Genomic DNA, 262,070 nt, shown 5'->3' on the forward strand with positions numbered 1-262,070 from the left:
CACTTACAGAACAAATCCTGTGAAGCTGTTAATGAGAATAAGTGGTCTAGATCTCAGCTCTACCAAACACACGAAAGACTGAACTAATCCTGTTGCTGCCCCATCATGGTTGTAGACCACCTGCTCTATCACTTCACTGAGCTGGCTCTTCTGGCGGCTGTTTTGTCTGTCTTTCTCTAGTTCTCAGAGTATCCACTCTTGTTCTTAAGAGCCACTTAGATGGGAGTCAGATTGTCCTGAACAACGTTAGAAGACAGAAGAATGGTTAAAAACATTCCCTCTCCGGAGGCAGGCTTGGGGGTGCTGCTGGTGTCCAGGATATTACGTCCCACAGTACAGTAGAAAAAGCCTCAGTCAGGGCTGCTGAGATTGGTAAATATTTTATCACAAATAGAAATTTGTTTCAGATACAATTAGTAACAGATACAGATCACCTTCTGCCTTGATTTCATTATTTGCACAAATCTATATAAGAACAAAAACAGACTTTGAACTGGACAAGCCGATGGCCCAAATGCTAATGCTGCTCTGTCCTGAACAGATGCTGGTTCATGAATATCTCCTTGATCAGATTAATATACTTGCAAAACATATTAAGGTCAATATGAAATGAAAACACTTAGAGTTAAAATAAATGGATTTGGCAGAGGAAAATGTTATGCATGTAAACAGCTTTATGAGCATCTAGTGCACAGGAGCAGTGGTACCATGAAAACCTCTCTACCCTGTGAATCAGCAGTATGTGCAAAGCCCCCTTGTGCATAGGACTGCACAAAGCTGCTGCTTTGCAGCAGCCATGTACATGGTATTTCCTTCATAAGTTGGTACACGCACCATTTGCTAATCAGCTGTCACAGGACACAGGCACAGCATACTTCCCATAGCGCTCACCGCTTTCAGCTTCTGTCATTCTCCTTTCCCACCTTCTCCTTTCCTACTTGGAAGGGGATTTTTCTTCCTCCCATCTCTCTCTCTCACTCCTTCTGGCCATTCAGAGGGAAAGGTCGCTCCTCTCATTCGGAGGAGTCTCACAACCCCCCAGTGGAAGCTGTTTGGCACCTTTCGCACCAGTGGGGATGGTAGGTGTAGAGGAGCAGAGTTGCAGTGCGACTCACAAAGCTGAAACGGGGCTACAGGGCCAGAGGCACAGGGCGAGCACCACTTCACCTATAGCGGGGGCCACTGAAGGTGCCAAGGAGCATATAGAAACTTGCCTGAGTTGTCTCTCCCCTCATATCACACAGATGTCCGTGATGGTTGGCCTGCGGCTGCTGCACACCTCTCTAGAAAGCATCGCAAATCCCGAAGACCCCGAATGTGAAAGTGAGGGGTGGGTTCTAGAGAACAGCCTGAAAGACACTTTCAAGTCCACATTGGAGAGTTTGAAAAAGATTGGTAAGTTCAATCAGGTGGAAGCAGATGCCGAAGGGGCTCAAGGAGAGGAAGGTGGAAAGACTCCAGCCATCACAACGGTCAGTTGAGCTTCTAAATGATGTGGACTTTTATCAAAGAGGAATGAAAAAACTGAGAATTGTGAATATCTGCTTTTTTAAAGCTATATATCAACCATCAAAACATGCATTTCTACACATGCTTTTTTTTATATATGGGAGTATACAACATAGTGCACCTTGGGATGAAACATTGATCCACATTGTGAGTACACCATATTCATAACTTCTGGGGGAAATAACCCCACCAGGACTTGCAATACTAATATGTTGTACTAATATGTTGTTCCCTTATCAGGGAGAGTTAGTTAAAAAAAAAATGGCTGGCATCACTCTGTGATCCATCCCATCTTATCTTGAAATTAAAAGTGGAATTTGAAAAGTTAGTATGTTTTGCTCAAGTTGATTTATCAGCATACTTTATGTACTTTAACTTTTTAAGAGAAACAGGGTGTGAGTTTGTTTTTTTTTTTTGGGGGGGGGGGGGGAAGTGTTAAAATCTTAGAAGTCCAAAGAAGAAGGATTTCCAGAATTGTATAGAACTTAGTATAATGGTATTTTGACAAAATTCTCATAAAATGTGATTTTTTGTTAATGTGCTAAAAGATGGTATTTCTGCTGTGTTCTTAAGATGTACATAATGGAACAAAAGGCAAACTTATATTGAGAATTTATGTACTAAGCAAAAATTGTAATTTAATGAAACAGCACAAGTATCATGGAAATGACATTAAGGTAAGATTTATGGTTTTTGTTTCTCAGGGTTATATTCAGCCAGTATATACTGAATGAGGGTATGGTAGGCTTATACTTCACCTTGTATCTAAACTAGCAGAAGCTTCGATGATTCTTCTTTCGGTAGGTGGAATCAATGCTATGAGCATGTGCCAGTTACCGTTATTCTGGACATAAATATGTAATCTGAGCTTCTCCAGAGTATTCAAGCCCAACTACTTCTAAAACAAGAAAAAAAAAATGGCTGTTTAGAACTAACGTGTTAAATGTTTTCCAGGATCCTAGCAAATGGATACCATTCATCCACAAGTACGTCAAGCCTCAAACTTTGAGGCAGCAACAAGTAAGTTGTGATCAGTTCCTGAAAGGCCCAGTTTGCAAACTTGCAACTTTTATTTTTGATATGGTACCCTTTGTTATATCTCTTAAGTCAAAGAGAAGGTACAATTAGCATATGGCTATATCCCTCTAACCACTGCCACTGTTTTTATATATAAAGTTGGACTAAAACATGGAAAGAGTTTGCTGTAGTGTGTGGCCTCTAGTAAAGGAACATCATCTTGAATTATTCTGCAGCTGCCAGGTAAATTCAGCTAAATGAGAAAGAAGCCAGAGAGAGCAAACCCATACCTGTTCCCCTAATGACAACTCCAAACCTTGCAGCCCCTCAGCTAGGAATCAGGCCCCAGGCTTCATTTTAACTCAGCTGTGCAAAACCTCGACTTTGCTGTGGCTTAAGTGGGAGAGTTTTCTCTGAACATCCTTTCCACCTGGCTGGTCTTCAAATGAAGTGATGCTTTCAGCTGCCTGATCATTGTACAGCTCAGGGGTTTTAATTCTTAATCACCTGTGCCCTTGTCCCAGCAAGGGACTCCAGCATTTGTTCAAACTTTTAAGTAACTCCTTCTAGGAGGGATAAACCAGTTATCAGTGGGACAGGTAGGAACGTCTGCAGTTCAAGCCAAAGTCTCCTTTCAGTGGCCAGGCTGTTTCAGGCCATCTGTACGCAAAGCTTTATTATGGCAGGTATTTGTGGCACTCTTCCAGTTTTTCAAAGCTAAGCTGAAATGCTTTTTCCTTTACTTATAATAATGAAGAAAAAAGAAAAGCAAAATCAACGCTGTCTTTTATATGCAAGAATGACTAGAATGAGGGCACTAATGTAAAAGCCAACTTGCTATTCACCACAGCCTATCTTTTATTGCTTCGCTGAGGACAACTCTGCTTAGCAGAACTGTGTAAAACAAACCAACTGCTTTCTTCTCAGTAACTAACCTGTATGACCTGCTGCTCGTCTCAGCTGGTCCATCATAGAAAAACAGGATTTTGAATAGTGTACGATGTGTCCGCATTTATCAGAGAAGAGCTTTTCAGAGGAAACGTATGAATAGGAGTTGCATTACAAGGATTACAGTTTTTCTTTGTGAGGCTTCACTGTGCTGTGATCTATGCAAGTTACTCAACTAGTCATCTGATTTTTCAAAGAGATCTAGATTTACTGCTGTCCTAGAAGTTTGGCTTAGACCATTACTACAGACAGGACTCTCCAGTTACTTGTGGTCTCTACTTTTTTGTTTGTTACTACAGAGACATAACAAATTGTCACATTATTCTTTCAAGATCATTTTGGAGAAGCTAGTTCCAAGAGCAATGGTCTCATTGTATTAGGAGGGTAGAGAAACCACCCAAGACAGGTTTAAGTAAGAATATTACTGGAATTGGTGTTTCATACAAATAAGAACAAATAGTATATATGCTAATGCTGTCTAAAATAAAGTCTCCTGGTTAACTAAGATCTTTGTAACATCTTATGATTATTACAAGATTGTAATATGACTGCTTTGTATTATACTACATGTAATATATCATTCGTCCAATCTTAAATATATTTTCTTGTGACATTGCAAATGCTGTTCTAGATAAACATATCTATGCTGCCTGCAAATGTAAATTTAGGTGTTAAAATTATATTGCAAGTAAAGACCAGTTAAAAGAAAATGTTTAAATATATACAATTTAATACAGATTTTCTTTAATTTGCTGACTTTTTGGTTCTGAATTCACTTTTTGACCCATTTTATGCATTCCTACAAGCGGGAAGCTTTTTTCCTCTATACGATTCTCAGAGAAAGCAAAGCCTCTCAGGTAACAGCAGACAGCCTCCAAAATCACTTTCCTCTTACTAAGAACAGAATTTGCCAGACCATTTTAGTATTATCCTCTTGTAATATGCAAGAATTGCACCATCTTCACAGGGCTTCACTTCTAGAATTGCTGAACAACTGAAATCATTGGCATCTTCAGGATCTTTTGAAATTGGTAGAACTGGGTTTATTACCTCTTTTTTCCCCTTTAAATCTAACTTGCAACAGACGTACAAAAGAAAACATCGTTATTATTTTAAATTTCCATCTCAAGCTCAAGTAGGCAAACCTGCCTGCCTGGAGCAATTTAAGAACTTCCAGAGCCATGCCCTGATTTTCAAACTAATAAACTTCAGCTCACATCAACTTCAGAAGGATGTGAGCTTAACTCATACAAACCAGGCCATTTCTTTTTAGGTACCTCCATATGGATTAGCAGCTTAAATCCAAGTATCCAGATCTGAAAGGCAACCTGAGGCCTTGAAGAGCGACTTTTAAGAAATATCACTTCCTTTCAAAAATGACTTGCCTAGGAAGAGTGGCCATTCTACTGGTGACATTCATTTGAACAGACATAGAACATTAAAATGCTTTAAAGGAGAAAATATAAACAGCTTCCTTAAAGCTATTAATTCCTAAGTAGCCTTAATACAATTGATAAGATTAGCCCTCATGCATTACATGAGCTTGGACATTTTATAATACCAGGCAAATGCATGTGCACAGCTTAGCAAAGAGCATTGGACTGCTATATCGGGCTCCTAGGCACAGCACACTTCCTAACTAATGGTGAAGGAAGATTTTCAAGGCTGATACAAAGTAAAAGGGATCCCAGAAACACAATTACTTAGTTTCACCTGATTTGTTTAGTTAAAAACAAAACAAACAAAAGCCAAATGAACATTGCCCTTATCATAATCAATGTAAAACGGGACAGATCACAAACTTTTTTTTTTTTTTTTTTTTTTTAAAAGAGCATTATTAGAGATTAGTTAATTAAGAGATAAGGCGAAAGAAATAAAATGGTGTCATGCAATAACAGCCCCCTGCAGGCAGATGAAGGTTTAGGCAAATTTATTTCCGGTAAAAGGGAGAGCAGCTATATCAGTGAAATCTAAAGAATTCCATATGCGAAGCAATTTTTCAGAAAATCCTGAAACAGCCGTTTCAAAGAACTTGCATGTGATGATCCCATAGCATTTTACTGAATTTCTGAATTTCATCCCAAAGTGAGGTAGGAAAACTCCAGGAAACAGTGGCCCAGAGCTCAGCTTTTGGGGGCTCCCCATCACATGCGTGAACTCGGCACCACACTTCCCGGGGCACCCAGCGCCGCTGTGCACGCCTGGGCAGCCCTGAGACTTCCCCTCGTGTGCGGTGCCTGAGGAACCGCTGACCAGTGGTCCCGTCTTGAATAAGCACGCACACGCAGAACAAGGATTACCTGATTAACCCGCCTCTACTAAAAACAGCAGTCAATAAACAGAGGTCAACCATTAAAGTTCATTATCAGCTACATTTCCATGTACCGTGGCTCTCAAAGCCAATTTTCCCAGAGCTAAAGGCTAATGTTGGCATCAGAGGGGCCAGGAAAACTCAGCAAGAAGGGGTCAAATGGGCAGCTCTGCAGCACATCATCTGATTAAAGTCATACTTCTTCACAAGGCAGTCAAGCCTTAACAGGTTTGACATTACGCTCCCAGGCGAAACAGGGCCAGTCCTCACAAATCAGGAGACACAAGACACCGGAAACCCAGTTAGGCTCAACTTCAGCCAGGGGGACAGTGAAAGACCAAGACCAAAGTATTGGTTCCCAACAGCAAAGTAGAAAGCATTAAGTCTGAGGCAAACAGTACCCCAAACAGACTATCTTAGTAAGATTAAAAGGATGAAAATAAAGTATAATTCTTGAAGAAACACCACAGAAATCACTTCAAACTAAACAACAAAACAGAGTTCAACAACAGTGTCAAAGAGCTGTTATTTCTCCCGGTATATCTTAGCTCTACATACATCAGACTTATTTTCTATCCAGTAATAGTAGCATATGCAAACAGGATAGTGATCACTCGATGCTAAAAACATAGGTGCAAAATATAAACGAGGATAATATGAATTCACAATGTTCATATGAACAGATCTTTCATAAATGATACAAATTAATCGAGAGCAGAGATAACATTCTTTAATACTGCTGTATGCATATTTTAAAAAAATACTGTCATAATCTACTTATTGTAATCACAGAGTTTTATATGTAATTAGTATCTAAAATTTATTCTCCACTTTTCTACATTATTTTTTAATTTTGGTATTTGAGATTATTCTTGAGTTTAAGTAAAGTTAAAAGTGGATTAAAGTAATTCCAGGAAGCATTTTGCTCAGAAAAAGACTCCCACAGTTGTATATGGATTTCAGATAAACACTTCTGCCACTCACAAGTCTCCTACTGCAGTGGGACAAAAGGACTTTTTAATCTCACTTTGCAAGCTAGCACTCAATCAAGAGTGCTGCTCATGCAAGTACACATCCATAGCATCATATACCCTTCTCAAGTACTCAGCAACTATGGCTTTGTCATTGGTGAAGCCTTATAAAGGTATCTTGAAAGTCTGAGAGGAGGAAACAATCCCAGCCTCCATTCGTTATCGTCACTGGCAAGCCAAGGCATTTAAGTGCCTATCAAAGAAACTGATACAGAAGGGGGTCTCAAAGTTTCAAAACTACAATGGATAGAAGTGTGGACAGCATTAGCAAAAAACAAACAAAATGGTAAAAAAAAGACTTCCAGCAATGCTCATTACCTGCCACCACTACCAAACCCCATGGATTTTATATTTCATGGATAACTTTAAAAGACATCAGGGAGGGAGCAGAACTTGTGGAGAAGCTCCACGCAGAGCCCAGGGAAGCGCACGTTGCTGGCAGTGCCGGGGCCTCCCACCCTGACGATGTGCCATGCTCCCATGCAGGGAACAAACCACATTTGGTTTTGCCATCTTAGATATGATACCTTTCAACACCCGCATAACTTTCATACCACAACTGCCCAGCTAATTGAAATGCTATCCACATTGAAATTTTACTTTTCTTAAATATCTGACACACACTGATACTAAGAGTTATTCACACCAGTCACTCCCTAGCCTCCAACTGAACATTGTGTACTTCAGCATGTTCCAAATGGCATACGCAGCATTTACCTCTACCTTAAAAAAACACCTAAAAATTACTTATTTCCAGCTCCACCCTGTTCAGGCTGACAATAGGGATGGAAAGGAGCCTAAAGGCTGCATCTTGAAAGAGCAGATAGAGAAAAAGAAAATACAACACAAGATACTTTGCTTCAGAGTTTGTGCAATGTTCTGATCTTTCAGCTACTACACCATTTTATATGAAGTGAATCACCAAAACTTGTCATTTAAAGATTTGAAATACACACAGATAAGATGCTTGGCTAGTTCCGCAACATTAAGCCTTGGATGCCAAACAGTTATTAGAGAAACCTTCCCCCCACCCCCTTCTTCCCCTTCCAGTTTACTTTGTGCTAAATTGCATATTTCAAAAGATTTTCTTTTTGCTATAAGCACTAAAAGGCAATGTAGGCTTCTCAGAGTTATCTTTATGGGGAGTAAACATTACTCTTCTAATCCTGCAATATCGCTGGGTAGAGGATGCTCTTGCAAATTATGTCACTGTATTTCACAGCATTTTGCTGATATCCTTGCCTCTTTAGTAACCTTTTCTGTGATTTAGTAACATGCTTTAGCACCCTCCATGTTTACAGTACTACAAGTACAGAAACAGGCTCTACATATTATTTCTCAAAAAATACAGTCAACTTCAAAGCACTAGATCTTGTTTTCTATACGTCACTAAAACATCCTACCATGGTCTGCACAGATGTCACTACTAACCCGAGCTCAGCTGACCCACTCCACCTGGGGCTCACTAGCCAATTTGGGTTTTGTTCAAGGATCCTATGCAAATGACAAGCAAGCTGGAAAAACTTACCACCTCCAAGCTCACGCTATCTGGAAAGAGACTATGACAATACATATTCCAAAACTGATGAAAAAGTAACATTTAATTATTGCTGTCATGGAGACGAAGATCAGTACTTGTCACTTTTCAGCTCCTACATCTGGCGCACTGTGGAAACTGATATTCTCCCTCTATTTTCTCCTTCAAGAAAAGAGCACTTGATAAATCTCTTGGTCAAGACAAAAAAAAAAAAAAAAGAAAAGATCTTAGCATGTCCTGTTTGCATGCCAAGAGTGGGGAAAGACAACAGAAGAGCAGAAAAGCAGGCAGAGAATGAATAAGCCACAGCATCAAGATGGGTATATCCTGAAGTAGTTTTTATACATGGTGCAAAAACAGGGAGTTGTAGGAGACATGTTAAGATTGCTATGAATGAAGTATGAATAGAAGAGATAAGCTACCCTAACCTGGTCCTACAAATAAACTAAATCAACAGCTGTATGACTTTAAAACAGCTGCTCCTCATCAGCTTCTCTTGGTACAAGAAAGCTTCTGTAAAGCCAGTTTCTTTGAACAGTAGATGTCTTTGACTTTGGAAAGGCTTTCAGTAACAACATCTTTGCAATCAATTTGGGGAGTTATGGACTAGGTATAAGACTGCAAGGTGGACAAAAAAAATGGCTCAGTTCTTAGGCTCAGAGGGCAGTGGTCAGCAGCTGGAAACCAAACTGGTAGCCAGCTGCAAGTGGCATTCCCCAGGGGCTGATAGAGGGCCAACACTGATTAAAACATATTATCAAGTGACCTGAAGTGTGGGATGCAATGACTTGCAGAGTCACTGCCTCTTCCTAAAGGCACGTCCTAGAAAGGAATACGTAAGGGACCCCAGAGCAGAAGGGAGGCAAACTGCATAGTCGGTTAGTTGCCACTACCAGTACACAGGACTCTGTGCAGATGAGCAGATGTGCAGAGATTTTTGAGAGACAGCTGCCCTTCCGTAATTCAACTTCTGAGCAGCTGAGACAATGATGGAGCTTCTGAACAAAACACTGAGTCACTCTGCATAAAATAAAATGCATGTAAATGAGGCCTGGAGCCTGAGAGCTGGTAGGGATTCACATCGAAAAGAAAAGGACAAAACTAGAAGTCTGTGTGAACTGACTTTTGGTGGCTCACTGCCCCAGTAAAAGAAGTTAGCCAATCTATTAGGCTCACTGCACAGCGTGGGAACATCAAATCTGTCAGTCCAGGTTCTTCCCAAAGCCAGAGTGGGAAAAGGGGCCTGAATCTGACTCGCTTACTTTCTAGCATGGAGACTAGTTTGAAGGACATAGAAGGAAACTGCTAGGAACAGGAAGAGAGCTAAAGATGGAAACAGGCCAAGAGTCCAGGAGCTTGCACCAATTCATTGCGGCCAACAAACACCCAATACCCATCACAGGATAACCAGCTGACAGAGAGCCATGGGCAGCGCTGGTCCTTGGCACCAGTCAGAAGGCATCGGGCGTTATCCTGGTCCTGCACTTTCACCAGAGTAAGAGAGAGCCTCCTATTAGATCAGGCAGAGTACAAGCAAGTGTTACCTTTAAGCATGAATAGAGTAAAAAACATTAGTAATGTGAACCTCAACCTTCACCCCGTTACAAAATTCATCTTACAGTCCTTTAAAAGGATGATTAGGCTTTTTGGTAGAGGTCAAGAAAGGTTTAGCTGACTGAAGTAACTGACACTAATAATATAATCATCTTACATTTTTAGCCGGGGAATTGCAGATGTTGCACATCCAGGTATTTTTGTTAGCTTGTGATTAACAAGGTGACATACCTGAAGCAACAAGCTCAGCAAAATTCTAAAAATAAAGTTTAAAAAGTACTTAATGTCAACAGCAAAAGCATTTATTTGATGCTTTCAGCTTTTTTGGTTTGTGTTCTGCTGTTGATGGTTTCTGGTTTGGGGATTTTGTGTTTTTTCTTCCCAAATACATTCTAGATTGTACACACAATCCACAATACTAAAGTTAGAGCCAATTTATTACAGATATTATTTCCCTGATACTGAAATGTTATATATAAGCATTTCTACAATTAACACATGCAAAACAAATCATAAAAGTCTGAATGAATGACTAAACTTACAAAAATGATAAATTGTGAACTTTGCAATTATTTGCAGTCATAATTATCAACCTATTCAACCTCACAATCTGACTCTGATCCCAAAGAAAAAGTCTTCTTGCCATCCAATTTTGCTTTGCAGATTTTGCTTTGCACAGAAAAAAATCTGTCAATATCATTAATCAATTACAGTTTTAATACGCTCACAGGAAAATGGAAATTTTCAATGCAATTATACACTATCTGAAACTGTGGCATACAGCTTAAGAAGTCTCTGTTTAAAGGAGCAGTAATATCAACAAGAGAGAGGATTTTCAAGTACCATGCACAGTAAATTGTTGATATACCAATCTAACTTAAGTAGAAAAAGGCAGAGATGAAGCATTAGTGCCTGTTTTTTATCCTGCAAATTCTGCAGGTCTCTTCATAAAAAGTGACAGCAATATATAAATGATTACATCTATGACATTTAGTAGAGACAAAAGTAGTCTGTATAATACTGTTTTTAAGAAAGGGGAATCAAAATTGGCCAAGTTTCTTTATTTCATATTTCACATCTTCACTCAATACTGTTACTGAATGTTTGAAAAATTGTCCTGTACACCATGAATATACAAAATTTACCTGAAGCATTAAATGTGTAAAAATACAAACAATCCAGTCAGACCAAGTATAACTGAAGACACAGCAGACATTAGAGGGATTGCTCATCTGGGCTGAAAATGAAGTCAGAAAGTAAGACTTAACTAAAAGAATCACAGATTATTAAAGAAACAGAACTACGGAAATTAAGATGTTACTACTTTGTCAGAAGGTAGGAGAGATAAAGGTAATGGATTTTATTTTATTTTTTAACTCAATAAACATGATGTCACTTTTTAGAGACACTTTGGCGGTCTAATTGCATACAACTAGAAAACTCACTGCCTCCAGGCACCCTCATATCAAGTGCAAATCTGCGCAGTTATAGAATATATTTATAAAATATACTATATGCAAACATCTTTACAGAGCTTTAAATCAAGCAAAAAAGTAAATATACTTGACGGTACAACAGAAAAAGTGAAGAGATCCAAAATCTGGGTAGTGTGATCGTGGCCCTTTAAAGCCAGAGGAAACCAGTTTGTCTGCAAAAAAAAGGAGATGGGATTTGCACCTTAAAAGTTGACTGTTAACAAAAATGAAGAAAATATCCTCTGTGCTTCTACAAATTAACACAAAATTAGCTTTCATCTGACATTTTATGCATTGTCATTACCTTAAAATATCTTCTAAAGCACAATGTCAACCCCTTAATACCAATAACCAATGACATAATTGAAAGTGAAAGGGTTTCCCGGCTAAATTCAAATTATAAACTACATAATTCGAAGGAGTGCAATGCACTGGAGAAAGCTTTAAATTAAATTCATTTACTCATAAAGCTAGTGTTAGGCTTTTAGTAAGGAAAAAATAACTGGAAGCAAGAAAGCTGCAAGAGTACAAATGACAAAATCATTTTAGATACACCAAGTGTAAGAGTGAATTACCCACTGATGCAGACAAATACATCCATTTGCTACATTATTTGCTTCCTTACTTCATTCCATTGCATGTACACACAGCTTAAGTATTAAAATGCAGAATAATAAATAAAACGGCTCAGATTACTAGCAAAGGGCAAAACACAATCCATAATTGTGCTCTATCTAGTTTCTGTTTCAGCAGTCTTTCTCTTGTAGTTTGTAAGAAAAAATCATAGTCAGACTTCCAAAAAGAGTCATTCTTTTGTATCAGAAACTCAAGTTCATTTGCCCAGGTTTATAACCCAAGAGGTTTCTGTGAAGGAAGCACAGTGCAAATTATATGACTAATAAAACTCGCTTACATAGAAAGAAGTTTACTTGGTTATTGTTAACTGGTATCTTTATGAAATACATTGTAAAACAAAGATTAAATAAAAGGACCAGGTTTGCTTTATTTTCTCAGACCTGTTTTTTTCCTCTAATCCCTCCTTTGGAAAGCTTACTGAGTTACAAAAAAATCTTAATAAAGTTCCAGTCTTCAGCAGATAACTATTATAAATGCTGCCAATCAATGCCAACTAGTGTTTGATTTGCTTCTTGTGCATGTCCAATCTCCTCTGTGATACTGTGCTGCTGCCAGAGTTTTTGAATCTTTTTAAATCGCTCTTTGCACAGATGTAAGGGATTCCCACGTCTGAAAAGGAGATAATACTTATCAGGAATGATAAAACACAGCAACCAGTACACACAGTCAGATGCTACACAAAATACTTAGATAACCCTTTAACACTGTTCTTTTGTCATGGCAAATCAACAAACATGTTAATTAGTATATTTTTGGGGTGCTGCCTGGTGTTTCCCCTCCCTTACTGCTCAAGGGTCCCCTCCAGCCTTTGGGAATCTCATGTGAGGTTCACCAAAGTCTGCATATAGGTCTTCAGCAATCTTTCCATGCTGAACCAACTTACACTGTATGCTTTTGACAAATTTCAAACTAGTAAATATTTACAATATCAAGTTCTCAAACTATTCTCTTGCAGGGAACAAAGACAGAAATTTAGACACAGAACAACCACGTTAAATAAAATCATCTCACAGTATCTTCACTTGATACTAAGTTAACACAGACAATGATATAAATAAATACACTCCATACAAACACGATTTTCTGCAGGATTTTCTAGGAAACTTCACACATGACAAAAATATTTAAGGCTTCACACTTCAGGACAACTCTTTATAACTAGGAAGAGATCTTCCATTACATGCTTTTAACATAAAAATACATATTAACATTAAAATGTTTGAAGATATTAGACAACAGCAATGTCAAAGTATTGCTTACATCACTTAGAGTAACATATAGCATTTATTTTACAAGTTTTTAAGTCTTTTTAATATATATTTATACTTTAAATATTTACCTGAGTCCCTGGTCTGTCTCTCCATAGTCATCAAGATAAGGAGGAGGATAAAAGCAGCCCTTCGTTTTTCCAGCTAAAAATAGCACCTGACATTCTCGCACTCTAGACAGACACACAGAGAACGTCTTAGCTATTGATTTTAAGTGAATAGTTTCTCATGCTTTCATGGATGCTGCTGTTCCATTTCTCAACTACCTTCATTTGGTATAATATGCACATATGGATTTTTTAAGAGTACTTTTTTGAATTGGAGACCTTACTCTCTAATACCAGTTAAAAACAATGCAGTTTCACATGTCCTATATTATTTGCAATCTGTGTAAATTACCCCACACAACCTCCACAAGAAAATACAATTTCACTTTTCACTACTCTTTGCCAAGGCAAAAGCATACATCACCTAACCTCTCCTTGTATACATATAACAAGATCTATGAGAGAATTACTGCAACATTATGACCGACACTTCTGAGATAGTTGTGGATTAAGTCTGCAGAAAGGCAACTAGAATTCTCATATTTTCAAAGAAAAAAAATCATCAAGGAATTTACCTTCATTGTTTTGTAATACCAGTGGAAATAAATAACACTCATAGAAAACATATCCTCTTTAAAATGAGATTTGAATTTTCTATGATATCTCCTCTTCAGAGAAACAAGGTCGGAATATACTGAAGTATAAGAAAGATAAACGCATTCTAGTTTTTAAGCAACCCTGCTATTAACAAATCATTTACAAGTATAGCTTTGTTCATAAAAAGACCCCTACAACTCAAATTTATAGAGCGAACCATTTCATGTCCACACACACAGTCTACCTTAGCAATATAATTAGAGATATCCAGTTCCTTACCTAAGGAATATGCCCACTCCAGAACCACAAGTGTATGTATGTGCAGTACAGGCTCCAACATCTTCTCCTTCTAATTCAGTTTGACAACAGTAACTCTGAGAACATAGCATGGTCCCACACACAAGGCACAATGTTGGGGCTCTGCTTTTATCACCACCTGATTTTGGACACCTTTTGTCAAGCAAAAAAGAAATTCCACTGTATATATACACTCTCTAAACGGTAAGCAAATTGAAAAGCATTTTTGAAAATTTATACAGTCAGAGTTGGAGATCCCTGCAATTTCTGTTTCACTGAAATACACAGAATTTTTGCTAGAAGCGATGACAATCAATACGTGCCATTAACTCCACCAGTCTATAAACAGTCTTTGTGAGGGTTTTAGGCTAGAGGATTTTCCAGTTCATCAGAAAAAACAAAAAGCTTTAGGGGTCTTCATTATAATTGCATACAACTTACGAGAAATTAGATGCTTGATTAATGAGACAGCTGTAGTCATCCGGAAGGTCTATTAATTTGTTGGATTCTCTTGCATAGCTAGAATGAAACAATCAAATTAAGCACTCGAAGTTCAACAAATAATACACACTGATTTCAAACTCATTCATGTTTTCCTGAGTGTCATCCAAACAGCATCTGTGAATAATTAACACAAATTTAAGCTTTGATATCTTTCATCATTTTCATCCAATGTCAATACACGACTCCACAGCTGTAATAAACTAGATATAAAATTACTGTGATACACTGGGCCCTAAACATTCATACATTAACCATGAATTAAAACACTTTTGTATTGATTATTTGCTAATATTTGTTATTTTCTAGTATTTGTTAGTGAGCATATTGAATATATTTGGACCAGTGTAAATGCAAGGATAAAACTGTGAAGAAATTTTAGCCTATACATACTAGTTTTCTGAATCATACAAGCCAAGAAGCAGACCTTTTTAAAAGTAGAGAATGGTTGTTGATAGGTACAGTTGATATCTTCAAGTACTATTCACCTGGAAGGGTGGGGAGGGGTGGGGGAAGCTTTTTAAATTTTCTTCCTCTCTGCTATCCAAACAATAAAATACTGGCAAATACATTTGATAAAAATTACAAAAGGAATCCACAACATCTCTCAACTAGTGTATCCAAAGTTTGTCTTACATTATGTTGCATTTGTTATGAATTTTGGAGAATAAACACAGGCAGAAAGTCAGAACAACATGTCATACATATGCTTTTAGCAACAGCTCGTGATGAAATCACTACATGTTTAACTTAGTATTTGTTCTGATTCCTTAGCTGGAAAATGCAAAGCAAAACGATATCCCTAATACCAAATGGTAAACAGTACAGCTCTAGTTCAGACAACTTTTATACTGAAGAGAATAAAATATATATCTTCTGAAAAGCACATATTTAATAGCAAATACTTGTATTACTTAGAAATAATGATTCTGGTGTCGTTAAATCTTTTGCAGATGCTATAAACTATAAAATTTAATAATTTTTACCTCTGGGAATAACAAGAATTAGACTGTGAAATATAATAGAGGTCTGTAACAGAAACAATGTATTAGAATATGCTAGGAGGAAAAAAAAAAAATCACCAACAGTTAGAAAAAGTTAATCTCTGGAAGACAGTTAAGAAGCAGCAAAAGGAACAGATGTACCAAAATCCTAACACACACAACGGGAAATGAATTATGCAATCAGATTATTCTAAGTGTATAAGATACTCTGTAATAGTCTAGTATTTAACAGATGGACGAAGTGATTCATTTTTATTTTTGTCACTCAGCCTTATTGCATGTACAATGTTAAAAGGCTGACTTTAAGTATTTAACAAGATTAAAATGTAGTGGTAACTTTTTATGACAACATTGTGAACCTTATTTTTGTCTAAAATTCTTTAGATAATGGATTACTGCTATCTTCACCTAGCCCTCAAAGAAAAAAAAAAGAAAACTCAAACTCTTCTCTAAGTCCACTATACATTAAATGCATTCTGAATTCAAACTAATTGCTTAGCAGAAACACACTTGGAAAGCACATTTTATTCTCCCAGTAATTGACACACATTTGATTTCTCTGAAGAATGTGGATTCTTTAAAAATTTAATTAAAAAAGTCAATGACTGATATTCTTAAACAAAGATTACATAGCTCTTTCAGCAAGGACATACCTTCTTGAATCAGAAGGTACAAATCTACAACAGGAATAATTAGAAGCAATATCACGGCCTTTGATTACTGCAAATCACCCTAAGTAAAACTGTAACGGTCTGCTTTGACTTTAAAATCTAAGCAATATTTCACTTTCCTTACAGGATTCCAAAAGCTCTTCACTGATCTCCCAATGTGTCTTTGCCATTCAGTAAAATGTTACTGATACTAGATGCCTGTAGACAGCTTTCAGAAAAAGGTATTCAGAGAAAACTGCAACATTAAAGTTTCTCCCTCTTCCCAGCTTAGAATTTCTCCATGTTTACCTGATAGCATATCTCTTGCCTTCCAGGTATCTTTTTACTTCATTGTTACTACACCAACTGCAAGAAAGAAATGGGATTTTAGCTTCAACAGATAATACTTTCCCAGAACAAATATGTAAAAATTCTTAGGTACATCCATTCAATACTTAATTTCAAAACATCTTTCTCAGACACTTTTCAAAATTTATCATTCACTTCCACATATGCACTCCTTGGAAAATATCTGTATTACTACCTAGTGCAGAGTTAGTTATTATATTTAAACTAAACAAAAAAACCCACCTTACCTTTCTATTAATGTGTTCATAATTTCACTATTTTCTTGAAAAAGGCAAGTGAGGTTGTTTGGCAAGGAAAGATAGCTACATAAATGTTCAAACTGGTTTGTTCCACTTACTGTAAATAAAGGAAAAAAGTATAGTTCTTATTTATACTATACTAATACAACAAAGTATAATTCTTTCATTTATTAAATGACACTCTCTATAGCAAATGAAATGCAGCCCTAAATGGGATAACCAACTTTTTAATTCCCCTTTTGCTTTTATTTCTTTTAACTGTATTCCCCCACACCCAAAACGCATCATGAGAGTACTGGTAAAGGCACCAGACTGCAGGTGCTGCAGAACTGCAGGCAGTGGCAAACAAGTTACTTCAAACTTCCCCTTGAAGCATCCTTCAAGCCTAGTCACAGAAGAAGCAGAGCAGAGAGTTCAATGGCCTTTACGACTCAGTATGTCTTTCTTTTAATGTTGTCAATTAAATGGCTACTTCATGCCCTTTGTAGCCCATGACAAACTCGGAGACAAGATCAGTCAACTGCCATATTGCCTAATCCATGATGCTAGTCTGCTGGTTTGACCCCTGGGCCTCTGCTTCCATCTTTCAGGACAAGGAGTCCCACTGCCTCTTCTGTGGCACAGACTCTTTTGCTCCAGAATAATGGAGTGAAGAAAACTAAAAAAGAAAGCTGTGCCCTCCACCTCCCTCCCATGGTCAACGGTGATCCCTTCTTGCCACTCTCTCCCTAAAACCCTAGAGAAGAGCAATAGAGGGCAGCTATGGGGTCAGTGGGTCTGGGACAGGGCGAGAGCAAAGGGAAAGCAAGACCGCGCCCACAGGCCACTTTGGCCTTACAGCCACAGTAAGGATATCCCTCAGGGAGGGGGCCTGCAGGGCAATCCAAGCCCCTGGGATTCGGGCACTGCAACAGTGAAGAAAAGTCTTCCCTCTCACGCTCTCCTACAACCAACTCTAAAGCCCCACTGATCCCACTAATCATAAAGATAGCCTATGGCAAGCAAAAAAGGACTGTTTTAATGTCCGCCCAGCAAAGTGTCATACTTAAGTTTTAAAATGGGAAGCCAGAAGCAGTGCGAATCTACTTATGTGATGTTTTAATTATAATTAAAATCTCCAGATTTACATTCAGGCCCTGCATAAACCAAATGTGGAGCACAGTAAAAGAAGTTACTAACACTGACTGTTTACAGCATAACATAGCATTTGCTTATTTGGAGATTTTAAACATTTGCTCAGTGTCGATTTCAAAGAAATCCATGCAAACAAAAGCAGGGCTCATTTCAAAACAGTAATCAACAGGAGCTTTGATATAATCAAAAATTCACTTCACTTAACAGAAAAACATCAATTTGTGTTCTAGGTAATCTACGACAATAAAAACCTGTGTTTGGCCTTTACATCAAAAAACATTTCTTTTTAAAACTTTCCTTTTTTCGCTTTTTTTTTTGTTATGCAGATGCAATTCTGCTGCGGTAACAATTCATCATTCATTCAATTCAACTTCCTCATAAAATAGAGTTTAAACACAATTTATTTGGTCAATCAATCCTTGTGTCTTTTGAAAAGCTGAGTTAGTACAAATACTGGTAAACAGGCAGTACCTTCAACTTCTGAGGGTGCTGGGACTCCATTTAAGTAATGAAAAAACAAAGCAGAACATCTCAGGAAAGGCATGATTCCAGCTTTTAGATTCTTCCACAGGTGCCAGCCCGAGGAAGTTTCTTTCAAGGCACTTAAAAAGCGATAATGAAAAGCTTTGATTTTATCTAATGGTTTCAGTTGGAGAGCTATATGTAATGAATCTTCAATCATATTTCATGTTAAACAACTTAGCTGAAACAAGCATTACATAACAAGTATTTACATCAAAACTAAGAAAAACACTGAATTAGAGATTTATAAAAACATATGAAACTTTGACAATAAATTAAAGAAAATTTTGCATAGACATTTTACATCCTAAAAAGTGCTCTGAACTCAGATAGCAACAGTTCCAGCAAACTGACTGAAAAACACAGTTCCAGAACACAATGATGGGCTCAGAAGAAGTTATAGGATCAGTCACTGGAAAGGCTATCTAGAAGCAGTGGGTAAGGAATAGGATGCAGGAGTTAACTGAGTTAAAATCTAAGCTTTGACAGCATTAGTATACAGAATTCTGTTTATAGTTAGTGTCAAGTCCAGGAGCAAAAAATATTATAAAATATTATCTGAACATTGTCATTTTACCTTCCTGTACACTGGCAAAGAAATTTATACAGCGTAAGCACAGCTACTTCTTCTTCACTGCTAGTGTTTTCTTGATCCATGCCATTCTCTTCTGAAGAGTAAAGGAACAATAAATTACTTCTATAGTTTATACAGCAGGAATGTAATTTTTCCAGTTTTGAGAAAAAGGCCAGAACTAAGTGAGACATTCCATTGGAAAACTCGGGCTATGGTATGGCATAGTGGAAAAAGTTATTCTGCTGCACATCTTATGTGGTGCATATATGCTACTGTCAGCTCCAGAGAGGCACTGGTTTGCTTGCTTGGGGTCTTTTTGCTTTTGGCATGCTGCAGTTTATCCAGTTCCTCTTGCCAGAAGATGTATCGATTCTCTTCATTAACTACAATCTGCTCATCATGCAAAGCATAAGCCAAGTTTTGACAATAAATACTTACAGGCACAGCCACATTAGCTAGAAAGCCAGAATTTGAGACTAGCTATGCCACAAAAAACCTCCAGTGCAAAAAATAATGACAGAGAATGAACTTCCATGAATATAATTTATCAGTAGTTTCTGGGAACTGAAAAAAAGGAACACCATCCATTTTATTTTGCCAGTGTAAACCGCATATATTTACCAATAGCACCGTAATGTTTTCCATGCACAGATTTGAGTAATCATTTCAATAAAAACCAAAAGAAAGTGTTAAAAAGTTACCTGTTGATGAGGTAAGTAAAATTTGTATTATGTGTGCCATAGTGACAAGATGAAACAAGCGAAGATCTCCAGTGCCAAGACTAACCCCTGAAAAATCCTGACAATGTATGGCAGGGAAAGAGAGCACCAAGCTTACCTGTAAAAGAACACAAAGCAGCAAGTGTATTCCTTTTCCTTCCTTTTGAACTTCCCCATTTTCTCTGTTAATGCTGCAACTATGCCCTTTTAAGCAGGATACTTGGGCTAATACAGGATATAGGGCTAATTCTGAAAGTAGCTAGTCAGCTGTGATACAACAGAACAATAGTTGTTCCTAAACCAGAGTTAAGCAGAAAGTCTGCTATTAAGTGTTTGACATAGAAGAGTGCATATGGGATCAAAATATCATTAATATATATTATGGAAAACTTACCAACAAGTGAAACATATCAATATCAAGTATGCACGGAAGATTTCCATTTTTTTCATTAGGCACCAGTGCTGAATATTTTAAAGAGAAAAAACAATCAATTAAATACTTATACATGAAAAGATTTTAATGTATTTCAGTTACAAAATGAGAGTCATCTCCTTGGCTGATATGCTTATAATACTTAATATACAAACGTGAAATTTTTGGCTGGAAATGTGTGAATTCGAGAGTTGTTCAACAACACTGGAGAATACTCTTGCCCTACTTGAGTATATTGTACTGAAATGAAGCAAACCCAAAATAATCTATAGCAAAGTAAGCACTACCTTTCACTACTCCAATGGCGTCTTTCTTTTATTGCTTATGTTTGCAGCGGAATAAAGATAAAGAAAAAAAACAATATCGTTTTCCAAATTCTGACCCACAAAAACCTCCAACCATGAGTGACTAAACTGAAACACTAACTTGTTTGCTGTGCAGCTGTTCAAAGGAAACTTCTGCAATTCTCTTTACTCCCTGAATTTGCCTCATGCACATGGACTCAAAAGCACATCACTAGCAAGTTCTTTACTGGTTTTTTTTTGTTGTTTTTTTTTTCTAATTGAGACAGAGCTAAGTATTGGTCTCTCCATCTCTGTAGCATTCATATTCAAAATAACTACAAAGCATTAACGAAAGCAATCCAATAGACAGCAGAACTTCACACACTCTTCATAAATTCCAAGCACCTACATTTAAAAGCGAATATAAATTAAAAAAAATCTTGAAAATGTTACCACATATTTAAAACATCCAAGAACAGTAACAAACATTCCTACACCAAGCAATAAAATTTGATTTACAATACAAGTTTTTAATTTGAAGCTATGAGAATAGTTTTACATATTAGCTACATGCATTAAGCTGCCAAGTTCAAAAACGCTGCTTTAGTAGTTACAAAATCAGTCTTGTATTATCATAGATCTTAACTTTGAAGGATAAAGTTTGCAGACATGTTACAGACCTCTGCAAATATCCCCTTTTCTTCCAATACTATTTTAAACAATTTCCTGCCTTTAAAGTTCCGAGGTATTACTTTGCTTTTGTGAAAGACTATGTTCCCTTCTCCTCTGCCCTACATACTTGTCTAAAAGCAGGAATACAAATGCTGGGAAGAATCAATAGATATCTTTCACAGCAAAATAACCGTGCAATTTATCTTGGAACTGCAGACTGAAAGAAATGCTGTTTTTCCACATTGCAATGAAATACGTATAGCTACACAGGTAAAAGTACCAGCTCTTAGTCTTTTAGTTAAAACCTCTATATCCTCTATACATCTATATGATCCTTGTGTTATAAGGACTCTAACAATTTTTCCATAATTACATTTCTATGTCCATATCTTCAGAAAAAATAGAGTAAGGTAGAGAACTTACATGCTAAGAGAGTACAAAAGTGACCCTGTACTGCTGAAAGAGATGAAACTGTCCAATGAGCCGCCGCAAATCTTGTTAATGATGTAAGGCAGTCATCCTTTAAAAACAAAGGAAAAGAGACGCTGCCACAGTTAAATACTTCAACATGAGAAGGTCTTTCTCCCTTATGTCACTCTGTTCATGCCCTTTTGTTGCACAGTTTACGGGAGCAGAAAGTGTCTGTAATATGTGACAAAGATACATATTTGCACAAACGTAAGTAAGTTCCTTTTAGTCTTATTTTGATTGCTACCATGAGAAACCCTGGCCTTACTAAACTATGCATGTATTTGATTTTTTAATAGATTGATTAAAATCAGATACTGGTTGGCTAAATAGTGGGATCCAACAAAGAGAACTGCCAAATAAATACAGTTTAAAACTTCAGACATCCTGCATTAAAGTACAATATCTTCTTGTTCCACTGACTCGGAGGGGAATTGCTCCCTGATCCTCACCTGTCGACAGGGTAAATGGCCAAATAATGGTTTATCTTCATCAGCTAAAATCCGTTCTGGAGAAGACAAAAAACGAAGACATTTCAGTACTGTTAATTTAACCGAAGTCTGAAAACAAACGTAAAGGAGCAAAATGAATACACTTTTACCTATTGTCTGTATTGTATAAGCACAACTTCCCCAGCACATTATAGGTACACGTGGATCTTCTTCATTTGGATGAACCTTCAAACCCACTTTATATGTTGCTGTACCAAAAGTTGTCAACATTTCTTTAATGCTCTCAGAATAAGGATTCCTGAAGCAAAGAAAACAATATTACTAATTCATTATTTCTCTCACTGTCAGACTAGTACTTCTAGAGATGAGCATATACCTCATACCTGAATGCTCCAATTTATAAAATTTAAGTGAGAACTTCAGTATCTTACTTTGAATCTACTATTCAATAACCTCTTTCTGTGCCAGATACTCTCACAATTATTATTTTTATTATTGGATTGGAACTGGTCCTATTTGTTAGCATTAAGAATATCCAGCCCACAAAGATAACATGGTTAAGACTAAAAGAACTGCATGTCACAGAGCAAAAATTGTCATTAACTGGGACAGATGTCCTGGGTTTTTGTGTATGGTTGGTGGACATCTGCCACTACTATGCAAATAATTTTATTACTTTTTCTTAAAATGAAGCAGGTGCAGACACAAACAGAAACATGCCATAACAACTGAAACTACATATTAACATACTCTCAATTTCACAGTCTTTCTTAATGTACCTTTAGTGCTGAGCTATAACTGTGAATCCTTAATTCAGTCATAAATAAGAGAGGAAAAAAGCTTAATCGTGACACTGAAGTTTATTTAAATAACAAAAGGGTCTTCTCGGCACATCTGAATCATATCTACCCCTGAAGTTCTACTGCATTATTTTCTATTTATGAGTTAGTCTTCAATATTATCACAATAATAGAATCAGCTTTTCTAATTAAATTAAAATTCATATTTTTGCCTTAATTATTGAAATACTATACCACAAAAGTAGCACTTAAATGTTATAGTTTGATGATAAATTTTCATGATTTATTAAGATACAAAAACATACTTCGGTTGGAAATCGGGTCTAAATCCTTCAGGTAATTGCAGCTCATCCATTTTTTCTGAACTACCAGAGTCATCTATATAAACAAGAGTAATGCACACTGATTATTCACCTATATGTAATTTTTACATTATAAAAAGTCACAGGCTCAGAGCACTAGAAACTGAAATTCCAAGTTATTCTCACCACTTGTGCCACCATCTCTGAAGTCCACTGTGGTAGAAACATAATATTGGGTCTGTTTCAGGAACGTTTTAACATTTTCACAGACAGATACACACAGTTCTTTCGACTTACTTGCACAGTCTTCATCTCTAAGTAAATATAGTGCTTTTATTTGCTGGCATACTGTTTTGATCCAGTGAGCTAGATTTGGTTGACCTGAAAAGTCTAACCTGTCCAAAACATAAACAGAATACATTCATTATTTAAAAACCAACTATGATACAGAAATTATAAAAAAAATTAAATCTGTGTAATTTATTAACACATCTTGTCTAACTAGAGGCAAATGACAGTGTGTAGTAGAAGAAAGGGTGCAGAAAGACTATAGAAGTATGAGAGAAGGAATCTAAGGCACCTTCAGAGACACTAAGTCTAGTTTCTCGCTCCTAAAGGTAAAATGTAGTTATAACTATCACATACCATAAAGAAAGTGAAGTGACTACTAATCTGCTGCAAGATCCTTTGGCTTACAACTTTAGGAACTTCTCTCATGAAAATCTATTTCTCTGTTGATCGACACAATATTCCACTAGTTTACAGACTACTCAGACCACCATCAATTAAATGGCTCTATCGAGTGACGGAATTTGTTTATTCTCCTCTTAAGAGTAGTAATACATCCCACATAAATTCTTGTTCTTGTCTTAACTAGCAGAAGCTAAAAGCTGATAAATCCTGAGATGTTTTTCAAACATGTCATTTTTAAAAGTTTTTTGAACTGTAATTCCTTCATCTCCTCTTAGCCTACAAATGAATTTAGTTATTTTCACTATAAAAGATATAACAACAAAGCTTTTTATTGACTGATATGCAATTATCATGAGGAAATATGAACATCCAACAGAAAAAGCTTAATCCTTGTGACATGGTTTAAGTGCAATGGAATTTGGGCTGGCATTAGTACATGTTGGTACTGTGGCACTTGATCTCTTAATCTGGTAATTATTTGTTTTCTCATTTAAAAAAATAGCAGTGTTCATGTACACCACTGGTGCACTAGTCTCTTATATTACACACTACAAACCAAACCAACATACTAGTTACAGTTTTGTGTTTGCTACACCCCAGAACTTTTTTGTGAAGTCCTGAATCTATTTTATGTAAGTGCAGATAACAGAAATTAATTATATAAACCAATAAATACATTGCATAAAACATATGCTACAAAGAACTATCATACAAAGCAAACTGGGAAGCAAAAAATTTATTTAATAGGATCAAGAAACTACAAAAGGCAACAGCACTGATTTTTAAGAGTAAAGCCAACCTCCAAATTTTTGTCTCCACTGATGCTGTAACAGTCATTTGTCAATCTACTCCACATGAGGAACCCCTACATTCTTTCCTCTAAACTATTCTCCTTTTTTTGTATTGTCTTTTCATATTTACTTTTCTTTCTTCTTCTTTCTTCCTATGAGTCACTTTATTGGCATTCCATGTTCTATTTCTCACCAGGCTTTTTCTCTGCTGTTTGCACATTTCTCTATCTTAAGTCTTCTTCCTGCAGGTCCTACATTTTACTGCCCTTTTACTGTTCACATTCTATATTCCAAATCATAGAACAGCTAAGGAAGCCACAAACTAAAAAAAGCAGGAAGGCAATCCATTTCAGATTATTAAAACAGAAAACAGTAAACATTTTGAAAAGGGGGAAAAAAAAAAAAAAAAAAAAAAAAAAGAAGAGTTGGTTGTTCCTGAGATCATAAACAGCCTTTTTTCTGGAGGGGGGGGGGGGGGAGGTTGTTTTGTTTTTGTTTATAAACATTTCAACATCCTAGGAATTGCTATAACAACAAACAACTGTAAATCTGCAATTTATGGTGTTTGATTCCTATAACAGTTTCACTTGCAATAAAGTTCTTCAAATTAATTTAAAATACCTATTTCTCAAGTACACAAGCTGATATGACAAAGTAACACATAGATGCAGTTCTCATGAAGAACAGCTCTGATGTGGAGCCTAATTTTGAGGATTGTTCTTATAGTCAAAACAACAAATGTACATAAGGATAGCCTAGAACTTTTACATTTATTGAGGGTGTTTATAAAGCAAACAGACCTGTTAAATAAAACTCTTGGTGGAGGAAGCAGAGGAATAACAGTGTTGCTTAAACATTCACAAAGTGGGCAAAGGAATTCACCATTTTCTACATCGTAACTTGTGTGTACTCGTAATCTTTGTTGTCTTCGTTGCTCTTTCGCTTGGACAGCGTCAAAATACCTTCAAGAAAAAAGCAAGATATTAATGACATGTTATTAAAACATTATTTTAAAACAAACTCATGAATACTCCTGAAGGCACTGTATTGTCTTTTCCTAGATCTACCTAAGAAAATTGTCTGTAGGAAAACAGACTACCTTCTGACTCATCATATATTACTAATTGCTGGCTACCCTCAATTTTTGTCAGCCCAAATCTATCAGTGATAAAAGTTTGTTGGGATGTCAAATATCACATTTAAGTCTGGACTTTAGCAATCTCAACTTAGAAAAATAAATTGGGAAAGGCAGAGAGAACGTTGAAGGATTTAAAAACACTAAATTTCAGTTTTATATAAAATTTCAAGGGAGATGCCCTAAGCTTTTTTATTATTATTATTATTTTCTTTTATCCCTGTGCATATTCCATTACAGACCATAACTGAGCAAGAACTGGAACAACTGCTGGTTAATCTTTGAATCTCATATGAAAAGGAATTGAAATAACTGCTTTGCTAAATGTAACTGCTGTTTCAGAAGCCTCTAGGATGGTTTAGAGTAAGTCTGATGATGATCACCTGAAAGCGGTCTCTCTGAATACAGGCACCTAAGGATACCTCCAGGAGTCAATGGTAACCACACAGGGCTGTACATCTGCTACGTAACATGACAACGAACACCACATCTTCAGTGAGCAGTGATATCAGAGATTGCAACTGAGATCTGCTCGGGCTCACCGTGCACTTATGTCCACAGAACTTCTGGGCTTCTGCCTAGGCTGCTCCTAACAGGCTTGGGTTCTTACACTACTGGGCATCACTATTAATTTACCCAGAATGCAAACAGGCAGCCTGACTTCGCACTCCTTCCCAGCCTAGGAAATGAAGAATTTGTCTACATGCGCCCAGGAAGCGTAACACACACTTTAGCCTTCACGCGTAAGCCAGACATCCTAGAAGCTGCGCTGAGGACCAAAGCAAAGGTCTAGTCAAAGCCAGAGGTTTGAACAGTTTGCATTTGTCACACAAGCATCACATAGCACAGAGCACCTTAAAAAAACAAAACAAACTCCACCCACACATAATAAAAATAACTGAAAGACTTATAAAAAACTAAGAACAAGGGATTAAAATTGACTTTATTTTGAAGATAAGGCTGAAGTACGTAGTAGATGTTTCTAGTTCAAATCAAAGGGGATGAAAGAACTGAAGAGTGCAATTCAGCAGAGAGCACAAGAAGGAGCAGGAAGATGTCTATTACTGAACTGCTACAAACAAACAAAATGTGAGTTTCAGCGCTCAGACATACACACCATACACTACACACATCGATAAATATTCAAAGGGAATGACAATTGCCACGAGTGGCTTCAGATTCTTTTCATCAAGATGAGAGATATTAAATCAAAATTAAGTGTTTGTTATATTCTTTATTATAACTGACTTTATTTTTCTTTTAACCCAGAAAACGGCTTTCCTTGCTTTATGACATTCCTTTTTAAATTTATTAGGTATTAATTCTGCTATTAAAATTAGTGTTACTAGGCACACCAACGGCTGACGTGCTACTTGGACTGAAAACCTAAATGCAGCTTTTTACCTTTGCCAACAATGGGCGTGCATAATATGTCCGCAGCTACCCGTGTGTGTTCCACATGACAAATCTGGGTGCATGAATAATGGGTCATATTTTTCTGTATTAAAAAAAAAAAATCATTTTGGAATAAGCACTTATTTATGAAAAGACTTAACTGCAGATAAACACTACCACATTTACATGCATTATTAAAAACTTCAATGTACCGCAGAATTATTATTCATTTAATGAAACAAATCATATTGCTAATGCATAACAACTTTATCTGTTAAGTTGTGTAAAAAATATTATGTCATTTTGTATTGAGTTTGTGCGCCATATTTTGACTTCAAATTAAGTATTTGAAGGTGCTGAGCCCTGGGACTGGTCACCAAGATTTACCTGCAGTTTTGGTTGTTCAGCACCATTAAAAATGAGGCTAAGAACATTAATCTTTGATATCAGAGTGCTAAATGATTTGGTGCAATATTTTCTATGTATTTACAGATACAATGCCATTAACAATGCCATTAATCAAGATGTGAGCTGTTTCAGAAATAAATATCTTAAATCCAAGTTTTGGAGGGGTTTTTTGTTTTGTTCTATTTGTTTTTTACGGCTAAGATCCATTTCAGATGATATAACTGAGAAGAAGCAAAGGTACATCTTGTGCTCTTACAGCAGTACATGAATGCTTCCCCTCTGTATGTGACTTGTTTAAGAATACAAGCTTCCAAACCTGAAGGGTTTTTTAATAGTTATAAATAATTTCTCATAAATGGCTCTTGAAAGCTTTTAGATAACACTTTGCAGTTACTTTTTATTATTTAGAATGCACTCTACTGCAGACAAAAAAAAAAAAGAATTTTGCCGCTGATGACAATGAAGTAATTCACAATTATACAGCTAATATGAGAAGGTGAAGCTATACTGCTTTATAAAAAGCACATGGTCATTACAGGCAACTCTGAAATTCATAATAAAGATGACTACGAATACCACTTACCAGGGTCTGGAATAATTTTGTTTCTATTTTTAGATAACACAGTTGATCTTTGAATAAATGCTGCCAAGACCATAGCCCTGCTGTCCACTTTAACTTCTTGTTCTTCTTGACACAATATACACATAACAACCTGTCTGTGTTCAGCCACTCTGGTTTGCTCTGGTCCCAAAGCTGTGAGTTTTGTATCTGAAATTACAGGGCTGGAATATTCAAAGAATACTAGTGAGCACAGTATTTAAAAAAAAAAAAAAAAAAGATCATGCATCAAATGTGATTAATAAACATTTCAAATGTGATTAATAAACATTTATAGCTTTATGTTAAATACGCTCTGACAAAAAATAATTTTGGCAAGTATATAACAATAGCTATGCCCCCCAAAATAGTTATGCAAAAATATTTTCTAGAAAAAAAAAATTACACCCTCCCAACAGTGGCCATGTTTGACATCCTTATTTCTTCCAAATTATATTTTAACAATTGTATTTATTCTAACAACTGTATTTATCACCCACAGATGACAAGCGTGCATCAGCTATTTCCAATTCAGTATGTATGATAAGGTTATCGTTTCACAAAAAAATTGACTTCTCTTCATTTTCTCTTCTTGTCAAATTAACAATTCTATTGGATGGTTTTACAGGAAAAAAAAAGTTATTTAACAGCTTACACTGAGCACTGTGAAGACAGGAGGAGGGAGAAATCAATATTCATCCTACAATCTTGACAGTAAGTGGAAGGAAAGAAAGAAGCTCCCTTTAATGCTTCTTTTTTAGTCTCGAATTTCTGAATAGCTCTTCATCAAGACTAAAAAAAATGCTGTTTGGTTTAAACAGTAGCAATAAGACAATATGATGTAAAAGTTAATGAAATCTCATTTTAATTTTTTTTCCTTTACCTATTATCATGTACGCCAGAGGCTGAAGTATCTAGCTCCTCCAACGTCTGCTGAAAGAGTTCTTTATTTTCATTAATGAAGTGCCGTTGCATCTCAGACATCTGGGCCATGATCTTCTCCCTGCGCAGCCTGGCAATCTCAGCTTTCCGCTTTCTCTCAGCTTTGTCTTTATCGCGTGAACTCTGAAATTGCATTGTTCATTTAAAATCTTGTTACAACAAACAATTTATGTTACCTACTGCTGTGCATAACTTATACTAACCACTTAGCAATCAGAGTCTCATAAAAAGAGAAAAATCCTGAATTACTAGAAAGTTTTTGTGCCCTCTTTGCTTTGGCTTATGTTAAATGCCAAGTAGAACTGCAGATCCGGAAGCACACTCTCTCTCCACCCTTGAATTTTATTCTTTTCTCTTTTCTTTGAGCATGCGTAATATGAAATAAAAAGGAAAGTAAATAACAGGTCCCAAGGACTGCACTCCCTCCATCCACATTGGTTGCATTTTTAATGCATTATAGTACTCCAAGGTCTTTGTGTAACATCTAGAATGCCATGTCAAGCTAAACAAACTGGCAGAGTTTATCTGGAATGACCTGCAAAGTAAGAGAAATGGGGTCTGTACATTTTTAACAGCTTCCCATACAGTCTGAAATGATGGGATGAGTAGAGTCTTTAAGTGCTATGATCAGTGCTATGACCAGCACTAGTAAGTAGTAACTTGCCAGAGTTTTGGAGGCCACAACAAATAAAGCAAAAGGGCAGGGGGAGATCAGGGACTCTCCCACTAGGTCTTTCAAAAAAACTGTGTTGGTCTAATCTAAAATCTGTGAGACAGAATTAAAATTTCAGAAATCACTGGGATTTCTGGTCTTTGATTTAGAGCAGCAATTAGAAACGTAATTCATTGCTGGCCACAATCCACACCAGTTTCAGATGAGCTAACTGCTGTAACTTTTTACCTCCTCCATAATATTTCCTTCTGTTTCTGCCACAGGACTTGTAGAGGAGCTTTCTCTTAGCTTCTTAATAGCATTGAAAGTCTGTAAAAACAACAACAACAAAACCCAAAAAACCCTTCTTAATTAGTCTGGCACATGAATATATAAAAACTGTGCTTACTACAATGTTGGCCAGATAATGCATAGTGTTGGATTCCAGAAGAGAAAACAAGTAGGCACAACAAATCAACATAGGAAATACAAGCAAATCATCACAGTGTAGTTAGCAAAGTTTCAAAAATCTTCTTTCCAAGATTTTCATAAATGATATAAAACAGATTTACCTTCAATATCCATCTGATCATATCCTTGTGCACTTCCAGATGAGGTGCATTTTGCAGTGTTTCTAGCATAGCTAGTATACTAGGGGAATTATTGGGTGCCTCTCCTGGTCCTGAGAAAAAAAATAAACATGACAATTGATTATATTTATACCTGGCAACCTGATCACTCATTGTAATAAAAAAAGAAACTTGTATAAATTCAACAGCTGAAGAATCCCTTCTACAAATATGCACAATGTGTCTTTCACTCCCTCCAAATATTTTCATAAATATCCTCTCACTGTTGAAAAATTAGAGGGAATAGTCTTAAAAGTCTTGCTTGTTGCCTGGGGGGGGGGGGGGTTGTTTTTTTGGTTTTTTTTTTTGTTTGTTTTTTAAGACCACATACACTGCATGCATTCCCTGGCTGTTTGCCTCCGGGGAGCTGCCATGTACAACTTACAACATTGTATTTCCCACCTATTTTCAACAGAAGAGTCTTATCAACTTTCTTGTTTTCAGAAAACTACAGGAACTAAACAGAAAATGCAGGGGAGAGTCAAGATTAAACAACTATTTATTAAGAATACAGCTACAGTTTTTGCAATTGTAAAATTTGATCGTGTATTTCAAGACGGCAGCAATCTTTATTGAGACACTTCAAAAAAGATATTAAGAATAAGATTTGCTGGAAATTATTCTATTTTTAGATTTCTTTTCTTCCCTAAAAAAGGCATACAGTATGCTACTACCACAGAATCTACAAATATATGTGAAGTACATATACATAATCTTTTTTTTTTTTGTAGAATTTGAGAATTCTCTCTTTTGCACACTAAACTATAACACTAAAAAAATTTTTTTTGATGGGTAAACAAACTTTTGGTAAATGCTGTCTCAGAAGAAGAAAATATAATACACTGGCATTTTCAGTTGCTTCAAATTTGCTATACATTTGAAAAGACAGGCGTACTTGATATTTTCTGAGTGAAGGTAAATGTTACGACATTCTCCTCACTGAGATTCTCTAGATGTTGTTTTTCTTCTTGTAGTGCCATTCCAAGCAAGTGCAAAACCTAAGTAAAAATTATCAGTTTTAGTCCTTTTCTTAAAGCATACATGTAATTTCTGTAAATAGTTTGAGTAATTCATTAAAAGACAAAGAAGTTATACAGCAAAATGAAATAATAAGAACATATTTAAAGTAGTTCCATAGCTACATTAAACATGAGTGACAACGTGTGTTTATACATTCTTGAAACTTCACCAGAAACAAAAGCATTTCACTGCTCATATGTCTTCGTTTGCTGTCCTGCTTACTCACTGTGAACTCTGTGCTTTGGGATAAATTTCATTAGTTTCTCATATTTCTCGACTTTCCCTAGCAATTGCATGCTATTATTGCAACTCTGGACAGAAGCATGATGATATTTTGTGTGTATGCCCACATATGCACAGATGTATATTTAATCATATAGAAAAGTTAATTGACAAAAAATTAAAATTATTAAACCAATTTATTTTAACACTCTAGATGCATTTTGAAATAAATAAAAGAGAATGTTGACTTAACCTTTAGGTCAGTAAAAAGCTGCAACCTTGTATTTAAAATTACCTATTTGGTCCTAAAATAGTCTGCGTGGCATTTTAAAGCTGAAATACTTAAATTTGGTTGTGTGCTCTGTCATGCTCAATCGACTACTAACATCATCACAAATAAACTGCCAGGATACCCTAGGTAAAAAGCCTTACTGAATGATCGGAAATAATATTGTGGGAAGTCATAAGCACTAGAAAATACCCATCAGAACTGGAATGAAACACTTCAAGATAACTAGAGTATCCATAGAAAAAAATGATAAAATTGAATTTCTGTGTTATCACACAGACTCTTGGAGGGTTTTTTGTTTAAAGTAACAGCCAATTTTTCCCAGCTTATCACATAGCTTACAGGCCTCATCAGATATATGCCACCTCTCCCAGATGCCTCATATCAACCTGTGTATGGTGTGCCCAAGCTGAGAGTGGTTTGCCCAGGAAAGTCCAATTGCATGGCACCAGTGAATACCAAGCACTGTTTCTGAGCAAACACTATGTCCTTCTTGAATCCTGAGTTTGGAGAACAAAAGAGAGGCACCCAAGTGACTGAGCCTGTTTTAGCTCAGATGCAAAATACCTTAAGCTATTGAAGTACTTATTTTAAAGCCTAACCTTCTCATGTTACTGAAATGCGACTGCATTCTCCAGCTTTTCCTCTGATTTATAATACTGATACACTGTTCTTTTTGCAATAAGGTATTCTGTATGGAATTGCTCTCACATGGATTTGAATTTAGCTATAAAAAGTAATATACGTTCAACTAGACCAAATGTCAAAAAATTAATATTCAGCTTCCCAGCTGGGGCTTTATTTCAAAATGTTATTTCAAAAAGTCTATCAACATTTTCCAAAAGTTTGGTTTTGGAGGCCAAACAACAATCCTTACCAATAGGAATAGCCCCTTTGATGGCAGTTTGCCTTTAGCCAGCAACTTTTGCACATCTGACAATGACCATCATAGACAACAAAACCTAGAGTAGTTCTCCAGGTTTCTAACGACTATTATAAATACCGAGGAACAAACAGTTTGGTTCAGCTTTCCAATACCAAAACACTTCCCTGTTAGAAAACTCTTTTCTGTATTTTATGATTTTTTCTAAAATGATTTAGCCTACATTGAAAATACACAAAGAAGCAAAGAAATGTCAGAAAAAACGTATTTCAATTATTTCAACTGATCCAAGCAGAATTCTTCCCTCGTGTGCACCTGTCAGAAATTTACCTCTGTCTTCCATATACTTTTAAAAATAAATTGCATTGGAGGCAGAGAGGTCTCCCCAGCCTTGTATATCTGTCAGAAAACACCACTTACTACTCAAACATATACATTCTGTATATGTTAATATACCAAGTAAGCAACAAATAATTTTTTAAAAAACTATAAACAGATGTTAAAATGCTGAAACACACATTCCTTCTTTAGCATATGCATAATTTTAAATACAGAAACATACCCTTTGCAACATGGACTCTGACCAGGCATAGCCATTGTGTTCTACTGCCCACTGCAGTATAGTTCCCATAATGCACAGCATGACATCAGATTGCAGAATATTAACCAGGCTTGCAAAAAGTGGGCAGAAAGGAGGCAGAGCAGGGGGTGGAAGTGCTGAAAGGGAAATTTGTGTTTTTCACATCTGAACATCTCTAAAATTTGCAAGACCCATATAAAGTGTCCAACTTTCAGAGAGCTAAAGTCTAACCAAAGACAGTATACAGTTGCTTGATAAACAGTATTACAGATAAGTGTGCTGTAACATTCAGCATTGCTTGTATTTAACACAAAAGTTGAAGGAATAAGCTACTCTTAAGGCTGGTTCCACGACAGATTAGATTCCTGTCTATGACCAGGAAGATAGATGAGAAATTACTACATTTTCACCAACTTCTGGCCAACCCAAGAACATGATGTTAGTCTAAAAGTGTCAGGGCAATATGCAGTTCCACAGGTGTTTCCTTCTTTTCCCACCCTCCCTCAAAGAGAATGTACCTGTATCTTCTCTGTTCTGTTTTTTCAGCTTTCTTTGTGCTTCCTCTGCCTGAAATAGAAGAATTATGCAGATTTTACTCAAAACCTGTACAAATACAAAATTAAAAAAATAGCATTTTTACTTTATTACATTATTACAGTTTTTCCCCTCTTTTCACTAGTCTTCAATAATACAAGCAAGTTTCCATATCCTTTCAGTTTGTCTTACATTCTACCTGTAAATACCTCATACTGCCTGCACCTTCAGAAGCAATCTTATCCTAAGCCAGACTGGATTCTTTTTAGTATAAAATCAGGAGCCAAATCTGAGCTAAAACAGTAATTTCCATAAAGGTAAGGGGAAATACAGACTGTTAAAATACTTTCAGTAGAATAAGGCCTAATAAAACTACAAGTTTTACACAGACGAACTCCTGAAGCCTCACTGATTTCAGTAGTTCTGTACAGGGTGCAGCATCTGATGGCACAGAAATCACTGCAAAATCTCAGCTAAACTTTGTCAACATTCTGAAATATGTTAACTTTTTTTTTTTTTTTTAAATGCTGGTTCATAATATTCCTTCACAAAATAAAGCTTTAAAAACAGAAAAAACAAGGAAAATTAAAAACAGAAGGTTAAATTACTAGTTACCTTTGATTGCTCTGCCCTTGAAAAGTGATAGAAATACAGATTGAAGTTCTTGGCACATTCTGGTTTTAGTTCATACAGCCCTCTGCCTGTTAATCCAGGTTTTCTACAAAGAAAAAATAAAGATGTATAAAAACATAATGTTCAATGGTTATAAACCATTTTTATGCTGAAATGTTAAACTAGAACAGCTAAAAAGTGTTGCTCAAGAGACGTTCTAGAAATCAAATAAGTAATGGTATTTAGAGTGATGTACATAAGCGAAGTCATGGGGAAAACAGTGACCCAGCCCCCTTCTTCTGTTCTCTCATTTTCACTAACTTAGGTATTCAACTTCTAAAGCTGAAATACCAGAATAAAGTAAAACATACTTAAAACAGGCAACTTCTTCAATCACACTTTCCATTCCCGTCTCTCTGTTCTCCTACATTGAGTAAAAAGAAAAGGCAAGATAGTGTTACTGCGATTCTTGAATTACATATGTTTTAATATCACACAGCATTAGACAAACAAGCAAATTAGATGTAGTACTAAGTAATTTTAATAGCGCTCCAGAGAACTCTAAAACAAGTAACATGAAGATAAATTCAGAAATACCATGTCTTCAAAAAGTGTTTTTAAAAAACTGTGCCATTTAAAAAAAATTTTTTTTACTGTTTTTCCCTACCCTAGCAAACTTAGACATAACAAAAATAAATCAATACAGGAGCATGCTAAAAAGTCAGGTCACTGAAAAATGACAAAACCACCACACAAAAGGTAACAGGAGAAATCAGCTCAAATATGTAACAGCGCTTTATACACAAATTACTAATTTTAAGTCACATTCCTATCCTGCAATACACATTCATAGCAGTTAATAGTCCAGGAAAAATGAATTTAACTAAGCCTGAAAAGGTAATTAATTTAGAATTCTAGCTTAAAATGTTTTCTTTCATCCAACCCTAAAATACTAAGAAAAAGGTTAGTCTATGTTTTGACTTTTCACATTTGTCTGTTACCTACTTAGAATATTTAGAACAATGAAAATAATTCAAAAGATTTTAATAAAAGTATTACCAATATAGTAGAAAATTAACTTTCAAATCTCGACTTTTCTCCTTGAATCATGTTAAAAGTTTAACTTTTTTTTTAAACAATGTTTTTGAACTCAACTTGGCTATCCTACACAAGTACTTACATTTCGCATAAATGCTTCATATAAACAAAGCATTTATGTCACATTTTGAAGCATTTATGTTACAAGTAATTATGTTGTACTGTGCCTATTATTTTCAATTACTGTTAGGCTTCAAAATAACACATTTGATATTTTTGGATAGCCCTGGCAACAAACTTCTACCCTTTCACTCAGGGCTTACTATCAGAATACAGAGACTGCTGACCAGGTGGCCTAATAAGAAACAGTATTAAAAAGAAAAAAGTGCCAAAGAAGCTCTCATGTTTTAGCTCCTGCCTCTTTCAGATTTTATTTCCTTCTACAGCTCTTTCCTACCTCTCCCTAACAACTATTAATCTGTGTTAATCTTAATTTTTGCATAGTCATGCTGCTCCCATTCCACAATTAAGGGCATAAACAGGCTTGAGACAGAAATTTCCAGCAATCTTATAATGTTGAAGTTACATTTTTCCTAAGTTACTTACATCTTCGGGTAATGCCTTCACCAATTCACTGTGAGCCATGGGCCTGATGCTCAGCTGATGGATGATCTCTCGCTTGATTTCATCTGTTGCATTTACCTGTCCTATCCCAGGACTGAATCGTTCTCCTGTGAACAAAATATAACAGTATTATTGTTAGGACTTTTAAAATATTACTTTATCTTCTGTTCTTCTGCAATTTGAAGGAAAAGACTAGAAAACAAATATTTTTGAGGAAATCCCACCAGCTCACCAACCAGCATTCAAAAATATCATTGAATTAGCCTAAACTAGTTTCAAGGCCCTAACATCTTTTTTTATGATCAGGATGACTTTGCAGGACTGATACTTGTGCCTTAAAGGAATTAAAACTGAGCAAAATTCAGCAAGTCTTTCCTCCCAGGAAAGCAGTCTGAACTGCAAGAACTGGAAATGGGACTGAACTTCAGATGATAATGAAGTATGCTTATTCTACGCCATTAAACAAATTAAATTAAAAAAAAAAGATTAAATGCATTCTGAACTTACCAACAATCATTATAATGAGGTATAGCATTTCTTCTATAAGAGTGTTATTTTGTTGAACAATATCCTGATTTAAAATAAACAAGAAACAGAATAACCATTTTTCAAGTAAAAAAAAAAAATTCTATAAGCTCAAAATATTTTTTATATGTTTCAAAAATATTGTCCTTTTCCATGCTTACACTTCAAAATTAAGCTTTTCTGAAATGCAATCATGATCGCCTTAAAATTCCTAAATAATGCAAAAATTATACATCAGTTTCTTACATTTACCATTTCAACATGTAAATATATTTATGCAAATTTCAAACTGGTCAAACTAAAATAAGGTATAGTTACTTCTGTATTTTTGTCAAGAAATTACACAGAGTTGATGCAATAGAGTCTGATACACTTTCAAAAACAAAATAGCAAGTTTTCCATTATGGCAGAATAAAAAATACCTTGTTAGTATTTTCTGTGCTAAATCTTTTACCGTAGTCTGGAGTACTAAATATCTGATAAAGTTCAAAGCGACTCAGCATTATCATCAGGAAATGATTTGGATCCATCATAGATACACCTGTCTATTACAAAAGAAAAAATGGTTATTATAAATGGAAAATACATCTGGTGTTATTACAGTATATTTGTATTTCATAGCCAACGTTCACAATATATTCCTTATGAAATTCATTCTTCTCCCTCTATGCTGGCCAAAGAGATTTAACTACTTAAGCTTACCCTCTTAGGGCTTCAGTAATGCAAGTAACAACATATGTTTGAGTAAACACAGTCCTTTGCTTTATCAATTTGATGCCTTACATGTAAAATACTCAGGGTTATTCTATCCCAAATAAAATCCACTATAAGTTTGTTTTGTTTTTGCTACTCTGTTCTTGCTGCCCCCACTTCTAGAGGGCATATTAAAATGTGTGTTTAGCACTTAATGTATACCATATACTGATTTAAAAAACAGATTATAAATTGTAACCCTCAAAACATTAGCAAGACTTTCCAAACTTCCCTGGAAAGAATAATACTGATTTTAAAATATAGCCACACACATTTACTTCCACTTCTGAAAAATTGACAATTAATATTCATAACTGGCTAATTTAGATATTTTGTTAATTAACAGATAAGATTTTAGCAAGCAGTTGTTTCCTATTGATAACAGGACTATCTTTAAGACAGAATAATTTCTCACAGAACTGCTTATATCCACATGATGATGATGACCATCACAAATCAGGGACAGATCAAGCCTTAGTGAAATATGTCTGAAACCACAAGTAACTCTGGACACATACATCGTGCTGGGTAGTACTAAGTCTAGGTAAGATTTGGGTGCCCTCTTGCAAAAAGAGGGCTGTCTTGGTCAACTGCAAACTTTCAGCTGCAAATTTTAGCTTTCATTGCTTCAATTTAGATGTAATGCATCAGATCTTCTCCTGTCAGGGCTAAGTTCACTCTCAGTTTTGGGCTTCAGAAGAGATTTTACAATATAGCAAAATTGGCAAACTGCTATACGAGCATAACTCCCCTATCCAGCATTTCAAAGGTCAGTTTTGATGGGAAACGAGAAAGGGAAAAGAGGCAACACATGCACTGAGCCCAATACTGAAGACCTGAAGACTCATAACTGCCAGTACAGCATCATCCATTAGTTAAAATATTACATTCTTAAAGATGTAGTATTACACAGCCATTACACAGGAAGTTCTGCACTTTCCGCAGCATGTTTAAAGAAAAAAAAAAAACAGGATTACAACAGTATCTCCTCTACATAATTTTCCCGCAAGGACACAGATACAATAATGAAGAATAGCAGCTCTTCCACAAAAACTTGGATTTTTCCTTGCCATTGAAGGGTTTTGATGGAGCTGTACACACATGCACACAAACCCTGAAAATGCTCAATAAAATGCAGACTGGTATAGGTGGCTACCTGAAGCATGACTATGTCCTTGTCAAACATCTCCCTTCTGCACTTCACATTATGATAGTAATAAATCTGAAAAAAAAGCACAATATTTAATGATTATATTTAAACTTATTTTCCTTCTGGAAAAATAAACTCGTCGTACAGTATTAGTGACTAAAAACGTGTATTAAAAATCTGTAAAATTTATACTGATATTTGTATGCAAAAAGCATTTTAATATGGCATAAAACATGCCTAGTTGCTGGCTGAGTTGTATTGATCCAATGTTTAGATCGCATACACTTAACAGAAGGAAAAATCTTGAAGTGTTTTGGGCTAAGTTTTAATATATTTACATGTTCAGTATTTACATATTTGAAATTCATGGGAGAAAAAGCCCCTGTAGCCAGAGAAATGCTGCATGAAATGCTCTTCCGTTAGTTGAGATTGAATCTTTTAGGAGTTGCCAGTTTCAGGAAAATGTTAAGAGCATGTCAGAACCACACTTAACCCAAACTATTCTAGGAGTAAACTCAACAGTACAATGAAACAGTAGCAACATGACCATCAGCACATGGCACAGAAAACTAGGAAATGTTGATTCCACAGCAATTAGGGGAAAAAAACAAGCTGTCAAGTTTCTAGGTAGGGCTGGGGAACATCTCTGCTCTCCTTGGGTTGGGGGGCCACCATTTCTCACCAATATTACATGAATCAGACAGTAGAGCATGCCTTCCCTCTCTTTCTCAAACTGCAGTTCCACAAGCAAATGCCCATTCCTATCTTCTGGGAAAATATCCTAGAGTATCTGGCTGAACATGAGTTCTCTATAGTCAATGGAAAGAAAAAGGCTCTTCTAGATCATGGAAGCCATAGCACTTTAAGTATTCTCTTAAATTTATGATGCCAAAAAATCAAGGGAAGTCAACACAGAGAGTAGTTATTTCTCCATCAGAAGTTACGCTGAAATTTCAGATTTGGTTATGTGTCTATAGTAATAAGAATGTTGTTTATAGTTGTATATAGCATTTCTTTTAGTTTAAAAAATGACAACGAAGACATCGCCTTATAACGACACATTCTTTAGGCTAAAAGGCAAGAGTGTCAGAATTTAAGCCATTCACACAAACTGATTTCAGCCTCCAAGTGCATGTGCATTGCAACTATCTGATGAAGATGGGCACTTGTTGGGGGGGGGGGGAGAACAGTTTTGTGATTAAATCAAGTTAACACCTCACAGAACTAAATCCTATTTCTGTTATAATCTTTGTCTTGCTACGTAAATCACTTAAGACCATCACCCTGGTGGGTGGCACCAACACTACAGTATCCATTTTATAGCTGTTGTGCTCAAAACACCTAAGACCTAATTTGCACAAATGCAGAGAAAACTTGAGTCAGAAGAAGTTTGTCTACAGAAGCATGATCTCTCTCTACACAGAGATAAAAGCCAAGAAACACTGTTCTATCCTGGTTGTAATGCTTCTTTACTGTACGATTTCAGGATTTTAATTACCTTATGAATAGAAATAGTAATAATATCTTGCCACAGTGGTGCATATTTATATATCTGAGACATATTTTTGCATGAAGGTGATGAATGCATTACCAAAGAAATACAGATCTAATTCAGCACTTCTTGTCATTGTTGGACAGTGTACAGTAAACAAGGTAAGGGATGTTAATTGCATTATACTTAGGAGCTTCTTTACGAGCAGAGTGCTAGGTTCACTGAGCATTGTAGTAGTTCTGAGACAAAAAAGCAACTTCCAGCTAAGAAATCAAAGACCAGCTTAAAAGCCTAAGTATTCAATGATGCAAGTGCCTCACTCCCATTGCCTTTCCATAAGATTTCCACAAGTGGATTTTGAAATCACTATTGAAATTATGTTTTTAAATAGAGAAAGGGAAGTTCTTGAGGTGTGAAATCACCACGTAGAAAGTTACCAGAAAACTGATTATACAGCTACTAAGTACCTACCTGATTAACAAGAGAGAATCCATTTCTTCTCCACATCCCTGCATGTACTTGGGCGCATAGGACTAGGCATCGTAGAGGATGTTCTATCAACATAGGTGGGCTAAGTTCACTCTACATTAAATAAAGAGACATAGCATTTTCATATAAATAGAGAAAAGTTAAAGGAAATGAGGTCAAAATGGAGGAGAAGGGAGGATATTTATAGTCATTAAATAACTTTAGGAAAATGAAAATGTGGCAAGTCCAGAACACGCATTACAAAGATTGGATGAGCTCACTTAACAACCCATCCAAGCACTCTGTTAACAAATCTCACATTTAACTTTGCTCCACACAAGTACTCTGTGTGGACTCAAGTTTAGGAATAAACACATTTAACTTTAACAATTTAATAACATTGCTATTTTTGCTTTCTTTCATTCAAAGGTTAGCTTTCTTTCAAAAGAAATTTCGTCTGCCACTTCTGTTCTACCTTCTTTTTATTGACTTTGCTCATTTTAACTTCCCCTTAAAGCAGCGGTGTACCAATAGGAACATGCAAGAAGCAAGAAATAACTGGGGAACAAAACTAGAAACTCCAAAGCCAAGGAGAAAGAATAGGTCACAGTCTCTACTGTGAAAAGAAGGTAATGCATGAAGAATAAAATACAAACCTTAAATTTGAGAGTCTTAAATTATTTAACAGGGCAATACTGATTGCTTAAGGCCTAGTCATGAACATCTATTGATCTTTTAAGAGATGATTCTACCCACTGCACAAAGATGACTTCTCTAAACAGACTTTGTAGCAGAAAGGTAATCTGTTATTTTTAATAATATTGTAATCTTACATAACCAATTTCACTTTCAGCATATTAAAAGCATTAACTTGTTATATTTAATGAGTATGTCATATTTAATTACATACCAGGGGTAGCAGCTCAGGAAATTTATATGCCACTTCGGTTTTACTCAGCAAAACATGCAAGCCTATATGAATACGTAACACAAATACATACATTATATAGCATATAATATTTTACATCATTTCAATAGGACAAAAAAAGCCATCTAATTTACTATCTGACCATTTTCTAGAGATAATCTTCATGAACAAGTTTGCATATTTATCTTGTTGTAGTTAGATACTTTCTGAAAAGACATATCACAAACTATACATGTCAAAATTAAAGTTTCCCCATTGATTCTGTAAAATATTTGCAGGAGAACAGGTGGGTTTTGGCTTTTTTTTTTTTTTTTTTTTGGCTCATGTCATGTCCCCTCAGAGATAGCCAAGTATCCTTGGTCTATCAGGTCAAGTTATCAATGACAGATTCTCCATCCTTTCCATCAATCTTTAGGTTTATAGAAATAATAATAGTTCAGGAACTATTATGAGGCCCCTGCAAAATACAATAAGGTTTGTTTTTTAAGCTACAAGGCTTTTGCTTGTAGATTGAAAAATTCAAAATTCTTTGATTGAGCTGTTTGATGTTTTACCCAAGAATTAATTTTTTCGTTTCATTACCTGTGAATTTATTTTACTGTCAGATGACTGATTCCATTTAAACTAAAATTCAATCTTTTTTGAAACACAACTGTTCAACAAGTTAGCCACAATACAAGGCGGAAAAAAACCCCAAAACATTGCCTAGCTTTCCAGTGACACATCGGTTTGTAACCAGATGTTTGACAGACATGCTCTCTAACAGAATGTCAATTAGTCTATTCAGCCTGACAGCTAAGCATATTTCAAAGCAATCTCTCAACGACAGATTCTATTTTGTTGGACTTTTTTTGCATCAGTCAAATGACACAAAAGCAGCAGTACGGCTGCCTACAGCACCCCCCACTGACAATTCCAGAGATGTGAGACAATTTCCCCCAGGCCTGAAGCGAAACATTTTGCTTAAAGGCTATCCAACAGCTAGAAAATGGCTAATATACACTCTATTCAGGCTGTCAACAGCTGGTGTGTGGTTCCTTGTGTCCACATAAACTTAAGTTACATTTATACAATGTTTTGGTTACCTGAAATATTTTAAACTGGTTCATACCTGCAAGTAAACGAGAAACTGGGAGATGAATGCTAACTTTTTCCTGAGAAACACAATATCTGATGGTCTCAACTGAATGTCCACACATACTGAGAACAATAGGTTGCTCTCCATCAGTAAAACCACTGTGACACTGCATCAACACAGTCAGGCATTTCTTGTAAGCTTCAATTAATACTTTTTCCTACAAGAAAGATTGTGGTTTATGCAGATTATGAAGAAAACAGAGCTCTGCAAAAATAACATCACCCTTGTATGTACAATATCTGATGGTTTTGATACAATGTTTTGAGTTTTACCTTTACTAACAGTCTTACAAGATTAAGACAAGGACTCCACCATAACCTAAATCATTAAGGAGGACACATCCTGAAACTCATCCAGATGCGTCTGATTAAACAGATTCACTAGTATTTTTCTTTGTAACTGGTACCATATAACCTTCTGAACAATGATCATGTTGTGTCAGTAAAACCTGCAAGCTAAGAGTGGCAGATTAAGGCCAGTTTGAGTGTTCAGATATTCTAGGATCACTTGTTCCATAGCAATATTTTACTGTGCTGAAGGTCTGCTGTCCTAAAATTTGAAACACTTATGGTATAGAAACCCGATTTACAACCAGGCAGCATAGATAGGTACAGGGCCTGGTCCTCTATTATAATTATTGGAGAAGAGGGAGTCGTGTTTAGATAGACAATCACAACTTCTGGATGTTTGACAGAGCTCTGTCAGCAGTATTTCTTCAAAAGACTTGATCACATTTTTATGAAGTTGTCAGTTCAAGCTCTAAAAAGCTTTTTCAAATACAGAAAAGTTTGTACTGGCTCATAAAGGAAGATTTTGGCTGGTGGTGCAATTATGTGCTTTGTTCCATTGTTAACATATATTACTAAGTTTCATCTTTTTTTCACATATTCACACAGGAAAAAAAAAAAACTAGAAGGAACTTACATCCAAAGCACACCAGTCCTGCATCATTGAAATAACAAGTGTTAATTTCATCTGCAATGTAAATGCTGCTTCCCATTCTGGTTCCATTTCAATGTGTTGTCCTACTTGACGAGTTATTGGATCCATGCCCTGGAACAAAAAGAATTGTGCATTTCAGCAATATACCCCTGAAACACCCTGACAACATAACATAAATATGGGACAGTGGTTACCTGTTCTTATTTTTATAATATTGCTACAATATGAAAAATAAAACTGACAATATTCTAAAAGGATTCAGACAGATCTAAAATAATAAGAAAATGAAACAGAAAGTGGAGGAGATAAGAATACTGGGATAAGAAAGGTTTCAGATCTAAAATCTATTTATTATTACTTTTAAGACCTGGAAAAATTTCACCATCATGAGCAGAGTCATAAATTCTTTTTACAAAAACTTTTACATATATACATCATCTTACAAAGCCATTTCACTTTTCAAAAATGTGTTTTCTAGGGACATGCTATTAAATGCTGGTAAGTACTTACTAAAGACTGAGTACTAGAGTCCCTAATCAGATCTGGGCCCAATAAGATAAATATGGTGTCATCTGATAACTTCAGTATATTCAAGAGAAGAAACTTTCTTACACAGACTAACAAAACATAAGTATCAAGAAAGATATTCTACTGATGTACTGAAAAATACGAGAGATTCTCATTATACTTTATGATCACATGGCCATGTGCCTGTGTAAAAGTTGCACTGCTTTTAAAATATTCAACTCTTAAGATAATATGGTGCAAAAAAAGGCTGAAAAAACATCACAGTGAAGATGTCTACTTGTATGTCAGGAGACTATATATTTCTTAATACGAAGAGCAACTCTGCTGACATTCAAGTAGTATCTTGAGCGCTCAGAAAGAACGAATGTTGGTTAAGATGGACAAGATTCTGCTCACACAATTAAATGCATCTTTTATGCCTGTACAGCTGCAAAATATGACAAAATGACACATTTCTGTTTGAACTGATTTTCCTTTTTACTGCCTTCTACAGCAACAAACTGAACTAAAAAAGTTAGGTGAGACATTATGTTCAGGCAAACATGACATGATTCCAACAGTTATACTGAATTCAAGTTATCATAAAATGGAAGTTACATTAAATTTCATCAATTTTCAAAACATGACAGCTGGCCTCTTCTTTCAAGAAGAAAATGTGTTCTGCAAATTCTGTACTTCACAGATTTACATACCTGCATACATTTGAGTAACTCTAAGAAGGCATCAAAACCCTCTAGAAACTTGTGCCTCAAGTCATCTGACCACTCAGTTGGCTTACTTATCAACACATACCTGAGTACATTAGAAACAAATACAAGCATTAATTTCTTTTCTTTTTTCAGTTGATCAAATTAGCACACAATTAATATACTTACTTGAGATCCAAAATAAGGCTCTGAACACGTCTGAATTTGAAAGCCTGAAGAGCAGTGTAACGTTCAAACTGAAACCTGCCTTGGATGTCACGGTGCCTTAAGTGGTCCATAAAAGTTTTGATGATAGTGGTCATGAGATTTTCTTCTGTTATTAGCATTCGAGCCTATGCCAAAGTACATTGAAATCTGCTGTAATTAAAAGACACTAGTAACAAGAATAAGTTTCATATTGCATGATGAAATTCATATATGACATTTTATCCAAAACAGTTATAATATCATTATGCTCCTCTGTTTTAGTTATTGAAAGCCAAACTTCCAAATATTGACTGAAGAAAAACGGAATCTAACCAGAAATTATCATAATTCAGATCCCTTCTGTGGAATTTTTCTTTGCCAAAATAGTTACAGAAGTTCAACTATGCCTAGGCTGCTGCTAACCTACTATCTGACTGTTAGCTTGTACCTTCCCTTGAGTATCTGTTGTCTCTTCTTGTAATAATTTAAGTATGAGCTCTTAATGGCAGGGACAGCTCTTCTGTTTTCTGTTTATAAACTACCAAGCACAACGGCGAAAAGCCTGAGCCTTCTTAATTCCTAAGAAACTGTACAGTTTGATTTCCACATGAAAATTATGTGAGATGACCTATGATTCCTATCAGGGGCTAGTACACATATCCATGCACTGCAGGAAACAAGTCAGCAGGCATTGCAAAGGCTGACATTGCCAGATTGTCTCCCACGCCCAGCCTAACCTAACCCAACCCTGCGACAGAACAGGGCACACTGAGGAAATTACTACCATCTCCTACTTATGAGCGCTTCCAGAACTCCTCCTTTCAGTTGGCTCTCCACGGTAAACCGGATGAGTCTTGTGGCTCACAGGTCCCATGAAGAGTTTATTACATGGCTGGTAGATTCAAGATTGGCCACCTTGATCTAGCACAATGATACTGTGGTTGTTGACTACAGCTTCTGGATTCTGAAGTTGCTAATGATACTCCAGATTGAGTTTCTGAAACGCTTGGGGCAGGGGGGAGGGAATCTAATAGTTAACATAAAAACAAAACAGAATGCCATCACCACGAACACAATCACGCATATTCCCCCAAACCAAATCACCTCAGCTGCTTGACAGCTAAATCTTAAATAATTTAAATCACTTTGAAAATGTTATTGGGGGTGGGGGGAGGAGATATTTATATTCTTCAACTTATCAAAAAGTTTAAAATAATTTCAAGACCCCATAAAAAAGGGAACAAGAGTGCTGCTATATAAATACTACAATCATTCTGAAAGTCCTGAAAAATGCCTGAATTATCTGTATTACACACCTGTCTAGCAGATGTGTAATAACGCAAATCTAGAAAATAGTACCATCTAGAAAAACCCACTTTACTCAGTACCGTAACCGCCATGTTATTACTGAATTATAGATCTCAGTATTGGAAAGATTCACAGGCACTCGTTTTAGAAACAATTCTGACTATGAAAATCAGATTTTCATTTCCAGTACAGCTCCAAAAATTAATTTGTGTAGTTTGTACTACAAGCTAAGAAAGACTTATTTAGAGACTGGAACAAAAAAGGAGGTTTCCCAAGCAAGCATAAGCTGGTGAAAGACCAGCAGAGTTAGTGAACTTGGAACATAGCCTGAAGCTATGAAACAAAAATTAAGAGGAAGCATGAAAGGACGTTGGTCTGAGTCTAGAAGTACCACAGAAACTGAGTAATATCATAAAACAACCCTTGCCTGCACTTGGATTGGTTAAAAAACTAAGATAAACACAGTAGATCATTTATAAAACCGCACCAGTATGGTATGCTCTGAAACTGCAGTATGTAAATCATAATGTGTATTTCCACAAACAGTAAATGTGACCTGGTATGATCAGAAATTAAAGCATTATGTGTGTGCCTATACATAAACATTTAATATCTTAAAAAAATAAAAGAAAAATGTAAAAAGAAAAATACTCAAACTGCTCTAGGAAGTCAGATTCAAAACTTCGTGATGTTAATGTGCTTAACCTTGTAAAGCCATAGCAATATCTGTAAACAGTTTGACTGCTTTGCAGCAGCAGCGTCCTGCATTTCCATTGTAATAATGTTAGAGAAATATGCTGTCTGAGTTCAATAGCCTCACGTGGCTTTTAACAAATAAAGATTTCCTTTTTTTTTTTTTTTTGGTCTTTTAGTACTTACAAGAGAAGGCACTGTGAATATCTGTATCGAGAGGTCAGCAATTGAGAACTCTCTGTCGTGGTCATCTTTCATAAAATCACTCTGCAATCGCTCATAGTTCTATTAAGAAGGAGGCAAAAAAAGGCAAGGAGTGCCAACTATCAGTTTTTAAAAGAAAGACAGGTACTACTCACCAGAGTAGGTACAGTGAAGAGTTGGACAGACAGAGCAGCCACCGATACTGCCCGTTCGTGATCATCCTCCATATAATCTCTCTGCAACTGCCGGTAATTCTAAACAACAAGGGGAAATTCACCTCTAATCCACACTGACCTGTTTTTTTTGATTTAAATGTGTGCTCTGGGAAACTAATGTTATGATAAAGGGACGAATAATTCTCATTATTATTAAAATACCTTGTACAAAGAACATGACAACTTTTCAGCTCAGGCATGAGATCTACTCACTCTGATTTTCACAGTAAAGGCTAGTATTTTACTTGCTACTTAAGAAAAAGTTATTTTTCTTCAGCAGTGAGTACAGTTTTGCAGCGCTGATTTAAAGCATTTCAAGTACTAGTTGCTGCACAAATACTAATCAGCATAACTGCATTTCAAATACTATTTCTGAACAGTGCTGCAACAGCTTACACCTCAACAGTGCGGAACAATTAGCTCTCAAGAAGCGATAGCCTACATTATTGACCGTGAACACAAAAACGTCTGAGCTGCCTTAATTCTGGGGAACTTGTAAAGCTCATTTTCTTCCTAAGAGGTGAGAGGCCACGATAACTAAGGTTTTGAAGACAAAAATAAAACAGTCAGAATTCCATTTCAACTTCTCACACACACGCACCTGCACCCACACCCCCTCCCCCTCCCCCTCCCCCCCAAAAAAATTCTGGATAACAGCTGCCTTGAAGTTCCGTATGCTAGCTAAACTCTCTTGGCTAGACCGTTTAAGCATTCAAATGTCTTTTTGTAAGAAAGATACTTACTCTTGCAAAGCGGATGGCAAAAAGTTTCTTGTACTTCAAATCCATAAGCAGACTGCTCATAAATAACTGATGATAAACACTTCTAGCACCTATCAATAAAAATGAAATATTATGAACGACTACTTTGTCAAAACATCATGGAAACACTCGCAAATGCAAACTCTTATAGCATGAATGAAGTCTGCATTTCAGAGCAGAAAGCTGCTTTGATTTCTGGCAGCCAGTAATAAAAGATGAAGAAGAATGCCTAAAACAAAGAGAATTCTCTAAATGGCTTTATTTATTATGCTTGTATCAGTTAATACTCAGCTGTTGAAAACCTCCAAATGCAAGGCAAGTCTGGCAAATGAGAACTCTACTCCCAAAGTAAACAGAGGATTTGGACAGCCTAGAAAAAAGGAGCTAGTATGGAATGTCCTGCAAACTGCAATAAATTGGTAATTGTGAACAACATCGCCAAAATAATAAGTTTAGCTACTGAATTTAGTTTTAGCTACTGAATTTGTAGCCTGGCTACAAATTTCCTGCATCCAGAAAAACTATCAATGCAAATGAGAATTGACTGTTTGTAGCTTGGAAATACATGCATGTTTGTATCATTTTTTTCTGTTGGTCACTTGGAAGTCAAAAGCCATTATGCTATTTGCTTAATGCAGAGTAACTATGGAATATAGAAAAGACAGAAAAATGTAAAAGTTAAAATAGAAATGAAAAGGTTACTCCTTGTTTACATTGAAGATATTATGCTAACAAAGCCTGTACTAAAAAAGTAGTAGTTCTTCATAAAAGTAGCTCCTTTCAGATCACCAAATTTGCAGATGAAAGAAAAAAAAGTTCTGAAACACAGGTATACATTCACATAAAATAAAAGGGATTAGAAAAACAAAAGCTAGAGGAATCATTCTTTCCATGCTACACTCACATTCCACCCTACTACTTTCTTCTTTTATTGCTGCTCCAAGGGAGTCCCAAGATTGACCATGAAGACGTATTACTACTCTCTAGGATATCTGTACCTCAGAACTGAAGAACAACAAAAGATACTGGAAAAACACATACACACACACAAAATCTTCAAAATACTACATTCTCATTTCAATAAGGAAAGGTCAGTTATGCTATATCATTCTCTGCCTTCGCTTAGCGCTTCTCTATTGTTTTTCTTACACCTGGCTTTAAATGCCCTTTCAGGACATCAATACAGACAGACTCCACAATAGCACCAAAATGAATTATTTCGGCTTCCTCAAAAATTACAACTTTCTGGCCAATCCCACTATGTCAATGGGGCTTTAAAGAGTTTAACAGCTCTAAAATAACAGAACATGCATGTTCTCAGATCAGTAAGAACACCTCATGAACACAAACACATCCCTGCCCTATCCATTAAAAAAAAAAAAAAAAAGAAAAAAAGAGAGTGAGTGCGTGAGAGAGAAAAAGATGAGGCATTTTAGTAGATATGATCTAGATACTGAAATCTTGTAAAGCAAATTCACTCTACTGTTCACCTAATTTTCCTTAAACTGGCACTTTCATCTGCATATCATATTAGGCCTGAATTTCAGGCTATGAAATATTGGATCTAAAAAAGCTCCAAATGGCGTCCTTATGTTTTTGTCCTCAATATATTTTGAAATGCATGGTAAAGGGACAAATTATAATTAAACAGGCAATTGCATCTGCAATGTACCACAGCAAAAATGATCAAACGTTAACAGATACAGTAAATGAAAACTATCATGCATAATATCCTTTAGTATTTTCCTGAAGCGGGAGAAAACTTACCTTTCCACAGTTTAGAATCACACAGCATCAGCTTATCCACAAGAGAAGAATTTTCACCATCTGGTCCTTCCTGTAAACCAACCTGACACAATATTCGACGAAGGCCATCTTTTAAAGAAATAATGGAACAATTTTAAAGTTAATTATACCTTAAACACAAAATTAGTACATTAGTTTGACATACTGCAAGTTTTCATAGAAAGCAATATGCACATTCATGAAAATTTATTTTAGTTCACCAAACAAAAAGCAATTTTTCATTTTTGAAGCACCTCTCATAATAAGAACAGAAGTACCATACTAATAATAAATTAGCTCAGGGAGGGGAAATCATCAAAAATGCACACAAGATAGAGACAGAGGACTTTCCTTATTAGATATGAGGGGTTTTTTGATTGTTTAAGTCAGGAGATTCCTAATCTGTAGATAGCTGCTATCTGGAATTTCATGAGTACACTCAGTTTCTTATGAATAACTTTACTGTAATTGAAAGACACAGACCAAAATTGAAAATTTCTCAGGTTCAGCACTGGCTCCTTAACCCGTATTTTGGCAACTGGAGAGCTGTTTTTCCAGAAAGCCTATATGCTCACAAGTCCAACCAAAATTGAGGAGTATTACACAGGTTCACAATACTTTTCAGATATTTTGAATATAGCTAAGTTTTACACTGTATGTATAGTTCATGTTAAAAACTTAGTCAGTTTAATGAATGAAGAATACTACACAAAGGCTGGACAGGGTGTTTTTGCAAACATTTCAGATTTGGGAATTGCTACACAGTACACTTCGTCATGAGAAGCTATTGCAAAGTAGTCAAAGTAATCTGCAAAAATCATGTAATATCAAGTTTGAGAAGTTTTAAAAGCTTGAAATGGGAGAGCTCGGCTGCCTATTTGTCACACATGTATAAACACCTTCCATTTATGCAGAAGTATTCCTTGGCTTAACATGCTGCTAATGGAAAATTTGATGAGTATTAGGAAACCTCCTAATGTGATCATTTTACTCATAACTCCTTCCTCTATTTGCATACAAAATCCTGAACATCAAAACAAACAACTGAATGGATATAGAATACAAATGCTCTTTTTCATACCTCTGTTTCAAAGGAATCCATGAACCCTTTTCCTATATCTGACTGACTAGTAAAACAAATATATTTAGCATTTAACAAGCTTTTGTTAAATGCATTTGAAAATATCAACACACTAAGCATTTTAGTAGTTAGAACCACAATTCTTCCCTTTAAACCATCAATATAAAAAGGAACTGTTGAGGATTGAAGCCTGAAAAATCAATAATCTTTTATGGGGCAAAGATAGAAAGGATATTTGCCAATATGAGACTCACGATTCTCCTGACTCATACAATTTACTTCCGTAAAGATCAGGTTCTAATTTTCCTCTTCTACAACTCTTTTTCTTTCTTTTCTTTTTTTTGCTGGGGGGGGGGGGGGGCAGGTGGGGTGACCCTACAATGCAGCTCACAGCCTGCTCAGTATGCACCAGCTTAATGACATTTCCAACCAAAAACTGACATGTTCCATTCCTATAAAAGAAAAGGTATTCTTCACAGGCTACTGTTTACTTTTCTAACTTTTAAAAACCACAGTTCAAAGTCCCAGTCTTCCAGTAAGAACAAACTTGGCACATACAATAAATGACATTATTTTCAAAGGGATACATCTTTGGGATAAGGCTTTCTGCTCTGACATTCCATTTCTAGGTTGTTGGGGGGGTTAAATAGTTGCAACCACTTTTCCAACACTTCCACTATTTGATAGTCCAACCCATAACTATATCCATCTTCTCCATTAATGTAACCAGAGGGAATTCATTAGAAACAAAAATTCAAAGACTCTTGCGTTTGAGAAGCCAGCATAAAAACTGATCTCAAACTACCTGAAGAAATAATGCTGAAGTCAACTTTATAAGTTACAAGCATCTAATATACTGAGGGATATTCACTATTTGGCAGCTCTTAATGATATCCAAGACAGCAAAGGAAAAAAGCAACCATAAACAAACAGACTGAGCTGACACTATAAATCACAGTGATAAACCCACTAAAAAAACAAAAGTTCAAAAGCCTAAACAGTAGAACCCATAGGGCCATCTTTTCCTTGACTACAGAAAAACTTGGTATTTTGCTGCTAGAACCACAAATATTTTATACCTTGTAAGTCTCATATTTAGCTTATGGAACATCAAAGAATCTTATGAAAAATACCAAACAACAATTTTTCCTCAAAGATAGCACATGAAAACGTTGTTGTGCTTTCCTAAAAGTGCTGCTGGTTTACTAATGTAAGAAATAATTATACACCACACATTTTTTTTAAGTTACATTTCTCCTGTTTAGAGTCCTATGAAAAGAAAAGTGTGCAATTCCCCACATGTGACAATTCTTAGTTTGTACTTACTAACTGCTATTATTTTTAAAACTTCTCTATGTATTTTTCCAAAGGAAAGAAAGAAATTTTATTATTTGCACAGTGAAGACAAGACTACCTCTGCAACAGAACACAACACAGACACGCTTATATTAACAGTATGTCCAACCTAGCCTTGGACCTGTTGGTAACATACATTCACTAACATAAGTACAGTACTTATAAGCATTAACCATCATCTCTGCACACCACTTTGCCATCTCTACCTAAGAAGTTGAGATGGTTGTAGCTTGGACAGTTCTGCACTGCATGGTGCAATACTGTATCTTCTGTGAAATCCTACCACAATTCTTTTGCCTTGCAGAGTTCAGGTCCAATTCTTTTCCTGTTATTAATAGAAACCCTACTACACCATTCAACAAATGGTGAAGAGAAGCTTTTTCACAAAGAACTGGTATTTGCTAGCAAGGATATCATAGTCAAGCTTGTGACAAAAATGCCATAGTAAGGTTTTCCCTTCATTCACTGTCAAGAGTTTGACATTCATATCACAGCATCATTTCTCCTACCTGCATGTCAAAACAAAAAACCCTTTCACGTGTGACTATCCCTCTGGCCAGGAATATTTATGATGCAGGCAGTACATTTCCTTTACCTCATCTCCCAGAAGAATGGATAACGGGCTGCTTAAAAACAGCCTGGATATTTGTTACCATTTGTTAAAAAGATAAGGGAAACCAATTTTCTCCAAAAGTGCACTTCACAAAGCCAGACTTCAAAGTCTATTGCAAGACTGCATTGCAAGGTGCACAAGGCAATTAAAGTAGTTGAGCACGCGGGTCACAGACATAAGCCCATAAGCATAGTGCTTACCATCAAACACTATTTTTTGCCCCTCTGAATCATAAAGGAAACTGAATTTAATGAAGTGAACTCTACAGAATTTTGGAAACATCACACACGCACACGAATCAAACTATGAATTCAGTGCTTTCATTAGCATGTTCAAACTGCTTTTTCACAGTTGTAATTAGGTGCTGAAATCAGTGACTTAAGTAGCAGGCACAATTGACATGGCACAAAACTATGCTCAAAGAAAGTGAGAAAGACAGTGCCTGGCAACAAATCACATCAAAAGGAAAACTTACTTCAGAAACTAAATATCCTCATGTCTCTCCTTTATGCTCATATATATTAAATTAATATACAGCAACACTGGCAAATACTTTAACAAACTGCTACCATAACTTTTTAAAAAATTTAAAAATTTATACAAATATAAACTATTTATCTTTCAAAAATAATCTGATATAGAGACTCTGTGCCTGACACCCTGGCTAGTTTTTCAACTATCAGTCTAATAAAATACATAATCTCTGAACAAATGTTGTACCTTCACAGAAGAATGTATATACAATGTTACAGGTGAGAGTGCTCCATTAATAATTCTTGGTACCATTTACAGATGCATAGTACACATTAAAGGTATTGGGGACTGTATCTACACTTCTGCATAGTGGCAAGAGTCTGACACATTTTCCTTTTATTCCCCCTCATGCTCCAGATCTTTGTGATTTGTAAAGACAAAGGAGGAACCAAACTAAAACTAACATGTAGCCTTTCCATAAAAATGATTCTGCACATTTTGATTCCTTTGTAGAAGCCTCTGAATATCAATTAACACTTCATTAGCTTTATATTTATCCAAAAGCCCTAACCTCCTTGCGTTTTCTCTGTTATTCCACTTACACTGCAGCAAATGACTAAAGCAATCACTTTCAACATCATTCTTCAACTAACTTCTGAATAATTGTTTTATCTAAGCAGACCAGTTATTTTTAGCTTACTGCATTCATTTAAAAAGGACTAAGGATGGAGAACTATCTTGTTGCCATACAGCATTTTGACAGCAAAAAAGTTTGACAAGGTGTTAATAGCTTAGCCTTATGCATATCACATATCTGAAATAAGTAGACCACACTGCTTCAAAAGTCAGCTTGCCTCACAGTTGTTCTCTAAGTTATCTTGAAAAAGTTCAAGTTTGTCTACCTGAATATCCAATAATACTGCCAAGCCAAGTCAGGAGCTTCAGACCAAAGCTCTGGTGGGCAACAATAGATGAATGCATAACCTGAACCTTCAGCGGCTTTGTCTGACGACTGGTGTTTCTCTTAAAAAGAAAAGCAAAAAGGCATTAATGTTTATGTAAGTGAGGGCTAGCACAAATTACTGTACAGAAACACAGCATTCCTGTGATTAATCTAAATAATTTATAATATTAATACATACTCATTCTAATTACAAATATCACCACTGAGTGGAAAACAGAAACAAAAAAGTCTTAATTTTGTTCACTCTATCAATGTTTTGAAGGACATTATTAGTCAATATCAACATATTTATGCCAATCCATTTCCCATCCTTGTCCTCTTATCAACATACACATAGATCTGCCATGTCTCACTAATAAGCAGCCTCACGCACAGCCTGAGACAACCGTGCACATTTGCTCCTCACAACATGATACACAAATGACACAGCTGTCCACCAAGGAAAAACTGGTCATCCATGGGGTGTTTCGAAAAATAAAAAATAAACACAGAGTTAAAACAAGAAAGAAAATCAAAGGCGGAAGAAAACTGAAATGGAAGAATTTTGTGATAGGTAAGTATTACGAATATGCATAATAAATCAAAAATTTAGTTTCACACTTGGATTCTATCAGTTCCTATTTTAGTGCTTGTGACTGTCATAAAAAGGCAAACAATTTTATATTATAGGGAAAAAGAAACAAAATAGTTTAATTTCATTGATCTGAACTGACATGCAATCTTACACGCTTACATTTGAAGCTCCTGATAAAAGTCAGAGACTTCTAAATTAATGAGACATGGCAAGCTATATATTTTTAGAGTTCATCAGGATTTCACTCGAAAAGATTTAGAAAAGCAATGTTATAATCTGAGCCCTGATTTACAATTATTGCGTTTTCAGATTAATTACAAAAATATTCTTTTAACACATCAGAAATCCAGAGACCATAGATACTTCTCTGTCAAAGAGATGAACAACAATATGAAAATCTTAACATCCTTTTGAATTACAATTTTATATAGAAATATTTGTTTTTTCTAAAAATTTCCTAAATGCTGAAGTGAGAGACATTAACTTCTAAGGATGGAGACAAATCATGCGATTTTGATTCTGATCTATATTTTAGAAGTACTGTATATAGCTATATACCTGGCTTTCCAAAAAGCAACCTCTACACTTTAAAAGAAAATTACACAATTACAAAAAATACAGCAAAGGACAATTCCATTATTACATTATCACAGAGTATTAGAAGCAACTATTAAGAACACATGAAGTAACAAAGAAATATTTGATTTCATACAACCATCCTCCAAAGGAGAAACTTGGAAAGAAAGGTATCTGCATTTATGTATAAATATTTGCAGATATGAAAATTTTATAGAAAATGATAAAATTATAGCAAACTGTCAAATAAAAAATGAAGATTACACAGAAAAAAAACTGCCTAGAACTTTTTTCCCCCCCACTTAGGAAATTATTTTGGGGGCAAATCAGACTATAGGTAATTAAAAAAAGAAAAAATGAAAAAAACAGAGTATAGACCAGGTATCCTATGTCTACTGTAAATAATAATCTCCAACATTTTTTATTATTGTAATATAAAGAGTCAAGACTAACAAAATAAAAAAATTGTAAAACTTTTTTTGTTAAGATGAGACAAATAAGTAAAAAGTAATACTTACCACTATTACAGATTTTGCTTGATCACAGTACTGAAAGTCTCCATATCGAACAGATCTACGTCCCTTTAAATTTGTAAAGAAGTAATATTACCACCAATTTCAAAATAACCAGTTCAAATACTATGTTTTACAATATCATTAAAGATAACGTAGAAGTTTCAGATGCAAGCTAACCTTGTTTCTATGCCATTTTCATTTTTAGAAGTACTGTATATAGCTATATACCTGGCTTTCCAAAAAGCAACCTCTACACTTTAAAAGAAAATTATGCTACATATCTATTTACCTGTTACACTAAATTTTCCATGTATAATTTTTTAATGATACAACTATCTTTTTTAATTTTACTGAAACTAATAATCAACACATTAGTACAACATATAAGTTTTTAGTATTATAAATAAGGTATTTCATACATGACAGTACCTTTTTAGAAGTAGACATTAAAGCTAACTGGCCTTCTTAACTGACATAAATAAGCACATAGTTTGTTTCAAAATTGGAAGGTTTTCACATTTTGTGAGTCTTTCTACACTGTCAATACATACGCCGAAGTACAGATGGTTAATTCATTTATGCTGTACTATAGATAGAATAGCTTACTCAAATCTTAGGTCTAGTCTGACACCAAAACAATTTCACGCATTATCTTCTAATTTCTTTTCAATAAATAAATAAATAAATAAATAACTTCAGAAGTAGGAGAGAGATCAACTGTAAAGAAGTATCTCTAAATCTGTAGAGCATGTGATCAAGCCAGCACATAATCAGAGAACAGGAGGAAAACTTAAATATTTACTGGTATCACAGAAAACATAGTGATTGTACAAAAAATATGTAATGTAGTGCTAAGTAATACAAAGCATTCTTATTTCCTTCTCCACTTACTTTCTTCAAGTTTAATTTTTAACATTCTAAAATGATGGTCTCATTCCGTTTTGGAAAATCCCCTCAAACCAATGAACCACAAGCAAACAAGACATTAAAGGACATTCAGTTTCAGAGCAGCTGCTTACCGGCTCACACACAAATAATAAAATGTAGTTGTGCCTTGAAAGTTGCCCAGAAGAAAAGCCTCTTCTTAAAAATACACACAAGCCAGAAGACAAACAGAGCTGGCAGAGTTCTTTGATACTAACATACTAGTTAAAACTATATTCAGTGTGCAGTGGTTTTGCACTCAAAGTTCTTTCTAAATGATGTAAGAAATGCTTTATATCTTCCTGCCATCTTTTAACAATCATGGGGAAAAAAAAAAAAAAACAAAACCTAGATTAGAAACCACAAAACAAAAAGTTCCATGAGCTCTGGAATGGGAGCAGCTGATGATGCATTTTGTCCCTCACAGTTGTATGGCATCACTGTCTGAGCAGCTCTTCTCATGCCTGGAGCATGTACAGGGGCTCTTCCAGCATCAACTCTTGGGCATATAGTAAGGGATGAGCTAAAGCTGCTGTCTGCCCTTGACTGAAAGAAGGAAGTGGGAGAGACACCCTATCACCTGCACTCACTGGAGTACAATTGCATTGAAATGTACACTCAGGATTAACTCTGGTTTGAATGGGCCAACGAGTCAAGATATTTTAGACTGGCCTGACACACAGGGCTTAATCACATAAACCATACTCTTTGGGAAACCAGACTAAAGTAAGTGCAGACATAAAATAAGCATTAGGTTAAGTATAATTAAAAGTTCTAACAAGGAATTTACTTACATCTCTATCTACTGTTGTTGCAAAGCCAATAGCTTCTTTCTGTGTGCAGTTGACAGCTTTCTGAAGAGTATATATAACTTGTTCATAGGTATGGACTTCATCATTAAAAAGCATGCAGTAGTAAGTGTCACTCTTCTCACTTCAAAGCAAGCATTGAATTTATATAATTCAAAGTAATATCAATGAAAAGATACTTCTAGTGTAACAAAGCTTTCCACCAAGCAGAGTACCGAAGTCTAGGCTTCCCTTGCTGTACTGAAACATATCTCAAGGATTTTATTTGAAAAGGACTTACCACATCCCCTAATTTCTATATGAATATGCAGCATCTTCCTTGCAAAATTAAATCCAAAATGAGCAAAATCTCATGGCAATAGTCTAATAGTTTAGTCTGAGTATTACTCTTGAACATTTGTTGATTCTGAATTGGTAGTTTCCTACCAAGGAAAACAGATTTCCTTCCAGCATAGTTTTATTCAATGTTTCCCATAACCTCTGAGTTGCTCTACGGATCTGGCATTATTTTGCTACATTTGTTTCCTCAATCCTACATAAAGGTCTCTATTAAACAACTAAAACTTGAAAATCTCAAAAAAATAAAAATAAAAAACAAAAGCCCCTCCACCCCATGAGCCTCAAAACCACTTTTTAAATTTGAATAATTTCAATGCAATTTTCAATGCAATCTTTTGACTCATTATTTATTTACATAGCATTCTTCCTCACACAACACAAAGTTACTAGCAGTACATCACAAATGCACCCATATTAACTATGCTGCTACAACACACTTTAATCTTCTGTTTCAGAATTTCTAATAAATGGATCGCTAAAAAGTGTAAGATATTTTAATCATCATAATTTCAATAATTTTGAATGGTCATAAGAAATTGACCTTCCACTTGTTTTAGGCTATTGCATTTTATTAACACTTCCTTTTCAATATTAAGAAAATGAAGGTATTGCAGACACGCAGTTTCACCACTACAAAGAGAAATAGGCTGTAAAAAACACAAGATATGGGAAAAACAAATACATTAAAAATGACTTTAGACTTGTCTATAACCTACTCCCAATGGAATTTTAGGAAAGACAGAAAATATGCTTAAAATAAGAATTTACACTCTCTATTGTAAATATCTACAAACTTTTTAAAAGGCAGAATACAAATGTTATACTTACATCATCTCTAGACCAGGCAATTCATTTTCTTTTTCCCATGTTAGTATATCTACTGCATATTTAAATGTGATAGCAAAAATATTATAAGCTCTTGCTACCATTTCTTCTGATAAGTGCACAAGGGGATCCTGAAAAATAAATAGCAGCTGAGAAATGAAGTGGCATTCAGAACAGAAATTTTGTCAAATCTACACCTCCTTTTGTCAAAGGTGATATAAGCATCTTTGATGATGTCTTTCTTTAAATAACTTTACATTTGATAAGACAGAATAGGATCAATGATCAGCCTATTTTCTTTTTCCAGTTCTTCACTGACGGACATCAAGGACAGAATTTAGCATTCAATACCGAAACATTAACTTCCCTTTGATCACTCAAATTTTCAAACACCTTCATGTTTTCACTTGCATGGTTCCCACTTCCGCACACCTTCTAAGAGATTTTGCTTTCAAAACTCATTTGTATTAAAACTTGCTTTTTCCATGTCTTCAAAAACATAATTTGAAATCACTGCATCTTTATTCCACTTACTTACCAATATTATTATACAGCAGAATACAAGAAAACATGCCTCTACTGCCTTGTTTTATACTTAGCACAAACTTAGGGGCAGGAGCCCTATCCATCTGACCTTGTACAACACCTACGTCATTGGGATAATGATTTATGATGGGAGTTCCTGGGAGCTGTGATACATAAATCATTTAACGCAGGCAGGTATTTCATAATGATCTACCCATGTCTCAGTCTTGTTCACAAGCAACAGTTCCCCTTTTGCATGGGGACCACACATGCCCTTATGCTTATTTTGCACCTTCAAGGATGCCCTCCGTTTGATATCTACAGCAGCCACTAAAAAAATCATCCTTCTCTCCCTGCTGGAACTTAATGGTTACTGCCATTTCTCTTTCTTTGCTTTATTTAAAACGTATTTCAGGTATCCAGAGCTATCACTAAAAATCACCTCATTTGACTCCCTCACTTCTTTTTTAAAAAAAAGATTTTGAGATACGATATCTCAATTGTTATTACCTCTTCTTCTGCAGTCTCTGAAGTGTTGATTTCGTGCTTTTTACAGTAAGGACCTTCTTTCCAAGCTTCCGTATCACCACAATCACAGAACCCTCCTCCACCTGATGTCGTCATCTATAGTTATTTAAAAACAAAAGTTATATATACCCATTCTACCCCACCACAAGGCTATGCAGAATTAATATAGTGTGCAACACTACAACACAGGAGAAACATGTAACACTTACATGTAGTAACATTTTCTGAATATATTACTTTTAGTGCTACCTTTCCTATATCAGATTCTTGTATTTTAAATTAGAACAAAGACGAATCACTTCATAGAGCAGTATTGTATAGCGAGGAAAAGATGTGTTGTTTATAAGAACAGGAGTTTACAAACAAAACTTAAAAATTTTTCACATTATCGATTTTAGTAAGCACAAAGAAAAGTATCTGTATAATGCAACGATATATTTACACTGTTTCAATAAAATTTGATTTTAAGGCTAAGAACACTTGAAAGCAATAAATGGAATAATATTTTATTTGATTCACAACTATTTACTGATTCATAGAAGAGTTGTTTTTTCACCTATTTTTGCCAAACAGGTACATATCATCCTACTATATCAACAAAACTAGATGGATTAGATGGGCATTTGAGAGAACATTTTCTCATACTTTTGAATGTCACCTAGTCTTGTTAATTCACTAAGCCTGCAAACTAAAAATCTCCAACAAGTATGCTGGCATCAGTAAATTACAGCAGGGAATTCAGAGAAGACAGATGAGGGTTGCACCGGGTTTCTTGAGGGCTTTTTTTTTTATCCTAATGCTTAGTGTAACTTATGCGGTGATTTGATTTATATTAACAGCAGTGCAATAAAGTATTGTCAAAAACAGATTTATGGAAAGCCTGTAGTAGTTATTTCTATACATCTTCTTAGCTTATAAACACACTAAGGTCCTCTCATTTTTCTCTATACTACTGATAATCTATACTACTGTTAGCAGTACAGACTACTAAAATAAACATCTAAAGTTGTAGTTTACTATTTTAACTTCTCTCTCACATTTACAAGAAAATTCCCATTATTGTACAGAAGTTAATAACAATGCACATGTTTAAAGGAAGTAAGTTTTAAATATAAATAGTTCCTTAAAGGTTATTCTCTACCTTTTAAAAATAGTTGAAATTGTGTTTACATTCTTAAATTATAAACAAGGAGTTTTATATACATAAAATTACTAATGACTACATTGTAAGTTCCAATCATATTACTAACCCTGTATCGATGCTCTCTATGAATACTTCCAAGAAAGCACTCCATGCATAACACACAAGTTGGGTCAACTGCACAGTCTCTGAAAACAGTAGGAAAAATTATTAAAACAAATATTTTCACCTTTAATTACATATTTTACAACAGGTAATTTTCAAGTATCCCCAATATGAGCTTTCTGTAAGATTCACAACTGAGGAAAAGAAAAAAACAAAACACTGCCTTTAACCTATTTCATGGAATCAGAAAACAAGTATTTTGTATCCTGAAAAAGTTCAATTTAAACTCTCGTTCTTATTCATTACCAGCTACAAACCAAAGAAAATTATTAAAACATAAGAGGAAACATTAACAGTTTTACATATATGCACAATAATTAATAGAAAGAAGTGGAGATTCCATCACAACAGCAGAAAGAGTAAAAATACTCTGCATTCATTGCTGACCCCGACTTAAGTGGGAGATTGGAAAATATGTCCTCCCAGGGATCCTTTCCAACCTGAATGAGAATATGATTATATTGCTGTACTTAAATTTTTTCCTACTGAAACACAGACCGAGAGTGTGAATGGTACATTTACTCATCCTCCAAATTCTACACAAATAGACTGCATTCTTCTTTGTTTTCATCATACCTGAGGATATACTTCACATAATCAATCTGCTAGTCTTGAAAAAGCAAGTGTTTAGAAGAAATTAACAGAACTCCCACAATTTCATCAGTTGAGCATTTAATACTTAACCTAGCATTACTTCTAGGCTGCAATGCAGTTTGATTTGAATTAAAATCCTACTTCTGAGGTTTGTTTTTCAGTTGTTTGGGTCCATAAAGAAACCGTGGAAACTCCTTTCATAGCCTCTCATAGCTTCCAGCCTTCAGCCCTCACAAGAAAGGGAAATCTGTAGCTAATGGTATCTAGATCTCTCTGTCCTTCTTTACATTGTCAAGGAAGCACCTAAGAACATGTATGAGGGAAAACAGAAGGAGCTTTCTTAGCAGTTGAAGGGATCTACAGCACGCCACCAGTTCAAGTTTATCTGCCTCAGGATGAGGGACTTTAAAAAAAAAAAAAAAAAAAAAAATCTCCAATACTGCTTCTTCTAACTGACTGTTGAAATGGAAATGCAAAAGAGGCAACTTGCTGAGTAAGTATCTGAAGTCCATTCTCACCCAGAGCTTCAGCCAATAAGGCCAGGTATCAAGTTTCTAGAAAAGGAGAGCACTAGAGTAAAATTCTTCCACAGCTATTCCCCCCCTTCTAAATGAAGGGAATGGAAATCCAGCAAAAGCATTGAAAGCAGGAAAACAAACCCTCACGATAAGACAGAGATCCCACCGACACCCAGGCCTCACAGCCCTCCAAAAAAGACAAAAGGAAAGACAGAAAAAGAAAACAACAAAAAAATGCTGGATATCAGAAGTAAATATTATTATTATTGCTGGTGTTCAAGAGTCAAAGAGAGTGGCAAATACCACACAGGACAAGAAAAGTCTGTTCTAGAGAGGGCACAAACTAAATTTAACAAACTACAGAAGGTTCAGGAAAGAAAGAATAGAAGGATTACTGTACATTAGTAATATACTGGCTTAAAAATAAAATTTTTTAAAATACTTGCAATTGGTTAGTAACTTATTGTATTATTCAAACTGTATAGGCTTTGGAGAAAAATGGAATTTTTAGGGAGAACTAGAAAGAGAGAGGGGCAGGGAAGGAATAAGAAGCTGTTAAATCTGTTTTAGCATCCAGTATATTAGTTTAACAAGTCATGGAAAGAGATGTAAAACACAGGATCAATACTAATAGCTGATATTAAACATCTAAATTTATATGCACATGCACCTGCCCACTTATTTCTGATTAACACCCTTAAATGACATTGACAGTTCACCCAGCTACCTTCTTCATCTTGCATTTCTTTTGTACAGAAAACACTCTACATTATACTAACTAGTATCTTCCCATTTACAAATCTGTAGTGTGTTAATTTTCCCTTAATCCCACCCCTCAAGGAACACTGCAAGGTTAGTATAAAAATACATTTGTGCTATTAACTTTTCTTTAGGACAGTGTACTTTCATCTGAACTTGTTCTGTGACTTCATAAATTAGAAATGCTAAGTCTACCTGCAAGAATATGTAGGTTCTCCCACTTTAAAAACACGGCCACAGAGATGGGAAGGTTTGTTTGCTTGCTCAAGCTTTGGAAAACCAAATGCAGGATCTTCACCACAAAGATACCATTCCATTGGTCCCAGCAAAACATGTTGTGCCAGCATGTCTTCTCTTTGCGGGGCAGGGTTAGGACCCCTGCAGTAAATTTTTGGTACATAATAGGCCAGATGCTGGTATACTTCTTTCTGAAGGTCATTTGTTTGCAGCCATTTCTTTTAAATTAAAACAAAAAAATAAACAATTTATTCATTAATAAAAACAGCGTCCACAATTCTACCTATCAAGAAACATTTTTTATTTCTTACTTAGAATCTGAAATGACACTGCAAAACTAGAAAGCCAGGCTTTCCTCTGTAAATGTTAAATCTAGAAAATTATGTAAGACAGACATTAGGAAAGGAATCATCTGTTTCCCAGCTTGCACATTTTCTCCTTTTGACATACAGAAAATTCTCAGAAGCACAAGATTTAAGAGACCAAATTCTTAAAAATTTCCTCTAGAATGCACTACCAGTAAAATGCCCCAACATTAGCAGGGACTTGTAAAGCGAGGCCAAAACTATGCTGGTTGTGTTTATCTGGACTGCAGACTGATGCTGCCAGCTGGGGTCACAGAGAGGAAACGGAAGCCTGGAGTTGGCAAGAGGCAGGAAAAGACAGAGGGCACAAAGAGACTGGCAAACACAACATTAAGTGACAGTCCACCTCCCCTTTACTTTCAACAAATTTATCTAAGAAAGTTAGAGGGGGTTGTTTCCCCTACCTCAAAAACAACAACTTATATTATCTGAATTACTATTTTAAATATGATGTTAGATCTATAAATTAGTCAATTTAAAGACAATTTGTGCTGACAGCAAGTTTTTAAAAGCCAAACTAACATATCTGCTATAAGCCACCGAGAAACTCAGAACTCTAAGTTTTTCCCCTGTATAAATATCCATACACGCACACACAGAGTAAAAAAAAAAAATTCTCAAAATAACATTTATTTCAGCCTTGTGGATTACAATTTTATAAAGGTCTGAATTATAAATTAAGGCTACTAGGTTTTTATAATAATCATACGGGAACAAACATATTGCAAATGTGCAGTGATTAAATCACGTTACATAAACAGCCTTAGCATGCCATTTCAAACTGTAAATATGACAAGACATCTTTGGCAACTTCAGGTAAGGAATTCAAATATCAAGCTAAAACTGTACATGAAAAGGAAGAATTAATTATACCAAAATAAGTGGTTTTGGTAATCAAATGTTACAGCTTGATTTACTCTGAATGATTTATGACTTACTCTTAAGAATTTTTATTTGAGAAGATACTGTTTTGGTAAGTTCTTGAGGATACAGGCACAGAGTCAGCACAGCATTTGTACCATTTAAGGGTTTTTTTTTTTAATACATACTGTATTATTTTCATCTACTAGACAATTTTCTCTAACTCAGAATTTCATACAAAAAAGCTTATTTGTCAATATAGATTTTAGCGGAATAAAACGCTTTTCTCACTTCCCTTAAGTTAGGCTTAAAATCATAATCAATCTACTAAACATTTTTGAATTGATCTAGCTTTGATGGTTACAAAACTGGGATTTTTTTCCAAATAAACCCGTTGAAAAGGCTTGCCATAAAAGAACCTATCTGACGATCCAGAAGTTTACAGTTAATCTCACTATGCCCATTGGGATTAAGAGAATACCCCCCCCCCAAAAAAAATACCCCAAAATTAAAGTTTTCATTGCTAAGAATTTACATCTTTTTTCCTAGCTTATGAATCTTTTCGTCTTTCCATCATTAGTGCCAAAGATCTAGTACTGCATGAGGAACTGACCTAATTGCTGTGGAACCAACTTAGTCTCTTCCATCATCTCTCTTCAGTGAGATCATTTTTAGATGATTTTCTAGAGCACACATAAGTTACAATGCTTGCATTTTTTCTTAGCAAAATGCCTTTAATTTCAACCTTTTAAATCTGTAGTACATTAGTAATTTCTATCTAGAGAAGACTTAGTGCATATTAGTTACACTACAAACTCAGACAAAATACCTAGCCAGAGAAAATCCCTGTTCCTCAGGTAAACAGCTTTCCCTTCCCAAAAATTCTGGGAGTACTTGTCTGAAAGTTAGGTGTGGCAACACTGAATGTCATCATACCTAAATCTCTTGTAAAACAAGTTCTATACATGTATCTGTGCATACAGTTCTGAATATTAAATCCTGGCTAAAGGAATACCAGAAGGAAAGAAATATGGACTGCTAGGACAAGGAAACAGATGCCTTCCTGATGCCTTTTGGAGTACATGTAAAACTTAAAAAAAAAAAAAAGATAGATATATATATATACATATATACACACACACGCTATGCTAACTTGCTAGAGGACTGATACCTGGGAGGCACTGAATCTCAGTTAAAAAAAAAAAAAAAAAAGCCTACCCATACACTCAAAATGTTGTAATTTATTCTTCGACATAAGTATTTCATATTTAGACAAGTTTTCAGTTAGTATTGGTCTATCTTCTATCCTGAATTCACATATAAGAAAAATTAATGTTCTACTCTTCCATGAGATTCTTTTAATAAAAAGGAAAATGTATCCTTCTTCATTTCCTTCCCTTGACTTACTCTCCTGCAAGCAACCTTTGAGTACCCCCCCCCAAATCCAAAAAGTGTTGTTCAAATAACATTTATGCAAGTAAATATCTAAGGGTCCATCAGAGTTTCTATTAAATTGCATCTAATTAAGAGACAAAAAAGCTGAAAAAAATGAATACAAAAAAAGTAATGAAACAACTCAATCTACTATTTCAGAGCTAAAAGGCATAGCTTTTGTATCTATGATTTTGGTTAGCTGTATAAATTAGTATCTGCAACATAGGTTTATATTCTGTTACAGAGGATAGTAATTTTCCTTTTGACTATTGTTCTTTGGAGGTCTGTAGTTAAGTTGTTACAGTACATACTATAACTATTGCTTTGGACTGGCATTTATTGTGTTAGCATTGTGCTATCAGCAAAGTAATAGTATTGGCAAAGGAGGGAGAAAAACAGTGCTAAAGACCAACTATGTTGTTTACTTACGCATTCAGGAAGTGCTGGTAGCATTTAACTGCTAGCACACTGTGGATCTGAAACTAACTGATATCTGAATTGTAGCTTATGCTGGTGATTATAGGGAAAAAAGTGAGAACTGACTAAGTTTAAAGAAGAACTTGTACCTATGGCAGATTCTTAGATGTGCACCATTTGGTGCACCTTTACCTGAGGTTTACCTACACTGTGACCCAGAGAAAGAAGCAGCTGCTACACACTCAGATGTACCAGTAAAAAGGTAGCTGGGGCTCAGTTTAGGCAATTTCATGAAGTGTTTGATGGAATTACTGGGTTTGCTGAACCTACACTGCTACCCACCCTGAACTAAACTAGCTAGGATATAGCTAACTATGCACATTTGCCTACCTAATGATACCTTTATCTGCACTGTAGATAAACCACTGTAATCTGAGAATAACCTGAATCATAACATTGTCTTTTATTTTCTTTCGGAAAAGAGACAATGTAATTCTCATTAAAGTACACAAAAAAGCTCTTTAATGTCTTATCCTACAGATGTGCACAAAAAGCATCCCAATATGTTCAGAAATACATACATGCAATTCCTCAAATGCACAAGTGCCTATAAGATCAGGCATCTACCTCAGAAGCAAAAAAAAAAAAATGGTTCCCTAAAAACTTTACCCTTAAGAATCCCTCTCTTTGACCTTCCTGCTACTCTCTACAAATGCTGGAAAAGTCTATTTAAAAAAGTAAGTGATCTCACGTATTACCCTGATTTTACTAGTTATTTACTCTACAAGCTCCTCATCCAAATAGTCCCAAGTTTAACTGGGACAAGCTTCAACCAGAACTGCATCTTATATACTGGAAAAGAGGGGGAAAAGGAGGAGGGGAATCCTGTAGTAAAACCTCGATGTTGCAAAGCACATATGGGACGAGACTTCCACCTAAGCAGGCCAAGGAACAGGGAGGCTCTTCTCGTTCCAAGACACGCTCGCCGGTAGCGAGGTGCGAGGCAAAACAGCAGCACACAACTCTCGAGCTGCTTGGAGAAGGCCAGGAGGCCAGCGCAGGCCGGGAAGCGAGCCCCCACGGGCGAGGCCCCGGCCCCGCGGCCCCGCAGGAGCCCGCGCGATGCCCCGGAGCCGCCGGGCGCTGCGGCGCCGTGACAACGGCACAGGCGGAAAGCGGCGCGGCTTCAAGCCCGCGGCGCCCTCCGAGGCCGCTTCACCCCCCCGTCGCCCCAGCACGGCCTCACCCTGCCCTCGCAGCGCCCCTCCGGCCCTCACGGCCCCTCGCCGCGGCCGGGCCGGCGGTGCTCCCCCACCGTCGTTACCGCCGGCCTCGCAGCCGCCGCGGCCTCCCCGCCGCCAGACACCGAGCGCGCCCCGCCCCCGCCCGCCCGCCCCCGCGGCCCGGCAGCCTCACCACGGCGATCTCCTCGGCGGAGCACTCCAGCAGCCTCTTGTCAATGGCCTGCACCTCCGCCTCCAAGTCCGCCGCCATCTTCTCCCCTCCCCCCCGCCTCCGCCGCCGAGGAAGCGCCACCCGGAACCGGGCCCGGCCGGCGGCTCTGCGAGGCGAACCCACTTCCGCCCCGCCCGCCGCCCGCGGCGCCGCCGCCCGCGGCGCCGCCCCGCCGCGCGGGGCACTGTGGGAGCTGTAGTCTTCCCGCGCCGCCCGCACGCCGCCTCCCCGTCTCCTAGGAGACGGCGGCCGGCCGGGGCGCCCTCCCCGCCCACGGGAGGCCCGGCCCGTGGCTCCGCGCCCCCCGCGCTCCCCGCACCCGGCTCTCCCCCCCGCTCCTTTGCCGCCTCCCCTGTAACTCAGCGCAGTGCCCCAGGCGCCTCCTCGGTCTCCCGGCGAGGCCCCGCGCCGGCCCGCAGGAGCGCCGCAGCTCCGCCGGCGGCAGCGGCCTGGGGGTCATCCCGCGGCACCGGCTCGCGGTCGCTGCACCTGGGCCCCGGTGCACACGCACGCCATGGCCGCCCGTTCTGTTTGCCTTCTGGCTTAGTCCCTCAGCGCGCTTGGGTCACCTTGACCCAGGTTGCAAAGGTGAAAAAACTGCTTTATTCAAGAAAAAATAATCCTGTAATTTACATGAATTTGGAGCTACGGCTTTAGGAGAAATTCCGCAAAGTATAAAAACCGCTGAAGCTATAAGTCCTGTTTTTCAGCTGTCCTCCTTCCCTGACTCCCCGGGGAGCCACACACCATCCGAGCTTAGCCAAGCTCAGCCTTGCTCATACGGGCAGGGCTCCAGCTTTGCGACTCGAATAACGTCGCCGACGACAAACAGCCCCCAGTAAGCCTGTTTTATTCGAGTTAGTGACTAGGGTGCTTCTGACGAGGCCTCTCTAAAGACCTGTTGTGCCGCCGCGGACAGCGCCAGCGTGCCCCGGCCTAACACCGCGCCCTGACGGGCTCGCCGCAGTTTTTGTGTGGGCCTGGACGTCACGCGTGGACGATTATTTCCATCTAGCGCTGTCTGTAAGCCTGCAGCGAGACGGGGAGCCAGCCTGCTAGAAGTTATACCAGCAAATAATACCAGCAAAGTCTCTGCTCCAGACAACTCGCAGCGACAAATTTAGACAATGCACAAGACGTGAGTAAACAGACAGGAGAGTGGGAAGACAAACTGTACTATAATTGCATGAAGTATTAGTCAGAGATGGTCATAAATGTTGCCATTGCCAGACAATAGTAATTTACAACAAAAGTATGCATTAAAACTGGGTTCTAAATAGCAGTTTATATGTGTCAACAATTTTCAGAAGCTTCTCATAGGGTCTCATAGTATTTGTGCATAGTTGTTTTTTTCTCTTTCGGCCTCATTTTTTTCCTTCTTCCTTCTCTTCATTCCCCTCTCAACTAATGATTTAAATATGGAGTTACCCAGGATATAGACATTATCTTATTTTTGTCTAAATGGTAACAAATACATTTATGGCCATATACGAATAAAAGAAAGAAATCAGGCAGCATGCCATTGGCTGGCTACCCTTGAACAGATTTAACATTTCTTGCATCAGGGGGCAGCAGTGCATGCTTGCATATTAGTCATACTATATTAGCACTTGTTTCTGAAACTTCAAGGATTTAGAAATCATCGCATTTACTTACATACTTTAATTTGTTTGTGAATTCTGGTTAATTTTTGAGATGAAAGGAACATACACCTCTGGACAGACTGTTTGCAGGAACTGAAAAATATGTTTTTAGCAAGAGCTATAAGAGAATCATAAAAGCATGGCCTTTAAAATATTAATTTCACCTCTTAATATTCTAAGGATAACCTTAATTTCCTTTTGTCAGATTGTATCCTTGCTATATAAAGGGTACACCTTTTTACTGCATTTATTTTTATATTGTTTGCCACTTTTTGCATAATTGTTCTTAGAACGCAGAAAATAATTATGTATTCCTCAGAAGATCAGTAAGACCTTCGCTGCTTCTTATTCATGTGCTGTTGATGCTTAAGGAATACAGAAGATGACACTCTTCTGGAAGAAGGTAGAGGGTGAAAGAAAGCTGTATGATTTAATGGTCTCTCCTGGGCTGCATATAGAAAATGTTACAAAAACCCAGTGGTTCAGTAATGTGAAAGGCATCTTATTTTACCTAGAAAGGAGGGTGACCCAAAAAGAAATTAAACTTGCAAAGCCATTATTTCAACCTAACAACTTCCTGGGTATAATTTTCTATAACTTCGAATAGAATTTTTCATAACTTTTCTTCTGTGCCGGTAACTTCATAATGCATAGATATTATTCATATTCAGGAACAATAATTAAGGTTGAGGAGCCACACTGCCTTTATCTTCTGCCAAAAAGCAGAATTATCAGATATTATATTATCAGATAGGAGCTGAAGGAAATAAATCCATAGAATTTAATGTTAACGGGGTTATTGTTAAATCTTATTGTTAAATCTTCATAGCACTTCCCTGCTCTCTGTAATACATTTCTGAGTTTCATCTTACTCTCAACACACAAGATAGCCCACAGAATGCTATAGAATCTGGACTTGAAAGATGCAGATATCCGTTATATGTCTTTGATCTTCTGATGTGCCTGTGTAAGCACCAGCTCTGCCATTAAAAAAAAATAAATGGCACTATGATTGAGGGGGGTCAGTTAAGTTAGTTATGTTCCAGTATTTTTAATAAAAGCTGCATTCATTAAAAACAATGGAAGTATACATAACTTATTATATTATAATAATTTATTATATAATATTAATTATGACAGTAGAGACTGGTAGTCCCTATCTGAAAACTGTTTTAGAAGCTACTAATGAAATAGGCTCTTCCACACTAAAAGGCTGCCTCTCCACTTTAGTGTAACAGAAGTCACCAGCAGCAGCTAAGCTGAAATCCAGCTATTTTGAAACAGAAAGGGCCTCCAGTAGAGCATGCTCTGAAGATCTGCTTCGGTTACAGAACTGACTGTCTTCTTGGCAGAATACTCCATGGGTCTGAGCATTTTCAGGGCATATTGCAAAGCCCTCCACAGCCTTTGAGAATAGGAGTGGAAGAAGTCATAAGGTAAAGGGATGTTGGAGGGAATTTTTAAGTGGCTGGTTTGGTGGTATGTTGACTGTGCCTTAAATGCAGTCATTTTAATCTCAGTGTATTAATGTGGATGTAAATAGACAAATGTCTATCTGTATTGTAGAGATAGATGTGTTCTTTATAGACCCAGATAAATAAAAGCTATTCAATTTTTCCCACATTGATGGATTCTTATGGCAATCATTAGAAACCTTAAGTCTAGAGAGATGGATTCAGAATTGCATTCTATTTGGTATGAGAGGTTCATCGCCTGGTACATTAAAAAAAAATTAATCAAAAAAATTTACTTCTTTGTCTACTCCTAAAGCAATGCTGTAGCTGTAACTTAATTTCAAAGTTTAACTATTCAAGCAAATGGTCAGCATTTTGTTGCTTTATTGCATACCTATATCTAAGAGCATAACCTTGAAAAGACATTTGTATCTCCTTAAACTTCCGTAAGTCAGCAGCCCTTTCCAGCAAGTAAAGCATGTGTCTAAGAGTAGTATTCAGGTTTCTATCTTCAGTAACAGTAATTTTGATAGAACAGTTTGCTTAGCAGCTACTGAATGGCCAAAGCAGTGATTTTTACATTGCAAATACAATTTTTAAAAGCCAAAGTCATTTACATAGTTTCCCTCCCTTCCTCTTTGGTGCCAGTTAAGGTAGCTTTGTAGTCACCATCTCCTACGTTGTCTTCAGATAATTTCAGAAGGTAATTCTTTTATTTCTGTACTGCCGATTCCACTCACAAATTATGCTGACCAAAATAGAATTTTGCCTGTGATACTGTTAATTAAAAGATGAATTGTGAATGAGGTGAACAATGACACCCAGTACTTGGTGGATTGATAAGACATAGTTCACTAATCAAGACATTATTCAGAACAAAAGGCCACATGATAATCTGCAAACACAGGTTATTTTAAGAATTTGGTTCAAAATTAGAGTATTAAAATTACTACGTGACAATCTGTGTAGGTGATGCTTTTTGTCTTGGAGGCAATAATGCTATGGTATCAGTCTTTTTAGCAATAAATCAGAATAAGTATATTTATTTACTCTGTCTTTGCAAGGCTATGATCTTAGATATAGGTATGTAATATTTTAAACATGATGTCAAGAAGTGACAAAAAATAAAATGGTCGATATTAAAAGCAGAGCGTATTACATATACTAGCGAACAGGAGATACAGTGGAAAGCATAAAGATACTGCAGCCACCATGCTATCTGGTGAATGTTCTATGAATGTCTAGCAAAGGCAGTTATATAACTGATTTTTATTGTATTAGGCAACAGCAGTATTGCTAAGCAAACTGATGTGCAGAATTAGAAAGCTTCTTCCACAGTGAAAATGAGGGAAAAAAAGACAGTGAAAAGGTTCTCACTTAACATCCAGTAAGAGGGTAGCATAAGAGGGTATGCATCTTCATTAATGTGTCACGTCAGGGTGGCAACATGATTTATTCATATCACGCGATGTCTTAAAAAAATACCGTGCGAACTCAGGCCATGGTAATTTTGCTGCTTTCTGCAATTTAGTATGACAACAATATAGAACTCGAGCTGGTAAGTTAAAATGCCAGCCTCCGAAAGAGATTTAGTGGAAGCTAAGCTAATAATCAGCAATGAGTTATACAGGGAGGGGAAAATTAACACAGAAGTGAAGGAAAAAATATACACAAAAAAATTGTGCCTGATCTAATTTGTTTTCACTGTAAATTCAGAACAATCCTAATGGATATTTAGACATACTAGTAAAACAAGCAATTCCATGAGCTGGTACTAAGAAAGCCTAAGCTTGTTTCTCATGGGTGATCAGCTTTGCCACCTAAAAAGGTGCAAGCTCCACTTAAAATTTTTAATGCAGCTAATGCCTTTTTCCCCTGCTTATTCTCTGATACCTATGAATATACAGGTTTACGTTGCAACTTTCCCCTCAGCAGGCCTTTCTTTTATGCAGCTGACTATTTTTCAAGATTGCACAGACTTAATTACCCTTGAGACTTCTACCAAGGTCACAAGTGTGGCAAACAAAATAAAGTTATAGGAAGGAGGGTATGCAGGCAGGTATATGCTTTGTTGCCTTAAGACTCCACTTTAAAAAACTTGCACTAAAAAGAGAATAGTCTTGATATGTAGTATCAACTGCAGTGTGCAGGTAAGTGCAGCCTCGAAGTTGAGACCTAAGCTGCAATAATGAGTGTAGGGTATGGCACAGTAGATGGGTTAAGCAGACAGATGGATAGGATTAAAGACAGTTTGTAGGAGCCCAAGAGCTGCTCCAGTGGAGGAGGACGTTCTGACTCATGGCCTCTTTGGTGGCCACCTTGCAGGAGTTTCAGTCCTGAGCAGAACGGGTGTCTTGCTTTTCCATATCTGTAGCACTAGGTGGCAATACCTTGCATAGCCGTTTTGGTGCAAAAGTCCCCTGCTGCCGCTTCCAGTCCAAGCCCTCGCCAGCTCCCACTCGCTCCAGTCTGCAACCGGAAGGGTGTGGGTGGTGACACTGGAGGAGCCATCCGACTTAGATCTTTCTCTCAAATCGGGCTTTAACTGCTTAGTGACTGGCACTGAGAAAATTAAAGGCACTTTTGGAATGAGTCAGGCAGTAGGAGGATGAGAAGCGTGTTGTGAAATTGCCGGGGATGGTGGATGGGGCCTGGGGCGGTGGGGAGAGCGGAGCAGGGCTGGTGGAGAGGTCGCTGCCTGCCCCACGTGGCACCTCCGTTCCCGACGCCCTGACCCACCGCACCGCAGAGGAGCCAGTAACGGACCCAGGAGCAGCAGGGGACACTGAGGGGCCATGAATAACTCGACACCATGATGGCGATGCTCAGCCCTGTTGCTTGCTCTCGGCTGATACGGATACAAACTGGTACTGAACTGGTGGCTGAAGAGCTCTTGGCTCCGGCTCAGACTATGTGTTTGTCCAGTTACGCAGGGGATACACAGAGGAAATGGGAATACTGCAGCCCACAGGCAAAGAGGGGGTAGATGAAATATTTACACCTGGGAATATGTGAACATTTTGGACAAGTGAACTAATTCTTCATTTTATCAATTTTTTCCCCTTCATTTACACAACAGAGTCATTTTAAATTAGAACGGGTTATAACAGATTTAATTTAGATCACCATGGTGCTTAGTGTAATGCTACTGCATTTTCTAGCTTATCTCTTCCCCTGATTTTTAAGAGCTAAATAGTTTTTAAATTGTGAATTTGTAATAGAATGCATGGCTGCTAGATGGTCCTAGCCAATTAGAAAATTTTTACTGCAACATGATTAATTTTGTTAGATAAAACTACTGAAATACAACTGAAGGTAGAAATAAAAAGCATTTAAGTGCTGCATGTCCATGATTTACTCTTCGGAGATGCATTTAATGCTGTCTCCAGCAGAACGGCTTCATCCATTTTCCAAACATTCATTTGTTTATTTCAAGATTAGTCTCAGTTATAAACAGACATTAAATCACCTCCAGGCCCTAATACATTGTAATGAAGTACTGTAAACCATGTAGTATGTTGGTTTAAACAATGTAATCAAAAAGCAACAAAACCATTTTCTTCCAGCTCTCGCTGGCTCCCTGACTTGTCCTGTGTGTTCAAAGAAAAGTTCTTTTTAGTTTGCAAATGTCAAGGTCAATCAGAGGTCAAGTTTGTGCTTTTGAGCCATGGTTCCTTTCAGGTTATTGGCTTTGTTTTATTACTGAAAGGAACCATCCATTTTGGCATATAGAGCAAAGAAGTCATGTAATCCTATTAAACACAAAACCAACATGTACAAATAATAGTGAGGGCTTGACAATTGCACAAAAGCCCCCTTTTTCTGCCCACAGTTAAGCCTGCATGGAGTAATTAATGGGCCTTCTATGAGCCTGCCTACACTGGGAAAACTGCCTAACTAGTCTTCAAATACGTGCACTCTAAAACTGGTTAGAAACACAGCAAAGAGCCTGGCTCGACTCCACTACAAAGCCCAGGAACGGGGGGGGGGACACCAGAGGCTACCTGTCAGGCTTCATCTCCGAGCAGAAAATGGAAAGTGGCACAGGAGACGAGCAAAATCCTAGGCAAGGCATCCTTGAAAGGAAAGAGAGAGATTTGAATTAAAAAGGAAGAAGAACGGAAGCATCTGTGGAGAGTTAAGGATAAAAGGAGGTATTTGAAATTATTAGCAAATAAACTTGCCTTGTTGGCAGTGGAGAGAAGAAGAAGTGGAAAGCTGGGATTACGGCATGCAAGTTGAGATGTAACTAGATCATTATGTACTGGGCACAAAATCTAAGACATAAAAAACCCCTGCAAATATCACACTGATTTCCTTAGTAAGAACGTTTGTGCATAGTACAAAGTCAGTAGATAAAAAATAGGATGATGAAAGAAGGTATAAGCAGAGGTAAAAGTGGAGCAAAGGCAGCATAGGTTAATTTAAAGAAAATCGTCCTCACAGTGGTGTCTACACAGAGGTAACTGAGGGAAGTCCTAAGGACTTTCATGTTTGATTAATTATGATCAGATGCAAAAAATGAACTTAAAATGGTATGAGTTCTACTTGTCAGTTCTTTGAAGACAACCAAATACAGTACAGAACCCATTAAAAACAGTTATCATAAACAACATTCATAAAATTGCTTTCAGATCCCTTAGACAGATACATAGGTTATCACAACCTTAAAATGTCTGTCTGCTGGCAAGGCAAAATGTTACCATCCCCGAGCATTCTGCTGAAAGCGTATGAACTGACTGCATCTATTACTAACAAAAAGAGATGAGCTGACTGAGAGGGCAGATAGCAATTGCAGATAAGACGAAGAACTAGATGAAATATAGGCAGGAGTTGCAGAAACGAACACCAAACCAGACCTACAATTGAACATAATAAACATTACTGAAGTGGAAATGGGAAGCGGAGAAATCTGCGTTACCCAGATTGTGAAACAAGTCTTACAAAAAGGCAGACAGTAAAAGTTTCAGGACTATCATATTGCAAGGTCATATAGACAACAAAGATGCTTGAAGTTTAAGTGTGGAGCTGGTCCAAGAACTTCAGATAGCCTTGTAATAGGAAGAGAAAGACGCTGGCATGTTGCTAGCAAAGCACAGGATTCATCCTTACACACAGACTCGAGAGGTTTCAGCAGACCCTTCAACAAGAATCACCTCAAATGGTGCAATCTTAAAACAGAGGTCTGGTGTACATTGAACAAGCCTCATACAACCCTGGGTTCACTCCTGGGTTTGAGCGTATTTTAAGGTCACAGGTTCAGAATTAATAATTAGGAGCTGTTTTTTTTTGTCTTTTGTTCCCAGTGCACTGCTCAACTGGGGCAAAGAAAGTGAAATACACCCACAACTCCCCATCTGGGGATTTCCTCAACTGACATACAGCAGGTACAATTAGCTCTTTTGCCTCTCCTTGTGGTTCGGAGGAATTATCAATGTCTCAGTCTTCAGCTATTGCTAGCCAGCAGATTATTCAACTGGCATGGGACTTGAAACAGAAAGCCATGGAGTTGTACCTGACCTTCTGAGGGCTTAAAGGAGGTGCCTGCACCATATAAGGACATAAATGCAGTAAAATATATACCCATAAAAATGCAAATGTATGTCATTATTGTTCAATAAAGTGAAATAGATTCCGCAGATCAACTCATCAACCAAAGAACTTTTTAATTTTAGATAAAAAATTTTCCCTCTCTTTTCCCTCTCTCAAGCACCTCCCTATATTTCTCCAAGGCTTTCTAGCAAGCTGGCAGTGCTGCAGGTACCACAGCCCCAGTCATCACTGATGGGTTCCCAGGGAGCTCTCAAATACATCTGGACAGGAGGGCAAGTTAGTACTACACATGGCTAGCAGAAAAACTTGGAGACTTTTATAGGAAAATTACACTACACTACACTACAGCAACCCAGAAGAGAGTCTTTTTTTCCCTTCTGAAAAGAATCTTGTTCCCAGCTTGCATCACTAGTTCTCTTCTCAGCAAAACAGACTTAAAAGTCTGAGAGCTTTAGTCTCACAGACCTAAGCTTGCCTCAGCCTTTTGTGTCTGGCGCACTACACAGAGATTGTTTGGGGGATCCTCTGTTTAACTTCCAAACTCCCAAATTGGTTTGGAGAGTTACAGGCCATTTGAGTGGGAAGGAGGTAGTTTCTTCATCTCTAGAAGCAAAATTTGTCCATCAGAAAACACAGGACTCCATGTATCCACGCATTTATTTGTCATCTGCTGCCCTTAAGCTGTTGCTGGCAAAACTTCCATGACTGCAGATGAAACTGTGTTTCACTTACTATTAATTAAGTTTCTTAACCTGCTTTATAGGGCTCCCTTGAAGCTCCCAGTCTCACTACAGCTATAAAGTAGCTCCACCACATTTTCTGCTTTCTGTTTTGCAGTGCAGCCCTCAGCTCCTCAAGTGTTTTGGAGTGAACAAACAAAAACACTGACACAAGAATGTAAATGTGTCTAAATGCATTTCCATCACCACAAAAATATGTGAAACAATACAGCTTATTTCAGCTTGATGATACATAGTGCCTTATATCACCATAAACAGAATATATTGTATATATATTGAATATACAATTAGTCTAACCACGTTAGCTGATAGTATTTTATTTTAATCATGACAGCTGTATCCTTACATTTTAAATGCATATCTGCCCATAGTGACATATGCGAGAAACAAATAAGATGAGTAAGAAGCAGCAAGACCTAAAGCCAACCAGTATATATGACTATAGCAAACTTGCATAAAAATTCTGGTTACAGGTCTGAATGGCAAAGTTCAGAGCGGAACATGGGGCAGTTTTTTCTTTTAAACTCTCTCAACAAATCCTACATAAAGTACATTCAAATCTGTATGAAATCAGCAAAGTAATTTACTTCTACGCTGAGGAGTACAAAATAGAAAACCAAGGAAATGTTGAAAGAAGGATTATATAATTATTGTGATAGTTCTGATCAGATGGCCTCCTGAGCTCTTTCCAAACAGTATGTGGTGTGCTATATGCAATATAGCACACTATTGTGTCCACCTCTGATGGACAAAATCTGCGAAAATAACACTGCTGTGATTGCACTGAAATTCACTATATATACTTGAAAAAACTTTAATCTTGATCTCAGTTGTCAGCATGGACTTGCATGTGTTACACATTGAGAAAGGGAACCACACAGACTTAATCATATCTGTATTTAGATATTATCCTTCTATTACAGAAAATAACTTGGATTCATTGCAATTTAAAACTAAGATACCAGTCCTTCTTCTGCTCCCATCACCCATCTTTTCCATAACTGCTTACCTTTTATCTTTATCAATTTTTTTGCATAAAATCTGTGTAATTTTTCCTTCCTGTACTTGAAAGTATGATTTCTCTCGTTCAACAAACACCTTATAAATTCGTACAGTTCTCTGTAACATGCTGCAATAAAGCCTCTGATTATTTTACCATGATTTTTTTCTTAAAGCTAGGCAAACAGAATTCACAAAGACTGGTGGGGACATTCAACAAAAGTCATAGGAGACACTATATTAAATATATCGCTATGTTTTACTTCTGCAAACGAGACTGTGTATTTCATTCTAGCAGTACAACACAAGGACTTTTAAAAGATGGTGTGTTTCTTTGTACCGCACTTTTCAACTCTTACCACTGGGAGCACACACAAAGGCAGGAGGATCACATTTACGACTTGTTGCACATTAGTCAAAGCTCCATGCACTTCGAGTTGGGCATATAAATACAGAAGAGACTGATCTGAAAAATAATGGCCTCACTTCGAGACGGAACACAGTGCCAGTACTTAAGAGACTTGGCTTCTTGCTTTAACTCTGCTGCTAGTTACCTGGATGGCCTTTGACTACTTCAGCTCCCCAGTTTACCCATCTGCAACATGGGGACAGTGTTACTGACTTCCCAATTGTAAGGCCCTCTCAATCTGCTCATACCAAAAAATTAACAAGGCGAGTGTTTTTGAAGTTTAGAATAGCTGAAACCACATCAGCAAATTAAAATCTGGAAATTATTTTAGGAAAAGAAAGGATGAGATTTTTACTTTTATTGATTTTAAAGACTAATGTGTATTATATGTTTATGTATTTAAAATGTATAAACTTTTATTTAACAAATATGAATACATATAATCAATATACAATGATATATCAATTGTATATGTATTATAGATTTGTAAATGTATTATAAATACGTATTCATACATATTTATGTATGTATTGTATGTATACATGTTTATGTACTTTATAAAAAAAAAAATTATCTTTTCCGGTGTGTGGAAAAGCCACGCAAGCTCGAAAGTTACTCACTAGGACCTGATGCTGCAAGATGGTCCATGTCACTAGATCTTTTGTATGCACATGTACATGCCCACATATTATTCCTCACAGGATGATACTACTATCTACTTCTTCCAGGAGAAAAGGGAACTGACACAAACTTAAAAAAAATGGAGGAAAACAAAACAAGAACGTCCCCTTTAAAACTCTGAACGTCTCTAGCTCATCTTCCTCCCTACGGCTCTCACGTGCTTGCAAAACAGAGTAATAAAGTCATTGAAAAAATCTCTGACTCGGCACTATTTCTAATTTGCATATCTGTAACTTCTTTACCAAAACATTTTTAAGCACTTTGCATGCTTTGTTTCACAGTACCCTTGCAAAGTGGCATTTTACCCATCTGCAGACAACTGAATCAGGATGCAGGCAGGTTAAGGCCCAGGTTCTGCTGCGAGCTGCTAAGTGCTCCCATCACACAGCTCCCTGACTCAATCAGCTCCTTCAAAGCCCTGGCCGCTCAGGCACTTCTTTCAGATGCCACCAGAAAAACAGTTAAGTAACGTACTTGCATACAACTGGCTCTACATTATGTTAAAAAAAATCCCCAAGGTTCGAGTGAACACAAAACTACAGCTTTTCAGCTCACAGAACTGACCAAAGCGTAAACAAAGTGGGCTGCGTTCGGAGATGCTGAGAGTTCACTTTTCTTCTCTTTTTCTGAGGTGGTAGTTCACTTCCTGGACTGACCTTGTTAAAGAGCATCTTATCTGCCAGATGAGATAGCAGCTGTGGTTTCACAACAATTAAAGGCCATTTAAAGTGGTGCTGCTGCAAATCCCGCTTTTGGGCACACAACCCTGCCTCCTTCTCTGCTACTCATCCAACTGATTCAGTGAAGCAATTCAGGGGAAAAATTAAGAAGGTTTTCTGCCAGTTATGTGCATTGATCTGGCTCACCGGAGGAAATGGATGACTGTCAGTGCTGGTGCAAACAGCAGGCAAAAACATGCAGCTGGAGGCAGTAACTTGTGGAGGGGACAGCGGGACTATAGCTGTCCCGATTTAATTTGGTTTCAACTGCCATGGAAAGGCAGCCGCAGGGCAGGGCTTTCACCAGCAGTTTAAATGACTGCAGCATGGGTTCATATTCCTTTCTCCTCGCTGCATGTTCTGTGCCATTCCTTATGCTGTGCAATCAGCAAACTGATTTGGCTGAAAACTGAAGAAAGAATCTTACTTCCACTACTAGTTTTCAAATAGCAGTAGCAGGATTTGAGACCAGGTTAGGCAGCTGCTGAAATCTATGACTTCCCCACGCACCTCTGCTCCATCCTCACGTCTCCCACCAGAGCGGCAACTTTCCTGGGCAACGGGCAACTGAGATCAGCAACACTGAGACAACTATTTGGCCTACATGGGTCTGCTTCTTACCGAGGCTGTGGAAGCAGGGAAAAGGATTTCTGTGATTGTCAGTACTTCTGGTCCTGATGCATTTCTATTAGAAGTTACTCAGCTCCATTTCAAAGTTGACCATTTTCCTAACTTGCAATGGATGTGCTAAGAACTGATACCAAACAGTTAATGCTGTTTTACCCTAGAAGCTCTCAATGACCTTAGCTTACTGGTGAGAGGTGGTCAGAGTGAGATACCCTGTATTTTAACATGCATGAATTAAGAAGCACAAACACAGGAGAAGGGTTGTGCACACTACTTTCAGACAAAGCAGAGAAATAGAGATTCTTGAGCACAGGGGTAATTGAAATGATACACTCGCAGATCTCCAAGCAAAACCATGGCCAACTCTCTTTTATTTTTCTGGTATTCAGGGATATGGGATGCTGTGGATACTTCCATTATGACATACAGTGAACATGATTACAGAAAACACACATTTAATTTTTTAAACTATTCTTAGCGCGTTAGTATCACTCCTGTAAGGCACCAGTGTTCCTTATTTAGCTTATCGAGGATAGTAAACCAATCTAGCAGAGAAAGAACGAGCAGAGTCATGCAAGAAAACTGACGAATTAAAATGAAAAATCAAGTCCAAACATTTAACCATGAGGTCATCAATAATTAGATCAAAACAATGAGTAACAGGGGGCGTATTTGCCATTTCTTGAAATCTACACATTGACTGACTTTCTTCAGGAAATAAACTTTAAGCAAGCTCCTGTCTTTATTAAAGATATTACGGTCCACAGTATGTAGGATGTCAGACCCCATGACTGAAATTTGTTTTAATCTTAAATCCAGTGTATTAGTACACTGTATGGACCAAAAGGCCCATATTAAAACACAGCTAAACCTGTTGCTAGTTTTGTCCAACCGATTTGATAATGAAAGTCTGTTTTTTTCTTTTTTTTTGGTATATGTCCACAATTCAAAATTCTATCTGGAAACAGGCATTTAAAATTGAGAAACCAGATGGACATCCATATTTTGGCTGCTGTGATTTTGACCAGTAAGATACTCACATGAATGTGTTTCATTAAGGAGTCTTAAGGGGTTTATTTTAACCACTACAGGTGTTCAACAAAGTTATGTTGCCTTCTACCACAGTCATATTACGTTTTCTTTAGCAATGTCTTTCTTGGAAATCCCACAGATTCAAGGGGGATCCTTCTAAGAAAAATTAAGCTAGGCAGGGCATTTGGGAACATAATGACACAACAGTCCTGTATCAGAAAGGAGTTAACCAGAAGGATGATCAGAGAACTGTCATTTCTAGACTTCTGTAATGCTTTCATTTCTAAAACAACCCTGCTCAGAAAAAAATTAAATTCGGTAATCTCTAACAAAAATCTGACAGAGCGATGGCAGTTACCATAAGACGTTTGCTGCTTTACCGTTATTTGTAAGTGGTGGGAGGTTTCAGGAGACAGCTGAGCCAATGTGACAGCTTGCTAGTGCCGCAAGAGGCTGCTCCCCAGTCCTTCCCCATCCCACTCCCAGCCATGCGGTCCCCACAGCTCCCCTTGTCCTGACCCCGACGCTCAGCCCATCTTTGAGGGAGCTAACTGAGCTCACTAAAACGGCCCCAAATTAACCCAGAAAGTGAAGAGTCTCCTGGCTTAGTGAGCTGAACCAGCTCCCCAGCAGCGGAGGGGAGCACCAGCGGGAGGGCCAGGCAGTGGGCTGGGAAGAGCAGGCATGAAACCTGGCTGTGGGCTAACGGAGGGCGGTTCAGCCAGTTTAGGACTTCACCCCGGCTTCAGGGTTCCCAGCTTGCACATTCTTGTCAGTTATCATTACCAAAATTTTGTTAAACTAAATCATGACCAAGACATGGAATTATTCTGAGGTTTAATATGGTAAATAATAACAGGATTTGTTATTCAAAACTGGGAAGCCTGATACTCAAATTCTCGAAGATTACAAGGATCAGGGAAACTGAGAACGTAAATTAAAGCTTTTTGCTTTTGATGAAGACTGATTCATAAATTACAGGATAAGTACAAAGAATGTAGTCTAGCTATAGTCAGCCCCCACATTTTTCTTGAAATTTTGTCCAATGCTAATAAACTACTTTACAGAAGAGATTTGTGTACTTAAATGTGTTATGGCAGAATAACACAGGTAGAGTTTGTAGTTTGTCAGAAAGCTCCTTGATAAGGCCTCTTTGTGCAAGTTTAGGCTGTATGACACATTTGCTTCTATTCTGAACATTGTGACAGAAACCTGCATATTTTAGGTAAATCAAATACCACCACCAGGCTGGCCAACATAGAATTGTCTGTATTGATTAGCTGAACAAGTCAAGATGCTGAGGCAAACCTATAAACATTGTGTTAATTTATATTGCTTATTCTCAAAGGTCATTTCAAAAATCACAAGTAATGCAGGCTGTTCTGGGTTTCAGACCAGACACAAAAAACAGAGGCAAGGCGCAAGTTGAGTTGTGGTTTTAATTCTATTTTCAACACAGTTTACATGTCTTAGGACTCTAGCAAGCAAACAAGTCTGCCATTGAATCCAAAACAGCACAGATTCTGCGTAGTTCAGCACAAAGAAGTTACAATATCTGAATGGTATTTTTCACTTAAGTAAAAATAAAATTAGAAAATGACTAGTTGCCTGGGGGGAAAAAAAAGAACCACCACCTTTCTCTTAACATCTTAAACAACGGCGACCTTTGCATACATTAGAGGAGTTAAATGGCCGATTGTGCGATAGCACACTTCCTTGCTCTCACTCCAATCCATACTGTAAATCAAAACAATCTCATAAAAGGTTAAATTACTAAAAACAGTGGCCCAATGGAAGTGTCATGCAACCAGGAAACCAGCATGACCATAAAAAGAAAACGAGGCTGATGGTAACCATTATAATGCGAGACCGAATCAGAAACGCTGACACCAAAGACTTGTTTCTGTCCAAGTTATAATCCCTACGATTTTTGTCTGTCTTTTTTTCTTTTCTCTCTCTCTGAAGACAGAAGTAGGCCCTATAACCATCTCCGTTTCAGTTTCTCTCTTCCCAGCTATGGTTTCTCGCAGTAACTCGTCTGTCATTGCCCAGGACTTAACGAGAGCACGGTGGAAGCAGCAGGCATCACACTGCTGTCCCCAAGACGCAATACCCTTCCCTGCGAGAGCGCGTTTTGGTGCAATCTAATGCAAATTCGTAACTCGGCGGACGCAGGACTGATAGAGAACATGGCCAAAAAATTTCTGCAGGATTAAAAAAAAAAAAAAAGGAGGAGGATAGTTTAGGACTACCCAGTGGCAAAACCCCATGGCCACAGGAGCTAGTCGCTACCCGGCTCCCCGCATCAGAGAAGCAACTTCCCGATTAACCCCAAACGCAGCCCCCTGCCCCCCCCCACCCGGCGCCGGGGGCCGACATCCCCCCCGCTGAGGGCAGCCGATGCCGCCGCCGCTTGTCCCGGGCGGCGGCGCCTCGCCGAGAGGCCCGGCCGCAGCCGCCGCCGCGCCGTGACGGCGCCCCGGCCTCCTCCCTCGCCCCTCGGCGGCGCCCCCTCTCCCGCCGGCTCCAACGGTCGCGGCACGCGGCGCCGCCGCCCCCTCCCCCCCGGCGCCGCCGCCCCCGGCGCCGCCGCTGCCGCCCGGGCGGGAACCGGCCCCGCGGCCCCGGCATGGGGCGGCGCGGGCCGCCCGCGGCACCCCCGCGCCCGCCCGCCCGCGGTCCCGGCCGCGTCGCTGACAGGTCGCAGCCGGCGGCCCCGGCACCTGCGCCGCGCCCGCAGCCCTCAGAGGAGGGGCTGCCGCGGAGAGCGCGGCGGGCGAGGGCGGCGTGGCGGCGGCCCGGGGGTGGCGGGCGCCCCTCGCCCTCGCCCCGCCGCGGGGCCGGGCGGCCGCAGCCGCGGCGCCGCCGACACCTTACTTCCTGCTTCGCTACCCAGGGCCAGACCCATCGCGGCGGAGGGATCCCGTCGCCGCCAGCAGCCTCCTCCCCTTTCTGCTTCTGCTTTTTTTTTTTTTTTCCCTCCTCTCTCTCTTTTGCAAGAAAATAATTTGACAGCGATTTGCTGACACCGGGATTTTTTGCATCACGGGCGAGGGAGCGGCGACGCGGCGAGCCCCCGCGGGAGCGCGGCGGCGGCGGGGGAGGCCAAGCCGGAGGTAAGTGCCGGTGCCCGGGGCCGCCCCCGGCGCGGGCGGCGGCGGGGGGCGCCCCCGCCCGCCCCATGTGCCGCCGCCGGTCGGTGCCGCACCGGGGCCGGGCGGGGGGAGTATGTTTCCTGGCGGAGCGATATTTGTTTACAGGATGAGCGCCGCGCCGTAAGTAAAGTAGGACCGAGCAAAGGCGGCTCTGTAATAAATTAATATTGCAATTGCTCCATCAGCGCCAAAAAAGAAAAAAAAATTGCGCCCAGCCCCGCCAGGTCCCTGCTCGCGGCTCCTGCGTGCACTTGTTGCAGACTTAACGCCAGGTAGGCAAATGCTTAGCGAGTTTCATTTTTGCATTAGCTGGGGCTTCGCTTAAAAAAAAAAAAAGAACCAAAAAAAAAAAAGTTTGCAGTTCACTTTCGGTCTGTAGCGCCGAGTAGGCGAGGCCCTGCCTCCTCCTCCTGCCGCTGCCGCCGGGCTCCAGACAGCGCCGGGGGGCGACCGCCGCCGCACCGACCTGCGCGGCCCGCGCCGGGGGGCGCCGCCGGCCCGGCCCCCCCTTCCCCCTCCGCCCCTCCCCGGGGCAGCGCGGCCCGGCCCGGCCCGGCCGCCTCTCGTCGGCGGGACGCGGGGCGGCGGCGCTGCCCCCCTCGCGGCGCGGCAGGTCGCGGCGGGCGCGGAGCCCCGCGGCGGGGGAAGTTGTCAAAGCCCGCGGGCGGCCGGCCCCGGCTCCCCCCCCGCCGCCGACACGCGTGGCGGGTCCCGCGGCTGCCCCGGGCAGAGGGGCGCCCGGGGTGCCGTCGGGGGAAATCACATCGCTGCTGGCGGCGTCGTGCTGGGAGCGCGCTGGGAGCCCTTCCTCGCCTTCACATGACACTGTTGCATGTGGCCTTTCAGCAATGCAACCCCCCCCCCCCCCAAGGAATGTATGGGGAGTTGGTGCCTGTCAGGGTGCAGACAGCCTCATTTCTTTTATTTTTTCTTGTTCCCTCAAAATACATGGAGTAACGAACAAAAAACTATTAGCCAGATGTTTAAATGCCAGAGAGATGATTTGCAAGTAAAATTAATTGGCAGTTAACCAGTTAATAAATGGATAATGCCTACTCATCCTTCTGCTGACTTCACAGATCAGTTTTCATGTCTACCAGTCAACTACCCAGGCTTGAATATGCAAAATGTAAGCTTACCGATGTTAGTGTAGTAGCCCACTAAAATCTGACCTGTTCTTGCTGCCCCCATCCATAAACACTGATCAGAGCTCCTGTAGTTACTGGTGGTGTTCATGGATTCCTACGGACTAAAATAATAGCAGCAAAAGCATTAGAAAATATGATGACCCCTAACTAAACTGTTTATGGGAAATGTTGCAAAGTACTTAACTGCATGATTAATGTTTTTATCCCCAGTGATTACCTGCTTAAAGTTTTATATCTCTGACAGCTATAATTTTCCTGTAAGAATCTAATGGAAAGAGGGGAGAGTTCACTTAGCAAGCTTGGGCCTTGCTTCTCTGCCGGGGCCGTCCCACTGGCTGTGTGCATCCCAGCTTGCGCGCTGGCCTGCAGCCTTCCCCTCGCGGACCTGCCAGCTTTCCATGTTGAGGATACACTGCCGTGATGAGATGACCTGTCCTCATAGTACTGGTGTGGGTATGAGTCGTTTGTGTGTGTGGTTTGGTGTGCGCAGCTGTTTGCCGTGATTGGTTATGTACTTGGTGGTCTTGTTTGGATGTTGTATTGGATCAGAACAGAGCCATTTCTTTAGTAAGACACTGTCTAAAAATACCTAACACGCATATCACTTGGTTACCCAAGTGACATGGCATGGTGCTCCCTGGTATGTTAATTCTTTTTCCTAAGGTGTAACCAAGGTATATTAAACATCAAAAGTGCTACTTCATCAGCGCTCCATGTATGCACATATGGCATGGAAGTTAAGCTGTGCAGCTTTGTAACAAACAAAAATATATCATGGCAAATAAACTTATTTACAAGCAATGAGAGCTCAGATAAGTAATTTTTCCTTTTTGTATGAAAAAAACTCATGCTATACACATTTTTTTTCTATAACTGATAGTCTGGCGGTTTCCATTTTATGTCTTTGGAAAAATTAAATGCTTAAATATACCATACTCACAGGTTTTGGCGCAAGTAAGTACTTTTATGATCCTTTCCGCTATGATTGATACGCAGCTTATGTTTCTGAAGTTGGGAGACTCCCAAGAAAGAACTGAACAGCATTGTCAGTGTGGTAGTCAAACCAGTGTATCTTGAAAAGCCAAAAAACCTCAAATACAAGTAATATGACTTTAATGGAAAAAGCAAATAAGTGCACTGTACAATGAAAATTGTGCCTGAGTACAGAGTGCAGAATCAGGCCCTCGGCGAACCGAGAAGGGTGCTGCTGAAGCGCTCTGGTATCAGCGTATGTGCAGCCGTTGGCTCTGCAGGGGAGGGATGGGGCCAGGGGGAGCGAGGTAGGGGTCCTGCCTCCAGTGTTTACATCACTCTCAAATGGGCCAATGTTAGCGTCAATAAACCACAACATGACTAACTTCTTTATCTGATATTGACTCATGCTGTATTTAGATATACTCAAAAAGTCTTCATTTCCTATCCATTTAATTTTCTTGACCTTTATGTTACTATTGATCACATGTCTCTGAGAGTATTATGGTACGTGTTTAAGACCATAAAATGAGTCCTTGTTTCAGGTTTGTTTGACTTTTGTGCAGGACTCATCCAGCCTAAGTAGGAAGAAAGAATTCCTAGGTTTAAACTCTAAATTCCATTACTTTCACCACTTCTGGTCATTTTAATTTTTTCAGTGATAAAGCGGTTTGCCATTATAAGTTGAAATTATAACTTAGTATCAGGTTGGGAGTAAGAGAAAAGCATGAGAAAAGTATTATTGTAATGTACCATAGATTTCGTAAAGCCTTATGAGATAATATTTTGCTAGGAATATTTTAAAGTGTTAATTTTGTGCTTGTTCTAATCTACCAGGGAATATGTCATTTAAAAATTTACCTGGCAAAGTGTTTGAGGAGGCTTTCTTCTCCCTTCCCTGGTTCTGTAGTGGGACTGTAGCAAACCAAAGACAGACCGACCCTGGGATCTGTAATGTCATCATAAGATTATGGCGTTGGAAGGTGATTTTATGTGTCTTTATGATGTGTCATAATAACTTGCAAGATGAGGTAGTTTCATTTCAGCTTCCTTGGAATTCTTCTTTTTTTCTTTTTTTAAGCGAGAAGTGTTTTATAGATATAAACTGATTGTTGATCTGGAAACGATATTCTCCTCCCCCACCTTACATTTTTTTGAGGCTGCATACCTTCCGATGAAAAATCAGGATCAGAATTATATTTTTTCTGTCTCTAAAATACTGTTTGATTCTTCTCCCTCTCTTCCACCTGTAAGGTGTAAATAGAACCATCTCTACATGCATGTATCAATTCTGTCTGGCCTTGCTTGTAAGCATTCGACTATTTACATATGTCGAGCAGCATGAGTAGTCACATTGACTTCCATGGCACTATTTAGAAGAGTAGAATTAATGTGCATTTGAGTATTTGTAGGATAAAGGGGCTGGATTTGAAACTAAAGAATTAAGGCAGCAAATTCCATACATTTTGCTGCATACAGAGTTATAAAACCTCTTCTTAACTTGTCTGGCCCTGAGAAACTTATTGTAATCAATTGCAGGGTTGTGAGGGGAAATCAGGCCTTCTAAGATAAAGACAAAAATAGCACATTCAGATATATTTTAAGAAAGGCTGCTCTTCCTTCAAAGAGTATGTCTGAGCATAGTTCAAAGAACAGTGGCAAAAATTTTATGTTTTCTTTTTTTTTTTCCCCCTGTGCTTGAAACCAAGCAGATTTAAGAGATGCATTGAATTTGCTTTTGGATGGCATGTGTCTATGCACAGTGTTATCTGGTCGTATTTGGGAGGGTATCCTTAGGTCCCTTAGATCTTGAGGTGCTGAGAGCCTTGCACCCTCTCCTCGCATCTGTCATTACGCACTAGGCACTAGGTACTCTACAGTCAAGCACGGTCAGGAGGATGAATTAGGTACCATGCTCAGCCAGCAAGTCATATTGGTACTTGTTCTTGTGGACTATTGGTTGCTACATGCGAAAAGAACAGAATATTTTTGACGGCTATTTATTTTCTTTGCTTCTGCCTTGGCTGTCCCGTTGCGGGGTCCCATAGCGAGGCCCCGCGTGGTGGCCGGGGGGTGTGGATTCACCTAGCCCTGCCTGAGGACAGGGGCTTGAAACAACATCAGCCCTTTGTTCAGCGCTTGAGTCCTCCAGGCAAGTACAAAATAGCCCCCCAATTCTGAATAATAGTTTATCCTTTAAAAACATGTACCTAGTATTGATCAAAAGAATCGACTTAAGTCCAGTGACATTTTCCTGCTTTTTTCTAAAATTCTATTTCTGAGAGTTCTGTGAACCAAACTGTTGAAAGAAGAGAGACATTGATTTGTGTGAAGAAAAGCTAGAAAATGTGATCAGGTTACAACCTGCTGCTCTAAAAACTAGAAGGCAAATCTAGAGTTTGTGTTACTTTCTTCATGAGAGAATAATGGTTTGGATGATCTAGTGCATGCTTTTAACATGCGCTGTGTTAGTTATTTTATAATAGAGATTTTTTTTAGATTAAACTCTGCATATTACAGCGAGGACGCTGCAACGTTTTGGATGATTTCTGTAGTGTTAGGTATATTTTGAGGTTCTGAGTGAAATGAGTTTTGTGGTTTTAGCTTACTCTATAACAAAGCATAATATGTCTCACACAAGCAGCCCACCTAAGTTTTCATAATTGACAGATGAATTGCTCTGGAAAGACCCAAGATGCTGATATGATGTAGACTCAAAAAGTAGTTGATCTTTTTAGTTTGTCTTTCTCCAATTTACAGTTCAGAATTTGTTAGAATTTTCTCCGAGTTCCTGATCTTCAGTGTTCCATCCTCAGGCCAGCTGGGCCAGCGCAGATCGCTTTCAGGGCACATGAACACAAACACTGTATTTACCTGCCCCACCAGTAAGTCATTTATAAAATAGCCATTGTAGGCTTTATCAGAAATTTTCTGATGTCTTTTTGGGGCAGCTAGAAAATGGTTGCTCTCTTTCCCCTTCTTCCCCTTGTCAACTGCTCATTGTAGGATTTTTGATAGAGACTGCATTGTGATATGTCCTTGAAGTGCTGTGCTGCAAGGTTTTGTTTTGCTTTTTTTTTTTTCATCCTTCATGTTTAGACTTCATTGCCTCTATAGCAAAGCAGAATTGTTGCAGATACTCTTTTTTGATATTTGGTTTTTTTGTGGCAAACATCTTTGTGTTCACTAATGAGGAAAAGCTTTGTCTCAGGTAGGTTAAAACTGCAAAAATAGGGATTGGGGAAAGATTTCCCCAGCAAAACAGATACAAGTAAATTGCAGCTCTGTCTTAAAAAATGCCTGATGATGAGAGATTTTTGTTCACATTGTCTGGTTAGAATGACTCCTACTGGGATTCGTAAAGGATTGTATCTGTTTGCAGTGCAGAATTTCTATCAGCTACTTTCTCTTTAAATAGAAATAAATTCCTAAATAATTTCAGCGTGGGGCTGTGAAAAACAAATCTTATTCAACCCCATGTAACAAGGGGCTTTTAAATTAAAAATCTGATAATGACTAGAGTTCTCTACCTTAAAAAAAAAAAAAGAAAAGAAAAGCTGCTTGACTTTTTTGGCCGTAAAAGATGCTGTACAGACCCATTTTTGTCTTTGTTCTCCACTCCCCCCCCCCCCCCCCCCATTTTCATTAATGGGGAAGTTTCATTTCCTTTATTTATATATTTTTAGTGTGTGTGTGTTTGGGGGCCTGGGGGGAGGAATGGAGGGAAGTCTGTGTTCTAGTTTTTCTATTTAAAAGACAAAAATCGCATGTTGATGTATTTAGACATGGCCTTAAATACATTCTCCCCTTTAAACCAAAAATTCTTCTGGTAAAACAGTTCATGTTAGGGGGGTGTGGTGTTTTGCAACAGTTCTGTATGGGTAAGAGTCCTCTCTGAGCTCCAGTTGTACTAGCAGTAATGTGCTTTTTCCAGTATTGTCATGTTTTACATGCCAAATCAATATTAGAAATGCCTTTCCCTGGAAGGGGCTCTATTTTCCCTTGGAGGGTTATGCCAATTACAACTATACGAACAAAACTTTTAAAAAAATCTTACACTTGACCTCAATATTAACTTCTTTCTCTTTCTTAGCAGAATACCCACTACAAATCTTGCATTTACTTTTGGACAGATCAGTGTGGTAAATACTACAATCCTGTGGTAGAAATGCATATAGGCACTCTTGCAAGATTATGGGAGTCTTATGCATTATGCTGTTAACTGAGTCCTAGTGAAATGAATGCTGTTATTGATAGAGCTTTTCATAGGCTGAAATAGCCCTCTGCTCTGCGTGCAGAACTGAATATAACTTATCGGTGAGCAGGAAGTATATCATGAAGTATACTGTTCATATGCTAAAATATTTTCTCTTAATTAGTGATCCCATGTACTTTAATTTTGAATACAGTTTTAAAATCCTGCAGGTTAGGAAATACTGTATTAATACTGTATTATTGTGAAAGTTTGGAGGCATGAAATAGGTTGCTATTAATATCCATTTTGGTCACAGGCTAAGTATTATTTACTCTCTTTGGACACTGTAGCAATGCATCAAGAAGGAATAGGTAAAACGGAGTTTTTTGGTAAAAATGCGTAACTCATAGCTGTTTCAGTAGGATTGCTGGTAACAGTTTTGCAAACTGAACTTGTACCATCAATGCTACATCTCTACTACCCTGCTGGCTCACTTGCTGGTGATAGGGAAGATATACTGGTGGAAGATCCTGTCTGTACCAGAAAAAAAAAACCCAAGTAAATAATATCGTAGTTATTTCATATGCAAATTTCCTAGTTATTTACTCTTTTTTATGAAGATAGGATTTGCTTTGTTAGCAACAATAGTAGTTTATTAAATAGAAAATAGATGCTGACCACTTGAAGTAATTCACATCTGCTACAAGAATTAGTACTTAAAAGACCTTGCATAGCTAAATTGAGCTTTCTTTTTTGCAAAATGTAGGCCACTGAAGTCCTCAAATGCTTATGGCACTCACTTTGAGTTCCTTAAATATCTTCCCAATTTTTTCTTTTTGGCCTGCTTCTGTTTCATTTTGTCTCGCCCTGAGTATCAGAGCTGGGCGGACTTTGCGGAGAAGTGGCCCTCTTTGCGTTGGATGCACGTCACTTTTAGCAGAGACAGAGCATTGCATGCTGCACTCTCTCAGAAGGCTGAAAGCATCAACTTAGCAATGGTACCTTGATCGCAGCGAATCTTTAAATAAATATGAGTTCTGTGGCCTTTACCAAAGCTCTGTCTGCTGAGCATAGGAGGCTATAATCATCTGAACCACAAGTTTATATTATGTATAGCTCAGCATTTAGCACAGCTGTTTTGTTGCTGCTAGTATCCCTAATGTATCAGGGTAGGAGGGGGAAAGCAGTTCAATGGCTAAACCACTTGCTCCTTTGGGGTTTCTCTTTTATTTTTTTGTTACTTTTCAAAAGCTTATATTCTGTGTTGCAAAGGAACACTTACGTATTCTGATAGAACAAAATAAATGGTTAATGTTAACCTGCGTTTGATGGTGCAGCTTTGCAGAAGCGTTGATGCTTCATATGTCTCTTCAGCATGCCATGCAGTTCAAATTCAAGTGAAGGTCTCCCACGTGGTTATTTGCATGTGTCCTCCTATCTCTGTTTTGTATCTGCAATTTCAGTATGTGCTTCCAGAATTATTTCTGTTCATTTCCAATCATCCTTCAAAGATAATTGGTGAAAACCAGCAGGCTGGTTGTGATTTTACAGCAGTAGAATGTAGACAACTTTGATCTCCTTGTTAAATGAATTTTCTTCATGTGTGGGCTGGGTGTGTAGTGTGTTGATTTAGTTTTTATTGATCAGTGTAAAAACGTGAATTCAGCATCACAGCAATGATAATAAACAAGTACTTGCAGATATTCTAATGAGTTCCTGGCAAAGAATAGGGCAGAACACCATCTCAAGAGATTGACATGCTGTAGTGCTGAGATGCTGAACCAGGATACTTTTATATAAAAGGATTGGGTGAAACTGTTTGAAGTTTTTACTTTCTTTGGCAACACAACTGATGCGAGCAATAGCACATCAAGCAGGGCAGGATGCACTATCTTTTGCATACACTGAAGTGTCAGAAATGGCACTCTTGCCTCTGTCCAGAAGGACTTCCACCATCCTGCTTGCTCCAAGGTAGGACAGATTGTAGGAACCACATGTCTGCTTTGTTAGAGAGTGTCTCTGAACACAAGCAATGGAGCCCTAATTTCCTTTCAGACTTCGTGTATAGGAGTGCCCTGCGAACCATTCACACACGTTTCAGTAAGCCTCCATGGCAAAGCAACAGGTACAGAGGGGAGTGGAGAGGAGATAAATTTCTAAGTGAACAGACTGTGTATGCCTGTGAAAGGTGAGATTCATATTCATAGCTATGTTAAACCCGTATTTATGAGTATGATAGGGACATATCTCCATTTAAGATGGCAGTAGTACTTCTAAGCCAAAATATTTGCAGAAATACAGGCAGATAGCTTCTCCCACTTTCTTTCATTGATGCTGTGTGTTTCCAAGACTGGAGGAGACTTCTGAGTGATGGTGATGGACAGTAATTCTCTATATTTTTTCATCAGATAAACTAGTTTTATGCTGTCAGAGTTCAGTAAACTACTATCTGAGCTGCATGGATCATCATGAAAAAGTATTGCTGCTGCCTGTGTGTGTGTTTGATAAATGAGAAGCAGAATATACCTGAAAGGAGAAAAGCATTTTTTCAGGAATATTAAATTTTGAAAGCACTAGATCATAATGAACTTTAATACTTTTCTAAAGTTGCTGCTATTATAATGAAAAAGCATGAATAAGAGAATATGCCTTGCAGGTAAAATGGAAAAAAGGCTTCTCCATTTATATGCTTGAAAACCAAAAATGCATTGCAGAGGATGAATTTTACCCTTCATTTCGCTTGTAGTAAAAATTAGCCTTTGAAGTTAAAAACAGCTTTAGATTTAAAGAAATGAAAATGGAGGTGCACTGAAAAAAGACAATGGTGATAAATCCTCTTTTGTTAATGAAAAGTACCTATGTTAAGCCTAGTGTGGCTACCTGTATAGTGAGGTACTACTTAATATGAGCAGGGGTGATAAAATAAGGCCCTAGCAGATTTTCATTTCAACAATTTTCAAATTTCAGAGGAGATTTTAATCTGAAATTGAATGCATGTATATAAATGATAGACTAATACCACAGAATTAGAATAACTAATGAAAGGAATGATACTTTCTTGCTTAAGATCTCTTAGCATCCCTAGGCTAACTATGTGATCATTAGTTAAAGTAGGGGTTCATTAAAATAACATGGGCTCATCTGGTTTTAAAGACTAGCTCTCAGCCAGTAGGCGATGGTCCAAAACTAATGGGGTTGAAATGCAGACTTTGTGGAAATGGTACATAGATTATTACATTAAGCTGATTGATGGAAAGGCTTCTGTTGGATTAAGTGCACTATGTATTGGGCCAAATTTTTCAATTTTAAGTCATTTGTAGCAATGTCTGTTCATACTGTAGTCAGTTGAACTACTTGTGTGACTATTTGAAAGGAGGTACAAGACTGAGTCTTGATATAGATATAGCTTTTAGCTGTAATTATTATGTTCTGTAATTATTGTATTTTTCTGGTCGATGAATTCTGATCACAAAGTGGACGATGCACTTCAGTTACGTAAAGAAAATCCTTACATTTAAGCCCATAAATTTAAAACATAAACATTTTTTTCAGGTAGAACTTTTGCTTTCAGGTTATTTCTGGAAAATCCGTACTACTAATTATATAAATTGCAAGAAATGAAAAAAGAGAACAAAAGAGCAAGGCATCTTATTTTAAGGTTTCCTCAAATGTAAAGTCAAATATGCACATTCTAGTTATCTATAGTATGTGTCTGTGTTGTTCTGCTACTGTTTTTGTTACCAGTAAACCAGATCACTTAAACTTGTCATTTCTTGCACTCTTTGTGCAGTTAGATTGCCCAACTATCAGCCAAATGTTGGAACTAGGAAGTTCTTTCAATAGCAGGGTCAGTTTATGCCCCCTGGAAAGTCTCTTTTTGCAGGACTCCTTTCTTGGAGACACAGAAGGTTCTTGCTGAAAGAAAACTTGGGGTGTGTGTTTGCTTGTTTGTTCTCATTTTTATGGTGCTGTGTAGGCAAGTCAATGTTGTTTTAGGTCACTACTGTACAATAGCAGTAAGTTCTTGTACCTGCACCTATTACCTATTAAGGCAATAAGAATTTCTCCTTGAATTAAGTGAAGCCAGATTTCTCATCTGTTTACAGATCAGAAAGAAGAGAATGGAAGAAGAAGTGGTGTTCAAGTGAATGAACAAACTTTCAAGCTGACTCACTGATGCACGTACAGTATACGCTGTACAGATTAGTCACCACTTACTGTAAATCTTTCTTTATGATGCTTGGTGGACATGCGGCTGTATCAAACAGCAGTTAGCTGGCTTTGTAGACTGGGAATTCAGGTAAATGTTATTTCCACAGTATTTGCACATTGAACAGCAACAAAAAACACAAAACCTGAAGACATGTAAATTACTGAGCTAAAGGCAAAAGAAATCTTTTAGTTATCTCATGGTGTTACTATCTTTCTTAATCTGTGAAACTAGTAGGAAAGCGAATAAATTATGCAACAACTTTTTTTTTGTTTAGAAACCTGTGCTTACATGTTATTAGTACGAAGCAATGTTCTGCCCTGTCCTGTGCAGTTTGGTTTGATTTTTTTTGTGTTTTTTTTCGTTAGGTAGGTTTCAAGCTGCATTAGTGTAAAACACCAATTTACATTATGGTAACAGAATAACAATTACAGGGAAGGATATTTATCTATTAAAAGCACTATTTTCATTTGCCAAGTAAAAACTTAAGGAAAATTACCCTCCAGGTTGAATTTTCCTCATAAAAGTTCTGAAGTTCTAAAATTATTTACTGGCATAATAGGTGTGCGTAGCACTTAAGGCAAAGTTCTTATTTAAGGAGCTACTTTGGAGGGGGAAAAGTGTTTTTTTTTTTAATTTTAAAAACTTTGTAAAGACTCTTGTGCAGCCTTTTCTGAGTTACCCAAATACAGTAACTGTATGTTTTGTGCTTTCTATCTTTTCTTTCAGTGGCTTCTTTTCTATTTGGCTGAAGTTTATTTTCTTTTTAAATTTAGCTGTGCATTTTTTTAATTCTTAATACCTTTCCTCTCTGATCTTAACCTGTTTCGGTTGACTCTTTTTATCTGTCCTTAGAGAATTGTTAATTTCACATGCAATTGTACCAAAATTCCTTTAGAGTTGTTACAGCCAGATTTTTTTTTTGATAGTTTGTTTAAAATTACTTCCTCTCAAAAGAAAAAAACAAACATCTCATTGAAGAGTGAGAACCAGACTCTGCTGGCACTGTTGGGTGGGACTCCACTGAAGTTACGTGCCTCTACAAGTGGTTTGGCTCAGTGTTCTCAAAATGATCTGATCCATAGTAATGTTCAAGTCCTCTGAAGAGCAGGAACGAAGGCTGAGAGTTATTAAATTTTGGGTTATCTCACACCATTTATTTGAAACGGAGGCCAAACAGTTTACATATCTCTTTATCTTGGATCTGAAAAAAAGATTTTTTTCCTCCACTAGCCTTTGTATGGAAATGACATCACAGCTTATGTCAGCCATGCTAAATTCAGACCTATTTCTCCTCCCTGCTGGATTTTTAACTGAGTATTAGCTCTGTGTTGTAATTCTTTCCCTACTGACTCTGAACTTCATCTTAAATGCAGTTACGGCCTTCTGAATTTTGTAGGATGAAATGTAAACATAAACATGTAGTCATAAACATCTAGCCTAAAGCCTTTTGAAATCAATGGGAATGTAATTTAATTTGTTTCCACTGTGCATAATCAAGAGTCAGACCCCCAAATACTGTACTGTTTCTGAGGTCACTGGTGCAGAGCATGTATGGCAGGGATAATGAGTTGCCTTTTTGCAGATTTGTTGACCAGGTGACCTGATCTTGAGTTTGTTGTGTTGTACTGTTGTGCAGGTACATCCTCTCAGCACTGCAGATAAGAAATGCCCGTATGAAGTTGGATAGGTTTTTGAACTAATGCTAATACTCTTATATTTTGTCAGAATGTCCCATATGCAAAGCCAAGCTCTGTAATAAGGAGTTAAGAGTATGCCACGTCTCCACAATAAACAAGAATGTCTTCACGCTTCTCTTCTAGGATTCAAACTATGGCTGTAGCTGTGGCACGTGTGAAATAGAGACATGGTGGTTTTCTGTAATAGTCTGAGGAGTTGGAAGGAGGGAAACAGAAATCAAATAGAAGTATATATTTTGAAAAGTTGATTTCTGCCTTTTTTATTCAAAAAGCCATTTTAAAATAAATCACTTTCCAGAAGAAAAATAAATATGTTAAGAAAAGGCAGAAGTGTGATGTTGAATTTATGTGCTCACATGTAGCAGGCTTGGTGCTATGACAGTGATAGTACCAAGTGCACACAGAGACAAAGCAAATGGAAAATGATCATCCTGGCTCTCATGTGTCTAAATTTCCTGCCATAGTGACCTATATGCAAGATGTCTATTTATCTTAACTATTTGGGGAGATCTAAGATGGTGGGGGGGAGACTCATCCCCATTGCTTTAAAAATACATTGAAACAAAAACATCCATGGCTACATGGGACATGGAGAGATTTCCATTCTCTTTCTGGGTTTCACCAGCTGTGCTCTGCTTGGGCAGGAGGGGGAGAAGGCCTTTAGGTCTTGCTCAGCAGGAAGGGTTGCATGAACAGTTTTAGATCAGGCTCTTGGTATACAAAAGTTACAGATATCCATTCATGTGCTTTGTATTTTTGGATGTCTTTTCTTGCTTAGCTTTTCTTCTATAATAGTCACCTAGAAGTGAAGGCAGGAGGAAGTACTGAGAGGTGCCCATGAGAGAGAAGGAGTGTGCACACGCACGCATCTGAATGCCAGTACCAGACACTGCCCTGGAAGAAATCTAGGCCATGTGCTGGCCTTATCCAGTACATTTGTTCAAGTGGTAAGTGCTCACACATGCTGTGGGGTGGCCTGTTAGGAAGATCTGGTGAAATTATTTGTCTCTTCTGGAGTTTGAAAGGAACATTTCATCGGTTTAGCTATTTGTATAGCCATATGCTATTGCTTGTTTCTTACATATGTTCTAGTAATCGTCAGTAACACGTGCTTGCTAGCTGAGGTAGACCAGTATTTAAAAATCAGACTTTTCGTGGGGGGGGAAAAATTTGCATGAATTTAGTGCCAGCAAAAAGGTCAGGTTGAAAATTTTGGCCTCTAAAGTTCAAGTTCGTCACAGAACAGCAGCACGGTTGGTGGTGGTGCAGGTCCTTCAGCTCCACAGTTCAGTTGCAGCGATGTGACTTTTGAGAAAGAGTCAGTTCTGGTCTGGAGTCTGTGTACCTGGTTTGGCTGAATCTAGGAAAAAGCACCATGCCTTCTGGTATGTGCACCAGCCCAGAGGAGCGGTGTTGGACACGTGTTCACCACTCCTTGGTGACTTTTTGCTGATACTGACTGGTGAGAGACATGAAATGAAATCTCTGTGTGTTGTCTGCCACTGTTTGACCCCACTTTTCTCTATATGTACAGCCAAGCATCCTGATCTGTTTTGGTCATATTCCTAGTTGCCATTGCATTGTGTGCATTCATATTAGATCACCATTGGTTACCAGTAATTTTTGATCTTGCTTTTTTTTCCACCATCTGAAAAAGAACAAGCACTGAGAGAAAGACATGGAGAGATTGGTAAGTTGCTCTGCACTTGCAGTGATGCAGCTGCATCCCCTGAAAATCATTTTTGGGTATTCTGTGGCCTGAATCCTCCAATATCCCTGATATTTTTGTCACACTGTCTTCACATCTTCATGAATGGCTCTCTTAATTGCCATTCCCTCTGAAAATCAGTTGGGGAACTTTTAGCCAGGTGTAACAGATTTCTAGTAGACAATTCAGAGGTGAAGAATTTTACGTTTCAGTGTGTCAGGGAAGACATAGTGCCCTTAAAAATCTTTTTTGTTTTTTTGCATTTCTGGTTGAGAACTAGTAAAATATAGAGCACATATGGAAATGGCAGACGTTGTTGGGTTTTTGAAATTTTTTTATTGTCCTTGTTTCTAAAATTAAGCACACAGGAGTTCACAGGATTGTGCAGAGAATTCAAATGATATTATAAAGTCATGTGTTCAAGGAATCTTTTTAATCCAGTCATATATTTATAAGGATCAGAATACTGATTTAAAAAGAATACATTGCAGTAAGGAAAGATGAACCAAATGGGATAAAGCCATAATACTGCTAAATAACTATTATTATACTAAGTGAAATGTTTAGGTTTTGCTGCTTGCTTTCTATTGTATTTCCTTTTTTTGGTTGCCCTTCTTGTTCTTCCCTATGTAAGAAAGCAACTTGTGGTAGCAGGCATTCTGCTTATCCTTAGAAATATGTTGATAACAGAAAATTGGATCATATGACCAAAGTGTTCCCTCTCTGTGTTAGAAAAATAAGTGTCTTTCTCATGTCGGTGGATTAGAAATCCATTACACTTGCATCCATGCACACAAGTGGTGGAGTTATTATTCTGACACTGTAATATGTTTCTGAGTTCAGTTATAGAAGGAGTAGTGATCTTACAGCTTGACCACAAGTGTGTTTGGTGATACTCACATAGTTGGTTACAGAATTTAGGTCAGCAGAGCAGTGTACTGATGAGCTGTCTGACACAGGACCGTAGAGGCTCTAAGACTTGTTAACTATTAAGTTATGTTAGCTGTTGCTGTATTTACCTGTTAAAGAAACCATAAGAACTTTACTGAATGATTTTACTTTTTAATCTCTGGAGCCTAGACCTTTAACTGGTATAGGACTTCTTCCTTTTTGAGATAATTTTCATGGCATGTCGTGTACCACCCTAGAGCAAGTTTATTCAAGTCAGACACTAAAGTTACATTTATGCTTTGTAACTGAAAAAGATGTACAGCATGTGATATAACTGTATTTGATATTCCTTTGTTTCTGACAGTAAATTTAGTAAAAATCTTTTTTTTATATATGTGTTTATATACATATACCCTGCAGATCTGAAAAACAGTGAACATACACATATATGCGTTATATTGCAATAGTTTTCCCATGGGGGTTTTGTTATTGTTGTCCCTCTCACAAATTGCGAACCTGTAATTTTTCATGTGCTGTTCTTTGGCCCTTTCTGCCAGAGAGGCGCAATCTATCATGTTAAAAAAATCAATAAAAAGTCTAGAGGTTTATTTATAAAGTAGAGCATGGAGACAGGGTGCAAAAATTCCATTAAAATGGCAGTTTAGCGCTAGCTATATCTCTTTGGGATTAAGCTCATGATATTTTGAATTTGAACTGTTAAAATTGTTATAAGAGTGCTTTTAAAATACCACAAATCACAGCAAAGCTTTCCAGTTCAAACTTGCCTTTATATAGTGCACTAGAATTCAGCTAATATATGTTTTTGGAATGTGTGATGCTGGCCTGAAACACCATTTTAGCATCCATTTTAGAGCTTTGTTGTAGTTAATAATCTTACAGGTTTTTACTCAAGTGAAGAATATGTGGATGTAACAAGTCAGAATTTATTTTCCTTCAGAAGTGTGAGCATGTGTATGTCTCTGTGCAGTTGCAGCTCTGTGTAAATAATTATTTCTGAGAAGTCTATAAGCTTCTAATGTAATTCATCAGAATTGCTTAGCTTGGCACACAATACTTTGTTAGAGGAACTTATAAATTCAGGTGACTGGGTTATTTTATTTCATAGCAGTTTTCACCAGTGATGTGATGGTCATCTACTCCAAGTTTCCTATTACAAAGAAATAAATGTGCCCCCGTGCCAATAAATGTGATGCTGAAGAGTTTATGGGATTGTATCTGTATTAAACCTCTCAAATATCAGAAGCAGTGTATCTGAAGTGTAACCTCCACCCCCCGATATCTTTCTGACTTGTTTTAATAGCTGAAGTAGACTGATCTTGAAACAGCTGAGTTTTAAATACAGAAGGCTGTGCATGGTTTTGTGTTGTCAGGTTTTTTCCTGGGATGAGGAGAATTGTTTCTAATGGACATACCCTTTGTTTAGTTCAAAAAAAAAAAAATCTCCAAAAGATGGTGTACTCTTATTTGGGTAAGAAAAGATCTGTATAATGTGGGTTTGGGGGGTTTCTGGTTTTTAATCTCTAATGGAAGTTTGTATAACTTGAAAGGTTATGGAACTGTGTGGAACTGAACCAAAATCAGCCTTTTCAGTCTCTGGTAGCAGAGATTCAGGGAGCAGAGCTCTCTGTAAAAGCTGTGAGACTAGGTAACGTAAATGAATGTGAGAGAAGGCAAAAGAGAAGCTCCAACTGACCAAACATGTCTCTGAGGTATAACTATGTGCCCTGTCACACAGTCGGATCCCTGCATACAACTGAATTACCCAATCCATCATTTCTGTGTTATTCATCCATCAGCTTTTTCTTTTCCTAGTAATTCACAATCTGGTTCTATCTCACTTCTTGTTGTCTGTCTTTACTTGTGTACATTTTCTCTTTCCTGTCTGTATTAAGTTGGAGTAAAGTAATGGTCCCAGAGAACTCAGAAAACCAAAAATATTAATATGGCCCATTTGCTGTTGAGTAGCATTAGGATCTTAGTCTGTGTAATTGCCATGTGGTAGGAAACTGTGGAAAATTGGTGCTCGTGTTTGAAAAGTGGAGACTCTAAAGGAAAACCGTTAAAGCTTGAAGAACATAAATATTTTTCTCTCCATTTTTCTAAGTGAAGGCAGCTAAAATCTATTGCATAAGGTGCTCCTCCATTTGAAAGGGAAGAAGTTTAGCTGTGTTATACAATCTTGAGTATAAATGATAGTTAGCTTTCCCACTTTTGAGAAAAATACCCTCCATTAGTGAGCATAAAGGAGAATAGCATCAGTGGGGAAAACATAGCTTCCTGTGAAGCCCTTACAGTCTGAGGTCACTAGTCTGCCAGAAACCAGGTTTGCAGCTGGGTTAATTTAATTTGGCCAAATTGTGATTGCTGCCAGCTGAGGTTGGTTTCCCCAGTTGGCTCTTCTACCCAGGGCAGAGCCCCCTCTTGGGCTCTCTCTGGCTGATAAGGAAACAAATTGGCTGGGTGCTTGGACTGTGCAATGCTCTTGTGTGCAGTGATGCAAAAAGCCATAAAGTAGGGAGGGAAGTTCGGAAGATGGTAATAGGTATGACAGGGCGCAAATGAGAGAAAGTAACACAGACCAAAGTATCAGGCTGAGAGCTTTCAAATGCAATCATTAGGTCAGGGTGCTGCAGTGTTGTGGTGATCACCCGAGATAATTTAGAAAGGGTGATGTTGCTGAAGGGAAATTAGGGTCTCCTCCTCTCCTGTAGGAATCCTGCAGCCCTTCTTTAGAAGTTACTCACTTGGCTACTCTTCCAGCAGATGGGTTGGCAGAGTAGATATCGCTAAGCTTTTAACACACTATGTTTCAGAGCATTAATTTCCATTTCTCCTCTTTCTGTTGTGTGTGGACATGTTCTCATTCTAGCAGTAGGATTTTTTGCATGGTTTCCTCTCAGTTTCATGGATTTTTTTCCTTTTATTGTCTTATGTGAATGATATGAAGGTGTGAGCAAAGTAGTTTTTATAAAATGTTTGCACTAGGGTGGGCCTGCTGGGCCCTGAGTGTTACAACATGCGGTGTGCCAGTGCTGTAGCACTATTTCAGGAGTGGATCGTCTTTTGGAGTAACAGCCACTCCTTTGCTCAGCTCCTCTTCTTTCAACAGGCAGGGCTAAATACTGGGTTGCTATGACACCCCTTTTTCCCTCTGTGCCTGCAGTTGTAGTGTTTCTTCTCTGCCTCCTCCTCCCTGGCGGGACATGTGGCAGAGGATGTGGGACATGTTGATTACAGAGAGTCTGGGCAGCTCATTGCACCTGCCATGGCCTGGAAAACTACTGTCAGAGAGCTACATGCATGTTGGAAAGCTGGGCGGGTCTGGCGGAGTGCTAGGACAAGCAGAATGGGCTGCGGGGGAAAACTTGCTACTTGTCTCCCTGCCTGCAGTATTGGCCTTTTGCAGGTGGTACTTGTTGAACATGGGTCATTTTTGGTGTGGTCATGGAGGACAGCAGGCTTGCAAGGTGTGTTGTCCCAGCACTGCGAGTAACCAGCTGGTAATTTTTGCAGTCAGTGAAATCTTTTGTGTTAGAGTTGAAGAGCTCCGATTTAGCTCTGCATCGGAGTCGAAACGAGCACTTCAGGTTCGCCTGTTGGATAGGTGGTGATGGCTTTAGCTTCTGAAATTCCTTCAGGAACAGTGCAGCCTTTTGCTTGCTGCCCACAGGGTCATCCGCTATTAACCACATTGCCCTTCACAAGTAATAGTATTACAAGCTGATGACAAACCCATGGTATATGGAAGGACGCATGTCTGTGGTGACTGTGCCTGACAACTGCTGTTTGTGTGTCTTGCACTTCATTTACGTTATTTTGGCTCCGTACTTTGGCAGGGGCAGCAAAAGAGTTTCAGTTCTCCCTTAGCCATTGCTGTACCCTCTGGCTACTCAGTCATTCTCTGTCACTTTCTTCTGAAGAATCAACAGATTCCCCACAAGTGGGGACAAGATGATGAATGAGGTGAGCAGGTAGTTTCAGTGGCGTTGGTTTCTCTTGCTCAAACACTGAAGTCCACTGACTTTTTTTTTTTTTTTTTTTTTTTTTTGCCTCTCCCTTCCTTTCAGATTTGGCATCAAAAGCAGATTCCCCAAATCAGTTGGACAGGGACTTTGCGACTTGATTTATATTTCATTGCATAGTCTTCCTTTCTAGGGTGGGGGCATGGTCTGGCTCCTAAAGAATTTGAATGTTCCACCTAGCAAATTCTCTTATTATAGAGGTTTGGGACACGGTGATTCCCTGGATCTCTTCTGCTTTCTTCATGTGAAAAACAGTGTTTTTTTGTGGTTTTGCTGTAGGGAGGTTGTGTGTTTTAGGATGTTCTGTGTTTTTTATGGGCCTGGATGTTTTATGGACCTTTCTGAACTAAACAGGTATCATGTGGCTGCTGGTGACTGGAGAGGACTCTGCTTCTCATGGTTTGAGCCTTTCTAGATCTCTGTTTTTATTTTTGTGACACCAACTCCGCGAGACATTTGACAAAGTCACCATTTAACTAAACTGGTGAAAATTGTTTCCAGCTCTGGGGAGTTTCCCCACCAAATCTGCTGGTTTTGCCACTTTTCCAGGTTGTGCATCCATGCTGAGCATTGGCAGTCTGCTGCATCTAGGACCAAGTCTGCACCAAGCAAGGAAGGACTCTCTAGCCTTTTTTTTTTTCTTTTTCTTTCTTTTTTTTTTTTTTTTTTTTTTTTTTTTTGTCTGAAGAGAGGAAGTGGTAGATGCCAATCTTTCTCTCTCACACGTTCTTCCATGCGCATCTTGCTGGTGGCCACCCAAACTGTCCCCTCAAGATGCTATTCCACCGTGACTAATTTTCTGGCTTTTATTTTGAAAATGTAGTCATCAAAGCTTGCACAGATCAGCTGATGTAAGTTCCATTCTGTTTTGTATATGAAAACCTAGAAAGCATAGTTCTGGGAAGAGGTACTGGAGATGCTTTTGTGATACGAAGACAGGAAGGGAGGGAGGGACATTCCTGTGGAATGGGTACTCCTTCTCTTTTAAACTCACTAAGCCTGGGAATCTGATAGTTTGGTATTTCTTCTATACCTATTTCTTAAGTGTTGTAAAGTCCTTTGAGCTACTTTTGTATGTGCAAATGAAAAATTCTGGTATTGCTACATATGCATAGTCAAGGTCTAGAGGACCGTGGCGTAATGTAAAACCAATGCTCTGGGCTTGAATCAGTCGGAGGGGGTGGGGGAGTAGTGAATATTCACGGCTTTAATAATTTAATTGGTGTATCTTGATTTGAAAATGAAGACTGAGTGAATTGGGAATAGTAGATGCGCACTCTGCCAGGTATGAAGACTAACCAAAATTATAATTGTTAAAAATTTACACTGTTAATTATAATTCCATAAAAGCTCTGTGTCTGATTGCTGTGATGATCCACCTACGTAATAAATATTGGCATATCTTTCCATTACTGGTTATACAAATGCTTGTATTAGTAGTATTTTGTGGATGCTATCATTTATGTGACTATGTATCTTAGGCGTAACTGTATTAGTTAAACTTTCTTGAAGAAATAGTTTAACTAATAGACATACATGTACTAACACACTAATTTAGCCATCTTTTAGGCATTGTTTTCCCAGCTATAAAAATGCTTGAGTTAAGAAAAATATTTATTTTTCTCAGCAAATAAATACTACTCCAGGAAGAGGATTTTGCTTTTTCTTTTTTGTTGTTACTGTTTTTTTGTTTGGTTTGGTTTTTTTTTTTTTAGGACAACTGCTAACTGACTAAAAATCCTTTTTTGAAGTATTAGTGATTTGGTGATGAAGGGTCAGGTATTTATATTTACTGTGATGTGTGCTGCTTGTTTAAAAACAAAAGCCTAGTCTGCATTTGGTATACAACTGTAGATGTTGTAATATACAAAGCACTGCGTAGAATAACAAAAATAAACTTTTGTTTACTAGAGTAAACTTTTGTTTTTGTAAGTTTACAAAAGTAAACTTTAATAGATACACTGAATTAACTGAGGTGCCTGAGGAATTGAAAATGACAGGTCCCTCCTTAAAATCTGGGCAGTTCAAAAGCCAGCAGAAGTCTATTGGAAGCGTCTTTTAAGGCTAGTACGGTTTCAATATCTGAAAACCATTATTACTGGGTTTTGCATTTACTGGCAAAGCTGTCAATGCAGAATAATTTTACTGAACTTCATGGAGTTTATTCAGATGTACATCAGCCCAACGGCTCTCTGAGGCTCTCCTCACTTTCTCATTGGCTGGAAAAGCCAACACAGTTCTTCAAAACAGTGGGGAAACTAGCTGCGTGTTAATCTCGGATAACTGGGCTCTTGTTTAAAAAAACAAAAAAGTCTCCTTTTCAGACAGATTGTTTCCTAGGAATGCTAGGAGAAATGGTTAAATAAAGAGTTTCCTGTTACCAGTCTTATTAGTCTTAGCATTTGACTCCAAAAAACAAAACAAAGCCCACTAGCCTCTCAGAAGCCTGACCAAATCCTTCAAATAGCCTCTGCTTTACTGCAGCTACCCTAATATAAACAAGAGTGAATGAGGTTCATATTTTCGGACTCGTCTGAAGAAAAAAAAAACAAAAACAAAAAAAACCTTAGTATTTTGGAAACTGAGAAAAAGGGGGGACTCTGCTGTTTCAGTGTGGGAACTGAAAGAGAAGTAAAGGGGTTTATTATAAGTATTCTGAGAACAGGGTTAGTAAGTTTCTTTGAGCCTTTGATAGTACAAAACTAGCTTTCTTGCAGTGAGCAGGTTTTAAATTGCTTAGCTCTTTAGGAATTGGTTCCTATCATTGGATTTGAGGGATAAGTTAGTAATCAGTAACCTAAAACAACATTTTGTTAAAGCTGTACACCAATGTAAAATACTTTAAGTATTAAAAAAAAGGGAGGAAAAAAGCAGTTAGTCATTTTTCTTCTTTTTTTAAAAAATGTCTTACAGAGATACGACAGCAAGCTGTGAAATGGTTGTGATACGTACTATCTTGACTTCAGCCTGTATCGAGATTCCACTTCAGGGAGTGCAATCATGCGATAAGCTGCCTAGTCAAACATTTCTTAATTGCAGCATACTGGATTTAGAAGCTTTCTGAGGCATTTTCTTAGTGGGATATTTTGCAGGATCAGGACCATGGGTTATTTCCTTAATACACTATCAGTGACCCTTGACTGAATACAGTAAAGAAAAAGAAAAAATTACATACATACCCCTAGAGGCATAGCAAATAAAAAGGTAGTTCACTTTTTATTTTAACTATTGGCAGTGTAGGTTTTATGAAATCTCACCAAGTCTGTTGAACAGCAATTCAAACAGACTTGTCCTGACTTCCTCCAATTATCCCAACACTTAAATGCTGTATTGCTAGTAATACAGTTCTTCTTTAAGAAAAGTAAAGAGAGGCAGCAGGAAGTGAGGATGTAAACGGCACATACTTCTCAGAAGCAAAAAGAAAACGACATAACTGTTTTTCTGACTTCAAGCAATCTTAAATTTATGTAGCAGTTTTTGCTATATTAATTTCGTGAAGGAAAAATGTATGTATTCCACAGCGTTGATGTGGTCATATTCCTAAGTTTTTACAGTGATGCTCTGTACAGACACATTATAATAACTACTTTGAATTGGTTTCTCTTTTGTTAAAGATCTGATTAGCTAGGAGGGAGTGGAAATTATACATTTTAATAACAGCAAGTACTGGCAGTATTTATTTTCTTTTTTTCCCTTGCCCAGTTAAATATCTTCTCCTTTCTTTTATTTATTTTTATGTGAAGTTTGTGTGTGTTATTCACTAAAATCTTAGTATATGAGGTAGTTGTAATTTAGCATTTTGTGTAGTAATCCATTTCAGCAAAAGTGTTGTGTTTGTTTCTTTTTTTTTTATCATTTAGAAGTAAACAAAATAAATGTTCTAAAAGTCCTGGGTCTGGAATCCCATTATTTTTCTTCTGAAATTTTTACTTGTTGGTGTAATTCTTTTCAAGAGGGTCTGCTGCTTTCTGAAAAAAATGATGCTCAGTGAATATCATGGGACAATACAGAAGCCTTTGTAAGATGTTCACTGACCTACCTAAGAAGCCCAAGAGAGATAATTACAACCTTTCTTAGTCTACATGCAAATGCACTTTGCAAACATTTTTCCAGGCAAAGAATGTGAAACAGTTACATTTTGGAAACTATAGGTATATGGAAAATGGACTATAAAACAGATGCCTATTTCGGGAGATTTTTGAAGAGTTCCAGATATTAAAAAAAAATGTATATATTTTATGTGTATATCATATTAAATTATTAGGCATCTTTACAAGTGGGAAGGAAGATTAATGCTGTAATGAAATATTGCTGTAACCTAATTTAGAACTTGACAAATCTGGTTTTATAGGGCGGAATTATAAGGGATACCTCATTATTTGAGGGGAAAGCTTTTATTGTTATTTTTGGCATCCTCGTCTCCTCTTTGCATGGGTTGTGCTGTGTAGGAGCTGCTTTGGGCAAGAAGTCTCAGCTGATTCTTTTTCAAGGGAACTGTACAGGATGAAGTCATAATTAAGGATCACATCCTGGCAAGCCTTTCTTACCACATGTGGTCACTGGTTTCAAGTTAAATGCTTACAGTCCTCGTTGCTCCTCTGAATAAGAAATGTAGATCTTTGGAAAGCTACCAAGTTCTACCTTATACTCAGACATACCTTACTGATAGTGTATATTGTTATCAGTAGCACACAAAATTTAGCTACACAGAAATGACATGTATACTACTTAAAAACAATCTTTCCTTTTGTATACAGATTTCTTGATTGTCTCTCATTTTAAACTCTAACATGCTGTTGCATATTCTGAGTATGACCTTACTGTGACTTGCAGCAGACAGTAGCAAACATTACAAGAAAATATTGTTTACTAAATTTAGTAAATAATATGCAGAATTTGGGGTAGCAGATACTTCTTTGAACATCTTTTAAGACTGCTTGCACTACTCTTGTATTGCTGTTTACAGGTATTGTCACAACCCAGAAACAAAACTGAAAACAAAAGTTGTGCATTTGACTGAAGTGAATAGCAAATTTTAGCTGGAAATAATATTTCTTTATAGAGAAATGAGTTTCTTGTGTGCAGGGTTGTTGTTTCCGCTACTGCCCTGGCAAGGAAAGTGGTTGATTTTAAGCAAATTGCACCTACTTGTAACTACAACCATATATGAACACCTAAGTAAGCATGTGACAAAGGAAAACAAGATGTGCAGTTCAAACTGAGCCAGTAAATCTTTTCAGAAACCTTTTCCCCTCCTTCCTAGGAGAGAAGAGTTTTATGCTGTGGTCCTGTTTGTGTGTTGTCCCTCGCTCTGTGGCTCCTCGGGCACTCCTGATGCATGCTTATCAAATTGGAGGAGGGAAGCATTGCCAAATGATTTATGTGATCAGCTATAAGTAGTGGATTGAATGTTTACATTTAGCAGGAATATTCAGAATAACTTGCTCATAAGCAAAGGTTTAAAAGCTTGAATATAAGCAAGAGCACTCAGTTTGGTGTGCATTGAATATGTGCTATGTTAGTGATTATGTGATTAGCTTTAGCTATAAACCATTTGCTGAGTTTTAGTGACCCTGATGTTTAATCTTTGCCCCCCTGTTTAGACATCAGTAGCCAAGTGTTTTGCCTCTGTATTTAGCCTTAAGTTGCTCTTTTTTTCTGACGTAGTCACCAGATCAAATTATTTATAAAATGAGGACATCCTTTTGGATTTCATATGTAAACGGGCTTAAATATGTGCACAGACAGAGAGATTCTTGTCTGTTTATCCATGTTGGAAGCACAGATATTAATAAATAGTGTGTTTTCCCCCTCAAAGTTCATTTAAATTCTCTCTTTAAGGTCTCAGATTTCTTCTCTAGATTACTTGGAGAAGTACTTCCACCTTGCCCTTGATCAAGTTATTAGTTGCAGTATGTCTCTGCCACTATGTTTATTGTGAGCCAGGGTGAGGGAGTGATTTTTTTCTGAGTGGCTCCTACCAGGTAAGTATTGGCACAATCAAAACCATGGCAGCATTGCTGTCATTGGCATTTGAGGATTGGGTCTGCTACCTTTCCTTCAGGTAATACGATGGCTCTGAGTCTGTTAATTTTGGAATTAATGGTGAAAGCCAGCAGCCTGCTGCCAGCCCAGCTGGGGGCCGCTTGAAATCTTGGAGCCGTTCTGGTGTTATAGTTGCTGACTCTTATTTGTCTCAGTCACCTACTGAGGTGTCTTACAAAGTGCTCTTCTTGCAGTAGGGATTTTGGGGGTGGTGGTGATGGACTGTGAAGATTGGAGGTGGCTGGCATTGCCCCAGGCCTCCATGCAAGTGAGGAACTCGTGTTGCTCCCTCTGCTGCATCTTTTTGGACATGAAGCGCTGTTGACCTGCGAGGTACCCAGCAGCATGACTGCGTTTGGCTGAAGGGGAGACGGGAGGGCAAGACTCAGGACGCTGTGAAACGGAGGCTGAGAAAGGTGCATCTTAGAAAGGTTTTAAAGGTACTGTCTGCTGCCAGGGCAACTTCACTTGTGTGGTAGTGTTTGTTCTAGCTTTTCTTTTTTAACAAAACTTCAAACAGCCTTTTAGCCAATGCCAGCCAGGTTTGCAAATCAAAACCAAATCTGAGCATAGCACTACACTTGAGTGAGCTGTGCTAATCTAAGACGAGCGTCTGTTTCCTGCTTAGAGCTTCTCCCCCGTGCTTTCATTTGGTGCATGCTGCCTTTTCAGCTGCAGGCTGAAAGGCACTTTTTAGATAGGAATTAGTTAAAGAAATAGGTGGTAGCCACTGCCCAAGCTCACTGTTTTGGGCATTATTGGCTACCTACTCGGGTTTAGAAAGTATCTGTTTGGAGTCAGGCAGATGACAGACTTGTTTCTGTAATTTTTGAATTAACATCTATAATGGAGTGATCTTGTGTCCTTTTTGGATGTTGCATGGATTTTTGTGATCAGGCAACAAATTTAATCTGGCAGTAGTAGTAGTAATAAAAATCTCTGTAGGAAAAGTCATACAGTGCACGTAGTGCTTGTAATGCATGAGCAGAATATTTTGTGTAGCGAATAAGTTAAACAGTTGCAATCCTGAATAGTCCAGCTCTGCTGCTAGCATAAAAGCAGCCCCTTAAAGATGCTATGGTCTGATCTTCCACCAGCAAGTCGATGACTGCTTTGCACTTTCCTTACAGCAAGAGAATTGAAATAGAAGGGAACTTGCCATCAGTTCTCAATCTACTTTTTTCCAGATACTTTGGCCTCCACGAATTGTATAGCCTCCCTTTTCTCTGCGTGGGAGTGTACAAACTGCTGCTGGAGGCAAGGAGGAGAGATTAACATTCATCTGTTCTTTTCTCACTCTCTTTTCCATCCCGTGGGCACAGGAGAATTATGAATGTGCTGCGCCTTCAGGGAGCCTTTCTACTTATTACCCTGATGAGCAGACCACAGAGAAATTGATAAGGTTGTGCAAGTCGCACATTGCTGATTAAATAGGCATATGAAAAAGCTGAGCGTGGTGGCTCCCCAGAATAGGTCAGAGAGGAAAATGGAAGGACTGACACAAGTCTTGCTGTGGTTGGAAGAGGATTTCTCCTAGGTCTCTCTTAGAGTGGGGGCACTTGCTGACAGGTCTCCTTTTCCAGAGTTTGTGCATACTGAGGGCTTAATGCGAATTCTGTCTCTTCACAGGTCTCTGATGAGAAGTGATATAAGATTATTTTGTGAGAGCTCTGTTTTAAGCAGAGATATTTACTTCTTTGATTCCAACTTTGATTTAATGCTGCGTAAATACCCAGAAATACTGATGACAATATAGTTCAGAAACTATTTATTTATTTATCTATTCATTCTTAAGTCCTTACTGGCATGGAAACTAAAGCTGAGATCACAAATGCTTTTCCAATCATAGTAGTGATTGATAACACTTGATTACAAGATCAAGAGATTTTAGTTTCATTTTGTGGGGCTGGTGGGGACAGGAAAGGTCTCTCAAACACATGCTTCCACATAGTGTTGCTGCAAGGGGGGGGCTTTCATTCAGCATCGCCCTTCAACAGCCTTTTACTCTTCTTATTCTCAATAGGAGACAGGTACTAAGGTGCGTGCACACTGTTAGAGGGGGATGTATCTGCTAATGGCCACTTCCTTCTGCAGAAGCGCACCAGCTTTACTGGTACTAAAATTGCCTATGCAGAAACAGTGATAGGCTCATTGTCCCCAGGCTTTCCTGCTGCTGCCAAATCAGAGTATCTCTCTCAAGTAACAGCCAGGCATTCTTTCTTTCCCCCCGCTTTCTCAAGTCCTAATCGGAAGTGGTTAATAGTTAGCATTTCCTAATCTAGGAATCTGGAAGATTTGTCCTCTTAATCAAGAGCACTCAGTCTTCGTGCAGTTAGTAGTCCCTGCAGTTGGGAGGACAGTAGGCCTCTTCCTGTTGTTGCTCCTTTCTGTGTTAGCAAAGGTAGGCGAACACCACAGGATCTGAAGAACGAGGGCCGTGGTGGTCTAGAAGTGGATAAGCTGCTGCGTTTTGACATGGCCAGTTGTTGTGAGAACTGCAGAATTTGGCAAGTCTGAGAAGTATGCAACTAGCATCTTGTATGAGGTGGCAGAAGTGTACAAAACCTGTATTTTTAGAGGGATGTGACAAGGTTTTACCCAGGGGATAGCATGCATATTGCTGACAGTGGCAGGGATTTTTTATGGAGTTGCTTGTTAAATTTTTTGGAAGAATGTTGCTAATAAGAGTCAAATGTGGCAAGGTCAGTACAAGAGGAAGAAAACCTCCCACTCAGACAAAAGCAGGGGAAGGGAAACATTACCACATATGGGACTTGTTCAGTCCAAAATGGTCCATGCAGTAGTTTCTCTAGCTATTCAGCAACATATTATGCTGGTTGAACTTTCCAGCTCAGTCACATCTACGTTCGTGTTCCAGTCAGGCTTTGGGAAAGCAGGAATGGCTCCATCTGTGCCTCATTTCTTTTTGTTGTTGTTGTTGTTTGTTGTCTTTTTCCCCTTTTTAAAAAAAAAAAAAAAAAGCTTGAATGCCAGTATCTGCTGATGGCATCACATCCAAGCTGTGTCCCCTTGCCTAGGGGCAAGAGTCAAAGACCTGCCTCCACCCAGGGTACTGCCAGTCCTCACTGAAACCATTGGAGGAGCATGTGCAGTACAGTTTGGCATCCCTGTTCTGCCTCCCTCTGTAACACGAAAGCGGTCCTGCGCAGAGACAGTAAATTTGAGTCCCTTCACTACTGACAGAATCCACAACACTATTTATGAATCTTTAAGATGTGTTTCTGTGAAATGGGCATGGAGTGTTGGGGCAGTTAGGAGCAACTAAACTGATGACTGAGGCAAAAAGATAGTCACAGTGTTCTTCGCTTGTAGCCTGGTCATTGGGTTGTTTTGGAAACCGTTTAGGTTGTGGTTTTCTGTAAGTGGCTATTAAAATAGGTCCACTATTCTGACAGGAGCTAACATGAGCCCTTAGCCTGACACAGGAAATGAGCGGACTTGTTTTTCTGTAATTCTTCTCCTCCTGGATCCCACCCAGTATATGTCCACTCAATTATGATTTATTTATGAACGTGCTTTTTCTGAAGTTAACGTGTCTTTTTCTGTTGTACTTCTCTTTTTTTTTCCTCCTACTATAGAAGTCAAGTGCTGATTTCTGTTTTGACAGAACTGTATGAATGTGAATGCTAGTAGGGCAACAGAGAGTTAAAAAAAAATCCATTAATTAAAAATATTTACATTGGAAGCTGCAAAACATTTACTCTTTGAGTAAAACAAACTTCCCCATTGTTCTTGTATGATTGCTGCAGTTTCTCTGAAAACAGCCAGGAAGAGGTTGTGCTCTGAGGAATTTTACTGGGTTGGCAGGGGAATAGGAGTGTAGGAGTACTCAAGTGGGTTCTTGGTCAGGGCTTCCATTCAGTGGCTCTCTTTCTCCAGTCTTTCTGTCACATAGTCAGAAGATCTTTTCTTCATATAGAAAACCAGAATGGAATAACGTTATAGTCTTTCTGATAACGCCAAAAAAAAAGATCCATGTGCTAACAAATGAAGGCGTTCCTGAGTGAAACAAACTGCAACTAAAAAGAGGAAATAACAAGAGTGAGTAAATTGTGTCAGTGGAAGATGAGGAAATGGTATTTGCTGTATGAAAGTTTTCTTTTTAGCACTAAAAATGTACACTAATGTGCACTACAAAGCATTCTACAGAATGCTTTTTAGAACTCAGTCCTCTCAGCAGCTCTCCTTGATAGGTAAATGTGTACTACTGTTTCCATTTTGCTGATGGGAAAACTGCAGCAGAGACTGGTGAAGGATCTGACCTTTCAAGAGTGCTGAGCATCCACAGTTCCCATTAGGGTCCATTGGAACTGTGGATGCTCTATGCCTGAGGGAAAAATGAAGCAAGAGTACAAATCAGAGATGTCAGACCCAGGTCTAAACCCCAGTGTTTTCTTTGTGTCTAGTTTTGTACTCTGTGCACAGGAACACTCTTTGTAGTGTCACTAAAAGAAAAGTAAGTAAACATGAAAACAATTTGCTTTAAATCCTTCCATTCCTGCCATATCCCCCACAGATAACTCGATTGAAAAATGAACTTTTTTTAAAAAAAACAAAAAACCCCCAAAAAACTAGTATTGTCTCATACAGTATCCCATTTCACTTAAGGATTTCTGGTCCTTTTCAGTGTGACAGTGGCTTCTAGGGTTTGTGGGCAGAATGCTGAACTCCTTCATATAAAAGGTTGTGTGGAGGGGGGATATTCTTGTTTCTTTTTTTTAAAGATCCTTGATTCACATTTCTCACTCTAGGCAGACACTTAGGCTTTTCCAAGTGTCTAACTGGAGGTTTTTCTTCTGCCCTACTGACTTATTAACTGGTTAGATTGCAGATCATGTCTCCTTTTCTTAATGGTGTAATGGAAAAGAGTGTTCTTTCAAGCCCAAGTTTATCATGACTTTATATTTTCTATTGACAGTTTCAGGGTTGCAGTTTTGTCAGTCAAATGCATAGTACTTTTTCTTGTCATTCTGGATATGCTAAACTGTTACATTTACTTGTACAACAAAAACATCTTTGTTACGTTCAAAGGTTGGTTTGCAAAGGTGTTGAAAAATTAAATGTACTTGATCAGGGTAGGCATAATTTAAACTTGTGCATGAGAGCTTTGTTTCATCCATTTCTTGCATGCTTTACCATATTTAAAAAAGGCCGTGTGGTGACAGTTTCTTGGCCTAAAGATAAAAGGTGCTGCATTTCCAGGTTTGACATGCTGACAGAAAATCGTCCCCACAATGTATAGCACTGCTATGATTACTTCTAGCTATTACCATTGGTCTCATCTTACAACCGTTCTCATTATATAATTTGATGTTCATTCAGTTTAATGAGGGCATGCTGCAGACTTACTTATGACTCAGTAGGTCAACCTATACACTTTGGCCAAAGTGCAACTTTGACCATGTTATCCTTTGCAAAGGAGGAAGAGAGTTTTTTATTATTATTATTATTATTATTTTACAAAATGTGTTACAACCTCTTTAATATCTCTACATCCAGGTTTCCCAGATGACTGCAGACATGAGGGTGACTCATCTGGGGTATAGATTATAATGAATTAGGAGTAGAAATTTATTTTTTTTCTTGAATTTATAATTAACTTTTTGGTGTAAGCTTATCAGGTGGTATTAATGGACTTTTCCTTTTATTACAGATGGAATTTTATGACTTGTTGGATTCTGAATAGAGTGAGGAGATGCGTCTGATAAGGTGAGAGAGAGGGTAAGATAAAAATGTTCTTGCACAAAACACAGTCTCATTTGGTTTCTTCTAACTGAAGGCAGCTATTTCTTTGCCTGTCTGACAGAACCCTGCAAATAACTGAGATATTTATTTGTTTGTTACATCTGTCTCTGATCCTCAAAACAGACAGTCAGGCATCAGCTCTACTCTACACAGCTCCTGTCTCGATCCTCTCTGCTGGTGGACTGATGTACAAAGTCTAGAAGACAAAAACTGAGATCTTTTGAGCCACCATGTTACCCAGATAGGTAGACTTATCCTAGTATCGTAGAGCTTTTTTAAAGTAACAGATGAGGTTAAAGGTTTTTTTTTGTTTTGTCTGGGGATTTTTTTCCCCAGGACATTTGAAAAGTAAAAAGGTCTTTAAGATGCTTTAGTTTTTGTGCTTTAAAACTTGTTTTTCTTGTTGCATTTTTTTCAAATTTGGACTGTTTTTATTAGGACAGAATGTATATTAGTAGAAAAACTCTAGGTTTGAATTTGAAACCTGTATTTACTGTCATTAATGTGCTGAAGGAAGTCTGAAGTTTGCTGATTTTTAATAGCAGTGTTTTAAAAGGGCAGTGTTCAGATAGCTACTTCATTTCTTTTTCATTGTCTGATTCAGATGCTTCCACGGGCTAAGAGTAGATTTCTTTAAAATTTTAAGTATTGGAGTAGCCATATTGAAACAACAAACAGTTGAACATAAGAGTAGTATGGTGTAGGTATTAAGAAGACTGTCACTGTTGACCCAGTCTGTCGCTCTCCAGCTCTGCCATTTGTTTATTTCTTCTCTTGTCCACCTGAATGCTGTGGCATATACAGGCCTCAAAACTTCCTATTGTTCTTTTAGGTTGTCGGTTGGAATATGTAGTTAGAGCAGTTAAATGCATTACCTCATTGTATGAGGATCACGGCCAAATGACTTCTTTCCTTGGATCCAGTCTTGTAGACAGTTTTGAGATTGTTTTTCTTTTCAGTTTAATTTGCTTAATAGGGTTACCCTTTGGAGAGTGGCTACCCCAAGCAAGAACTGAAAACTTAAATGCCACTCAGCACTGTATGGATTATACAAGAACTAAAGACCTACTTGCTTCTTAATTTTTCGCAAGTGATAGGCATTTTCCCCTTTGTCCATTCAAACTCCCCTCTTTCACTCCACTGTTGAATTCTGTTATGAATATTTTATTTAATGGTTTACTTGCTACCCAAAGATGGCCTTGTATGTATATGGTTATTAAAATACAGCTCTTCAGGTGAGAGGTCTTGTAATCTAAAGTGCTATTATATAAAGCATCTCACATGCATACCTCACTAATTATGTAAACGACTTTGTTCACTTGCACGTGTCCAAACCAGTCCCCATATGTTCCAAGAACTCTTAATGAAAATTACTTTCAGAATATCTAAGCACATGCTCAGCCTGGGCTGCGTTAGTGCTGCTCTGCTCAAGTGCTTCAGCTACAGGCTCATCATGCACTGCTACGCTTTCTTTCACTGTATCTGAAGGCTGTGTAGTGTCCATAGTGGTGTTACTGTTGATGCAGAGTTGGTGTGTTATATGCTCTCATTTAAAATCAGCCTGGCAAATATGGGCTAAACTGAAGTTGCTTGTGCTTGGACTAGTTTGGTATAGTGGATTCTGTCAATTGAAAAGAATTTTTTATCTGATATAAATGCAATACTGGACACTTGTTGGCATGCATGTGGAGCAGGACCTTAGTATTTGTTCAGCCACTGATATTTTTCCAAAGATGCTAGTCCTCATAATTATTTGGTTTGTCTGACTAAATAGTTTCATTTTGTTTAAGTATTGTTCTGCTTTGTTGTGAAGGGGATATCCATAAACCTGTGTGCTTTAACATGGACGGTTTTCTGTAGTACAGCAGCTAGTTTCTGTTTCACAGTCTTTCACAGGGTAAGCTCATTCTCTCCTTACCCCATAAAACAACCACCTAGGGAGCTCTGCGTCTTAAGCAAATACCGCTGCTTAAGGCCTTGACACCTTCTCTGGCTATGGCTTTATTGCCAGTCCCAGGCATGTACAAATCATGAGTCAGATCCCTAGAAATCACAAGACTGGATATAAAAGGAGAATCTGAGAGGAAGAAGTAATGTTTTTTCACTGGCTTTTGTCTTTCACCTTTACAAGAAAAGATTCCGTCCTTGTTTTGTGTGAGATCATCTCAGGGTTGAAATTAATCCTGAGCTGTGAATGTGTGTCTCGTACACACATTCTGTTTTCTCAGCCTTCAGAGGGGACTCTGTTTTGTCCTTCTGCAGTGGCATCATGTTGAGAAGTGCCCCGTCTCACTCCCTGTCCTCCTATGGAGCAGGAAGAAGCTGCTATCCTATTCATATTCCTCTCAAGGTCCCAGCTGTTGGGTGTCCATACTTCTTCCACCTACCCTTTACTGTCTCAGCAGTACTTTCCCCCTTCCCCTCCAACATTCTTCTCCATTTTTGCATTTCCCTGCCCCTTTCACATCTGGGTTTTCATCCTTCTGGACTGAGTCTGGAGCCTGCCCCAAACTTGACCTCAGGCCTCGGATCCTGTTTGAGTCTCATGCTCCATGTATTCCCCTGGTTGCCTACAGTTGTCATGGTTATTTCTTGACCCGTTCCCACTGTTTCTTTTTCTGGAATCAGGCTTCTGAAACATTTGCATATTTCTTGCTGCCATTGTGATAAAATGGATTTCTATCTTTTAGCCTTATTTAAAGCAATGGAAGATGATCCTGTCTTTGCAGGGAGTAATCTTGCTTCAATCTGACAAAGAATAGTCATGGTGACTGTCTTGTAGTGGCCAGCTTTTGGCTAAAACCCTATCGATTGTGTGACAGGCTTGCATTTAAAAAAAAAGAATAATGCTCTTTTAATATGCCTGAAGCCTGATGATGAAATTTTCAGACTTGGCAAGGTTGCACTGATTTTGTTGGGTGCCAGACCTCTTGCCCAGCACTTTCTTTTCCTTCCCCCATATTTACCTGTGCCTTTATCCTATTTTCTTCCAAGAACCTGGGGCCCTTGTGAACTACAAGTCAAGTTTCACATAGGGTGTGTCTGATAAGTTGGATCCTAAATACAAAATCATTCTATAAGATCTAATGTATTTTCAGAGGTACATTTATGCGATGAAAATTACTTTGATCACTGAAATGGCATTGTGTCATTTTGGAAGGAAATGACAAGAAAGTAACTATTTTCAGGCCTATTTTGCACCCGCTGTTACCTTAGACCTGATGAATTGCAGCTCCAAGGTCACCTGTCTTAACAGTTCCAATTAGATTGCCAATTAATATTAATTATCTGAAAAGCAGTACATTGATGTATATCCTATTATTAATGGCTGGGGCATACTATGTTAATGCATTTTATAATAGCAATCTGTTTTGCAAACATTTTCTGGTTGTTCTTTTTTTAATGAGTCTTGGCAGTGAAAACACCAGTTTAATGTGTTCTGAGCTACAGTAACTCATTGAAGTATTTGTGTTTTTTTAATTGGGAAGAACACTATTGATTTCAGTGAGACCAAACTGAGGCATAGTCAAAGAATGACTTCTGTCTAAACCGGTGCATTGTGGTTTCTTGTTGTTTTAATACATACAAGTGTACGGTTCTTGTATCACCATTGTGTTAGTTTTAATAATTTCCTTTGACATTGCATATGTATATTCTTCTCTCCACAGAAGCCATCTTAGAAAGACCTGCAAAATAAGAAACCTTATTTGAGTAAAACAGTAGCAGGTAATCTGGGTTCCTTTTTGTTGTGTTAGTTTGTTATTTTGTCAGAGTATGTGGAAAGTACCTGGAAGGCATTGGGAGAGAAACTAGGAGTCATTTGTGCACAGGGAGAAGCCTCTAGACAGTGAAGCTTGTGGGAGGAGTGGCGGGTAGGAAAAAGCTCTGCAAAGATGTAGATGTTAAGGTAAATGCTTTCTCCATTTTTTTCCTCCAGAAAATGTGAATATTTGCACATTCTGATGTTGCAAGTCATAAATGCTTAACATTTCTGAGAGAACAAATTACTTCATTGCCTAAATGTGTAGATAAGTATCAGCCTCAGAGGATCAAGTGAGTTAGAAGGAATGTTCGAAGAACTCCAAGTAGGTTAATACTAGGCAGAACGTAGAAAGTAGGGGAATACGTTGAACTAATATAACAAAGGCCTAGATATCAGTTTGTAATTAAGACTAATCAAGTTATGAAAACAGAATTTCCGTGGTTCTGCTTTTAATGTAAAAATGGAATACTCACTTCCCCCTTCCCATCTTTGTCACACTAGGTTTCCCAAGCTTGATGTTATAAGGGTTGTGCTTTTTCTATAAAAATCAGGATGGGAAATTAACCTGTGTAATACTACTCAAACAATTTTTACAAAAAAGGCCAGCTTTCACTGTGGATTATCCAGTACAGCCATGCTGCAAACTGCTTGGTTGTGTAAGATACAAGTAACTTTGTTTGCGCTCTTGACCAAGCAACTAAGAGAAACTGAAATCAGTACTGTAAAACACATGGTAAGCCTATGGGGCTAAAATGGAAAAAGCCATTTTCAGCTTTTGCTTACAAAGTGAACTGATGTGAAGTTCCCCTCTGAGTACCTAAAGCACAAACAAGGAAGGGTGTAGTTTAGCATTGCAGTCTCCAGGATCACGTCGCCCAACTTTCACCCCACCCCAATACCAGCTCTGCCGCTTTTCTGGCCTCTTGGTGAGCCTGTGCAGGGTGCTGACCCAGACAAAACTCCTAGCTTTTACTTTTCCTCAGGGTTAGTTTTCTGGACTGAGCTCAGATGGGCTGGCAGGCACAGGGGAAGCCTGCGGGCACGGCTGCCCCTTCCGGGGTCAACTCTGGCCGGAGCAGCCAGCAAGCACTGCCCGTCTGCCAGGGCAGTGTGAGTCTCTCTGCTGCTCACCTCTCACCGAGCCCACCGCCGCAGGGTGACCAGCGGTTTGCATCTGCTGCTCTGGTAACGCATGTGGTGGCTCTGTCAAGTGTTCAAAATTTCCTTTAAAAAAACCCCAAACTTGCATTTTGGGGGGTATAAATGCATTTATCTTTTCCCTCTGATGTTGCTGGTGTGACTGGAGGTGGAATTAGCTGCGGGTCGTTGTGCAGGGCAAGGGGAGTGGTGGTCTTGGGCAGCGAGGCCAGCCGTGAGAAGTACATGGCCTTCCTAACCTGGCAAGTCTGTGGCCTGTCAGCTCTGCGGCTGTAGAGAGGCAGAGAATTTCAATGGCATGAAGATAGAGTTGGAAGCCAGGAACCTCTGACTTCTAACTGCAGCTCTGCTAATGACTAGCCTGTGGTTCTGGGCAACTCCCTTAGTCCTCTTTGAGTCAGCTCCTCTGTCAGTAAAAAGAGGATAATGCTCCTTTTCTTTGTAACTCACTGTTAAAATGATTAATTATTGTGCAAAGTGCTTCAAATGTCAAGATTCTGCCTTGTATTGTTGCTATTAGTATAAAGAGGCCTGTCTAAACTTTTGTTAAGAAACCCTAGGTCCAAAAACAAAAAAAGTTTTTTTCCTTTTTAATTCCTGAAACAAATCAGATCAACTGTCTATACCAAAGTGTTACCCACCAGCGCTGGCCATTTGGATAGCGTCTTCTTCCCCTCCCCTTCTCGTTCCTCAGCACAACTCTTTTCTTTACTGTTCGTATCAACCCCTTCCTAAATAAACTAAGGAGAGGGTGATGAGGAATTGAAAGGGAAATTTTATTTGAAGCTGAAGGTGAAATCCTAGTAGTGAAGCTAAATCTTTCCTGATGGTGTAGAGAGACGTTCTGCCTTTTTTAAATACTCATTCCACATTGAGGCTATCCTTAAAAATGCAGGTTCCAAGCTATGGCTTCTGTTTTGAGGCTGAGATTGATTAGACATGCCAGTAACTTACTGTTTAAAAACAACAACAACAACAAAAGCTTTCTAAAAGTTATGCAGGGGTTGGGGGGGGGGGGAGCCCAATGAATAAAAAGTTAGAAATTCACATTTAAGATTAAACTCAACTTAAAAAAAACCTAGATATATAAATTAAAGGAAAATATTAGTTAAGATACCCAACTGAGCTTATGTATGCTCTGAGAGAAACAGAAGCTTGTTTTTTCTGTTAGTCTCGCAGAAAACATGACTGACCCAGTGTTGCATGTGGTAATTTCCTGTTCTTGGTAAAAGGGCTGATGCTTTAAGGAGTCGAGGGCTCTCCCCATGCCACAGATTTGGGCCGTGGAGCTGCATAGGGTAGGCAGCTGTCGCGTTCTCACTGAGAGAGGTAATGTGCCCGCAGTCGGAGAGGCAAAACTAACTATGACTTTCATTTACTGTCTGGTTGTCATCTTGATACTCAGCTGACGTGCTGTGGAATTGCAGAGGTTATTGATGATTTTTGGACTTCCTAAACCCCAAGGAACGGGCCTTGACTTTAGACAAAACATTCTGTGAAATACCTTCATAGACGTTTGCCCCCAGAAAGATCCTCTGTTATCTGCTCAACCTATCTTGTTAGTGCAGACCATAAACTCTCACTTGGAAATTTCTACAGTAAATCCTTAACTTCTGTTGTTACGTTACACAGATACCCACTCTTAGCTGTTACTGACATAGAATGCAACTTGTTCCAGTTGTGAGTTACATTCGTTTCCCTCCAGGAGAATTTTAGCCAATGCAATTTTGTGCTATATAATTTCTTGTAACTTGCTTATGTCTGTAGCAATGGACTGTTTTGTCAAGAGTGGCAGAGTGCTGTGGGGAGCAGCCTGTGCTTCAGAAGAGATATGCTCCAAGAGCTATACTGGTTGGAGTGATCTAAATGCAGAAGTCCATGTTTCCAAATGTACTGCATGGCTGCAAAGTGGTGAAGATGTAAATAACTGAGGGGCTGGATAGATTTTTAGTCAACTGAATAAGATGAAGTGTTTCTTGTGGATACTGCATTTTGCATTTTGTCAGTCAGTTTCTGAGCATACTACACATCCATCAAGTGCAGTTATGTACAGTCTGACAAAGCAGATTTATTCTGAACCCTTTGAAAGGTTTTCCTCTGCCCAGCAACATCTTTTGGGGGGCATAGTTTTGACTAAGTGTTTCTTATCTGCCAAGTAAGGTTTTGTAGTGATGTTTAGCCATTTTGTAAGTCACTGATAACGATTATTCTCTTTGATCAGCCAGATAGGCTGACTTTTTAACTCACAGAAGTAAGATGTATATTCTGAAATTTAAGTTGTTCTTGTGGTGTTTTCTCTTCTCAAGTGAACAGATCAGAAATAGATGTCATTTTCCAATAATGGTTTTGCTGTTACATTTGTAGCTAATACTCTCCCTCCCTCCCTGCCTTGTACAAAATTATGTTCTTACCCATCCAGAGGCTGCATTTCCTCACTTAGCTGCAGAATCACACAGGAAGTTCAGTGTCTAGATGCTGCCTGCTGTGACCCCCAGTCAGTTTTAAAGATAGTTACCTTCCAGAATGCAGTCCCCCAAGTGTAACTCTCATGATTCTTTTTTATTCCTAGAACTTTGTAACTTTGTGTTACTGCTGTATTAAAACCAGTTGTTGTTCAGATAAATTATACTTGGCAAAAAGTACAACTTTACAGTAAAGTAATCTGCTTCACTTTTTTTTTTTTTTTTTTTTTTTTGCCATTGCTCTGGATCTTGTATTCCATGTAGATTACACAAGAAGTGATTACATATTTTCATTGGTATTGATTATTGTATTTATTATTATTACATTATATTATATTATTTACATATGTTGTTATCAGTTATCATTGATCCTTGGTAAAGGTAAGGGACAGCATTCCCTCAGGACCCCAAAATAGCAAAAGGGGGAGGAAAAAAAACAAAAAGAGGAAGTAGGGTACATGGATCACTAGAGATCATTCTTAAGGAATTTTACATCTCTAAATTGAACTTATTGTACTTTGAGGTGTGGGTTTGTGTAAACATAATTACAGCTCTAAAATCTTTCTTTTAAATATTGTGTGTATGTATGTGTGGTAGTTCTTTTGTTTTTGCTAAATAACATTTTTCTAGGGAACGGTATTCATATCATTTGGAGTTTTTTGTTGTTTAAGGTAAAATTTAATGTTGATAAGTGGGGTTTTTTGTTGTTTTTTCTTTTGTCTAATTCTTATATGGTGATTAAGTACCAGACAGTTGCACATTACTTTCAGTTAATAGTGAAAAGGAACATTTTGGCAAAGACTTGGCTAAAAATAAATGAATATCTTTCAATTTCCTGTGGGGCTTTTTTTGTGCTGCTTAATAACGAGGAGGAATAGAACGATTTCCACTTATGAGATAAATGTATTTCCAATTTTTATACCATTGAAATATATTTTTTAAAATAATAAAGAAAAATCATAAACTATTAAAACACGTTTGTCTGCAAAGTGTGCATACAGGGATGGTTATTTTTTTCCCTCCTCCATTTTATCAGGGGAAAAAAGTTAGCTTATTGCTTTAGTACTGTATAAGCCCTTTGCTTTCAAATGCAGGGCTCAATCTTATAATGTACTGCTTTCATGATTCATTATTCATATTTCATGATTCATTATAACAGTTGCCTGTAAGTATAGCATTTGAACACCTCTTAGAGATTAACAAGGTCAAACCTTTAACTTCCTTAGGGATGTTGTACACATCCTCATTTTATGCGTCTCATTCTGCTCCTTTGTAAAGTGACTTGAGTAATCTGCTCAAGGCAGCCCAGGAAGTCTTTGAGAACTGGAAGTAATGGTACCTTCCCACCAAAGCCATGTTTTGATGGCTGTTGAATACTCTCCTTTTGGGTTAAATGCTAGTGGGGTCACTTTGATCCTGGGAGTATTGTAATACATGCTTTTTCTTATACAAAGAAAAAGTATACAACTCACTGGCCCTTATAATCTGTGCTATTAAAAAAAGACAGGCAAACCGGGAGACTTAATTTTTGTCCCATTTGAACTTCCTATACATTTGTTGAGTAGACAATTTGAAAGAACAAATTATCTCCTGTCCTTTTTGTCTCAGCTTTTTTCTGCTAGCTTGCAGCTTAAAATATCATCCCCTTTTGTAGCCTTAAGAGGGGGTGATGAAGTCTTCTCTGTGTTCTCTGAAGTTGAGCTAGTTATACCATCAATCCCACTAACAAATCTCAGATGAAGTAGAACTTTTTGACACAATGCTATCCTGACATCCAACAGGCTTTCACTGGCTAAAAAATGTGAAAAATGTGCATGGAGTGTGTCTCTGCAGTTTGTGATGCAACTTTTCCATTTGTTGTTCTTTTGGATGGACCATGATACCCAGGAAACTTCCATTTTGTACCAAGGTGCATTAGGGGCTTTTACAGAAGCCATGAGAGGCATCAGCATTATCTCTCCAGCAGTGAATACATGTTCCACATATCTGTTACTCAGAAAGCAGCCATTCCTGAGTTTTGGGTTGAGGATAGGAGCTAGGTGAGGGTATTCTTGTTTCTCTGGTTTCTGGGCATGGTGCTAGGGAATGAAAGAGATAAGATGGCTTACTCGGAATACCCTGGTGAGGAGTGAAGTCTTGAGCTGCTTTGTGGCTCTAAGACCACTTGAGAGACAAAAGGAAGCGAAACCTGTTTTTTAGTTCAGATTCGAGAGGTACTTAAGGGTCATCTGTAGAATGACATGAAGTTCAACCAGTAGTTTGTAGTTTCTCTTATTGCATAAGGTTTGGGTAAAAGTGGTGATGGGCACCCATTCAGCAAAACCGTAGCTGGCAGTGGTTAATGACAAGACATTCTGTTGGCTTATTAAACTACTTTCCTTGAAATGAGGAAGAGGGTTGTGTGTCCAGGTGTCATGGTGATGGATCTTGGTGTGAGAATCTAAACCAGTATGCAGCTAGAAGCTCCAGTGCTGTCTTTCATTTAAGACAAGTTCACATTCACTTAGTCTGACTTCTTTTCATACATGATTTTCTTTTTTGCTGTTGAGGTAAATTTGAAATTATTTCCTTATGTATTTAGATATTGCCTTGGTATTAAAATGAGTCTGCTTCTACTTTCTTGTCTTCTCTTTGTATATGCTTATATTTACTTCTTATTAAAGAAATACCATTACATAATTACATAAAAAGCATATTTGAAGAATAGTGGAAGGAGAGAGAGAGAAAGAGACTGACCTTCTATGTTATTTTTCTCCTGCTTAAAACAAATTGAGACTTATGTGATATTTTACCTGCAGCCTCTTGGTTATGCAGGGAAGTTATTTTTAAAGACCGGACCCTGAGAGTATTCTTTTCATTTGGAGGGGGTTAACTTCAGCTTTTCATGTCGGCCAGTGTGGCTGGTATCTGGGAAGCAAAAATATAGCCATACAGGTTACTGTTGGTGAGAGTGTTGTCTGTATAACTAGTTTCCTTAGCAGGTGGCAGGCTTCTTCCTTAATGATTTACCTATTTAATCTCAGGAAATCCTTGAAAAACAAGATGTCTGGGAAGTTCTGCCAGAGACTTATGTAGGTGTAGTAATAGAAGAGGGAAGAGATCATTTTTTTCCTGAAGTTGAATGGGGGGCAGGAAGAGTCTGAGTGTTGGTCCAGAAATGCTGAAATACAGAATGAATTTGGGGAGGCAGGACATGGGTTCTCTTCCTGGTTAGACCAATGACTGACTGTGCCTCTGAGTTTCTACCTATGTGAAATGAATTATAACATATGCCTCAGAACTATTGTGAAGGTGCTAAATTAATGCTTTCAGCGGAAGATCACAGAATGCTTTGAATAAGGCTTTATAAGGTGCAGAGTGTTCTTACTATTAATACCAAATAGTTTGTGTGCATCTCTTAAATGACAAGGAAAATGAAATGTGCCAGATTTGTGGAGCTGGAGAAACGTTTGCTCATTATTTTCAAAGAGCTAGAGAGTGCAGATGGAGAAGGGAGGGTTGAAATCTAGGTATGGAGGAAAAATCCCATATACTGTCATCATAGAGGTTATTTTGAAATCCTTCATCTTGTTGCCTCCTATCTGTAAATCCATTTAGTAGATTGCTGAGTTTTTCTGCGTATGGTAAAAGGGAACAAAATGTTCACCAATATAGAATAATACATCATAGAGGAAGCTGCTGCTGAAACTTTTTATTTGAAGAAAATGTAGCAAACCAGGAACTGCTATAGTCCTTTTCTTAAATAGGAAATACATGAAACCACAAAAGACAAGTGCAGTGCTAAGTGACTGGCTGGAACCTGTATTAGAAATTTGGCATTAAAAGAGACGGTCTCTCGGCCTACTTTGTCAATTGGATCATAGTTCAAAAGCTGAAAAAAGGCCAATATGTAACCTGCCAGGAGAATAACAATTAACAGCATTTTAAGCTGTTCTACTTAAGTGCTCCACTTTTAAGCTGTATCCACTCCTTTTGAGTGATGACCATCTGCTCTGCTTAGTGAAACTGAGGTTCAGACACATTGTGTAGCCAAGAGGGACTTTTTCTGTCCTTCTGAGTCTCACTGGTCAGAGTCGTCCCCTTTTCAGAATTTCTCTGCCTGCCTTGCTCAGGCCCAGCTTTTCCTTCACGGTGGGCTTGACCTAGGCTTAGAGGAACCACTGGGTTCATTTGAAGCCAGGTCATAGAGAAAGGGAAAGATTAACATTGTTTCGGATGGCTGGAGCTTCTTGTATTTCAGTTATTTTAGTAACAGTGAGGTGTGAACTTTTTGTGAGCAGGTGAGAATTAGGCTCCCTGACTTTTTCTTGCTTTGCATACTAGCACATTCAGAAATGAGGAAATCGCTACCCTTTAACTTGATGCTGGCGACCAGAACAAAAAGAACTGCTCTTAGTGAGAGAAGCAGGTCCTGTTCTTGGCTCTGCAGGAATCCCTGCCTGCTGATCTAGGCATTCTCCTGAGTGGCAAGCTGGTGATCCTCTGAACTGTCTTCCGTTCTGATTAATAACATTTTTTTTTTAAGTGAGTTCTGGTAGGTATATTCTTAGGTAATCAGTTAAATGTCCTAGGGAAGGCTTTGTGGTAGTAATGAATTCCCCTAGTCCAAAAAACCTGCCCTGGTTTAACTTCAATGATGCTACCTGAGGAGATTCATTGAAACTGTTCGACCTTTGTTAAGAAGTTAAAGCTCTATTAAACTTTGACCTAGGAAAAGAACACTTTTAGGTCTATGTTGTGGTGTTTCCATGACCTGAATAAAACAATGTGGGAAAAACAGCACTGGATACTTGGATCTTGAGTCAGGATCCCTGCTTTTCCAGGGAATCATGTCATGTAGCCTGTAATGTCAACTGACTTTCAGCTTGTTGTAACAATGAATTTGGACTTTCTGCTCTAGCTTCTCTATAGTCTTTCTAGTGCAGTATTGCACAGATGGTGCCATTTGTCTAAAAGAAGTTTTCTTACTATAGAAAACCAAAAAAAGGATAATTAAACTGGCAGTTTGGGCTGTGAATATTACTGCTATTTAATAATTATATGAATCCTCCTTTTTTGGGCTAAAGGCATGGATTACTATGTTTTAACAAGTTGTTCTGACTGACATCTACCACAGGTTTTTTTTTTAATATTCATAAATACTATCTTTTTTTAAAAAAAGACATTTTTGTATTAGAAGAATGAGTATCTGAGATGACAGCAGAGAGCAAAAGTTCATTATGTGTATAGAGATGAAATAAGTTAACTTGTTTAAAGTGTATTGTAGATACAGTGCTCCCTCATTTGAAAAAGTTTCATGACTCCATGTAACTATATCAACATGTTTCCATAATTAATTTCCAGCCTACAATTATATTATCTTTTGTCTAATGGAACATCATCATATTAAGTAAACTAATAACCATAATGCTAATGTTGCTGATGCTTTATTAGATACTTAAAAACAAAAAACAAAAAAAAAACAAAACAAACCAACAACAAACCACAATCTTGCATTCACTTAACCAGGGTATATTTTAACTGCTGAAGCTTATGTGTGAGGGGAAAGTAAAGACAGCATTTAAATACTGTATCCAGTGCTCAAAATGGACCAGTATGCAACAGGGCGCCCTACTGCTGCTTGTGAGGACATCAGACATATCAGAATCACCAGTAATCGTACTGAAGAAGATTACTTCTTGTTAAATTTGCAAATGGCACCAAAAATAATAGGCATGGCAAATAATGACATTATTTGTATCACAAAAGCTGGATTTCTCTTTTTCGAATAGGTTTATTTGAGTAGTATGAATGTTAGCACAGATCACTGAAAGTCTGTACTTTATGCAGAGGGAAGGACTTACTACATTCTGGAGAGCAGTTTACATTCGAAAGGAGTTGGGGATGACGGTAAAAACAAACAAACAAAACTAAATACAGACTTCTTGTAGCACTGCTAAAAGAATGGATACAGTCCTTGGATGCAAAAGCCAAAAATGTCCTGCAGACATATATAGTATTACCTGTGTATGATGGCACAAAGTCCTTATTGGAATACTTAGTCCAGTTCTTATGTGCCTGCTTAGAAAAAATGCTAAAAGAAGAAAAGGAGTTTGGGACTTTTGGGAGAGAGCTGAGAGATCTAGGACAATTTGAAATCCTGTTTACTGTGAGATTGGAAAAAAAATTAAAAGAATAGTGTGCTTATTTAAATGAAGTGGCAGAGTTGTGTTTTGCAAATATCTATAGAGGAGAGAGAAAGCATAGAGCTCTTCAGTTTAGGAGGAGGAGAAGATATAATGAAACTGAATAGCTGGAAGTTGAAACCAGATGAATCTGGGCTAGTTGTAACACACAAGTTATTAAATAGGATAAATTACTCACTGAAACAACTCCCTTTGGATGTAATGGATTCTTCATCATTTGCTTGCGAATTGGAACTAAATGTTTTTAGCAAGGGAGATTATTGCAGATATGTATGTTCTGGACTTTAACAAGTAATATATCTGCACATAGTTCTATGGCACGCTCTATGAAAGAGGTCAGAAAGGTGATCGCAAGGTCTGTTCTGCTTTGGAATCTATAAAAGATGGATAGAGACCACCTAATCCTGTGAAATTAAATACCATCCAAGTCTGGTATTTGTGCATGTGCTCTTATTTCTTGTCAATACCATCTATAGAAGCCTAGTAATGTTTTTTTGTTGTTTCTTTTCTCTCTTTGCCAAACTGCTCATGACTTAAAGAATTCTATTTTCACCTTTTAAAGTCCTGCCTACTCATCCATGTGGAGAGGGGCATCTGTAGTGAGAGCAGTGTGTTGGGTTTGGGGGATTTTTCATTTGTTTTCAGGAAGATGGAATCAGACAAGCTAAATTTTGCATCTAGATATCCTTATGGAAGAAAACTGCCCAAGCAGAATAGAAAGGAAAATGAAGTACCAAACCTTCTTTGTAAAGCAGCAACTTTTCCTTCCCCTGAACAAACTTATGGAAAAGCAGTTTATGCAATTTTTTTTGGTCTTTTGTGAAATACATGGTAGTTGCATGGGTCATGGAAAATGAAAAGCTAACACACTGGTAACCTTTCATCTTGAGGTAGGTTGTTCAGATTCATTCCCTGTCAATAATAATTGAATTTTCTTCTGGTAGCTGTTTGGTTACTTGTGCAAAATAAAGTTTGTCTTAATCTGCTCTCAAATAGAGGCATATTTCCATCACACAGGCAAATCTCTGGCAGGCTTTGTGCCAGTGACAGTGTTGCCCTGTGTTTCCATAAAGAGGCAGAGGTCACAGCAGTTCAGGTTCTTGCCTGTTTCTGCGTTTGTGTCTCCAGACCAGCACTGAGGATGCGAGGTCGAGCTGTGCAGCACTGTACCTGCTGAGTGGACCTGAGCTGTCCATTCAGTATTCATTACCAGAGGGAAAATAAAACTCATACGCACAATTCAGTGTCTTAAAAACAAATGAACCACGCCTTTTCTCCCCACAGTGGCAATACTTGTGTAGAAGGCTCTATCTGAATTGTGTTGGTGGGGCAGACAGTCTGTGGAGAATGAGATGATGTTCTAATGAAAATTTAGTCCTCCTTGCATTTGGGATGTTATGGTACAGCCTTGTTTCACTGAATATTGGGATCTGCGTGAGAACTGGAGAGAGAATGCCACTGCCTATTTTGTGTAACCTTCTTCACTTATGACACTTACTTAGCATGAATTATTTAGGTACTTCATTGCAAATAGAATGTTCTACAGTATATTTGTAAATAATGAATTCTGTATGACAGGACATCTGTGTCTGTGCTCTGAGTCCTATGCCACAGAACTGGTTTTCCAAAGGTACTTAGTGATATCTACCCCTTTTCCCTTTTCTTTACCTCTTCATAAAAAATCCTTTTGTATTCCTTCTGAATATATTACCCATTTTGACTCTGGCTCTTAACTGCTATATATCAATAAAGGTTTGTACTGTTTGTGATTGACATGCTGTTACATTCATCTTATAATAAGAAGCAGATACTTAACGTGTTAATTCTGATTTTGGGCTATATAAAGTCAGGTTAGTGGAAGGCTTTGACGCCATGTAAGTTAAGTTTGCTTCTTCTAGCTTTTTGGAAGAATGCATATTTTTGTAAGTACTTTAGTTCTTATTAAGGAAAAATTGTTTCTGGTTTTGTCACTGGCTTGCTGAGATAATTAAAATGCCAAATGTAGTGCAGAATTCAGAATGGTTATAAAAAGAGGGAAGATGATTGCCTGTTTGGCTTACTTTGTGAATCTGGAACTAACCTCCTCAGTTGCTTATCTATAAAACCAGAATCTCACATAATTGAAGGCATGATTTGTGTGGAGTCCTCCTACAGTATAAGCTCCCTGACAAGAAAATAGTGAAACTTCTCTGTCTTTTTTAGGATAGTTAGTAGAAGCACTGGGTATAAGCCATGTCTTGTGTGCCGTCTGCAAAATGTTAATACTGCCCTTTAAACATCCCTCTTAGTTGCTTCTTGGAGAAGGGTTGCAGAAGAGACTGCTTTACTTGATCCTTCTCTCTCCACCATTTCCCAGTGCTGAGGAATGTTATTTTCACATCTGTAAGTGCTCTTTCAGGTGAGGCCGCTCGGCTGCTTGCTGTCTGACCCTTTGTGTAAGTGCAAGGAGTGTTTCTGCATGCTGGTGAAGCTGCCATCGTGGGGGACCATGGCTTCACCGCCGAGCAGTGGGTCACTGGTCCTTTGCATCTGCCAACTGAATTATTTGTGTGCTTGTCCTGTAAATCAAGTCACTGAAATGATCCAAGGTAGAAAAATAATCTTGCATGAGGAAAAGGCTAAGTTTCACCCAGACCATTTTGGTGGCCTGGCTTGCCACATGGTCTGCAAAGAGTTTCTACTAGCTTAATGAGGGGAGCAACTAGCTGCAGTCTGGGAACAAGAGCCTTGCAGAGCAGACTTGCTGCTGTAACCAGCACTTGTGGCACGGTGGCCTGAGTTGTGGACAGGTGGAATGTCAGCTGACCTGGTCACGTGCAGGGGATGGTCTGGAGACATGTCTGGAGCAACTGTGGAGCGAGCAGAGCATTTGCCATCTTAGCCCTGCTCTCTGAACTGACACAGTACTTCTGTTATGGTACTGCATGGATGAGAAATGTAGTGAGAGAAAAAATATTTTAGTTCTGATATGCCAAAAAGTAAAAATGTGCTATATTTTCCTTTGGCAAAGGGAGGGGGGCAAATCTTCCATTAAAATACTTCCAGCATACCCTCCCTCCGGTGCATAGCACCTGGTGAGCAGCATGCGAATCTGGTGCCTTGTTGTCCTCCCAGCTCCCACCTAGCACTCTTAGTCCTTCCCTCCACTCATAATTACTCCCAGGAACTTAGTACCAGTTACCAGTTGTCAGTCACTCAGTTCTGCAGTTACTGTACTACTAAGCCTTTTAATTCCTTCAAAAGAGAAACAAGTTAATGCTTGATGTCTGTCTGCCCTTGTACTGCTACAGTTGCCTAGCAGCCAGTGGGAGGCACAGAGAGGAGCAAATTCACCCTTAGCTGAATCATCTGTGAAGAGAAATGAGAAGACAGTTATTACTGGTTAGATTCGTTAACATTTTTTTCTTTCTCTCCCTCTCTCTGCCTCTTTGTTGCGTGCATGCACGTGCGCGCGCGCGCACACACACACACACACACACACACACACACACACACACACACACACACACACACACACACACACACACACACACACACACACACACTCTTACCTGCCTCTGTTCAACAGTTTCTTTCTTCCAGTTTCCCGTAAGCTTTAAAATGGAGTCTTCTGCATTCAAACAGCACTTACTGCTAATAGGTTAATGTAGAATAAAATAGTAACCTTAGCTGACTACTGTGCAGTCTCAATCCGTATCGTCACAAATGTATTGCATAAATGTTTTAAAGTCTTTTGAAAGAGCAGAGTTGGTTAAACACTTCAGTTGACAAGATTGTGGTTTTGCACATCAGTCTCATATTTAAGCTTTCCATTTTTGGTTGCAGGGTGCTTAATGTTTTGTACTGCTTTTTTATCAGGGCTCTGACATAGACTAGCCGTGCTGAATCTTACTTCAGTAGTTTAAAATATCTCAGCCTTCAGCAGCCAGCCCAAGGCATTTTAGCCTCTTCCTTCTCCAGATGTGGCAGAAGGTTATGTGTGCCCATGCCCCAGCCACATTGATGTGGGATGGTTTAAAACTCAGGCGGTGGACTGTGAACCAGGGTGCCTTGGGCTGCTCCATGGGATGAAAACACCCATAAAAGCTGAAGGGAGGAACAGGCAGCTGAGGGCGATAGTGTCTGTTAAACTGCCACAGCACCTTTGCTGCATGCAAAGGATGGAGGTGCAGGCCTCCAAAAGAGGATGTGAAATAGCTGAGCCCAACCATATTCTGCGAGGACTCACAGCATCCTTCTTCGTGTTTCTCTTGGTAGGTACTCTAGATGCTCTCTCTCGAGTGAGCTGTTTACCCTGTTTCCCAATTTCTTGTCATGCCCATCTTTCTTTCTCTCTCTTTAGAAATAGAGCAATCCCTGACAGAAGGGATCCCTGGGACCTAGCCACCCCTTGAAATAACAGTGGACCCCAAGAGAGGCCACCACCTGGTGGAGCAGCCCCTCACATTCTCCTGCAACCCTTCTTATTTGTCCTCCTTCCTGCTTTGTCCCTTCCTCTTGCCTTGGAAGAGCTGCACACAGGCTTCTCCTGCGATGCTTATCCAACCCAGTCAGTGGGCAGAAGTCAAATATATCTTTAGCATTTCAGTCAAATGAAGACAAGTCCAGTCTATGTTGGACTTTTGTTTGTGTACCAAGATGTCATTTGTGGAGTTGGTTCAATTTTGTTCCAGAGGCTTTTCTATGCATTTAAGCTGAAGAAGGAAGAATGTTTCTAACCTTGGTATACGCATGTTGCCTAGCTCACTGCTTATCTTGCTGAGGTTGTAAGTGCCACAGTAACATACTGTTCTGAAGCAGGGACCGTCTTCATAATCATACGGTTGTGAAGTGTTCAGTGCAGTGGGATCCTTCCTTCTCCAAGAACTTTTATTCCTGACTGAGACCTCTGACTTTAGTGCAAATGAATAATGCAAATAGAGAAGCTGCTGGTGTAACAGTCAAATGTTAGTCACTGTTTCACATGTCGTTATACCTTTCATATTAAGACAGGCTCCTGAATGACCACAAACCTGGGAGAGAAGGAACAAGCATATGATTTATATGAAGAAATACATTGGATAATGCATGGATTGCATGGATTTTCTTTTAAAAAGGATAATTGTGTTAATTTGCTTGAGAGACAATTATCTCAATGGGATTGATTTGTTTAATTAACTGGGGATGCCTGCAGGTTAAATAGTGAGTATAAATAGGAGGACAATGGGGAATGCATCATTAATGTTTGTATTGCAGAAGGCTTGACTCATATGTAAATTATGTGCTGCAAGACTGCCAGGCTAACCTAATTCTGGTGTGGTTTCTAGATACAAAAATCTCTCATACTGTTGTACGTAACACAGGGTTCATACTCTCAGAAATAAGTTGATGAAAAATGTACGTTGTAGTACTAATGATAAAACTGTCTTGCTTCTGTTATAAACATCTTGTATAGGAACATTGTTGTGAACATTGCTGAGCCATAGTGTTTGAGGAAGCCAGTTTGTGCCCAACCACTCCAATGGCAGTTCCCTGATGCAACCCAGCAGCTTCTTCAGTATGTCAGCTCTCTCCTGAGAAATAAGTGCAGTTTCTTGTTCCAAACACTGCAAATACCACTTTTAAACAAGCAGAGCAGTGTCTTTAAATCCACTACCCTGGATCTAGCATTCTTAGACTGAAGCCTCACAACAAAGCTTTATATTTGCTCTTGTTCCTGACTTCCTCTGCCTTGCTGTGTAGAAATACTTTTTCAGAGGATTAGGTACCTTAATGGACCAATTCTGCAACCTAGGTGTGCCCTTTGCTTGCCATTTGGGAAAGGCAATACCTCATACTTTGATATTCTTTGTCCTAAGGTGAACAATTACGTTGAAGTCCCACAGGGGAAATTTTGAACCTATTCTGTTAGTGTTTGGTCCCGCACCATGAAAGTCTTACATCCTGAAAATACAAAGAGAAAGGGAAGGTGGTTCTGATATTTTCCCCATCTGAAGTAGCTCAATGTACTTATTGTCACGAGCTATATAAAACTGTAGTCCTTCTCTTGAATCTTTTTATGGTCTTCATCATAGCTTGTGGCAAAAGATACTGCAAACTCTGCACTGAATTAAAATTAAAAAAAAAGAACGAGAGAACACCACTATAAAACCAAACCAAACAAACAAACACTCGTTTCCTTTTAGCAGCTTTTAGTGTATTGCCATTTCAAGGATGCCCTTATTTTTGCCTGAAGAAAGTGCATGTATATAAAAGCACTGTAATCTCTTCCACAGTTCTTTTTGTGTATACCTGATATTTTTCCATCTCCTGTTAATGTGATTGTTTCAAATTTTTTGGTCTCTTTCAGCATGGAAATCTTTCTTCATCCATAACTATTCGTGTTTCCATTTTCTGAACCTTTTATTATATCTGCTCTCTCTTCTTGAGATCAAATGACAAGGACTGAATACAATGTTATGATGGAGAAGCCCTACTCATTTATACTGTGGCATAACAGTGTTGTCAGTGTTATCCTTTAGGTAATCATGTGACTGTTTTCATCTTTAAAATGGAAAAAAAGACTATTTCTAAACAGTATTGTTGCACATAGTAGTGGTTTACATTCATTTGCTGAAAACGTGATTTAAGTTGCTACAGAATTGTTAAATCCAACAATGAATCTTGAGTAGTTCATATTATTCTTCTAAATGCGCTTTGTTTTCTATTGATCTGCAGTAGATTTAATTTACCCCATGGCCTGGCCTTGTGTGGTTCTTCTGGAATTCTTTCCAATTGTCTTTGTTTTTGACCAACCGTAAATAATGTCATCTGCAGATTTTAGCTGCTCAGGTTTTCGGAGAGGAGGGGAAGAGAGGAGGTGTTGCCCTCATCCCTTTTCAGTTCATTCAAGAATGTATGAAACATTGCTATCCCAGATACAGACCTGAGCATGTCCCTCCCTTAATCTTTTTTTGCCTTACTGAAAGCTAATCCTCTTGTTCTCACGTATTTTTCATGTCTCTCTGCTATTCTCTAATCTGCATAAATGCTCTCCCTAATAAAACTCAATTTTCTTAGTAGCCTTCCAAAAGGATTTTGTCAAATACTGTTTGCAAGTCAGATTCACAGCCTTTTTAAATCCATACTTTTGTTAACAAGTCCGAAATAATTTTGAACAACTAAGAAAAAAACATGGAAGTGTACATCTGTTGAAGAAGCCAAGCCTGGAAAATTTTATCCTGTTCAGAAGTATTTGAATTATGTGCATCAAGGCTACATCTCTTCCACCTTCAGGACACTACTGCTTGACCCTTTGTTTGCATAGTCTTATACCCTAACTCTCATATACGATTAGTCTGTTTTGAATGCACAGAAATGTTTCCCCCCCCCCAAACTATTTCCAGCCACAATAATTGTTCTGCCTTATTACTCTACCTGAAGGAGAGTTGTGGTTTAGTATTTGTTGTTGTTGTTGTTTTGTTCTACTAGCAGGTCCTTCAGCTTTTCCTTCACCTCCTTCTGCTAAGATTCCCATTCCGTATTCTTCATTTGAAACCAGGACACCTATCTCTGTTTTAGGCCACTTTTGAAAATATTTGGCCTCTAGAAGAAATGTTATACTGTGGCCATAAGCACACTTAATGCTATTACCCTGTTTTCAAGGAAGGCCTTGGCTCTTTTGGGGTTTAACACAGATATTGTTTTGCCCTATTGTAATTATGTATTAAGGGACTAATACTGTCCCCACCCCACCCCACCCCAAAAAAGTTTAAATGTATGTTTCTCTCCTGCCTATAAAGTGTGGTTTACTAGGATTTTCAGTATAGTTAGGTTTACTGAGTAATGCCAGTGAGCTTTTTTAACTCTCCAGCATGAGTGATCTCCCAACATCTATGTCTGTTATGACATGTTTTATTTCCCTTTATATTATCCTATTGTTTGGGTTAGTGTAAGATGGTAATACCTGAGGATGGTTTGAGTTCTGTTGAAGGAAACATTACATAAAACATGTAAAAGATATCTTCAGTTTCTTTGAACCTCAGAAATTAAGTTATGACAACTTTTCCTCACAAGACGCAATTTCCGACCAAGTTAAGTAGATTTCAGTTAGAGGGCTTCATTCGTGTAAACCAATATTGGTTCTGCCTTAAAACCACTGTGGGCAATGTTCTTTGTACAAGGTTGTTTGAATTAAAAAAAAACTGTTATAGTACTGAAATATTCAATAACGTGATACTGCAAGATCTCATTCTCTCCAGTCCGCAGCTTTTGCTAGACATAAGCGAGCCTCCCTGGAGGCACATTGAAAATGACACTACACCGACATGTGCACACTGACACGCACGCGCAGAGTTAATTCAACTTTGAAAGCCTTAGGAATTGATGGGAGGAAAGGAACATGGAGGAGGGAGAGGGACAACGTTGGTGTAATTGGAGATTGCCTAACACTGTATTTAAATTCAGAAATTATGAAGTGCCATATTTTTGTAATTTATGTATTTTATGTGTTCAAAAATGCATGCAGAGACATATTAAAAAGATATTTTTCCAGTGCATCCTGTTTCTAAATTACAAATCCCTTGCACGGGAAAGATGGAGTGCGCTTGTCTACAAGATTATAAGAATTGAATCTTCCTTCGGAACTCAACTGGATGGTTAACTAGAGCAATTCTAGGTACTTTACTCTTGTATGTTGTCTTGAAACAGGAAAAAGCATCATTGCAATTGGTATATCTGAAGGCCTTGCAGATTTTTCATGGTAGGTTGAGAAATCTATATAGTAGATTATAATAGATTAACGTAGGTCAGGTAAGGAAAATTGATTATGAAAAATTGGTGTTCCAGCAGAGGTCTTTTTAAAGTGAAAATCAGTATTTCTCTTAGAGTGAAGCCTTACGGGGTGAAAACTGAAAAATGCAGTTGGATGGAAAAACAGGTTACATGTGCTGGAGGCACTGCTTGCATAGAGAAAGGACCTGTATGACAAACAGCAGAGGGGCCCTGGGGTGGATTAGGGAGCACGTTGTTTGAAGTTCTGGGTTTAGTTTACAAAGGTCTTCCAGGATACTGGGATGGTGTAAGAAGCCATCAGGAATGTAAATGCAAAACTGAAAGAGACATTGGATAGAGGAAAAAGTTTTAGAGAACAAGGATGGTTTGGAAGAGGTTCAAGGAGAATGCTTATAGATTTGAATATAATAAAGGCTGTATGTTGGTACTCTTGAAGTAAGCCATGCAAAGCCCCAGTTTTTTACTGGAGAAATGGCATTCCTCTGGTATCTTAGAAAGCCACATTTTCAACTACAATCGAGTTTGACTTGCTTTTGTTGTTTCTTTACATTGTCAGCACTGAGTTACGTGCTTGTTGGATACATGCTTCTCACACAGGCCATGCAAGATGCCACCAAGGATGGTATTCTTGAAGAATATTTTCTATGTGGTCCTAAAATGGACCACATTCCTTGAAATGGAAAATGTTTTTTTCCGTATTATTTTATGAGAATTTAAATCCTTCTCCTCCACCCCCTTCCTCGTTTCTTTCACTAGCATGCAGAACATAGGTTTACTGAAAGGCTGACTTTTAAGAATCAAATGAAATTTGTGCATGTTTTAAATAACTTCTCATATTGAGTTGCCGGAGATTTTTGTCCCTCTATCTGCAGAAATGTCAGGGAAATTTGTCTTAGCCCAAGATTTTACCAGGAAGATATTTCAAAAATGTATGCTTTCCCTTCACCCTTTTTTAGTTCAATGCCAAGTTGTGTGTCTTCTCCCTTCCCTTGGGTGCTTCTTTCTAGTGCTGCTTTCCCACATGAGTTTAGATTGGGATAGACAGGTATGTCTGCTTCCATCAGCCAGCTGTTACACTCCTGTGTGTGTATGGATTTGTGTTTGCAATAAACCAATTTGTTTATCATGCCTGATTTGCAGGGATTTGAGAAGCTTCTTAGCACTACATAATATTCTGTGCAAGGGGAGGTTGTTACAGTTAGGAACAACTAGTTCATAAAGTAGGACGAAGAAGCTGTTTTTACAGGAAAAGTTGCTTTATTTTGCATCTGTTTCTTTTGAGTGATGAGTGAAGAAAATCATGGTTTTTGCTTTTAATTCTGTCAATTCCTGTAATGCTCAGGAAAAAAAAATGTGAGTAGAATTTACAAGATTATTGCAAGATTATGCAATGGTCCCATATCTGTGAGCAGTTCAGTTAAAAAAAAAAAAAAAAAAAAAAAAAGTCACTGTTACTTGTACTGTCACTTAAATGTGATATGAGAGAGAGACACTTCCCTCCCCTGCTTCCTGCCTCCTTTTATGTTCTTTGCAATATGAATATACTAACATCTATTTGAAAGTTATTTTTGTCACCTAGGCCTTCTCCTTCACATCTAACTCAGAAGGAATGCATACATCTCAAGGAAGAGCAAAGCTCATATTCAGATGACTGCAAAAGCAGGAACAATTGTCTGTCTGAAAAGATGGTGGCATCCATTTGGTTTTTAACTCAGCCGTAAGGTGTTCTGTAGTGACTTCTTTTTCCAGATCCAAAAGATAATTTCCTAGGAGATAATAGATGCAAATACTGTATGAATTATACTCAGTCACCTTGTGCTACAACAAAGGAAGAAAAAGAAAGGTCCTTGTTCTGCAGTGTATGGAGGGCCCTTGACTTGCCCTGAGGCAAACAAACAAAATGGATAGATACAATAGAATGGAAATTCACTTTTTCTCCTTCAGCTCCTCACCACTTCTGGTTTTGCATAAATGTGATGAAACTGTTGTTTTTGAGTGTTAAATAATATACATACTTATATAAGAAGAAGCTCTATCTCTTTTTTGTGGGAGTGGTACTGTGTGTTAAGATTTTTTTCAGACATACGACAGCAGCTTTAAGGGCTGCTGAGATTCTAACAAAAATTCTTTCTTATAGTGCCATCCAGTGAAAGAGCTCAGGTGCTCGGTGTCTTGTGTGTTGTGCTAGAGGTGCAACAGGAACATTTGCTACGTGCCACTCAGCTTTGGCTACGATGCTGGTTCTAATAGCACAAGCGGCGCTTTGGTATGTTCAGAGGTCCTTCTAATTTAGTTGTTTTTAATGGGTGGCTTGGTGTGGGTGGGCAGGTTTACTTGTTTGGGCATAGGGTGTGTTGGGGGGTTTTCGGGTGGGTGGGTTTTGTTTGTTTTAGCATTGAGTAAAATTCCAGAGGTGGCTCTCTTGTGGTTCTCCAGCATAACAATGGAAATGTATTGAATCTTTGATGTTTGCTTTACAGAAACTTTTACCTCCTCTACATTCAGTGCAATTGCACCTGCCTTGTCACTGCCTGCTTTCTCGATACCTTCAAGAACTTGTAACTTGTCTTCATTAGCAATGTTTTGCTATAACTGTCTATGTGTAAAACCAAATGACTGTGTGGTCCCCCAAAAACCTGATGTTGATTAGTAATAAGAAAGGTTTAACTGAACTTATCGCCAGTGGAATTTATGGCACAAACTGCAGCAGTATTAATAATACGATGTTTTAAGTGATAGCCAGTTACAGTTGTCCTAAGCTAAGGCTTCTGACCTGATCAGGTGATTTCATTAAGCTCCATATACAATCAGTAGAGATAGGGGAGCTCTTCTTTAGGGCAGCTCAGCAGCAGCTTAACTTCAGTGCTCCGGTCACTGTTTGGAGAATGTTTCTCTTTTCATTGGCTCTATAGGAAACCGGGAGAGATGAGCCAGCTTAGCTGGCGGTGGGGTCAGTCGCACCCTCTTCCCGGGCTTGTCAGGTGGGAAATCGTCAGAAAGCTCTACTGAAGGCATCGTTCTGAAGCCCTGGTGAAATAGTTTGCTCAGTGCATAATACTCTTTATAGCAAAGAAAAAGCCTAGAAGGCATGCTTGTATCTTCAAGCAATGTATCCCTGCATTGCTTGCTTGTAGAAATGCAACTGACCATTGTGAATACGTAACGATACAAGATCTGCTCCTAAAACTACCCACTATTAAAAGGAAAATATAAAGTAGAGCTACTCATAGCCAAATAGGTTGCAGAAGGTAATGCACCATCTTTTTACTCCTTTCAGTTAAGTGCTAGCTAGTATATGAACATCTGTATACAAAAAGATTCCTAAGCGCTAACAGCTTTTGATAGGCATTTTCTGCAATGTAAGAAGCTGACTCAAAACATTCTGTTAAATAAATACTTAAAAAGTTCTTTTAAGTATTTCTTTCTTAAATGACAAATCAGGGAGCAGAGGAGCATTTGAGATAGCATATGAGAGTTTGACACAACCTTGTGAATTTCAAAAGCTGGAAAGTTTTGTATCTGTAATGACTTGAAAAAGTGCTGCTAACGTGGACAAAATTTGTTTCTATTTAAAAAATGGAATGAAAAGTTGCTAGAGGCATTTTCCCCTAAGAAGTTACATTTTTCAGTAAAGGTACAACAATTTGGACAAGGCTAGCAGCTGGCTGATGGAAATGTAGTCTGTAAGAGGCTGTTCTCATTTAGGTTGGTTGAGAGAAATAATGTGGTGAAATTGTATGCAACTCCTTTACTGAACAAGCATATCTGCTTTTTATTACTGGAGTTCATAATTTATCTCAGTCTTTACAGCAATAGTGAGAAAAGTCATGGGTTTATCGCTAGAGGAGAGGAAAAAAAAAAGAAGGATCTGTTTTTTGGGGGGGTTGTTTTTTGTTTTTGTTTTTTTCATCACCTGAGAACTGCACAATGTGGTCTGTGGGAGGCTGCACCTTAGACCGATCCCCAAACTGAATCTAGTTGCAAACTTGAGGCCTCTGCTTAAGAGGTTTGCTTTTTGAACACAAGGCCAGTTCTTGGTGACCTGCTCTGGTATCAGAGAGACGTTCCAGCCATCGTTTGGCACCTTAATTGCATGTGACCTGCTTATGTGCAATAGTTTCTCTCACATACGTACTTTTCCATTGCTCTGCTCCACTCCCCCCATTCACCTCTCATATCCTGCTCTAGCTGCAAGTAGAAAAAGGGTTCTGTATGAGTAGACCCCAGCATTTCCTCTTAGAGCTCTTGTTCAATTGGTCTGAAATCAGTAAATGTGGATTTGCCGAGCATCTGAAACAGATTTCTATCTCCAGTGGTGTTTTATTGGTTTTGAGGGTGTGCAGAACGTGCTTGATTTTATACTTTGATGGAATATGTATTTAAATTACTGCTGAAATGAAAAGTGTCCATACCTTAGGAAATGTGCTTAGGTATTTATTAAAAAGAGCTATTTCAGATGGCTCTTTTGTGCTAACTGTACTTGTCATAGGAACAACATTTCTTTTTAAATTGAATCATATGCGTTCTTTCAGAATGCATTTAACATGATCATTATTCATCTGTACCATTTGTATCTTGTTTAATTATATAAGTTAACAAATCACTCCAGGGTTACCTTTTCTTTATTTGCATTAGAAATTGCATCATGAGCAATGTTGTCATTGAACTGCCCACTGCTGAGGCAAGAGCTGTAAATAAAGTGGTTTCTAATTGAAATACAGAAGAACCACAGAACCACTATAATTAAAGTGCTCTGTTCTCTCTCGCTCTCTTTTAATTTCCACATATCTTTTTATAAAGTGAACCAAGTTTCTCTTCCTCGTAGCTATGCTTACCTTGAAATAGTCACTTGTTACTGACCCAAGTGGCTGTGTGCTGCTCCCACTCCCTGTTTGACACTTAGAGGCTTTCGCTGGTCTGTCTCTCTCTGACATGCTCAGTGTTTCAGTACACTTTTCTGAGCAATTGGACGGTATTCGGAGGCATACCTGAGCACTTTTTTTTTTAATGCAGAATTCATTTATGGACAAGAACATTTTTAGATAGGAATAAGGGAATGGTGTTTTGTGGGGAAACATCCATGTGAGCATCTTGTGATCTGCAGGCAAATGTTACTGAGAATTGATTTGCTGTTTTTGACTGGGAGGGTGAGCACGTTTTGCCACTCATGTTGCAGTGGAATACTCCATCTGCTGTCTAGCCAAATCTCTTTCTGAGTATGAAGATTTTGTGCCAAATCTAGCATCAAGAGAAAGGAGGTAGTGTATTTTCTTTAGTTCTCTATAAATGTTAAAACCCAATGTATCTGAGAAAGTGGCCAAATCCAGACCTTTTTGTGTATCTGGTTCTTTGTTTCCTTCAAAGTGGCAAATACTTGTAATTCAGTTGGTTGCTAATTTGGAAACACAAAGGCAATGTATTCTTTTTATTTGTAAAAGGCTGTTTTGTCAGTTCTTTAGTTAACTAATTTGATAGTATCTGTTTCGTTCATAAATTTCTCATTACAGACTATTTAATATGTTGGATTCCTGCCTCTTTTGATGAATGTTAGTTTTATCGTTTTTGCAAAGGCTGGTGCTATGCCACTATATATATATTTTTCCCCTGACATAAAGGAGGTGCAGTCAGTGTGTCATCCATTCTTAAGACTCAAGATTCTTAATGCTTATGCACTTCGCTCTAATCATGTGTAGTTGTTTAATTTGCTGATTGTGTTTACTGACACAAGATTTTTTTGTTTGATACAATGCTTATGAATCATTCTGCAAGTTACTTAATTAAAACTGATGATTTTTAAATGCATAGTATGAAAAAACAGGAAACTTTTTTTTTCTCCCTCCTTCACAAAATTTAGGCATGCGAACTATCAGCATCTCCTTTCCCCTCGCTTTTAATAAAGGCACAGCAGATATTAGCAGCCATGTGAGGCCATAACTGGCCCTCTGTGGTACGCCTTTAACATGGGAATGGAGTCAAAAGCCTGAAGTGCGTCCGAGTTTCCATCTTATTGAAAGTCTTTCAGTTTCGGACTGCCCAAAAGACATTAACTCAATGGAACTGCAGCATTCTGAAGTCCAGGGCAAGTTGCCTCTAATCTTAACCCAAAACTCAGTTTGTCCATTTGAAGACATGGCAAAAATTAGAACAGAAATGAATTTACTGTCTTGCTAAAGATTTTCCTTTTACTGAGCATCTTCCTGTTGTTAAGAGCCTATAAGAAGTCCAGAAACAGACATGAGAAGACACCTGGAAGAGGCAGGTGATTGATTTAACGGATATGGAAATTTTCAAATAGTATGAACCAGAAGTCTCTTGCTGACACAGTGCCCTGTGCCTAGGGACGTAAAAGATCTCTTCCGTGTGTGAAAGTTCTATGCCTTGGACAACAGACCAATAAAGTTATATCCACAAGGTTATGCTATCAGTTTCTCCCAGGTTAAATTAATTGTGTAGCCCCCTAAGAAATAAAAACAGTGATCAAGCATAGATTGTACGGTGAAGCTGTACAGCAGTTACCAATGGTGAAGTTGTATAGTGTGCACTTGGTATTCTTTTTAGCTCTAGAAAAAGATGAAGACATATGAGCGTTCTCAGATCTCACCTTTGACAAATTCATCAGAAATCTCAAATTACAGAGGTCTAAGGTCTGTCAGTTTCAAGATTTCATGATATAAGTAGTTATATGTTGACGAGAGACAATTACTAGTAATGTAAGTTTATCTTTTACTATAAGAAATATTTTTTTGGTTCAAGACTTTCTAGTTCAGACTACTGATACTCCTTGAATGTTCATCAATCATCAGAATCTCATTTTCAGGTCCTCCTGAGAGGAATGGACATAGCTATCAGAAATAAGGATATAATTGTTTATCACATGGATATTCAGGGTTCTGTTACAGACCACAGTGTCTCCTAGGCCCTGGTTTGCTGGTGAACAGAGACAGGCATTACTGGCCATCTCAGCAATGCATGCACTTAACTGTGCACAGAAAGTACCAAGAATATTTTTCCTCTTCTGCAAGCATTGTAAGACTGTCTCAATCCATCAGCAACTGCTGATGCTATTCCTGATATATTCATGGCCTGCAATGGCTCAGTTGGATATGAGAGCACTCCAAAACGTGTCTTGGAGTGGACAAGCAACCTCAGGGTCATGGTTTCTGTTCAGGTGTGAGTCCTTCCGAGCGAGGGACTTGTTCTTCACGTTCCCAAATGAGGTATTTTATGGGAGAGCTGCTGAGTCCTGATCACTGCCATTTATCGACCTTTGTGCTGCAACTCCACCAGTACACCAGGGGCATAGCCCAGATATCAAGAAAGAGAAGACTGGAAGTGGCTAGAATTGAGGTACATCAGACTAGGTGTCCTCAGTGTTCAATGGCTGTTTGCTCTGCATCATGCAGAACCACTGCAAACATGTTTGTGATCTCTCTGTCTGCACATCAGTGGTCTGGCTTAAGAGAAGGTCTCTGGGGAATGATGCCTCAGAGCTACAGAAGGTGTCAAAAAGTTTGATAACTCAATTGTAGGTCTCTTTGCCTCAAATAAAAATTGAGTAGTGCAAGCCTTTGCAGGGAGACAAGACTTTATGCCATCTCTTTTACCTTTTTGTGACAAGGACAGGAGATCTCAAAGACACTGGGCAATAAGGACAACCCATTCATACTGTTCTGACCTTGCAGATCTCAGTACCTTGAATTAATGAGATTACAGCTGAAATTTTCATCATGCAAAGGAATTTCAATCCATTAGTGAATGTAGAGCTGGGTGAAATGACTATGCATAAGATGGAGAGAGATGCAGTTTTTGAGATGGCTACAAATTCCTGGAATATATACCAGCAGGATGTTATGGGATCGCTTAGAATCATTTGGGGTGAAAATTGTTGCTTTCACTGCTGGAGACACATTGATGCAGGGGAAAGTGAGGTAAAGACTGCCTTAAAGTTTCTGTAAGATGGGCTTCCTCCAGGCCAGTGCTCTGGAGGGAAACCAAAATGAAAATCAAATATAGCAGGGTTCTCAATCAAAAAAAAATTTAGTTGTATTACAATTCTTCCCTCTTCAAAAGCATTCCTTAGACTATCATGTTGTTATACTATAGTATAACATATAGTATAGTGTCTGGTACACAGACTATCTTTCCATAGCTTGATTTTGCAGTCCAGGAATGTTAAGAACACAGCAGAAAACAATACTCTTCAAATTATCTTTTGTCTTTTACAGTAACTCCTTATCTAGAAGAAACCTCATCTGTGAATTTTTCATAAGGATAATTTGAGGTTTTTTGGAGAGTATGTCCATTATTTATTAGAAACAAAAGCACTGTTTTGCACAAATCAAAATCATATTACTGATTGTTCAGGGAAACAAATGTTTGTAAACTGGATATTTGGAGCTGACTTAAAATTGTTTGCACAGTACCTTTATTAAATGTTAGCAGTCTTTCTCCTTGTTGTCCTTCAACTAAAGCATGATGATAAGAATTCCCCATCACATGGTAAAGGAATATCTGTATTGTTGAAGCTTGTAGATACTCTGGAGAAGATCTTAAAATAATATTGTAGCTCTCCCCATCAGGTCTGTGCTTGAGATATATGTCCGCTCTTTGAACTCTAATCTTACGCTCTTGTAGGTTGATGCTTTTCTCCCTTAGACACAGTCTTAGAGGAAGGCTATTTCAGAATGCCCCAGCTCTATGTTGGGTTTAGTCACCGTGTGCGTATTGTAAGCCTTTCTGTTATCTAAGAGTGAGCCCCAACTCGCAAATAGCATGGTAATAGTACGTGTGACCTGTATTTTTTTTTGAGAGAGATTTCTTTTTATCTTTTTATTTCTCTCTTCAGTAACATTGTATTCATTTTTCATACAATTATTCAACTCATTATTCGAATAGGTTCCAATAGATGCTTTTCTTGAACTATCGCAGCCTACTTCAATGCTAAAAAAGGCAAAACAAAACAAAAAAACAAACCAAAACTCTCTTTAGACAGTGTTGCAGCCTGCTTATAAGTTAAGGACCATGGGACTTGACCAAGAGAAGTAACGTTTCCTTAACATTGAGCACTAGTGTTGTGCCACTGGAACTAAATGCAGGAAAACAAATGTGAGTCCTAGCATCTCTTTCCATATTTTAGGCCATACAGTGGTAATGCCAGCCTTCGCTTATAAGTGTGTCACTGATGCTTTCTCAGGATCTTCTTCACCAGGGGAGCGGTTCCCGTGACTTGTATCTCTGCTAGCCTGCACACTTGAAGTTCCCACATGTCTGCTTGCCTTGAAACTTCAGGGAGATCTTTAGTTGCTTCCTCTGGACAAGAGAGACTGAAGCACTGCCTGCTCATGTTCACTTAGTATTGTGAATTTTACTTCTGACTTGTTCAGCATATTTGTGATGTCTCCTGCCATTCATTTCTGTTGCAGTTGTTTTTGCCTCCTGTTTTAATTGTGGTTTTTAAATTGACTCAGAACACCTCTTCCTCCCTCCTTCCCCTCTCCAGCCCCAAGTTATCTTTGCTGGTATTTGCAGTGATGAGGGCTGTTAGAAATGACATTATCTGTTGCATACTTCAGTCGTGAAGAAGTCCACAGTCAGAACTAAACGTACCTGAGGTTCGTGGCGTTACTTTTCAATCTTCTGGTCTCATCACTTGTAGCCACTGTTTCTTAGGCAGTTTCTACAGGTGCATCGGTGGGGAGCATAGCCATTCACCCTGCTGTAAGTCACAAATTTCTCTTCCAGACAGATCTCTGGGGTAGATAGAAACTCCAGAGAACCCTGAGTCTGCCATAAATGAAAAGTGAACAGAAGGGAAACCACGAGTGTGTCAGCACCACCACCATCTTCTTTCCAGAATCCCTTGATAAATCAGATAATGCTGTTCTGAGAATTGTTTGCTTACTAATTATTGAAATAGCATTACCTTTTCTTTGTGTTCTTAATTGACATTTCAACTCAAGTCTGGGACTTGGTGATAAATGAGCCTTGAATTCCATAGGTTCAGTAAATGATGCAAAACTAAAGTCTGTGTTTGCTTGCTTTTTTCCTCCATAAAACAAACACAACTGACCTGTTCTCTAAGCAGAAATGGTGTCAGAAATGGTGTATTCTAAAGGCGGAGGCTGCTTGTATTTATTTTTTCTCCATTTCCTGATCAGATGGCCACATGTGCATGTGATCAATGCAGTAAATAAATACTCTAGTAAGTCCAGTCTTAGCTAAGATAACCTTGTAAGGTCCTTTTGCACACTTATAAATCAGGAGAAAATACATCTCTTACAAACTGGTAAGAAAATCATAGAATAGCTTTCTAAAAGCATGATCTGGAGCAGCCTAGATTTCCAGATAGCGCACTCCGAAACTTAATATCCATATAAAATAATTGATAAAAATGTTGTTGTAAAAATATCATGTACCCATTTGAGAGAACAATCTGTTGAGAGAGAGTTGAAAAATGAAGCTGAGCTCTATAAAATGATACTGAGGTAGCTGACGCTGGCCTCATGAATGGTTCTTTCTGCTATGCTGGCTTTCAAAGCTTGAGACTGCACTGTAGCTCACAACTTGGTATGTGGGCATCTAAAAAACGTTGTGTCTGAGCGCAAGACTTATCTGAACAGAATTTATGCAAGGCATGCTATCTAGTTTGTTTAAAGATGTGAGAGTTTGTTCTGATGTTTCTGGAGGTCTTTTGCAGATGGATAATTTATAGAGGCTTCTGTAGATGACAGCAGATGGGAAATCACAGATTTTAACAAAAGTTTAATCTCTCAAGAAGAGGAGGAGAAACTGGTGAGCAGAAAGTAGAAGGCATTCCAGAAAGGAAACTGAATGGCTCAAGTAAACAGGACTTTAGAATATCCTCTGCTACCTCGTAGCAACCAAAACTTTTATGAGGTGCAGTTGGCACAGATCCACTTGCTCGGAGGGCAATTATATGTCATTCCTGCTAGAATCAGGTCACTGTGACCTCAGACAAAAATGGGCCTTGAGATTAGAGATGATGCTTGGGCTCTCTGTTGTAGAGCACCCAGTTCTGCACCTTTGTGCAGAGCACTGTGCCAGAACCCTGGACGGGCTGTGAGGAAATGCAGGCAGAGCCTCTCGGTTTGTGGATATTGTCTGTGAGGACATGCCAAGTGGTCTGTAATGGAGCTAAAAATAGTATGAAATGGTAAGGCGTGTAGTGCTTTCAATTAAAAGTGTGATGCTTGGCAACTTGCCAAGAATTTTGAAGGATTATTTGGTCAATTGGTATGTAAGTTAGAGCCATAGATGACAAGTGAGTTTATCGATATCACCTTCTTCAAAGTTTTTCTAGCTTAATTCATTCCCGGGAGAAGATCCTATGAAACTGTACTGTGCTAGCCATCAAGAAGGTTTCCTTCCTGATGCTTGCTAGGTCCTCTCTGGAAACTCTTTTCTACCATTCTGCTAAGAAAATACCTGGCAGTTTTGTCAGAAATAAAGCTTTAAGCATTAATTTGTTTAAAAAGTCTTTTCCTTAGGGCTCTCTTTAGCTCTTGTTTTTCTCAGTTGTCCGAAAAATAAAAATGGATCATTGGGAGGAAAAAAAATTCTCCTTAGCCTACCTGGGAAGAAGGGAGAAATTATTCTCATCTGCATTTCCTCTGCTTATACTTTGCTCAGGGTAAGTGTCAAGTAGGATGGACTTGCTCCTTACAGAATTGTGTGTGATGTCTTTGTTGTTTTAATATCAACAAAATATTCCTGTGAGGTGTCCTGTGTGCTTTGTTATCATTTGGCAAAATTTGAGAGAGTGTTGTGCTGCTATACCTGTGTTTAGAATGGGAAATACTGTCTGAGCTAAATTAGAGAGTCTGGGAACATGTATGCTCTGAATTGGAGAAGCCCATTTTCAAGGCTTGAAAGGCTTTGTATCTGTGCATTTACAGTAATCAGGAGAAAAATTTGCAGCTTAACTAGAAGACCTTTTGGAACCATTGTTATTTTTGCAAGTATTAATTGCAAATTATGTATTATATATCCTTAATTTGTGTTAAACCATTCTTCCTTGCCTGCAGATTAAAGGCACCATGGTATTAAAAAGTACAGTCCTTCTCCCCTTTTTGTTCTGCATCTAGTTATATGGCATCCTAGGAGAGGAAATTGAGGATGAGCAAATACCACCTTCTCTGCAGAAAAGTCTATGCAAAGGAAAACAGATTTGAATAGGGATGGGTAGGAGCTTTGAATGAGTAAGAAGATACTGAGTGGAGCTAATACTTGCGGGGAATAAATTCATTACACAAAGTTGAGAAAGTTTCTAAGTGTCAATGTTCCTCTGAAAATGGTAAAAGTAATTCTAAGAGTTGAACGGTGTGGCATTAAATTATGTAAGGAACCAAAGGGGCTAAAAAATAATAACCTGGTATATCAGAAAGCAATTTAAAATGTAAGCTAGGGAAAATGGAATATTTCTGTCACAACAAGATGAATTCCACCACTGGCTGCATTGATTTAGTGTCTAAAGTTTTGTTCCAAACAGATCTGTAACTATGGAGGAAAAAAAAGTACTGTTGTTCGCTCAACCTCCCAAGCCAACCCTTTCCCCTTCTCAGCAAGAATAGTGATGAAGATTTGGATAAATATACAAACAGAACTTAAAAATTTAATTAGCTCTATTGGTTGTACAATCTCCAGTTGTCTGATTTAATTGTCCCTTTCAAAGGGATCACTTGAAGCAGAGCTCCGTATGCTCTGTGAATGTCAGTAAACTAAGCTTGTTAGTGTACAGTACGAAGGCCAAAACTGAATTCTTGTGGGTATTCACAGCCTTTAATAAATAATGTGATGGTTCTGAGGAGGAATCTTTCTTTACGCCCACTCACCCTTAAGATGTTTCCCTTCAATTCAGAAATGAATATTCAGTTGAAAAGTTATTATACATCTCGTGTCTTTCATAATGTTCTTAGCACTTCATAGGATTCTGTCTGCGGGGGGGAAGGGCTTTTCTTTTTCTTTTTTCCCCTCTTTTTTTTTTCTTTCCACTTTTACCTCTGCACAGAGTATTTGGAGCCAAGCAATAGCTCTTAGACTTTTAGGTTTGTTTGCTTATTTGTTTGGGGGTTTGTTTTGGGTGTGTTTTTCGTCGTTGTACTTGGTGGTTTGGTGTTTCTTTGGCTTTTGTTTTTGACTGACAGTAATGTTTCCTCAGCTGTGGATTTTCTGCTCCATCTTCTCAGGGCAGAGATGGCAGGGGCCGCTCAGCACTAACATGGCATGATAGGTCCAAGCATGAGGTTATCAGGAGTATTAACAGAAGAGCTTGGTTTTTGAAGTGTTCTTAATTCTTCCAAACTGAAACAATTATGGCTAAAGCTTGTTATGAGGAGTGGCTGCTTGAAGGGGTGTTTTGTTTGGGGTTTTTTTTTGGGGGGGGGGGGGAGAGTGGTTGGGGAACTTCATTTAGGGGAGTGGCTGTTTTCCAGTAGTTTTGCTAGGGGAAAGTATAGTTTGGAGGAGGGGTGTTCAAGGAAGCAGGGTTATTTGCTGAAGTCAGTTTTGACGATGATTTGTTTGAACAGTTCAGCCACCTCATGGTCTGAAGTAAGGAACTGAAATTTTGCAGGAGTGTAGGCTTCGGGTATTTAGATTAATGAAAAGAAGAGCTGACTGAAGTGTTACAGGAGAATTCCTTGTACTGAATGATTGGATGATAAAATGCCAGAGGAAATTACTTGTAGATAAATGAGAGTAATGTGTGTGGGAGGAAAGGGGGGGGGGTCACAACTTTACATACCCCGTGATGAATTTTGCACCAGGTGTTGTGGTTCTGGAAAGAGATTTTGTAGTTAAAATAGTTCTGTAAAAATGGCAGCATGATGCTCAGTGAAATGAGTGTCAGGACTCATTAGTGAAGAAACAGAAAACAAAGCAGAAAACATACATGTGCCACTGCATTAATGTGTGATTTTCTTGTATCTTTAACAGAGTGTGCAGTTCTGTTTCCTTCCTCCTTCTGCCTTTTCTCTCTCCCAATCCACAAAATATACAGAGAAGATAGACTAAAAGTGTGCAGTGGCAAAAAGCTGCTAGGAGTCTTCAGCTGGGCAAATGTCTAGCGCTGGAAAAGAAGAGATCTGCAAAATCGTGCATGTCATGAAGAAGGGAGTGGGGAATGCATGTCCACTGTCCCTTGCAGGAGGCTTGGGAAGACAGGGAGGAATGAGCATGCAAAAGGAATGAAACAGAAGAGGATGGGTCTTTGGGTGACTCTGAGGCTGTGAAACTGCAATGAGATGCGATACATGCTGATTGTCACGTGAATTCAGAAAGCGAAGGGGAATGCATGTCCACTGTCCCTTGCAGGAGGCTTGGGAAGACAGGGAGGAATAAGCATGCAAGAGGAATGAAACAGAAGAGGATGGGTCTTTGGGTGACTCTGAGGCTGTGAAACTGCAATGGGATGCGATACATGCTGATTGTCACGTGAATTCAGAAAGCGAAGGGTCAGATTCCTGGGCTGCTAAATTTAAAAAGATACTACCTTTGACTCAAGGAGCCACAAGTCATTAGAGGCTGGGAAAATGTTCAGGCAAAATATTGTTATACGTTTGCCTTGTTTCCACTCTCTAACATCTAATGTTGGCTGCTGTTGGAGACTGGTTTTGGTATTATGTGGTCTTTATGGTTTTTACCTACCAATATGATCACTCTTATGTTCTTTCACTGTCTTTCTGAACATATGTGGGTTTTTGGCCTATCTGCAAATTCTTGAAAAATCTTGCATGATGTCAGATATGCAAGGCTTGAAATTTGGCATCTTAATTTAATAATCATCCTGGGGAAATGAATGTCCTCTGTCTCCCTGGTGTGCTGTGGAGCTGAACTTTATTGGCATTCGCATAATGTCATGCCTGGCTGAGACTGGGAAGGCTTTTCTTGTACACTTAAAGCTTGTGCCTGCAGTTGGGCCCAGACTACAGGTGAGAAAGCAACCCAAATTCAATATGGAGTGGACAAGAAATGATTGGGTGGCAGGAGGTAGCTTGAAGGGAAGCCTGAAGAAAGACAGCTGAATAAAGGCAGAGGAAGACTTGAGTACTTAGTACTGAAGGAGCAAAGCTTGGTATTGAAGAAGAAAATGCATCTCGGAAACAGTACGTTTTGGAGAAAGGAGTAGGTTAGGGAATGAAGAGAAAGCAGAGAAGCAGCCAAGTGCAGGAGTTGTAGAAATGGGCAAACACACCTCTGCCTGCAGAAATGAGCTTGCTTCCGACATGGGGATGGAAACAGGATTTGTGGAATCTGCAGTTCTGCTTTCAGAAAATGCTTGTCAGACTTGGAGAAGCCTCCTGCTAGTGCTCCTTCTCCCAGCGGATGACAGCCTATTACTGCTATAATTTACTGTGTTCAACTTGACTGGCACGTGTAGAGGCCGTATTACAGACTGGTTGAAGAAGCATGCTAGCTTTTAGACAATACCATGTAATGGAATATCTTATCTATGTGGTGTCATTTAAAAAGGATATTAAGCCAAGCTCTTCAAGATTAAATACCAGAATGAAAGTATGCTTTGTAACCTTAGTTTGGCCTTGTTTTGCATAAATGCACTTTATGAGAAGTCTTTAAACAACTGTATTTTTTTTTCCTCCCCCTACGAAATTCCTGTCCTACTTGGTGCATATGATAGATTTGCTGTGAAGATAAATCAGACTCCTGCAGAGGAAGGCTATGTTGGATCCCTGATTCATTTTCTGCCCTTGTTTGAAGTTATATGGTGGAAGATACAGGGAACTTGGGAAGGAATATTTTCTCCTGGATAAGAAACTGAATGCTGCCCAAGGGAACTGGATTATATCCTTGTCTTTACCACAGAGTGGCCGTGTGATGCAGTCTTTCAAAGCAGGCTTCTCCAAGGTAGTCATCGATTACATGCAGTGCTTTTTCTTGGGTTCTGCTTTGAACACCTGTTTGCTTTACGTAAGTGGTAGACATCTACACAGTATCTCAAGTCAAAGCTGTGCTTTAAATGTAGCCTAGCATGGCACAGTATCTGTTATCTGAAGCACTATGTCCTGTCCACAAAAAACTAATAGATTTTGATATTCATAATTTATCTGTGCCATAGCATCTCATCTGGAAGATGTGCCATTTGTCTAAGATATTTGCTGTGCTAGTAAATGTAATACAGTATTCCTGAAGCATTTCAAAGCTGTAGAAATGAGTACATAAAAGGAAGTATTTTGCAGGCGTGAAGAATCCTGTCCTCAGAAGAGAATTTGAGTACTCTCTGGGAAATAAGGTTCAGCCAAAAAGCTGAACATGCGCCGGGGGAGGGCAACAAAATCACAGAGGTGATTAAGAGAGGACTTACGACATGTGGGAAGAGACTGTATTCTGATGGAGCAGCAGAAGTGAACTGAATCGATGGTACACAATTGATGACAATAGTTCTAGTATTTTCTATTATTTTTGATGCTGCTTTTGCCATTTGATATTACTGTCTTTGTTGATCTTGTTTGATATATATACTCTGTGATTTTTCTGTACGTTTCTTATCTTAAGGTGGCTTAACTTTCCTTTTTTCTGTTCAGAGAACAAACGCTGTTTAATTATGACCAATCACGACCAACCAATTCAAATAACAGGCTGCTCTCAGTAACCCTTGTTGTAATAGAAATAATGAGAAATACAGCAAAGAAACCTCTTGTCTCAATTAAAATAGGTGAGGTTTCTTCAACTCATGGGAAGGTTATCAGCTGGTATTTGTGTATGGTTGGATAAACAGGCTGTCACTAGGCAGGAGAAGAAAAGAAATTCCAAATGACTTGTTTGCTTTGTATTCTTGTAGAAACACATTTTTGGTGCTCTGATGGTGTACAGGGAGTCCGAGTTCCTAATTCTCATACTACAGTTAGATTCCTAATTTTAAATGATGTAAAAGTCCATCCTGTTTTAGTAAATACAGCTATTCCAGAGGGTATGTGTCCAACATTGCTAGAAATACTTATTTTCCTTTGGTAGATGATATTTTTGTCCTTACCTTTGGTCTGTCTTGTTCTTTTAATATCTGAAATCTGCTACACAATTGTAGCTGTAGCTTTGCTTTTGGATGCACATGGCCTATGATGGACAAACTTGAAGAGCAAATGGAATATTTGCATTGGTTTCCTCTGTGTCACGGCTTCTCATGGTGGGAGTGTGTTGCATCTTGGTCTTCTGGACAAAGCTTTACCTTGTCCTAATTTTCCATTAGGCCTCGAAGCAATAGCAGAAATTCAAGGAGGAGATCGGTGTCTTGAAGCACAGTGTAGCTACAGCTGGGATGAGACGATCTCTGGGAAATTGCTCTTTACTGTGATGTGTAGTTGAAGGGAGCTGAGGTGTCGCACCAAAAATGCTGAGCGTGAGGTGGCTCTACAACATAATGAACGCCTCAAGTAGCGTAACCAATACTACTGCCTGTGGGATCACTTCTTGAGAAGCAATGTGTCTTTTTGCTTATCCTGGAATCCGTTCTGCAAAGGCTTCTGCATGCGCTAAGTTAGCATTCCCTTGGAATGCTTCTTGTGGTGTTTTGCAGGGACATCCAGGGGGATGGAAGCTTTGATTTTTTTCTGAACTGTAACATGGCTGGTCTAAGTGCAAATAAAATCCCTGACCTTTGATATGCTGCCTAGATTTACTGCCATCTTCCATTTTTTTCCCCTGGAAAAATACCCAGTTTTACTTTCAGGATGAAGCGTATCAGATCAATATGTTATAAGCATAGTAAAGTTCAAGAAATTGACTCCATTACTATCATGAAATGAAAAATTGATTTAGTTGCATTCTCTCTGTATTAATCCATTGGTGCTGTACATTCCCATAAAAGGTATTATATGCTCCTTATTTTCCGGCAGTGTCATCAATCCTAATGAAGAGCAAAGAACAAAAATTTATATTTTGTGCACAGGACAGCTGATCTCTGACTTAGCTCTTCATTTGTAAATGCTGCTGTAGATTTTACTGCTCATCTGCTCCTTAGTGTGCTTGGATTATATGTAAAATCTAGAAACTGGGATATTAACAAAATGGGAGAACATGGCAAAGGAATATAAATCTAGATTGCTTTTTAATAAAAACTGATGAAAATTTGATGGAAGCTATTGTCAAGAAATTAAAACATTACTGGAGAATTTTATGTACCTTTGCAGTGTTTGGTTCTGCGATAGTTACATTTGGACTACTTTAGGTATTTATCAGCCATTAATTCACTACCTCTGGCTCCCTAATGCCCGATGACATTTCATTCTTAACCTATGTTATTACGTGTAAGAGCTTTGCACGTGTCTGCTTGTTTATATGCAATTGTATGTATGTACTTCCGCAGCTCTGACAATAAAGGTTAATGAATCAGCAGCATAAATGAACATAAAAGTGGCATAGGGGGAAAAGCAGCCCATAGAAAAAAGAGAAGTAGGACAGGGCTTTCTTGGGCATTCCTGTTGTTGCTTTTCCTGCCATCGCCCTGCCTGGCTGCTGTAGGAAGCTGCCAGAGATGGTTCGTCTGCAGAATACCTTGGAAATTTTTGGTTTAATGCTAATGTTGACTCTTCCAGAGCAGATACATAAATTAAAAAGAAAACAAAACTATGTACTGTGACTTTGGCCACTGCTTGTGATACAGCAGTTATTTCTTAATGGTGTTTAAACAGATCGTGGCAAGTTCTAAATAGGGGGGAAGAAAAAGATGTTTTCCCTTTGGCTCCACCAAAGTTAACCTCAAGTTTTCCCTATCCTTCTGAACATTTCCTATTACAGACACAAAGCAATGGTATGCACGTCAGTCATCCTGAAGGTTCAAGATACCTGTTACAGATTTAAAGGCATTGAATACCAGTATGATAAAACAGGTTGGACAAAGCATTAAGTAGGTGTGGCCTCATTAAAACATGTCTTGTTTGAATGTACACACAAATTCATTAAAGGAGTTTAACTTAAAAGGTGGAATTTATTGAGAAAAGCAGTCAGCAGATAGGACAAAAGCAGGTAATGCGAAGTTTGCTTTCTGTGACATCTGTAGCATTTCAGCTCACATTTGTAATGAGACAGGGGTGTGCACCAAGCATAGTTACTGTGACTCAACCCGCAATTTTGTAAGCAAGAACTTGCTCGTATCCAAGAGAGTCCATGTCTGTCTGTGCGGTGTACCAGAATTTACCATCAGCCAAGGTCTTCTGTAAAAGAAAGACATTTTTGGCAGGTTAGGCTTCATCAGGAACTTTATCTCCCATGCTGGATATTTTGATCAAATGCGTTAGTGTTTGGAGTGTGCTGTCGATCTGTCTTTTTGGCTTTTATGGAACGTGAGCAAAGATTGGTGTGAAGAAAAGATTAGTACTGGACAGGGCAAGGAAATTGTTTGGGTTTATTTTCCTTACTTGGTTGGGGGAGGGGAGTCTTTATTATTATTAAGGAACTGCTTGGGCTTTTTTTTTTTTTTTTTTTTTTTTTTTTTTTCCCCTCTTGCTGCATGTAGTTACATCACCATGCCTGGAGCCTATTATCAGAGATTTTTAAAGAACAATTTAAACAAGTAAATCTAGTGTGAAGGTGACAAGCAACCAGTGAGTGACAGGAGGAAATTTCTGGTCAGGGTCACTGAGGTTATCTATACCCTGCTTTCACAAACTGTCTTTTATAAGGTTGTCTCTCATGGCTGGAATGGCTTTCCAAAATCTGTTAGCAGGGTCTGACATGAATGGAAAATTTCCTGTTGACATCAGTGAACTGTGAATCACACCTTAAACTTCCAGGCTTGTTTCATTCAGGGCCTTCCCTAAAAGCCATTTTGGCAGCAGCACCTACAAAAAGAATGTGGTGTTTTCTTTTAAATAATTTAAGATGCCTTGTCTAGATATCTCTTCTGAACTGGGTCACAGGCTGATTGCATCTCCCACACCTTTGACTTTCATTAATCCCTCCCTTCCTGAATGCTGAACCTTCTCTTGTTTGTGTAACGTTTGTCATGTAGGTTGCAAATTCTGGGCCAGCAAACTGTCCTTCTCTGTGCGTGCATCCAGCGTGTCTTTGGGTTCGGGCAAAGACACGGAAGGTGCTGTGAAATCTTTACAGTGTGTGCAGCAGAGGCATAATCTTGTTTTATTTATTGCATCAGCATAAACCATTCCTTTTTTTGCAGTAGACGCCAAACTGAGTAATAAGAAAAGATGAATTTACTAGTATTTCAACCTGTAATTTGAAAGAACATGGAAGTTTCAATCCCAGAGGTTCTGACAGTAAAGAAAACTCTCACTATCAATATGGGAAAGGAGTTTTTATTTGTGTGTGTGTGTGTGTGTGTGTGTGTGTTTATGGGAGTTATAGCACTGATAGATGTCTTCTGCAATAGTAAATTGAAGAACGGAGTAGCATGAAGTTGCCATATTGAATAGAAGTTAGGAATTGGTTGTGTTACAATAAAAAGCTCATTCTTGCAGGTCTGCTAATGGCTTGGGGCAAGTTGGTGACCTTTTATATGGTAATCATGTGGAAAAAATGAATTTCCATTCTTTTGCTTTATGTTTAGATACATCACTTTGAGATCACAGAATGAAAGAAACATGAAATGTTATGGCGAAGACAGCACAGCAAGAAACAATAGTCTCGCAAATACTCACAAATCAGGTAATCATAGCAGCATTGTATGTCCGCTTATTTTGAAGCTGGCTTGTTAAATAAGGCTCAATGCCTGTTGACCACCTTCCAAAGGCTGTGCTTCTGTGTCCCTGTAGCTTTGTTGATGGACTTCTCAAATATGACTTGTATGTTGGCTTTGGGTCCTGTAAAACATTATTTTATGTATCCTAATATGTATGCCATAGGAGTTCCCCAAACATTTAAATCTCTTCTAAAGGCCCACCTTGGCTATATTGCCTGCTACAAGCAAAATAGACATTACCTTGATTTAAAAAGAAAGAAGCCATGATATTCAGTTCTTCAAAGCTGTTAGATGTGAAGAATCCTTTTTGGATGGGTCCTGCAGCTGCATTTCTAAAAAGTCACTTTCCTTTTGGGGAGGCATTAGGCTCAAAATAGCTTGTCCCTCTCTCCTGAAAACTTAGCCATATGCTATTTCCCACATGCTATTTCTTCTGCTTTTTTTTAATTGTTTATCTGTCTCAGGATGTTTCCTTCTTGCCTGTTTTTGCAAATCCCAGCATATGTTCTCTAACTGTTTACAACGTTTATAGTTACAGAAAAAGGCAGTCACATTACAAGCTTCGGCGCATAAACACTGTAGAGGTCAGGAAAAAGTTGGTTATGTGTGTTATAAGGATGCTCACCTCATACTAAAATAGTGTTTGGCATTGCTGTGGTCTCAATAATAGCTGATGGATTGATGTTGGAGTGGAAAGGCATAAAAAATCCTCCCCTGCGCCCCCCACCCTGCATCAACAGCAGTGAGAGAGATGGTAACGTAGCTGTGTACAATAAGCGGGCAGGGTCTAACCTATCTGTTTTTAAGTTCTTCTGTGCCAGGGTCTTGTCAGGTCTGCAGCACTAGAGTCTTGCTGGGGGAAGACAAATCACTGAATGCAGTCAGTTCAATAACAGAAATAAACCAAAACATGAAAGTGAGGGCACTTTTGATAATAGAGCATGTAAATCTTCCAGAAGTCATACGAAAGTATTGGCCTTGATCTAAGGCTCACCAGAAGGTACTACAATTTATTTCATATAAACAGTCAGTAAGCTCAGATCTGCTGAAGACATTTCAGAGAGAGGACGTTCCCTATACCACTTCAGCCTTGATCAAATATGCAGTAATATATTGGTGCATGCTAAAAATCATGCTTTTCAGAGGTGATCAGCACCTTTTACAGAATCCTGTCTTCTGTAAGCTTTTTAGTCATGTGGTCTTAGAATGTGCAATTCAAATGCCCTTCTAGCTGTAGTAGATGTTTTTATTTTATTTTTTTCATCAGTACTCTGAGGTGATTGCATCATTTTATATTTGCCATTTTTATGGAGTAATGTGATACATGCTTCAGTCATAGTTCTGAGAACCCTTCAAAGTATCTTGAAACTGTAACACTATTTAACTGACAACAAAGATAATCAAATTTACAGAAGCAACCTTCTTAATTTCTTTGGAATTCATGCAACTTTATCTCCCTTGTGCTGAATTGAGTTAATGGTTTCATTTAGAAATCAACCCCTTCTTCTTGAATAACCAGAATTATGCTAGTTTTAGGGGAAAAAAAGTTATTAAATTACCAGTGCCCGAGACTGTATTTTCTACTTGTAAATTGCTTCAAAAGGAGAGGAAAATGTTCCTGTCTGTCTTCCTTTCTCCTCCTCCTTTTCTAGAGGCTTTCCTGAGATGATCACAAACTCTTATTTTTGCTGTGCTTTTTTCCCCAAACTTCATTGAAGTGCAGAAATTGCTTGGTTCCCCTCCCTCTTCCTACATTCCTTTCCCCTCCCCCAAATCCAATGTGGTCTTTATTAAACTGAATTAGGACACTCTAGTCTCTCTTAAGAGTAGAAATGGGAACAGCTTAAATGAGCAGCCACATGAGAATCAGCAGCCTTTCCAACTGCACTGCAGAAGGAGCTCAGCTGCAAAGAGAATGATAATTTTTGAAGGATTTATGCAACTGTTGAAGACTTACCAGCATTAATATTAAAAAGCAGATAATCTATTTTCCCCTTCCAAGAGTGCATAGCTTTCCTACTATGCTTGCTATAAAATCATTGTACTAAACATTTTACTTCCCTTCCATACTCTTTTCTTTTCTGCAATTATTTTATTTGCTTATTTTCTCGTACACTAGGGTGTTGTTTGTTTTCTTGTTTTTGTTTTTTTGCCTAATGACTCCAATGTTTGGGTTAACATGCAGATATGGACATGGGTTTGAGACCTCTGCCATTCAAAGCAAGTCAGAATTGAAGTGCAGTAGGAAACATGAGCTATTGTATCCAATATTGGAGTGAAAATGTTTTTCAGCCCTAGTCATTTGTCCTTCAGATAAAATTGTCGTTGGTCCTTGAAATCCATATTGCTATTCTGTGTTGTTATCATTATTAATACTATTATTGCGTTAATGGAAAGGAGTCTGTTAGAGAAGGAATGACTGTGTAATTGTGTATCTGTCCTAAGGAAAATCAAAGAGAGAGTTAATGTGAGTGACAGTTGTCTTGACATGGGTATATCACAGCAAAATATCTCGCAATTCTGAATAACAGAACAGGCCAATAAAGACATTCCAATAAAAAAGGCTAGAAATTGAATAAGATAAATCCTGTTTTGTTTTGGGTGAAGCTGAGTGGGAAGCAAATTTTGAAGGAAAGGAATAAAGGAAGGCAACAGAGAACTACTCTTTTTGGATTTTGGCCTACCACAGTTAAAAATGAAGCTTTATACTCTAATAACAAAAAGGCAGCCACTTGAGAAAGCCCTGTCTCAGCCTGCCCCAATAAAGGGCAGTAAGACATGATTCAAACATGGTAGTGAGCTGTTTCCAGTGTTGGGAGAACACACAGCAGGGACACACTTCTGTAAGCAGACCTGCCTCAAATTAAGTGTTACAAAAATATTCTTTAGATTGCTAAAAGTAGTCACTAGTTTGAACTGATAATGTGTTACAGTTCCTGACGACATAAGGAGGGATTGTGCCCCAATTGAGCAGTCTGCTAATACTGTTGCTTGTGAGTAGCTGCAAGTGCTCTGTCCTGCAGAAGCCTGTTGAGCGTTGAGGCCTTTTTTTGCTGCTGCCTTCTTAAGCATGGAAATCAAGGTCTTTATCCACTCATCTTCTTTTTTCAGGATGACTCTTAATTCATCTATAGAACATGTAGATTTTTGATTAAAGTGACTGCTGAGTTTGGAGTAAGTTGGGTAAAGTATAGGATCCAATTGCATTTTGATTCACAGCCATGCACCATACTGAGACAGCTTAGATCAGTGCTGTAATAACTTTACAGCCCATTAATGAGTCTGCTTGCTTCAGCATCTGCTCTTCTACAGTCTTTTGTCATCCCTCTCTATTAACTTAGTTGAAATTGAAATTGGCTGGTGTTCAGTCCTGTTTCTTCTGCCCACACCCAAACCAACTTTCAAGCACCGACTTACTTGGAGTGATGTTTTGCTCTGAAATTCATGTGGATTCAGATAGTTCAATAGTGTAACTGTGACTGTTGTTCATTGTAGTTGAAAAATTCTGCAGGTTTCATGTTCTGTGTTGTGTGATGGAGCTTGGGAGGTTTTTGTGTGTGGGTGTGTGTGTGTGTGTGTGTGTGTGTGTGTGTGTGTTGGGGGAGGGGGGGTTGTGTTATAGTTACCACCTCTCTGATATGTTGCTGCTTGCCCTTTTCTCTACGATCTTCTGGCTCTCCAGTGATATAATTTATTAAGGATGGAAAATTGCATCTTCTTTATTGAAGACTGATAACATTAGAATATTCTTGCCTATTATGTGTACCAGAATTAAGCTGTGGCATGCTTCCAGGAAAGACTGGTAATATTTGTATTTCCTTTCAGTTGCTTGTATTTGAAGAGGGAGGCAGTTGGAGTGTGTTAAGATATTTCAGCAAGCTTGGCATGTCTGTGGCTTTCAGTCTGGAGGTTGGAGCTGTGCAAGTTGCAGGGGACCACACTGAAATGATGAGAAAAGAGTTGGAGTGAAATCTTGTCCCTGTAGAAGTCAATTGAACTCCCATTAGTTTGAGTCCAGATTCCATCCATTACCTTAAATAGGGTATTTCTCTTTCTAGGCAGTCTAAAGAAATGCTTCTGTCCTTTTGCATTTGTTTTCATGTTTCTTTGTAATGATTTCGTAATTGGGATACATCTGTAATGTCAAAAATGTAATAGGTTAAGTAGCATGAATGACTGCTGGAACGAAAATAAATGTAGAATTGCAGAACCATTGTTGGCCTAAAACTGGTGCTGCTTTTAGAAGTTGAGTTGTTTGATTAACCATTTAGTAGTAATAGTTGTTGTTGTTACTGAAAGAAACAGAAATCATTCAGTACACTGCCAATGGCTTCTTAGTTGGCCAGAGACTAATTGTTGTGCCTCTAAAGCCTTAATAATGTTATGTACAGCACTGAAATACTCTTTATTAGTTTAATCCAGTGCAATGTATTTAACTGATGTATACCCTTAGCATTTTATTAAAATTGGTTGCAGATGTGCAGTGTATACAGCATCAAGTCGAATTTAAGCCTCTTCAGGCTGGTATCTCAGGGACTGGTTTATTACTGATTATGCTTTTGTCAATATGCCTATGTGTTTTTTTATCCATTACCTGAAGTTAGAAAAACAATGCTTTTAGACACATATGCTTTTCTCCCTCCAGCTCAGTAACACTTTTGAAGGAATGTTTTCATCTTTGGGTGGTTTAAAAAAAAAGAAGTTCCAATTTTTCACATATGACTCCTGTAGTGACTGAGCTTTGTAGTCTTTTTATCACTTGGTAGATATTTTAATGTAATAGTCTATTATAAATTTTAAGGTTTTTACAAATGCATTGTTTCTGTGTAACTGTGGTGACAACTCTGTAATCTACCTAAGAAACAGCTGTGTGTCTCACCTCCCAAACCAAAGGTGAGTTGAGGGTGCTGAGGCTGTTGGAGATGAGGTGTCTATGAGCATCTTTTCTTTTGAGAGAGAGAGAGATTTGTGCTAACAGTTCAAATACAAACCTTCTTGACTGTGTTTTCCAGTACCTCGAGAATTGTGACAGGTAAACCCTCAGGTGAAAAGGTGCAGTAAACAGAGTTTCGCACGTGTCCAGGTGCTGCTGACCATAAAAGTCACTGTGGCCGCTGGTAGGTAGCGTCTGCCACAGTGGTGCTCCTACGAGTGGGAAGGATAAGAGCTTAGGGGCCTGACTGGCCAATTGATTCCTTTTTATACCTAAATCACATTGATGTTTTCTGATGTATTAAGCATAAGCACTCTTACTGTCCTGCTCCTGAAACTCTCAGTCTTTTAATTATCTCCTGCAGTATTTATTCTCACTTACTGGTTTGTGTCACTATTATGTCTTGTTATTAGTGACTAATACTTGTCACTTCAAACAGAAACCTTATAAAGAAGGGCTAAACAACAAGGAATGTAATGTAAATTCTAGTACCATTAATAAATGAGAATGGGGACGCACCTTCTCTACACAATAAGCACACCATTTATGACAGACCCACTAGTGCCTTTTTTCCTTTGGATGTCTTGTGGAAAAATGTGTTCCCAGTGTCACAACTGAGCCTTCTCAAATGGGCAGGCATAAAAGGAGATGCATATCCCTGTATAGGATTCCCCTCTTCCTCTAAAAGTTGATGGCCTTTCAGTGTGAAATATCACACAGTGTTATTTTTAGGTCCTTTGAATGTTTTGTGTAGGCTTTGTTTAGCTTCTCTTCATAATTTTTAATAGGAAGTCTTTGAAGTTGGGTTGTGGCTGAAAAGTCTTGTTGGCAGCCTGACCACTCTTTGTTGACTGATATCTTTTTTTAGTTGCACATCTATAAAAATCTGCAAGGGAGTGTGTTCAGAGAAAATATGAAGCAATATATATTTCTGGAAGAGGAAATAAACTTGCAATTATTCTCAGCCATTATTTGTCACATGAAAATGTTATGTGTTAATGTTTGCAGATGGTTTACACAAAACCTGTGTGTACACACGGAAAGCCCTCTTCATTGGGAGCATGTTTTTTTGTCATACGTTATGCCAGAATGGAAAAGTGGGGTTTTTTTTGTTTGGTGGTTTTTTTTGGTGCCTGCAGCTATGTATAAACCTTACTCGCAATCGCTAGCGGAAAGCTTGTTAATATCCATCTGGCAATAGTTAAAATTTTCTCCATCAGTGACTTCACATTTATCCATCCAGATGAGGGATTATCTTAAGTTTAAAAAGGTAGGGTATCAGTACTTGGGAATCTTTGGAAAGCGTTACGTTTAGAAAGGCAGATGTGAAAGAGGCAGAGTTATGATTGCGTTTTGTGTTCTTGTTAAAGTTCAGTATCAACCTCTTTTGTGTTAAAATGCGTTTATGTGTGTAGGCACAGGGTGACTCTGCATGTGTGTGTATAGATATGGTGATCATTTCTTACTGTGGAATAGTAAAACAAGCCTGTAATGTGCCTACGTATTTTTTGCTGTTGTTTTATTCCTTTTATTCCTGTACTTGAAAACAGTACAGACATCTGTAAAGTGTTACTTTGAATTACAATTTATACAGTAAGAATGATAAATGGTTGCATTCTGTATAAATTGTTCCATTAAAATAATGCAAACTAAAGGAGGGTAAGAGGGTATAGAACAGAAGTTGGAGTTCAGTGATCCCTGTGTAAGTTGAGCGATCATAAAAGATTTCTATAGATTGTTTTGGTTTTAGCATTAATCTGATTCCCTTACAGAATATGAACAAACAAAGCTATGTGCACAGATGTGGTTGGGTAACTATGCTTGTGATTTTATTGTCACAGCGATAAGTGTTAGCCTTGCCACTTATTTTTCAGTTATACTGTATTTTCATACCACCAGTGGACACCTCCTGTAAATACCCTGGAAGTTGTAAGAATGTGCAAAAGCTCTATGCAAAACCTGGACTGCAATTACATTTTTTGTATGTCTTTTTGCACCCAGATATCTGAGTGCTTTAATTCAAAGCTATGTTTTTCTTTCACCTTCCTTCTCAGGCCCTTGGGGAGGCATCTGTGATGTCTGCAGTATGACTCGAGTTAGTGCTATTAAATGGCTGCATTCTTCCTGACAAGATGACTAGCAGTAGGAAAGTGACTTGGCTTGATAGTTGACTGACTAAAGCCTCGTCTTGCGAGAGCAGTATTCGGCCATCTGGGACTGCCTGCAATGGAATAGCCCAGCTTCTACAATTTTGCATATGATTGGTTTTCGAACTAGGAGTTTTTACTTTTCTTTGAGGCAATAACCATTTATGTAGAAAGCCAGCACTTACCTTGCTTTTCTCTTGCTCCACAGGTGCCTGGTGCACTGAACCTATCAACTGTGCAAGATTTGTGCTTTGGTCCTCTTTTGAAGATGTGAAGCAACGTCGAGTCTGAAATTGGAATTACTGATAGACTGGAGGAAATCTTAGTCCTTGTGATACACATGGACATGCTGAATTCTAAGTAATTCTAGCTTCTTTTCCCCTCCCCTCCCCTTCCCTTATTCAGCTATCTCAGGGTTAACAGAGATTTCAATGGTTTGTGTGCCTGTAAGTTTGGAACAGAAGTGACCAAAAATGGGGGACCAGCAATTGTATAAAACCAACCATACTGCCAACAACAATGAGAACTTGTACTACCAACAACACCAAATGAACTCCCTTCCATCTCTAAATCATAGTTATGGGACATCAGTTATGGATGCTCCTCAAGCGTCCCCACTCTCCCCCCAGTTTCCCCAAGATTCAAGAGACAGTATAGCTTTGCCTGTTGGTTCAAAAAGTCTTGGGTCAATGGATACATCTAGACAAACAAGTTGGACGCATTCTGTCTCAGGAAACCATGTCCCAGTAAGGAACAATTTGAATAGTCAAAATGCAATGTGGAGCCCCCTTGGGCAGGGGGAATCTCATGATGGATACCAATATTCTTATTCTCAATCTGGTGAAAATCGATCACAAAAGATTACCAGTGGGGTCCTGCATAAATTGGACTCCTTTACACAAGTATTTGCTAACCAAAATCTGAGAATTCAAGTCAACAACATGGCTCAGGTTTTGCACACTGAGTCTTCAATGGTGGATAATTCTGGTGATAGCGCACTTAGGCAGCTGCTATCTCAGAAGCCAGCAGTTGAGCAACAGCCTGTAACTTCCACTGTGCAAAGATATCAACCAGTGCCACAGCAAACACACCAGAATTTTGCAAGCGCACAGCAAAAGCAACAAATGCAAGTCATGCAGCACCAACAGTTGTACTATGACTACCAGCAGCATTTATCGCAAATGCAGATGCATTCTGCATTTCAGCAAGGACAGCCACATGTTCAACAAATGCAGCCTCAGCAGCTCTTACCGCAACAGATGCAGCACTTGCAGCAGACTCAATACTATGCTCAGCCGCAGCAGGGACATCAGCGGCTTTCAATACAAGAGATCCAACAGCAGCAGCAACAGCCAACTCGGCAGCAGCAACAGAGGCAGTGTCCAATGCAAATAGCTCAGTATTATCAAACGCAACCTGTCATGCAACAGTTACAGCAGCAGCAACAACAGATGCAATTGCAACTTCCTCCATACCACAGGGAACCTGATCCAAAGACTATGCATGAACCACACCAGTACCCTCAGGATCCAAGTCATCCTGTGCAGCTTATCCAGTTGGGAGCAGTGCCTCAGTATTGCTATCAAGATCCCCATGAACAGTATAGGCATTTGTACCCACAGAGTTTACTGCAGCAGCAAGAGGATCAGCAAAAGCAATATCCGAATGAGAGCCGAGGTCAGTCTCTGAACTCTCATGTTGGCCTCACTCCGCCAGAGACAGCGGAGGATCCTGCAAGGCAGGAGGTTAATTCTGTAGGTAACACTGTTCCTCATCGAACTCTTCTACCAGTGTCAGGAGTTCATCTGAACAACAAAAGCTCTCAGCAAGACTCTCCCAGCACCATGTGGCCTCAGGTACGTAATATTTTTGATCCCTGCTCAGACAAACTTGTTTTGCAGAAGAGTAGCAATATACAGAAATGAGGCAGTTGCAGGAGACCTGGAAAGTTGGGATGTGAGCGATGGGTGTTGCTTGGATGTTTTGGGGAACTGTGTTAACAGACTTCTCCTGTCTGCATTGCTGGTTTGGCTTCAGGCCAGGCCGGTGGCAATATACAGCTGTCATCATGGGCGCTATTGGTTCCCTAACAAGAAGGGACTTGGGAAGTTCTGAGTCAGTTTCTGGTGAGGGGGAACCCTGTTAGAACAGGGTGCTCCTGCTAATATTTCAGCACTTGAGAGCCTGAATATACCATGAAGACGTAGTCAACGGCTTATTTCCAAAAGTAATACCTCAAAGTCAAAGTGAAGGCTTCAAACAGCAGATGAGTGTAAGAAAATGCACTAGACACATGAATACAGGTACGGATTTGGTAGATAAATGTAAGGCGCTCAATTCAGATGTTTTTAATATTAGCAAAATCTTATGCAAAATGCAAACAAAGCTGTGAGGACCTTCACTTATGCATTGGTATTCCCTGAAAAATACTTTTCTCTTTTTGCCCCCTCTCCATTGATAGCAGATGCAACTGTCAGATGGCAGACTGCAGCCGCTGTCCCCAGAACAAAGGTATTATAAGTTTTGGTCTTTTTAATATAAATATGAGAAATACAAAGGAGTGTTGCAGTTGGGAGGGAGGGGAAAGTATTCTGGGTAGGTCAGAGAGGCTGGTCTTCCAGAAGCATCTCTAGTTTTGTGCTTTGTGGATATAAGTTTGCATGATTTCCCCCATCCCCAGCAATAAAATCAGATAAGTGCTTTATGTATTGAAAACAAAACAAAACAGATAAATAGTGAAGGCTGGGGAGCAGTATGCTTTTAAAGCTCTGTTGCATTTGTATGAGAAGGGATGATGCACTATTTAGGTTTCTATCTTTGGCAGCAGGATCTTCAGTTTTTCTTAAGGTCTCACCGTTGTGAAGGGCTGAAGATGGGTCCTCCAGCACTGTCGTTCGCCATAAGTAGGGGCCTTAAGTCCAAATACTCATTAAGTGTTGTCACAGGTAGGGAAATGTGGGTCTATCAGAAGTAGATCTTTTCTTCTAACCCATGGGCCCTCAGACTATCCCAAACTGAGGGCTGTTTTTTGATGAGTGACTCTTAATGAAAACTTTCCTTCTCTCCATCTTGGGAACCACTGATCTAGGTTATTGCCAACATATTTCACAGCATTCACCCTATGCTTCCTAACTATTTAATTGTAAAATTTTGCTGACATCCTCAATTAAAAGGCTTCCTTTACATCAAAGGCAACATGCCCAACTGATGTCTCCTCTTCTGTTCCATGCTAAAAAAAAAATAGTGGCCAGAGCAGAGAAACATTTCCTGAGAGAGCTGATGCGAAGAACAAGCTAACATGTTCAATATGCTTGAAGGAGTTTAAGAGTTTGCCTGCTCTAAATGGTCACATGAGGTCACATGGAGGAGTAAGAGCATCTCCTAACTTCAAACAGGTAGAAGTTCATTTTACTTCCGTATTTGGGTCTCTCCTTTTCATGTTGATGTTTGCTTGCTTTGCTGTGCTTTGCTTTGCTATCAAAACCTGTTCTCCCCAGTGCTGTTTTGTTATGTCCCACACTACATAAGGAGAAATATACGTGATTCTGCTAATTTTCAGGCCAGAAGTCTTGCTTAAAAGTGAGAGGCAAGGGAGGAGGAAAAAAAAAGATTTTTGCCTCTTTGTTTCTCTGCACATTACAAAAACACCCTACAAACTCATGGCAGGAGCTTCTAATTTTTTTCCCCTCGTGTTTGTTTATTATATTAGAAGCATCAGGAACATCAAGTCTTCCTTATTTTCATTTGGACTACTTGGATGACTAAGGGATGTTTGTTGGAAGCATTCCCAGGCTTTAATTGAAGGAGCAGGATTGTTGAATCTTTGACAGCTTTCTTCCCCAGTGTTTTAGTTCTATAGGTATCAACAAATACCAAACTAAAAATGTGAGTTTGAATTGTTCTGAATAAAAATAAGTTACCCCGTCAATCAGTTTTTCATTGTCCCAATATTTTAGAAATTCAATCCTAATGGGTGATACTACAGGAAACCAAAGAACTGGTAGCATTACGCCATCTGTGTCTTTTTGGTTTTAGGTGGGTGATGCGCGAATTCTGCCTTCATAGTCACAAAAAGGGCACATGTTTATCTCCCCCTTTTGCGAGATAACTTGTAAAGATGTTTTATGTGGCTGTTTAGCACAGAGGCTGAATCCTATGCAGAAGTCGTATGTCATCTGCCAACTCGATTCAAGGCAGCGGTGGAATCCGAGCCGCGGTGCTACTGTGTGTTTCATAACCCTGGCCACTTCTTTTCAGCCACGATGCCTACAGTGCATGGCATGTCAGTCCAGAAGTAGCCCTCCCTCACTGGGGCTGAAAGCCTTTAATTGTTTGTACAGGATGAAGGAGAGAAACCACCACAGCAGCCGCTGCCTAAAGAGGTGGATAGCCTCGCGCCTATCGTCATGCCAGTGTCTGTCCCTGTAAAGCTTCTGTCACCCGAGCCCAGCACGCAGCCCTCTGCCAACACTGCCACAGTCAAAGACAAGCCTGCCAACCCTGTGTCAGATGATGAGATGCCAGTTCTCGTGAAGATGACTTGCTCTCCACCGTGCAGTCCAAAAGTGGCCAACCCCTGCTCGTCCGCTGTGAGTGCTGCGTTTCTTGCCACTAACTGTGCTGTGCTTGTTAAATCCCTTTGCTTATAGTGCTGCTACATTCTAAAATGTCCATACTTTAGAATATTTTCCAGAGTCCAGAATCTTAATGATGCCAAATAAACAAAAAAGGCCTGTAGCATCTTATCATTTCTTCCTCAGTCCTTTGAAAATATTAATTTTCTCTTTGCTGGGGAATCAAGACCTCAGCTGAAAATAAATCATTTGAAATTGGAATGTGATATTCTTTTATCCCACTAGAACAAAGGGATTTAATATCTTTCTACTGTTTTTGTTTTTTCCTTTTCAGGCTGCTTTGTTTTTATGTTATTGCTTGAATTCAGCAGTTTTATTTCTTCCTGTTTTTTTAAGTCAGATGTATGTGCTTCTCATTTCAACCATAGAAGGGAAGGCTCTGTGCAGTACTTACAGTCTGTGCTGGTAAGCAGATACGAAGCTTGCCTACTCAGAGTTTTACAATGAAGTCACTTTTCCCCTTGCCTTTATATGCACCAGACCTAAGGGTTAATTGCTGGGAATTCTGAAATAGGAAAACCAGTTATACTTAGTGCTTTCATTTCACTCATAGAACTGAAACTGTCAGGCAGTGTGATGAGGAATTGATGAGCGCTTGAATGAGATGTGCGAATGCTCTTTACCGTTTTCCAGAAAGAGTGCTGGAGCAAACAGTGTTACTTGTTTCACGTTCCAGGGCAGGAATAGCTGCTGCTTGCTCCTTCAAATCCATGCTTGCAGAGCAGGGCATGAGAAGGGATTACTGGGTGGTATGAGTGCTGTATAGTACCATCTGTGTAATGCAGAGAAATACTCTTGTGACTTTTTTTCTTTTTATTTTCTTTTTCTTTTTCAGCCATGTTTGTCCAAACAAGGGGACAACAGACACCATCATGGGTGGTTCTTTGTAATATTTGTATATTTAATTTGTATATTCTTTATAATATTTGCATATTTATCACCCCTTTTTGAATCTTCACTCAGACATACACACTAATTTAAATATATATAAAATCTTTTACTCCCTTTCAGCTGAACATTTTAGGCATAAACTTCCACTTTACTGTAGTAACAGCCAGCATCTTACAATACTTAGCTTGTAACTCAGCAGTGCAGTTTCTCCTTTCTATTTCTAGTTTCTGGAGAGGAAAGGGGCAGTCTTTTCTGAATCCTCAAGCTCTGAGTGGGAGATCTTCGCCAGAGACATCAGAGTAGGTGGCTTGGGCTTGTGTATTTCTGCAGTGTATATGAAATCATTTGATTGAATCTGCCAGTGTTTGGCTAAATGCGCATTCACTCACTGAAAATTATGCTTGCGGTCTTTGTTATTGCCCAAGCAAATAAAATTTGCACAGTTTCCTCCCTGGATCCTATTTTTTATATAAGCAGTAGCAATGGAAACATTCAAAGGTCAGATCATCTACAGCTTTCCTTTCCTCTGTGAAGGGATTGTGCCACTACAGACTTCTTTATCCCAAAGAGCTGGAGCTGTGTTGCTTTTGTTAGTACAGTGCTTTGAGCTATGCAGAAAAGCTCACACAAATTCATGGAATCGGTAAAATCAAACAGCAGAACAAAAGTAAATATTCAGCAAGACTAAAGGACAGTGGGTGAATCTAGCTAGCAAGTGAGGTCCATCAGGATCTACCCAAGGTGGATCTATTGAAGTGGGGCAGTAGGGCCCTAGAAGATGCATCCATTTTTGGATAATGGGCATCAATTTCTGAAGCTTCAGAAAGCAGGGAGGTGATTCTTCATTGAAAGCCCATGGACATCAAGAGCTCTTTTAATATTCAGTGATCTTTTCTGAAAGTGTCATTGGCATAACTCCACTGCGGCTAAGTTATCCTTTACTATAGGTAGAGTACCATATGAGAGAGAGGCTTATAGGATTTCTAAGATGTTATTTTGATTGGTTTGTTTCACACTAGTGAGAAAGGCATACCAGCTCTTTCATGTTTAAGGAGCAGAACAAAAAGAGCCTTTAATCTATGACTTAGATTAGGTTCTGGGTTTTGGGGGTTTTTTTGTTCAGGGTTTTTCCCCTTTCTGCTCTGTGAACAATACATGTTCATTATCGTGATAGACTGTGTCTGTGATTACAGGTAACCTTCACCTGTAGTTTTTCATTGTTCACAACGTTTATAAACTACAAAATACTCTGTAAAGCTGCATTTTTCCTGCAGAAGGAAAACTCTTCCAAAACTTAAATTTTTTAGAGAGAAAAAATGTCAACAGCTGTTGGAGAGGATACAGCCATGATCTAACAGAGAGGACAGGACCTCTGTAATCAAAAACATTTCCACAAGCTGGAATGTATTAACATAAGGGATAAAGGGTGACAGTACTAATGCTCCTTTAACATGTTTTTTACTGGGTGAATGTGATTCTCAAGAACCACCCATGGCGTAAAGATATATATTGTCTAAACATACACTGTAATAATTTATTTTTATATAGTAGTAGTATTTACCAGAGGAGGCAAACATTCTGAAATAACCCTATCTGTCCAAAATTTTCTTCTGCTTTCCAAGTTTATTCTAAATAAGATCCACAGTGTGAATACCTAAAAGCAGTATATTTAATACTACCAACTTCTATATGTTGTTGAAGCACAACCTGAGAACCTATTTCTTTCTTTTTTTCCCTAGGAAATCCAGGTTCCAGGTTAGCACAACTCCTGTACTTTCTGCTTTCTGTGGACTGCAGAGATTTAGTGTTAAATGACTTTAACCTTCAAATTCTAGGAATGTAACAGTGTCTATTTCCCTAGTTGTCATCTATTACCCTTTTTCCTCCAAGGAAAGAGGATAGAGTTAAGTTCAAGATTCCTTGCAGCTGGACTGTACTCAAGCTGATGGGAATGTAGTGATAAGAGGCAAAGAATTTGAATTTATTACATTTTTTTTCTTCCTTTCCTGCTGCTGAGTGCTGCAGTAATTTCAGTGAGCTCATATATGCCTTTTCCAGTCAAACAAAATAAATGCATTGGAAAACATCTCATATAAAGCTTCTAATAAACTGTGACTGGGTAATGAAGCAACTCCCAACAGCCTGTGTATGTTAAGTGCAAATAGAAATGCCCAGGGTGTTCAGGTAGAGCTAAAGAAGGGCGTGAGAGACTGATGGTCTTTGAAAAAACACTTTCTTGCAAAAGCTGGCAGCAGCCTCTCTGTGTTTTCCTACGGCTCAGCTTTACCTTGACCCAGAGGGATCCAGAAGGAAGATGAGGGTTATTCTTACAGGTTTTTCTTTCTCCCTTGAGGCTTTTGCATAGGACCAGGTACTGCGCTTTTCTGTGGCTTTTGCCCTAGGCTGTGGGGACTAATGTGCAATGCAAACCACATTTAACCATGGCTAAATATTAAAGTTCTGTATGTTTTCATTTAGGAAATTAGCAAAAAACCTCATCAAACTGCTGCAAAATTAGAAGAAAACTTCAAACCATTGCAGGACAAGAAGAAGTATCGGCATAGACCTGAACCTCTCTTCATACCTCCTCCTTCCTTCAACTTCAGTATGTCCTATTCTGGTGCCACACTGTACCAGAGTCAGCTCCGCTCCCCCCGCGTCCTCGGAGATCATCTGCTAGACCGGACACACGAGCTCCCCCCTTACACTCCGCCACCCATGCTTAGTCCAGTTCGGCAAGGGTCTGGTCTCTTCAGCAGTGTTATCACGTCATCTCATAGCACCTCTCATACTCAGCTTCCACTTACTCCGCTGACACCTACTCCACGCGTACTCCTGTGTCGGTCTAGTAAGTATCATATTTACTGAGTGGCAGCACGTAGTAAATACCACTGTGTTCTCTTGCGGTGTAATCACACTGATGATTTTACATGTACTCGCATACGTTTATGTTTCTGTTACTTCACAGGAAAAGTCTGTCTTTACCTGTGTATTTGCCTTGGATTTCATAGAGGTGGTGTTAAAACACAAAGTGAATAGAGGAGCCTAACCAATGAGTGAGGCTGTGGTTTGGTCTGCCTGCAGAAAGAAACACCATGCCTCTCATTACATCAGAGCCTTCTGAAATGGAGGGAAAGACCTGGTTTGAGGCATGGTTGGTTTAAAGTATTTGTTATTTAGTGCTTCACAAGAAAAGGTTGCTAACTGTACCTGATCATGGTAGTAGAAACCTGTCTAAGTTATGACACTTCTGTTGTCTATAACTATTTAAACTGCTTCTGTGTGTAAATGTTGAGGGAAGATAATTTTTCCTTAATAGACTGGAGGAATCCTTCCAGTACAAAAGAGATTGTAACTGCATGCTGAGTTACCTCAGACGTGGTCACCAGAGGGCTGCGTTACATATTTTGTGATGTAAATTGACTGTGCTATCATAGCAATTCCTTAAGGTTCCCATTGCTACTCTTTCAACTCATTCTCAACTTTGTAAAATGAGTGAACTGCATGTTACCAGCATGATAACTCAAGCGGCAAGTTAAATTCTTATATGTAAAATCACTACACATGTCCTCTAACCTGAAGAAAAGAATCTCATCTCATTTCTCCCACTTCTGTCTTGGAGGTTGATAGCTTTATGTCATCAAAATTACTGACCTTTGAGTCAAAAAAAACCCATGTAACCAACTTCTGTAACCTGTACCCCGAGGTGTTTTAGTCCCTTGTTTTTCTATTTATGCTACCAGACCATACTAGTGCCTTTAAATGATAAAAAATTTGCTGGGTGGCATTTACTGTGGCTGCCTCCAACAAAAAGCCATTACCTCACTCATGTTCTGGCGTAGGCATTGACTCCTGGTTTTGTTTGACTCAGTTCTCTATCTTAAAATCTCTTTCCTTCCTGCTTGCTGTTTCTGGGAGGTGTTTAGAAATTGGGGCTGGTGCTCTCATTCAGAAAAGTAGTCTGTGCACCAACTTTTTCCTGCTCTTGTAACTTCATTAAAATCTAGCTGTTAGTCTCCTCAAAGACCAAAGTAAATTGGGTACTGCTGAGTGTAGGGTTTTTTGTGTGTATATGGGGGGGGTTGTGTTGCATTTCAGTGATGCTTTACAAAATTATTTAATTACTCATAAGATGTCAGTGTTTTAGTAAAAGAACATGTTTAGAATAGTAAAAGTATCTGACTTTTGACTTGCAGTGGTTACAAGTTTAAGTTCAACAGACCAACACTGTAGGTCAGGTAAGATAAAGAGTGGGAAAGAGTTGAAGCAACAGCTTTTTTGAAGAGGGAGAAGACTGTCCAGCAAACAAGCCAGACAACCGTCTAGCTATGAATGGAAGTATAACAAAGACACAAAGTTAACAGGTATAGGCAAAGGGGGTGGGGGAATTGCAGGGAGCCTCACAGAGACATAAGTGTAAAATGGTGTAAATTTATGGCACACTGCCAGAATAGGTCTTTCCTGGCGGAGTTACGAAGATAAAGCTCAGGTGATGCTCTAGAGAAAAATTATAAATAACTGACTTCCATTTTTGTAGTTACTGATCAGAATGCCAAGATAGGAATTGTTTTAAAGATACCTAAAGTGCTGTATGTATTCTCTGTGTTCAGCTAATATACTGCCCAGACTAATGTTCTCCTCCAGACCAGGAGAGCACAGAGACCTTCTAGTCATTATTGATGATACACACTTTAAAGTAAGCTTGTCTTAACCCCTCAGCTGTTACTCAGTCTCCTCTTTGTGGCTGATTACTCTTTTACATAAGAAATATACCTGATTACCCAGGAACTGATTACCCAGGAACTGGGTAATCTTGAGCCAAACGTATCCCACGTGCTGCTAAGTATCCCAGATGCGTCGTGATTCACTGATTTCTGCAAAATGTTAATAAGGAGATAGCAGTACATGCAAGGGATGTGGCGTGTCAGCAATGATATAGTTGTTAAGAAAATGTGTTTTGAACACAGAAACTCCAATCTCTGTTTCAGATAGTATTGATGGAAGTGTCATTCCAGTGACGCCTGGGCCCGGAGAACAGACTGTTGAACCGTAAGAGATGATATTTCTTTGTCGCTGCTTTTATAGGCTGGTTCCACCAGCTCAGCCTCTCTTACCTAGAGTGGGTAGTTTGAAGTGTTTTGAACCAGGCAGGTAATGTTCAACTTCCTGAAATCATGTTGGGCTGGATGCTTTTAACCTACACCACCTCTGGGTGGGGGCTGAGGACTCTAGGAGCAAAGTGTCTGTGGGAGATGCGGATGTCATGGTTCAAAAATGCTAGGAAGGGCTTGGTAGGAGCTGCTAAAGGTGAAAAATGGCTAGTAATGTCTGGGAAAAGGGCCGCAAGGAGAATATATTCTGATCCAGTACTCTAGCTCTTAGATCATGTCTGGAGGTTTGGAGAAGTGTTATTTGGTGTTTTCCCCAGGGCAGGCCACAAACAGTGTTGTCCCTTAGCAGTAAAGTCTCTTTCTACTCTCTGCTGAAGAGTACCTTGCTCCGAGTATGGAGCAGGAAGTTACCATTTCCTGCATCTGGCCTCTTTGGTAGTCAGCACTTCGGTAAGCTAGCTTGGTTTTCTGTAAGGTGTGATGTCTCAGTAGAGTTTACATTGTGTATTGATATTTTTGTTTCCACACCCTCCTTGCCCCTCATCCCCCAATGCCCCAGAGACTGGTCCTCTCTAATAATCAAAATACTTATCCCAGTGAGAGTAAAACGTTGCATGAAGCAGTCTGACACAATTTCCTGCCGCTCTGTGTAATAAAAGTTTTGTTGGGAACAAAGCGAAAACTAATGTGACTTCTGTTTTTTCTGCACGTTGTATAGTTAAACACTTACTTTTTTTGTCTTTGTAGACGAATTAATATTGGGTCCAGGTTCCAGGCTGACATTCCTGAGCTTCAGGACAGATTGCTAATGGAGAAAGATGTGCACAAGGCTACTTTGGTTTGGAAACCATGGCCAGAACTGGAGAATAAAGTCTTCCAACAAAGAGGTACAATGACTTACTATTTTAATAACTCATATGTAATGCTGTGCCTGCTGAAGAAATTCACATTGATTTGTGTACTGTACTATACATGTAAGAGGTATTAATTACCATGAATGCCAGACAAAAGACCAGAACTACATGCTACAGATTCAGAGTAACAGCATTGTATGGTGAAGTGAGGTGAGGATGAAGTGTGTTTATCCTCAAACCATGGGGGAAGGATCGTTGCTGGGAAGATGGTTTTGGGATACTGAACTGTGTCCTGATACTGACACTGTCTCTGTCCTGATAAGGACAGAGATCAGACGTGAGAGGCAGCTGCTGGTTCCTGGGCCTGTCCTGGTACCATAACTGAGAGAAAATAGGATGGTCTCAGTGGCTTCTACCAGTCCTGAGCACAGTTTGTGCCTGCTTCCAGCATGATATATTTCCGTTTCTCTGCCCTGGCTGAAGCCTTCTTGGTGCAGCAACATCACTGACCATATACTTCTCCAAGCCACTGCCTCACAGCCAAATCCCTGGCTCTGGCTCTGCAATACCCCAGTCCATCCCAAGGATGCACTTTGCAAGTCCAGATATATCCCCTCAGTGAGTGATCCTATAACCAGGAGGAGAAAGTGTGGAGGAGGGAGAGTATGAAAGCTGCTGCCTCAAACTATGTTCTCATTGAGAGGCTTTACAGAATCCTTGGCTCTGGATGTTTAACTGACAGGTTATTGTATAGTGCACTCAAATGTTGACTTGTTTCTGACAGTGGAAGACCTCTTAAATATGAGCTGTTCCAGTGTGTTACCTGGTGGAGGAACTAACTCAGAATATGCTTTGCACTCTCTCTTTGAGGCGAAAGGAGATATTATGGTAAGATAAGAAGCTGAAAGGAGAGATATGCTTTTCTTCCGCAGATAAATTAGCATGCTTTATTAAATGGATTTAGATTTGGTTATACAAAAAAAGATTTCTGATTGATTAGCAGTGATGCTTTAAACATCCTGCAACATTTTTGGGGAATGACTTTTCCCTTTCATTCTTTAATAAATTTAAATTTCAAAGCAGTGCTTCTCTGGAGGCTTACTGCACATTTCAGATAGATAAGATTACTTATTTTATAGCCTTGGGGCTTTGAATGTCTCCCAGTGCTTTCTCCAGCCCTGATATTGCACAGGCTTTCTATTTGGTCATAAAGGGCTTAGTCCTCTTCTAACCCTCATTAAAACTCTATTTTGTAGCTGCAGTCACATCTGTTTAATTGGTCAGAGCTATGGGGTAATTGTGCATGGTTCTCATATAGATAATGCATTTAAAACATTTATCAGTTTAGTGATGGGAGTGTTACCAACTGGGGCAAAACATCCATTTTGCCTGATGTTAAGGAAAGACAAGGTCCTGCCCTCGTTCCTGAAAAGTCAATTTAAAATAAAATGCAACAGACCACAGGGCTGAAATGGATCTCCGAAGGTTTTCTAACACAGTTGTTTTTAACTTGGATCCCAGTGTCCTTAGGCTCTGTTAACTGTGTCTGAGGGGCCTGGGACAGGTGACTGAGAAAATGAACTTACTGTCAGGACTTGAAATTTGCTATACAGGGCTCTGTGTCTTCAGGGGAAGAATTTCAGGGATCTACAGGTCATCTGTCTTCCTGATCCAAAGGAGGATTAACTATACTTGGTGTCACTCCTGACAGATGTTGACCTAAACAGATGTTTTAAAAGACTTCCAACTATAAGCAACACTGCAGCTTTTCCCAGGAAGCTGTTCCCGTGCTTCACCATTCTTATGATTAAAAACTTTACTCTCAAATCTAACCAAAATCTTCCCTGTTGCAGTTAAACCTTGTACCTACTTTCTTATTTGCTGTGAATATACAGAAAGTCCATGTTCCCTTTTATGTTTTACCATACTACTACTGTTTGCTCCTCACCCTAGAATAGGTAGCTGAGAGCAACAAAACAGTTATTTCAAGTGGTTTGAAAGCATTTGTAGGTGTGTTTGTATGTGGCAAACAGAAGGGAGCAAGGAACTTGAAGTTACTAAGTATCTACATTTGTGCTCATTAAGGCTGGACAGATGTACCTTAGGTGCTCTTATGTGAGGTACAGCATAAATGGGCCTTGGTGTAATTTGATGTGACTTCATATGACAGAAGAGAAAAAAAGAAGAGACAGTAAACTATCTCATGTCATAATACAAGCTGGTCTTCTATATGCAACTGTACAGAGCAGCTCACTGCATTTGCTGATTCTGTTTTTCCCTGCTTATTTGTTTAGGTTGCTCTTGAGAAGCTGCTGTTAAGGAAGCCAGTGAGATTGAAGTGTCATCCTTTGGCAAATTACCACTACGCTGGTAGGTTTCCTTGCAATCTTTGTATCTGTTGGATTAGAGAGTCCAAGGCTGGCATCCCAAGCCGGAGCATGGGATCACACTGCACACTCTGCTGTTTGCTACAGGGATGGCAGCCTCTGATAGATGATGTGGACAGTGCTGAGTGATACATTGGGAATTTTTTGTTACAAGCTTGGCAGCTTCTTACCTGACTAATGGTGTACAGAAACATTGTGTCCATGATGATGTTTAGGGTTCTGCAGATTTAAAACTACCTTGAATATTATTTTTTCTTTTTAACACAAAATTTAATTTGATTTTTTAAAATTCTTGGTATTCCTAGATCGTAATTCACTAGCAGTAAGGTCTTCAGTTTCTGGTATGTAAATGCCTGCCATCATGCCTTCTTCTTCTGTTCTGATGGTGCATGATAAGTGTATGTGATAATTGTAAGCATCCTTCCAAAGAGACAGCTCTGTTAGCTCTCACCAGTGTTGTAGAGTGCCGAATACCGAGCTTCTCTTTGCATGGATCTAGACTAAAAGAAACTGGTCTGGGATGATGATTTTAACAAACACAGCCAGAACCTCCTTTTAGTTACAGAGCAGAAGTACTCTGTGAAATACACAAGATAGTGTTGGACGTAAGGAATGTCACCTAAGCGTAGCAAGGTAGCAAATCTCTCTCCTGTGCCCTTCTCTACTTAATGCTTTGTAGCGCCTAACAACTGCTTTGACAGACAGACTTGGGTTCTACATAAGAGACTTAAGATCTCATCTCTAATTTAGGCTTAGTAGGAAACAAGCCAAGAATCTTCAGGTGGTGAGACAGTCGATCACAGTATCCAGGGTCTTACACTCATTTCCAGTGATAGTTGTTGTGCCATGTCAGTATAGTAACAAGCTGCGTTTTGACTGTAGCAAGTGACTGCAGAGCTTCCCAAGCAGCAAAGACTCTTTAGTAAAGAAACTCCTTAACCCCATGGCCTGACAAGAACAGAAACATGGCTGACGACGGCTTTGATGGCACCCGATAATGAGTGAATAAATGTGAGAATCAGGTTTTGAATCTTGGCTTGGCAGAGATATGTAAGGCCTTTGAGAGCAATTCTGTTGCAGTCCAAAGGGTGGACATTGGAGACGGGATGGAGGAGAGGGACTTCAGCCAGGAGCTGTGAGCAGAGTGTTTTGGGGTTCTTGTCTGATGAGGTGACACCAAAGCATATTTGTGAGATGATCCAGGGGACGTAGGCAGGGATGAGAGCACAGAGATCAGGATCATATCCCAGCAAGCCTCATCCTCAGTGAGGGATCAGATCAGCAGATCAGATAAGAAATTTCTGCCTGTGTGACAGAAGAGGAAGAATAGTCTTCACTGAAACAAATTCACAGTAGTTTAAGAAAGTGTTTTGCTGTGATGTAAGGAGGAGCCAGGAGAGACTGGTTGAGGCTCATCTTTCACATGAGGTGACACTAATTCTGGTGAACTAGCATTGAGACCTGTGGACATCAGAGTATTCCTGTTTCTTAAGCAGAAAAGGAAGTTTAAGTCAGCTTACCACAGCACAACAAAATCTCACTAGCCCAGATTTAAATTCTATAAAATATCAAGACAAAGTGTTACTTACTAATGCTCTTGAATACAACATGTGATTGCAACTTATATTGACAGCCACGTGCTAGCACCATACAGCTCTTGAATAATAGCTCATTTGTGGTTGATAATCAGCCACTCTAGGCATATGGGAATTTCTCACAATGTATTGCATGAACAGCTTAATATAACTTCAACTGACATTTGTTTGGGTTAACTCTTTGAGCTTTCTGCTTTGTAGGAGAAAGATTCAGAGATGGCAGCTCTCAGGCACAGCTGTATTTAAAGCTGGATAGACCAAAACAGAGCACGACACTGACTCATGAGAATTAACTGATACCCAAAACAGTAAATATCCAAACTCATCCTCAGCACTGTATTCAAACAAGGGTGCAAGTGAACAGCTCATCCTTGAAACCTGTTGACTCATGAGGGAAGCAAGTTGTAAAATTTACGGCGTTTCTGTTGTTTGCCAGAAATGCTGGGCATTCTGGCCTGGGCTGCTTGGCAGAACACCCTCATCTCTGTGTGTCCTAATGCCTCACCATCTGTCAGGATGGTATATTAGGGAAAAGAGAGGGAACACTTATCTAACACAAGAGGAGTGCTGTAACAGATACTTGATTTGTTTTTCATTTGAACAGTGGAATTTCTCAAGTCTGAGGTTCCTTTGCAGTGAGAATTGCAGGAAAGAGGCTCTCTGAAATAATGTGCTTCACACAGTCTCAAAACTTCTGATACATATTGTGGTGGTGTGTGGATCATACCTAGCGTTAAGTTATATAATGGATTTGAGCCATATCCCCAGGGTAGCTTCCTGGGCGTAGCTCCCTTGAAACCCACGGATTGGGCCCACACTCCCAGATTTGTAGAAGACATTTATTGTCAGTTAATCAGTGCAAAACCATTATTTTAATATGGCAGATAAAATGAAATGTGGAAAAATGCCTAAACATAAAGATCAGCTTTAAAATTTAATCTGTATTCCAAAGTCCAAAATTCTTTCTTGCTGCATTGCAGATCCCTCTATACACGTTCTCTATATCTCCCTCAAGCTAACAAGAGCAAAAGCGGTTTCCCAGCAACCAGAGTTAAAAACAGCTTTTCTTCTGTTTCTTTTCCTACACAGGATTTATTCTATTAATTAGGTTACTTCCAATTAACCCTCATAATCTTATAAGGGTCTTTGCTAATACCACAGCTATTGGGAAACTGTGTAAGGCCTGAATCCTCCCTAGGTGTGCAATAAAATTAGTTCATTAAAGTGATTTCTCCAGGAGCATGGGGTGGGAGCAGGGGAGGATGACCAATCTAACTGAAGAGGTTTGCTTAAAACTAAAACCCATCCTTTTGATGTTGTCATGCCTTTTAAAAAGTTACATTTTTGGAATAGTAAACCAGGCCCCTAGTGAGCTGCTCTAAAGGGAAGGGTAAAGGCAAATGAATGCCAGATTATATAAGAAGGGGATGATGCTGCTTTGGGATGGGAAAGATGGCAGGGCAGTATGTCAGCAAAAAGATCTTTGGTGGATGACAGAACTGATAAAACTTGTGGCTTGAAGCCAGTGCCTTTCTCTGACCCGTATATATAGAGGCCTTTTTTGTAAATCTCAGTGGAAATAACTAATGCATATTTATATCCAGTACTGGAAAAACCTGCAAAAAACAGGTTGCAGAAAAGTTAATTTTATAGTCTTCAGCATATGACGGACTGGTGAGATACCTGCTCTAAGCTTGTGAGCCTGGGAATTGCCACTGAAAAGCCAAACATTTGCAGTTAATGAAAAATGTATATATTCTTTGTAGATGGTAAGTAACCCACAGAGTTCAATGCCACATGTGGTGCCAAGCTCAAATCAGTTGAATTCGGTGCAGTGGCCAGCACTTACATGGAGAATGGCAACATTGGCAGGAGTATTAGGAATTAGGAGTAAGTAATTTCAAAGGCATCTGCCCTGTGGCTTCTTCCAGATTCTTCCTTTAATATATATAATGCTGCCCACTCTTACAAACAGGAGACTGGTTTGATGCAGCAGAGCAATTCAATGTTCCTTCTGTTTGACTAGTACTGCAGATTTGAACAGAAACACAAATTCATTTCAATTTAAATGTTGATTTCTCATTTTCATGGGGAGTTGGGCTGGTGAAGCAAATACAGAATAGTAATATTTGAAAGTTTTATATACAGCTTCCATCAAATGATCAGAAAGCACTTTGTACTTACTGCACAGTGCCTTAATGGGAGTATTTACATACCGTCTCTCTGTATTTGTGACCTCAGTCACAAAGAATTTAAGTAAGTGTCTTACCTCAAGTCATACATGTGAAGAGTTGCAGAAGTACGTTGTGAGAGTGACTGTCTGGATGACAGATGAACCTCAATGCAGCTGAATGTAAAGTGGCATATATGGGAATAGGCAGTACAAGATTTACATATAAAATGATGAGCTCTGAGCTGATATTTCCTATGTAGAGTAAGAGACACGTGGTATAAATCCCGACTGGCATGGAGAGGATGGATAGAGACTGAGTGTTTATTTTCTCTTCCAGCTGAAGAACTAGGGGTCATCCACTGAAGCCACTGGGAGCTAAGCAGCAAAGAAAAGGAGGTGGTTCTTAACTCAGGAGGTTTACTAACCTGTGAAACTCCTTGGCAAAGGATGTTGTGGATGTGAGAGGTTTAACTGGTTGAAAGGAAGACTAACCAGCACTTAGAAGAGGTGGTTACTAAATAAGCAAATTGTAGCAGGCTCAGGAAATCACCTGAATTGAAAGTGGTCAGAGGTTAGGAAAAATTAGGGAGAGGCATTGTATTTGCTTGCCTCTGATCTTACTGTTTCTAGGCAACCGTCTGTGACCACTGCTGGAGAGACAGTGCTGGGTTAGATGGACTCTAGGTCTGAGTCAGTACAGCCATTCTTGTATTTGCATAGCAGGAATCACTAGCATTTACTTAGGACTTCCCAGTTCTTGCTCCAGATACTAAATTAACATACAAAAAAGTGGTGGGTTTATACTGTAAGAGTTAATTCACTGAGTTTTGTTGGTGGTGGGTTTTTTTTCAGGCTCTGACAAATGGACACATCAAGAAAGAAGGCTGTTCAAAGAGGCATTGTCCACCTACAGCAAAGATTTTATATTTGTACAAAAAATGGTAAAGTTGTTTCTGTTTTGTTAATTTTTTTCCCCCCATTTGCTGTGTTCTGTTGTTCCCTTTCTGTTTTCCTTCTAGTGACAGACCAGCTTACTGCAGGCATAGAGCCAATGGTGGTTAGAAGAACACCATTAGGAATGATGTATTCCCTTTGGTGCACACATGCATGCAAGTGCAGAACCAGTAAAAAAAACAGTTAAAAAAAAAAAAAAAGAAAGTTCTGATCTCCTTGTAATTATATGCTAAATCAAAAAGTCTCAGTAAGCACATCTAAGTCATGGCATTGCATGTGTGGGATAAGTATGGTGCCCCTCTAACGTCTCCATGTTCTCTGGCAGTTTGTTAAAAGGAGGCTGGGTCATGGGCATCAAACCTCACTTCAGAAAGGTTTGAATCCTATTAATAAGAGAGAACATGTTTGGGCTTAATTTTCATGTTCTGCCACAAAGCAGAAAAGACAAGGTGTGTATCTCTCAGGGCAGAACTGGGTGCCTTACTTGTCAGTTCACATGTTGAAAAACATTTAGGTTTGTGGGAACCAAATCTTAATTCCTGGATTTCTTGGTTGTACTGTACAATTAAGCGACAAATGTATATTCTCAATCATCATCTGACTAGAGTCTGGAGAGTCCCAGAGAAATGTACTGAAGCTAAAATAATCAGAACAAATTTGACGGAAAAATAATAAATTTAAAATGTTGTTCTACAAGAGTATTACTGTCATATTCAAATTGTCTTTATTTCTCCCTTTTAAAGTTTGAGAAATAAAACCAGCATCTTAAGATATTTTTTCATCATGTTGAATGAAAACTAAAATTAATGTTGGACTACTTCTGCAATTACTTAACTGCAGGTTAAGTCTAAGACAGTTGCACAATGTGTGGAATACTACTATACTTGGAAGAAAATCTTGCGTTTGGGACGGAAACACAGAACACGTTTAGAGAAAAAAAGAGAGGAATGCCTGGTAAGTTTAAATGAATGTGTGAAAGTGTAACACTTTACTTTTGAAGTTACTCCTGTTTTGAGCAGGAGGTTGGATTAGATGACATAGGTCTCTTCCAACCTAACTTATTCCATAATTCTAAATTATATTGTGTATAGGCATTCTGTGACCTCAGCTACACCAAGATTTTGCTTTCCTAGACTGTACAGGATAAAAGTGTTTTAAAAGTGCATCCTCTAACTCTAGTCCAACATTTAGGGCTTTTACTATTGTTGAAGCAGATGAACCTCTGCAAAATATTCCTGTGCCTGTATGTGTGTGCCTAAAGACTGCTCTGCCATTCTGGCACAAGTAGCATTTACTTAGACTGGCAATAGATTCTTTGTGTCAGGTCTGTACCACAAGCAGTCTGAGCAGTTTTAAGAGATGTATTTTTTTATTAAGTCATTTCATTAAACTATGAATATAGTGTACATCGCCATCCTAAAACTGTGCGTGGGGAAGAATTGCGTCTTGGCATCTGTAGACTCTCTGGGCCACAGCTCTGTAATGCAGATGGAGGGTGTTTTGAACACTGCTGCAAATCTTCTTGGACTGTGGCTTGTCCCTTAAGGGGTGGTAATTTCAGCAAGACCAAAAGTTCATCTGAGATGGGGAAAAAAAGCTGAAATCTGGAAGCAGACTTTGCTAAACAGCATGCTGTTCCCATACACTGTCTTTAGCCATATTTCCAGTATTTCTTAAATGCAGTATCTGTTTCAGACAAGTGGAGAGGAGGAAGTTCTAGAGGAAGATGAGGAGATTGAAGAAGACAGAAAGGAAGAAAGAGAAATGCAGAAATCTCCTGACCCGCCTGCTATCCCTCTTGTTGGACCTATAGATCTGCCTGCCCTTCAGAGTCTCACACTTTCTTCGTCCTCCTTTATCTGTGAAATGCCAAACTGTGGTGCTGTACGTGCGTTTGGGATCTTTAAATAATAGTAGGGGTTTTGGATCATAGTGAATAGTGATTTGGGGAAATCAGATTTTATACTTTTCCCTGCCAGTGGTATCTCCCAGATATCTATGGACAAATCATTTTGCTTATTTGCTTTGAATTCCCACACCATGAATTATCAGCAATACGCTAATACTTACATAAAATTGTTTCCTGAGATGTTGTATAGATGAAAAGCACTGTATAGTAATGGCTGTGATTGTTATAGTTGTATAGCTAAAAGGTAATGGGATAGCATAACTCACTTTGTTATGTTTTTATTTTGAGTAAATTTCTTCAGTGCGATATAGCTGGGGACAGCATTTGACTAAGTGGATTGTTTGTGTATATCTGAGGTATACAGTTTTTTATTTTAATATGCATTCAGCATATTTCTTTCTGTAGTTCCTGTTCCAGAGCAGTATTTTTTGATTTTTTTTTTCCCCCTCCACCCTACCCCATACCAGGTGTTCAGTTCCCGGCAAGCGCTAAATGGCCACGCTCGCATTCATGGAGGTACGAATCAGGTGACAAAAACACGATGCACCATTCCAGGCACTAAGCAGAAATCTGGTACGCAGAGCGGATACTGCTCCATCAAAAGTTCACCTGCCCACAGCACAACAAGTGGTGAGACTGACCCAACAACAATTTTTCCTTGTAAGGAGTGTGGCAAGTAAGTGAATATGACTGACTGCAGTACTACATCAAATTTACCGATTTATATTCCAAATGAATAGCGTTGCAACAAACTTTATTTTGCTCTAACTGTCTCACAAGAACACTGTTTCCCCTAAGATGTCGTATTCTGTTACCAAATCCTTCAGAGATTGGTTTGCGTGGCATTTTTGGATGCTTTCCCTGCAGCATTTAATCTCTTTAATTTTCCTGAATTCACAACCTGCTGGAGCTCCTGGCTCTGACACTCCAGGCTCCCGTTTCACTGCAGACTTGCATGTGACCATGAGCAACTTGCTCAGTTTCTCTGTGCTTGAGCTTGTCCATTCTAACATGGAGTGCCTTCATTTTCTCCCCATTGCATAAGATTGTAGTGAGGCTAAGTACAGGGAGAATTAGGATGTGCATAGATATTGAAGGAATTGCAGGAACTGCAGAATACCTTCAGCAGAGTCTGAGTAGGCCATTTTGATGCTGTCAGGATGCATAAATCTGATAGTCTGTCCCCAAAATTCTCACCATGGTATTGCAGGCTTCAGTGACTTCTATTTCAGGACAAGGAAGCAAATGTACTGTGATATGTTGTTGAGTCTTTTTTGGCTCCTCTCATCAAAAGCAATACATTCTTATCTGTTTTTTTTTTTCTTTGAAATTTTAGGGTATTTTTCAAAATCAAAAGCCGCAATGCTCATATGAAGACTCACAGACAACAAGAAGAACAGCAAAGGCAGAAGGCTCAGAAAGCTGCTGTGGCAGCAGAAATGGCAGCCACTATTGCGAGAACTACTGGGCCAGTTGGGCATAGTGTGGTCCCTCTGGATCGTATGAGTTTGGTTAAACATGTTGAAAATGTAGGTGACATTGAAGATGACATTGTTCAGGAGTTAGGTGATGTCATGGAAGAGAATGAAGTCATGGATGCTGACCTTTTATTAGATGATGAAGATGCAGATCTACTGCAGGATGATGCCGAGCTGTAAATAAGAGTTGTTCAATAGACAGCTACTGAACACAACCTGAATGCATCAATCAGGAAACTTGGACTGCTTGTTTATTCCCCACTGATTGTAAACTACCTGTTGAAAAATGATAATTCTTTTATCCAGGTCTAGAAAAGAAATCTGTTTTTTTTTTTTCTTTTTTATTAATTTGTGTTTTGGGGGAAAATAAATAATTGGTACAAATATTCTTATAAGGTGTTTTTATCTGGGCTCATTTTGCTGAGATCTTCCAGGGCCACTAACTAGAGAAGTTCATGGTTCTGCTGTCACTTCCCTCCAGCCTTGCACGGTAGGATCTTTAGTCTTTAACTCTTCCAAGTTTCATTTTACCCCACTTACAAGAATTGTCTTCACACACTTCTGATGGAATTTTTTTTTTTTTTTGCCCTCTCTGGATCATTTCCAACATCTTACAGAGACTAAATGTCATCTCTGTTAAGGAGGTGATTACATTCTTTTCCTTTGTGCTGTCATTTTAAGGGAGGTGGAGAAAAAAAAATCTGATTTAACTGCCAAGTAATTACAGGAGTCATTGTATCATCCATAATATCACAGTACTTTTTCAGTTCTGTTTTGCCTTAATGCATATGTGTTAGGCAGTTCGTAAAGGCATTGGTTATACCGTACACTTCAGAGCTTCCGTTTTTAGCAGGGTTTTGATCCACTGATTCTAAAATGACCTAATTCAAGGATTGAAGAAAGAAGATGATTGTGCCGTGGCTCCCATCATCTGATGGGAACACTGAATCAGGAACACTGCCTTGTTAATCTGATTGCACTGGAAATATATTTTGCTGTGACAATAAATCATACTGTTGAATAGCCTCTCAGTAGTTTTAGGAGGATGTATTCTCCAGCAATTCAGGAGCTTATTCTCTCACCAGGCAAATACAGGGAGATGTTCCCACTTATGGGACACAGATTGGTGGAATATATGCCTTCAGCAGCACATGTCGCTATTACTCCTAGGCATGCAGTGTTATTGTGCCAATTTCAGTCCTCCTTTTCTCATCATGTTAAATTCAAATTTTGTTTATTTAGTAAAACATACACCAAAGGTGAAATGATGTTACTGCTTAATTACCGTTTCTTCCCCCTTAGGCTCAGATCTACATGCTGGGTGTCTAACTCCATTTATGTAAGTTTGGATCTGGTTCTCTGTAAATTGAGTCTCAAAAGAATTGGACCTTGCAGTCTTAAATCACAGAAAGAATTTCAGTTAGGTTGCATGGACCTTTAATTACAAAATAAGAGAGTACAGATTTTGGAGCTTTCACAGGTAATGGCACTGATTTTCTTGTGAATCTTGCACAGTAGAAGAGTATTGCTAATTTTGTAAAATGTTTTGTAAGACTGATTTCAGATCTTCCAATTTTCATTTTTTTTTTTTTAAAACAGGTTGGGTTTTTTTCTGCATTCCTAACATCTTAAGCAGAATCTGAGAGATGGTGGATCTTGTTTTCTACTGCTTCTCTTTCCTGTGTGACTATGCAAAATGAGGGTAAACCACAGCACTTTTGTTTAGGAGTATAGGACCACAAGTTCAAAACCAGTGGCAACAGTGGCAGAGAGGTGCTGTCTTTGTCAGAGCCAAATATGTGAAGCCAAATGACCTGATGTTTCTGCTTCAGGTCAAATGTTCTGATAATTTAAGAACAGCCTTTCAGGAGAACGGAAATCACTTCTCAGTTTCAGGTTAGTGAGGTTCCTGTGTATGTGATTTGTTTTGATATTTTGGGGTTGTTTCAGGGGTTTTTTGTTTGGTTGGTTTTGTTTGTTTGTTTGGGGGGGGGGGGTTGGTTGGTTTTGACCAGTACGTGGAATTCCCTTCCCTCTGCTATAGAAGGAATGATGTTCTCATTTACTGTACCTGTGAGTTTTCAGGAGGCCAGAGAGCAGCCTTTTTCTTTCCTGGTCTGCCAGTGAGCACCCAACCAGTTCCTGTCCATGCTGTGAAACTTTACTTTACAGGAGCCACGCTACCCAGGTTCAATGGGCTTGGTGTTCAGCTCTACGCAGCCAACTAGGTCCACTGAGGCTGTGAATTTTGTAGACTGCACAAGTGAAGTTTTGCATATTTTTGTGGTTTGCCAAGTGGGGGCTTTTGAGCACAGTATTTTGTATTGGCTTTTTAGGGGCCTGTGGTAGAAACAATCCAGGAAGGTCTACTCTTTCTCTTCCAAAGTCGTACCATTTTGAACTCTAAGGACCTTTCTGAGAAAGGCTTCTACACTGGAAAAAATGGAAAGATGTTTTCAGACTGCCCTGTTAATGGTAGGAAGAAAACTGAACATTTACGCAAAATATTAATTGAAAGCAGTGAGGGTTCTGTGTGAAGAACAGAGTGAAATATAGTAGAAACCTGTGGGCTTGATTCTGAAGAGCAGCTCTGTATTTTTCTAGCAACAATTGGACAGGTATTTGTATGTGCTAAACTATATATATATCTGCCTGGATCTGTAACATTAATCAGGTGCTGTTTTATTGTACAGCCAAGATGATAGTAGAAAAAAAATAACCAAAGAAATTTATTCATAAAGAGAAGAATGCACATTTCTTAAATAGTACACAATTATAATTTAGGCCTCAAACATTGACTTCACATTGTTAAGTGTTGCATTGGCTGATGTTGAACAGATGCTGTTCTACCTATTTGTACATAATTGGACATAGTTTTATTTCAGAAAGTTGTTTTCTTGCTGATGGTTGGTGATGCAAAACTGTTCACTATTGAACTTAGTCCTCTTTGATAAAACCTGTACATAAAAAAACCATATTTTATGAGAAAAATCTTATTTTCAGTATTTAACTGTTATTTTATTAGAAGATGGTTGTAAATATTTTAGATGCTTTAGTGTAAAAAGCAGACTGTAATTTTAGGTGGCAGAGAAAGTAATGAAATAAAAACTATACATTTGATATAGCTTGTGATCTATGCTGGTTTCAGGTTCCTGCTGTTAGCGCTGAGCTTGCGTGTGGCTCGATTTCAGGTCACTGTGTACCTGGATGTGCATTAGGATGGCTTTCAGGGCCCCACCCCTGAAATATGTGGTGCCACTCCGACCCCATGTAAGGAGTATTAACTGCTATTTGTACGTGTGAAAACAGGGTTTTATGCAACGTTTCCAGTGGATTGTATACGTTGGTGAAATGTAGTTGGCTGGGTTTTGCTACCAGCTTGTACACCTCTTCTGAGTATTTTAAGAGGGAGAGAAGTCTGAAAACTAACTTCCGCGGTAGTATTTAAAACTATGTATGTGTTTTTAGAAGAATTCCTGAATCATGCCAGGCAAAAAATATCTCTTGTATTCCCCTCCGTATGTTTCGGGGGAAATGAGTATTCCTTGGTAAAAACGAGTTGTGGTTTAAAAAAAAAAAAGTGTTATTTGCAGAAAAGGGGGAGAAACGTCACCAGCCCGAAGGCACCGGCCGCGCCCCCCGCTGCAGCCCCGCCCCCGTCACAAGCAGCCGCCCCCTCGGGCTCGCGCCTGCGCGCTGCGCCGCTCCGCGCTGCGGCGGGGCCGCTCCGTGGTCGTGAGGGGCCTCGGCGAGACGGAAGTTGGCGTCCGCGGCTGCTCTCTGCTTCCGCGCCTCGCTCTACGGCCGGCGGGGGAGGGGGGCGGCAAGATGGCGGCGGCTGGCCTGTGGCGGCGGCTGTGCCAGGTGAGGGGTGCGGCGGGAGCGGGGACGGGCGGGCTCTGGGGGTGGCGCCCGCGGCCGCAGCGGGCCGCCCCGCCCTGCTCGGTGCCCCCGGGACTGCGGGCGGCCTGTGAGCGGCGGGCGGGCGCGTCTTTGCCGGGCGGTGGCTGCCGGCAGCTCTGGTTCGGCGCAGGCGCTCCGGTTGCCGGGGAGGGCGAGGGGCAGGTGGGCCGTGGCCTCGGGCTCAGCCCATTGCTGGTCTTGGCGTTTTCTCCTGTAGCCTGAAAAACGTGGAGACGTTTTGGGGTTTGAGGCGCTGATGTTTTCTGCTGCCGTTGAGTGCTGAGGAGCAACTGCGTTTACTCGACGTGAGAGAAAGTCGATGTTGGGGGGCTCCCTGCCCTTAACGGCCTGTCCGTGTGCTTGCTGCGCTGGGGGCTGCTCGCCTTGCGGGCATCGCTGCTGTCCGGCGGGCGGGAGGAGCTCCCAGACCGGAGAAATGAAGGCGGCTTTGCCTGAGAAGAGAAGTGATTTGCTTTGTGCGAGGGGCTGGTTCAGCCGCGGACCGTTTTGTACTGCGGTTGGTTTGCCTGGCCCCCCTCCGTGGCGGCCGTGGTCAAGAGCGCACCAGGTGTTCAGGTCGGGGAATAAAAGAAGCGCTCCAGAAATGTTTTAGTAGTTCTGAACACCAGCTCTGTAACTTGCGGAGCTCGGCGTGCAACTTTGTCAGAATTTCCATAGAGCATCTTTAATCCTGTTTTACAAAACCCTTTGATTCAATGCACATCGGCACAATTAGTAACAAAAGAAGTCTGTAAGTGCTGGGAATAACATGCATGATTCCAGTGATGTAAAGGCTGCAGGGTTTAGTACATGTTGTAGGACTCCATTATTTCATTATATTGTGTTTTTAACCTTTTTACATTATGAAGACTGTAATTTATGTATCCAAACACACATGACACTGTGTATATATATGGTATGACCATATATATCTTTATCCACAAATAATATATCTATATTGCAAGGTCAAGCAATTAGAAGTAATAGAATAAGTAACTGAGACTGCATAAAACAGAGCAAAAACACTGGTACAGCTTTTAGTTAGAATATTTCCTTCCTCTTACTCCAACAGCATTTTACTTACCTGAAGACTACAGTCAGTATTCTTATATTTGCCATCTGCGGTATGGTTCAGTGCCACATACTTGCACTGAGTTTAAACCCTGCACTGAGTGCAAAGTTCTTACAGGCATATCTGTACTCTGAAGAAATGTCAGGTGATGGTATTAGTGAACTTCATATTGCCATTGAAAGGAACAGAGTTAGTATTTTGGTTTCATAAACAGGGAATGGAGATGCAACGATCAAGATAACTTCATCAGACGTGTCTCTTTAATTTTAGGTACTAAGTCTCAAGTGATTCTCCACATGAACTTTGAAACATCTTGAAACGTACTTCCGCTATAGTGGCAAATATTCAGTTCTCCTAAAGTTGCTTATTGTGTCGTGCACTTAGGAGTGTAGCACCAGTGCTCATCTGTGAACATCGTGATTTTTAAAGGCCCAAGTGGAGACCCAGTGAGCTGTGCTCTTCAACTAACAACCAGCTTTGTAGCCAGGAAACTGTCCTTCCTCTTCCTACAGTCACCTGCCTTATTTGATGGAGAACTTATAGGATAAACAGTGAATGAGGCAAAATTACTTCAGAAAACAGCTTTATTCATTGCTGATCTATAATTAATGTGTAATGCATACTGGAGAGGGCAGAAGGCCTAATGGAGTCATGCAGCTAGACATAGTTAAACATATCCGCGAGCAACTAAATTAAGTTTACCTGGAAAAGTGCTAATTCTGGCTGACTTCTGATGCCTTGACATTACACAGTCACCTACATACCTGGTGTGTGGGGGAGGGAGATCATATTTGTTGTCTTTCTGAAAAATCTGCCAGTCAGAGTAACAAGGGATGGGATAAATAGGTTTAACTAATTTTGCTTTGATATTCTGCTGAAACCCCGAGTTTCTCTTAAGCAAGTCAGAGTTCTGGTTTCCCACGCACCCCCCCCCCCTTTTTTTTAACCTCTAGTAGCCTATAACCCTGCCAAGCTGAGAATTATCAGAGGGAGGCTGGAAGCCACGTAACATTCAGAAGGGAGAGGTTTTCTAGGATGAGAGAGGGCAGCGCTGCTTCTTGATTAACAGTTGGATTCCTTTTTTAACACAGGAAAACCATGTTATCCTTTCAATAGGATATTTACTTAGAACTATTTCTATTTAAACGTTCTCTTCAAAAGAACCAAATGCTCAAAATCACAGAGAACATCTTCTTGAAAACAGAATGGGAAATTACAGCAGTTGCATTTTTGCATTTATAGGATACTCTTTTCAGTAGCTTCTACAACAAGAAGTCCTTGTCAGTCTTGACTATTGACAGAGCTAATAGACTTTACTGTACTTTGGAAGTGAAGCTAAGGAGAAAATGTTACCGTATGCAGAAATGGTATCTGATGCCACACAAAATACACTATTCTGCTAATAAAATTGCTTTGTGATTGCTATTCAGGTGCATGCCTAATAGGTGCATACTGTTATATTGTTCCCGTAATATGTTCTTTTTTTTCCAGGCCCTGTTGTGTATTACAGTAGACTTCTGTGTTCTTGTTTTCCTTTGTTTTCCAATAGAGCAGACAGTCTGGCAGACAAATGCCTAGGAATGTGTTCCACTCTGATGTGCATAAAAGTAACTTTTAATAACCCTGTATTAACTGGCTAGTTTTCAATTTGCAAAAAAGCTAGCTGACAATGTATTTTATACAGGGGTCAGCTTTTCCTGTCAATTATGCAAGCAGAATTATGGGAAGACAATGTTTTCTTCCGTAAGTATAAAAGGCCCTCCTTCTTCTTTCCACTTCTCCCCCCATGTTTCCTAAAAAAATCTAACTTATTGCTGATTTTATACTTTCCCACTTGTCTAGAAACAATGACTTGATGGGAGTACGGCTGGCTAGATCCTATGTTGATACTCAGGAGCATAAGAGTAATCCTTTGGTAAGTAAGTGTTTCATAGGACTGTATTTTTCATATGGTCTTAATAATAAAAAGGGTGTACAGAATAACTTGAATGCCTCTATTTCAGCTTCTTAAAGTTCTGTCATAATTTGCATTAGAGAAGGAAGCAGTTTAGGTTATTGATAACTGAGATCTTTTCTTCAGCAAGATTCCTATACCTTACAGTTTGCTTACAAGAAAGCAGATCTGGGAATGCACAACTGCTTTTGCTTTGGACTCTGCCCCTTAGACAGTTACTTTCCTATGTAGCTGTAACTCTATGAAATACAAGCTTTTTGACCACATTGAGTGCTTGCAGTAACCTAGCCAACCCAGGGTCTTTGTCTCTGGCTTGGAAGCTGGGAGCCCAGGGCTTGTGAGGCGGACAGCTCATGAGGGTATGTGGTGGACATCTTGCCTTTAGAAGCCAAGTGCCTTGATTTTGATCTGGACTTCAGAAACACCTGTCAAATCTGTTGTATAATACATATGAGCAAGCCAAATTCTCCAGACAATATTAGACCTGCAGTCCATGCCTAGCCTGTCTGGCATGTGTGGTACCTACTGAATATATTGCACTGTACTGTCTGGGAGTAAACCCGTGTGAAATTCAGTGCTTCCTACATATATCAGGGCTTTCTAGATGAATACTGACCCCAGGCCATCAGAAATCAAAGCTCTAACTAAAAGTCATAAAGTTCCACCTGTAGAAACAGAAAGGGTTATATGCCTAGGGAAACCTGCTATGTTTAGGTAGCCTTACAACTGGCTTAGGAAATTGCTTTTCTTGCCTTTGCTCTTACATTTATTTGGAGTGCTCTTGCCTTTCCTGATCAAGAAATCTTACCTGAATGTCTAAAAGTTAGGGACCTCTTCATACCTATGCTTTTTCTGATCAAACTAAGTGTGAATCAATGTAATATTGTCATCCTATTGAAAGTAATCTAAAATGAGCAGCTAAACAGTGTGTGTGTGTGGTGGTTTTTGTTTTGTTTTTTTTTTTCTTTTTTTTCTTCCTCTTTTACAAATGGGGCACACAGGCTAAGAAAATACGCAGTGCATGCATTAGTTAAGAAAAACACAGAGTGGTAACTTTTGTCTCTTCTTGCAAAACACAGGTATCTATTTCAGATGAGCCAGAAACACTGTACAAGAGATTATCCCTTTTAGTTAAAGGCCATGATAAAACTGTGTTGGACAGCTATGAGTATTTTGCAGTGCTTGCAGCCAAAGAGCTTGGCATCTCTGTTGAAAAAGTGTAAGTAGTTGATCTTTGGAGCACTGTGGTAGCAGCTGCTTCTTACATCATCTGCTGTAATCCTAGTTCTGTGCCTACAACTATATCTGTCTTTTTTTCCTCTAGAAAAAGCAGGTGCAATCTGACAGCATTTCTTCTCAGATTATAAATCTAACACTTATTAGGTGACAGGACAGTGATCAGAAAGCAGTAGCAGTTATACACTCAGTAGTGTCACAATAAAAGTGCCTTTTAACTAGGCTTAAGGATATTGACAGTCCTCTAATTAGAGCTGTCAGTACTCTAGTTTCTCTGAACTAATGCTAGTTAATACCAGAGTATTAAGCATGCACATGTGGGTTAATACTGAACTGTACCAATGCTTAATACTGTCTGGTTTGTTTTCTAAATGTCAAATAAGAACAGGTATCTTAGCATAATCTTTCAGATAACTTACATTTGTATCCTTTCTATAAAATATAATAAAGTTTTCTTTTTGTCCTTTTTCAGACATAGACCTCCAAAAAAGATAGAACGATTCACACTTTTAAAATCTGTACACATTTACAAGAAGCACAGAGTTCAGTATGAAATGAGAACACATTACGTCTGTTTAGAGGTAAGACGTGGGGGGGGGGGAAGCATGTTGTAGATGCATAATTCAAAGACATTAACATACATTGAATAGTTCAAGACTGAACACAGAATTTCTGTTATCACTTAATCGGGTTAGGGATAAGAGTGGTGGGAATAGTAGAACACAGTTGACCTCGGTACGTGAAATATAACACAAGTTATTCTGACTGTACAGCCTATATAGAAAATTTTTTTGGACCAAAAGGCTGATTTTGACCACTGTCTTGTAAGCTGGATAGAGAATGAGAAAAAATAGGGTAGATTTTAGAGTTATCTTTGTATGTTTTATGCTTTTCGTATCCTGTGGGATAGGAGCTTTCCCAAGATGATGCAGCTAAATCGTTGTCTTTACCAGTCAGTGAGGGTTCTGTCTTCCATGAGTTTTGTCTGACATTTTTGAACATACTTACTTTAGTCACATGCAACATCTTGTGGCAAATTAAAAATTGCATGGAGGAAATACAGGGAAGGAACCATATGCTCTGTGGATGATGACAAAAACTTACGTATGGTTTAGAACACAGCTGTGGCTGACTTTCTTAAAAGAAAGGTTTACTGTGAGCATTTTGTGGCCTCTGGGTCTCTTACCACATATTTGCACAGTGCAAATGGGACTTTGCCTTAGGTACCCAGGCATTATTGAAGTACAAATAGCTGCTTGCAGACCGTAAGTTTACTAATTCTGAACTGCATAACTTTCGCCATCCAGGACAAACTAGAAAATCAAGAACACAAGTGAACTGGAGTTGCAGGACTTCTTATAAGCTCTTATTTTGAGAGTATACAACAGCTGCTAACTCTTGCATAACCTGCAATTAATTTGATCTGGTATCTGCAGCCTTTTATGATCCACCACTTCTGTCGTAGTCAATGCACGTGATCACAGACAGAATGTACTATTCTGTGGTGTAAAATAGCTACTTTATATTTGTGTAAGAGTTGTGTACAGCTTGAGTGCCTCAGTAGAATATTATGGAAGCTGCCCTCCTGTAAGATCTTTGATCCCATAGCAAGAATTAGAGAAGCTACAGCAAAGTCTCTTTTTTTCTATTCTGTTTGAAGTGTTAAAAATAGTAGTTCATTAAAAAAACATTATTTCTGTTTTAGTTAAAACATTTAACAGGCAGTACTGCTGCTGTGTATTTGGAGTATGTTCAACGAAACTTACCTGAAGGGGTTGCCATGGAAGTAAAAAAGGTAAGTTTCCATCTTGCATTACTAACTGTTGTGAGATCAAGTCTTGAGGGAAGTACTAACAATTACTGAAGGCTTTGGAAAGTCAATAGAGAAAATGCATGTAGGACCATTTTCTGAGTATTAGAGATAAGGAGACTGTATTGCTTGAAAGTGCCACTAGGTGGCATTTTTAATCAGAAGTATCTCAAACCAGAAAAAATAAAGCCAAGTAGTTAGATGTTAAATGGTTGGTATAATAGATCTTGCTTGTTTTACTTTTAGACTAAGATAGAGACAATACCTGAGCACATTCAGAAACCAGTTTGCGATACGCTACCTCAAGCAGAAGAAACTCAAGTCAAGTCATGAACTCAGCAGGTACTTGGCTCCACTAGTGCTGGAATTACTTGCTTCTATCAGTCTAATTTACTGAGAGATGCTACTGTTAAATAAATTTCTGTTTTATAAAGTAATCATATAAACTCTTGCTTTATCCAGTTATTCTCGGTAATAGCTTCAGAACATACAGACCAAGCAGTTAAGAAGTCAAGAAGTTTAACAGCACTCTGTTATCAAGAACTTTGATCATCTGTGATATGTTTGTAGAAAGTTAAAAACTTTCACACGTGTGTGTGTGTGTGTGTGTGTGTGTTTGAATTCTGAAATATCCTGCAAAATCCAGCTCATGTTTGTGAAATGTATAATGTTATGAATGCCAGTTGGTTAGACATTGCCTGCTATAGCTCTCTTGAAATAACTGAACCCCAGGTATACACACAGCTTACATATTAACTTGTAGTAAGTCAGCAAACACAGTCTTTCAGAACAATGAGGTATATTTGGACTTCTGTAGTCTCCTGCAGTTCCAATAGCCTCCTTTCCAGTCTTATTAATTGCTTGCCAAGAGAATAATACAGTGACTGCAGTAAAAAGCTGAGACTTCCGCAGGATTAAATTCCTTGTTTTAATGATGTGTTTGCAGAACAATGTTACAAAGCAAATGGATACTATAAAGTGTCACTGTGGAGAGGACAAACAGAACAAGAAATGTTTTATTATACTACAGGGAAAGGCATAGCCTTCTAAACTTGGCTGGGTTGGTTATTCTATAAATCCCTTTTAGCTGGATGCTAATTACGCTTAGAGGAGAAAAATGTGTACAATAGCAAAAGAGTGCTCAGTTAATTTGAAGCTTAGTTCACAGTGAATCAAAGGAAATAATACTGAGAGCAGAGCCATCGTGGAGTTTACCTTCAGAATGGATTAATCACATTTACCATTACTAGGTTAGCAGGAAGGACACAACTGCAGGAATCTGCCTCAGACCGATAATACTGGTCAGTTTTAAGGGAGTGGCCGTGACTGGTGTTACAGAATTTACAGAAGGAATACACGACTGAGTCACAGGACAAGACAACAAAAACAGGGTTAAGCTGGATCATACTTATCCACAACACTCAAGAGCCTCTTAATCACAGAAGAAAAGAAACCCAGTGTTACTGTCGGACAAAATGGACAGTCTTAGTGCAAAATAGCTGAAAGACAAGAAACCAAGTTTCTGTTTTGAAGATCAGCTGCATTTTCTAGCCCAAAGCTATTTTAGAAGGGGTATTTCAAGACAGTTAATATAGCTTGGACCACTCAGGATAGAAAAGGAAGTCTTCTGTGCCTCTTCCACAACATGCCTCAGAAGAAAAAGGAAGTTTAATCAAACCCCTTATGGGAAGATGCACTGTCTAGTCATCACTTCAAAGTGTTTGCTTTCCTTAATTTGAAGCTGCTGCTCCTCTCCCTCATTCCCAGTATTCAATCATGCTAGCATTTATTAAAGTCACATCAAGCATTATATAATATTTAAGGAAGAAACTGTGAGCTGACCTGGTTAAAGCTGGTGCTTCAAAGGGATGGTCTCTTTCAAGTCTGCATTATTTTTTTTCAAATTTTTAATGTTTTTGTTTTGCATAAACCACCTATCAAGTTCAAGCTGTACATAGTCTCCAAAAGAAATATGACAGTGCTTAATGCTGACAATCTTTTCACACCTTGGTTTGATATATGGTAAAGTTAAGGCATTGTCTTCTATTGTCTTTGGCACTCTACTCTCAGCCTACGATTTCTGGCTAAACAGCCAGTCACCGTGGCCATTAAGCTGGCTGAGAGTTTCAGTTATCAAACCTAAACAGGATTAGACTTAGGTGACAGCTGCAGAAAATACTAACCCATGTAAGCAACACTCCTGTCCATGTCTAGGGGCTTCCTAAGGCATTGTGACATCTCTCTCTCTCTACCTCCAAATCTACTAACATTCAGTAGCGCAGCTTGACTTTCAATAAGCAGTAGCCCACAGTCTCATCCTACAATTAGGGCATAGATTCCTATAGATAATCCTGCTGCTCTCACCCCTCAAAAATAATATGCAATAAAAGTTTCAGACCAAAACAGTCATTCTATATGATCCAAGAGGGAATGTAAAAAAAAAAAAAAAAAAAAAAAAAAACCCAAAATACACACAATTAGTTCTGTATATTCTGAGGTTAGTTCAATGATCACTTGGCAGGAAAATGAATCCTAGTATTTTAAACAGGATCAGTTTTCAACTGATGAATTCTCCCCTCACATTTGCACTCAAAGAAAAGCAGATAAAGTCATTATACAGATTTTTTCCCTCTTTTCTCTAGCTTCTCATTCAAGTGCGTACCTCTACTTCTTTTTCAAAAGCAAACATTTAGTAACCTATTCCACTGCAGGGTAAGTATCTAGGTTTGGAAAACCTGACATTAAGTACCTTCGCCAGAACACTCAACAAATTGAGTATGGACATACTGCAGACCTACTTTGAAACATCGGAAAAGAACTTATATCCCATTTTTCTGCATGTCTGCAGAAGGTTTGGGGCTATGTCCTCATTCCATTTCTTAGCTTTCAGTTTCCAATTTCTTGCATACAAGCAGAAATATACAGTTCTGCAAAGCTGTCAGTTCTAACTACTGTATTATATTTATGCCTCTATGTAAATAGGTTGGGTTTTTCTAAGCTAACGTTGCTGTAGACAATATAAGGATTCAGGCATCTTATGCGGTTATCGTACCTTGGATCTTTCTACAATGCTTTTATCTTTTCAAAACATAGACTAAAATTTTAAAAGACATTACACCTGAGATGCAAGTTTTCTGCTATTTTACTATCCATATTCTGTATTTTTTCAATCTATAAATAAGTTTAGTAGTACTTTAAAGAAAACTAAGTACATTTTAATGTTTTTACATTAATAATATGTCATAATAACCACAATGAAAGGAATTATAGTGTCAGTAAAAATAGCAGCCTTTGGCTTCGTGAGCTCAAAAGAACTTGCAGCTTGGTTTTCAGCCCTATCACTCAATTACCCAATATCACATATTCCAGAAACTCAAAATATAGGTCACAGTGCCAAAAATGAACAAAGCTGTTTCTAAACTTAGTTTCTAGCAGCAAAATAAGAACACCAGGATAAATATGGCTATTTGAGAACAGATGCTGAAGACAAAAGCACCCTGCAGTTCTATTCTTCGCTAAATTAGTTTTGCTTAAGAATAAACAAGTAATTTGCATACGTAAGAAAGATATTTGTCTGAATAACTCTTTATTGATCATTAATGCTACAAAAAAGAAAGAGCAAGAAAAAGCATTTTAAATTTTCTCACCTTAAATTAGCTGTACTCTATGCTCTTTAATAAGTTAGGTCAGCATACCATCTCCAGTTGGCTTCAAAGGATGACAGTGTTACCCTTCGGAAGATAATAATAGCATCATTCTTTCATCATACAACAGATTTACAAAAAAAATTTCTCAGTTTCATAAGTGTTAATTAATTTTGTATTTAACAACTATATATTTCACATATTTATAAAATAAAAACATACAAGCATCACTTAATAACAAAATTTGTTTAATATATCTATAAACAATATAACAGTGAACTTTAAATATAAAATATTTGATTTCTCAAAATGAATATGAAATTTAAGCAACAGAACTTAATATACGTTAATATGTTGCACACATTTTCAAAATTGGTGGAGTTCTGTCTTTTAAATGAAGGCCTGATGTGTTTTAACACTTTCCTAGGTAAGTTTAGTGTGCAGGAGTTGGCATTCATAAAGATTAGACTTAAAAAGGATATGCTTCAAAAAAAGTGCAAGGAGTCACATTTTGTTTCTACTGCATGGCTTTTGTCAGCTGGTACACAACAGCTGTTGGAAGATACTGGATCTCAAAAGTTCAGTCACTATTCTTTGCTATCTTTAATGTTTTATAGACAGTTTGTAGTCCAGCTATTTCAAATCATCATAAGATAACAAGAAATACTACAATTATGCTGGACAATTCAAAGAATAGCCTCTTTAACAGCATCTGCCACCTGGCAATCCAGGCCATTCTGGTCCCATCCAGGTGACGAAGAGGGCGGTGCCCCCAGTCCATATGAAAGCTCTGTAAAAGGATAAAACTGTAATTGTTCCCCCTTGTCACCAAGAAAATAGCTTTAAAATAACAACAGTCACAGCATTGTATTACAGTTTGGATTTAAGTTACTTTGGTTTTAGCAATCTTACGCATATTTAAAAGGCTTCCACAGCAGTTAGAAATACTACCATGGAATCTGAAATGTTTATGTAAAGTAACTCCTTTGTTTTTTTTCAGAAGCAAAGTAGCGTTTACTCTGCTGCAACTTCTTAGGTTTCAAACTGTTTTTTTAAAGATCAAAGAAATATTCCACCTCCACTCTCAGGGATGGAAAATGACTTCTTGGCAGCATTCCCTTTCCTCAATGGAGAGGTGATCTACCTCTAAACTCCAGTGATCCTGGTGTTAATAGCAGTGGCAGAAGTCCATATCTGCACATAAAAATCCTGTCAAACAATATCATTTCCCCCTCCCCACATAGTAATACAATATGTCTTAGAGAGAAACTGCTTCCATTTAAAAGAGGCTGTGGTATTTGAAGTGTTCTGGTACCCACAAGCACAACACCCACTGGTTTTAGAATATTCAGTGTTCTTTAAACTAACCTAGGTTAGATTTAGAAGGAAAGATGGCACCCCTCTTCCACCTCTGGGGTCAGGGTGTAGTCTCATTCTTCCCACACCATGGCTGCAAAGATACTTGGTGGTATATTTTTTTCCCAGATTCAGCTGAAGTAACAGGGTAGAACTTAATGCCGTAACATACACCAAATAAATCCATTGACTTATCTTTGTAAGAAAGACTCAGTTAAAATTATGCAAGTTAATTCCAGAACCATCAGCCTATTGGTAAATTGCAGAGACACAGCAACATACAAACATCATTCGGGACTACTGACAGAGAAAGAGTGAAATAAAGGACCTTCTTTTAATTCTTAGAAAACAAAATAACTTTTACCAAGGACTCTCCCTCTTTTTATTGTTTCATCATGCTGTACTATTTTATTTTAACTAAATATGTTTTCTATGGCCCTCTCTTTAAGATGAGGTTTAAATCTTTATTCAATACATTAACAGTTTTTACATACATTTTATCAGATTCTCAGTGACATTTTGTGCTTCTTTTTTTGGTTGATGTTCACCAATTCATAATTAACTTTAGAAAGTCTTCTTATTGCTTCGTAGTATTCACTGTAAGCCTGTCTATATGAACTATTTTTTTCTATAAAAAGGTAATAACCAGTAGTCCATGTCATCCAGTGTTACTGAAAAACTTTGTACGATGGATTCATTATACATCACTTTCTTGGTGCCAGAAGATTGTATTAAACATAGTTTTCAATCATATACAGAAATGCATACAAATTAGCTCCTTAATACAGTAGTTTAATAATATGTTTCTGAGGAAATACAGGACCACCAACGCTAAATTTCCAATGATTTTGAAATTTGGGTCATACACCAAAAAAAGGGTAAAGAACTTCATATAACTTACGCCTTTTTAAAACAGAAAGGCACTGTGAGACAGGGCTTAAAAGGCAGTCCATAACCCCCGAAATGTCCTGTAGCATTTACCAGACTCAGAATCAGGATAGTTAAAAGGCTGAGCAGGACAAAAGATCCTCCTCTGTTTCCCTACAATCAGTCTCTCTGGTAAACCTCTCCAACACTTCCCCTGTCCCTTTTTGTTTTGGCTGCTGGAGCTCCCAAAGCTTCATGCACACAGGAACATATTCTTTCCCTCTGTCTAGTTTTTACACCTTCTGTCAGGGCTCTCTTTCCACCCACCACTTCATGCTTTCTGTCAGAGGGCAGCTGTGAAGGGAACAGTTGGTGCAGAGAGGCTAGTGCAGGACTGGAGCAGACTGGGAGTGGAGGTTCTTGAAATCTACCCTCAGCTCTTCCAGAGACCATTGCTGTCCTACGAGACAGCTCGTTAAACCTGTACCTATTGTATTACCTTCATTTTTCAGATAAAATGCGTAGTCTGGAAGAAGCAGTGGGCCTTGCTTGGTTTTGCTTATGAGAAGAGATCATCCACACTGTTTTGAGGGTGCGACCCTTCTTTCTGAGCCAGCTCCCAGCGAGTCTGCAGGGGAAAACTCACTCAGCCGGAGCAGTTCCCCTGACCGCTGCTTCCAATCTCTTAACACACAGATCAGCAGGACCTCTCTGAAAATATGAAAATATATGCTCGAATGAAGAAAAAGGCCTTCCACCAGGAGAAAAGGCAAAAGTAGAAAACTAGGGAAGAGGAAAGACACAAGTAGATGCTGCACTGGCAAATGAAATGAGACAGAAGAATGAAGACAGTAAGCTCGCAAGGAGAAATCAAGTTATGTTTAGATCAGCACAGGTCTCTGAAACAACAGCAGGAGCTTTTATAAACCATGCATCTCTGGAAGACGTCACGCGGATAAAAGCACAGTGAGGAAGCTGTGAGTAAGAAACTGTAACAGGAAAATTGCTGGTTGTCCGTTATTCTAGCAACTAAAAGCGCCATTATAAATTACATGATTTCATTTCTTCGCAAATGCAATACAAGTTCGCTTAGCAATTTATTCAGCTTAAAATTCGCAATTCACGGGAGCGATTGCATTTCATTTAGAACAAAGTTACTAGAAAAGCTGTGGAGAGACCCCCTCCCCCGCCCCGAGTGCTTGTTCAGACTGTAAAGTGAAGCCAAGACTCGTCTCCCCCTTTCCGTTGCAGAAAGGAGCGGGCCGAGCTGTAACGAAGCCTCCCCGGAGGGCAGGGCCGGACCGGACCGGAGCCGGGGGACCCTCCCGCCCGGCGCCGCTCAATATGGCGCACGGCCAAGCCGCCCCCCCGGCACGGGGGCCGCAGGGCGGGTAACAGTCGGGCTCGCGCCGGCGGGGTTGGGGGCGGCGTTAACGTGTGGAAAGGCGGCCCAACGGCCGCACGGCGCGTGCTGGTGAAGGGCGCTGCTGGCTGCGCTCCCGCCGGCAGCTCCGCAGGGACTGGGGTCACAGCTCGCCCGCGGCGGAGAGGTCCCGCCACGGACGAAACGGGGTCTGAGACAAAGCTGCGGGCCGGGGCCCGTCAGGCTGTGGCAGCGCTGCCGTTGCCCCGGGTTTGTGTTCCCCAGACTCCCGTCGAGGAGTAAAGCGCGGCGTTGCCGCGGGTGTATGCGTCTCTACAAGCTTGTGTCGCCACGCTGAAACGCGAAGCTAAGGACTACCTAATCCTGCCAGCAGGGGCAGCACGTTACTGAGCTTGTCTGCTAACACACCTGCGGGTGTCTAACATGGAAGGTAGGCTTTGACAGGCTGCAGAGGTTAATCTGCTGCTCCCGGGTCCTGCTACCAAACAGAAAAGACTTTAATTACATCCTCATTCTGTTGACTGGTTTAGGAAAAATCTGTTGCATCCAACGTCTCTCCAAGTCGGAGACGTTTAAAAAATATTTTTTGATGTTGCTACACGTTCTCTGAGGAAGACTGATATAATTTAAGAAAAAGGATTAAGAAAAGGATTACTACCACACCTAGTGCCTACATGCTCTTCAGTCCCATGCGGTATTAAGGTCAGTGCTGTTTTGTCACCTGTACCCAATCAATGAGAAGCTGCAATATTAATCTGCTGGGAAGCACATCTTCTAAGACACAGTTGTGAATGGCAGTACAAAACTTTAAGTAGCATGGAAACAGTTTAATCCTAAGCAATAAACCCTACCCCAACATGATCCTTCTCACACAGTTGTGGGGAGGAGGAGGGAGGAAGGAGTCAGAGCAGAAAGGAGGCAGCGGTACCAGGTCTATAATCAGGCTGACACTGAAGTCAGGAGGAAGAAAAATGGGGACAGTAGATACTAAGCTACAGGCCCAAATCTTGCAAGCAGTTAGAAAAACTTCCCCAGTATTGTTAAAAGAAATGTGAATAAATGACCACAAAAGCAAGTGCTGAGATTCTTAGCATCACAAAAGTGCAAGATTAATGCATTTTAATAATATTGATAATGTTCACTCCCCTAAAAGCTCCAGGGTTCAGCTTTGAACATAGACTTCGGCTTCTTCTGTTGCCTCCTAACTGCCAACATTGTAAAAGTCAATAAGCAATAATTGTTGCAAGACAAAAACAAACCTGCTAGTTGAAGAGAAAACCTCCTTTCTCACACTTCTGACAGAGGTAGGATTGACTGGCAATGTTTGTCCTCTTAAAGAGCATGGTTGCTAACTGCACAAAAAAACTAGTAGTCTGAAATAGGTTATTTTTGTCAGTGTTGTTATACAATGTATTGCCTTTCTAGAAGCATGCTAAGGAAATGCCTACTGCTGGGCCATGGCTGATCACCACTCACATATGTCAGTATAGCTATTGGGGGGCTACACAGTAAATCAGGTTAGCAGAGCTGCAGTAAGAGCACACCAGATTAAGCTCCACACCAGAAAGGGTTGTCTTAATCTCAGATAACTTTACTAATTTTATTTAATGGGCAGACCTAGAAACAGTGGTATTAGCAACACAGAGAAGTTGACAAAGAACTGTGGGCAAAAACTTAAGATTCTTTCATAGCTAAAGAAAGTCGATGTATCAAGAAATTTACATCTTCTAACTCTTCCTGGAGGCTTCTGTTTAACTAAACTGCAGCTCACATGCTTATTAGCTTCAGTCAAATCCATGGATATCCTCAAGTCAAGTTAGACTAGCTAGAAGATAAAATTACCAGCTGCTAAATAAACATTTCCCCCCAAAGTATTCCATGCCTCCATCATATTTGGAATTAGCTTGCTTTCACTCAGTTTTGGTACTTTTTTCTCCAAGATACAAACTGAAGTCTATTCTGCATATTTTGCAAGAAGAAGAGGGTCAGTTGAATGCAGTATGCTGCATCATAAACACTATTTATATACAACCCACTAATGATTAAAGCAGTTTCTGCCAAGTCAAATGGAAACAATGGTATCTATAAAGGATTTATATATATATATATAAAAGGATTTCTATAAACATTTTTTATAAACATGAAATGTATGTTTATAAACACAAATTTATGTTTTCCTTTAAAACAAGGACATGGGTTTCTTATTTGGAATATTAAAAAGTGGTTTCTGGGTAACTGTGGATCTTTGTATACATTAAACAATTAAACTTGACTCTAACAGTAGCATTCAATGAAATTCAGCAGCAGGATGTTAGAAGAGAGGGTCTAGAATTGAGTGTGATTCCATGTGGACCTTCTTTTGCTTTTACCTTTTATATTAACGCGGGTTGAGCGTTAAGGATTTCCATTTGGCCTCTTCCTCCTCCTCTAGGCTTATTGTTGGAATTTTCCCAGGAAGCATGTAGCAAAAACACTGCTGATGATTGATAGGTCAGTTTTGCAAGATGCTCTAGCTCAAGTAATTTGTACATGTATATGCCATTTGCAATGTTTCCATTAGTCTCCTAGACAGATTACTTTAGATTAGGCTTAGATTATTCCTTCTTCCAGGTCTAAACGGAGATCTAAGTAATGTTGCATTAATCTTTAACATTATGAGAATTACATGGGTTTTCTTTGTATGAATAAAGCTTAGCGCCTCCTCTTAATGGCTGTTTCCAGAGCAGAAATTAGAGCCCGTGGGCAGTCCTGGCTTGCTGAAATGCCCTGTACTTGCCCAGTCTTAACCCCAACGTACATGGGCAAAAATATCATGCTAGAAGTGTACAATAGCTTTGAGTTGCACTAAATGCCAGAGCAAAGAGAAAAGCAGCAGGTCTTCAAAATCTCTTCTGCCCACCCTAATTATACTTTGTATTTCATTGGCACACACCCACACACAGCGTGGGACTGTAATCACAGCTCTTTTGTCTTGCAGAGAGTTGGAGAAAGTGCAAGGGAATAAAGTGTAGGTGGAATTGCTCCCAGGCCTCGTAAAGAAATCTCAGATCTGGGAACTTATTTGCAAGAAGGGAAATGACAGCACCAGCGCATATCCGAGATGTTCCCTTCCGTGAGAACGGACGGACCTGCAGCCCCAGTAACTTAAAGCCCGCGTGGTTCCTGGCTCAACTGGAGGCGAGTAACTGCGAGCAGCAGGCTGTGCCTTGCGGCAGGCTTTGCGAGGAGGCTGCTCGGCACAACCGATCCCCGCGGGACTGCTGCCCCCCAGAAGGGCGAGCAGGGGCGGCCACCGCGGCTTCGGGGCGGGCCGCAGGACAGCTTACCGCGTGCCCGAGAACGGTACGGCTAAAGCCCCGCAGAGGCGGTACAAACTAGGAGCCGTCAAACCAGCCCCCGGGTTGCGAGTGACCGTGGGGGGCGCTGATCGCCGCGCCGTGCCGTGCCGTGCCGTGCCGTGCCGTGCCCGTGGGTGAGTGAGCACCCGCCGCCACCCCCGCCCTGCGGGCCTGCCGTGCGGCAGAGGGCAGCGCGGCAGCGGCGCTTTACGGGCGGGCCGTAAAGCGTCGCGGCGGCCCACGTGGGTGCGGACGCGGGGGGCGACATGGGGAAGCGGCGTGGCGGGCGGGAGCTGCTCCGCACCCTGAGCAAGAAGCAGAGGCGGCACCTCCGGGAGTTTGGGGAGGAGCACCCTTTCTACGACAAGTGAGTGCTGGGGGGGGGGGCCGAGCCCCCGCCCGCCCTGCGGGCCGCCGGCGCGGCGTGTAGCAGCCCCGCGGCCGTCGCCAGGGGCGAGCCCTGGTCCCCTCCAGCGGCCGGGGCCTCCCGCGGGCGCGGCCGCCCCGCGCTGGGCTGCCCCTTCCCCCCGGGGGCTGCCTGGGAGCGCCGTGCGGCTGTGGGAGCTGCGGTCCCCGGCTGGGGGCTGCGCGCGGCTGGGCACCGCTGTCCCGGTGGTACAGCGGAGCCGCTGGCTCGGGGCTGCAGTAGCTACTCTCACTCCCCTTTCACCCCGCTCTTCCATCTGTCGGCTGCTGCAAAGCCGCGCCAGCCTGTTGGTGCTCCCTCTGCTTCCTCTGAATTCCTGAGAGAAGGGAATTTGCATCTGCGGGGCTGGCTGCGTTTGGCACTGCCACTTGTGACCTTGACACCTTGAAAGAGTAAGGGAAGGAGGAAAATCTGCAATCAGATTTATTTGAAACGGATGTTGTAAAGTTATCTTGCGCAGCCCAGAGGTGCTATAAAAAAAAAGAAGTGAAAAAGTGGAGGAGTGTGAGTTAAGACTTCTGTTTAGACATTGGGTCAGTCACTTTGACATCCAGCTTTCTCACTGTTTGCTCTGGACTGCTTTCTGATCTGGCAAATGCTGAGAAAATTCGGCATTGAAGATCATCTGTGAGAGGAGCCATGACTAACTTTGCAGGATGCCTGTGTGTCAAAAAGGGCATTATACTTTTGAACCCCTGTGCAAGCTTGCAAGGAATGAGCTACTTGGTCTAACTGTTGCTGGGGTAAAGTCTTAGAAGTCTGTGAGGAAAACGGATTGTTAGCTTACCTGCACAGTTTGCAGTTATGTGCCTTTAGCAGCAGGCAGTCTTTTGGCAAACAGTGTTGAGGTCTGTTATTTGTACGTACCCTGTGATCCTCTAGGAGCTGGTTGCTTGGAATGCAAGGCTGAGCCCTAGCCAGATGTGGTGAAGTTTTCTGCATCTTACCCTATGCAATGATGGTCTGTCCCACCCCAGGCTCAGTATCTTTTTGAATAACAATTAAGGTTAGTTTAAATCCAGCTTGGACAGTGGCTTGCCTGCAGAACTGCTTTCCCAGCACTGGTTTGTTGATGCTGTATTCTTTTTCCTGTAGCATGTCTTTTTGCATTTCACGGATCAATATTTAGTGCTATACATAGGCTCTTGCTCTGCTTAACCTTGTTATACAAACTGCCTTGGAAAAACTGAACAGCTCTGATCAGATTTGATAACTAGATCACTGGGTCAGAAGAAAGCGTTGCTCTTAATAAAACCTGTCCTTAACTGCTGTTGACTGGGTGCACTGTCTCGTCCAGTTGAATAATCACAACTGGGTGCGTTGAGGTTGACCTTTTCTTTCTTCAGTTATGCTTACCAATATAAAGTCATCTTATCTAGGCTAGACTGGTCCCATTTCTTCCCCAGCTCCAGAGATCCCTTACAGCCTGTCTAACTTCTGTGTTCCTTTAAAAGTTTTGCTCCTGCCCTTTTCGGGTAGCTCTGGCCTGGCCTTTCTGGATGGCAGATTTTTTTTTTTCCCCCCAGTTTGCCTAGGTACTGAGTGTGCTGTAGGAAGTTCCCTACCCCCTGAAGCTCTTTTTCAATTTTTATCTGTGTAATTGGATCTTTTTTAACTCTTGGACTTTTGATTAAAGCTAGAAACTGACTTAAAACATTTTGCTTCTTGAACAGTTATAAGACTTGGTTGCTTAGGCTTCCCAATACAGAGTGTACTATCGCCGGGGGGAGTAACCAAGTGCTGAGTCTGTTTTCTTAGGGGGGGTGGGTGAAGCTTTGGTTTTAAGTTTTCTTTTAAATTCACTAAGACTTACACAACTCAACTATTACCTTCCTCCTCCCTGTCATCTTTTTTCCTCCTGTGTATAACGCCATCGACAAAGTAAGATATTTCAGTGTTTTCTTTTCAGGGTTTCTGGAAGACCAGAAGCAACTCAAGTTTGTGAACTGGTAAGACACTTTTGCTTCTTCCTCACTTCCATCTTTTCACTTAGCTGAACTGACAACGGAATGACATGTAGCATTTCATGTTACAAATTATTCAGACTGGTTTAGTTGTTATATTTAGAAAACCTGCCTTTAGGAGAAAAAAGAAATTTTTGTGTGGTTCTTAGTTGTTCTGTGCAGGTTCTAAGTCAAAACTGTGGTACCATGAGAGGGCAGAAGCAGCAGGAAATAACACTGCTGATCTTGTCTTTTTGCATATTACTTAGTCATGGTGAAAAGTAAATTATGCTTTTAAATTGTTTTAAAAATATTAATAAATTTTAATTACACGGACCCCCTTAGTGTTGCACGACTTGGGGGAAGAATTGTTTTGTTCTCTGTTGAACAACAGGTTTTTCTATTGAATGAAGAAATGTGTTAATGCTCGCTGCTTCAGAGTGCCAGCTATACCTTTGTTTTAGGTCAGGATTTGTTACCCTCATTTATCATCAGATTAATTAACAAGTTGGAAGTTGTTACTTGATCTTCATTGAACTTTGAACAGCTTCAAAATTTTGATGTGGAAGAATTAATTATTCCAGTTCATTTGTTTCTTTTAGCATTTTTTTTTTAGTTAATATTGTATATACTGATTTTCACTTTGGGATAAAAGGAACTAAGAAAAGAAGAAGTAAATTGCTTATACTCCTGGCTTCACTATAATTTTGGCTGTAAACTGACCCACTGTTGTGCTGGTTTGTGTGAGTGTGGGAAAGAATCAACTCCTGGAGTCTGGCTAGTTTGGAGCTTAGATCTTTACAGCTGAGCCTAACCCAACTGACTTCCTGGTGAACTTCTGTTGACTGAAGGTTGTTTTGCTGACCTTCTTGAAAGACGGATGCGTTTTCAGCGCACTCTGTCTCCTGTTGCTAGTTCAGTACGTGCGTTCTTCCATAATCTGCTATGTGTGTGGTTTTCATAGGAAAATCCAGCAACACTTTAGTAAACACTGTGGAGATGAGGTGTACTGACTCAGCTGAGGCTGAAAGAACCACATTTTGTGCTGATCTGTTTTGATGTGTTAACTCAGGTCAGCACAAACTACTAGTTAGTCAGTATTTTAAAAACTAGTAATTTAATTTGTTAAAAATAAGGGGGAAGGTGCAGATTCTTGTATTCAGAAACCACTTTTGTTCATAGAGAAGTTTACCAACAAGACTTCATTGATATGAAATGCTAATCTGTATAAGGAACAAAAAATATGACACCCATAAATAACAAACTATTAGCAAAAACTAAAGATATTAGCTTATCTTAACACTATGGTATTAGGAATGTCTAGAATACTTGCTGAATAAGATCTTAAGAGTTCTTAAGAGGCTCTTAAGGAGTCTGTTAAGAGACTTGGAGACTTAGTTATGTAATTTTTGTTGAAATTTATATGTGCCTAAGTCTACTAAGATACTTTCAAAACCTGAATGGAGGTGTCCAGTGTAACCGGTTGCATAAATGCAGTATTTTTTGAAAATCTCCATTGCATCTGCAAAAGGATAGGATGTGAAAAGGTAAAACTTAACAGGGGAGCTAGAGGAGATTGTGCTGGCATGCTGTCTGCCAGCTAATAGATTTTTTCTGTTGTTGCTGTTATACTTCTGTCTTCATTTTCAGTCTGAGAATTCTGATAAATCAAGCTCAGAAAGTGATACGGACACTGAACCTGAGCAGGCCTCAGTGTATCACAAACTACTGGCTACACTGAAGACCTCTCCGGAGTCTGAGATTGAAGAAGACGAAGATGAAAGTGAATCAGAAGAAGCTGGGGAAAGTGAGACAGAAATGGACAGCGAAGAGTCCCAGGAGACTGGAGAAGCAGAAGGTGGTGAAGAAGATGAAAATGATATAGCAGACAAAGAAGAAGGTAGTTTGTCTTTTCCCATGTGTTGGTAAAAATTGTTTCAGATAGAAAGTTTGAATAACAGCTGTTTTAGCAAGGATCCTGGTTTAGGCTGGCTTGTTAGCTGGATGCTTTTCTGCTCTGGAGAGACTTGCTCTGCTGCCTCTGTGTGGGAGGGAGCAGAAGCTGCTGGAGGATTTAGCAGAGGAGCGGGTAGTTCTGCTCGTTTTCCGGCAGACAGCCCACTGCTTCTCCCTCAGATGTTGTTTGTGCGGCAGCACAGGCGGAATCCACAAGGAGCAGGGTACCAGGGGTTCTCACTCACTGGGAAGCACAAGCTGTTGTCGCGCACAGCATCTGGTTTGGTTACCGCCACAGAGAGGAGAGAAGGGTTTGCCTTGTAGCCGGGAAAAGAATATTTAAATTATAAGAAAATCTCCTTCTTTACAAGGAGACAGCCTCATCTGTCTGTGAAGAAATTGTGGGAGAGAGGAGTCAACTTTTTATATTTTTTAGTTATTTAGAGTTTTTGGCAACTGAAACTCATAGCCTCTGAATAGGATATCTCTTAAATTTTTCTCTGGGACAATGCATGTCATGTAACGCATGGGACAACATATGGCAGGCGAGCCAAAACTCTTTGTTACTGCAAAATGCAATGCTCGTTTTTTCTGTTTTTAGATAGAGTGTTTGGAGAAAAACATCTGGTAACTCAAAATGAGTAACCTAGCCAACAAGAGGTAGCTATAGATAGCAACTCTTCCAGGAGAGTATAACCCATTTCTCTTTCCAACAAATCACAGCTAAAGATACAGGAGAGCAGACACTTGGTGAGGAGCAGGCTGATGGTGCAGATGCCTCTTGTGACCCCAGTCATGGAGTAATTGAGGAGTTTACTGATGTGAAACATGAATCTGAATTTAGCTTGGAAACCAATTTCATGGAAGAGGAGAGTGGAGATTGCAATGCAGATGAGAGAAAGAGCAGTACTTCGCAAGCCTTTTCAGAAGGTAAAACACTATGTTTCTGTTTAGTGATGTGCCTCTAGAGGAGCATCTGTAAACATGTAATTGTCAAACTCCCTAATGATATTCTGTATAGCTTCTGATACATTATTCATTGTATTTCCCACATGTGAGCCAGTTACATAAGGGACACTTAAAGCTAATGCAGTGGGTATTGCATTAGCCCACTTACAGACCCAAGCTGAACAACTTGTTTTCCGTAGGCCCCATTGACAAGGATCTGTGCATGGTTCCTGTTACGACTTATAAAGCCGAAATATCAGGAACTGGAAATGTGGGGCGAGAGGGTTATTACTCTTCTGTTTCTTTAATACTGGCTAAAAAAGCTAATGTAATATAAAGGGCCCTGCAAGACTGCGCTTGACTGTGGAAGATATTCTTGGCACAGACAGTGCAGGAGATGGTCACAAGGCTGACCTCTGAGGGCATCCTTCACAACTCGGTGGAGTTAGAGGTGAGACTCTGGGAAGCTTGGGCAGCCACAGTAATTTAGACAAATGCTTGGGGCTCTCTGAATTATGAAGGTTGTGCAGAGGAGTCTGACTGCACCAGGAGCAGAAAGGCATGAGGCACTGGTAAAGCATCTGTCCGGTGTCTCTGAAGGGTGTAGCCCAGAATCTCGCTGAACGCTGCAGTGTGCTCATGGGGGCAATCTGAGCCCTAGTGTTGGAGTTGTCCCCCCATGTGTAGTACAAATAGCTGTGCACAATGGGGTGTGATCTTTCAGTGATACACCACACATTGGCACTTGCAGAGCTTCTATTCATATTTTATGCTCTGTGGTTTTAATATCAGATGGCATAGTTTGAGAGAGAGGAATATGTTTGTAGCATCCCTAGTGATGCTGGCTTGTCATCTTAGAGCAGCAGCTGACATTAGATCTGGGAGGCAGCCTAGTTGATACATGAAATGTGTGGAAGCATCAAAGGGCCATGTGATAGAAAAAACAGCTTGTTCTTGTTACCATGAGAATATTACTTATGCTTTTGGCATTGCATTTTAATGAGAACCACAGCTCTGCAAATGCATGCTAAGTATCATAACAGCTTTGTTCAGCCTGTAAATGATGCACTACTTTTCAGTGGGTTCGTGTAGGTTGCAAGTGGCTTTATAATCTGTTACAGAAAATGAATAAAATAGCAGAGAGGCAATAAACTTCTACTCTTGTCCTGAGGTCACGAGAATTCCTGAAAATGCTTCACGTTATTCCTTTTACTTTATCTGACCAATGCTGGCATCAGTAAAACTCACTGAAGAGAGAGTCTATATTACAATTAAATGATCTCTCATTTATTTGCATTCTTGGGAATATATTCTCAACAGCATCATGATTAGCAAATGTCTTGACTTCTGCCTGGACAGCTTGTACGTGGGCTGGATACCAGGCATTAGTGTTCTCTTATTACTTTTCTTTATGCAATGTGTAGCTCTTTTTAGCAATCCATGCACAGGGCTTGGTTTTCAAAATAAGCTTTGCATGTGACTTGTGCATGACAGTGTCTTTGAATATAATGTGATTTTACAGTTCCGTGCCTGTGTCAGTCTTTTCTTTCTTTTCTAAAAAAAGAAATGCTGATTAAATAAATCAGACTTGTGTTCAGTTTAGCAATTTCTGCCTCCCTTCCCTCAGCCCCCTTGATCTTTATCTGTTTTCTCACAAACTCTATTCATATCCCTGGCCAAAATTTCTAAGCTCCAGGCCGAACTTCTTATAAATTAAAAAGGACGCTAAACTCACAGAGGTCTCTACTATTGACAGCTTATTTCACCAGCAAAGGATGGAGATGCTAACTGATGTTAATTAGTGCCAGAGCTTAAGACAGAAAATTACCAGTCTTTCCACTACGTACTGTTACAACAATCTTTCCCACTATATACTGCTTTCCTGTCCAACGCTTGTTTTGTGATTGAAAGTTCTAGTACTTACAGAAGTGCATCTTTAAAAAAAAAAAAAAAAAAAAAGGCAGTCTGTCAAATCTATGTCTCTGCTTTTGTAGAGAGAATTTGACATCCTGTCTCTGTCTCCAAGTGCTTTGAAATAACTGGTTTTAACAGTGATGTTGGCTAGCAGAGAAATTGTCTCCTTTACAAATTCATTCCAAAACTCAATTATAGTATTAGTTACAATAGTTCTGGGTTTTTTTTTGTTTTAAACAGATCCATTTAAACAACACATGGACAAAGAAATGGAAGAAAAAGAAGTAGAAAAAATGTCTATGCTTTCTAAGTCTTCAAGTCAAATGAAGGTAAGTGTCCTGTAGCTATTCAGAGTTCCTAAAGATGCTGGGATTAAAATAACTTTTTATGCAAGTAAAGTAGATTCCTCATTATTATTAGCTGTAGGCATTGGAATTGTCAAGGTTTTGTCAGACTATGTTGCTGTGGAAGTGTTTTCTTCTTTGTTCAGCACTAGGCTAGAGGTGAAATCTAAAGTCAGCTATAATGTAGGCATAAAGTGACACATCTGAGAAACTTAGGTTTAGAGTCTTATCTGTAATCCTGAAACCACAGATGTTGCTTTAGACACCAGGTGGAAACAGGTTACTTTGAGGGATAACAGCACAATACCAGGGACTTGCTCTGTGGCCATAGTCTTAAAAGTACTTGTGATGCAGCTTAATCTTTTTGTTTCAGGATGGCTTTATCTTTGTATATATTTACAAGCAGCTGAAGGTGGATTCCAATATTAAATTGTTAACTTTGGAATTAATGTGTGAATTGCAGTATCAGAAAAGCATTTCATTGCTTGAGAAAGAATATTGTTTTTCAAACTTGAATTTTTAGACAAACCTTTGCTTCCTAACTTTTTCATGTCTGATTTTGTTTTGGAGGTTTGCCTTGCATTCTGGTCAGCCATATGCTGGGTGACATTCATTCGAAGATATCCAATGGTTAGTCAGTCAAAGAGCAAGCTGCAATTTTTTTTTCCTCCTCCTTCCTCAATGCCAGCTGAAGCAATGTACTGTATATCTTTGGTTAGCTTCATGTAGCTACTTGACAGAAATAGATTGAGACAACTTATATGGCAAGAAGCTTAAAGCATTTGGAGTTTTCCCCTACTGCAGCTTTCACCCTGGAAATTAAACAGACTCCAGCTAGACTGGCATTTGGCAACTGATTCATAACTTCTGGGTTTAGTCCCTAATGGATTTTTTCTTTAAGTAAAGTACACACCTCAGAGTGGTTGATCTATAAACAGAGCGACTCCTGGGTTCTCGTCTTGTCCCTGTTTTGTGCCACTGATTTGCCAGCTAGTGTTGGGCAGAAATGGCATCTTTCCTCTTCCTTTGTTTTCTTTTCTATAAAGCGAGTGCTGTTTTTGCCATCTCGCTCTATTTTATTGTTATTTTCCTTGGTAGATATTAAAGGAAAGAAGAAATGCATAGTGAAAGAATGGTTTCAGCTTGTATTACGAAAAGATAATTTCTCAAATTTCATGAACCTTATTAAACTGCCAGCAGTAGTGGTGTGCTTCCAGCTGTACTAAGTTTGATACGTTTGGCTCTTCTTTTAGTGGCCGAGGCTGGGTCAGCTAACTTTTTCTTCCACTTTGGAGAAACGTAAAACCTTAAAACCAGACAAAGAAGTTGATGTGAAACAGCTTCATCTTCATAAACCTTTAGAAGTCACTTGGCCAAAAGTGAACAAACAATTGCTCTCCTCAGTGAACAAACCAAGTGATTCCTGTTTTACTCCACTACAAAAAGAGCTCTTCTGTATCATGAATACATACAGGGACTTGTTCTATCCAGAAAGAACTGCTTTAACAAATGGAGAAGAAATCCGGCTTGCTTATTGCCTGCATGCACTGAACCATGTCCTGAAGGCAAATGCCCAGGTGCTTGGCAATAATGCTAAACGAAGGGACCAAAAGCCAGGGATTGATAACGATGACTACAGAGATCAAGGGCTCACTAGACCTAAGGTAAGAGAACTTAATCTATGTGATTTCCCTCTGCCCTGGGCGTTTGGTCAGGCAACATAAACATCCTGATGATTTATTGTGAAATATTTCCATTGCTGCTCTGTCATGTGGTATGTTCCTAGGCATGTGCCTTTCCATATCCCTTGGTCATGCCTGGAAGTTGTCTGTAACATGCCGGGGCAAATACCATGTTAGAAGTAGTAAAGTAGTGAGCATAAGTTTGTCAGTCACCCTGTTTCTGTGTTGAGCTGTGAGCTTGGCTTACCTTTCTCCTTGTCTTTGTATTGTTACAGACTGACCTTTTGCCTTTTCCTCCTTCCATTTCTAAACCTACCAGTATTGAAAGGGCCTCCAAATTCATCTTCAGTATTAGTGCAGGTAGTGGAGGCTGTCACCCAATGCGGGATGCCCCAGAGGATTGTTTTTTGTCATTATCCACTTGTAAGATTGGTTTGCATGGGCACTGCCTCCTACCAAAGCTCAGCTAGTTCTTTCTACCTTCCCTTTGTCCCAACAGGTCATGCTTTGCCCCAGGCACTCCTTTTTAGTGCAGCATCACTTGCTGGGAGACTGTCCTTTGTTGTTATTGCATGATGATAGCTGTGCTCTCTATCCTACAGTCAGAAGCACCATTTTGATGGAGTACATGTCATTAATCCACAGTATCCTCTAGCTGACAACCAGGTAGATTCAGTTTGGGCTAGCCTGTCATGGGTAGTGCCAAGTTACCTGTTGAACAGTTTCAAAGTTGGATTTCAGTATTTCCTGCGCCTCTGGCAAATGCTTGCATTTTGTTTCTGTGTTAACTTCCCAGTTAGTCTCTACAAAACACTTTGTAATATGAACAGCTATTGCCACACACTCAGGAGCCAAACTTTGCCCTTGCCCATGTATTGTGGAAGCTGATAGAGCTGGGTGACCGTCAGCACTCCCACCTGATTATGTGGGGAGCGCAGGAGGATATGCTTAGCTGCAAATTCCTGGTAATGGTGCCGTATGTGTGAGCCAGAGAACCAGGCTGAGCTGCTGAGAAATATGTGTTCCTGCGCGTTCTGCATCCCAGTGCATTCTCCCTCCTTGCTGAATGTCCTAATTTTGCTTTTTCTGCTTCCCCTTGGACTCTGCTGTCTGCCTTTCCTCTGAGAAGTTTATTGGAGGCACACCATGAGGGAGTCAAAAGCTAGGGGCCTGTTTCAGTGTAGAAGTGCATACTTTTACTGTATGGCACAGATCTGTCAGTTGGATCACGTTTTTGTCATGTAGGCATAGTTGGCTGGTCATTATTTTGGGGAAGGAGACTGTTATTTCCTCTTGATTGTCAGGAGGCCCAATAAGGGCAGGTCTGAGTCAAAATAATTACTTAACATAGTCAAATGTGGTCGTTTGTATTTTATGGGCTGTTCTGTTGTAACAGTTTTGGTCTGCACAGGTACTGATGGTGGTGCCCTTCCGGGAATGTGCTTTGCGAATTGTGCACGTTTTTATCAGTCTTCTTGAAGTGAACAATGAAAGAAAAATAGATGTAAGTAATAAAAAGCGCTTCAAAGGGGAGTTTGGCTCTGACCCGGAAGAGAAGCCTCCCAACCTGAAAAGACCAGAAGATTATGAAGCTGTCTTTGCTGGCAACATTGACGACCACTTCAGAATCGGTAATGGCCTACTAAACAAATCATCTTTCACTTGTAAAGAAGCCAAAAGTAGCCTAAACTAGTTCTTCCTAGATGGCTGAAAGCTATCTGGGCTAGAAGTTCTGGTGAGACTCTAAGCTCTGAAGTATTTATGCCTTTTCTGGATTGGCAACTTGAATATTTCTGAAAATATTCCCTGCCTTGCCAAAACTTGAAGAGAAGATGTGAAAGTAATGATTTTTTCATGTCAAGTTCAGGGTCACTTAAAAATCCAGTGATTGCATTATAGTGGCAGGATTGCCCACATCTGATTTTAAACAGGATAGTCTTGATTATGCAACAAACTTTTACATTATTTAAAAAAAAACCTTTCAGGTCAAATGAGTTTGTTCACAATTTATCATGTAATCAGTAAAAACTGTAAAAAATTTTGAAGTTCGGTACTGAGCAAAGCAATTTTCTATTGTATTGCCCATGGTTTTCCTACATGCAAAGGGATAGCCAGCAAGTAGGACTGTCGGATGAGCAGCAAATTTAAGACTATTTCATAATATTGTAATTTCATGCTGGTTTGGTAACTCTGTATGCAGAGAAGTAGCTAGCGGCTTCATTGCTAGAGCTGCCACAATGAGTAGGCAGTTTTTCTAACTTCTCTTGACAGATAAGTGGCTCTTAAAATTATTGCCCCTTGAAAGATAAATTGGCATCCCAAGAGATTTAATGATATAGTGGAGGATGCAAGCAGTTCCCACTTGGTCTTTCTTCCTTTCCCAGTGAATATCTGTCTTGCTGAGAGCATCTTACTTTCTGTAGCAAAATAATTTTCCTTTCAACCCCTTTCCATACCACAGTCTGCTTGATCCATTTACTAGGTGTAAGGAAGTGCTTGAAGAAACTTTCAGTGCTGTTTCTTGCAGAAGCAAGTCATAGAAGCAGCATCCTTATTCTTTCTTATTGTGCCTCACACCCTGTTATTTCAGCACTAAAATCTAATTTAAAGTGCATTTTTAATGCACTTTAAATGACCTTACTAAAGTCACTGTTTCACATTCTTAAACCAAAAAAAGACTTGTTGTTAAATTTAAACTCTGTATATGCTGACATGTTCTGCAACCAGTGGTATCTTCTTGGAAATTGAGCCAATTGTGACAGTTTCTTAAAATTTTTATTATTGGGTTAAATAAGATAGCAGGAGAGGTTGCTGTTGATGTCTGTGTGAAATTCTCAAAAGTGCCTTCAATTGTGACCATGATAGCTGGCTCCACATAGACAGTGGAGAGAGGTTAGAGATGCCTATGCTGGGCAGATTGTAGTGGATGGTTCGAATATGATCCAAAACGTGAATTTTAAGATCAGAAAACCCTGGGTCCCAGCAATGCTGCCATGTAGTTGTGGCAGAGGTAATGAACTCCTTTGCTTCCTTTCTTTTTCTTTTCTTTCTTTAACATAAGAGGTGACACACAAGCCAGTTTGACTTGCATACTGTATCATTCAGCATGAGCAGCAATACCTTTCTAGGCATCACATTTCCAGAGAGAGTGCAAGATCTTATGCTTTCAGTCTTTGTAATGTGAAGAACCTTTTCCTTTGTATTTTATTAATGACTCTTGTGGCCCTGTGAAGCACCCTGTTTTCAAGAGATCTTCACTGAATCTTTCATGACAGATTAAGATGGCAAAGATCAAAGCCCAGAAATTAGGGTGGAATAGTTAATCATTTCTGGAGGTTTTCTCATTTGTGTGTGTTTGTATGTGTGTGTTTGTTTTTACATCTTCAACCTGCCTTTCCCCACCTTTCAGCCGAAAGTCAAGAAAAATCTGTTTCAGTTCAAAAGCATGGTTCAGGCTATGAAAAATTTGGAGAAAAGTTTTACTGAAAGAATTGGCTGGACTTCAGGAAAATCTGCCAAATGTTTGTCAAATGGAATAATGTGGGGATGGAGTGTGGGGGAAATGGGGGGGGAAGGGAAGGCAGATTTTCAGCAAAATAAGAGTTCTGGCTAGATTGGTGTTTTTTGGCTATTAGTATGTATGAAGGGAGAGGAAATGTAGCATGTTATGATTACAGAAGCTTCTGGAAGAGAATAAGTTGGTGACTGATCCTGACTAAAATAATGTTTTTGGCTTTTACTGGACAGGGGTTGCGATTCTTCAAAAGAGTATGAGGTTGTATGCACCATTTTACTCATCAGATATCATCATTGCCTCTCCCTTGGGTATGAGGACTATTATTGGCGCAGAGGGGGAGAAGAAGAGAGATTTTGATTTTCTGTCATCGGTAGAAATTCTTATAATTGATCAAGCAGATATTTACCTGATGCAGAATTGGGAACATGTTCTGGTGGGTTTTCCCTGTGTATTATTTTTATGTTTTACTGTGTCTTGTTATTCTGATGTAACTTTTTTCTAGCAGTGAACAGTATAGGTATTTTTTTGCTGTCAGTCTTCCAGATATGTATGCTTTCCTTCCTTCCCTTCAACCTGATGTTTTCTCATACTAAGAATAATCTACCTGTGGATTTTGGTAGTATTCACCACCTATACTCTGTAAATCTTAGTATTTGGTGCTTTAGTGGCATATTTCATCAGAGATTTTTTTAGATAATTTTAATTATCTTGCAGACTGAGATAATGATGATTCCTTTAATCACATCTGGGAGAAAATATGCCAGTTTTCTGACTGCCCAGTGTCTCAGTTAGACTGCAACCATGTGAGGAATTTGTACAACCTAGTTTAGGCTCCTCCAGTAGGCAATGGGAGCTGTTGCTTGTCTCCATTGACTATAGAGGAATATTAAGCATTAGTCATGTTCTAACTTAAGCAGTATGAAAACTTTTCTGTATGCATGATGAAAATACAGTCCAAGGATTTGGATAGTATGGGGTAGAATCCACATTCTTGACTTCTGGTTAATAAAAATTTTAAACTATGAAAGGTTTCTTTTCCTATTAAAACACCCCTGAAGGTACCTGGGCTGGGCACTTTGAGAGCATGATATTACTGTACATCGAATGAGTCCAGAAGGTGTCTTGTTTTCTGGAGAGCCCGAGGAAGGGCATCTGAGCCTGCTCGATATCTGAAGAACGTGTCCTGGAGCTTGTTTCCTGTTTTTCTTTTGGGTGGACGTGCCTGCCATGCAGCAGCCTTGACAGAACTGAGGCCAAAAAGCAGTGAATTTCTTCACTTGTACCCAGTTTCTCCCTGAATGCAGTGAGAAGTGCACTTGAGCTTTCTTGAATAGGCCTGAGGTTCCTGAGCTAGTCTTGAATACAAACAAACAAAAAACCCCACTATCCATGCCCTGTGGGAGAAAATTGGAAGCTAAGACTGTACTGTAATGGCTGACCAAAGAGATGGTAGTTTAAGTTCTGCAGAATGAAATCAAGTAAAGTACTCTTGCTGTGGTCAGTTAATTCCAGTCACGTTGTGAGAGGTCACTACTATTATGTTCTGTGCTGTCTTGCTCGTACCTGCCCACTTTTATGCTGCAGTTAAGGCTCTCGCAGTGTGGGTGCAAAGTTATCAGTCTGTACTGGTGTGTTTCCATTTGTGTAGCACCTGATGAAGCACATTAACCTCCTGCCTTTGGATTCCCATGGGGTAGACTTCTCCCGAGTGCGTATGCTGAATCTCAATAACTGGTCCAAGTACTACCGTCAGACACTGCTGTTCAGTGCTCTTCAAGATCCCCAGATTAACTCCATCTTCAACAAGCACTGCTTCAATTACATGGGGCAGGTAAGTCCACGTACAGGCTGAAAGCCTTTCTTTAAATGCTGGTGTAGTGGAGGGGGAGAGAAGTAGAAAACCCAACATGTGGAAGCATTCCATATTCACTTGTACAAAGACTTTCACTTTCTGTGTGCCAGCAGGTTCCATTATCCAGGTATTTCAGTCTGAATCTCCATGATGATGAACAACAATTTCTGATGCTGTACCAAAAGGATAAAGAGCTGCTCTTTCTGTAGCAATACTTATTTGATCCTTTTGTTTCACGAGTAACAGTTGTGTGTCAGAAGTTAGGTTTTGTTTGTTCTTTATTTTACATGCTTACATAAATTATCTTGTTTTATTTATTTTTGTTGTTAAGTGAATGGTTTTCTTGCTTCCTTTATTTCCTAATATGAAAAAAGGAAACACAAATACTTGTTGCTCTGAGAGAACTAGGAAAAGTGAAAACCTGAGTTTTCCACCTCAAATATATGAAAGGCAGGACATAAACAGTAGTCATGTATGTTTAACAGATCTGTTATGTGTAGATGTGTGAACAGAGTTTTGTTTTTTAAAAACAGCCTTGTGTGTTGCCTGAAGATATAAGTCATTAGCAGAAAGCTGATCTGAGTGTGGATGCCTTTTAAAGCAGTATTTACTGCTTCCCTAAGTGTCCTATTTTATTCTTGCAGGTGGCTGTCCGGAACATAGCACAGATTGGCTCCATTAGCCATGTTGTGGTACAGCTTCCTCATGTTTTCTGGAGGCTAGAAACTGAAAATTTAACTTCTGTAATGGATACAAGGTACTCTGAGTTGCAGACTCTTTTGCTATGCCCTAATGACTGCAAATTCAGATGTGCTTAGCTAGTTGAGCATACTGCTTACTGTGGAGTACAAGGCCAACATGATTTCAGAACAGAAGCGTGCTCTCATTAGTCTTCAGGTGTGGGTTAGGCCCTGGTGGAGGAGAGTGCTGGTGGAGGAGAATACTGACTTCATGCCAAAGGCGCTGGAGAATAAAGACTGGGGAAAGAAATACCAGTCTCTGTCATACTTTGTAGTACCAATCTAGCCTTTGCCTTTCATCTCGTAAAAGCGTAGAAATCCTAAGAAGTTAAAGTAGCAAAAATCTAGTCAAGAAAATCTTCAGTGGTCTCTTGTGTCTGGTATTTCTCTTTGGTGAGATCATATCAGTATTGTTAATTCTGGATAAAACATATGTATGTTCTTATCTCAGGTTTCAGTTCTTCATTGACAAAGTTTTGCCTGAGTACCGTGATGCCATCATGTCACACACGCTCGTATATGTTCCATCATATTTTGACTATGTGCGTCTTCGAAATTACTTCAAGAAAGAGGAGTTGAATTTTGTCCACATTTGTGAATACACTAAAAAGGCTGGCATCTGCAGAGCAAGACGTTTCTTCCTCAAAGGAGAGAGGCAGTTTTTACTGCTCACTGAGCGCTTCCACTTTTACAAAAGGTGAACTGTGGGCTGAGTTTTCCTCTGAGATGCATGTGTGCTGTTTTGGAGGTAGAGTCTTGGAGGTGGAGGAGACAGTCATAGATGGGCTATATTGCTTTCTGAACCAGTTGGATCTCTCTGGGGACTTTTTCTGAAGTAAGAGCTTTTCAGATTACTTTTTTCTTTTTCTTTTCTTTCTTTTTTTTTTTTTTCACATTGTCAGCAGTCCCTTGCAGAACTTTGATATGCATAGGGCTTTATTCAGGAAGGTAAGTACTGCCAACTTCCACTGATGTCAGGAGAGTACAATCTATCCTGAAAAATGGGATTCGTTGTGCCTTTTATTAGCGTTCATCTGTGCCACAATAATTACATAACATCTCAAAAAGGGTATGGAATTAGTTTCATAATGTAATACAGCAAGCCAATGCAACTTGGAAAATTTGCTACAGCCTGACTGGAGCTGTTCGAAAGTTCCTAATGGAACAGTTTTTTTCTGTTAGCAGATTTTTTTTTGTCAAATATGGAATGTTTCATAAGCCTCAACCTGATCAGGCTTTGCCGGCTTACACTTCAAGCCAAAAAGGCTGAATTCTGTAGAAACTGATGGTACTCTGTACTTTAGAGAAAGTCCCAGTGCCTGGCAGCATTAGAGCTCTTAATTCTACGTCTGTGGCAAATCTAGTCTTCTGTCCATGATGCCCGGAGTGTGTCAAGTTGAGCTAATGACTCTAATGTGCACTGAAATTGATGGAAATTAGGAGAACTGAGATAGGATTGATTGTTTTAACATGCACGTTTTGTAGAAATTTGCAGGACAAAATATGACTTGTTTGTCTTTCCTACTACAGGTACACAATAAAAGGCATTAGGAACCTCATTTTCTATGAGTTACCAACCTATCCCCACTTCTACAGTGAGATTTGTAATATGATGAAGGCCACAGACAATGGAATGGATGCCACTTGGACTTGTACTGTCCTCTATTCCAAGTATGATGCTCAGAAATTGGCTGCTGTTGTTGGCATAGATCGCACAGCTCAAATGCTACAGTCCAAGAAAAATGTGCACCTCTTCATTACAGGAGAAAATGAATAAGCAATATTGCAAACTAGAGTGTTTGGATGAACCTGGATTTTGCTCCTTTGCTCCTGGATAATGCACTTTTGGATGTTGTTTTTAACTAAGTGTTAAACTTTTTACTCCTTTTACTAAATATCTTGCTGAAATGATTTTTTTTGTAGTATTAAATTTTATACTTAAGTTCTCTCTTATCTCAGTCCAATGAGGAAAGGGAAGATGCCATTCAAAAAAGCAGGAGGTGGCTAGTTTCTTCTGTGTATAAACAAAATCAGTTCAAAATTATTCTTCACTGGCTACTTTATTCCTCACTCTTCGTTGTGTGTTGAAAAAACTCACTGTTCGGTAAAGATCTGTGGTGTTAAAATACCTTTTGATTTGATTGTTCCACTTCATTTTCAGATATAGCAAACTCGCTTCCTTTCATCAAAGGCAACTTTTTCTTTTAATCTAGGGAAAAATATACCCACTTACTGAGGCAGTTGTTATGTAAGGGAGGTGTAGGTAGAGCCTCAGCAACCCACCCATATTGTTGAATGGTTTAATTTGCCTTGACTGATGAATGTGCTGGGGTGTGAAGTGTGGTTTTGCATTTTCCCTGAGTGGCCTAAATATATTGCCTACTATTTACAGTACTCATTTCAGTCCCACTGACTGGTCAGCTTTAGTGACAATAGATTTTTTTTTTTTTTTTTCCAGAGGGGTTGGAAAATGAGTTAAGCTTGACAGGCAGAAGAGACTAGGCTTACCTAACCTCCCGATTATCAAAGCAGTGCTATGCAGTGCGAAACTGTGATGTAGTTGCAAATACCTGTTATCTCCCTAGATACGTGTGCTTTCTTGGTTTTTTGTTTGTTTGTTTTTGTCTGCTACCCTTAATCGTTGCTTGTGGAAAGCATAAACATGTCATTGAGCTGCCTCTTCTTTCTTTTTTTTATCCTCCTAAGAAGCTAAGTGTCATGTAAAAGGAGCTAGAAGTAGCATGTAAGCATGTGCTAGAACTGCTGGAGGACAGTTCTGCAGAGGGGGGTGGTGAGGCCTGTGTGAGCCCAAATGCAAGAAGGAAATATCTGTGCTGAGATAAGCTTGGAGGAAATTCTCATCTGGGAGGGGGCTTGAGAAAATACGCCAAAGGGAAATAAACTCCTCAAGTAAATGCACAAGCACATAACTTTAGCCAGTTTTTTAAATCCTGTTCATGATTCCTGTATTTCTCAGAGGGTGTGAACTCATATAGTCATTGCACTCCTCAAATCATTTAGTACGTGTGTAAATTCATGTAGTTCCTTGCTTTCTGTTTCGATTAGATGATGATGTCTGTTAGTTTTAAGCACCTCTGTTACACACACAAGAATTAAAAGCCAGCCAAGGCAAAGTTCTCTTTTGAACATCTGACATACAGCAGAGGCAGCAGGAGCAGCAAACAAGGATTTTCTTGTATGGCAAAGGCTTGATGCAGGAGAACTGTGGATGTGCATATAAAAGCAGACACACAAAATAGGATTAAGGATTTGTCTTCCCACACCGGAGGTACTTATCACAGATGAATAGCAGCTGACCTCTGAAAAAGCCAAAGTGGGATAGCTACTTAGGGAGATAAAATGATGCAGTGTTTAAAGGGGTAGCAAGAGTATCGTGCCAGAGTCTTAACTGTGCAAGTTGTTGGCCCACTTGATACTGGGACTGTGCTATGAACTGGATGTAGGATTTGGTCTTGTTTAAATTTTCTTTGTTCCCTTTTTAATTTTTTTTTTTTTTTTTAATACTCACTGGAGTTCACAGGGAGCCCCTGCAAAGATGCATATTGTCAGTAAGGGCTGCAGCGTTGGTGTGGGAATGGGTGGTTGAGGACACGAAGATGAGTTGGGAGCTCTATAGGTTGGTATTGCTAACACTGCTCTGCATCTTTAAACTACAGCCTACAGCAACATGTCTCTCAGGCAGCTTGTATCATTTACAGAGAGCAGTAGACTCCACTGTGGGAATCCAGTTGGCTATGTTGTCTCATGTCAGGGCTGCTTTGGGGAGGAGATACAGTCTGGTCTCTGCTCCACAGTTACTCTGATTTCATAGATCATCGCTTTGATGGGGTTGAACTGAGTAGGCAGTTGTTTATTTAGCAGTAGATCCAGAGACAGTGAGTTACCATTGGATGGCTAGAGCTGACATCAGAAATTGGCCCATCTTGGATGCTGGTTCGCTGATACCAATGCTTCATGTGCTTGGGGAACTACTCGCTCTAAATGAGTTACTTAAGAGCCCATCTTACAAAGTGTTTTCCTGACAGTGATGCGGCTTTCAGAGAGGTGGCTTCTGAAACCCAGTAGAACTGATGTCAGTGAGCCAGCCCATCTGCACTTCCTTCTTGTGTAAACTTGTAACCAATGTTAAAATTGCAATATGTACATCTAGGTTGTCTGTCTTTTTTTTTTAATTGTTCAACACTTTTTTTAAAATGATTTCAAAGTTCTGATACAAATGGAGTAAGAAAACAAACTAGTGAGTATAACATTTTTACTTTGCTTTGCTTGATGGCTTGTAATTTTAGCATGGCAACTTTTTTACAAGTTGGATAAATGCACTGATATTGAGTAGTTACTCTTGTCTTGAGGAGTCAAAAAATTAAAGCAAAATCCTATTCATTTTGACTTCACTACCATACTTTTAAGGAGGTGATGATGTTTTTTAAGATCCATTTTTTTCTTCAGTACTTCAAGAGGCTCTCTGAGTATTAAAAATAGAATTCTGTATTCTTTTTATTTGTGAAAAGCATTATATCACAGCATGAGAGAGTTAACTTTCTGGCATCAGGCAAGAGGATTTCCTGACACCAGCTGCTAATGCAACAGTGCTGAAGATTTGCATTAGTAGCTAGCTTTTGGAAATTCAAACTCAAGGGTAAAACTAAACTGGGATTAAGATGTGAAACAAGAATTCATTTTCAGCATCTCTTGTCTCTCAGGAAACCATAATAATTGATGACCAAAATAAAGACATGTTTAAATACCTGTCTCTATAGGAATATTGCTCTTTCAGTTAGAGTTATGTTGTAATAGATTCTTTTTTCACTAGTAAAACCTAATCAGGGCAATAGGTTTATGATTTGTTGATCCCTTCAAAGATGACAAAAACCATATTTTCTTGTGAAAATGCTGTTGTAGGAGAGGAACCAGCCTTTCTCTGACTGTATGGAGGAGGGAGCGAAAGGGGACTTCAGGATGGTCTCTCCACAGAGCTGGGAAAGTGCCTCCTGTGAGGGGGAAGATTATTAGAGTTTTGTAGCAGTCATTTGAAGACAGAGGACAAATCATGTGAGATAAAACGAGCATTCTTGTTAACAGCAGTGGAATTAACAGTTAATTTACTGTCTCTCTCACACATAGTGCCAGAATTTTTAAGCTTTGGATTAGTCATGCTCTTGTGGCCTCAAACCCAGGAGTTCAAATCTAGGGTTTTTCTTACTTGGACTTGGTAGCCAACGACGTCTGATGGAGCAGTTTGCTTTCATCAGGATTTTCAGAAAGCCCACCCACAAAAGCCTATGTGGTGGGTGTAAGAAGAGGCTGGGCAAAGAGGGAGAGGTCTGAGAGGAAGCACAGGATGGCAGTCACTCCCTTGGCAGAGCTGCCAGGTGGCAGCTGAACTGCATAAGCAGGGCAGCCTCTTGCCCTTGCCCCAGCATCTTGGTGCTGGCCTGAAGACCTGCAACAGGCCTGCAGAGGGCTTGGCCATGAAGAGAAGGATGACTCCTCCATGGTCTGTTCAGATTGCTCCCTGAAGTAGGCAGTAGGAGGAAGCAAACACCCTGGGAAAGGTAACTGGGGGAGGTGTCATTTCTTCCACCCCGTGGAGATCCCAGGCAGCATTTCTTCCCATAGAGAAGGTGAGATGCTCGTATGCAGACAGGCCCCCCGATGCTGCCAGACCTGTGCCGTACAACAGCTTAGGGACTAACAGGACTAGGAGGGCACAAAGCCAGAAGAAACTTCTGCCAGACACTACATACTGTGCCTCAGATTTTTGTGTTATTGTGGCCCAACTCTCATCCTGGTCAATAAGATACTTTTTGCCCACATTATGTCCAAGGATATTCAGTCCCTGTGGCTTTAAATCTTTGCCCTCTGTGCAGAGCTTGACAATAAAAGGTGATTAGCACAGGGCTGGTTACCGGTTGGCTTCATTTGCAGGGTGAGGGTGTTCTCTGGGACTGGAGTGAGACCTCCAACTCTTAAAAGGATGAACACCTAACAGATTTGAGCAGCTACTGTGAACCAGCTACCTGAAATGGAGAAATTAAAATGGGTTTTAGCACTGAGTGGTAGTCAAGAAATAAATATTTAATTATATAAAAGAGATTTGGAAATTTTCAATAAAGGATATGGCAAGAGATCAAGGTAAGATACAGAGAAACACCACCACACAGGACAAAAATAGGTAACCTTGGAACAGCTGACAGCCTGAACTGAAAGCAGAAATTTGGTGTTAGTCTTTCAGATAAAACAGCAAAACCACACTAATGTCTTGCATTCTCCATGTGACATTACAGTTCCTGGGTCAAACCCTTGCCACTGATACTGGTGTAAATCTAGAGAGATGCTGCTGAAATTACTAAAACTGAATATTATCAGAATGTTGTAAGGTCTATTATTAGTCCCTCCTTTGCACTCTTATAAAAGGAGAATTTGGTAGCAGGGGCCCTAATTGAAAAACTGTTGCCAGTACCTTATTATTACTAGGTATTAGGCAGTAATCTCCATGTTATTTCCTTGTCTTGGGTGTCAGCTTTCAAGACTTCCTTGCCATTTAATTAATAGGTTAGAAAAGAATGAATATTTAGCTCTAACTGTGCATTTTTTTTAAATCAAGGCAGGAAAAGCTGAATCAGTTTTGTATCTAATCATGAGCACAGGCTTAAAATGGATAAATAAGATCCAGTTAATACAATTTATTTGCACTGTTACAAGGCCTTTGAGAAGTTCCTCCTTCAAAGGCTTCTAAAGAAACTAAGAATTGGGTGAGGCTGGAAGTATCATAGCAGATCACCACAGCAAACGGTTAAGAGTAGGTTATTTCAGTGCTAACTCCTTTACTGACCCTCTCTGTCATGAACTGTAATTTAAATTTCACTGTCCAATATTATTCTAGTCCTGGGCACTCCCCTCTATTCATTAGCTCAATCACACCATCAGCACTGTTTCAGCCTGGGAAGGACTTTGAAGGGAGCGGAGCACACCTGAATGTAGGTCTTGCCACTGACTGGGGCTGTGGTCAGCAGGAAGATGCATCTCTGGAAAGATCTTCTGGAGCCTCAAGAAAAATTGAGTGGCGAAAGGGCCAGGAGGAAGAACAGAAGTATTCTACACTGGTCTTTTAAAAGAGGTCTTGTGACCCCTTCCGGAGCAGCTAGTGTTGACAGAAAATTTGAGGAAGTGGGGAGTAATCTGGATTTTCTGGCAGTTTCCTTTGTGTTTCTAAGGCATCAGTGAACACAGCGCTATTACTTAAAGGTTAAAATCATCTGCTCCTAAACATGGTCTCACTCCTTCCCTATAATAACTAGTCTAGCTTTATGAAAAAGTAGTAAGACATTTAAAGGACATCATTAAATTAACTGAAATACAATGGTTGATGTTGCAGGTATGTAGCTTAATTTATTGCTGCTCTGCTGGTTTTGCCCTCTCCTAGAGTAGGGGAACATTCAGTGCTGCTGAACATAATCTCCTCCTGTTGTTCCATTTCTTTCAGGTTGCCTTGTAGTTTAGTTCTGGCTTCTCGTCTCCAGCGTTGGTATTGTGAGCAGAACAGAGACTGGTAAAATGCAGCTAAAAAAGGAAGAAGCCCCAAAGGAATAAATTAGTGTCTGAATTAATTCCTCTTGCAAGCTGAAAGCTTTCCAATAACTTCAGAGGCTGTTTGCTGGAATGCAAAGGAAGGAGGGATCATTGAAAGCTGTTGGTTGTGGTGCAGTAGCAGTCGGAGCACTTGCGAGCTGGGGAAGGAGCTTGGTGCTGTGTGCGCATTTGGTGGGATTTGCCCATGGGAAATGGGGAACTTGTTAGGCATGAGCTAGGCCACATTGTCCATCATCATGGTCAAGAGGAACTGAGGCAGATGTCAGAGTACGTCAAGAGCTTTTTTCCAAAGAGGTATGTCTGAACAATAGAGCTCAAAACCTGAGTGCCTCAATGCACTGCACAAATTACTTCCAAGTGGGAAAATATACGAGGGAAAGTCTCTATTATAGTTACTGAAAGAGGCCTATGAGTAATAGTAGTGCTGCAAGCACCAGGGAATGTGGTGTTTCTAACAGTGCAGAAACGGTTGTTAGTGTAGGCATAAAGTGAGCGAGACAGTTTGACCTGAGCTGCAAGGTACAAATTGCCAAAGTCAGTTTTCCTAATGTGAAAAAACTTGACCTTGGGGATTTTGCTGTACCTTCTTTTAGAGATACAGAATAGATAGAGAATGGAATGAAGTTAGATCCTTTTTTTTTTCCCCCCCCCAAAACTTTGCAAGAGGCAAAGTGAGCAATTCTCTTTTTTCAATCAGATGTGGCTGGGCATGTTTTCCTTCTGTTGAAATGTGCTTAAGAGAGGAAAATGATGACAGCTCGCTCTCCTCTGGAAAGGTATAGGATCGGAGCTTGGCATTGAAGGAGCTATTGAAGAAGGGTGCAGACAGAGCCCCCAGCAAGCTGGGGTGGAGCCAAAACCCCACCCCTCAGTGGTTACCCAGCCACAACCATCACTTCCATCACCAGTCTGTGATTTGGGGAGGAATACAGCACAGCTGATGGGTCTGTTTCTGCATAGGTATTGCTTTTCTTTTCTTTTCTTTCCCCCCTAGTCTTTCCACTTGTCTTCCTGCAGGAGGGGGGGTAAGCAGAATTTTGCAATGTGCAAAGAGATGTGGTACAGAAGTTTTGCCCCAAATGGCAAACCCAGAATGATTTTGCTCACTGTATGGTGGCAGAGAGGAAAGAGCAGCAAGACTTGCTCATTAGTTTTGCAACAGGAATTTCAACAGCCTGTTCTCACAGACTAAGGTTAGTATTTTCACAGTCTAATATTCTACTGAAGTTGCTAAAATTAGGAAAATATATCCAATAGGTTACAGAGAAGCATCAGTGACCAAGCTAAGTAGAAAGCTGTCTCCTTAAACTTCTGGTCTTATGTGGTAATTTGCCAACTCTTTCTCTTTAGTCAGAAGAAACATTATAATTGAGACCAAATATACTCAGTGGGCAGAACGCTAACACCTTCAATTCGCAAGTGATGGGCAAAGTGTCAGGACTTCCCAACAAGATATGGAGCATCTAGTACATCATTTTATTAGTCAAGACTTAGAGCACTGAGACCCAAAGGAGAGCTCTTAGCCTGGACTCACCTTCTACACAAACGTTGCAGATTCTTGCACACACCTCTACTAGTAAATTCAACATATAAAAAGGCTCCCAATGTGTAGAAACAAAAAAAAAGTTAGATACTTGAGATAATTGGGTATTGCAGACTCCTTGGCTGCATCAGTCCTGTAGAATAAGAGTCAAAGAGGCAGGCAGCAATGCCTTGCTGGAGCAAGGCTCCCTAATTGTGGCTCTTTGGATGCAGAGGCTTGTTGAGGGCAGGTGCTGGTGGTCTGTAGTCACAATTTCCCTCCCGAGGTGCTCTGCTTGGGAGGTGCTGGGGCAGCCACCCTCCCTTGGGCAGCCTGTGGGCAGCTCCAACAGAGGGGGTCCCTGGGGGTGGCCTCTGCCACAGGAAGGTGCCAAGCAAGGTGCAGGCTACAGATGTGCTGCCAAGTGCCTCCACTGCATTTAAGACGTTTCTGATCTCATTGTGGACATAGACAAGAAGGGCAATAATCACATCTTGTTGCTCCTACCCCTGCAATTTGCCAGTAGGTATACTCCTGCATGCATTTTTGTGTTAAGAAATTCTAATTCAGAAAGCGGTACTGTGCTTAGGAGACCAGTTTAATGATTAAAAAGTTGAAGGTCAAATCAGCTCTTTGGGATCTTTTGTTACCAGCAGAGTACTCTGTTCAGAGTTTTCTTGCCATGTGCTCCCTCCGCTCCCACTCCTCCCAGTATGCAGATAAGTTCCTGACTGACCTGTCAAATTAGAATAATGATAAGAAGTCTCAGTGATTCACAGCTAGGACGTGCAGAGTGTTCAGTTCTTTGCTCGCGCTGTGAGGCAATTAATGCAATTTGTGCTGTTTGGCTGAGTGAACAGTTTGAAATGAACCATTGAGCCATCTGTTCCTCCAGCTGACATCAGGCATGTCAAGAGCAGCAGTTAGCTTTTGCTGGGGAAGAAAAGAAACATCTCACTGTCATTAAGGAAAGTTCAAGGAAGGCTTTTTCTTCTCCTTTCTATCTTTAGAATAAACTCTTTCTTTCATATTTGCTTCTGGCTCAGGCTACATGCCCTGGAGACTTTTCCAGCCTCTCTTGGTGACTTGGGAGAAGTGAAATGAAAACTATGGCTACACTGGACACCTTCTTCTCTCATTTCTTGCATGATTTTGGTAGGAGAGGGAGGTATTCATTAGGGTCTGTCTTTTTACATAATTATTTCACTCTTGTATTGTTCTGATCTTGTCTTCATGCTTATTTCCCAAAGTCATCAGCTCAAGCGGGAGTCTCCCTTGAAACCAGCTCTTGTGCGGGTTTTTAAAAGGCCTTTTGGAGGTCATATTTCACCCCCTGCAATTAGTAAAAGGTACCTGCTACAACAAAAAGGCATCATCTCAATAACAGGAAGACCAGGAAAAGGTTTGACCCACTTCTCAGTGGAGAGGAAGAGTTATCTACAGATGATGCTGAGGAGTTGGAGATCTGGAGTTGGATATTGGATGTCTGATGCCTATTTTGTATCTGTCTTCACTACACAAAAAGTTGTTGGAAACAGATGGCTAGTGCAACTAACACTACTGGCAAAGTGATAAGGTGAACCTAAAATCAGGAAAGAATAACTTAAAGAAGACTTAAGCAGAATGTTTTAAGATGAACTAGGCCTGATGAACTTCCCCCCTAAATAGACAGAGAATTGTCTAAAGAAACCTCAGAAGCTTTGGTCAGAATTTCTGAAAACTTGTGGTGGACAGGTAAGATACCAGCAAACTGGGGAAAGGCTAAGACAGTGCCTGTCATTAAAATGCCTATGCGTAGGGGGGAGAGCAAAGTTAGGGAGTTATAAAGCAGTTTGCATCAGCTCAAAACTTGTAGGATAAGTCCCCAAAACAATTTGAAAGCACCAAAAAGAAAAGAACAATGAGAAGTGACTGATAAAAGAAAAAACTACTTTACACCAAGCTAAATTCCTTCTAGCAAACACCATCTAGAGAAGATGCCATGGATGCCCTCTCTTTTGATTTGCAAGGCTATGACAGTGTGGTACAACATTCCCATTAGAAAAGCTAGGAAAACACAGAGTCAAAGGCATGACAAGGGGTTTGACGCCAAGCTAGATGGGTAGCATACCTCGAGGATAGTTGTCATAACAGATACATCAGAAGTTTTCCATTAAAGTCTTTTCTGGGCCAAATCTTTTTCAATGGGTTTGTTAATAACCAGAGTGCTGGACAGAAGAGCATGCTTATTACATTAGCAAATGATTGGAAAGCTTGAAGGACTTCAGAGGACAGCATCTGAATTCAGGATGTTCTTGACAAATAGGAAAAATGGCCTAGAAAAAAAAAAAGAATGAAATTCAACTGGGACAAGGTCAAGATAATGTTCTTAGGCTGGAATAATCAAATGCACAAACACAGGCTACCAAAATGCACTGTTTAACAAAAATTCTGCAAAAACGCATCAAGCTGGTATTGTGGACTGCAGAGTAAATACAAGCCCACAATATGATGATCCTGAGAAAAAGGTAAACATTATTCTGAGATGTATAAACAGGAGTATAACCTTTAGGACCTTTGAAGTAATCCAGGCCCTCTCCTGCGGGACATCAGACCAGACTCCTCTGGCCTGGAGTATCTATTTAATATGGGGTGCTGCATTCAGAGCAGGCATGGACCAATTAGTCCAGGGGCAAAGTCTGGAAAGTGTAAGAAGGGACTGAATGGAGGAAAGCTTAGGTCTTCAGATGCATACAATTCTACTACAAAGAACAAGAGCATCTAGTCTTTATGGTGGATAGGGTAGGGAAAAGGAAGAATTAAGGTTTAGGAATAGGGAAGACATTTTAATACAGATGACTCTAAGGCCTGGGAAGTGATGGCTCAGGGAGGGCTTCTTTTGGCGAGAGGTGACATTTGTGTGAGCATCTCCTCCTTTGCACAGATGAAAGCAGAAATGCTGCTGCCTGCATTGCCACAGGAGGGATGACTGCATGTCTGCATCTGGGGCGAGAAGTGGGGCGGTGCTGGGGGGCAATGAAATCGGAAAGTTGTCCAGGTCCTGTCAGGCTCAACAGCGTCTTCCACCACCCCAGCTGTGTTCGAGGCCACAGAGGGCCACTGCCTGCACTGCTGCTGTCCCAGTTCCTCATCCCCAGTGCAGCTGCAAGGAGCCCCAAGGGGAGGGACGGAGCCGGTACCGAGGTCCCACAGTCCCCTGGGATAGCTTGGTCTCTCAGGGAGGTGAGTTGACTCTGGTGCTCATAAAAAGACTCCTGAAGAGCTGGGGTTTTGCCTTTGAGGAAAGGCAAATGGATAAAGTATTTTAAAATATCCCAGGGAAGGCTACTCTTTGAAGTGCACGTTTATCCACCGTCACTCGGGAATTTTTTCAGCAATGTTTCCAGAGAGAATGGCATGTTACATTATCACAGTTCTCAGTGTATTCTTCTAGGAAAGAATAGACATTTCTAGCAAAAAAGATATTTGTTTACCCAATGGACCAGGTTTCTTCCTTGACTTTGGAAAGCATTTATGCTAAATGGACAATAAATTAACAAACTTTATGGTCCATTATCCCATACAGCCAAAGAAAGAGAACTATCACCTCAAGCAAATAGATATTATACAAAGAAATAATTTACATGCAATGCAGTATTTATGTTCCTCAAGCCCTGTGGTTTTTCTTGTACCATCATATTGTTCAGATAACAAGAACTGCAGCCAGCCAAGTTAAGTGGCTCATCTCTGTTCTGTGATCATTTCATTTGTTCATAATTAATATGTCCTACATCCTGTAAACCCAAGCAATAGCATCTGAGAGGTTTTTTTTTCCTTTCTCAGTAGTCAGTAAACAGGCATCTGGCTGAGCTACGCTTGGCATTGTTTAACCAATAGACAGTTGTGTTTTACGGGCTCGTGGCACACTGGGCCAAATTCCAGTCCCACTGGAAATCCCTGGTCCCGCTCCAAGGAAGTCAGTATAAGGACAACAGCGATATCTGGGCCCAGTGTTTTTATTCTGGTAGGTGGATCCAGCCATGCCTTGTTAGCAGCTCTTTACTGGTATACGGGATATTGCTCTAAAGCTGTTGCCTGCTGTTAGATAAGACATGGGTTTATTTATGTGCTCTCTGCCAGGCAGCGCGACAGAAGAGTTTGAGGGAGTGACCAGGAAAATCTACCAACTAATCTGTTAACTAAGGATGCTATTTCAACAAATTGTTTTTAAACAGTACTTGACGACATTTTGACTGCCTCTGCGCTTGCTGTTTCTTATGAGACAAGCAACACTTGTACCCACCTTTTTGGAGAGTTGGGCAGGGTTCCTCAACAGGCAGGGCTGTTGGGAAAATGAGGAGGAGCTCCCCTGGGCTGCATTTTCACCTCAGTCAGATTAGGACCAAGTTTCAAAACTGTCTTTTTTAGTTAAAAAAAGTAAAACGTAAATCATTAATTTTAATACTATTCCCCCACTTTGGCATGTGTTTTCTGTTATTCATTGTGCTTAGCAAGACTTTCTATCATGTTTTCTCTCATGTTCTAGCTCGTTTTATCTATTTGAGGTGAACATCCCCTTACAATCTACTTACTAAACAACCTTTCCCCAATCCTTTCTCTGGAGGATTTTACCAATCACACCCCTAGTTGTTCTCCTCTTTGAAACAAGAACTCTCTCTTCACCTTACAAAATATCCGCGAAGGCAGGACTTTTTGCCCAAGGAGCAGCCGGGCCTGCCAGAAGGAGCGGTGCGTTTCGCGGGAATATCCCTGCTGGTGGCGAGGGCGGAGGGCACTGGGTGGCACCCGGAGGCCGGGGAGGAGAGGCGCAGCCGCGGCCTCCGCTCCTCAGCGCTGCTGCTCGCCCACGCTTCTCCAAGCTGGGTGAGTGATTTTCATTACGGGGCTCCAAAGCTGGGCTTCGCGTTTGCATTTGAAGATACTAATGAAGCTCTTTCGTTATTTGAAACTCAGGTTTAAACGAAAACGACTCCTTCTCCCGAGGAAGGAGGCTGAGAGAGAGGCGGCGGTGCTTCGATGCCCGGAGCTCCTCAGGCTTCCCGGGTCCATGCCTTTCTGGGGCGAATGTGGTGACAGCTACTTGCCAGCTAAATATTCTGTACATTGTAGGAACATTCCTCTGTGAGGGCAGATGGTGTTCAATTGATAGTTAGAATAATACATGAACAGCAGAAAAGATGTGAGTTGATTAAATAATTAGCATACTGTGACATTCTGCTGCTTAACTGCAGTTTCCAGTTAGGTCAAAACGTTGGTCTATGCTGCATCTCCCGTCCCCCTTCGTTTTCTGGCTGTGTTCACTCCCAAGGAAAGTTTTAACACCAGGAGTGAAACTCTTCCTTGGTAGCAAAATGTGGGCATTTGCTACTCGGCACTGCATGCTTCAGAATAAAGATACTATTATAAAAGAAATTACATTTTGCTAAATGAATTTAAGTTGCCAGGCAACCAATCATACACCGTTCAAGTGTTATTACAAATAAAAAGCTGAACACGTAGAACAGGTCAGTGTTTAGACCGAAATGGATGATCTCCAGAAGCCAGGTTGGCGAGGACCGGAGGAAGGATTTGAGGCTAGTTTTCAGTCATCATATGCATCTGAAGAGCAACTGTCTTCAGAATTTGCTTGTGTGTCTGCCAGGAGTGTCATCAGTTAATCTTATCAGCTCTACTCCTCCCTGTCCCCCTGCTTTGCAATTGTACAATGATAATAATTACAGACCGTTTTCTGTCCACTGAAGAATAAACACAGAAAACATGCTTCTCTCAACAAGGATATCATTATTCACTAAATACAACCCACTGAATTACTCATTCTCCTCTCCAAATCCTGTCATCTGTTCTGGGTTCTGTGGAGTTTTTCTGGGAATAAAAATGAAAGAAGTTATCCCACTAATAAATTACTACCCTGTAAAATACTAGAGTTGCCTAGAAAGACAGCCATCGCTTTGGCTGTCGTGTAATCACTGGCCACGGGGTGTGGGAGAAGCTGCTGTGGTACCTTGCATGTTTGCCTGTCTGAAATTTTGGATGATATTCTGCCTCCACTGTGAATAAAAAAGAAAGAAGTTGTCCCACTAATAAATCATTATCTTGTAGAGTGTTAGTGCAGTCTCCAGAGCAGTCTTCTGGCTGTGCCCCACACTGCAGCTCTAGCATCTTGTAATGTCCAGGAGGAGTCCCACGAAGCAGGCAAATCTCATTTTCTCATTTCAGCATGAAATTAATGTCTCCCTTACTGATGCCAGTGTTGGAGATAACACTTTAAACTTCACATTTGGCAATAATCACTGGTAACCTTGACCAGAGGAGGTAGCTCAGGACCTCTGCTACGGCGAGTTGGCACTAAGAAGGAAAAGAGCAAGAGTGCTCCTGGACACACCTGGGAGGAGAAAAGCTCTCTCTCCAGTACGTTTCTGAGGGAAAAGGCCTAACATTTCTGCGTGAAAGTGGTGTAAACCAGCCATAGCTGACAAAAAACCCAAAATATATGAGAAATGCTTAAGTCATTGGGACCGCCTCTGGAAGTCAAATTTATCAAGGTTCTTGGTGCTGCTTTAGAGAACAAATGTTCAAAAATGATATTAAAATAATCCAGTCAAGTTCTCTGAAAGATACTTGAATGCAAAGTCTATCGTTATGTGTACTCATGTCTGCGAATAAGCATGAACTCTTGCTCTCGTGGCGAAGCGGATTGGCAGCAGCAGCTAGTGGGGGAGCAGCAGGATGGGGCTGCCCCTCTGGGAAGGCGAGCGGGGCCGAGGGCACCCCCCAAACAGGGCCCAGCCGGGTGGTGCCAGGGGGACGGAGCAGGGTGGTGACAGCGCCAGGCCCTCTGCACAGGCCTATGGGCACCAGGCACGCCTGCACCAGGCTCCCTCCGCGGTCTCCCCAGGTGCCCTGGGCTGAGCTGAGATGGGGGTCCTGGTCCCTGGTGCTGGTGCAGGGAGGCCCCTGGGAGGCTGGGCAGACTAGCGTAAAAGTAAATTACGTGCTTTGAGACGGGTATTGGGAAAGAGGAAATGTTTTTGTTTAATGGAAAAGGGTTGACAAAGTATTCTGCTGCACAACTGGCAGCTCAGTCTGGGGCTGATTTGCCTCCTGCTAAAGCCTGCAGGGTGTTTTGCTGCTCAGGTGACGGGGGGAAGACCAGGGTCTGCTCCTGAAGGTGCCAGCTGCCTTCCTGCGTTCTGGGTGAGCCGCTATGTGCAAGTTACATTCTTCATGTCCTGTCCTGACCTGTTAGTATAATTCTTGCCTTTTGAGCTAAACAGTTGCTTTGCTCTTCTCCGAGTGATTAAATTCCATTGCTGGGAGAAATTATTCCAACATACTCTTGTTTTTTCTTACAAAGCATTATATAGCTTAGTAAATGAATAATTCTAGCAATTTTACTCAACTATTGATATTATTATTTAAAGTAACTTATTAATAGCACTTTTGGCCAGGCGATTAGAATCGTTGCCAATTTATGCCACCCTGTGACTTGACCTAAAGGAATGACGCTGTGAAGAAATTCTTTCTTGTTTGAGTACAGAGACCCACAACTGCATTTCAAAATGTGACTTAGATTGACTTAGATGACACATCTCAGATTTGCTGAACCATTTAATTTATAAAATGCACCTTCAAAAGCATTCTTGCTTAATGTAAAAGGAGGTTCAATGTCAAATAAAGACGACTGGCCTGGAAGAGAACATGCAATTCAGAATTGGCGTCCCTTTAGCTCAGTCACAAGCTGCACATTAACAGCACTCCTGAAGTTCATATCCACCAGATGAGTTATAGTATTAATTTTCTCCCTCACCTAATGGAAGGAAGGAAGCCGATCACATTTGGAGTCCTCAGCAGGAGCAGGTATAACTTTTCAGCTAGTTACTAACATTTACAACTGTCCTCAGAAGGACTGCCTGAAAATACAGCAAATCCTCCTTCCTTCTTGACCTCCGGAGGACTAGGATAAAGCTTTCTCTAGCAATAAAGCATGAACAGAAACGGTTAGTTTTATGTCAGGGTGTTTTGATGCAGACAGTGAAGAGGAGAAGCTATGAGTGTAAAGCAGATGATTCTGAGTAAGAAGAAACTTGGAAAAGTATGTTTATGGCTTTCAGCTCTGATTCTGAGGGACTGCAAGAGATTTGGATACTCAAATCCAGCTGAAAGTCCATGGGAGTGATGGCATGATTAGCACACTGTCACTCAGTTGGTGACACTCATCTCATAATTTTGTTAAAAAAAAAGACAAACAAACAAAGTGAGCATACAAAATTACCTCATACAAAATTCCTGTAAAGCTCCTGGTGTAACTGGCTGTGACCTCACTCTTGTAATTTTGCTTTGTCACTTAAAGTATGTCCTCATAGTACATGTGAGGGGACCTCATGTTAGGGGGATGTGAAGCGACTCAGGACTGACTCTCATCGCTTGGCCTGAGGGACCCTTGAGGCAGGCAGTGATGTGGTCCAGTCCAAGGAGGTCAAGTGGCAGGCAACAGGCCTTCAAAATCCCCAAAATATGCTGGTTGACTTCTAGAGAAGTAAAGGGGCTTGATCATGTGCCATATGAAATTTAGTAAACTTTGCCAGTTATCCTCCTTTAATCTGAAAAAATGTGTATTTTCAAAGGATGAGTAACAAGCTCACGAGGATATCAATTACAGTGCACACCCGTTATCAGTCCTGACCAGCCTCCATTTTCTTCCAGCTTCTCAAAAAATGTGTTTTAAGTGAATCTGTTTTATTGGAGACCTGATCTTAAGATTATTTCGGGGGGGGGGGGGGCAAAAAGTAAAAAAACCCTCAAAAACCTCCCATTGTCCTTTAAGCAAAAGCATAATTTTGTAGCTCCTGTGGGGCTGGGATCCTCTCTCACATACTGCGTACAAATTATAGTTAAAAGGCGATGGCTCCACTGTATTTTACCTGCATATATTTTGGGGGGTTTTGTCATTAGTTTAAAATAGTCTTGTTTAGCTACTGCAAGTGTTCTTTACTCGGTAATCTCTTTCTTATTTCCACTTAATCATCTGTCTGAATTATAAAAAAGAACTCGCCGTCTCCTACTACAAAATGTGCTTGACCAGGAGTATCAATACAGGTCGCATTTGGGATTTTAGCATCCATCTGATTTACTGTGAAGACAAGAGATATATATGAAGCATGTGGATGATATACTGTTTTGAAAGATGCTGTGACTAGAAGTGCTGAATCACAAGATGCTGACTCAAAAGTGAATTTATGTATACAATTATATATTTTGGGGTTTGTTCCAAATAATGGTGGGATTAATTTAAATACTGCTCCTTCCAGATGAAAGAATAAAAACATTCAAAAATGTCTTCAACTTATTGCCTTTCTTTGGCATTGGCAAATAAATACTCATTTTTTTCCTGTTAGAAGAAGAAAACTTCCCAGGTCTTTAATTTATGCAATAAAAAAGCTATTTTTGAAGCTCTTGTTATGCAGGAAGGAATTCCACTTCCTCTCAGAGTATGCCACCGACTTCAGCTCAAAGAGGAGGAGCTTGATGGTCCCGACGATGTGTGGTGCAGCCACCGAAAGCCTGCACAGGTAAACTTTATGCTCCCAGTCGCTTGTCAGCTGTGTGCAGGGCTAGAGTCCTTGAATAATTTAGAGATGTTTTAAGTTACTCTTATTGCAGGTGGCCTTGACAGCAAAAGAGCTGTGTCCCTGGATGCATCCACACGCGTTCCTCCCCTGCTAGCAGGAGGAAGGATAGCACAGGGCTTCCTCTGCAGGTTTATGCTCAGTTTTGGGTGCGGTAGCAGTGGCAGAGGCTTGTTACAGTGTATCAGAGTAGATGCGCTGATGTCCAGAGGAAGGATACGCCTCTCTGAGGCTGTAGTGCATTTATTGTAGTAACCCTATTTTCTTTGGGGAAACTTGCTTGAACAAAGGTGGTAGGTCAGGCCCCCACATCATGGGTGTGCTTTGTGTTTCCACTGCTGCGTGATACTTTAGCCATTCCATTTTCTGTTCTATGCATTTAATTATTCATGTTGTATTAATCCATTTTGTGACATCTAAGTTGAATTAAAAATGTTAAAACCTAGACATTACAATTTTTGTGGTTATGGGAAATGAACTGAGAGGTATTTAATCATGATAAATGATACTAAAATTGATACACTATATTTACTTTTCCAAGGTGTACTTACGGTTTTATTACCAATATTTTAAATGCAGTCTTAATCAATAGTATAAGTTTAGCATCTGCAAATACAAAACCATTTCCATAAAGGATTTTAGAGATTTTATTTTAGATCTGTGCATGTGAGCTTGAGTCAAGTGCTGTGCTGGAGCCAAACTGATGTTTGAACTTGTAGAGCGTCATTGAAGGAGATAGATCAAAGCTTGAGGGAATGACATTATTGAAAATGAATTTTTAATTCAGTCATATATTGCCATTATAACATTTCATGTCAGTAGCCTCAAAATTAAGTATATAGCAATAAAATCCATTAATAAATTTGTATCAGTCAAAAAAGTTGGCTATGGTTTATTTCTCATCATGATAAGGAGTTTTTAAAATGATTAATGGCCTAAATTGTTGATTTTCAAAAAGCCAGGACTGCAAACACAAGAATTGCCTGAATGAATTACCTAGACAGTACCTGCAACTTTCTGTGTTCTGAATGTTTGAAAAATAGGCTTTCAATGCCAAGGTTAATTGATTTCCAAAACACAGATTTCAACCTCCGTTAGTATCTAAACGAGACTCAATAAAACTCCACGTATATAGGGACTGGAGCAATAGAAGTCTCTGGTAATTGACGCATATTTGCAGGATGCTTCGGATATTCAAAACTGATAAAATTTTGAGACATCGGTCCCCCCGAAAATCTATACTTTTAAAGAATATTTTAAGACAGTTTATTTCTTCCTCTCCATAAAGCCTTTACCAGAGATCATTTTAGCTTGGGACAGCTCTACCGTTACTGTTCCCATCACTGATATACTGGCACATGGTACCGAAACTAGCAGAGTGAAAGGCAGAACAGCAACAGCCCGTGGCAGAAGCTGGAGCACAGCCACCCATTAGTGAATCCACATAAACAAATACCTTCAATAACCCTGCAAAATGCCTAGGCGTATTTATTACCAAGGGGAGGGAAGTTCAGGCACAAGCGCAGATGTAAAGAAACAGGAAACTAACAGTCTGACTTTCTTACCAATTCTTTCATAGGGCAAACCAACAGGTCCCTGGAGATGGCATCTCCTGAATATCTTACCTGCACTAATTCGCTAACGGATTAGTTGCCTCTGTGTTATAATGATGTAACTTGGAGTAGAAACTATAGGATGAAACCGAAAGGAAAAAGGTTACCAGGAAAGAGAGAAATTCACTTCAGCGTGGCATAGTGAAAATCCTTTGTTCATGAAAACTTATCTGATGCATAAATATGATACGATGTAGTTCTGGAGGAACACATTCTCTGTTTTTCTTTTCTCTGTTTTGGACTTCACAAACTGCATTGTGTTTGTAGACAATACATAATTCATAGGATGTAATAACAACTTGATACATTTCTGGCACACTGTGCATGCAGTTGGTAACTGAGATATATTGTTTGATGAAGAGCTGGAAGGTGACAAGAGAATTGGTGCCTGCACCAGTTGTCTGAAGCCCCACAGAAGATGCGAATTGCATTTTCAAGTATCATTGCTACTTGTGTGGGGAAGATTCACTCAGAGCAGCATAGAAAAGCGAGTGCATTCAGAAGAGACCTGCAGCCGAATATATAAACCAATACCATCTGCTCAAGTGAAAGTTCGATTTCTAATCCAATACAAAGCTTTTATCTTAAATAAATATTTTAATTCCAATCATCCCAGTACCCACGAATGGTAAGAAGCCTGTAGGGATCATACTGAGCAATGTTGCCTGTATTACAACATGGCTTAAATATGGGACTGCATTTGCGACAAGTAATTTAAAAGAAAGCTTTTCATCACAAAGTAAACAAAAGGAAGGTCAGATTCAGGTATGAATAACTAGATTATCCCAGGGGAACTGTAATGATTCTTTCAGTTATTTGGTGCCATTTAACTACAAGAAGGGCTATGTAGAATAACATAACAGAGCACAACTTTTTTAATGCAAAAAGAGTGAACTTAGGAGGATTTCTGTAGGCACCATGCAAGTATACTCTTCACAATAGACTTACACTTAGGTTAGAAGGCACTGTGCCTCCTGGGGCACAGAAGAAAGCACTGGTATTTTTGGAGATTCTCATTTCATAGACAAAAAGAGTTGTCTTGTGGCGATTTAGCAGTGGCATCACGTTATAAACACTATTATCTCTTGTAGTAGAGTTGCTGACCAGAAACTTGTTATGCAAGTCATTTTACAAATGTTACATGTCGTCTTTGGGCTATAGCCCTTGAGCAGTCCAGCGTTCTACACAGATTTTTCCATTAGGAAAATATTTACAATCTTAATTCTAATACAATTAAGTGCTTTGTCTGGGAATTTTCATGGTCACTAATTAGGTTAATACTGATCATTAGAACACAAACATCATTAATGTCCCATAGTATTAAAATTAATCACATGTTTAAAGCTAAATTAAATTAGTCAACAGTGAGAATCAACAATGCCTACATTTCTGCTTACACCATGTCAGGGTTTGCAAAGAAAACCTTCATCTAAATAACACAAATGGATTGTGCATGCATTGCAATAACTATCAGTTAGTAATGGACCAAACAGAGGGTAAAGAAGATCCAGCGCTGACATTCTGCAAGATGTTAGAGATTCACTTCATCTATTTCAAGGTGCAGAGGGAATTTGGTTTTAACTTGTATGCTTTTGTTTCTTCTTTGCTGAACTGAAAGAAGTAAGGGTATCTGAAGAGCGAATCCCCCTTTGTTCTGCTCAGCAGAAGAGGTCTTCTGTGTCCGTTGGTGTCCTTCAGGAGTCAGGAGACAACACTTCTGGAGAGCATCTTGCGCACCTGGGGTATGCTGCTGCCTGGGCAGCCCTCCCTGCAGGGTCACGCTGGAGTTCCCATAAAAAGACAGTGGTGAGAAACAAAATCGGTGTCCTCTCCCGCAGGCTTGCAAACTGCCCTGCACCCAGGCTTTGCTGCAGAGTTTGGGTCTGGGGTTATTTTTACTGGTGGTGTCAGATGACTATGTCTAGTCGTGCAGCTGGGCAAAGAGGACCAGCAAATCTAAATACTGTTGAACTGCCCTGATCTTTCTTATCCCTTAGCTTCATAGGACTGGGACACGAGGCAAGAACTCAAAATCCACAGCTTCCTCAGGACTTCCCCAGTAGGAACTGATATGAGAAAAGCTTTAGAGAACCTTCTTTGTGCGTAAGCCTCATTATGTCATTCTTTTCATTGGAGGTGGTGAATTGGCTCACTGGACTTGATGGGAAGTGTAATTAGGGTGAACCTGCACTCAAATAACCATTAAACTAATAAATAGCTAGTAGCATGTCCCATCTTTTCCTATTGGAGAAATGCAAATATATATCATCACATCAATTCATGAGAACGCATATTGGAAGCTAATCATTGTTACTGCAGTTCTCTGCTCAAAAATCTCATAAAAACTCTTTCTACTGATTTCCATGACAGGAGCCCCAGAGGCCCAGGAGTTTTTTGTTTTCTTTCTTGCGTTATAAACCACAGCCTTTGTGAAAACCTCTGTTAACAACAGTAAACTCAGCTGGGTGTTGGCAAAAATGTAAAGATGTATTCATTCTGCATTTGCAAAATAGATTTACCTCCAGTGATGTAAAATGGAATGTATCCAGAATTAAAACTGTACACATTTTTTCACATAATAATGATCCCATCATGCTCCTTTTCATAATTCAAAATTATAAGGAGTTCTGGATGAACAAGATATTTTGGCCTAGATTCTGAAAGTCCCACAGTCTGAAAAATGCACAACATTAGAAGTAACTGAAGTGAAATGTAGCATTATGTAATCCTTTTGCAAATGGACTCCCCTTTCCAAGTGCTTGGAAGTTGTATGTTTGTTAACTTTGACTTCCCATCCATAAAAGGGTCCCATAATAGCAGTTTCTTTCTGCTGGCCAGGCCTTGAAATTTACTCTATAAAGCTACATCACAGATGATTTAAAGGAAAGCAGCATGTAAAGACATTATAGTGTTTCATGCATATACATTAATTACCTCCAACCAGAACTGAGTATCATGTAAATATAACCCATAATCCTTTTTCTTTTAGAGTTAAAAATACACCAGTTTTAGAAATTCTATAAAATATTGATGCAAGGATAAAATTCAGGAGATAGGTCTAATCCATGACAATTTTAACATGAAGCAGTCCTGGATTTTGAGAGCACTGTCACAGTGTTTGATTTGTCTTTTTAAAATCACATTTCTTTGGATGTAGGCTAAATTTCTTTTCTCGGTATTCATTCTCGTGCCACCCGTTTCCAAACAGAAACTGCAAGTATTGTGATAAAAGAATTGAAAAGTTACTTAATTTCCCTGCAGCTTCTGTAATTGTGTTTGTGTCCTTTGTCAAATTGCTGTTCTGCGACGCCTCGCAGCCAGACTCTGCAGTGAGCAGAAGCGGACGCTTCTCTGCCTACGGTGGCAACAGTACCTTAAAGGGAAGCAGAAAAGCTCCAGCATCCCAAAGCTGTGTCATAGCGAATATACTGTGTATTTTTCTTCATTCATATCAATAGCCTGTGTTCCTGGAGTTTAATCCTGTCCACTGCCCCAAGCAAAAATGCGCGTGTTTAGCAGAGGTATATTCTGTCGGTGATAAAGCCCCCATGACCTTTCCCAGGTTGTGGAAAATTAACATAAGCCCCCCATGGATGCAATGGCAGCCTTTAACAAGCAATAGCTTCTGCAGCAGCCTCGCTTCCCTGAGAGAGGTTTTTGCCAGGGGAATGACACTGGCATGGATGCTTCAGGCGGCCGCCCACGCTTGCCTCCTACGTGCTCTTCCGCGCTGTCACCACGGCTCAGCGCAGGAGCACAGCGTCACAGGCCAGGGCCGTGGCAGGCACTGCTGAGGCGGCTTCCCAAGAGCTGCTCCCCGGCTGTCCCCAGGCAGCAGAACTGGTTTCTCTGGGCAGGATGCAAGCCTGCTGGGATAACGCTTTTGAGAGCTTGAAAATCTTTGAATTTTTTGCTTCATGATCTTAATTTATGCACATATGAAAGTGAAGCTTTTTTTTTCCTTTCTCTCCTTGTCTCTTTCCTATCCAAAGCATCCAAAAAGTCAATCTTTTCCTATAATTTTCTGGAATAGTTTTTGAAACTGAGAAAATTTGGAAAGATAACCCATGAAAACTACAAGAACTGAAAAACTGTTCCAGCAAACAGTTTTGAAACAAGCAATGAGCTTTATTTTTTCTTTCCCCTATCAGATGTATAAGGTATATTTGTCTGAAAAAAGTAGACTAGCTAGCATAACGTGAGCAGTCTGTGGTAGAGCTGACAATAAAACACAGTTCTCTAATGCCTAAGTCCAGTCCACATTTTTTCTCTCCCTACGGCTCCTTGTTTCTTACGCAGCACATCTAACAGTTTCTAAAATAAAGGATATCAGTTTTACAGAGAAGTTAATAAAATAACACTGATTCTGCTCACAGAGCTCTGTCCAGTCTGTGCTCTGAATCTGTGAAGGCTCCAGTGAAAGCAAACATGTACCAGGGAAACAAGGGTTCATTTCCCGTGTGTTGTGTGGTGTCTTTGGTGGCTTCAGGATAATCTGGGCACCCGTGATGAAATGTGCTGACACTTCAGGAGCAAACTCCCAGATTCTGCATATCTGTGGAAATAGTTATTTTCTGTGGCTTTGACAGGGGAGAGCAAAAGACGTGTTTGATTTAGATTTGTCCTTTGACTTGCTACAAATCCCTGTGCTGAACCAGGAAAGTGGACGAGCCTCAGCATCAGGGGAAAGATAAGCATTAATAGGTTAATGTTATTGAAACAGTCTTTTCCCCTAAGCACACTCTCACAAATAGCAAAAAAGTTTGTCTGAGCTTTCCAAAATGTTAGTCTTAAAGCTGAGAGGAGAGGTGGAAAATGTTGGGCAAACATTTTAAACTTGGCAACTCTACAAGCAATTCAAAACAAGATATAACGGGAAAAGTTGGGCAGCTATAGTAATCAAGTGCTAAAAGGACCAACCCATTAGAGTTATTACTAAAAATGATATATGGTCATCCTCAGACAGTGATGAAAAATGTTTACTTATTTCCTTTCCAGAAGCAGAAACTTTTTAAAAGTTTGGTGTTTAACTTGGATGTTATGGCTCTGTGCATTTTTTTTATACATTGATACGTTTATCACTGCAGTCACTCAAGACTATTCTCTGCCTGCTGAACATCAGCACGATTTCATTTACTTTCTGTTCAATCATGTATTGCTGGCTCATTTAGGACACAGTATACTGTATTATCTTTAAAAGTAAATGTCTGATCATTAACTCTGAAGACAAATGACATTCATTTAGCTGATTGGACTGGACTGATATGGATGTAATATACTGGCATGAAGCAAATGTAGACTTTTAGGAGAACCATATATTTGGGGGCAAAACTTTTGAGTGAGACTTGTACAGTGTGGATCTTATTTTGCATAAAGATGGATTATCTCTACCCCCTTTGACCTTAATTATATTGTGTGGACACATAATTCTGCTAAAATTCCCCAGCATAAATAATACCTGCAAACAAGGTATGCAGAAGTAGCATAATAAATGCTACTTCACTTCAAGAGGTTCAACTCTCTCCCTCTCAAAATAAATGAAAGTAATTTTCTAGATAAACAGGATACTTTATCTATAGATCACACTTGAAGTGCAGGTCCCTAAGCTGTGTCCAAAGGTAGCTAATTATCAATTCAAAGTAACTGAATCAGAGCAGTCCAATGATTTGCTCCTGGTCATACAGCAAGTTAGTGGCAGCAGTGGGAATACCAAGACTCCAATCTTGTGCTCAGATCACAATTGTCTGGTCTATACGGCTGTATTTTCTGAAAGGTTGTTGGTTTTTTGTTTTTTGTTTTTTTAATCTGATGCTTGTAAATTAAGTTGCTGGATGTAATCACAAATGTATTTCTCTCTAACTCTGGCTCACAACCAAGCACATTTTTATTTTTGCAACAGGACAGCCTGTTCCTCTCATTCCAAGGAAAAGTTAATTGTGAGCGGCAGGAGGGTATGTCGTGATTTTGTTATACCAGGTTGTCCTCTATTTCATGAGTATCACAAAAGGCAATTAGTTCCATAATCCTTGTTTTGGTGCAACTCCATTGACTTCAGTGTGCTGTAGTTTTAGTATGCTGGTAAAACTAAGCAGGGTAATTCTACAAAGCTGGTCACCAGTGGGAATAGATAATCCCAATGGGCATGGTTTAAACTGAAGAAGGATGAAGAGAAAAAAAATTACTCTTTATGCTTCAATAGAGATGTGGGATTTGGAAGAACAGTGCATTCGTTATGTTGTTTCTTTGTCAAAATTTTTTTTGTGGTCTCTCCTTGTTAAGGTTTTAATCATTGCATTAACTGGATACTGCAGAAAGTGTATAGAACAAGAAATACATTGCCTGTTCCCTGAGTACCTTACCAATAACTGCAGCTGAATCTGTTTAGGCTGAATATTAAACAGGCGATAGATTCTAATCGCTAATCTAGCCGTAGATCAGTGATTAAGACAGGAAAAGTAGACATTGGTTAACAGCATGCTCTTTATTGATTGAAAGCATGTGTAAATGAGCAGCCTGTGAATCATCTGAAGTGTTTTTATCATGCACCCTAGCTACAAACTATTTTTTTCATCAAATAACAATATTTTGTAGTCGATCATCCATCATGTTGTCAGAACCTAAGCTCGAGCCTCTGCTTGTTGTGCTCTAATGGTAATAAAAAGGTTCCACTTTAATGTTGGCTGTCTAGACTTAGGCAGATTTGCCTTAACTGCAAGAAAATTGTACTCTGTCTATACCGAGGAAAAGACCTAGTGGCAGTACTCATTTGGGTGGACATAGTGAATGCACCGGTCTGCTAGATGCAGTATGCTGTGTTTCTGTCTGTTTCTGATAGCAGTGTTAACATACAGCTGAGTGACAGTGTTTCCTTGCCACATCAAGCCCCACAGGTTATCTGCTCTTAGAGTGTGTCTGTTAATTCATTTAACATGAGTTCATGAATTTGTTTAAATTCATTAATTCAGCTTGCATATTAATTCACAATTCATGAATTGTGAATCTTTTCAGCTGATTTTTAATAGCTATACGAATAGGTACCTGTTTCCATTTCAAACCATTTTCAGGCTAAAGATGTGTAATGGTAATACCAATGCACTTTTCATAAAAAAATATTAACCCAATGGAACTCAGCCACCACATAAATGCTGCCTAAGATGAGATCTATCTGAAAACAAATTCCCTAATCAAAGCAACATTTCCATAGAGAGAATGGACAAAGCCAAATTGTTTTATGACAATGTCTTCTTCCAGGTTATGAATTGCCTGTATCAGTGTCATTGTGTTATCCATATCCTGGGTGGCACAGACAAATCTGTCCTGGGTCCCTGTACCCAGCATGGTTCTGCAACGTGTTCCCAGCAGGCTTTTCCCCCTTAACTACCTCTTTGTACCCAAAGGCAAGTAGGTTTGTTGCCCAATGGCAAACAGCACATACCAATAAATGCCATGAATATACACTCTGAAAGACTGCACGTAGCTCTTACATTACTTCAGACATTCTAAATTGAAAAAAAAATCATGTATACAATAATAACCAGCCATAAAGGCACTGCATGAAGCCAAAAGAAATACAGGGCCATGTACTACACATTGTGGAGACACCCAGGCTGTGCCAGCTGACCTCAGGGCCACAGGACGGTCCCTGATCTTGTTTTATTCAGCAGTGTAGTTACAGCTTATATGTCACTGTTATTTATCTGTAAAATAAAAGATATCATATTTCTCTACCTTGCAATAGTGTTGTGAGGACAGATACACTGAAGATAGTAAACTATAGAATACTGCAGACATAATGTAAAATCAGTGCAAATTATGCTACATTTCCTCATGCAACTACTACCTATATTTAAGGTTCAGTGTATATCTGAGATATACCCATTCACTTATTTTCCCATCTGATTTAATCTCTTATTGACATTTTTAATCTGGACAACATGATTTAATATTTCTCAAATAATTTGCCACATAATTCTTTCCTAGTATGTTTTTTATTTATTTAACAAAGTTCAGCCTTCTCAGACACAAAACCCCAGATAGTCAAAGTTTTTTTTCAGGATGGCCATCATTTCTACCTCTTTTTTGTAACTAATGAAAAATGTAAGGAAATGCTTATGAAAATAACTCCTCCTGCATATAGTTTAGGAGACACACAATGGAATTTATGTAGATGGGCTAATCATCATTAAAATGACAGTAAACGCTGACTATGAGATTAAAAAAAATTATATAGTACTAAGAAATTAATAAAACTTAACAGTAATCAAAAAGCTTCATAGTATATCTGCAGTTATTCTAAGTTGAGGCAGCTCTTATTGAGATTTCAACTAAAGGAACTTGATTTCTCTTGGACTAAAATATTCTATTATGCTACAAATGCTTAATCAGGTAAGTATCTCACTAAATAATTTAAAGAGGAAGGGCCAGATCTTGCCCTAAATTACAGTGATACAGTTCCAGTGGAGTACTTTTCTCTTCTGGAGAGTCAGACAATTTGCAGTTGGAAGACTATCAAAGCTGAGGCTTGGGAAAGGGTTCAAATGAAATGCAAAGCCCAAGGATGACCTTCCAAGGACAGTAAAGGCAGGTAGAGGAGAGGGAGCGAAACACAAAGATGATAACCAGGAACAAGGACCAATGACTTTGGGAGGGCTGGCAAAGGAAATGGCGGTGGGGAATGCAGCTTTCACCTGGACCACCTCTCAGACTGAAAACAATTTTGGGAGCCAACAAGGACTGCCAAGGCAGAGCACTTGTGCAGATTGAGATCAGTAGTGGAGAGACTCCAGCTTGGGGTAACACGTAGTGGGGAAGAATGAAAAAGAAGTTTAATGCTGGTAAGAGACAAAGAAGGTGAAAAGTTAGAAAGCACCATTCTAGACAGCTTTTGCCTCATAGTTTTATCAAATATTGTAACAAAATATCAACACAGTAACTAGTTTTTTAGGATCATTCTTTTAGGTTTCGGAGTGGAGCTTTGAATATTTTTCCCATTTCCCTTGAATTTTCCATCACACTTTCCCCAAAAGCTCTTGTTTATTTGCTTCTCTTAGAAAAGATGTGAATACTAGGTGAACACTTAATAAATCTGAAAATTAAACATCTTTTTCTTTCAGTATGTCTACTTTAGGCTTTTAAAAAAAGCAGAGAAGTTAAAAATGCAGCTTTTAGTGAAAGCCATTTAGATTGCTAATGTAAATTTAGGCCAGACTCAAACTCATATCAAGCAGAAATACAGGTTTTAAGCCTATAAAGCTAATGCATGACAGGAGTCTTTGTCATATGTTTCCATGCACTACAAACACACCTCATCCATTCTTCTCCTAAATCAATCCCTCTTTAGTACCATCACAGTACAGCCCTGGCAGTTCTGCTTCATGCCAGCATCCCTGGGGAGGGTCATGTTTACTTGTCTGCTGTTCTAGGATTGGAGTTATTTCCCTATAGAAGTCCTCTCCAGTTAAACATACATTTGCAATATCAGACTTCTCTGTTATTATAATGGGGTATCAGTAGGCTCACAGGATAATTCAGGCTGGAAGGGACCTCAGGAGGTCTCTAGTTAAACCATCTGCGCAAACCAGGCTCAACTGTGAGGCCAGACCAGGTTGCTCAGGGCTTTATCCAGGCGGGTCTTGAAAACCTCCAAGGATGGAGACTGCATAGCTGCTCTGGACAACCTGCTCCGCTGCATGACTGCCCTCCTGGGGAAAAAGTCTTCCCTTATATCCAGTTGCAGGCCATAGCCCAATAGCATTGTGGTCCTAGGCATCGATATTCTAAGACTAGAATATATATTGTTTTGTTTCTTCTAATGGAAAAAGCTGGGAAAGGAGGAGAGAACAGGTTGGTTGATTGGCTTTTTCACAGCAGGCTTTACATACCTCACTTGCAAAGTAGCTTGCAGATCAGTTTGTTACTGAGCTTTTTTAAAAAAATGCAACTATCGTTATTGTCCTTGTGAAGTTGCCTATTGATGAGTGTTCACATTTCAGAAAGCAGTATTGTAGTTTCTGCCAAACAGAAAAACTGGCAGTTGTGGCAATCTGCAAAATCACGTGTTTAAACTTGTAAATATAAAATGCTTTTAATGAGCTATTTCAGTAACTTTTTATTAATTGCCTTAAAAGATGTAGGTAAGGCCTGAGAACTTCCTACAAATAATATTTTAATTTCATGATCTACAGCCCTTCTGCATAATTCTTAATTTTACTGTAATTCTATGAAGAAATAATATTTAAAAATACCTCCAGTTTGCTTACTATTTCATGGAAGGAACTCTTTTAATCAGCTATGAAAATGTTAGTTGAAAATGAACTTAAATAGGATCCCATATTTAACAGTGATTTTAACAGCTCTGCAGGTTGCATACATTTTTAGCAAAAAATGTTTCTTTAAATTCAGTAGTGTCATTAATGCATCAATAGAGTATTTGTGGTGCCATCAGAATGAATGACATATTCTGGTAGCTATTTTAAAAGTTAGAACAGAACATATGTTCAGAAATGGTATTAAGAACAGCTTTGCTAAGTCCAGAAATCAAAGTAGATCATATTTTGCTGTATACCTTTGAAATATTCTAAATAATTCAAAGGCAAACTAAAGCTTTTACCAGTAAAAGAAGCACCAGTTTAGATGGACGTAGCCTTCTGAACTCCTATTACTTTTAAAATAATTTTTACAAAACTGCTTCTAAGGGCAAAGTCCAACGGAAGTGAAAAGTACTGACTGCTCCACAGGTTTGAGCTCCTAGCTGTGCGGGAGCGTACACAAAACAAGTCACTGCAATGAGAAAGTAATTAAATGTACATGATGTGCTCTGTGCAAGCATCCCTACAGGAACAGTTAAGACTACTGGTACATTTGAGAGGGACCGTAAGCGGCTGGCTGCCGCTACGGCATTTGTCTGGTTGCTAAGGGGACAGTGTGTGTTAAGCACTTTCTTTTGTTAATAGATAGATAGATATTTTCAGGCTTGTCTGCGGGGACCAGCTTCTTCTCCTTTGCATGCAGAGCAGCTGCACAGAAGTAGTCAGCGCGACACAGAGCAGGCGGCTTGGAGCCATGCGGGTTACAGGTGGGAGGGAGGGAAAGGCAAGGCAGCAGCGGAGAGGGCACAAAAGGCACCAGGGAGTGATGAGGAGCAAGCACGAAGGGAGCTGTGTCATGGCAACGGCAGCGACTTGGCCAAGGTTGGCCGAGAACAGCAACCATGGGCAGGTCTGGCCAAGACTTGTCGCTGACACAGGACTTGCACACTTGCTGCAAATAACTAACCCTAGAAATGCTTTGAGACTGTGTTAGCATTTCCCTGTCCTTGGGAGGACAGTTATCTCTCTGCACTAGCACGACAGGCTTTGAACAGACCACTTGTGCAAGCCACCTGGGCTGTCGGGAGGTCAATCTCCCCCACTCACATATTCCCGGCATCATCTGGTGAGCCGTCACCTTCAGGCAAACCCTGATAGAAAAACCTTTGTACAATTGAAAGCACGTTGAGAAGAAAAATTTTTAAGTCTGTATCTGTGTATGCTATAGTTTTAGGGTTTGATACAGCTCAGCCTCCATTCAAACCATTTGTAGGCTTCTCTTTCATCTCAGGTCAGAAGAACAAGGTTATTTTGTGCTGGCATGAACTAAAGTGGTAGGCTCTGTTAGCATCCAAAGTCTTGTTCTGTCTAAAAATAGCCATCTATGAGAGCTGGATCATATCTTCACATTCCCTTTTAATGTTTTAAATATGAATAACGGAAACTGAATTTGTATTTGTTCCGTGGTATTACCTTTGATGGCTTTTCGATGAAGAAAATTTATTCTATAAAAAAATAGATATGACTTTGTGAATGGTTGATTGTTTATATTGTTTATCAGTCTATCATTACTGTATGCTACAGTTTGTCTAATTGGAAGTCCATAGAATTATTCTGTTCTATAAGAAAGTACTGTAATTTCAATCCACGTCATGGTTAGAGATTCATATGTGATACTTGTCTTTGAAAAAGCAAGATTTTTTATTTGTTTTTCATGTGACACTTTTATTAAACTGTATGTATTATTTTGAAAGTATGGCTGAATGTCTCATTTTTTGTATTTTATTGGTATTGTGTAGGTTGTTTGTTGGTCTTCGAGATTTTTAGCCTGATTTCCCAAGCAAATGAGGCTTATGTGAGCACACTCTATTTGTCAAATGCTACCCCCCGCCCCCGGCTTTCAAGCAGTTGGTTGGCTTCATCAAGATCCCAGAGCTACTTAGGGTCCTCCTAGTTTCATGGACACTGACTGCTGTGTAGAGGAGAGAGAATGAAATTAGTGCATTCATTTAAGAAAAAGCCAAGAGAATTCACCAACTATGAAAATATATCATTTATACTTTTTGCTCAGTAGCATCTGACTGGCCAGTCCTCACACATATTTTGACTGTCCAAGCAGCATATCAATAGCTCTGGAATAATTGCAACATGTGCAATATCTGTGGGGATATAACAGGGGACATGATGGGGACAAGCTATGGTTACCCCATTGAGGAGGGTGGGAGATAGCTGGTGAAGAACTGCGTCTGCAGGAAATCCACTGCCTTAGTTCGGCTCCTCATGGAATAACTGGTACAGCCACATGGATTTTGGATTAATTTGGCACTGGACTTGCTGGCACAGTTTTAGTTTATAATTTCCAAAGTTTGCATGAGAGCATGTGTTCACTGATAGGGACTTTTTCTTTGGAACTGCACTTAATAGTCCCAACTGTAACTTAATGATGATTTTGTTTTGGAACACTGCAAGGTAACACAGTGGAAAAATGTTTACTTTGGTAACTTGAGCAGGTTGAGTTTTATGAGTGTACTGGTAAGTGACATTATCTAATTTATCCAGCACTGAAGTTTGCATATGACTCATGTGGCTAATTGAACACCAGCTAAAATATTAGGCACCAAAAATTTATGTTTTTATTTATGTTTTTAGTTCATATTTCTGTAGCAGATGAAATACCCATAGATTAACCAATGTGAAGCTGAACACAAATCTTTCTTCTCTGCCTGAGCTCACAGGCAGCGGTTAACAGTACCCTAGTTGGAAATCTGACCCTGTGGAGTACAGAATTTGGCAGAAGGAAGGTGCTGCTGGAGATATTCTTCTCCAGTTTCTCAATCATTTATTCATGAATGTGATGTTATACACTGAGTGGTATTCAGCCAAATAATTTGCTTCAAGAGTCAGGTTATGATTCCTATCCAGCAATTGCAGAATAGAGGGTATCTGGTAGATCCCTCTCACCAGCTGTAGCTATGCAGTTTGTGTCAGAGGGCCCAGGCTGTCTTTCCTAGCTTTCAAAAACTATGAGAAGCAAAGACTAAGAGTCATAGATTATTCACTTAGTGCCAACAACCTAATAATGCAAACTTGAATATTAAGAGGTTAGGTATTTAATGCCCTAATAAAGAACACTTTGTGTGAGAAACTAATCTGGATGGACATAAGTTTCAAATCTGATTGGCAGTGTTCACAAAATTGCTGCCAAAAGTTCTTAGGGAAAGACATAAACTGATATCCCAAATCAGTTAGGGCATGGCACTATATTATAATTTTTAGCTATTTCTTTGGCTGCTGAAGCAATAAGATCTTTGGGAGATATCTTTTGAAGCTATCTTAGAGGTCATGTTTTAATTTCACATTCTGGGTTAGAGCTTTTCTGTTTGTTTGTTTGGATACCGCTCCACCAGATTTTTCTTTTACCTTCCTATAAATAAACTGCAAGGGTAGAATACCCTAGAACTGCACATCATGCTACTTCTTGCTGGGACTTTTGTAAGGAGAAAGCTTCTGTTAGAAACCAGAATTTCAGTTTTGTGGGAGTTTTGATCTGTTCTTTCAAAATCTGTCTTCATTCCAGATTGGAACACAATTGGACAAAATGAACACATACGCGCACGCACACACACACACACATGCACGCTTGGAATATCCCACTAAGTGAAATTTCAATAAAACATTGAGTTTTCTAACTGAAACATTTTATTTTTAGAAAATCAAGATGGTTCATTTAAATTTCAATATTATATTTAAAAATATAATATGAAGTAAAAAAGGCTAGAAATGAAAAGTTTTTCTGAAATGAAAGACCTAGCATATGTTCCTATTTTTTTCCCCCAAATGGTATTTCAGTGAAACCATTATGTTTCTGCAGAGTACCTACATCTGAATGGAATGGCAACATTCCACTGCAAAGTCTACATCCAGCTGTTTGAAGCTTTCTTCTACTGTTTATTTAGTTGTGAACCCGTTTTGTTCACATCCTGACAATTACAGATAGCTTGTCTGCCTGGCATCTTAATCAGCAGGTTATTAATCTAGGGGTTCTGGTTACTGGTAGCCCGTATTTTGTAACTCCTTCACTTACTCTTTTCGTTCATAAACACTATGGTTTTCATATAGTCTATGTTTTCATTAAGACTCTTGCAGTCTTTATTTAATCATATCTGCTTCATACTAAGATGATTATGACTAAGGTGGAAGAGAAAATAAAATTGGTTTGGCGTGGATCATGCCTTAAATGTGCAAAGTATCAGTTTATAACAAGGATGAGATAATTTAGAGAGAATTATGAGATGAACTCCCCCCCAAAAGTATTTGCTGGTTTTGAGAAAAATCAGTGCAGAGTTCTACTCAGAAAAAGCAAATAGTTATATATAACATGCACATGCACACAATAAATGTGTATAAACAATGGCATTGAGATATGTTAAACAAAGATTTGGTCTTAAGATGTAATTGTGTCATATTTACTGTACTTATATAATATCTTATTACTATACTTGTTTTTCCAGTAACTGAGACCTTCATGACTTTTAATGTATTTATTCTCCTATGGGCCTCCTGCCAAAATTTCCAGTAGCTTTCAATTTTAATCACCAAAGTGGCTTCACATCAATGCAGTGGGAGAAGTTTCTTCAGAGAAGATACTTTGCTGAAGACTGTAGGGCTTACAGGATAAAATATGTTCTGTATGTGTCATTTAGTTGTATTACTGAGGTAAACTAGCTATCAGTAAATTTGTTGTCACAACAGATGATAATTCTTCCCTTTGTTAGGAAACTATTGATAACCTGTGAATCATTTGTATGCTGTACTCATTTGTCACAGTTACTTAAGGTCTCGTGTTGAATTTTCTTTCTGCAGCTGCCCATTTGCACAAAAGGCAGACTAGTAGCATCACATGTAAATGCTTTCAAAAAAGTGAATTGCCCTTGGATTTAAAAGAAAGCATCTGATGCATTCAGAGCTGATCAGCTGTGTTCCTTCTATGAAGGAAATGGATGAAGCTGTAATTCATACTGTTGCAACTATTATATGGGGACAGAAACAAAATAGCTGAGTTTTGGAAGTTTGTTCAAGGTTTGTCCCTCATGGTAATGTTGTTGAAAAATTAGACTATTATGGTGATGTGCATAGGTACCTGATATGTAAATAAAGCTTAGAAATTTTAAACATATAAAAATAAAGCACACATAAAACTGATCAGATTCAGCCTAGTTCTGAAAAGTGGCGTTTTAATGGTTCATCACATGTACTTGTCATATCATCTCTTTGTAAGTGTGGAAGTATGTTTGTTGTTGTTCTGAAACTGCTTTTCCAAACAGAGCGAATTTCTATTACATAGCAACTGTGTGTTGTTTTTGTGTTTTGAAAACTGGAAGCCTGGACTAAGAGTTCCAATCTTAATTTTACTCATTTATAAACATAGTCATTCCTAACCCTCAAAAGGAGTTTGTCCAATGATACAAACTTCTACAAAATATCAATTGCATACATGAATCGCACAAATGTGATCACATGCGAGAATCTCCAAAAATTTTAGATAACTCCCCTGATTTTGCATGGGTGGATGTCTGTGCCCTGGAAAGTTTTGCTGACATCAGCGACTGGTAGTTCCTTAATACTGGGATGCCGCCAAGAGAAAAAGAGAAGAAAATTAAAAGGAAAGAAGAATAACACCTCTAACAACGCATACGTATTTGATCCCATGAGAGTCTTCATTCTTATGTTCAGGACCAGCAGTACAACACAGTGATACGGTCAGAAAGATAGTGATCAAGACAAATTGTGCAGAAAACTCTAGGGCTGAAAAGCTGTTTGGAATGAATGGAGAATCATAGAGGTATGTCAGCTAAATGTCACTGCTGGCACAGAGAAAGATGGCTACAAGTAAGCTTTCCTGACATTTTCTCTTTTAAGATCTTTTTTACAGTTGCTTCTCATCAGGACATCTCCTGTCTATCATTTGGGACTTCGATTTCCAAGAAGGCCATTTTGTTCAGCCTGACTATTCTTTTAAATTTCTAACTTTTATGTTGCTTTTTCTAACTAGTCCTATGTATACTCCCATATACTAACATGCTGTGTTCCTTTACAGCTCCAAATGTTACTGAGATTGTACAATGGCTTTCCTACACAGCAATGGAGTTTTACATGCACATTGCCGTCTTTAGTAATAAAATATCCACAAACCAACCAATATGCTCCTCTGTTTTCTCTGTTAATCGCGGGAGCCATTCATGGCCTGGCCCGGACTTCCTTCTGGCTTCAGGAATCCTTGTGTTGCAGACTACAGCAAGTGGGAGCAAGGAGACTGTACTTCCTCTGAGCAGTGTTCCTTCTTTTATATGGTACTTTGGGGGCGTATATATGGTGTTTTTTTGGGGAAAAGGGTTAGGATCAGAGAGCAGAAGTAAAATATCCTGTGTGGGACAACACGTGCAGCCCCTTGGAGGACTGGAGGCTGACAGAAGTGTGGGAAGTGCCAGAGTTTAGAAGCAGGAATGAGGAAAGCAAAGGATGAAGTGCAGAAACCAGTGGAAGGAGCTGTGTATGGTGGGACAGAGGAAGGAGTAACCAGCTGGGGCAGGATCCGAGGTGTGGAAAGGAGAGAATAGAGGGTAGGAGATACAGGAAAGTACTTGAAACAACCAAGTTGCAACTAGACACCCCCCTCCCCCCAAAACACCCCATGTAAATTACTGCAGTTTCTTTAATGCCTTCTAATTCCTTCTAACCTTACTTTTACCTCAAGCATGTGTAGAAGATTGTTATAAATGTGAAGATTTCAAGTCCTTCTGAAGGTACATTTTGTGCCTGTGAATATGGCTCTACGTAACAGAATGTTATTTCAGTTTTATACCCGTAAAAACTATAGGATATTGGACGCTATTGTTACAGAATGTTAAGGTTAGAAACGGAAGCTACCACAAATGAGAATATGCTGGAATTACGGTAACTTTAATCACTACTGAATCTTGATTCATTCTCAGACACCATCTGTCTTGTGCACGAAGTCAGTCAAGAGGTACCATGGGAGAAAAAAAGTCCGTGACCATGCAGTGGCACTGCGTCGAGAGGCAGTATGTGCATAATGGAGCAAGTTCAGACCGCGCTGGTAATTTTCATTTTGACACTTCTTATTTTTCCAACTGCTTTACTTAGCCAAAGTAACATGTTTTCAGCACCCTTAGTGATGCGTATAGGCTTTCTGTGTGTTCATATATATATGTGTGCATATAGAAGCTCTGCGCACTTGACTGCAGTTGCTGTGTATAAAGTTTTGCAGATGTTTATGGAATCAGTCTGATTTGTACAAAAAGCTAATAGTTTTGTTTTCTGTTTCCAATAGCTTTCAAAAAAAAAAAAAAAACAAAAAACCCAAAAAAACCAAAAAAACAAAAACAACACCCAAACTGGAAAGTGGTCAGATTTTCCATTTAGGAATATCACCTTATTCTCATAAAACTTGGAACACGTGCAAAACTTCCAGGCTGGTCAGCTGTTGATGGCAGGGGAACAACACTTCAAAATC

The 262,070-nt window shown here is 39.3% G+C and overlaps 5 protein-coding genes and 1 long non-coding RNA gene across 28 annotated transcripts in view; 4 read left to right on the forward strand and 2 right to left on the reverse strand.

Moving 5' to 3' along the window:
* Positions 1-1,501, forward strand: part of PRPH2 (peripherin 2) — a 9,569-nt gene extending 8,068 nt beyond the window's left edge. Inside the window, exon 3 of the mRNA XM_026123305.2 lies at positions 1,245-1,501. Coding sequence (XP_025979090.1) covers positions 1,245-1,481 — 237 coding nt within the window. The 3' untranslated portion in view covers positions 1,482-1,501. The remainder of the gene's footprint in view (positions 1-1,244) is intronic.
* Positions 1,502-10,326: 8,825 nt separating this feature from the next.
* Positions 10,327-68,392, reverse strand: UBR2 (ubiquitin protein ligase E3 component n-recognin 2). 7 transcript variants are annotated; one of them, XM_026123265.2, is made up of 49 exons: positions 68,189-68,392; positions 63,654-63,913; positions 61,532-61,610; positions 60,264-60,377; positions 59,232-59,359; positions 58,050-58,188; positions 56,335-56,397; positions 54,605-54,725; positions 50,161-50,268; positions 48,376-48,464; positions 47,573-47,671; positions 47,400-47,498; positions 45,195-45,358; positions 45,012-45,111; positions 43,774-43,902; positions 42,823-43,006; positions 41,694-41,755; positions 40,787-40,897; positions 38,830-38,895; positions 37,343-37,465; positions 36,903-36,966; positions 36,378-36,502; positions 35,105-35,157; positions 34,737-34,839; positions 34,106-34,154; positions 33,570-33,724; positions 31,489-31,591; positions 30,537-30,646; positions 30,214-30,294; positions 29,254-29,435; positions 28,356-28,555; positions 27,374-27,467; positions 25,635-25,796; positions 23,648-23,745; positions 23,537-23,563; positions 23,354-23,426; positions 22,398-22,546; positions 22,249-22,304; positions 21,752-21,848; positions 20,334-20,401; positions 19,922-20,057; positions 19,224-19,314; positions 18,596-18,726; positions 16,979-17,087; positions 16,692-16,748; positions 14,669-14,746; positions 14,210-14,380; positions 13,358-13,459; positions 10,327-12,627 (listed from the first exon to the last, which is right to left on the reverse strand). In XM_026123265.2, exons 1-49 carry the CDS (start codon positions 68,264-68,266, stop codon positions 12,486-12,488), a joined length of 5,382 nt encoding a protein of 1,793 aa, XP_025979050.2. In that variant the 5' UTR covers positions 68,267-68,392; the 3' UTR covers positions 10,327-12,485. The 7 variants fall into 7 exon arrangements, with proteins under 7 accessions (XP_025979050.2, XP_064365672.1, XP_025979051.2 ...); XM_064509602.1 differs by having other exon boundaries at positions 23,537-23,745; XM_026123266.2 differs by lacking the exon at positions 23,537-23,563 and having other exon boundaries at positions 68,189-68,391.
* A 15,112-nt stretch (positions 68,393-83,504) lies between these two features.
* LOC135327930 (uncharacterized) lies at positions 83,505-84,877 on the reverse strand. The gene is made up of 2 exons (XR_010388560.1): positions 84,808-84,877; positions 83,505-84,288 (listed from the first exon to the last, which is right to left on the reverse strand). It is a non-coding gene; the product is annotated as an uncharacterized LOC135327930 (long non-coding RNA).
* Positions 84,878-85,071: 194 nt separating this feature from the next.
* Positions 85,072-188,365, forward strand: TRERF1 (transcriptional regulating factor 1). Of its 12 annotated transcripts, none has more exons than XM_064509611.1 (18): positions 85,072-85,200; positions 115,826-115,881; positions 119,586-119,643; positions 158,773-158,870; positions 166,193-167,840; positions 168,446-168,495; positions 169,229-169,379; positions 170,325-170,573; positions 173,988-174,357; positions 176,498-176,558; positions 177,368-177,507; positions 178,259-178,362; positions 179,769-179,844; positions 184,482-184,570; positions 185,424-185,537; positions 186,279-186,467; positions 186,960-187,168; positions 187,829-188,365. In XM_064509611.1, the coding sequence occupies exons 5-18, from the start codon at positions 166,458-166,460 to the stop codon at positions 188,148-188,150; spliced, it is 3,507 nt and encodes a 1,168-aa protein (XP_064365681.1). In that variant the 5' UTR covers positions 85,072-85,200; positions 115,826-115,881; positions 119,586-119,643; positions 158,773-158,870; positions 166,193-166,457; the 3' UTR covers positions 188,151-188,365. The 12 variants fall into 12 exon arrangements, with proteins under 12 accessions (XP_064365681.1, XP_064365683.1, XP_064365677.1 ...); XM_064509613.1 differs by lacking the exon at positions 119,586-119,643 and adding an exon at positions 140,374-140,502; XM_064509608.1 differs by lacking the exon at positions 85,072-85,200 and adding an exon at positions 85,254-85,511.
* Positions 188,366-191,633: 3,268 nt separating this feature from the next.
* Positions 191,634-207,468, forward strand: MRPS10 (mitochondrial ribosomal protein S10). Of its 6 annotated transcripts, none has more exons than XM_064509619.1 (8): positions 191,634-191,834; positions 194,630-194,688; positions 194,788-194,860; positions 195,979-196,118; positions 196,608-196,716; positions 197,841-197,930; positions 198,192-198,287; positions 204,509-207,468. In XM_064509619.1, exons 1-7 carry the CDS (start codon positions 191,799-191,801, stop codon positions 198,276-198,278), a joined length of 594 nt encoding a protein of 197 aa, XP_064365689.1. In that variant the 5' UTR covers positions 191,634-191,798; the 3' UTR covers positions 198,279-198,287; positions 204,509-207,468. The 6 variants fall into 6 exon arrangements, with proteins under 6 accessions (XP_064365689.1, XP_025979059.1, XP_025979060.1 ...); XM_026123274.2 differs by lacking the exon at positions 204,509-207,468 and adding an exon at positions 204,325-204,502; XM_026123275.2 differs by lacking the exon at positions 204,509-207,468 and adding an exon at positions 198,408-198,852.
* Positions 207,469-208,726: 1,258 nt separating this feature from the next.
* On the forward strand, positions 208,727-228,258 carry UTP25 (UTP25 small subunit processome component). The gene is made up of 12 exons (XM_026123272.2): positions 208,727-208,901; positions 210,871-210,910; positions 212,555-212,804; positions 213,584-213,790; positions 215,963-216,051; positions 217,320-217,730; positions 219,160-219,379; positions 221,496-221,698; positions 222,914-223,096; positions 223,762-223,874; positions 224,309-224,554; positions 225,388-228,258. Exons 1-12 carry the CDS (start codon positions 208,801-208,803, stop codon positions 225,632-225,634), a joined length of 2,310 nt encoding a protein of 769 aa, XP_025979057.2. The 5' UTR covers positions 208,727-208,800; the 3' UTR covers positions 225,635-228,258.
* Positions 228,259-262,070: the final 33,812 nt, after the last annotated feature.

This window comes from Dromaius novaehollandiae, chromosome 3, assembly GCF_036370855.1.
Source record: "Dromaius novaehollandiae isolate bDroNov1 chromosome 3, bDroNov1.hap1, whole genome shotgun sequence".
Lineage (NCBI taxonomy): Eukaryota > Metazoa > Chordata > Aves > Casuariiformes > Dromaiidae > Dromaius > Dromaius novaehollandiae.

What these genes read in the sequence shown, in the direction of transcription:
- UBR2 (XM_064509602.1), bottom strand. Translation starts at nt 68,266, where the DNA reads ATGGCGGCGGACTTGGAGGCGGAGGTGCAGGCCATTGACAAGAGGCTG. An exon ending in TGATCAGATGGATATTGAAG is followed by an intron (nt 30,295 to 30,536) that starts GTAAATCTGTTT and finishes TTGTTTTTACAG; the next exon opens with ACTTTCAATGCTATTAAGAA. An exon ending in TTTACTTACCTCATCAACAG is followed by an intron (nt 19,315 to 19,921) that starts GTAACTTTTTAA and finishes TTTACTCTTCAG; the next exon opens with AAGAGAATGGCATGGATCAA.
- TRERF1 (XM_064509611.1), top strand. Translation starts at nt 166,458, where the DNA reads ATGGGGGACCAGCAATTGTATAAAACCAACCATACTGCCAACAACAAT. An exon ending in CCAGCACCATGTGGCCTCAG is followed by an intron (nt 167,841 to 168,445) that starts GTACGTAATATT and finishes CTCCATTGATAG; the next exon opens with CAGATGCAACTGTCAGATGG. An exon ending in CGTACTCCTGTGTCGGTCTA is followed by an intron (nt 174,358 to 176,497) that starts GTAAGTATCATA and finishes TCTCTGTTTCAG; the next exon opens with ATAGTATTGATGGAAGTGTC.
- MRPS10 (XM_064509619.1), top strand. Translation starts at nt 191,799, where the DNA reads ATGGCGGCGGCTGGCCTGTGGCGGCGGCTGTGCCAG. An exon ending in GGAAGACAATGTTTTCTTCC is followed by an intron (nt 194,689 to 194,787) that starts GTAAGTATAAAA and finishes CCACTTGTCTAG; the next exon opens with AAACAATGACTTGATGGGAG. An exon ending in TTGCCATGGAAGTAAAAAAG is followed by an intron (nt 197,931 to 198,191) that starts GTAAGTTTCCAT and finishes TTTTACTTTTAG; the next exon opens with ACTAAGATAGAGACAATACC.
- UTP25 (XM_026123272.2), top strand. Translation starts at nt 208,801, where the DNA reads ATGGGGAAGCGGCGTGGCGGGCGGGAGCTGCTCCGCACCCTGAGCAAG. An exon ending in GAGCACCCTTTCTACGACAA is followed by an intron (nt 208,902 to 210,870) that starts GTGAGTGCTGGG and finishes TTTTCTTTTCAG; the next exon opens with GGTTTCTGGAAGACCAGAAG. An exon ending in TTCGCAAGCCTTTTCAGAAG is followed by an intron (nt 213,791 to 215,962) that starts GTAAAACACTAT and finishes TGTTTTAAACAG; the next exon opens with ATCCATTTAAACAACACATG.